Source organism: Eleginops maclovinus, chromosome 23 (assembly GCF_036324505.1).
Source record: "Eleginops maclovinus isolate JMC-PN-2008 ecotype Puerto Natales chromosome 23, JC_Emac_rtc_rv5, whole genome shotgun sequence".
Classification (NCBI taxonomy): Eukaryota; Metazoa; Chordata; class Actinopteri; order Perciformes; family Eleginopidae; genus Eleginops; species Eleginops maclovinus.
Window position 1 is genome coordinate 5,717,581 of NC_086371.1, and position 288,358 is coordinate 6,005,938.

Consider the following 288,358-nt stretch of genomic DNA (forward strand, 5'->3'; position numbering starts at 1 on the left):
ACAGTTAACGCATGTAATTATTATGACTCTCAGATGAATTTGAGGATTCACAGTTCATTAACATCGGATAATGGTATTTTAGCTCTTTTCTTAGACACCCAATGGCACAATGAGTAGATATGAACATCTATGCCCCTAACACTGAAAGTCAGCACTTAAAAGTAAACTTTGATATCATAAAAAGTTACTTTTTGGTTCAGTGTGCTTGAGGACAGTCACTGCACTTTTAGATTTAGTGAAGCGGGGATTTTGTGGCATTTCTTAAACTGAAGCTGACTATTTTTTTATGTCGGTTTGAATGCAGTTTGTGAAGCTTGTCCAACTTTGCAATATATTTCACTTAGATGAAATTCCATCTAATGACATGCTCTGAGAGCACCCTGTGGGAGAGGTGAACATGCCAAGCATGAACACAAATTTTTCAGAGTTATAACACAAAACATCACAAGATTTTAGAAATTCAATCAGTGGATACATTTTGTTTTTATGTTCCTTTCCTTGTGTCTTTCTATTGTCTACAATAACTTAATTTCAAAAGCAAAAAGCTTTTTTATTCAATCATTTTGAGCTACTGATTACATAATGTTATGGCCATAGAATAAATAAAGTTCATAACCGTTTATTAAGTGTCCCTGTAAGTCTCGCTTTCAATGTTCAATTCTGTATGCCTTCAGGTACCTTGGAAATCCTGATTAACCGCTTACAAAAAGAGCTTAAACTATCGCACAACCAAACAAGATGAGAAAAGCTCTTCTGGCAAGGCAAGCTTATTTACACAGCACATGTCAACACAAGGCAATTCAAAGTGTTTTCCAAAGTAAAGAAAAACATTGAGAGCATTAAGATATATTGCAAAAGAAACATCCTTTACATTCATCAGTCCATGAAGCATTCTTTCATAAAAAATGCAAATATAGGACACATATTGATTTCAGAGTGTGAGACAAATGTAAGTGGATCAAAAGCCACTTGAAGCAGTTCTTTTTGCAGTTGTATTCAAACAAAGCAGACAGCAGCATTACGTTTGAGGTAATGGTACTGAAAAGCAGTACAGTACATGTTTGAAATGCAGGACCAAGGCTAATGAATTAGTTATCCAAATGAGACAGCAGTGTTCATTTTGAATAAACCATACTATGAAAGCGGCTTGGACTAGCTGACTTCAATATGAAGGGAAAACCCCCAAAATCTGAAAATGCACCTGAACTGCTTACATAAGGTTCTGCACTGAGATGATGAAAGACGTCCCAAAATAGGGCTGACAGCACGAGCCGCATCAGGGAAACGGGAGTCAGCGAGGACTGTAATGTTTCGCTCCAGCTGCCACACGGCTAGGGAATGCATTGGATTATTGGAAGTTTAACACTAAGTTTCTTGTGCTTGATTCTCCTCCGCTTAAAATATATTCTACACAATAGTAAACAATTCCTGGGCCCGGTGTTCCCCAGTTTACTAAAACCTCTCTCTGACTCTCCCTTCAGGCTGCCTTTGTTTTGCCATGCCTTTGTAATTACTTTTGCCATAATGAACACACACACACACACACACACACACACACACACACACACACACACACACACACACACACACACACTATAGTTGCCGTTGGAGATCGACCTTCCAAGGACTAAGGCAGGGTGTGAAAAAAAATCACTCCTGCAGTTTATGTCGACCACAATGCATTGCAGTTATGCATTTGGTGCAAACAAAGGACTGAAAACTCTGGTTGCTTACCACTGAAAGATGAATTAATTGAAAAATAATTCTAATTAAATCCTAGTTACATTAAATTAATTCACTGTTGTTTGATAGAAGAGAGAATATACCCTTGATCGTCCCACAGAGGGGAAGTTTACATTCTGCATTTGACCCACCCTAGTGTTCGGAGCAGTGGGCTTGCATATGTACGTTGCCCTGGGAGCAGTGTAGGGAACGGTGCTTTGCTCAGGGACCTCGGTAGCACTTGGTCTTTCAGAGACTTGGACCAGCGACCTAACGCTTCCCAGGCCAAAGTCCCTATGGACTCTGCCACCACCCCCAATACAGGAGTTTCCGAAGATTTTTAAAAGGAAGAATATCGCTTAGCTTACAACCGGCAGGGAAATATAGTTAGGGTTGAAGGTGTATAAAGTGCAGTAGTGTGCATATTCAATCCCCTGCCTGCATTCCCTCCTCTCTCCAAGGTCATCACCATAGAGAACCAACCAATTAAATTGCAGATAAAAAAAAATGAAAGTAAATCTTGATCTTACAGAAAGTACAACTAAAGCGTAAACTTACTGCAGTCATGTAAGTACTGAATTATCTCCACACAGCAAAGGGTAGAGAAAATGAAAATTGAACAGATGCTTCACTCAGAAAATGGAGCTTGGAATTTATAATGAATGAAAAAGAAAACAGATCTTTGATTCCCTTTCAAAATGCAAACCCTGAGCTTTTTAATAAATGAGTAAGATATACGACAATAATGATTGTTCTTCATCTCGTTGTCGCTGCTCTCAATGAAGCTTTATTGTTCTTCATAAGTGACCACAAGACCAATTGGATTTTAAATTTGCACAGTCAGCACTTATGTTGTATACTGACAAGAGCCTGCATCACCAGAAAATGCATTGTGCCCAATGCAGATGAATCCATACAAAAAAATGGATCCCAAAACTTTTCTCCAAGTAAAAACTAAAGAAGATTGTGGGAAGCAAACTTTAATTTTCGAAGCAAAGAAGGGGGAAGGACTTTGTTTTATGCGTTTATTCAAATGACTTCTGTTCTTCTGATTTGACCAGATCAGAAAATGGAAAGTCTAATATTTATGTGCACATTTATTTTTATCGCCTGGAGGAAACAAAAAAAAAACCTTCTTACATTTCAATCTGCCAAATTAGGTCTCAGTGGAGATTTGTCATAAAGTTTGATATCAAAGCAATGTAAGGCTACTTGGAAATGTGGCCAATTTGTCATTAGATCACGTAAAAAGTTCATGGTAAGTTATTCGTCAAAGTTTCAGCCTGTTTCCCCTACAGCAAGGACATCAGGATGAGTGAAAACGTAGTTTAGAGGAACAGATGCAGTAGATGGCAGTAGAGTGAGGAGCACCATAAAGGACATTTCACTCTTGACATGTCATTCTTGGTCTCATCTTGCCAATAGATAAATAAATTAACCCCTGGAAAAATAGGTGCTCTGTTGATAGTTGTTAAGATACTTAACAATTCTCTTTTTCTTTTAGAAAACTTTATTGAATCTGTCATGACAGTTGAAGATAAACTAATGGATATACTGTAAACTGTTTTATTCTGAGAAAGATCATTTTAGTCTTTATAACATCCTGCTTTATTGTTCCGAAAGGTATTTTATTTTTATTATACTGCCTGTGGTGCAGCACTTCTTTTCACCCTCCGTCTGAAACCAGAGCCCCGTCTGCTCCTTTGGAGACTATTTGCATGCACAAAAACCGATATAACACCGTACAGGAAAGTGAAAACCCTCTTTAAAGGCAATGTGGACCCACCTCAATAGAGAACGATGTTAAAACCCTGCACACTATTTTTTACAGTAAAACAAAAAAATAAATGTAGATTGATTTTTAAGTCGGATTTTGAAAATGTTGAAAGTTGAAAAGCCAATAAAGATGTGTTTGTCTATTTGTTTTCTTGCAACAGATATCATAAATGTGTATTTTTGAAAAGGTTCCCCCTCGGCAGGACATTAGACAGCAAACCCAGCAACTATTAAGTGCACTGAAGTGGTTTGATATTCCGCCCTTTTTTCGTTGGAATTTTGAGCCTCCTCTTCTGCTCAGTAAGTGTCCTGCTGGGACGCCTTTTGATTTTTGGATTACATGGTTTTTAAAAGTTGGATTCTCCTCCTTAACGTTTCCCAGCAAGGCTTGTGTCTGTTTGAAGCTTTAAATAAATGAAATAAAGAGAAGAAGTGCTCCAAGTGGCATTTGACAGCTCTATCACCAGCAAGGGCTCAAATGTGATGAACCATGTGTCAATCAAAACGGATGAGAATCAGTCGCAGACAGCTTAACATTCGTCTTTCAGATAGGGATTTGGAATGAATGTAAATAGACAGGCCCACTGCATGACTGTGGTTTTCCATTTAAAAAAAAAAACACAGAATCAACATTTAGTTCTGTAAGAGTGGATTAAAATGAATTACTGGTCGCGTCACATCCAAACACTTAAATTATCCAGGATGTCTATACACTTAATCTGCTTGGATACAGCATCATAAATAAGATGTACATTATTATCTGATCAGCTGTCTATACTGTATATGTTTCTTATTTTCTGATTGCCTCATATTTTGTTGATTAAAGGAAGAATTTCTAAACCAAATATGCAAATCTATCTCCTTTGAGCCATAAAGGGGTTGGCAGCGTTTGGTGATTATTTCATGTTCAGAGAGGGTTACATTTATTTAAACTGAAGGGGACAGATCTTCCTCCAGCATGTTTCAAAGCCCATCCTTTCAAGATTTTCCATCTGCCTGTGCAATTAGCTATGGACAGGATCTCTATCTTTCGTCTACTTCCCCTGTTCTGCTCTGTTTTTCGTCCCCTCAAGATGAGAGAACCTTAAAGAGCCTTTCCATCCTGGGAGCTGTGCAGGGAAAGCAGAATTTGTTGAGGATCAAGTTCAAAGAGTGGCGAGAAATGTGTGAAATAAAACAGCCGCTTCAGCCACCTAAAGACGCTGAAGGAAGGAGCAACGTTAGGGTGTAGAGTGGAGGGCGATGTGGTCAAAGTATTGTTGTGAATTAAAAAGGATTTCACCTTCTTAATCTTTAGTATTTGCAGAGTATCCTGATAAAGACTGAGATTTGATGGCACTTCACTTTTAATAGAAAGTGTCTTAGGAAATACTATAGGTCTGGAGTCACAGAACATGAGAAAACTGGAGAGTAAAAGTAAGGGAGACTTCAACTTTACCTCTATGCTTTCCCAGATCACAAGTTTATCTCATTTATCTCCTCACCTTCCAGTCAAGGTTGGAAAGGGTTATTCCGCAGCTTTTCTTTCCCTCTTTTCAGCAACAACGTGCTCCACATAATTGGTTTCATTTTTTTTGTTAACTCTATGTGAATACATCATATGCCATTGTGAAGGATTTGCTCATGGTCATGTTTTTTGAAAAGGCTCAGTCCTTCACATTTAACATGCAATATGAAAGACTACTTGTTTTCTGCTATACAAACCGTCTTGAATAGAGCACATCAAATGAAGTGTGTCTTTGCTTGCATGTGTTAGTGTTGGTTTTGGAAAGCAGTTTTATATGATGGTGGGAAAAAACATCAGAAATATGTTGTGACTTTAGTTGTTGTGTGTTCACTTTTGGCCATAAGTTACCAGTAAACAGAACCAAAGCATATTAAATCATTGATATGATAATATGATATTCAAATAAAATAAGAAAATACATTTGAGCTTTTATGGTTGCTAACAGTGTTTTGGAGGAATTCAAATACTTGGATTAAATTTAGAAAAAGAAAACATGCATTTTATTAATTTAACCAACACAAGTCAATTAGTTATTTTATCTGCAACCGGTAATATCAAATTCTGTGCTCAGGAAATTGGTCTTGGGACCGAAGGGTCGCCGGTTCACGTCCCGATCGGACCAAAAAATATATGGAGTGAGCTGGTAGCTGGAGAGGTGCCAGTTCTCCTCCTAGGCCACTGCCGAGGTGCCCTTGAGCAAGGCACCTAACCTCTATCTGCTCCCTTGGCGCCGGGTACCTGGCTGCTTCTCTGCTCTGCCACCTCTCCTCTGCATGTGGTTGTGTGTGCATGTATATCCTCTGTGTTTGTGCATGTATATCCTCTGTGTATTTAATGTGTGTCAACACAACAGAGTAGAGAAAGCAATTTCCCTGTAAGGGATTAATAAAAGTATGTCTTCTGTCTTCTCTTCTACATCTTCTTGAACTGAAAAATATTTATACAACCCTTTAAATCGTTCTGTAGACAATCCCACAGTTTGACTCCAACCACTGAAATACACATCTGCTTTAAAGTAGTCCGTGCATACTGATGCTTAAAATGAAATTTCCTTCTTCAGTCCTCATCCTCTGAACTGAAAACAAACAATTTTTGTAAATGTTCTGTTAATACTTTGCTTTTAGCCCTGAATATAACTAGTAGTGTCTGGAACTCAAATAAATCCTTAGGTTTCAAAAGTCCTGACTTGATAAACAGACTATTTGTGTGTTCTCTGAAGTCCACTTTATGAATAATTCTTACTGCTCTTTTCTAATATATTATTTATATGTCAAGTATAAGAAATCACATGCTTGTGATATAGTATTTATTCATGCAACAGGTTCATTACAAGTGATCCCGTACAAGAACTTTAGCAGAGCTGAGAAAAATAAAAGATGTCAAAGTGTCAAACCTCAATAAACTCTGTCATTGAAGAGAAAATGGCCTTTTACTGTCAATAGAAATGAATCCCCTGTCAAATAAACGTTTGCCCAATGTCAAAGAAGAAGCTTCCTGTGACATTCAGTAGTGTACTGACTGACGGAAGCAACAAATAGCTGCCAACAGGTGTCAAAAAAACGTTGTTACAGTACATCCGGAAAGCTTTTCACTGAGGCTGCTGTACAGGCATTCAGACACAGCAAAACACCTTTGACGGTTTAATTGTTCATCAGAAAGAGCAATTGAAATACTTTAAAAAAGACGCTTGGCCACAGAATGTTTGCAGAGATCGGAAACGTAAATGTAGCGTACAAATCATGCAAGCGTATTATGGACATTGTGAGTCAAATTGGAAAAAAATATGGAGCCAGGGGAATGAATTATGGTTCTATAAAGCAGAACATTAACAAAAAAACACAAGATTATTCTCTGGATATTCTAACTTAAATATTCCCTGAGATTTAAAAGTGCAAATACATTTTCTGAGAGTAATATCATAATTTGCCACCTATAAATAGGAAATGCTAAATGCAAATGTCTTTAGGAGGTGCGGCAGAATTAGAATAGAACATGGTGTCATCTTTGCGTTTTTCCATTGTGTTTAATAATTAATTATGATAATAATAAAATGGTGAAATCCCAAAATGATAATATGGTGAACTAAAATCACGAGTAATTACATAATACTAAATCTGATTGCAAAGTAATCTTTTAGAACATCCACTGCATGCTTAACACATATAAAGTATTTATGTCAGCGCTGTGATTGTTATTTGTGATTCTTTTTCTTAAATGCACTTTATCATTTCAGAAAAAATAAATAAAATCTAGTAAAATTCAGACTTTTAATCTAAGAAATTATGAGTTTTATGTCATATATAAAGATACACCTCCTCAGGCTCTGTACATAAATAAATAATCATATTAAAAACCCTGCAATGACCCTCATGTGCTTTCATAGGTTCACTTATAAGTGAAAGGCAATTTCAGGGTTTGACTTTTGGATTTCAAATTAAATATACATATTTATTTGGGGATGAATGTGATGAATATTTTTAAAGGTATCGGCCTGAACGTTATGTCTGTCCAATCAGGAATTTGGACAAATGAATGACCTGTTTCATAATCACCTCATTCACTTTAGGTGTTTTGAGTTGTCTTTGCTGGGAATCCAAATTGTGCGCAAAAAGTAATGAAGTGAAAATTGAGATTGAAATAGAGAGCTCGCAGCGCCATGTTTCTCACCAACTCAATATCCAACAGAAAATGAATCAACAAATGGGTAGCTTACGGGCTGGCTTTTGAGGATTTCGAAGATACGCAGTCCTTTAAAACTGCAGGCTTTTTGCCATTTTAAGCCACCAACATTTTAAAGCGGCATTGGATGATTGAAATTCAAACAACCAAGAAAACATGGGGCACCTTGTTGATGGTTGACAGGAATCAGTTCCAAAAGACATTTCAGCAGAGGAGGCTCATTAAAAGCTCTGCTGCATAACATCATTAACGATGCATACCGTACATTGACCATCTTTCCGCTCCTGCAGGGTTTTTTTAGTTGCTGTGTTTCTCACCATCAGGTGATATGGCGTTTGGAGGCAGTGGCTCATCAAGATGAGTAACCAGTGTTCAGACTCCAGAGAGAGCCGCTAAGGTTGAGAAGGGTAGGAGTAACAAGAAAATTGAAGGTGAAATGTTGCATAGTGAGTAGAAATCTGAAAATACATTTAACATTTTTCTACATTTCCATGTGGGATGCATAATAGGCTTAGAAGCAAGTTAAATTATGTCTGTGTATAATTAAGCAGTTTTCAAACGGGGTGTTAAGGTATGATTACAGCACCTGTTGTTTTCCATATTTTTTAAATTAAAGGCCGTTTGAGATACAGAGTGTGGGGACACTGATGCACTTGCCTGGCGAAGTGTCACAACACTACTGGAAGCAAACGAGTGATTTTCCAATGAAATCAATTCTAAAGTCAGTTTCAATAACACTGCTCAGAATCTCTGTAAATACATGATGCATCGGATGCCAATTCATTGTGTACACCCTGATAAAAGAGATACATAAAGATACAACATCCCTGCAATTATATTATGCAGTGATCAACATTGTGATGTTCGCTTTTTCTGAATAATTGTCTGTGTCATTTATTAAGGACCAACACTCTGATATCCATATTCACAGCTCTAAAGAAGCAGCTGTTGCTGTTAAAAATGCATTCACTGCACATACTTTTCTCAGAGGAGTCATATCATCAGATACTGAGCCATGGAGAAGACCGACAAGTAATGAATGGATGGACAATTTCAGTAACATCAAAGTGCCTTATACAAAATAACAGTCGACATGGATCAAAAAGGCCAACATAAAACAAAAAAATCCTCACAACTCTATGGAAAGATACAAAAATTAGCAATTTGGAAAGCCTTTTCATCCTTTCTTAAAACGCTTTTGTCCAAATATCTGTCTTACAGTTTGTATGCTTCGGCTTAAGGTTTCAGATAGGGTCAGTGTGGTAATGAGGACTCTGCTGAAAAAGCATTTCATCGAGAGAAAATACGCATGGTGTAAAGATGATAAGCCGGCGGTGAAACACTAATCCTCTTTTGAGTAAATAAGTCAATTAAGCAGAGGTAAGTACAAAATGTGCTTTCTTGCTCGTTAAAGCAGAAAGTTAAGGAATGACTTATCTAGTAATGCTGTTTATTTTCTTCTAAAAGTAGAATGAGTTGTGTTGCAACTTATGATTATTTTCATTGAAAATGTTGTGCTTAATTATTTTCTCAATTAAGATTTTCATTGTTTGCCCAGTGTCTGGAAATAATGAAAAAATGCACTCTTCATTCCTTAAAGCCTCAGGTGATTTTTACGTTATGTCAACAGTTCAGCACCTCAATTTATAATAACCTAAGGCAAATAAAAGCAGCAAAACAATCTTCAAAGAGAGAAAATGTTGCTTGGAAAATGATTTAATTATGACAACATATCCGTTGAATAAAGATTTCTGTCTCTCTGTTTAACACCGTTTCTTGTAGCTACCTCAAATTTGGACGCTTATGTTTGAAAAGTTGTTTAAAGCTACAGAATTTCTTTAAACTATAGTGGTGATCCAACAGTATCCAAAAATGCAGTTCTAGTTGAAATCAAGAAGCGTTTTTTTTTTTTACAGGAATGCATGAGACCTGTGGAAAATCTCCCTCTGTTTGAATGGTGCAGCCCAAAATCAACCATTACAAATACAACTCATTGTTGCCCCGTGTGGTCATCGAGGGAAACACACCCAATCTAACTGCAGCTACAGAACACCAGTGGCTAAGTTACACTACTCCTACTCCTAAAGTGCTTCTCATCGGGGACTTGATGCTGCCCCTTGTGACTTGGAGCAATACTGCAACACCACAGAGATCATAGGATAAGAACTGGACCCTGTTCTTTGTACACAGATGAACAGGTTATCAATTCATTTATAAATAAGGTTATCAGTGCAGACAGTTTGACATGAGTCTGCATTATTTGGTTCTTCGTTTGGAGAAAATCCCATTCACAAGTTATTCGTCTTAATGGAGTTACTCAATATTACAGATGACAAACCAAAGCTTGCCACCGACCTGCCAAATGTTCTTTGTTATGTGAAAAAACGAAAACCCCACAGATGATGGTTTTGTTGTAAAGAAATAAGAACAGATAAGAGCCTGGAGCAAAAAGAGAGAGCATACTGGTCTTCAGGGTAGGTTTAAAATCTGTCAGTTTGAGCTGCCTCACAACACACCACCGCCCCACACACACACACACACACACACACACATGGATGCAGACATACACAAGGATGCACGCAGGCACATATCCACGGATGCATGCACTCACACACATACTCTACATAGACACACACAAACATACAGATGCAGAGAGAGACGTACACACACACACACACACTATCTTGTGGGAGGGACCCGTATTGCTCACATACTGTACTATGCACAGTTGCTTCCTGTACAATAACAAAACATGCACTTCATAAGTATGTGCGCAAAGTCTTCTGAGTCTACCACAGGAAGTATTACTCGGGAGGGATGAGCAACTGTTCTCATGTTTATTTCCTCTCAGCTTATAACCATGTCCTTAAAAAACAGTCATGCGGCTCAGGTCGGTAGGGCGGATAAACAAACGATGACCCGACTGCGGGGTTATGTGTACAGAGGTTACAAAAGGACACGGGCCTACTGTCAAAATACTGCCTTGTGTGACAGTGGGAGTAGATAAACCAGTGCAGATTGGTCATTGCTACTGGACTTGTCAGTTACTTTCACAACAATGTATCTTTTATTTTTGACTTGGTATACTATGAAGACATGAGAATGCAATGTTTAGTGAATAATGTAGATATTAGTGAAGTTGCAGCGGATCAGATTATGTATCTTGCATTTGTATGTAGTGTCCTCATGATTTAACTTACATTTGAATATAATGAGAGGCAGAAACTGGAACTACATTGGACTTGATTGTCAGTCAACACAACTCTAAATCATGGATGTAAATAAATCAATATGTATTACCAAGGACAACGCTGGAGTCGTGCTTTAAATATTAGATCTGAGCAAAGGCACCATCTTAGCTCTGCACAGCTCCACATGCTCTTCATCCATAACTGATTCCCTCAGTTGCTCAGGTATTTATCCCCCGTCTGACCGCAATCTGCTTGTCTTAGTTAATGCACCCAGGGCTTCACCACTCATCATACCAAAAAGACATGTGGTTAATGGCAGCAGGCAGGGTGGGAAGTTTGACATCAATCCAGGGATACAGAAAGTTAAACAACATCATTAGAGTTGAATTTAAATTACTCTAAAAAAGTTAAGACACCAATTTAACACTGTGGCTCTCTTCTGTAATGACTGTATTCACTCCTCGCCAGCACAGCCTGCATATCGGCTCTTTACAAACGCAATTGTTTGCTGAGCATCACACTCTGGATCTCTCTTCTATCCCTGTCTGTGGAGATAAGAAAGCAGCAGGATGACTTACTGTATGATAGCATATAATTCATTCCCATGTCACAGAGAAGAGTTAAAGTCTTGGGATCCTCACTTTAAATCCAGAAACCTGAAGCTTTGAGCCGAATCAAATTAAAGCTTTTCTTACTGTGAGAAGGAGGAACTCGTTATCTCTCACACTCTCAGTATCACATGGCACTCAAACGCCCGAGGCCTCTGTCTTTATTAAATCCCTGTTTTTGTTTCAAGTATGCATTATGACTGCAAATCAAATAAATGTTATGCATAAAACAATTTGCTGTCAAAAGTGTGTTCTGTAATGCAGTGACAGCTTGCTTATTAGCTTGGAGTAGTGCGACCATTTCTCAGAAACAAACAGAGTTGCTCTGCAGGCTGGAGAGCCTAAAGTACTTTTAGTGTTATCTCTACTGAAATAATTGCTCTGCTTAACACATGGAGCCTAAAAAACCAACTCAAATTAGACTTAATGCGTGAATTTGTGGTTGCCTCTATTAAGTACTCTTTTTATTTTGCCACCATTGCTGTCATGCTGTGTCTCTTATTCTGATTTATTCGCCCAAAAGCATTTGGGCTGTATTCAGTGGTAACATTTCTCCATTAACATTCAAGTTTCATTCTTTACCTTTGAAACAGCAGTTCCTAATGATCACAAGCTGCATTTATTAGCTGCTCCTGATTCCTGAGGGTTTGATCATTCTATGGTCTCCAGCTTCACCCTGTGTTGTGAGCTTTTTCCGAGCAAATCGTGTTCAGCTAATGAAATGTTTGAAATGGAGATCCCCTGATATAGTCAAAGACAAGTAGAACTCATGGTGAGATTTCTTTAAAGACCTCAGCTCTCAAGCCAAAATGTATGAGAAAGTGTTCAGGAAAAACAAAATTCAAATGATTACTTGACAACCGAGAGAACTTTGTGATATGATCAGAGGAAAGACCAAGCAATCCGGGCATTTAAAGGAGTACATGTACACTCAAAGATGTAACATGAAGCTTAACGCAAGTTCTTTCAGGAAGACTGGCTTTACATGCATTCACCCCGCAGCGGCATTAATCAGTTCATTATGGGCGTTCTATTTTAACCAATTACATTTTCACCTCAATCCCCAGTAACCAATCATTGTGCTGCAGCCAAACTTTAAAATCGATCTCCTCTCTCCTGCAGTCAGGTGTCATTTCAGGTGTTTTTGCTACCGCCCGCATTTATCCCAGCTACATCCATTCATCATATCCAGCGCCTAGGAGAGCTAATCAAAACACCTCATCACACCTCCTATTCTTCCCAGAAGGTGGGGGTGGGGGTAGGGGGTGTTTCCTATATGCTCACAGATGAATTCCCCCCCAAGATATATACGATATCAGGATCCAGGTCTAATCACCAAAGACTATTAACATTTCTTTCATATATCGCATGTGTCACTAAATGTTCTTTATACAAAAATGAACTCTTTCCTAATTGTAAGTATACAACACAACATGACCGTAGTGTTTGGTACCACTATAATGCTTCAAAAGGGGGAAAATACCAACAAAAATAATTGATAATAGGATGATAATCCTTGGTTGAGTTTAAGAAAAATCATGCTTGAGGTTAAAAGGAATATGTTATTTACTTAACTTAAGTTAACTTGCAGCAGGAAAGTTACTAACTGTACCTATGTGCAACTGAAGGGTCAATCTGGTTTTTTTTTTCATCTAAAAGTTGTCCCAAAATGTCCTCCCCACAGGGACTCTGTCGCTGTTTATACTGCATCGCCTAGATAACTAATATACTCCGGTCACATTTAATACCAGCCAAGAGGCCGCCAAACAGTTTTGTAGCTCCCTGTGGTGATTCAGTTTCACCTGAAATACATGCTCTCAAAAAATACGGGTACCTGATATGCATTCAGCTGATACAATTCGAAGCAGGTAAAAATGTCAAGACATGTAGACAATGTCTCTATTTTTTGTGTTCCCTCTGGTGTGTTATTTAAACTATAAAGGACACAGGTGTTATCATTCTCCTAACAGCTGGTGATGTTGTGTGCAGGGCTTTTGTTTAAAGTAGAGAGCAATTTTCTTAGCTGTATTAATTTTAGGCAAGCATCGTCTCTCCCTTTCTCTGTAAGCATGTATTCATGGACCCTTCCCTGGAAACAGAGATAACGTCTGTTCTTGATTGAAAATACCAAAGCCTCTTTGTGTAGTTACAAAATCATTTCCGTAAGTAGTTCTCTCCAAGCAGTGACATGTCCTCTTTCTGCAGGTCCACTGTCCCTGCTGCGTGCGTCAAACAGAGAGGCTCTGTGGAATAATTGCTTTCAAGATAGTTTTGACCTGGGGCAACCAGTCTATATTACTCACTTTGATAAACTGCTGATGCTCTACATTTCAAATATGGGAAAATAAAATGTCGTACTCTTAAGAGAAAACGTTTGTACTGTGATAAGGTCGGTCACATAGCCTTCAGTCATTTGAAATTGCAGTGCCCTGTGCACCATAATAGGATGTTATCTGGCATTGGTCATCAAACAAATATTGACCAGAACAACAATGTGTGGGAGCGATACCGCTGTTGGTAGTCTAACATTTTACAAAAGAAGTTGACGGCCTAGAATAATGACTTTTCTTCCCCAAACACAATGCACTATTGTAAGAACTTCAGCTGCAAAAACGTGTTTCTGTATTGTACAAAAGTCAAAGGAGTTGCATCTTAACGAGCAAAAGTACAGCTCATTGAGATGTGATGTAGTTTTGTTGTAAAGATTGGTTTCTTCTCTGTAAGCTGTACTGTTCTGCAGGCTAATACTTTAAGACTGAATCTATGCTCCTGTACCTGTTGTTTTTTCTTTCTACTTTTTTATACTGCAGTATCTGCCCATGTGTTTCTTTTTTGGTGTATAGCTCCGGCTTGAATATGCTTAATGTAAGGCAGAGTTTCTTGTAAAACAATCTCTATGCAGATGATACATTTTTTATCCTAAATATGTTGATTTCTTCTTTTTAAGGTAACATTTTTACATACACATATTCTCCTAAACCTGCCGCTCTATTTAAGCTCCCAGATATGACTGCCTCTGCTTCACTAATGCTGCTGCTGCTTCTTCTTCCACGTTGCTACTGCCTGCCTGCCTCACCATCCCAGCTAACACCCGTAGGCTCGGGGGGATAGTAATCAATCATCACTCAATGTTCTATGTAAATATGTGGAGTGTTAAGGCCCGAGCGTAGACGCCGAACACAAACTATTTGCTGCTTCTAATAAACATATCAAATAAACACGTTGTTTCTGTCTGACTAAACTATTTCTTAAGTAACCCCCCACCAACCCTAACAAGGGGAGACAACACAAGCAGAACTTATTTTCGGTGTGCATCATAACAACCTCTGGATACAGAAACTGGATATTATGGGAAGTAGACTGAGAATAACAGATAAATATCCAACCCCATTCCCCAAAGTTAACAAGGGCAACTAGGACTTACTGACCCAAATGATCATTAATTATGAGTCCTACAGTAAAACTACAATGGAAGACCTAATGGACTGACCATCCTGAGGGGCCTGATTTAAAATGGGTCTTCTGTTAAGCGCCTCTGTAAGAGCTCAGTAAGTTAGTGGCATTATCACAGAAATTAAGGAAGAGTAGATAAGATGAGGGGGGAGAATGTGATCTATTAACCATCTTAATGAAACTGTCGGTGCAATTTCAACTGAGACTCCCTCAGTAGAAGATCCAGCAGCAGCTCGAAGTCCTGTGGTGAACAGAAATAATAACTGAATGACAAATAAATGGAGAACACAGCTGTGCCCCATGGGTGAAATGAACTGCTTGTGATGTGTGTGTGTGTGTTTGTGTTTGTGTTTGTGTGTGTGTGTGTGTGTGTGTGTGTGTGTGTGTGTGTGTGTTTGTATGTATGTATATGTATGTATGTATAACACATAATATAGGGACTATTTTAAGCTTGTGTGTATAACTAGGGCAGGAAATGTGTTGTTTAATTAGGATTCTGAAAACATCAGCACAACTGTAATTGCATTGTTCCTTTTAAATGCACTTTTTTTCCAAGCCTGCCCACAGGTGACCTATGAAAGGACCTTTGCAGGCTCACTGTGATGAGGTATTTGCTCAGTGCGGCGCAAGACTAGCCCTGCATGCCAGATGAGCTTCACATTTAAAATAAGAAATTCAAAATGACAGCTAACGAATGAAGGCTCGATCAAGGGGGAGAAGTAAGACATGACGAAAAAATGGATAAGGCATCGGGAAATAGAAATCTTGGTAGTCTTAACATTAAAGTAAATCTGCTGCTGTAGTCAACAATGTGCTTAAAGGATGCATATGAACAATACCATCAAATGTTGTGAAAATATTTCTTAATAACTACCAATCATTTCTGACTGTGGGGTTACCAAAATTGAAAAAAAAAAAGAAGCTACAAATAGAGAGCAATGAATCACAGATTCCGTGTCCTGTTTGAATCAAGGTTACGTGAAAGATGACAAATGTGTTAGAATTTCTAAAATGTTTATCTCCTTTGACTTTAGTTTGATGCATTGTAACAGCATCAATCTATGTCTGCCAAAGCTTCTTTTTGTAATTCAAATGCTCACCAAAAGAAATGATCGAAAAAAAGACCATAAACTTCACTGGAAATCTGATTTCGTCCAAAGACAATCGGTTTGTATCACTGAATAGTTTCATGACAAAAGGACAAAAGTGATTTCACCCTCTGTTTGAAACCAGAGCCTAGTCTGCTCTGATTGGTTAACCGCTTAGAGGTGCCCGCTCCTTATTCTATCACATACAATGTGTTTCAGCGCTAGCCAATAGACGCGCAAACGTTATGTAGTGATGTCATAAGATAAGATAAGATAATGGTAGAGGTACTTTTTCGATCCCAAGGCTGGGAAATATTTGCGTAGGAGCAGAATAAAACAAAACAAGGCATTGCACTTAATTAGAAATTAAAAGAGTAGAAATAAACAATTCTAAAAACATAAAACATCTCAAAATAGAAATAGGATAAACCAGCATTAGAGAGCAAAACAATAATATATACAGTTGAGTGCAAGGAGTCTTCATGTTAGTGAAATAAACAAAGGGGTCCAATGGAGGTGTATTAGAAAGGGGGGGAGTGTGCGGGAGAGAAACTCCCTCTGGAGGTAACTTTGGGATTTTAGCCTTTGCAGACCATTTACATGCACAGAAACCCATATAACACACTACAGCCTAAACAAAAATAAAGCAGAGCATCTCCAAACTAGATTGTGTATAGCCTATAGTTTGCTGGAAAACATATATCAAATAATTTAGCTTGGAGCATTTAGAGTCCAGTTTCTCGTGCAAAGAATGAAACAAATATGATCAGATTATACCCCTGGTACAGGAAGTCTGATATTATTGCTTTATCCGGTGATTCCTCAACAGTAGTTTAACATTATGTCATTTTGTAGATTCCAGAAGACAGAGCATCAACAGCCTTTGAGCTCAGGTTTCTTCTTCAAATGCATATTAAATCTATTACTGCATCATTGAACTGGTTCTTGTACTTCTGCCATGATGGTAGACATGATAGATGCACAACGATAAGATCAGGTTAGGCCTTCCAATCGCCATATTGCACTTTGTGAATGACTAATAACCATATCAGTCACAACCGGAGCAAAGCTTTGGACCATTTGGTTGACAAATGCAACGTCAAGATAATGACCCTAAGGGAAAAATGCACACAAACTATAAACTACCCAAAAGCGAGATATAGATCCTGTTGGAGAGACAAAATGAATCACATCAAGACAGGAAGAATACTTCATGTTAATAGTTCAACACTTTTGGGAAATACTGTATGTTTCATTCACCTCTTGGTAAGATGTAGTAGGAAAAACAACCAGGCATATAATGATGAAGTGTAAGGCTGAATCATGGGCCTAATAAGAGCCTATTTCCTTTTGAAACAGATCCAAATCACACGGTGGACACACAAGTTATGTTATCCTTTGGTTAAAATTGCAACAATCATGTCAAAACAAGCTGAGAAATGAGTTCCCAAGAAGTTATATTCACTTAAACGCCCCCTCAAGTTAGAAAAACAACTTGGCAACAGGGTCCTTGTGAAATGTGTCTAGTTTCCCTGGTGGTGTCCAACAGGAAACTCTCTAGCTGAGCTCTGTTTGTCATATTGATAAAGTAACAGTGGGGGCAGTAACTTGGTATGGGGTGAAAATCCACCACTGGCAGAACAAGGCTTCTCACCATTGAACACCATCTAAATGCGAAAGAAATAACGGGAGGAGATCTTGCAGCAGGTTGCGGTCCCATATCTCCACAATCTGGGAGCTATCTCTATCCTTCGAGATGACAATGCCTGCCCCCACTGAGATGAGGTTATCACAGCCTATACCTTCACAATGTGGGAGAAGAGTGGGAGAAAAGATCTTGCGAACCGCCCAGATGTCAACCAATCGTGGGATCAGTTTTCCTGAATAAATGAGATTCTGAGCATCAGCTTCTGCAAAAAAGAACAATAGCTACTATAGCATCCAGGTAGGAGAGTGGTTCATTGTGGTGTACATACACTGAGTTTAGTTTTTGCAAGCATGGTTAATTTAATATTAGCCAAGCAGTTGGATTTAAAACATGAAAGCTAATATACTTGTTGTTTGTTCTAGGTTTACTTACTTTTACTGTGCCATGCCTGATTTAGAAACACCTGGTGTTGTTGCATCATGCTTACATAAACTGCACACTCTAATTGTGCATGTATAAATTTGGTTGTCCTAACAAGCTGACAAGACATTTCCCTGACATTGTGTGTTCGCAAGATTTACATAACTAAAGGGATAGGATTCTCTCTCTGTTAATCCTGTTTAAGAGGATAACTCCATTATGACAAATTTTCTTTTTTAACCTAAAGCTCTTTACTAAAAAGTGCCTGAACATGACAAACCGTGCTCTAGTTTCAACGGAGGTCTGTTTCAATTCTGTGCCTCGGTCTGAAAAGACGGAGTAGAATTTTTCTCTAAATCTGAACCACAGGTGATCATCATGTTTAAGATTTTCCGTCCTAAAATATATTGATGAATATCTGTTGGAGTGAAGAGAGGATAACAAGTTGGATTTAACAATTTGAAGTCCAATTTGATACTTCATGTTAGGGCCTTTCATTTCATTTGCACATTTTAATCATGCTCTAAATCAGTAAGTGAATTTTTAAATGAATTACACAGTCTGCTCACAACTTCTCCATGGGTCCATTTGGATTCTGAATTAAATTTGATGAATGCAACTGAAGCTAACAGCGCCCAAGTTATTATCTGCACCTCTGCAGAGATTAAACTCTTCATATACAGGCACTATGCATTCCCTGTCAGCCCACATCCTGGTGTTTATTAAAAACAAAGCGGATTTGAGGGGCTGTTGCATTCAGTTAGCGTTCGAATAGCCTAGCCGAGTATCTACACAGCTGTCTGCCAAGTTTAACTTAGGTGCTGTGTGGGAACAGACACGCTTCCAGCCAGACTGGATATTACTTCTAATTAACATGAGCGATTGAACCCAGTGCCTCACAGTAATGGTTTAGAAATGAAAATGATGATCCAATTTTCCACAAGCTTAACTGCTTTCAGGAAACCCCAGCGAAGATGTCAAGGTAGTGCTGCACCCTTAACTTTGATATTCAGCACTGTGTGTGAATTTAAGTAGAGCTGACGCAACCAATAAGGGACTCAAAGTTTATAGAAAATTACGAAAGAATGAGAAAGACTTCAACTTTTCGGTGGTTTCCGGTAAATGTCACTTTCTTTTGTGATTACGTGTCTTATCTGGGCAACACGTTTTATCTCACATTTTTACGATGTCTTCTCTTGTTACCTTTACCTGTCTGCTGAAGCATGAATGCCAAAAAATGTCTTTCCAAAAAGTTCACTTCCTCAAAAATGCTAGGGGGAATCTGAGGGCATGATGCAAAATAGTTCAACTCAGATTTCCAGTCTCACTTTTAAAACCCCAGAAATAATTGTTTTCACAAAATATGAAGGCTTCTAACAAAATGCCAGTGGCAAGGACCAGGGTAAATAAACCGTGGGGATGTTGATTCTTTCGTATTTGACAGGCAAACTTGATGATTTCCTATGTTTATTTGAGATGTGAGGGTCTAAAGGAAAAAGGGTGTAGTATGTACAAACTCTAAAGCCCCCTGAGACAAATGTACAATTTGTCACATTGGGTTATTTAGATACATTTGATACAATAACTCTCTTTTAGGGTTTTGCTGAACAAATACACAGAAATCAGTAAAATAATAAAGGGCTCAAGTAGCAATCTTTACTGCTTAAGATATATCTCTATATATATATATATATGTGTGTGTATGTATGTATGTATATATATATACACATACACAAACATACACACGCACTTACACACACACACACACACACACCAATAAATTCGAAAATTGTGGAAAAGTTCATTTATTTCATTCAGTCAATTAAAATGTGCTGATCGCCTTTCACTGCACGTCGCATTGATGCAGTAATTCATGCCAAATGAGGCCCAACCAAGTACTGAGTGCATACATATGAACATCCTTTTCAGAAGGCCAACATTTCTGTATTACAAATCGTTTTTTTTATTGGTTTTATGTGATATTCTAATTTTCTGAGATACTGATTTTGGGTTTTTTATTAGCTGTAAGCCGTAGTCATCAAGATTAAGACAGATAAAGCCATGAAATGTTTCACATTGTGTGATGAATCTATATAATATATGAGTTTTGTTTTTTTAATCGACTTGATGAAATAAATGAAGTTTTCCACGATATTGTGATTTATTGAGATGCACCTATACACACACACACACACACACACACATACACACACACACACACACACAGAACAAATTGAGACCATCTCTACATGTATGGCAGCCATTCGAGTGTCCGTTGAATTCCAACACAGAGAAAAAATTGTCAGCAGTTTATAGAATACAATTTAAAAAAGTACTTTAACTCAACATACCTATAAATAATAATTCTGAAGTGGTCTCTTATTTTTTTCCCGCGGCGCTATATATATATATATTCATAACAGCTACTCAAAATTGACTAATTTAATACTTGTGTGACATTGTTTAAGATCAGAAAGACCTCCTCCTTCTTGACTTAATTAACGTCATATATTGATTCAGAGAGGACGCATGCTCAACTATATTCTCCCTGGTGCACGCTCCAAATTAATCAAGAGCACACTGCTTTAATGTCACAACACTGCACTCGCACTGAGCTCCATGGGGACTAGATGGGCATGAGGCCATGAGGTTTGAAGAACCACCGGTGGAGAGCGAAATTAAAAATACTCTGCATATAAAAGTGATATTTCTAAGAGCAAACACACAGTCATGTCGTATCAAAGATGTTTTAATAGCATGATTTGTGAAGTATGTCACTGACAAAAAACATGTATGTTCAAACAACCACTATGACAGCAATAAATAGAAATGTGCAGCATGTTACAGTAGTCACTAAAAGATTACTTTGTGGACATCAGCCAACGTGGGAAACGTGTGTTAAGTAAGCAAACAAAGCACAACTGTAACAAATTGTTTTTTAACAACAAATATTTATACTAAACAACAAACAAAAGACACGAGGGCGTTTGTGTATAAGATGCTGTCGCCAAATGCAAGCTATGAGAATTCAAAAGGAAAACACAATTTCCACTTTTGTTTTTTAAGAGTCATTTAATGGCATTTCAAACGGCTTTAGAAAACCAAGCACATTCTTTGAATATGTTTACCTAATGAATATGACCATGTCTTGCTGTTTTCACATGACAGTCTTCTGCTTTATTAGATCTTTGAGATGGCGGTCAGCAAGGAGCCGGTCAGCACGACACAGGATGCCAAGGAGAAGATTAAAGAATTGACTAATCCCTGAGAAAGAAAGAAAAAGGAACTATTGAACAAAATACATTATTGAAAGTTAAAAAGCTGTTCACCAGTAAACCTTCATTTGGAGGACGTCATGTTCTCCTTGGTAAACTAGTATGCAGTATACTAAATCATTTACAACCAGATTGAACATATTGCTTACCCTAATCTCTTTGAACACCAAGGATCCCCAAAGAGCTGCAACCAGACCGCATCCCTGCAGAGTAAAACAAATGAATTAGTGTAATTGTCTTGTCGTTTCAATGTGTGAAGCAATAATGTCAATATAACAGTACGAGGAATACAAGATGCAGGATGTCCCATGCCACCAGAAAAAAAAAGACCAACAGGTTTATCCATCTTACATTAAGTCTGGCTAAACTGCACCCAAAAATGCCACAAAAAAAATACCTGTTGAATGTTAGATGACCCGCCACCTTTCGCTTAATGACACTCGTATTAAAAAGACAATTCCTCTTAAGGTTGGCAAAGTAAAAGTCAAATAAAATGTGTGGATTGCCATTGAATTTCACTGGCCGGTCATGATCTTCTGGGAAATTAATGTTTCTTTTTAAAATTCTGCACATTTTATATGCTTCCTTGCAAAAGCACCACAGGGGTAATATCCCAATCAGAGACAGACATCTCAGAAATCTGAAAAAATAAACCATGCACGGCTCGATACCAGCAATTAGTTGAACCTATTTGTCATGCATGGTCTGCAGCGGGACATCTGGACAGTTTAATGAATGTAAGACTATTGAGGGAATCTGACGTGTCAAACCTAACTGAAACATCCGCAAGACTGATGTCAATTGTCCCAGTGTTTTTCCTTCCATCATTGACAGATATAATTGAAGATTCATACTACTGTTTGTCAGGTGGTGGCAAACAGAAAGTATTTCAATTACCCAGCCAATTCAGCTGTCAGGACATGGTGTACTTACTGCGGTGACAATAGGATAGGTAATGACAGCACTCAGGTAGTTATTGGCTAGGAACCAGCAGTATGTGGCCAAAGCCCACATTATTCCACACAAAAGACCTGAAGAGCAAAAAGGAGACGAGTGTATTTGTGTCTTTGATTCAAATACAGTACATAGCGCGTACATTCAAGTGACATAACACAGGAAAAGATGTTCCACATTCTACATTGAATAACTTTTATACTGTTTGCACAGAATTAAAGCAACATTATGCAAGATTCTGCATTTCATTTTAGTTAGTACCACTTCAGTTTCAGAGGTGAATTATTTTAATACAGTTTGCTGTCCCTTTAGAAAAGGAGTCAAGGCAAAGCAGCCCGAAGCCATCACAGGGGAAAACAGAAAAAATGTTCCTCCATAAATTACCATCCAGCTTCACCAAAATTATCTCATGCGATAATGCGTTTGGGGGGCAGAGGGGCAATTACAGAGGCAGCATTCTCTCCATTAAAAGTTAGCGTAGCAGCCAAACTGTTTTGATTTGAATTAGCTGATGAATTATACTATACTGTGGCCAACACCCCTAGCTTTTAGTCTTCATGAATATGGACATGAGAATGTTCTTTTGGGAGTATTTCATGCGAATAGTTTTTAGTTGTCAGAAGAGGTGAAAGAATCCAGCGCTTGACAAGCAAACAACATCATTTGTCGAAATGTCAACCAATATTCTTTTATATTCCCTTGAGAATCACTCGCATAAATCCTTCTCTTATCAAGTCAAATCTGTCTGCAACCTCTTTATTTTCTTAGTAATCGCCTTTTTTTATTGAAACAAGAACAAGATAAGTCCAAACTGTAGAATACACAAATGATTCACAGTGAAAAGAACAACCTCTCACTGCACAGGCAGGTTTTTTAAAGATAATAACTCAAGTCAAAGATAAAATGTAATCATGGTTGGCCGGATATTATGTGTCGTTTTCTATGGGATGCTTTACGTTTGAAACTACTAGTATTACAGACAATTTGGGGTTCATTGGAGTCATCGAAGCCTTCTTTATCTTAAAAAGGGTGAACAACTTTTTTCTTTATAAAAATACAAGCGGCCCATTATTCACTTTTTTTTCTTCTCATCTCACATGTAATAATCTGGTCAATATTCAGTTTAACTGTACCATTTTTTGGTTCTGTACCATTACCCAACATTTGTTACCTCAAATAACCACACAATGTGTCACTGTCAGGAATCTTAAGTTTACTAAGTGAAAGGATAAGGGGTCTCTTTAGGGAAAAGGTTGGGAAACACTGATCCAAAACACATGACCTCAATGCCTTTAGGGTAAGAATATCAATAAGAGAAAAACATACTAGGTTAAGGTCCCATGAATGAGCGCAATAGATTTTACAGTTGCATACAATGATCAAAGCAGTTGCAACTTTGGTAATGCCACAAAACACAGAGTGATAAAGAGTGTGTTACCTGGCAGAATGACTCTGGAGTAGACTCTGGGCCGGTTTTTCATGGCAGCACAGTAGATGGCAAAGTACACTGTGCTTGTAGCAAAAATACCAGAGCTCACCGAGTGCATATAGTCGAGGTCTGTTGAGAAGATAAGAATTGACAGGTACATTATTCCTTTTTACTCCCTATAGGTTTGCAATGAAGACATCAATTTCCCCTTCCTTTTAGAGTCAGTACAGCCAATATCAAAGTTAGAGCTACTTTAAAGCAGCATAAAAAAGGGAAGGTGTCCTTTTTTTACTAATCCTTGAGTTACCGCACTGAAACTGACTTTAGGGACTCTCAGCAAGCTGGATGTTAAACCTGGTACGCTGGAGGATCAGGTGTTATTTATAGCATAATGGTGACATATGATCTTTAACCCTAGAGGAAGGAAATGTTAGTCCATTTCCCCGTTAAGTAAGACGTATCGACAGTAGCTTATAAAAGGAAAAAAAAAAAGAGAGGTAAAAGTGAAGGCTGTTATCAAACACTCAACCCATACCATAGACACTGGCTCCGTGGAACATGCTGTCCCGGCATGATGAATGGTTCTGGATGTAGAGGATGGGAGAATAGAAGGACCCGTACAGCAGGCCCGCCACAACAGCCAGCAAGAAGCCTCTAATGAAGAGTGAAACTCAGAAACTGCAGGATGGATGGATTTCAAACCTCCACTGACGTATGGTAAAATACGAAGTGGCACTTAGCATGGCCTTTTCTAGCATTTCCAAGTGGACACACAAGCTTTTTCTAGTGTCTATTGCCATTAATTTTGCTTTTTACCATTTGATTGCCTAATTGCATTGAAAGTTGTATTCCAGCTGGCTTGTTTTATTTTTGCAAACCACCTACTAAAATGTAATGTCTTATTTGGGAAATGATTTGAGTCATGACTGAATAAAAAAGGTGTACTGAATGTTATCTCGCAAAAAGTCTGACAAGGGACAAATCGGGTTACATTTAACACCAAGCCTGCCAGCAGTTGTAAACAGAGAATAAGTCCTCTGGTGAAAGCCTGGGGTTTAATTAAAAAAAAAAAAAAAGTTCTTTGTTGTTTCCTAAATTAACATTTCTAATTATAAATGTAAAGTTTGCTTTGCTTCTGCAATATTTGTGCTCACTGACTGAACTAACCGAGCTTACATGAAACGCCTGGTCTTTGTTCCGATGAGGTCTATCCAGAACGTGGAGGAATTCGGACAATAACTGCTCGAATTTATTCTCTGTAGAAAGTGACAGAATCCTTGTATGAGGTTGTGTTGTACTTCAAAACCACCAAAACACATATAGCATGTCAAAGTCATCACAACAGGGATGGATTGTCCTTCAGATTATTGAACTTGATTCCACTTCGATGTGAGAAATGGCTTTTCTAAATAAGGTGAGGCTGAAAATAAACCAACAGCAAATCGATGCCCTTACCCTGTCAAGAAGTAATGGAATGGATTCAGTGATTGGATGCAATTCCACATTTGTTTTCACACAGAAAAAGATAAGGCCACTGTAACAAAGCAACAAAAAGATAATAATCACATCAGTCATCTGACATCCAAAACATAACTCGATATTAGACAGTGATGTCTTTCGTTCTTGTTGCAGCTATATAATTATCATACTGGCTGAAAGGTGGGATACTTTCTAATTCAAATATTACCTGAGAAGACACATCCCAGCTCCACAATAATTTAATATTGGCCTGGAAACATCCTGTGGAGTAATCCCAAACAAGCCAAACCTGGGAAGAAAAGCCATTCAGATACTCACTTTGTTTTGAACAAATTGACAAATTAAAAAGTCCCCTGCGGTGAAATCTATGCAACATGACCCAACCATTGTTTTCAAACTCTTCTATCCCAGAATGACCTTATAATATAAAGTTACTTAATGTACAGTTAACTAAAGAAAGGAAATGTATTTCCCATTCTGAGTGGAGGAACATAACTCTGACTCACCGTGAAGTGCCCCAGCCCATCAACAAACTGCAAGAGCCCCAAATCAAAGTCCCAAGGCCGAGGCCAATCGTTTTCACAATTGGAACAACTGTTATATTGCCTGTGGATGACATGGAGGAGCAACCAAGTAAGCATCATGCATGACACATACAGGTAGTACGTAACGTGTGGCTGTCATCAATAAAGCGAGGAGGGGAGAATGCACTGCAAAAGGTTTTAGGCAATCCAAACTAGGAATACATTGGAAGATTTTTTTTCCCAGTTTCATGCACAGTGGAATGCTTGATCGCCAAAAGGCTTAATAAAAAAACGCCTCAAAATGAATTGCAAGGCTTTAAGCCAGATGTACAGGCCACAGCTCAGGGACTTGGCCTGGAAACCAAAGGGTCTCCAGTTCAAGTCCCAATCTGGCCAAAAAATATGAAGGGTTGAGTGGTAGCTAGATACCAGCCGATCACCACCTGGAAACGCCATGTTGTCCTTAAACACGGAACCGGACCCCCAAGTGCTCTTGGGTGGCAGAAAATTGACAGCCCCTTCGCTCTGCTCTACGACCTCTTCAATAGTGCATGTCTATCAGACCTGTTGGTGCTAGTGTGTCTGTATTTCAGTGTGTATGTCAGTAATAGTAAAAACCAGAGTGAAGAACTGAATTTCCCCTTGAGGATAAATAGAAGATACTAGCTGAATCCCGATAACCAACAAAACATTGGTCTAACTGGCCTCCCTAACAGCAACAGATTCAATGTCATCGTTTTAAAATTGACTTCTAAAATGAAATAGCGTGTGCTAGGTTCATCCACACTTGAAGGTGACTTGCTCCAGTGACACAAATGCATTCAATCTCATGAAAAACAAGACAAATTATTGAGGTTCGCTTTTACCTGTAACCCAGAGGATACCTCCAAGCATTGCAAAAGGATGGAATTTGGGCGAGTCAAGCATTATGTCTCCAACAATGGATACAGCCCAGATCGCTGAACAGTACACCCACTGAAAAAACATACCTGTAAACAAAACAGGCAGATTCAATTACAGGCATGCAACAAACAAAAGAAACTTGCATTTTGCTGGAAATGGTCTTCCTTATACTGAAATATTAAAGAAAAGAAAGAGCTGTATGCTTACCATCTCCAGTCTCTATTCTTTTCAGAGGAACATAATTGCTTCCGTACAATAGCACAGCAACCACATTTGCAGCTAATCCATAGGAAAAGTGAGTCGAGTTGGTAATTTTAAACTTCATCAAGTCGCCTGCTACTGCATTTTCACCATCTGGAAAACGTTTAAAGCAAAGCAAACACCAAAGATGTTTGTTTTCAGACAAGATGCCATCATCAGGCTCCTGAACATTAATCACAAACGATTCACTCACCTTGTTCAGCAGCATGTTCAGTACTGTTACAGCTCACCATCAGCAATGTGGTAAACAATAAAAGCAAAGGCGGGCATTTTGATTCAAGCATGTTAAAAGTAAAAGTTGTTTTCTGTGTTAAAACAGCAAGTGTCCCTGTGTGTGTGTGAGTGTGTGTGTGTGTGCAGTGAGGAGTAAAGCTCAGCCAGGTGCTGCCAATTACTCAATCATTCAATCTAACTCACAGGCTGCAGTGGACGCATGACCACAGGGAGTCAAATACTGCAGCACAGGTGGGGAAAAAGTCTTCTGAGATGTGTTAGTGGCTCTGGTAAAACATAAGATGTGCTGAATCATAGACATGTTTCTACTTTACTTAAATTATACGTTTCAAATATTTATTGAGAACGCTGCAGCCAGGATTTTAAAGCGAAACAACAAAAAGAGATTTCCCTTCCACTGGACTCACTGTACTGGTTAGCAGCATCGATTTCCTGGGGCTTGAAGTCCTTTTGTTGATCTACAAAGCCTTACAAAAATATTGCCCCTTTCATATATCAGAGAGTGACTGCCTCTCATTTTACAACCCTTCAACAACACTTAGATCCTCCACTTCCTTTCTTTTAAAAGTTCCAGAAGAAATCTGGAAAGGCTGCTTTCTGTTTAGGCTTTTTGCCGTAAACGGTGGAACAGCCTCCCCTTGCATCTGAAAACAGCAAAGTATTTAATTAAAGTCCTATCTTTTTCATTTGGGTTGAATTCAGACGTATCATAGTTCATATTTGGTCCCTACTCTTTCTATTTATTTTGTACTCATTTTAAGTAATTGTCAAGGCTTTTCTGTACCTCGTCTTACTCTGTTATATTTTGGGCTGCATTAACGGAGCCATACAAATAAAGTTATTATTATTAATAGTAAAAAAGGATCACATGTTGGTGGGAAGTAACTAAGTATATTCACTCAAACACTTGATTATTAAAATCAGCTTTTATTTTATGCAACATTTCAAAGGAAAAAATTGTAGGCTGACATTTTAGGCCATAATATTACAGTGGTTTGATAACCGTAGTTGCTATAGTTAAGGATCCAGATGAATGATACAACAATGAATCAATGACATTTCACAATATATTAATATGCAACTATACTTTTAGCTTCCCAGCACAACAATATATCAAGCAGGCTAGATCAGGTGAGGTTGACCTTTGCACTTTCAACATTATTTGTGTCCACCAAAATGTAAATGGATGGTTTTCTGTTGAAACATTGTACACTGAGGTATAGTTGACCTTGACAATGTGTTCTTCTTCAACATCTGCACATTTAAAGCATCTTTTCCTTTCTGAGGAAGACAGCTCTTATCTACATCATCTACAATACGAGTTTATATAGGCCACAGAACAATAGCTCTATATTTAGCCATTTTATTTTCGGCTTCAGGAAATCCTTTTAATGGGCCCCTGCGTCCAGCTCCTTCCACAGGAGGATATAGTTGTTTCCTGCTGCTAACTGTTTTTACTCTTCACATGTATTGCAATTGTAGTTCAATTGTATTGTGTCTGGAGGATGTGACTGTGCCCTCAGTCAATTAAAGATTAAGGACCTGGACCAGCAGAGGTCGCCTAAAACGCATGGATACAGGCCTATAATGGAATGGTTTTAGGTCTGTATTTGAATAATCCCCCTTAACTCTAACGTTTATATATACATTTTGTCATGAATTATATTTTTGCACAAATTGCTAGGATAGCTCTTCTATTCATTGAATGTGTGTGGATTAAAAATGTATGGGAGGATATCCAAAACATAGACATGTCAACTTTTTATAACCTGGATACTTCGGCAGAACACAAGAAATAACTTTGTCCGCGGTAATTCAACGAACTTCTGCAGCATATGTAGGATGATGCAGGCAACACGAGCTACATAAATAAGATCCAAGTATGATTTCAGTTCTTTGAATTTATCATTTCGGATTAAAGCTATATCTGAACGTAGAAATAGGTTAACACAAACTTTTAGTGTCCTCATGTTGGGTCAGAGGGTGGTTTCCCAGCCCTGTCCATCCCACGCAGTTGCCTGCATGCATTACGTTCCCACAAATCCTCCTTTCCAAAATGAGTTTCGGAAGTTGTGCGCTCCTCCCTGGTTTGAGTTTGGCTCAAAAAAAGACACTCAACCATAATAATATCATAAGTTCTAATGGGGAAGTCTCGCTTTCACTGGCTGCGTTTCCCTTTCCTAAGACAGAGCAGCAGCTACCGGAGGTGCCCTCTTTCCAACAGGAGTTTAATAATTGCTAGCGTGTGTGTTATTTATTTATTGTTGGTGATTTCACAAGCTGGATACTCGAAGCAGCACCGGGGCAGGAGGACTGATAAAGACAAGTACCGACACACCCGTGGATTGTATAATTTGGATATTAGTGATGCTCAATCAGACTATGTGGAGACCGGTGCGAACTCTGTGCTCCCGACACGGTCCAACGTGGTCTACATCACGCTAAAGACTAAGCGACTGAAACCTGCTAATATTCGGGGAACAATCAGACCAAAACTGAGGAAAAAAGTGAAAAGGATTACGGAGGCTAAATCAGCTTTTAAGGAGAACAAACGTGGCACTGTGGAGCGGGACGTGGGCCAAATTCAGCGAAACTTTCCACATAAGAATACCTTGGGAGAAACCAAGGATGTTCATTATAAATCTTTGGATATAATCCCTACATATCATCCAGATGCACAGGCAGACTCTCCCCTTAGTTCTATCCGAATTTACAGCCAGAGGGCACCGCCATGGCTCAGCCCTCAGGACGTGAAAGCCATGCGCTTTCTGGCGGATGCCAAAATGTTGCGCGTCAAAGAAGCTTATCATGGAGATTATACGTCACTTTTAATATTTGAGGGCGAGACAAGCGTTTCAATGGGCAACAAAAGAGACACACAAGGGAACAATGTATGTGGAGGGCAGTGTGGAGTGATCAGCAACCCCGTGGACACCACCGAGGTGTTCGCTTTCCATCTCGACAGGGTGCTGGGGCTCAATAGGACCTTACCAGCTGTCAGCAGAAAGTTCAGCTTTTTACACGGTATGTCAACAGGAGAAAGGACAACGAATCTTTTAATCTGACCCAATCTGGATAACACTTGGTGTAGAGCACTTTTAAAACCAAGCTAATTCATGTGATTACTTCATCTAACTTGTCCTATTTTTCGTCATGTCTTATATAACTATAACCTCAGTCAACGTTGTATTCCTTTCAGTGTAGGATACTCTGGGTTATTATTGCACCTTTCACATCAAAACACAAAACCTTTCTATGACAAAAAGACCAAAAACATAAATAAAAAAATACCCCTACAGATAAAATCTATGACAAATACATTTGTTTTCTGGAGGTAAAGCCATTACAAAACACACTCATCATACAAGCCTTTTAAATGTTTGTGGACAAGTACATGTCACGTACACATTTAATGAAAGGTCAGTTCACACATGTGCTATGAAGTGAAGGTCTAGTGGAGGAAAAGATGTGCTGAGGATCTGTGCCATGTGCTTTAGTCACTGAAACTCTGACACTCGGAATGTAGGACAACACGAGTCCGGACTATTTCCTTAGAGGCTAGACTGAAAGCAGGGCCGGTACAGACCAAAACGTATCCACATATTTGAACCTAATACGGGTCAGGGAAGGTATACATTCAAACTTCTCAAACATTTTGAGAATGTCAGCTCACTATAATGAGCTCTTGGGGGCATATAGCAGGCGACAGCAGTGGTCCAACTTTGTTTCTCATCCACACTTCTGTTATTCCATCTGTGAATATACTGTGTGACCGTCTGAAACATCTGCAAGGGAAAACATATTTAGTTTTTTGCACTTCTCCTTAATGGTTGGTTGTTTCGTGATTTCAAATGAATGATGTGCAACATGAAAGTATATATTTATTGAGCTGCATAATACCACTTTTGATTTGCTTTATTAAACAGGGTAGCATAACGAGGTTTCGCTGTGCAGGTGTTTATGTGTTAACCACCGACAAAGCATTTGCATTGCTCAGTAAGCTTTTCCTGGGTAAAAATAGGTCCACAAAAACTCACTGAACAGTTGCTGAAATGTGACCATATAATCCTTTTATCCTCACTCTGTAGATGGCCAGCCATGTCCAGTGTTGTTATGGGATGCATCTCTCTACCCAGAAGGCTTTGCTGCAGGCAGGTCCACCGTGAGGATGACGTGGGGGGAGTACCAGAGTTCCTTGAAACAGAAGTGTTGGCATAAAAACATCAGCCCGAAGCCTGACTCCGGCTGCTCCACGGTGCATCACTATGAGTGGAGTAAACTGGCTCTGTTTGACTTCTTATTACAGGTAACACAAGCCGTAAGACAACAATGCAAAATCCACATAACTCTTAATGTGAAAAAGAAATATCTGCATCTGTCTTTACTTCGGTTTGCTTTTGTGCAATTGTGGTCCAAGCATTATTAACAATCCCAAAAATGCTTCCTAAATGACTTTTCTAAACCTTTTTTGGACTGAAAAGAAGTGTTGTTTCCTGTGTGGAAAGCCTTGATCACTGATAAGGTTTTTGGTATTAATACAACATCTCTTGAGAGTTATTTAACATTCATTGCATGAACATTAAAGAGCAAAACTAGCAGAGTGAGGAAATGAAGAAATACAACTTTCAAATATATTACTTTATTGCTATTAAGTCTGGCATTAAGGTCATAGTTCCACTGCTTTGACAATTTATCTTTATTCTTTATTCAAGTTCCTGATGAATTAATGTTTAAACGGTCGAGATACATTTACCCTGTGCAGTTAAGAAGAACAGACTTGGCACATAATAAATCTCATGAAAGACGCAAGTCATCTGAAAAGAGTGAAAATACATTGGTTTCTTTGATATTGAACAACTCTAACAAATTTCATTTCATAGAAATAAACTTTCTTGTCGTTAACAGACCCTGACAGGCTGCTTACTGCTGAATACAGATGCCAAAACTAAACTCAACTTTGCAACTGAGAAAACCGAAAATGTATCTTTAAAGTTAGTGTACCTTCGTCTAAATGATGTTCCTTTCTTAAACCACAGAGAAGCGACTGCAATGCTTTTTTTGTGTTTGATTTTTACATTTATAAATGAAATACAAGATGATCAATTTTAAATGTCTTTTTTTTCAAGCATATTCTGTGTGTTTTCCCACGTTTTATAGTTAAACACTAAACCGCAGCCTATAGGTTAAAACATTGGTCTTAAATACACTTATAATATGCTTCTCACCTTTAATTCTTGCAATGACTTAACCTAAATATAATCTCACATACAAGCTTACTGAGAGCATAGATAAAGACTAAAGGTGTCACATGTTGAACTTTTGGGCCCCTGCATGTAAAGCCAATGCTTAGACCTCTTAGTTACCATTGCTGTGAAACTTATTTGAATGAATGTGCACTTTTAGCAACATATCAAGCACAAAGCAAATTTGATATGCTTCACTGGCTTACTTTGTCACCCAATAACCCAAAAAATAAACAAAAACCCTGTATTTTCATTAGCTGAGACAGAAATTAGTTACATTACAATTTAAAGATACTGTATATGGACCTACATTCATCTATTTTTAGGGGCTTGTTGATTGACGGGTAAAGAGTATCGTGGATAATCACACTTCATGTCTTGGCAGATGCTCATTGACTTAACAAGTCCCAAGTGAAACCAATGATTGACATCTGAGATGCTCCATCCTTGGTTTAATTTAGACATTGGTAGCATCTCCTGAGACTTCTGCCAATCAAATGCTTTAGAAATTAAGTGATTGACAGATGGTTTGAAGCCTCCATTGAGACGATGGGTCACCTGTCCTTGTCCAGGGAACAGGAGTAACGTAGGAGGAATTGCTGTCTTATAGGCTTAAGAAAAGTTCTTGAAAAAAGCACCACCATAAACAACCGGCTGGATAGGTTTAGTTTTCTCAATATACAAATATTATCTTTGTGAGATCATTTTAAATACTTGTAAGGGCATCTTGTTCCTCATGGATTTGCCAAAAGTGTGTGAGCGTGTGTAAATGTTAGTTGCTTCAAGTGGAACTTTGTATGGCAGGCTCATTATGAATGTGGGTGAATGCTGACTTGTATACATGTATGTGAAAGCACTTTGAGGTGCCTTAGAGATTGGATAAGCGCTATGTTAATGCAGTGTATTTATTATTTACCATGCAAACAAAAATGTTTAAGGCAAGAAAAGCGAGATGAAAACAAATGAATGAATCAATCCCCACCGAGAGCATCATGTTCTTTTTTGATTTTTCAGATTCACAACCGTCTTGATAAGAGCTGCTGTGGGTTCAGGCCCAGACAGGAGGATGTGTGTGTGGAACTGGGCCTCCATGCTGACTGTAGGGACCAGAAACACATACAGCTGACAAACATCATCCACAGGGGACACGACCCCAGACACCTGGTGTTCACCAACAACAAGGGCTTCTTCGACCGCAATGAGGACAACCTGGACTTCAGGCTCCTGGAAGGAATCAAAGAGTAAGTATGGATCACAAAAACTGTGATAAATGGGGCGAAGCCTGCGAGCTAGTTCAGGCAGTCAACTCGAGCACCAATGATACAATCGAACATAACGCCCTTTGTCACTCTTGCAACCAACCAAACATAGTCTCCTAAATGTGCCGCTCTATTTAAACTGTTGGATCTGCCTACCTCTGCCTCGCTAATGCTGCTTCCGCCGCTGCTGTTTCTACGCTGCTGCGTTCACGTTGGAGATGCTCGCCTGCCCCACCACCATCCCAGCTTCCCCCCCAGCTTCCACCTGTAGGCTTGGGGGATAGTTATCTAATCATCACTCAATGTTCCATGTTAATATGCGGAGTGATGAGGCCTGAGCGTAGACGCCAAACTCAAACTATACTGCTTCTAATAAACATATCAATGAAACACGGGAGTTGTCAGACTGAAATACTGATAGTGGTATGATTAAGATATATAAACAGATTCAATTTCACTCAGAATGTGTTGTTCCTTAAAATATCAGTAACAACTTTTGTCAGATGTATCAATCTTCTTCTAATTTAAAACTAATAATAATCAGATTTGATAATCTGAAAAGAATGTGTTTAATGTTTGCCAGGCCTGTTCAGAAACTTATTTTTGGTTGCAATCACAAAGCACAAAGCGAATTGTTCCAACAGCACAATGACATTTTGAACAATTAAATCCTGTTTTTAATTAAAAATTTGAAACTGTCTCGGTATAATTACTATTTCGCAGATGGCTCATCACAGTAAATGTGTATTTTTGGCCTAAATGTAAGGGCCATAATAATGTGTTCTCTCTTTTTGGATGTATAATTATCTGTTTGAAAACCTAAATGTAGTCAAAAGCCAGTCAAAAGTCTCCCAGTCATCTTCAAAGTCTACATTTTGAAAGCTTAATTCCCTCTTCATGTCATTTTAGCTATACAAACATTGATCGTGGGCCGAACTCCGATCTATCTCTGACTCAAATAACAAACAGCACGTTAGTTCATTAACACCAGTCCACCACTCGTAGTAAGTACCCTACGTAGGTCAGCTCCAAGCCGGCTGCTGCACAGCTTCACATGCTACACAATCTCATTTTCAATCTCTGCAGGTATTTCATTTAGGAGTGGAGCCTTTTACTGAGCCGATTTGCAAGATGTGCAAATAGCATACAAATTCCAGAACTAAGAATCTGTTGCTACTGGCAATACTCACAGGCAGAGGTCCAATGTCACAATGACTTTTGATCATTTCCAGCAATTAAAAAAACTAAGCAAGTTCCATAAAACATGAATAATTACTGTTTAAAGAGAAACATTTGTTTTGGCATTTAATATCTCTATCCAAAACTTTGCTACCAAATGCTGCTCATTGCCGACATGTGTGGGCGTTAGCTAGCTTACATGACTCATCGTTACCAATAGGCTAACGCCAGCACCAACTACACACAGTTAAGCCTTGCAAGTAATGAGAAATGAATTGTGTCAATCAATGGCTAGGATGAGTTCAATGCACAGAAGCCCCCTATAGTAGTAGGCTGATAAGTCGGCTGATGCTAATTATTGATTGTTTTGAAGGTGTGATCCCTCTAGGCTACGTTTGTGAATCCAGTGTTGTTATTGGTACATTATACTTCCCTCACAATAGCCTTGTTATTTGTATTGCAGCTTTTTCCACTTTCACAGAATATGTTGTCATTCATTTAACAATTCCCCAAAAATATTTCTCCCCCAAACTTCAAATGCAAACTCCCGTCCTTAGACCTTATCAGAGATGTTCTTACCTGCTGAGTTGCTTTGCACATGAAGGGAAACCGTAGAGAAGAAAGATAAAATGTCCTAGGCGTTATAACATTTGTCCTATTTGTTTTTTGCTTGTTCTTCCCCTTAAACTTTTATTGTTTTCTGCACTTTTGCCTCTTGTTAAAGTTGTCTTCTTTATGTTGCATTTTAAAAAACCCAGATAAAGTTGCATACATTTCCAATACCATGTTCATTTGTATCTTTTATGAGCATGTTGGTAATGGCACTTTTATTCATAAAAACAGGGCACCTAGCATCACCACTGAACTAATGCGATTATTTTCTGCTCCCAGCCAAGAGAAGCTGTTACTCAGAGATATCTGCCTGAAACTCTAATTTAATTGAACTCTTCCTGACTCACTTTATGTCTTTCTAGGCTCCCTGAGCAGGCGGTGTCTGTACTGAAGAGCAAGAGGCTGAGGGAGAAGCTCCTCCAATCTCTATTTCTTGATCAGACATACTGGGAGAGCCAGGGGGGCCGGCAGGGCATCGACAAGCTGATCGATGTAATTGAGAGGCGGGCCAAGGTCCTCCTCACCTACATCAACGCTCATGGGATCAATGTCATAACAATGAATGTGTGATGAGAGTCACTTCAGTCTAGTGGCCAAATTAAAGCGGCACATAATAACGACTTGAACCCTGTGACTCCACTGGGTTCACAGAATATCCTTTTACCAGACACTGAAATTATTTCCACTTATATTTTATTAAGTACCTTTGAAAAACACAAGTTCATATTTAAACATAACTCTTTAATATCCCCTTAAATATAAGAGCTTAAAAGCATAATGGTGCCCTCCTCAGCAGACCGTTTTTCTCAGGACCATATCATTTCCCCGTTAAATATTGGATTATTGACAGGTTTTATCCATATGTTTTTGTAAAAATGATTTTTCTCATACCGCTAGTGAAGGAATTGTTCTAAATCTAGACTTTGCTTTCCAAATAGCATATGTTGTGTTGTTGATAACTGTTTACCAGAAAGTCATTCAAGTAATTTGTTGTTACGAAACCTGTACTTTTCTTACTAAGAAAGGCTTTCATTTCCATAGCTGACATGCAATTTGATCCTATCGTCTTGTGTTTCACTATTAGTTCTTTCAAGTCTTTGATTCCCTCTGACCTGGAGCCAAGAACACTTATGTCATTATTTACAGGATATAGTGTAAGAGTAATTTGCATTGTGTATGAATGAAATGAACTAAATTGTATATTATTTTCTTCTCCTTGCGTCAAGTGTGTTGCAGGAATTTAAATGTTGATTAAGCCTCTTATCGCATAGCTAACAAGCTGCAAGCCTAATCCAGTAACTGATTGGGGTTTTTCACTGAAAAAAGATGGCCATTTTAATGAGTAATTCAATGTTGTGTACAGTCTTAATATATAACACAATACAGCAACCCGTCATAAAGATTGGACATTGTAAACTTAGCATTGACTGATCTCTGAAGAACTTTAAGTGAAGTCGAATGTTGTTATTTTTTTATATGCACTATTAAGTTCCTTTTAAAGCTGTAACCATTTTCACTGTATTTATTTATTAATGGTTGAAGATATTCAAACATCAGATAGTCAATGAAAGCATTTATTTGTAATACATCTGCTGAATAATAAAATCATTTTTTGAGAAAAAGAAGCACATTTTGATTTGTCATTCATTATGAGTTTTGACTTAACATTTTCTTTTCAGCTTTATTGAATTTTGACGTTGATTTTAGCAGCATTTGATTCAAATTAGTGTGGGAGTCAGAGACAGGCGTGCAAATGAATTTGAATCTCTTTTGTTGTGATGTTTTCTCATAATTGTCCTAAATTAGATAGCCACCATTCAAAAGCTAACTTTAAAAATGCATTAGGAAATATATGTTCTCACGTCTATGCAGAATGTGTCAAAGGATGGTCAGAAATAGTCTGTGCCTCTGAAATCTGAGCCAGAGCGTGGTGTCTACTTCTCATGCTGTCGTAAACAGCGTGCTTTGGGCTCTCAGGGCTGGACGTGGCTTTGTGGGTTATTTTCTGGTGTCTGTGCAGGGCATGTTTTTTTAACCCCTCGTCACCTGCATAAGTGCGTCAGTGGGGTCCATGCCTTTGTATGTTTGTGTTAGAAAGACCCTTCTAGTTCCCAGAGTGCTCTGCAGCGGATCTTATTTTCATATTCTCACACAATAACACACACACACGGACAATAGGAGACCTCTGATTTTTTAGCAATAATATGTAAAGGCCATACTCAAATAAATCAGGAACCGGATCTTCCATAACAGTTTCCCCTATATCCGTGCTTTTAGTCAGTGAAACTTGATTGTGTCATGTTCTGCAAGTCAAAATGCTTAACTCCAAACATGCCTAAAGTAGCAGCTACTTAGTCAGTCAACTCAGGCACTCAGCTTACTAAATGCATATAGATGGAGTAAAGATTGGTCCTTTTTCAGCGAGATGCATTATGGATGCATTCAAGCTGAAATCCATAAAATCTGAATATATGGAAGTCTCTCCACATTTATGGAGAGGAGGCTGATGTTCAGACTACTGCAAAGATGGCAGTCCAAAACTGAAAATCGTTCAGTTTTATATGATTGGCATTTCTGCCATTTTTGCATGAAAATGACTTCATACAATAGTCCAATAGTCAATTACTTATTGCAGCTTTAACAGATATGAAGCATGCACGCTTCAGCTCATTGTGTTACAGTATATTGAGTTGGCATCTGCAGATCTATTGGGTAAGTGAAAGTCAGACCATAAAAATCTGAACCTAAAATATGTACTGAAGAACAGCACATTGGATCCTTGCGGAGAGCTTGATGATAAGATTGACGCCCCCCTTATCTCTGTATGGTTAATATAAATCTGTAGCCAGCAGTTGGCTAGCTTAGCTTAGCATAAAGCATGAACAGGGAAACAGCTAGCTTTGCTCTGTTTCAAAGTAACAAAATCGGCCCCGGATCAACATTAAACTCATTAATTCACACGTTAAATCTCTTCGGTTTTATCCGTACAAAAACAGTTGGAGATGTCAGGAAGTTAGTAGTGTTTGTAGGATAGTCTAAATGCTATCCATTTATGCAGCGCTATGCTCATTATCATACTTACATACAGAACACTTTGGATTCACCCTGCTGATTCTGTAAAGTGATCTAGGTTAAATCGCAATTAGCAAAAGCACGAAATGACACTTGATCTTGAACAAACTGAAAAATGAATAGTGAAATATATGTTTAAAGTTTGAAAAGAGTAACACATTTGTTACCTTGAGGCTTATGTGCCTTAGGGAAAATGCAGTGTTTGTAAATCGTATGTCCTCAGGCATGTCTTTCAAATTTAAATACCCTGAGAGACACTTCTGTTAAGCAGGGTTTAGCTTCAGCTCTTTGAGACATAAACTGGTAATTTGAATCATGTTTGCCAACGTTTTACAACATCACAAGGTTTTTGCTAAAACTAAATATATATATAACTATGCTTTTAAAATATATTCCTTTATGACAGGCCTGACATGTTCAGTCTTGTTCACATTGATGATTTCTCTCTTACACTGTGTGCTTTTCTTCTGCTCTCTTTCACACCAACAATTTAACACCTTCATTGTTCTTGTTTCAAAAGAGTGTACAACTTGCGAGGAGATTTTGTTTGTCAGGCTACATGATGAGAATAGTTTGAGACAGTTCATGTTAGATATACCCAGCTGGAAGTGGCTTGGCCAAACTCCAAACATCATCCAAACAGAGGAGTGCTTTATTCTCGTGACCTCAACTGCGTGCTGATAATCACTCTGGTTTACCATGATGTCACTTTTCCCATTCCCTGCCCTCTAGAGTTTGCCACTGACCTTCATGAACCCTGTCTAAAGAAAAATGCCACGCAGCAGTACTGGTCAAAGTAATGTATATTTTGACATTTATTCATCCAAGTTCTGAACTGGTGAAGAACTTGAGACACAAGCAAAGTCTTGAACTCTCTCTTTAGTAGAGAACATGAAACAGGAAGTGCAGACAGTACACCAAGGATACTTTACTTGGTTTTACAAAAGTGACAACTTAATAAACAGCATTGATATTAATATGTATCTGTTTAAATACCCAGGGGTATGCTCCTTTATCACTTTTTATTTTTTTTATAGACAACCTTCATTAGTCTTTCACTTTCTTTAATGCACTCTTGCACTCCATTTCCATTCAAATTACCCTAACAAACTCCCATCGTGAATCAATTATTTGGACTGTGATTTAGAGACAGTCGGGGGCAACCAAGCTCCCTACAGGTTTTAACTTGAGTCTCATCATCACACACCATGTTGCTAAATCATGATGCTTCCAGGGATTCAGTGCTCTTTTGAACACACGTTGGCTTATCTCAATATATTGGACTGGAAACAGTGGGGATCAGTTAGCTTTGTTCTGCTGAAAGATAACAAAATCCACCTACAGTACAAGCACCTTTAATGCTCCCAATCCGACACACTATATATTCACGAAAGTTTAAGAGTAAAAGCAACTTTGTGAGGCCATGTGCACAGCGAGGTATTTCCCCCCATGCTAAGCTGCTAACTGGCTGCTGGCAGATAAGACAGAAGTATCAAGTTTCTCATCAAACTCTTGGCAAGACATGTTCTTCTCCAAAATGTCAAACTATTTCTTTAATATGGGTCACATTCTGATATTTGTCTCACACTGACAAAAACTAATAATGGAATTTTAAAAGAAAAACACTGATAAGATATGTGTGCATTGACATTTTGCACAGAGTAGCCTGCGGTTTTTAAAAGGCCTTTATATAAATTATATTGGACCATTTAGTCTTGAAGCACTTGACAGATTACAGTGGATTCACTGCCAAGATTCTCGTTGTTTCAACATCACAGCATCTGGGTGGCCACTGTCAGAACTAATAGTTTGCATGGGAAGATACCAAAAAACCTGTAAACGTATTCTCTCTGTGTGTTGTTAACAGACAAACCACCATTAAACTGTCCTGCCACAATGAAGTTGGAATTTCTCTTTGCACTGATGAGGATTTGAGAGGAGAAATTTAAAGAATGTCAACATGTGTCAGATGCAGTCATGTCAAAGCTTGTTTGTTCCTAAACAGCCACATCTTTCTGTGCGAGAAGATTTATGGAGTCAGGGCACACAATGAATGATGTCTTTTTCGGTGACTTTTTCCTGCCTGTAGACATTTCTTTTGCAGGCCTGGTGTGCTGCCACGACCGTTTTATCGTATCCCCTTTTTGTGAAAGAAATAAAGCATCCTGAGGGAATTCAACTCACTGGCGGAAAATATCTGCGAATATCACCTCTCGCTCTTTGTCTATGTTACACCGGATTAAATATGTATGTGAAAAGTGAAGTTTAATAGCTAGGACTCATTTTTTCATCTATGGTTGAAGGTGCAAAAACATCTTTCCTCAATGACGTGAGCTGCATGTTTCATCACATCCGAGCACATCCATCTCCATGTTTTCTGTCTGTACTTTCCCCCCCTGTTCTGTAGGTCAGGAGTTGGGTCAGTGGCTGAGCATTCTCCCTAGAGATGGTTCTAATTCAGTGAGCTGCTCAAGGACATGTGAGCAAGAAATCTGAGGTCATAGGAGATCAATCCATGTGTCAGTTGCAAGGCAGCCTCTCCAACCAACCACATCTCTACCCTGCTTTTATTAAGCTGCTGCAAAGGGAGCATTTACGGGAGTGAATTCCCTTTCACATCTATGATAACAGCAATACCTCAATAAAGATCAATGTGTTAGAAGTTGAAAGCAATTAAATAAAACCCTAGCCAGAGATGAAGAATAAAATACCATAGCATGTTTCTATGGTCAGATAAGAACCTTCTGAAGTTAACGACATCTGAGGCCGTGGCGCTAGATTAAAGGGATGAGCGCACATACTGAACAGGGTGTGAGGCATCTCCATGGAGTGGCATCCCAAACATCTGCTGCGGGAGATATGTGGGGCAATCAAACAGTTGTGGGCTGAATATGTCACATTCTATATTTAGAGATCTTGTGATGAGAGAGGTGTGTCATGTTAGAGCATGCAGCAAACTGTGAATGAAACCATTAAGGATGATGGTTGACATGATTCAAGACGTTTACTGCTAATGTGCCACATGATGGGAAAATGATTTTACGTCATTGTTGATGTTTGATTTCTATGCAGGACACAACCAAAAGCCATTGTTCCATATTTCATCTAATTGAGTAACAGGTCGATGCTAAAAGGTTTATTTTGTTTCACAATTTAAGTTCTTGAATGACTGTGAACAGAATGACTATTGCCCTTTGTAACATTTTCGTTGAGCAGAATTTCATGAGCATGTGATGTCCACTCAGATTTCTCCAAATAAGAAAATGTGGATTTACGCTGTCTGAAGTTTATAATAGTCACATTAATCACCCTGCAGACTCAGCCGGTGCATGTCCAGCGACCGCCTGCCCATAAGTCATCCGTAGTGGAAAGCATACCTGCAAACATATGAGGACCCAGAGGAGAGGAACACACAACCCTTACAGTCCAACACAAGCCACTTTGTTACCCAGAAAGTATGCTTCTCTATTAAACTGACACAAGCATGTGCAGTCACTGGCTGAAGGTGCGAACAGCCTGAAGAGAGAGGCTCCAAACATTCCTCTACTACCCCATTCCTGACTCGTCTCTCTGAGGTCAAACTGTCCCAGCAGCAGTACTTTGAACTTGACTGGGCCTCACTCCTGAGCTGTACAGAGATCCTATGTGACAGAGAAGGTATTTACTGTATATTCTACACCAGGGATAGGAAATCAAGGCATGCCTTCGAAGCACACGAGTATCTAAGCTTTCAGTCTGTCCAAAGACCATAGCAGGGAATATCAGGGGCTACAATCTCCTCTCTGGCTGGGAGATTCTTTCAGGATAAAAGCCTGTTTTCTGAGACCCTATTTTGCACGTGACTGCCACCAATGATGATACTGTACATATGTATTTGATGTGGCAAAGGATTAAGATAGTTTATTGCAGTGATGATTGCACAACACCGCTGCAGCTTGTGTGCATTCTATCTACTCTCGTTTTGAAATTAAACAAATTAAATTGTTGCTTTAGAAAACGTAACATTAGTCGCTTACCGTGCAAGTAACTTTGATGCAAGGTATCAACCTGTGATAAGTGTCCAATTCAACAAGGAAGGAGAAATATGAAGGTGGATTTGCCTCAATATTATTTGTGTGAGCAGATCCACAATCTGATTATCTAGAACATAAAAAAGTACATTTAAAGAATATATCTTGCAAAAGTAATGAATATATTTTTCAACAATTGTACTTTTGGTCAGGGTTTCGAGGAAATACTGTATTTTATTCATGTGGAAAATATATACAGTGCTCTGTGCTTTGACTGCAGTAGCTTGTTTTCGAACACTACTCTCCAACAGTTACAGCAACACATTTAGGCTAGTCTTTATGATGAAGATGCTGCACAGAGAACTTTGTCCTTGGTAGGAGCAGAGACTACTTTAGAACTGAAAACACCATAAACCTAATTTTGCCCGACTCCATTAGAGTGTATAAAGGTGCACTGCGGAAACGACTCGACTGTTTTTAAAGAAAGTGTAACTGATTGAAGAATGTGGAATGTATTATCAGTAGGTTTTGGAAATACAAACCGAGTTACAGGGAAGGAAGGTGACAGAGTTCAGCAAGTATTTTCCAAAGTTTGGGCTGTTTTCAGAGACAGAAAGGAAGACGAGTCTCAAAGGGAGAAATAAACCATTAGTACTTCTATTCTTCAGGTCACTGTCTCTAAAACCCTAAGCTGTTTCTCTCCTATGATCCTTATTTTACTGTTGATTGTTGGATATACATTCACAGGTTGGAACATTTTATTTTGAAACTTTAGCAGCTGGTTTTTCGGATCACTCTGTGAAAACCTCTATATTACATTCATTGCTATGACTCACATCATAATTTACATTTAAATAGTTTGATGTTTTGTTCTTGAACCTGGAAATAGAAGTGAAAAGAAAAGGTCCTTCTACTGTTTCTTCTTCTCTATTCGTTTTTTAGCCAATTCTTATTATTTTTTATTCAGCACTTGCAAATGAATGAGGACAAAAAGCTCATACTGCTCAACTTCATAAAACATAAAACTAATAACCAACATTTAAAAAGTGGTAATCTGGGTTCACTAAACAATTGAAGGCAATAATGTTGTAATTTAAGGACTCTTTGAAACACGAAAATTTGCATTTTTCCAATCACAGTCCTTCTATGTTCTTCACAGAGCAGAGTTATGCTTTTGAAAATATGATGGAATAATTTCCACCAACATGTTTGTCGTCTTATCTCAGAGACCTTCTTTCACTTCATAAGAGTCTTCAGATGGGGTTTTGCTTCTCAGCCTGTATGAAGAAGGAAGAGGAAAGAATTGGTCACCGCTGTGGCTGAGGCAACACTCCAAACTAAATCTTCCATGGTGAATGTTACCCAGGAACAGCCTGGCGTGGGCTGGGCAGGCCCACAGAGCGGGCCTGAGAGGAAATGACTGAGCCCAGCCTCGGGATGGGGAGGGTTCAGTCTACTGGTCATGCCCAGAAGTCTCCGGCCTCACTGGCATCACAAGCCAAGAAAATGTTGAACAGGAAGAACAGGAATATTGTGTTTCAGAAGCTCGCATAGCTACAACTCAGAATCAGTGGCTGACCGAGACTTACTGTTAGTGGAAAATGCAACAAATATCATTTTGCATTTTGTCTTGTTTCCTCATGTTAACTTTGAACATCTGACACCAGACATGTTTGGATGTATTGCTCTTTTATGAGTAATACTCAAAGGGGTGCCCTATTCTTTTGAGTGTCCTATGTTATATAATCATTTTCCTTTAAATTGTTTGCTTTGACACTTCTATTTCTTCTTGAGTTGGGTCATTTTTATTGACCTCTCCTGTCACAAATATTTGTATACAGATTTTTTGGTCCAATTCAAAGATTTAATGAAGTTGTTGACTCCACAAAATGTGGAGATGGACAGCTCTTTTAACATAACATGCCAACAATACCAAGTGGTTCAGCAGATGAAAAGAAGAGGATGGGTCGGGGTAAAATGTTGCTTCGGTTTCCAATTTTTAATGTAAAACTGTCGATTATAATCGTGTATGAATCTAATTGAAGTAATCTGATTGTTACTGAGCTGCAACACCAATGAGCAGCTGATGCTAAATGGAGCCACTGATGCAGAACAGTAGAAATCAACACATTTTATGAATTCCTTTGTGGAAGGGGAACAGCAGTGTAATGTTATTCTACACTTCAGAGATACTACGGTGCGAGCACACATAGTTTAGAACAGGAAAACAATGCCACCTAGAGGACTTCCAACAGAAGATCTAACCAAAACCACATCACTGTACTGGCCACAGAGATAGTTTTGAGTGCCTAAACTCTGAGTTAATGGTTTCATCCTCAAACCAGTTTTTGTTGGTGTTCATTTATTTACAGCTGCCGATAAAAATCCATTATTTAACACTGACTCACGGTGGAGCTAAACATATCCTCCTGTCACATCAAACAGGTGTCTCCAATGTTGCAAACCGAAGATAGATAAGACTAAATGAGCTCATTGTTGGCAGAAGGAAGTAATTCTCTCTCGCTAAACCCACTACAATAGTAACATAGGTTAATTAAAGAGGTTGTTATGGTGGCAATGCTGGATTTATTTTCAGCTATTGAGTCATTTTCAAAGAGCTCCTCTGCTGCTCTCTAGTGGCTTTACTTTAGCAGCACCATGAAGGAAAGCAGCTGTTTTGGAAGGGCACAAGGGAACAGTGAGCGCAAGGTCAAGCAGACTTCATTATACCTTGAGGCAAAAATTAAGCCAGTTCAATGAATCCAGTTTTTATGAGGGCAGATGAATGTGAGGATATATATATATAAAAAAAGAATTCCTTGATAATTAGTGTAGCGCTTGTGATATGATGTGAAACATAATGATGTTTTATTAATTTAAACAGGTCTTCAGGGGACCATTAGATAGTAAATGCTGAGTGTCTTGGTAATGATTTTGTGAATGCCTTCAACAGACGAACCTTTGGTCATTTGTTCAATTAGCTTATCTTTATCTACCTTTGTTTGACCTCTTGCTAATAATCATCTTTCAGAAGCAAAGCGAAAATCAGCATTAAAACGGAGATGTTACCATTGATGATCAACTCTTTTGACACTGGAAACTGTGGCATTTGTACTGCAAGTTTTCTTTGCCCCAAAACAAATCTTAAAAGTGACTAGAAAATATTTTTCAAAAGTTCAACATTAAGTTAGTATCTAGGATAACAGGTATACATTTAACATCACCAAATGCAATACTCTAAAATAATACTCGTTGTTTCTGCGTGTTCTTTTAGGTCGTAAATGTTGACAAAATGCAGCTCCTTAAGGCTGGGGTCATCAAACATTTATCTGAAGAATTAATTCACAGACAGACATAAATAATTAATGAGAACAAAAAAAATCTACTTTAGTGTGTCAACAAAAATAACATGTACGTTTTTACAAAAAAAAAACATTTGGACAGCACGCATCTGAGATTCAGCCTAGTAGTTTGATCTGTCTATTAGTGTCTTGATTATGTATGGATGTATAATGTAGCCTACCCGGTTTAAACATTCACTTTACACATGTACACTCCCTTATTTCAGCAAATAGATCAGTGTGTTTCCTGCTCACTCCCTCTGCTTAGCTCTCTCCCACCACGTCTAAACACAAGTAATTAAGTATAACTTAGCATGCAGAAACAGGAGTGTTATAGAGGGTATTATGCTGTAAATTAAATACCGAGAAGCTCTAGCTGTGAGTGTTTGTGGGAAGCAACACGAGCAGAAAGGATTGAGAAAAAAGTGACTGCAAATTTGGAATTCAATGTTGTACATATTAGGAACTGTGTTAATATGTTGAAAAAAACAACAACAATTCAAAACTAGATCAAGTACCTTAATATTGTATTGTGTGTTTTTCTTTTTGCAATGAAGTACTGTACATTTTAAGTGGGTCAAAAGTTTAATATCTGGCTGAATTTAATATAGGGGAATGACTTGCCATTTTTAATAATGTATAAAATGTGTAAAACATATCTAAATGAATGTGGGATGTTATCAGAGAAGTCTTTGTCAGATTGTTTGCCTGTGCTGCATGTTGCATCATATGTATTTCCCCCAGGCTCCTCTCCTCTGAGCTGATGAACTGTTGCTTCCTGAGTGTGAAATGTAAGACTGTAGAAATAACAGCTGTGTGTTTGTGTTTCATCAGAGCTCTTTATCTGCAGCAAATCACTTTAGCAATGGTGGGTTTCTTGTGGCACTTGTGGGATCGTATCCTTGGCAACCACCTAGATGTGGGAAGTTGTGTCTCAGAGCGGCATGCACATGCGCACTCACTCACACCCCACTTTCTCACACCTCATACAAAGTGTGAACAGTATCCTTGACTTCTGTCTCTTGTTCGGATGTATGACTCCGCTGTTTCAAAATAAGAAGAGCGAAGACATATCTGCATATTTCTGATAATGCTTTATTCTAGATTTTATTTCTTCTTAGTGGATCAAGATGCTTACATGGTGCAAAAAGTCCCTGAGAAAATGGGTAAAATAAAGGACTGCTGCTCGATACTTCGAACAGGATTAAGTATCGAGCAGCCTTCAATGTCACATCATGAAACACAACAGCTCAGTTTTGATGACAGGTGTCACTCGACATTTAATTATTCAACTTGTTGTTCAATATCCTACCAAACACAAGCATTAAAACACAAGCAATGAGGTCCCTGGAGCAACACATCAGACTAAAATAAAGAATAATACAGCTTAGTGTCATGTTGAATATTAACCACATTTATTTTTAGCTGCCATTCTTATAGAACCAACCCAATCACATGTTGGTCACACTATAGGTTTGTATTTGAATATCCTGAGAATGTTTATATGCTATGAAATGATAAGAAAGACACAGCAGTTTAGCTGAAATGGTTTGAAGGTGACATAAACCCCTCCATTAACTACATCCTTATATCTTCATATCTGCATGTACATTTATTTGCATCATTAGAATGCAACCTACTCATTAATACTTAAGTTCCCAGGTATCCATATACAAACAAATCGTGATATTTAAAAGGAAATGAGGCTGCAAATGATTCAATCTAACTGGTGGTGAATGCGTTTATCAAAAATCCTGGTAATGATAATTGTAGTGTGGCACACAGTCTCACACTCCTGCAGTGCTTTACTCCTACACACCGAAACAGGGCCACCAAGAAGACTGTGTGAGGAACAATGCATCATTTACACCCACACGGTGTCTTCTCTCTTGTCTCTGTGGTCATGCAGTTTTCTGACATGAAGCCTTCTCCTTTGGGAGATGAGAAACTAGAAATACCTCGACCTCCTTGTGTCAAACCTCTCCCGCCTCGCAGGGCAGGGCTCTCCGGTGGCTCGGCTGACAGTGACAAACTGACAATGGCTGAATGCTCCACTTTACTGAAAATGCGTCTTATTTTTTATTATTCTCTGTTGAGCCGCAGAGAGAGGAATGAGGTTGACTGAGAAAAATAACTTTTTGCCCTCCAAGGACTTTTTACATGAAGACTTATGGGTTAATACGACATTTCACAGGTACAGGACACTGTTGCTCAAGGACACAGTTCTCACTGGGCTCCCCAGGTATCCAACTGAACAACAACTAACATTGAAGATAAAGTTAATTTATGTGGTTGATTTTGCAGCATAAAGATGTCGGTTGCCTCATGAGATGCTGAAGTTGGTGATAACTGCAACATATTTATGTTTCCCTGACATTGGCGATGTTTGTCAGTTTCCTCAGGTAATGTGGAAATATGGCAACAATTACTAGACCTCTTACCAATGACAAAGCTGTTTTCACCTTTTCTGGCCGACTATAACTCAGGTTGAAGGACTGATGAAGCTTTGACTGGAATTTAGTAGGTTGCAAATCATCACCAATACGAACGATTAATATGTAATGTGTCCTACCCTAACAAGTGCAACAACGCTTACAGTGAACAAAGGGAGATGTCAATTAAACATGCCCAAAGAGTCCTTAGAAGAGGTTGAATCTGAGATTAAACACATGTTTGTACAGGTCGATTAACTTTTCCTCTAGTACCATCGTCACGTCAACAATCTCGATTCATTGAATATGTTGAGCAGCGGAATAATGAACAAAGCGGGTCTAGTCCAAACTGAACATTTACTTTGAATGAATGCAGCAGTTTACAAAAGGAACAGTGGTTGTAGTAGCCAGTAGCCTCGGCTGCACTTGGTTTTTAGTGCTAATTACTACATAACATGGTACAATGCAAAACGAATATGGTGAATATGGTAGACATTATAGCTGCTATATTAGCCTATAAAGTCTACCACATCTACTATGACTTTAGACTCTATCTGTAATAAAGTCAATTTTATTTGTAGAACTAGAAAGTATTACTTTTTTACAAAAATGTTCGTATTCAGAATAGTTTTAGTATTGTTTTTTCGTTAAATGTTCCCAATCTGTTGTACAGGAAGCTAGAAAGTGAACATTGTTTGCGTGTGTTCATTGCTGTTTGTGTGCCTTCATGTCTCCTTCATTACGGACTTTTTGAACCTTGTCAATTTTTTTCAAGTTGCCTATAAGATATCTGACAGTCACGTCCCTTCATGTGACTTTGGGGATGTCAGATACTTTTTCTTTTAGCAGCAGGAGTTCATGATAGGTGTGAGATAATGAGACAGGACGCCAGTTGGCAGGCGGCTGTCACCGCTTTACACAGATGGTTTGACATAAATGCCTCATTCCAGACACTGCTGGAGCATTTGAAATATGCACCCATAGATAGCTGGTTTGATCTCTTGAAATTATTGCTCTGTTTTGGGCTTGAGATATATCAAAGTCACCTGCTTGATGATTCAAACCTGTGCATGTTTTTGTGTATAGCAAGGAGAAAATTGTCATTGTGCAGCCACTTGAGGAAACAATGATAAAAGTACTTAATTATTGGGTACATTTGAAGTTTTTGCAGCTGGAAAAGCATTGTTTTGTATTCTGGACCATGTAAATAAGTACTGTCGGACCTAAAGGCATACATTGTACATTAAGCTTGTCTTTGTGTGCTCACAGTCATCAGAGTTGTCATTACAGCACATACATCGCGTGTCATTCGACAGAGAATATGGTAGCACCGAAATTGGGGCTGAGCCATTGTTGCGTTGGATGACATTAAAGGAGCCCTGTTATGTTTTGGGGGGTTTTCCCGTTCCAGTAGTTTGTTACATTGGTTTTTGTGCATGTAAATGGTCTGCAAAGGCGTGTCCCTCCAGAGGGAGTTTCTCATCAAAGCATGGAAACAAGTAGAGTGGTGCAGTAGAGGCACAAAATACTAATATGAACCTGCAAATTAGAATTATATGTCCTCTTTAGTGTTATACCAATACAATATAAAAAGGAAAGCTGACTTGTGTGTGAAATTCATGAGCTGTCTCAGAGGCACATTCGGAAAGCACTAGAGGCGATAGTACAGAAACATGCGTGTCAGCTCATGTTTTCGACATTACTGGCAATTTATATTCCATGTGTGTTTAATCCTTGAATAAATATAAGAAGTCGTTGAATTATATTAGATATGAGAAGCATTTTGGACTTGAAAAGCTTGCAGTGTAACTGCATTCAGCCTCATTTATAGTGAGAGCCTTTTTCACTTTCTTCAGGGAGTCGATGTCCGTTTAACACAGTCCTTGTTGTTAGATGTGATGTATTCTTTGGTCTGCACTGCTATATGTCAAGTGACAGCAAGAAAAACTTAATTAACACTGAAATTATGGCACAACGGATTTCACGGTATCCGAGAGAAAAAGGTCCAAGGGGAATTGGGACTGACGTTAATTTAGCTTGTCTATCAAAGCGCTTTCATCACCTCCCTCTCAACAGCATCCTGCCTCTCCGCTGAGGGTAGTAGCTGGCACTGATGAATAGATGAAATAACATTTGGACAGTACAAAGTCGGCAGCAGGGCCTCCCCTCTCCTCTTTCTTCCTCTGGGGATTCGGGGGGGAATAATAACAGAAGTGGAGATGGTGAGAAAGAAACAGAAAGGAGAAGGAACAAGAGCAATAGTACGGTAATATTTCAGTGGAGAAGCCAAAGAGAGGGAGAGGGCATAGAGGAGTACTAATAAGAGAAAAGGAAGCAAAACAAAAACAAATCAGATTTAAAAGGAATAGTTCAACATATTATTAAGTATACTTCATACCCATTCACACCTGCTTTGTAAAGTCCAGTTGAACAGAAACCTGGAGAACCATGTGGCTCAAATAGTGCATCTATAAAGTACATGATCTAGTAGGTTTTATGTTTCACTCTGCAGCCTAACCCATAACATGTGTTCAATAAAGAACCTGATTAAGCTTATTCAAGATAAATTACATAATAAATAAATGATTTTGACCAAACCTAAAGCAATTTAAGGGCAAACTGGGAATTCAACTAGGACATATTCTGCTCATTTTCAGCTTCATCTTTAATTTTTTGGCTCTATTGTGACATGTGGGTAGCTGGCCGGCTCTGTTGTGATTGGTCAACTGCTCAGAGTTGTCCCGCCCCTTAGCCTCTCACATACAATGTGTTGGAGCGCTATCCAATAGAAGCCCAAGTGTTTCATAGTGATGTCATTATGTAAAAATACTGTATTATATGCGTGAGTGATGGAGGAAACTTTGGGATTTTAGCCTTTGCAGACCATTGACATGCACAAAAATATATATAACACACTACAGGAAAGGAAAAAAGCTAGAGATTTTCACCAAACACTTTATATGTTAAACTATTAATGTTTGGAGGAGATATCTAACACACAAGGACAACAGAAAGGATTTATGTGAGTTTGTTAACCATTAGAATTACAATTGTTGAGTTATCGCCAAAACCACTTCATATGTGAAGTCCACCAGACACCAAGTTACCAGATAAATGATGCTTTTGTAAAACATTTCCATACTGAGCTTTCCTAATTCATACTATTTCATGCTGTGCTAATACGTACCGCTGATTATAATGCTTTACATTTCATTTCAGGATGTGCAAACTACTGAAAAGTCAATTTAAGGGTAAAACAAACCCCATATGTGCTGCACGTCCAACATTTCCTGGTTGGCTACCTGCAGACTCACAGAGAGGTGGAGAGGCCGCTGCACAACACATCATGCAAGCTGAGCCCCCCTCTGATGCACACACACACACAGAACACACTCTGTCCTCCTGGACTTTGACAGCTATTCCTGCTGCCATCCCATAATATATCCCCAGATACTTTCAGATCCACAACCCCCCAACTACAACAGCTCCGGGTGAAGACACAGGAGGTGTAGAGTACAGAGTTGTGGTCTCCAGGGAGAGTGAGTCGATACAATGGACTCCTCCTGCCAAACTTCTGCCACACACACACACACACACACACACACACACACACACACACACACACACACACACACACACACACACACACACACACACACACACACACACACACACACACACACACACACACACACACACACACACACACACACACACACACACACACACACACACACACACACACACACACACACACACACACACACACACACACACACACACACACACTTCACTGATTACCACATGGAGAGACAGAGATAAAAGGCAAATTGCAGAAACGGTGACAAGAAGCAAAGCTAAAGTCCTGGGAAATGAAGGGGAAGCAAGAGACACTGAGGACATACTGTATGAAGATATTCATATAGCAAGGTGGGGTCACTAGAGTGGGGAGGAGAAAAGAGAAGAAAAACACGTCATGGCTTTGGGGATTGTGCTTGACACAGGGCAGGGCTGAATCCTTGGATCACTGGGAGGAACATCCATCATGTACGAGTCAGAATGAGATTGCATCCTCCTACCTGCAGCAGCAAACATGATATCATGTTTCATTTACATGCTACACGTCCTCTGTCATTCAATGCACCAAGGAAACCCGTACACAGCTTAGCGAATGTCTCACTCACAATATATGATGTATTGTAACATAAGGAACATGACTGATTTCCAAACAGTGGTGCTTGTGTAGACATATTGTAATAGAGTATAGATATACAGACTGTAAGCTTAACTTAAAGATTTAGCTGAAAGAAATGGATGAATTGATTGAAGAAATACAATGTGTTGGTTTTACATGTCTTTCTCTTTTATTAGTTTTTACAAATGATATATAAGTAAGAGCTTTAAATGTGATTTACTTGAACCTGGATCCAGTATTCAAGCTGAGATATAGAAATCCAAACAAGGTAAATCATTGTATTTTTCTAAATATTGCACTGTTTCTCAAAAGGATTTGACATGCACTAACTTAAGGCATAATTAATTCTGTGAACATATGCATTGTTATTATCTCCTTTTGACATTAATACATTATGTTCTGGATTTCCAAGCATTATTACATTTTCATTTTCAGTTTTTAGTATGATTTCTTTAAGCACAAAATAAAGAAATGAATAAACGATTCATCTAACAAACGTTAACATAAATCCAAATGTATAGTTTGAACAATGCTCAACAGGAGAAATAAATACAGTTTAACTGAAACATCATGGCAGGCAATGTCTGATAGCTTAGACAAATACATTTATTTTTGTATTTCTTTTGATCCTCTGATCATGTCAAACACGTCAAAGCATTACCCTCCCACGTCTTATTGTTCTATCTGCTGCATTTGTATTTATTTTTTGACGCTCCATTACTGCGTCACATCATCAGTTAGCTGTTAGAGAGAGAAAAAAACCTGGATCCAGATATAATGAGTCATCTGCCAAATATGTACCACTGAGGAACAGTTTGTACTGCATGAAGCACACTGTATCAAGCTCTAGGTGTTAAGGGATTAAATAGCGCCCACTCAAGAAACCAGTGTGGAGTGTGTGAAAGGAGCATGGGACTGAAGATTGGAGGAAAGATAGACAGATATCTGAAGTATGATGTGGAGGAACAAAAGGTGGATGTGCATTTGAGAGATAGAGACAAAGATATACAGGAATGGAAAAAAGAGAACATGTCAAAGATGAAACAAGCACGACATTTGGATATACAAAAGAAAAAGGATAAGGAGGAAGAAATACCACAATATTTAGCTACCCTGGCCTCTTTGAGATGTGCACTTCCGTCCACCGGGTTGTGCTGTTGCTCTTCACTCCCAGTCAGCAAGAAAATGCCTTGACCTTATGTGAGGAGGAGGAGGAGGAGGAGGAGGAAGAGAAGGAGGAGGAGGAGGAGGAGGAGGAGGCGGTGGAGGAGGAGGAGGATGAGGAGGCGGTGGAGGAGGAGGAAGAGGAGGGAGAGTACACACAGCAATTTTCAAAAGATTTACACAGGCAGTGAATCTGAAAAAATACATGTAAGACGGGAGGTTACAGGGCAGGGTTGCAATTAAAAGGAGACAGCACCCAGCAGGAGATGGCAATAGATCTGAATCAACAGGTCACACAGACAATAAATTAGCATGGACAAATGCTGACAAAGCACTGAATGCATGAAGAAGAATATACAAAAGACTGATTGCATTGGGTTGATTTAGGATGGCACTATAATTACATTCAGCAGTCCTAAAATGATACTCAATCTGCACTGGGTGGAATAGATTTGTAACATGTTTGAAAGTGTAAAATACTCTCAGAAAATATATTAAAAAGATGCTTCACATGTCTCAGCACTTAAAACTGTGGATTTCATAAAAGTTTAATTTGCAAAACATAACAACAAGCCTGATTTGACAAGCTCCCCCGGATGAATAATTTATTACACAGAAGAAAACTACTGCCACTCGGCCAAAACGGGAACGTTGTTAGGTCAAAACTAACTGTCTATTTGTCTAATACAGTATATTTATCATCAATTATAAAAGAACTAAAAAAGGATTCATGAAGACAAGAATCTCCCTCCTACTCCAAAGCCCAGGATGAATCCCAGCTTGTTAGTACTATCTTTCCATGTTACCTTTTTTATCTGCACTTGCAAAAACACATGCATGCATTTGTCAACATTAGTAGTGCTTCTTGCTGAATTTCCACCTAACGGAATGCTAATGAAAGGAAAAAAATGCAGAGTGCACAGAATACCTTATCTTTTAGTGGTTAGTGTATAATGTGTAGAGGTAATGCTTTTTGGGATTACTCATACCTCTGGTCACAGACAACACAATAAACAAGTGGATGTAAAGCAGTGCATGTATTTCCAGCTTTCTAGTTATAAGTAATGCTGATGTTTTTGAAGTCTTTCCCTGAGAATCTAATTTAAGAAAAAACCTTCAATCAAAATCAATCATTTGAACTGACATTTAAATTGTCTATCAGAGAACAATATTTCTCCGCCGTCAGCCGCCTATCACCTTGCTCTCAAATTCAATTCTCGCTCTTATTCCTGCACTCTCCGCCTACACATGGTTTCAGCAGTGGCTGAATACAAGTCTAGTGTGTTCTCTGGGGGCGGTGGAATAGCATTGTGGGAGACGTAAGAAATTAGTAGACGAGACGGAATGAAATACGTGTCTATAAATGAGCTAACCGCAAAACCTGATCAGGAAAAGAATGACTCTGGTTAAGGAAACACAAGCAAAGCATATATGCATCTTTTGTTCACTTTATATGTTAAACTATTAATGTTTGGAGGACATATCTAACACACAAGGACAACAGAAAGGATTTATGTGAGTTTGTTAACAATTAGAATTACAATTGTTGAGTTATCGCCAAAACCACTTCATATGTGAAGTCCACCAGACACCAAGTTACCAGACAAATGATGCTTTTGTAAAACATTTCCATACTGAGCTTTCCTAATTCATACTATTTCATGCTGTGCTAATACGTACCGCTGATTATAATGCTTTACATTTCATTTCAGGATGTGCAAACTACTGAAAAGTCAATTTAAGGGTAAAACAAACCCCATATGTGCTGCACGTCCAACATTTCCTGGTTGGCTACCTGCAGACTCACAGAGAGGTGGAGAGGCCGCTGCACAACACATCATGCAAGCTGAGCCCCCCTCTGATGCACACACACACACACAGAACACACTCTGTCCTCCTGGACTTTGACAGCTATTCCTGCTGCCATCCCATAATATATCCCCAGATACTTTCAGATCCACAACCCCCCACCTACAACAGCTCCGGGTGAAGACACAGGAGGTGTAGAGTACAGAGTTGTGGTCTCCAGGGAGAGTGAGTCGATACAATGGACTCCTCCTGTCAAACTTCTGCCACACACACACACACACACACACACACACACACACACACACACACACACACACACACACACAATGAAGATATTCATATAGCAAGGTGGGGGGACTAGAGTGGGGAGAAGAAAAGAGAAGAAAAAGACGTCATGGCTTTAATGGGAATTCGAATAAGACCAGAGAGTGGGTGAGAGAGGGTGAGGAGGAAATGTGGTACAGTAAGTGACAAGAGAGACAGAGAGAAGCTTAATCATGTTAAGGAGAAGCAGTTTGAGCCGCTGAGCACACTCTCTCTTCAGCTGAAGCTCCATCAGACACGGCCAGTTATAGACGGTCAGTTAAGCCAGCCAATCAGAACAGAGTAATTTGACAGTTTAAGGGACCAGCAAAACAAAATCTGCTCCTTAAGTGGTTTAATTACAAATGCCACAAACTATTGAAGTTGATATAGTGGCAGCTGGCAGCTCTAGAGGTTTGAAAATCGTATCTACATTATTTAGCTACACCAACATCAGTCATCGGTCGCTCATGTTCACCTGGGAATCTTGAGGAATGAACAAAGATCTAACAAGGTTTAGATGATCCTTCAGTGGACAGGACGTTCTGATCACTGCTGTTTGGAAGACAGTTTTCTTGTCATTCATTAGAATGAAATCATAGTCTTTGCTTGATGTATTGAAGTGGTAATTGCAGGTGATGCCACACAGTTTTATTCTGCAGAGATACTGAGTGATGCAGGCAGACAGGTTGAGTGTGAGTTCTCGTATGAATACTTTGTAATCCCGTTATGTTACTGTACACATGACTCATGACTAACTCTGCTGGGACACTTGTATAATGCTTGAAGACTTTCATTGATTTTATGTGACAAAGGCAGACAATTTGCAACAAAACAAACAATTGGAGGACTTGACAATGTGCAATTAGAAATATTATTAGAAGGAAACAAATAGCCTATCTTACTATTACATCTAATCCAGAGTGTCACACTTGATAGCAGAGTCTTTTAGATATTGATTTCTCCCGAGCAAAATGTTTGTGTTCAATTTTAGAAAGCTTACTATGAAAATGTAGGACATTTATAGCTATATTATAAAACATAGATATGATGTTGAAATGATTCTGTCATACGTTCTCGTAATTTATAGAAAATATCTTTTTATTTTTCAAGGGTCTTTCTATGTCTTTACTCTAATATTTAGTTCAACACGAGTTGCTACTTGGAATGGACACATTCATTTATTTATCCAAAAAGATGTTTGATATATTATATTATTTAAAGAGTTTTCTCTCCTGTTATTTAGCTCTGTTATTTTTTAAGGAGATACATCTCTTATCTTTTCTTGCTTTTCCACGTGATTTCATTTTTTTATATATTCTGTATATTTGGGTACCTGTAAAGCAGCTTTTATTAAAACTCTAATATTAAAATTGGATCAGATGCCTACTTTATTAAAAGGTGTCACTTCTTCCGGTTCCAGCGCCGCTTGAGTGGCAGCCCTGTTACAGCGCTCTTATATTGAATGTGTGCTTTTCTTCTACTGTATATATTACTATGTTAGCTTTTTCTTTGTTATTGCATGCCTTTGTTTTTTACTTGCTGTGCCACTTTTGCTGTAACAAACGTACATTTCCCCGCTGTGGGACTAATATTGATGAACCTATGAGAGATTTGTGCAGATCCCTGCAGCTTTCTTATCCTAAAAGTGCCTTTCAGCTTTTTGTTTTGGTTTTTTGGCCAACAACTGTTTTAAAAGTAAAAAATATGTGATAAACTCAAAGCATTAAAAGGATCCAATCACCAGTTATGTAAGAGCAGCTTCCTCCGACTTTCATAACCTATGGTTTCTGGGGAAACAATTTGCTTAAAGAAAGCTAAATACATGATTTATTTTCTGCTATGAACATTATTCAAATGCTCTATGGAGTGGGTGCCAGCAAAATCAGTTAAAGTTCTAATTATATGCTGGGATTTCTGTCTCCCAGCCCACTCTGTTCTGACAGCAGCAGCACGGAGAAACTCTTTCGCAGCCGGGAAATGAGATCAAAATGGCGAGCAACACTGTTTTTCACCAGTATTTTCTCCAGTTTCAAAGCAAAGTATCCATCTGTGGGTTTCTGTCTTGATCGTACAATTCTCCACTGCACTGTATGAGGTTCAATCATTGGTGTTTCATTTCTACCAGAATGCATTTAAATGTACGGAGGGCTATGAACAATCCTTGATGTATTCTGCTCTTTGATAGCCAAAAGCATGTGAAACGCAGCCGACAGCAACAGATTTCAACTGTGGCTTTGTGGAGATCCTTTTCTTATCTCGGTGGTAGAGATGCTAGCGCTCTGCCAAGGCTTCCTGAGTGAATCCTCTATAATTAAAAGTGAGCCAGTACATTTAACAAGGGCCTTTTACAGGAGGTCTTTAATGCATTGCCATTAGGCTCCATCACCCACTGTGCACATTGTAAATACTGAATGTCCTTGCTCTCTTGCTCCTCTTTTGTGAGCCACTGTGTCATCATCCTTCAGAAATATGTTTTCTGTCCGGCAGCAAAGGCAGCCTTAACACTGTATCCTTACTTCTTCGGCTTTCCTTTAACTTTCTGGATCCTTGAAACCACATTTCTCAAATTTTTCCATGTAAAAAAGCAAAAGCAGGAATTTTGAAAAGCCTTTTGACTGAAGATTTCTTGTTTATACTCCACATGCTTCTACCTCCCTTTAATTTTCTACTAAGTTGCTTTCGCCCCTGGGAAGTTTAAGAAGCAGACAGTGTGTGTTGCCCATTATTTGCCTTCATTGGAGATAACAGACACCCGGTATACAAGTGAAACTCTTATAATAATCATGGCGGGAGTTTTAGGACAAGCTAAAAGTCAACATATTAAAGTCTTAACTTTATGACAGCTGGTGTGCCAAGGGTCCCGTTGCATCCCACCTGCTATGGAGTGACGCCAAGTCCGAGATCAAATTTCCACTGCGCCCCGACACTTCCAAGAGAGAACGAGATTCAATTTAAAGCCTAATACCGCCCACTGAGGACCTCCTAGCAGGTGTACAAGACAGATGAGTACTTGTTGTGTCACACACACACACACACAAACACAGGGTCATTCTCTGTGTCTCAGCTTAAATGAAACATTATGCATTTCCAAATCAAAGTTTGTTTGCGCAAAGTCAATGGCTTCTGAAATGCACCATCTGCTCTGATAGTGTGCTCGCTTAGAGATCGTCATGCGTCTTTGGGTAGCTCTTGAACCAAAGCCAGTCGTAGACAAAGTTACACACTGCTGCTGACAGTTGCTGGGACCTTTTCATTGTCACAAACGTTTTGATCTTCCTTTTTTTTTAAATGAAACAAAAGGAGACAGTGACAGACTTATGAGTGAACACATTGATGCATATTCAGCCCGGACTTTAAATGTCAGTTTGGATCAGCACCTTGATGCCCTTTTTGTTGAATGGCAACAACACAGACTGCAGGGCAATGTGTTGTGTACAAAGACAAAGATTTTGTATTTTGACCAACCAAATACAGGGTTTCCCGCAGCACTTTACAGCGTGGGCGGCTGCTTAAGCAACGAACGCCTGCCGCCTTAACTAAGGTCTTCAAAACAAAACAAAAACAAATAAAAACTATATATATATATATCTATTTTTTGTTTTTAAATAAATAAATATATATATGAGCGATATTCACCGTGTCCCGTTTCCTCTCATTCCAAACCGTGAACAACGCCCCTTCCCCCGACAGAGTCTGTACTCCATGTTCAAAATGTCTCAGCATCTGCTGGAATACAATCACAATTTACCTATGGGAATGCACGCACATGCGTGCACCAGCGTTAACGTAATTACATTTACTGCAGAACACTTTTACCCCTCCTTCCACAACTTGACAGCACCCCATCATTTACAACTAAGGGGAACTAATGATGTGTACCTGGTTTCAATATCACTGATTGAACAGATGATCCACACCTACATTACAAACAACAAAACATCATACATCACTGGTGGGACTGACCTCTTTAAACAGACCATAACACAAAGAGAAACACATCGCAGTTGAGATGAGTTCAGTTTTTGTAAAGCTAGACTGATAAATGACCACTTTTGCTGGAACAATTTTCCAAAATAATGCTTTAAAAGACACACACACACACACACACACACACACACACACAAAATATAGCCTCGAGAAAAAAGGGGGTAATAGCTTTTCAGTAACAAATTACATCGCTTGTTATTTCTCTCTAAAATAAACCAAACTTTTGTTTTTCTGAATGTTAATACAGTATGGCCATTAGAAAGATCATTCAAGTGGCAGCTTTCTGAGCGGCTAAAAGATGAAAAGATGTACTTGGTTAGGGTAAAATGGAGGTCATGGTTATTAGAAAACCACATTAACTGCCATGACAAAATACCAAATAAGTTGTACACCCAAACGTGATGTGATTACTCAACCAAATGTAATTTTTGAAAATCTTCAGAAGAAAAGATCTATGGTAAAAATGCAACAGGCAAATTAAATGCCGAAACTGGGTATCATTGATATTAAGCTTTGTTACATATGGACAACCAGATATAAATACGTGAGAAAACCTAAGAAAGGAAATGCACTCTACTGTTTTAGCAGCAGTGACAAAGTGTTATGTGAGACCATTAGCATTTGATGATAACGGCTAACCCTAACTGTCCAAACTCAATTCTTGTCAAAGTCATCACTGTATTTACTGACTTCCTGTGATGATTCATACCTGCATCTCGCTCTAGGAGAAGACTGCTGGTTTAAGCTGCGGCTATATAATCCTGTGTGGATTCAGTGCTTAGGAGATGTTATTGCCTCGGGCATCAAAGGCAGACCTTCATGTCAGGCTGTGCGCCGATTCTCCGGCTGTAGATCGACAAACTTTAACCTCAACAACAGTATTAACCTTAACCTTAACGACTATAACTATAAACCATCTGGTAGGTGGAGGCTGTCAGGGCAAGTTCAAGGGAATACCAACAACAACAAACAAAGCATGCTAGTAGGGTGTGAGAATCTGAAATCAGAAAATAGAACAAAAAGATCAGAAGATATGACACACTGAATATTGGCCTTTTCAAAGTGGGGGACTTTAAAGATAAACACATTTCAATAAAGTAACTTTGGATTGGAAGCTAATAACAACTGTTTTATTTTCCTCTTATCCTTATCTATTCAATACATACCTTACTAGAGACACCTACACAGCTTTGAATAGCTACATGATAAATCCATCAGAATAAAAAATACTCTCACGTTGAGTTTCTTTCTGCACACATCAACATCTAGACAATCATTGGTAGTAACACAAAAAGCTGAGACATAAAACAGGCATTTCCTTCAGGTACCAGGCTAGAAAAATCCTCCCTTTTTCCTAAATCTAATTTCTTTTATATTGCTTCCAACTACGAGCACACAATAAACCTGAGCTGAAACCACACAGAAAGAACAGCAAGGGCTAATTCTGCCTCTGTATTGGACAACTCCATTAACCGTAATCCTTACTGGTGCACCAGAGGTGAATCCAACACCAACACTGCTATTGAGGAGGAATTATGCCTCAAGTGTTGGGTTTACAGCCTGATGTCATGTGGGGACAGGAAGTCATTGGTGCATTTTAAAGGAGGTGTAGGGTAAGGTTGAAGATATAAGCTGGATGTATGGAGGAAAATAATTCAAGAGAGAAACAATTTGACTTAGCGCCTCCGTGAAATGAAGAAGCAGTCCGTCTTAATATCCAAATTCGGAATTTATTCAGCCGTACACGATAGGAACACTTATCCAGATTCTTGATGAGTTTAAGATGAACATGGAAAGTAATGCATGGGAGCATCATGTCAGCTTAATATTCTCAAAGGTACTTTAAATATATTAAGCCTGGTAAGGTTTAAACATTAAGAGAAACCTGCTAGATATGAAAGATGTCAAAGTGTTTTGGATCGCTATTCCTTAAGATTTTGGTCACAAAAATAATTTATGCAAATCTCTGACCAAGGCAGTAAATCTGTTCTTGAGTAAACACAGATCAAACGGGACGTCACCATGTTTCAATCATGTAATCATGTGTTCCCGTTTCCTTTGTGTTTTGAGCTTGTTGCAGTGTTTTGTATTTGGAGTGTTTTGTTCATGCAGTGCTTTGAGTAAACAAAAAATGTTTTGTCAAGTTGGTGAAGATGTTTCTTTGTTTGCATGTGTTTTGAAACGGCAGCGTGTTTCCCCTAATGGAAATGTTTTGGCTGGTTTGGTGAAAAAAAGTCGTCTTTTTTGTAAGTAGCAGGACTCAACTCAAAAATATACTGTATATAGTATTACATTTATAAGTCAAAAAAAGTATACTGAATTGCATTGACAGTTTCTAACATATTAAGAACTTCACACATGAAGAATAAATAAGCGTATGAATTAGTACAAAACACAAGCAAGGTGAAGTATAATGAAACACAGGTATATTGTTAGAGTGAAAAGTAACAGCAGCAGCAACAGTCTGTGTTGTGTGACGGGGACACATCAGTCTTAATCAGGAGGAAAATTATGATGAAATCGTGTTTTTCCAGCTTTTTATTCAAGGCACCACAGGTGGCAGCTGAATGTTGTGGTTTAGCTTGAAGCAGGCATCTGTTTCTCAGTCTAACTGAGCCAATTTAGACAGCAGAAAGACAATTTTTCTGCCAGTGATTCATCATTATGACTGCATAACAACCGTAGTATATATGTAATGCTATAATTGTCAAATGTTCAATACAAACAGGCTTTTATAATTTGGTCTTGATGCCTGACTATATTTTTGCAGTAACTGGGACATCTGCCTATATTTAACTTTTTCTACAAATGGGTTCATCTGCTGAATCTTTGCCAGACGCTTTCTCTTCATAAGGCGCCCAGTATCCCTACTGAAAAGATGAACAAAGAGACAGAATCCATGTGGGTGTGTTGATCTGAAATTGGACATATCAAAGCACATGTATACAGGTCTCCTAGGATATAGGTATGTAACTGGTCACATGCTTTTTGCATAAAATGCATTACATCGTGTCAGTACAAACTCCATTTTTCAAACAATTATGAAACAGCTGCACAATACTCTTATAAAGTGTATCTTTATAATAATTCTACATTGTTTGGTTAAGCAGCAACACCTTCTGTTTTTAACTAGCAGGACACTATTCTATTCCATTTTGTTCTCCTTAATATTGGAAAAAAGTACGTACATAAAATATGCCCTTCCTATCTTCTGTTAAACTGCAGCAGATGATCCAAAAGTGTTTTTTTCATAAATATGCTATAACATTTTAGTTGTGTTTTACTTTGTTGAATTATGGATGTCCTTTAAGGTAACAAATACACAGTTTTTAAAAGATAATTGTCACGACAGAAGCATATCAGTATCAGAACAATATCACATACAAGATTGAAGAAAGGAGACTCCAGTTGTGCAGTTCCGGCCAAAACTCCACAATGAGTTTGATGAGGCTTAACACCGTCCTGCAGAAAATCCTCATTTTCGGGTCCAACAAAAAGACTGCATCGATTTGTATTAGCAACCACGGAGTCGGCCGTGCTCGACAAAGACTTTATCTCCTAGTGAGCGCCAAAGCTGATTAAACATTTTCACCTGCGGCTCAGCCCTCTTCCCCTCAAAAAAAAGGAGTCACTCATCTCAGCCGACGGAGGGTAATTGAAGTTTCACCTTAGCTCCTTCCACAGAGGTGTTTCAGGGAGTAATATACTGGAGATTGAAGGTCACTGTCTTTGTCTGCTTGCATTTCCCCTTTTTTTCTTCCTGATGAGAGAAATGATGGAGTGATCAAGATTATGATGTGTTGCTTTGTTCGAGTCCTCGGTGGACAAGTCTGGTTAGGGTGTGAAAGCTTTCTCTTCAGAGGTTCTTCACACTTTTTAATGAGACAGACAGGGGGTTAAAGATGTGAACCTGTGTCCTTCTTGCTGAAGAACCTTCTCCTCTATGACTGAACCAACAAATACCGTCTGTGCAAAAGGATTTTTAGAAGCAGTCAGTCATTTCACTATAGGGGCTAAGCATTACCGAGCAATAAAGTTGTTGGATGCTAGAATAACTCTGAAGAGCTCACATGATCTGACTACCTTGCCATCATTATAGGGCTTCTTCTTTAAAGGGGCCATATTATGCTTTTTGGGGTTTTCCCTTTCCTGTAGTGTGTTGTTTATGTTTGTGTGCATGTAGGTCTGCAAAAGCTAAAATTTCAGGTCAGGCCATATGGATATTCTCTCCCATATCCCTCCCCCCTGCCTGAAACGCCTCGATTAGATTCCTTTCTTTACTTCCTGGTTCAGTTTCGTATCACACTGACCTCACCGTGATACGGAACTGAATTCTAGCCAATAGCAGCGCGAGCCGCTCCGTAAAGCCAACCCGAGCAGAGGTGCCATGGCCAGGAGAAGCTGCCACTTTCGCTGCTAACCAAAACTTTCTTTGGTTGCCATACCAAAGGAAGAAGACGTGAAGAACAAGTGGCTTGCATTTATTGTTATCACTATTCCCCCGGTCCAAAAACCCAAATTATGGTTGTGTTCTCGACATTTCACTGAATTGTGGGAGTTGAGTAGCAAGCACACTGCTTGCAACGGCAAAGTTGCAAGCTAACTTTATCAACCCTCCGCTGCCAAGCTTTCAGGCTATATGCCCACTAACTTTACCTGAATTGTGCAGAAATACTGCGATGGTTTTCCATGCACAACACCTTAACCTCTTAAGCCCAGACGCAGCAACTTGTATAAACAGCGTCTCAGGGCATGTTAACTGTGCTGGACTGGGTTTATTTTACAAGTAATTAATGTGCATTTCCTACTCCTGCCACTAGGTGGTGTCTTTGCTTTGGGGTTGGGTTTAACATTTGGGCAGTCATATTGAAATTCATGATAGTCATGTGACACTTACAGGAAGTCACCTGGAATGCTTTGTTTATCAGACCAGTTTTGGCATGGTAGTGTGAGCAGCAGCTACATCTTATTCCATCCTCTTTTGAATTCACTTTATAGGAGCATCGTCTGTGAGTATCTTTGCAGGATATTGTTAGTGTAATTACTTGATGTGTTTATTTCTGCATATTTTTGTAATTTCAGCGAAGTAAGAGCAATTAATGTTTGACATGCGGTTTCATATATCCAGCTAGTCACTGTAGTAACTTTCTAGGCTTGTTGTAGGCCTTATCTTTGGGGATGTGTATCTGATATCTTAGTTATTACATATTTTATGCTGATTGTGTATTTTCTTTCTTTCTTCATTTTAGTTTTACACCTTTTACATGCTGTCAGTTTGAATAAATCTACCAAATCTGACCGGTGTGTGATGGGAGTCATCTGTCTGTCTAATTGAAGAAGGGGAACTCTTTAGTGAGGGCAGAACAGTAAAAAGACGGACTCAACAGTGATTTCTACCGCAGTGAGTAAGATATCCAGCCTGTTCTGCATCTACCAGTATCAAGATGTCATTAAGAGAAGAAAAGAACTATGAAACAAGGTCAGAGTGCTCACGCACATCAAAATTATCAAAGCGCTCTGTGAGATCTTCAGCTAGCTTGCAGGCTGCATTGGAAGCACGCGCAAAGGCAGAAGGTGCACGGGCGAGAACGTTACATGCACAAAGGGAGATTGATGTTAAAGTAAAAAAGGCTCAGCTGAAAGTGGAGGAGACACGTCTTGATGCCACATTGGAAGCCATACAGCAAGAGAAGGATGCCGACGCCGCTTTTGCTGAAGCTAATGTATGGGAATCGGCAGTGGATCTGGCAGCTTTAGGGGAGCTCACTGTTCATGATGAATACCAAGGCTCATCCTATCATTCAGTTGAGAGAACAGAGAAATATGTTCAAGAACAGTATGCCTATGTGAAATCTAATGAGCGCACAGACGATCCAGAGCAGGATAAAAAGGTTGATTTTACTCCCTCAGCAGCTGTTAACCTCAACTCTAATGATGATTCTCAGAGACATCATGAGCTACCTAGGCAAAGTGAGAGGCAACGTTTATCTGTGACAGCCACAATGCCAACTGCAACAGCTGCTCATTCAAAACGGCCGCCAGTGCAATTCACACCAAAAAGAGAAAGTGAATTTATTGCACCACAACCAGCATCTGAACCAAGGAACCAATGGACACCCAGACACGATACAGCAGATTACAGCTATCCACGGGGAGGAGAATCCACTTCTAATGTATCAGTGCTAGCAAGGTTCTTAGCTCGCCGTGAGCTACTCGCAGCTGGACTCACGAAGTTCAATGACAAACCCGAAAACTACTGGGCCTGGAGGTCCGCCTTCTCTAACGCTACTGAAGATCTGGGTCTGAAGCCTAGTGAGGAACTTGACCTGCTGATTAAGTGGCTTGGACCGGAATCTGCAGAGCATGCAAGGAGAGTGAGGTCGGTTCGAATCAACTACCCTGGTGAGGCCCTCAGCATGGTCTGGAGAAGACTAGAGGAGGTTTATGGATCGCCAGAGGCCATGGAGACAGCACTCTTTAACAAGCTCGAACGGTTCCCCAAGTTCTCCAATAAAGAACCCAAGCGGCTACGTGAACTAGGTGATCTTCTCCTGGAGATACAGGCAGGCAAGGAGGATGGGTTCCTGCCTGGTTTGGCTTATCTGGACACGGCGCGAGGCATTCATCCGATCCTGGAGAAATTGCCATTCAACCTGCAGGAGAAGTGGATGGTGCAAGGTACAAGGTATAAAGAAAGACACCACACCATCTTCCCACCCTTCTCAGTGTTCGCCGACTTCATTCGTGCAGAAGCAAAGATGAGAAATGATCCAAGCTTCGCTGCTGCAGCGCCCAGCAACACGCCCAGCAACACGCCACCTAAGTGGGAGAAATTCCCAACAAAATCAGCTAAAACCCCTATAGCTGTGCATAAAACAGAGGTTGACAATCCTGCCAAGGGTGATGAGACCAAGGGTTCAGACAACCCGAAGAAAGAGTGTCCCATACACAAAAAGCCCCACCCCCTACCTAAGTGTAGAGCCTTTCGAGCCAAACTGCTGGACGAACGTAAGGCCTTGCTTAAGGAGAATGGCATATGCTTCCGTTGTTGTTCCTCAACCTCCCACCAAGCTAAGGACTGCAAGGCTATCATCCAGTGCTCTGAGTGCAACAGCGATAGGCACATTGCAGCCCTTCATGCCGGCCCTGCACCATGGACAACAAAGCCAGCTAGCGGCCCCTCTGAAGAGCATGGCGGGGAGGGAGAGGAATCTACTCCGGCTTCAGTCACTACCTCAATCTGCACTGAGGTCTGTGGCGACAGCGCGGCAACCAAATCCTGTGCCAAAATCTGTCTCGTCTATGTGTATCCTAAAAACCAACCCGAGAGGAAGACAAGAGCATACGCCATCCTAGATGACCAGAGCAATAGGTCACTAGCCAGGTCATCATTCTTTGAGCTGTTCAGCATAGCTGACAACACTTCTCCCTACACACTCAAAACCTGTGCGGGTGTGTCAGAGGCTGCAGGTCGCAGGGCAAGGGGGTTCATAGTGGAGTCAGCTGATGAAAAGACCAGTCTAGCTCTGCCTACACTCATCGAGTGTGATCAACTGCCTGATAACAGGGCAGAGATTCCTACGCCAGCTGCTGTGAAGTACCATCCACACCTGAAATCCCTAACCTCCAAGATACCTCCCCTTGACCCGAGGGCCGAGATCTTACTTCTTTTAGGGAGAGACATTATTCAGGTCCACAAGGTCCTTGAACAGCGCAATGGCCCCCCACACGCTCCTTTCGCCCAGCGGCTAGCCCTCGGCTGGGTGATCGTAGGGGATGTGTGTATTAACGGTGCACACGTACCCTCACCTGTGAACACATACAGAACCTACATTCATGAGAATGGGCGTCCCAGCGTTCTGTGTCCCTGCCTCAACAAAATTGAAATCAAAGAAAAGCTCAACCACACTTGTCAGTTCCAAAGTCCTTCAGCCTCAGAGCGGCAGTCCTTACCAAGTGACAAAACGCGACTCATGGGGGAGTCCATCTTCTGCCACACAAAGGACGACGACAAGACAGCACCTTCTATGGAGGATCTTGCCTTCCTGAGGATTATGGACAAGGAACTGAAACAGGGTGAAGACAACAGCTGGCAGGCTCCACTCCCCTTCCGAAGCCCACGCCAGCGTCTGCCAAACAACCGTGAGCAGGCTAGGACCCGTCTCGCTATGGTCACCAAGACACTCAGGAAACACCCTGAGAGGAGAGAGCATTTCACTGAGTTCATGAGCAAGCTCTTCGAGAATGGACATGCTGAAGTGGCACCACCCTTACCACCAGATGAGGAGAGCTGGTATCTACCGTTCTTTGGGGTATACCACCCTCAGAAGCCTGGACAGGTGAGGGTGGTATTCGACTCCAGTGCACAACACCAAGGGGTGTCCCTCAATGATGTCCTCCTCACAGGCCCAAACATGAACAGCAGTTTGCTCGGGGTACTGCTGCGCTTCAGAAGGGAGCCAGTGGCCGTGACGACTGACATCCAGCAGATGTTCCATTGCTTTGTCGTACGTGAGGACCATCGGAACTTTCTGCGCTTCCTCTGGCATCGCAATAATGACCTGGATGACGACGTCATTGAGTACAGGATGTGCGTACATGTCTTCGGAAAAAGCCCGTCACCGTCCGTAGCCACATACGGGCTCCGAAGAGCTGCTGCAGAGGGAGAGAGGGAGTACGGCGTAGAGGCGAGGGTGTTCGTTGAGAGAAACTTCTATGTTGACGATGGCCTTCTGTCTGTCCCTTCAGAACAGGAAGCCATCACTCTTCTTCACAACACTCAAGGTATGCTGGCCCTCTCCAACCTCCGGCTTCACAAGATCTTGTCGAACAGGGTGGCTGTGATGAGAGCCTTCCCTCCTGAAGATCTGGCTAAGGGGATGAAAGATCTGGATCTCAGCACAGACCCCATTCCCATGCAGAGAAGTTTAGGGGTGAGCTGGGATGTTTCGGAAGACGTATTCACCTTCCAAGTTGCTGATGCAGAGAAGCCTTACACAAGACGTGGGGTCCTGTCAACTGTTAACAGTCTGTTCGACCCACTAGGTTTCGCTGCCCCTGTAAGCGTTCAAGGAAGGTCCATACTGAGGGAGCTCACCACAGAGTCATGCGACTGGGACGCCCCTCTCCCTGAGGAAAAGTACAGAGAATGGAAGCTGTGGAGTATCCTGGACTCGATGCTGTTGAAGGCCGGCCCAGCAAAGCTCACGCATGAGGTCCTGACAACATTCATGGCAGAGGTCTCAGCGATCCTGAACGCCCGTCCACTGGTTCCTGTGTCCACAGACCCTGACTCCCCATTCATCCTGACACCAGCGACACTTCTCACACAGAAGGTCAGTGCCCTTCCTCCTCCCAAGGGTGAGTTTGACGAGAAGGACCTCTATGGCAAGCAGTGGAGGCAGGTCCAAAGCCTCGCCAACACCTTTTGGCATCGATGGAGGACAGAGTACCTCCCCACCCTGCAGAAACGCAGGAAGTGGGAAAAAGAGAAACGCAATCTGAAAGAAGGTGACGTCATCCTCCTGAAAAACGACCAGTTGCAGAGAAACGACTGGCCCATGGGCGTCATCGTCAAGACCTTCCCCGGCACCGACGGGAGGGTAAGAAAGGTGGAGATCAAGACTGCGAGGGATGGGTCAAGCAAGACCTTTCTGCGACCTGTCTCAGAGGTCGTCCTACTCCTCTCCCCAGAGACTGATTAGAGTTACCGTTCTTAGCTCCCCTTGTTAAAGGTGGCATCTTTTTAGATACCAGGCGGGGAGTGTGCTGGACTGGGTTTATTTTACAAGTAATTAATGTGCATTTCCTACTCCTGCCACTAGGTGGTGTCTTTGCTTTGGGGTTGGGTTTAACATTTGGGCAGTCATATTGAAATTCATGATAGTCATGTGACACTTACAGGAAGTCACCTGGAATGCTTTGTTTATCAGACCAGTTTTGGCATGGTAGTGTGAGCAGCAGCTACATCTTATTCCATCCTCTTTTGAATTCACTTTATAGGAGCATCGTCTGTGAGTATCTTTGCAGGATATTGTTAGTGTAATTACTTGATGTGTTTATTTCTGCATATTTTTGTAATTTCAGCGAAGTAAGAGCAATTAATGTTTGACATGCGGTTTCATATATCCAGCTAGTCACTGTAGTAACTTTCTAGGCTTGTTGTAGGCCTTATCTTTGGGGATGTGTATCTGATATCTTAGTTATTACATATTTTATGCTGATTGTGTATTTTCTTTCTTTCTTCATTTTAGTTTTACACCTTTTACATGCTGTCAGTTTGAATAAATCTACCAAATCTGACCGGTGTGTGATGGGAGTCATCTGTCTGTCTAATTGAAGAAGGGGAACTCTTTAGTGAGGGCAGAACATTAACATTTAACAACCTTTTAATGTGACATGCCCACTTAACGGGAAGAAACTCAGCTACCTGACCATATCAACCATATTACCCAAACGAAACACAACTCCAACACCAAGCTGCTAAATCAGCACTGAACGGAAACGAGCTAACACTACATAGCACCCTGTGAGCTACGTCGTTTTTTTTTTTACTTCATGCTATCTGCACAAACCACATATCGTATGAAACTGAGATTCCATCGATTCTATTGGTATATGTCTCATCACTGTACAACCAAAACTCACTGAACTAGCAGCCAAGAAAGAGCAAGAAACCCGCTTCACTTTACAGAGCCTATAAACACGTCTTACCTTTGCTGTTTGTGATCAGAAGTTGTCTTCAAGGTCATAAAAACGCTCCTGAAGGTTAATCCGATGTCTCTGTGTCACTTTGAAATGATTACTGATAATACACTATTACTTATAGTACTGATACGGCACAACAAGCGATGCCATTTTTTCAGTTTTTTTCAGGGGCGGGACATTTGACAAATCTCTCAGCGGTTGACCAATCATGGCAGAGTCGCTAGCTAACCAATCAGATCAGAGTGCGCTTTTGCTACGGTGGGGGCATGGGCTCTTCAGAGCGTTTTCAGACGGAGTGAAAAGTAGTCATTTATGCACAGGCAGTGTGAGGAAAATAAAGCGCTTTTTCAACATTGAAGCATGTAAACATGTCAAAGTCGAGCTACAAAATACATATAAAAAAGAAAACAATAATTAACTTGTCAAATAACCCTAACAGCAGATTTCCCCCCTTTTTATTTGCCTTATGTATGATTTAGTCTGTGTTTCACACTGAGGTGCAGGTGATGGTGAATGTGTTGTGAATGCTGATTGGACTGAACCTGCTGGTCTGTATGTTGAGGCACATTATGACCCTGCAAAGGCTGAACTAATCCTTAGCCTCCTCATTTATCCCCCAGTATTGGCTTTGAAAATGTTATTCTTATTCAGATTCACTCTGAGCAGTGGGATGCAAAAACAATTTTTTTTCCAAGATTTGTTGCTATTTCAAATGAGATATTTCTGTATCTGTCCATTCTTTTCGGGCCTTGATCACTGGTTTGATGTGTGAGGGAAATAGTTGGTATCTTACATTTCGGTGCAACCACAGATAAGCAACATTTTTTCAAAATATGAAGCAGCGTGTACGTTTTTGAGTTTTGAGTTTATATGGGTTTTTTTCTCCAAACTTTTACCTCTTTTTAGTCATAAATATTAACTTTCTTACAGGTTATACTACAAGTCTAACCCCGCTTTACCTCTCGCTACAGTAGATGTTAGTGGCATAGTGCACTACCCCAGCGCTGCATTCAAATTGCATTCACAAGCAGAAGTGATTCGCAGGAAATGAACCATGCATGTAATATTGCAGTCCTTTATTTAAATGGGATCTCATTAATCTCAGCCTCACTGTTGACTGTTTCTGTTCAACTGTTATGCCATACAAACATTTGCCCATTTAAAGCATTCAACCCAAACACCAAGGTCATCAAATCAGCATCTACATTGCGAGACTACTGTCATTATCATCATTTTAAAATGATATAGGGGTTGACGAGTCCCAGTGAGCTGTGCAACGGTCTATGGCGTGCACACATACAACGTCTCAATGAGATATCAAACTTTTTTTAATTTACCTTTCTGCTTTTTACAAAGGATACGTTCTTGGTTTGTCTGTATTGTTGCCATTTCCACTGGAAACTACGGGTGTCATATACACACAGTCTACAGTGTCAATATATACACCAGGACTGAAATCTGTAAGATTATAATTTATATTTTGTGCACACAAGCCTGCTGATGAATCAAATCCACCATACTTATGTATTTCTCTGCTCAGGGTCTGGCATACCAAGAATCAGAGCTACACTGTGAAGGACAATTCATTCTCAACATTGGAAACATTCCTGTAGTTTATCAAAGAAAATACCTAATACATTATTTATGTTCAAGGTCAACTAACTAGCTTTTTTTTTTTACGTTCAAAGGTCTTTCTAAGTGCATGGAGTTTGCACAGTTGTCATTGAGATACTGAGGGGGAGAGATCCAAACATTGATAAATATGCATCTGTTAATATCATTGGAAATGTCACAAAAATAATGCATCAAGGGGGCAGTGGCTCAAGGAGTACATGGGCATCCTCCCTTAACGTCTGTGGTTTGATGCCTGGCGTGTGCAGTCAACATGTGTGGTTCTTGGTTAAGATGCTTAACCTCAAATTGCTCCCTATGGTACTGCATGGCCAATGATGTGTGATTGTGTGTGAATGTTGAGCAGGTGCGACCTTGTATGGCAGACTTTGCCTCTGTATGAGTGTTTGTGAATATGCATTGAGGGATGGCAAAGAACAGAAAAGTGCCATATAACTTCAATTGATTAATCACTTATCATTAGAGGATAATATCTAGCACGCAACAATTTTTACAAAGTAAAACACAGAGGTTGGGTTCAGTTAGGGTTAGGGTTTCATAGCATGCACTGCAGTGCTAATACCATTCCAAATGTGTTGTTTACAACCTAAAGCCGGGGGTCAAACCATCATTTTGGATGTGTTGTTATTTTAAGGGATAAGAGAAAATGTTATACAAAGTTATACAAATGATGCTTGTCAGTGAAATGCAGTTGAAGTCCTGTGGGTACTTTACCTCTGCTCCCATTCCAGTCAATGTCAACCCCCTCCTCTGGCACATCTGCTCCAGGACCCCACCCTGTAATATCCACCGCTGATGTTAGAGCAGATGGCGTGTATACACTCACACACACACACACACCTACGCATAGACATGGGTGCTGACGGTCATCACTAATGCACACTTGTGTGTTTTCCTCTTATAAAGGGGTGGAAGTCAGCTGACAAGCAGCTGGAGGATGGTGAACTGGACAAACAGTGTTGCAGGGTGAGATTAATCAGTACACAGTGTTGGGCAGCAGGTTACGCAGGGGGATGAGGCCATTTTGAATGCCTGATTAGGTTTGATGGGTAAAGTGATGGCTTAGCTTGGCTGTCCTGTTCCATTAGAGGTGAGGCTTACCACAACAGTTCAAGAACAATGGAATATGCAACCTTTGCAATACAGGAAACTTTAGAGAAGGGTGGATTAGTCTCTGTGAGTGTTGCAGTCGGGTGATGACCAAGCAAAGGTGCATCATAGAGGCTTGTCAGCTTTGATCTTAATTGGATACAACATCAAGATCACTTCCTGTTTGTGGATGTTGGCTGCCAACTTAGTTGCATTAAAGTCAAGACCTTCACATAAATGTTAACAAATTAACAATAATTAATTCCCGATTTCTAAAAAAGTACCTGACTTAACTTGATGTTCTTGACTTGAGAAACTAATGTAAGAAAAACAAGTCAACAGCTCAAGTTTCATACTTGTCTTATCGATCGCTAAATGTGCTACTCGAGGGTTATTTGGAAAGACATGGGAAAACTTCTGCGTACAGCTCTTAATGTAGCTTGCAATTTTTGCATATTTACAGCCTCGAGGTGTTAAAAAAAGAAACCCCTGATGAAGAACTGTATCAATGCCATCTAAAGATTGCTGCCCTGACTAGGTCAACTCAAATGACATGTTTAAAACCAAACTCAAAATGGAAGTGCCTGCTGGACTTAAATCTCCTTGACCAATGACACTCGTAGGAAAAAAACATGTTTGTAGAGGAGTTAGGGTTACATATGAAATGGCTTGTTGACATTTAAAGTCACGGTTTTATGGGAGGGATTATGTTATTGGCACATGTACATTCAGCAGGAACACAATCACATACATTACATGACTTTTATTGGATCAAAAAGAAAACAATGCACTCACATAATAAGTCTATAAAAACAGTTGTGCATGTCTACTGCTCATGTGCAATAAACACCTTTGTACAGTTTATTATTGTTATTACAGGATGCTACCTCACCTACAGTTTATGTAGTTTTTATGAATATGTACTTGATTTAATTAAGGTATGCCTGCCTCTTTATTTAACATGTTTGCCTATTGTATTTGCCTTGCTGTAACAATGATTATACATAATAATACTGAGTCTTCAGAGCACCACGGCTGGTGGGTGGTCCACAACAATAGAGTCACTGCACACACACAAAAACACACACATTTAAACAGAAGTATTGTTCGAGTGGACACTTAAAGCCGAAACATATGCAACGCAATGAGGCTCCTTTGTGGCCAAGGAGTTAAGTGACTGAATGGGGCCGCTGGTGGCGGTGCATGCAGATGGAGAGTGGGTGGGGAGTGATTTATTGTGAAGCGTAGGAGTGGGTGGGATGGTGAAAAAGGGGTCTGTCGCATGAAGCACAGACGTTCAACTTCACTGCTACAGGAGCAGGTGCGCAGCATTACTAAAGCAATGCATTAATGCTGAGTGGAGAGATAAAATATACATCATCATTGCCTTGCATTTAGTGTGTGTGTGTGTGTGTGTGTGTGTGTGTGTGTGTGTGTGTGTGTGTGTGTGTGTGTGTGTGTGTGTGTGTGTGTGTGTGTGTGTGTGTGTGTGTGTGTGTGTGTGTGTTTGATATATATGTGTCATATGTGTACTACATGTAGGTGTTTATAATGTATTAATGTTCAGGTTATTAAATTACACATTTTACCAGAAAGACCAAAAAGAAAAATTTGAAAGGGAGAAGTGGGAGTAAAGATAGATAGATATGTTTTTTTTAATACAGGCATGCCCATCAATATAGTATCCTTAAAGGGATCATATTAGGTTTAGTTTCAGGTTTGTGTTTGTATTTTGAGTCTCTACTGGGACATGTCTCCATGCTTTAATGTTCAAAAAGCTCTTTTCTCATCCTGCCTGAGCTGCAGCACCTCTTTTCACCCTCTGACTGAAACCAGAGCCCAGACTGCTCTGATTGGTTAGCTGGCCGGCTCTGTTATGATTGGTCAACCGCTTAGAGATGTCCCACCACTTAGCCTATCACGTACAATGTGCTGGACCATTGGCAAGTGGAGGTGTGAGGGAACTTTGGGATTTTAGCCTTTGCAGACCATTTACATGCACAAACATCAACACAAAAAGCATAATAGGGCCCCTTTAACACTCTTCTTAGTAAAGAGTGTCTGGTCATTCAGGAACACTTTGTTATTGAACCTTCTGTAACTATGATTTGACTATTTTACATTTAGTGTGTATTTCTGTGGTTAATGGTCAAATATTTTATATAACTTGTAGTGCCCTTGGGCATTCTCTATCATGAATGCATACACTTGATAGACATTTGTTCCTCAGAATAGACAATGCCATGATGACCCACGCAAAAGTGCTGTTGTTACAATGCAACTGGCATGCTAAAGATAAACCCCTCCGTTGTTACTTTTGTCCAATTAGCCGAGTAGCTTTATGCACCGTGACATGTAGAGTACAGTAGGCGAAGGAATCCCAGACAGCTGGAAGCGTCTCTAAACATACTTTCATGTTTTGAAGCATATCAGAGCTAACAGCACAATAACTGCTAACAAACAGAGACATATGGCTTCACGTCTCACTAAGTCTCTGTTGCTTTCTGTGTTGCCTTTTTGTCTTTGTCTGCCTCTTCATCATCTCACATCTTACTCATTAATTATCAATATAAGTAAATGGGAGTAATGGTTCCACACCAAGAGCATACACTTCCATAATTGCAGACGTTCCCTTTGTGTTGACGTAAAAACATTGTGATTTGAAGACCTTGCTTCTAAAAAATGTTTTTATGTGCTTATCCCAGAGATGATTTTAGATGTTTCAAACCTTGAGCCATCTAATCAGCACACGCCTTGTTCTCTAAGTCACTTGCAATTCTCTCAACTCTCAACTCAGTCCCCTCTTTCTTCTTCTTTTTCTCTGCTTGTTACTTTATTACATTATCCTGTTTTGCCAGAGCTTCTCTCTGAAGAGTTTATGGATGCCTGGATGAACCTGAAACCCCGGGCAGGCAAAGCAGCTCGACCGTGGAGCTGCATCGGCTGAGGAAAGAAACTGCAAAGCTGCACTAATAACGTCCCCCTGAATATTTTAGACACAATTTATTTTTAATCCGCCGGCTAGAAATCAGAGTGATTCAGTTCCATATTGTGGCCCCTGTGGGTGTTTCGTTGCTCATGCTTTTTTAATGACAACACTTCTCTGTCCGTCCAGAGGGAGGGAGGGAACTGGGAATGTATACTGGCCTATAACTCTGAAGGTGAAGGACAAGCCAGATGGGAGTTTGATTCATCGTAAAGATTTGAAAAAATGAAAAAGAAAGTGCCACCTGTTCCTTTATAGTAATTGATAGCCATTTACATTTTCCAATAATAGCACTATAGTTAACATATGTGTTTAACTCGTTCCTTAGAGCGTCAGGCACTCTGATACAAAAGACTGGCTCTAGGACTGACTCGTGAAATTTTCACAATCCCAATTTCCCTTGGGATAAATAAATAAATCCGATCTTGTGACATATGGCTTTTTCATGCAAACAATAACAACTGGATGCTACATACATATATATATATATATATATATATATATATATATATATATATATATATACCTAGAGGAGAAACATATTTCATTTTGATGAAGCGTGACAGTTTCTGCTTATGGTCAGTCTTTTGTCACATATTAAGAATGCACTGAGTAGTGGAAGCTGCACATATACTGCAAAGTCTCTTGCAGATTACATCACATTACATCAGCGACAAAGCTCAGGAGTATCTTGGTGGCCTCAGGGTTTAAGATGGATCCCATGTAATGACATCATCCAGGCTTTGAGTCCAGCAAGGGACATACCGTCGCTCCTATATTAAAAGTATGAAGGAGCAAATAGAAGGAGAGGAAATGCCAACTTGTATAAATGTATATGAGTTGTGCTGAAGGAGCAAGGGTGCTGCTCTCCCTCTTTCTCTCTCTCTCTCTCTCTCTCTCTCTCTCTCTCTCTCTCTCTCTCTCTCTCTCTCTCTTCTCTCTCTCTCTCTCTCTCACCGTGATTGCTGAGCTTGACAAAGCAGTCCCATTGTATTCGTTAAAATTTAATTGAGTAAACACACTTTTTAGCATCACACGTGACTCATGCCTCATTTCAGTCTGATTTTGATTGGCACCTGGAGTCACTGTCTCCTAACGCATTTCCATTATATTTCCGCTGTAAAGGATGGAGGTAAGAGTTTCATAACGGCCATTAACAAGGATGGTATTACTAAATTAGTGGGGTCGACACTTGCTTCCCGCACCGAAGCGGCTCTGATGCTTTCCCAAGGGGAATGAAGGAATATGCAGTTGACAGACTGACAAAGGAGACCATTGAAGCATGGCTTGGGAATACAATTAAATATGCAACTCTGCCACTGAGACCATTTTAATACGTATTCATATTATTGCAATATGATACAGGAGCCTACAGTATGTACAGCACTCTCAACGATACACGGAACATTATAATTAATCCTTCATTCTGTATAAAAACACTGTGAAAACTCTCAATTATCTTTAATTGACTGTCACTGATTATGATACCAGGGTCAAAACGATACCAGGGTTACTGACGCAACTTTTCTTATTATACCATTAATGTGGGGCATAAGTCAAGAGGCATTTATCTGAGGGCACATGAACAGACAGATCAAGGACGGTTGGGAAGTTCCCCTCTGGAATAATGTTTCACATGATGCAGTATGAATGCAATTACTCAAATGGACCTGAGAGAGGCTGCTTCTTGTTGGGATTGATGTCATACAAGGAAACAAAACTGTATATAAAACAATGTAAAAGAATAATAGCAATCATTTTCTTATTTGTACTTTCTCTCTATCCATTACATTTTTGTCATGTGTTCATTTGCTCTTGCTCTAAATGGAAAATATAAATTACAAGGAATTAAAAATCAATTGTTTGAGTTTCCATGTACTGTAGTAAATCTTGTTTTGGGGACATAGATATATGCTTTGATTGCAAGCCTGACAACAATTATATCTGTTTATGATGGGTATTCACTCATTATTGTATTACAATATGATCAAACCCACCCCCCTCCACACACAAACACATATACAGTATGTTTCTTACATTGCCTTCAATATTCAAGGGGACACTGACTTAATATACAGAGGCGGGGGAGGGTGAAATTGATAAGGAAAGGGGAGAATGAATAAACAGGTGGGGAACCTTAATGGGCAGGAAGTGGTGACGCCGAAAAGAGGGAGAGGTGAATAACCAATTGAAACAGGGGATTAAAAATTACAACACAACAAGGTAAACATGCACAAGAGGACCTTACACTGCCCTATGTTTATATAGATATGAATGTAAAGACTGACTTTGCTGTTGAATAAATGAATGCTGGTCAAATATATTTCAAATTCGCACAAAACCAACAGGAACGCTTCATACTCAGCTGTTTTTCCAACATAACATAAGGTTTTAATTATTAATCCGGGGCAACATTAGGCCTTTTAATGCAAGCGTTTATGAGCTCTGAGGCAGTATTGACATTATTCAAATTAAAGTATCGTGTGCAGCTTTGCCAAATGTTTGTTTAACAGCTTACTATATGAACATAATCAAGTCAGCATTTTTGAGACACTTAAAGTACGCATATTGAAATGGACTTTATTGCCAACATTGTGAAAAGCATATTTGCCACATGGGGGATGATTCTGTTCTCTTGGGCTAAATTATTAACAAGCTAGTACAATGGCTATTTGTAGTGGCGGCCACAGTTTACAATATTAATACAACTAACCAGAACTGCCCATCATCTCCAAAACTGTGGACCATTAATGGAATAAGGAAACATTGCAGCATTAAGTGTATGGTTCTGTGCAATTTGCTGAAATGTCTACTTTAATGTCAGTTACAGAGATACTTTTCCCAGGGAGGATGTGAGTTATATTTGATTAATAAGTATTGCTGTAATGATTTCACTATTAATGCAATATTCATGTGTGTGTCATTAAATTTTTCTGAGGATTTTACTTATAATCAAACAGAAGACAAATAATGTTCCCAAAGCAATTGTGTTGATATATTGTCAAATGTTCTCTATGACTCTGAAAAGAAGAATGAAAAACCTTTCTTGCTCTTTTTAAATTGCACCGGTTAAATAATGCATTACAGTGATTCCCATCTTAAGTGTGAGAAGGGCATGTCCTGGACTTGAAATCACTGATGTGCATCTCTCTGTCGCTCTTTTTTGCTCTGAACCACACTGAGGGTTTCACTTCTCTCAAGTTCTATGCGAGGACGGCTATTTTCTAAAAAGCTGTGGGCAATCTTTGTTCATTCAACTTTATAATGACAGAAGCACTTGTAATGACTTGCGGTGATCTACGACATAGGCAAAAATAACACAGTAATTCAATGACGCAAAGATGCAGATGTCTTACCTTTCCCAAAGGCCAGAGAACTTTGCTGCCACACATACTGTAAGACATTAGATTGCTGGAGATGTATCTGTTAGTTGTGAGTTGATGAGTTTAACTTTAAATTGGTTGTGTTAGCTGTAGTTCCAGTGAGTGGTGGTTTCTACCATGGACGGGCATTTTGGTCTCCCTCCCAGGCCATGCTTGCTTGGTCTAGCTGAGCCCATATGACCTCCTGTAAATTAATACAACTTTTGAGAACTCTGGAAAAGTGTTATGCCTTCATGGTTTAACAATTCATACCTCAAGAGTAATAGTGTAAGCCATTTTACAGAAGTCTCTTTTGTGAGGGCAGCTTTTTAAAAGCCGCAATACTACGATTGACCACTGGGGTTTATTGGCTACAACGCAGGTCCCTTATATTTGGGGAGGGGGGGTGGGGTTCCTTTTCCTGTAGCGTGTTATATACAGTGGGGCAAAAAAGTATTTAGTCAGCCACCAATTGTGCAAGTTCTCCCATTTAAAAAGATGAGAGAGGCCTGTCATTTTCATCATAGGTATACCTCAACTATGAGAGACAGAATGAGAAAAAAAAATCCAGGAAATCACATTGTCTGATTTTTAATGAATTAATTGGTAAATTCCTCTGTAAAATAAGTATTGGGTCACCTACAAACAAGCAAGATTTCTGGCTCTCACAGACCTGTAACTTCTTCTTTAAGAGGCTCCTCTGTCCTCCACTCGTTACCTGTAGTAATGGCACAGTTTTGAACTCGTTATCAGTATAAAAGACACCTGTCCACAACCTCAAAGAGTCATACTCCAAACTCCACTATGGCCAAGACCAAAGAGCTGTCAAAGGAGACCAGAGACTAAATTGTAGACCTGCACCAGGCTGGGAAAACTGAATCTGCAATAGGTAAGCAGCTTGGTGTGAAGACATCAACTGTGGGAGCAATTATTAGAAAATGGAAGACATACAAGACCACTGCTAATCTCCCTCGATCTGGGGCTCCACGCAAGATCTCACCCCGTGGGGTCAAAATGATCACAAGAACGGTGAGCAAAAATCCCAGAACCACACGGGGGGACCTAGTGAATGACCTGCAGAGAGCTGGGACCAAAGTAACAGAGGCTACCATCAGTAACACACTACGCCGCCAGGGACTTAAATCCTGCAGTTCCAGACGTGTCCCCCTGCTTAAGCCAGTACATGTCCAGGCCCTTCTGAAGTTTGCTAGAGGGCATTTGGATGATCCAGAAGAGGATTGGGAGAATGTCATATGAAACCAAAATAGAACTTTTTGGTAAAAACTCAACTCGTGGTGTTTGGAGGAGAAAGAATGCAGAGTTGCATCCAAAGAACACCATACCTACTGTGAAGCATGGGGGTGGAAACATCATGCTTTGGGGCTGTTTCTCTGCAAAGGGACCAGGACGACTGATCCGTGTAAAGGAAAAAATGAATGGGGCCATGTATCGTGAGATTTTGAGTGAAAACCTCCTTCCATCAGCAAGGGCACTGAAGATGAAGCGTGGCTGGGTCTTTCAGCATGACAATGATCCCAAACACACCGCCAGGGCAACGAAGGAGTGGCTTCGTAAGAAGCATTTCAAGGTCCTGGAGTGGCCTAGCCAGTCTCCAGATCTCAACCCCATAGAAAATCTTTGGAGGGAGTTGAAAGTCCGTGTTGCCCAGCGACAGCCCCAAAACATCACTGCTTTAGAGGAGATCTGCATGGAGGAATGGGCCAAAATACCAGCAACAGTGTGTGAAAACCTTGTGAAGACTTACAGAAAACCTTTGACCTCTGTCATTGCCAACAAAGGGTCTATAACAAAGTATTGAGATGAACTTTTGTTATTGACCAAATACTTATTTTCCTCAATCATTTGAAAATAAATTCATTAAAAATCCTACAATGTGATTTTCTGGATTTTTTTTCTCATTCTGTCTCTCATAGTTGAGGTATACCTATGATGAAAATTACAGGCCTCTCTCATCTTTTTAAATGGGAGAACTTGCACAATTGGTGGCTGACTAAATACTTTTTTGCCCCACTGTATGTTTTTGTGCATGCTAATGGTCTGCAAAGGCTAAAGTCACACCGTACACCGCACACAGTAGTTTCTTTCGAACACGCTTCCCAGCAAGACCACTGTACACCATAATGTAGAAATAATAATCTACAATTGGATTGATTTATTGTTGCATGTGGATTATCTTTCAAGTTTTGGTTAAAGGTTTATATGCCTAATTTGGACAGATATGTTTGATAAATTAGCAGTGGATGTGCAGACATCTTCAGAAAGATTATTTGATTTCTTTATGTTGGTTTGGTGGCAGAGTATAGAGAGATATGGATGGAGACAGAGAGGAAAGAGAGGTGTAATGCTGGGATAAATAGATGTACTGTGCTAGATCAGGGAATAAAGGCTGTGGGTGGGGGTTGGCATGGGTTTCCATTTAGAAACAGATAACTGCTGAGGAGCACCTGTCGTCACAATCTGTCCACCTCCACAGTGTATCTCTGTGTGTCTGCACAGAAAGAGGCGGCTTCAAATCTTAGGTTGTTATAATCATTTGTAAAGTCTTATGTTGCTCTGTATCTATGTTTATCATTGTCTCAATACAATTCCTACAAAAACACAAGACCTCACTTTTTATCCTTCTCTCTGAAGCACCCATATAGTTTATTTTCGTATACAGCACAGCATGGTTTCACCTATGTCTCACTCAGTCTTCATCGTCAGTGGTGTGACAATCCAACAAAGGACATTTACTCTTGTGTGGCTTTCAAGGACGGGGTTGGTCATCCATCTCCTTTTTTTTTTTTCTAAAACGTGCGGTTTCTTGTTCCATGTGTGTCTTCCGCATTGTCTTTGACGGATGACGTTTATCTGGAGCAATGAGCGTAAACATAATATTGATGGGCGTGGCCCCTGGCTCTCCTGGTTAATAGGTTGTGACACCTTGGCATGGGCTTGATAGATCAGGAGCCAAATAGATGAAGGCTGCAGGCATGGAAAGCCTTATTACAGCCTGACAGAGGAGAGTAGCAGCTGAGATCCATCACCCTTCGGGGAACTGTGTGCATGTGTGTGTTTGTAGATTTAGAGAGGGTGGTGTTTGAGGGCGACATCACTGGCGAATGAAAATCTACTGAGTTCCAGGTTTCACACAAGGTGGGAATGTTTTTTCTGCTGCACTGCCTTTAATATGCAATGAGGGTGTTTGTATGTCTGTCAGTGATACTTTTTAAAGTTGAACACTTAGGGATGCAGCTCATCAGTATTTAAATGTTATCTGCATTGACTAAGGTACAGGATCAATATGGCGAACGAGCAGGGTAATTATATCCACACATTTAATAGCATTTTACATCTCGCTTCAATCAAAATGTTTTTCTGCCTTTATTTTTCTTAAATGGTGAAAAGAAAAGAGCTCATGAAGAAAGAATTGTTTTTTTTTTTGGAAACAATAAGCCTTTTTTGCTGACATTACAACTATAGCTCATTGACTACCAAGTTATGAAAAACAAAACACATTTAGAAGTATAATTAAAAGAGGTTTCTTCTACAGTTATGGCAATTATTTTCAATGATCAATTAGCGAAACACACCGAGCAAGACAAAAGCACAGCACGCTTTAGTAACCCCCCTTTTCACTGTCTGAACCAAATCCCTGCACCTACTTGCTGATGTGCATATGTGTTTCTATGGTTACCGGATAATCTTGCATAATTATTTAGATTACCTATAGAGCTCGCATCAGATCATTAGATCCATTTAAATATAATCTTGCTTTGGAACTTATACCAGTAAGACCACTTTACAACCTCAATTATGCGGCTAGTCTGCTTAATACTTAAAGCACACATGATAAGAACTGGTGGAGAGAAACCCACAACTTTTTTCATTAATGGTTGTTTGGGCGCTACCACAGTTAAATGTAGCAAACCGAATAGGCCCACCCTTCAGAGTTTCTTTTATTACAACCAAAACTAATCAGATGTTAAAGCACTACCAGTCTGATGACAAAATTGCATATCAAAAACTCAAAGATTCAATGGATTCAAAGATACAAAGGTTTTATATCAAATGCACAATGGCTACAGCTTCATTTTGGTAATGTCCCATGCTCTGCCAACAATGCAAATTACCTATACTTATATGCTCTATACTTCCACTCATTGTGACTTAACAGGAGACAGCAAATCTTTAAGCCCAACAGAACAAAGGGATTTGAATCAGGAAAGTGAGGCATTATTTCTACCTCTACTACGTGTCCTGTCTTTTAAGGACACAGCAATGCTATTCTGTAGTTCAAGTCACAAAAATTGCAAAAGCTAGTAGGTCACACTCTCTCCCTGTAGTCAAAGGCAAGAAAACAATATAACACCTTAGCAGGATATTCCCCCTGGCTTCCCAATCAGGGATGGTGCCAAAAACCTGGTGCTGCTGACAGACCTCGCAGCATCCTCATCTGTCGGGTGGCACCTGGTGCAATATGTGTGCAGAAAAATACCGTACCAAGATTACCCCTAGCACCATAGTACATGCTATTACTTCATGAACAAAGCGTTTTTTAAAACATGTTTGGTTGGAAAAGCTTGTCCTCCAGTGAAAGAAAAGGAAACTATCTCCATAATAACCATTCAGAGTGCCTGGTCTCATGTTGGTACCATGAAAGAGGAATTTTTAGATACTGTTAATAGGGGAGAATGGGCCAGACTTTGGCTTCATCCGTAACTCTCATGGCCAAATAAACTGGGAAAGGAGTGGGTGAAGCCAAGCCAAGAACCATGGTGGTATGACTTGTCCCTAGCGGATTGGACTCATTCTGTTGAACAGCGCCAGACCACGTCCTGTCCCAATGGTATTTTCCACCCAACCTAGAAAGCATGTCCTTTTCACTTCCTGTGGCTTTGGGGGTAGCTTAGTATCGCCCTGCAACACAATCTTCACAAATCTGTGCTGACAGGTGAGAAAATGAGGTTCCCCATGCCAACGATTGGAGTCAGAAAGGACACGCAAGATAACATATTTTTATTGGCTATGACTAATGAAGAGAAAAGAACATGAATAAAAGGAACTGAACTTATAAAGCAGTATGCATAAACAAATTGCTTACTGCTTTAAATTTAAATATGATGTTGGAAGGCCAAATGGATATTTGGGGAAGATAAAAAAGTATGTCAACTTAGCAAGATTGTAAATAAACATCTTTTTTAGCCATTAAACAATTCAAAGAATCCCCTGAGGAGTCAGAATCAAAGACATGTTTTATAGACAACATGTCAATTGAGACGTTTAACATGTACAGCATATGTTGTTCTATGTGGTTTTAATTAAAAGAATCCCTTTCCGTTCTGAAATTCATTTTTAACATGGACAATCAAAACACAATTCTCTGATGGTTCCTCATTGGTGTCCAAAATATCTTTCCATTTTTAAAACATTTAAAACATGTCTTAACTAAACAATGTTGAATGCATGTGTTCACATTTATGTGAAAGGAGTTCTAGATGGACATTAAAGGTCCCAGCCTGACATACACTATTTATTGTCATATACACTTCCGTTTTCTTTCTAATCAAGCCCACAATTCGCCCCACACAGAATGCTACCATGTTACACAGATGTCCTGCTGGGTACAGTGACCGTTAATCCAGCTGAGAAAGTCCAGGTGGTTGGTGCCATTATGTTGCTGGAGGGGTAGCCTCAGAGAGGCCGTTTCTCATCCTCTGACAAGCAATTTACAAGTTTCTATTCTTCAGGGCTTTGAGAACCCATCCCCAGTCTTTTAATTTATGCTGTTTGTCCAGTCTCCTATCTTGTAGCCAGCTGGTTGTCTTTAGGGATTGTGGTCGGTTTCAAAGCTTAGGATGGATCTGTGATTTAATGAGTGGATTTGTGCCGAACAGTTTAAAATCGTTTTTGTTTTTATATATATTAAATTCACTAACATCTGCAGGTTTATCACCTAAATGTTCAACCATGTTTTTTGTATGTCGGTTGGAGTTGGTACAGTAAAGGAGTGCAATAAGGTTTCAAAGCGCAATATGTTTTAGATCAACAAATATTCCTTTGGGACAATAATCTTTCATCTCAATCAATACTAATTACAGTTTGGTTGAATGATGAACACATGTTTAATTGTATGCCTATATTTTGAAATAACATTAAGATGCTTTTATCATTTTCGTCTTGAATTGTATCATCTGCTAATTTATTGAAAAAGTACAGCAACAGTGCTATAAAGAAGTATACCCAGGGGTTAGCAAAATGAAAAGAAGGAATTATATCACACCACCTCATCAGAGATGATCTAAACGGTGGTATTCACTGCAAATAGTTTAGTCTTGCATACAGGCTTACCCCTGGAATGAATTAGGTCCCCCTGAAGGAAAATCAATATGCCTCCTCCCGAGGAAGTGTTTATGGGGGTGAAAACAGAGATGGGATTCTGGTGAGGAGACCGTACAGTATAACTGGTCATCCATCCATGGAAACAGTGTCAATCCACCCGCACCTCCCCTGCCAAGTGTTGGCCTTCTGTTCTATCTTGGCTGTTATCGCCAAACCAGCCCATATGTCAACAGCTCTCCTGGGTCCACCGAACGCTTCCACCTAGGCTCACAGAAATATGAAAAAATGAACACACAAATACAGGAAAACGGCTGTACTTGAGTGTATGAATCCTACAGTTGTTAAATTGGTGAATTGACGTTAAAATGTGTGCTGTTGGTTTTTGAGGAGCAGTGAGCTAGAATGTGAGGAAAAGTGGTAGAAGCTAGTGTAACCTAATACATGTCTTGTACACACACCTTTTATGTAACCTTCCTCTGTTGGGGTATGAACTGCTCCACAAAAAATGATGCAGTGTCGAGAGCTTTTATTCTCCGATCAAATAACATTTTTTTATTGAAGTTATTTAGAAAACAGAGCTAGGATGTTTTGGGTTAGCTTGCCAACTACAGCAGGTTACCAACTTGCCATGTCAGAAGTCACCACACCACCACGCTTTGAAATATATTTTGAGAACATGGACAGAAACGGTTTCATTTCAGGCCAACTTTTATGATGTCAGTAGTTAATGGCAATGGCCAGTCATGCATTTGACTGAACAGAGCAGAACACTACCCGTCAATCTTATACTTTGTAATATTGAAGGGTAGGCCCCTATTTCCAATTTACACTCATCTGCCTTTCTGTTCAATCTGATCTTTTCAGCATACTGTGACTTAGTGTCCGAGCTCATCTACTAAGCTTGCTTTCTCTAGTTCTGTTTTGATTGAGTGCAGTGCTGATGTGCTTGTACAAACCGAGGCAGGTGTCAGCATGCATCGCAAAGTGTCTTAAAGGTCTTCGGCGTTATCAGATTCTCTTAATATGACATAAAGGCATTAGTGTGTAAATTATTGCCCTTCGGGGAACCGTATAAAACGGCCTCTCAAAGTCCAGGGATTAGTTTCAGAATCCCTTCATCCCTGAGAATAGATAGATTTCCCTATGCCACAGAGTCATAACTCTTACCTCAACCACCATGCCAGGACCTTATCTCGATTGTGATGTAAACATAATAACGACCTTGACCCGGAATCAGCCTCTTGAGGCAGTGACTGATGGAGAAGGTGCCTTTGCTCTCCTAAATGTTAAGGTCTGAAAATCAAAATGTTTTTCACAACAAAAACAAGTACAGATAAACCCAATCCCTAACAAACACACACACACACACACACACACACACACACACACACACACACACACACACACACACACACACACACACACACACACACACACACACACACACACACACACACACACACACACTTGCTGATCAGCAGCAGCAGTGATCCTCTGCTCATGCATAGCTGAAAGGCAGTTTGCACATGTGAATAGCGTTGCAATCTACATAGGCGTCATAAATCAGGGCAGGCCAGTGTGATGAAAGATTTAATCTTGAGGTCTTCGGTGGACATGAAAGATTCATCTTCACAGACGAGTTGTCCATTTCCCCCAACACCCCTGACAATGCCAGCTCCATCAGCAAGGAAGACATTCAGAGGCAGGTGGTATCAGTCTGAGAGTGGAATCGTCCTTGAGAAAACCAAATCAGTGTAATTTCTAAACGCGTGATCTCTTGATACCATTACATTTATTTCTGACCTAAATTAAAAACATTGTAGGTGAAATGTTGACATTCATTCACGGCCAGTGACGGACAAACAGTTGAGATTAAGTTTAATACACAAACATTTGAAATGCGGGTCATAATTAAAGAAGAAATAAATGATTTTGAATAAAAGTAGACTTGAAATTGTAAGGATCTGACTTTTACCGCTTTTTCTGCACAGATGGCACCTCACTGTGACAGGCCCCAAACAGAAGTTGCATATTCTGTCGTCAGATGAGCTATAATGTTGTTTACCAAATCTTTATCAGAATCATCATTATGTTGAAGCTTCTTTCAAATATCATGAATAGTGCATTAATTCATAATGGCATTTAACTGAATTAGCAACTGCTTTTGGCTCGTGTCTGTACCTTCTGCGTTGATTATTAGGGTGTTTCGATTACATATTTTGGAGTACTTTCACCTCACTGACCTTGAGAAACATGTACATGCATGTTTTCCTGGCTTTTGAGATTGGCAGAAAAAAACTAAACTAGAAAACTGTGTGATCTGGAAAAAACAAATGGCTATGGTGCTGTATTATTTAATTAGAAAGTCAATTTGACAAGAAATGGCTTCTTAAGAACATGAATTATTCTAGTCTACAGATAATCAAAACGTGCAAAAAATGTTCAATACTTGTTACTTAATGTAATACACAGGAAATGTGAGTTCTTTTTAAGTTTAGTTTGATATTTTGAAGGATTGTGAACATATTTCAAATATGTTTTCTTTATTTATTTAAAAAAGTATTCAGCTTATATGGATTGGGAGCTCATGCATATTGCTAACAACAATACATATTTATTGATTCTTACAAGCTTGTCTCCAGGGTTGTATAAAATGGGAAGAAATAGTACATCCTCAGCGGTGCACATTCATGACGTGCATTCCTCTTAGAATTGTATCTGTTGTTAGGATCCATTTTCTTTAGAGCTCACAGCAGCATCTAATGATGGCCTCCCTCTGTACATGGTCACATATCCCACAATATTAGCAGACAGTACATTAGTTTATTGCTCAGCCAGCATTGGAAAGCAAGTAAGCATGAACAATGCGAAACATTGAAAGGGGGAATGGGAAACATTCTCTGCCGATAAACTGCAGGAAATTCTAGAATTGTTTGTTTGTGGGGGCAGCTTTTGTTTTGTTCGTGATGCTTGCATGAACGTTAGAAATGACTCATTCTAGGAAGAACAAAAACGAAGATGGATCTCTGGAAACACGCTCAGACGATTGATTGATTGCAGCACATATAGTGCTTAACCTGTCACACCGCTGAGGGAAGTCATAAATAAAAATAAATTGTGATCAAAGTGCAAATCTTAGCATTGCTCTATTTTGAATGTCACTGCTATTAAACACAGCTGCTGCGTCTGCTGAGTTGCATCCGTGACATTTGCCGAAGAAATGCCACCTCAACACTGCTCGTACACCTTTCAACGTGCTTGAAGCGATATAAAAAAAAACAGAACAATAGCCTGCCATGGTCTGTTACCATGGAAATGTATTCAACATCGTTCAAGAGAAAAAGCTTGAAACCCCCTCCTCCCTGTCACTCCGTCCTGCACATAAACATGATTTTATATCCGCTCCACAGATACATCACAACAGCTGTTTGTTTTATTCTCATGGTTCACTTAAAATGGTGGTATGCATGGAGGAGCAATACCCATCCCCCCCCCCCCACCCTTACTTGTGCGCCAACGTGCGGCAGCAAAGGGATGACACGCTGTATTGGAACATGAGAAAACCCAGCTAACACAGTTGCCATGACTACCCAGCCAGAGGATAACTGTTTTACAGCGCACAACACCACCCACCGCCTTGGCTGCTTGAGAAATATGTTGCTCATCCTTGCTCTGTGTGGCAGGGCTGGGATGTAGGCACTCTGGGTTTCTAATCACTCTGTGGTGATTAGATTACCTCCAGTAAGAGAGTAATGTTCTCCCCCCCCACCTCCTCATTAAAGGTATGGACTAATGAGAGGAGTAAACAACTCATGAACCATTCTATTAGGGGCTATGCATAATACAAGCATTCAGAAATGTCACATCTGCATTGGAAATGTCATTGCCTTTAAGATGTGTACCCCACGATACGTCTATATCCTTCTTTACAAGACACATAAATAATAATGCTATAGCTTATTTATCAGAGACATAGTCATCTTGATTTTGAGGAAGGACATTTACATTTGACCCATCCTAGTGTTAGGAGCAGTGGGCTGCCATATGTACGGCGCCCGGGGAGCAGTGTAGGCAACGGTGCCTTGCTCGGTGACAGCTTGGTAGCACTTGGTCTCTCGGGGACTTGAACCAGTGACGTTCCGGGTTCCCAGGCTAAATCCCGAAAAACTCCGCCACCACCAGCCTTGGATTATCAAAAGGAATTGTAGACTCACCAGTACAAAAATAACCAACTATCTCGAAGATTATAAGCTACATTTGGTTTCAAAGAAGTAAAGAGCCCCCTGTTGCCTCCTCATTCTACGTTGGGGGGTCATAATGTGTCAGTAGTGTTAGTATATTTCGTTAACCTTTATAAACTCTCCCTATTTATAGTTTTTGATTAAGTCAAAATAGTATATATATTATGTATGGCATCAATGAACTTCAAATCAGGTTTTGGTTTATGTATTTAACCAGATTAAATGGTCTTCACTAAATCATTTTTCATGTCACAACACTAATGAGTGTTGACATTTCTCCCAACAACAACAACAACATGTAATGGCTACCCGAAGCCATTTTAGGTTAATTTAATCCACATGCTAATCAATTACAATTTATCTCAAGCAGTGTTACGTAATCATCTAAATAAGTGCATACAACGTTCAAATTGTCTTTGAAATAGAAAAGTGTCTTTGAGTAATGCACCAGCAGAATACAGCACAAACAATTCCTGATTCAAAGACAATAGGTTATCTAATGCCATTGAAAACAATTCTAACAAGCTCTTAATTTGAGATAAAAGGACGAATTTCACATCTCCAGGCTTTTTCTTATGAGATAAAATGAATTGTGTTTATCCCTAAGAGATTGCAATTAATTAGGTTAAACAATTATGTTTGACCTATTTTATTCAGAAGTGTTTCACCAACATTGTGCGTTACACGGTGCAATCTTGCTCTGTTGTAGTAAACATAGAGATAGAATCGATAGATAGAATCGGAGGATGAAACCTTCTTTATTAGTCACATACATGCACACAGCAGAGCACTGTCCTCTGCATTTAACCCATCCTAGTACTAGGAGCAGTGGGCAGCTATCGTGCAGCGCCCGGGGAAAAACATCTCTTGGCTGAAGGGGTTTGCGAGGCACAAACTAATCCCTGTCCACGGCCATCTGAATCACTGTGATGTAAATTCATCTGATCCTGTATTTGCATCGCTGCCTTACGAGTTCAGGTTCCAGAAGGACTGAACATTGGCGTCCTCTGCCCTTTATCTAGACTGACAGGAACCTGAGCAGCTGTTTTAGATGGCATGCTTGTTACTCTTTAAATGCAGATGTCTGGAAATACCTTTCAATATGTTCCATATCCAATATTTTGTGTCTTCCATTGGTTTCTTAAATGGGTAAGTGAGTCAATAACAATTCTGACATCAATTGTCTTCTTGACCGCAGTCTGGTGACATTTAAGTGTGGCGTCACCTCCATTAAGTTTAGCTGGCAGACTGACTAAGCTGCTATAGGCAAACCACAAATGTCACCGAAAAATATAACTGTGTAAAAGTAGAGTTAAAATGGATCAATAAGAAACTAAATGTCACCAAATTTATTACTCATATTTAATTGTCTATTGTGAACTAGATAAACTAGAAAAACAACAACATTACCTGACTGAAACAGATAGTTGAAAGCAGTGTTTCAGTGCTTCATAAAAATATGAATATGGCAATAAGTTGACGGAAGTTTGAATCACTTGGTTGCAAAAGGCTCTTGTATTTCAAGTCCGCACAACCATTGCTGTGTGAGCGTTTCTTTATCGTAGCTGCATTTTAATCAGCTAAAGGTAAGGCCTTAGTTAATAAACCTGTAGATGAAGCATTGCCCAAGCTGTGTTTTTGACGGCTCCCACATGAGGTGACAGATTCAGGCCGTTCTCAGTGTCCCTTCTGTCATCATTAGCTTCAGCCAATGGAGGATCCTCTCCGAACGTCCTATGATAACTGGCAATGTGAAATGCTGGAGACAGAGAGAGAGAGAGAGAGAGAGAGAGAGAGAGAGAGAGAGAGAGAGAGAGAGAGAGAGAGAGAGAGAGAGGGAGAAGGAGATTGCACCTCAGGTTGATTACTCACATGGGTGAAAATTCATTTTGGTTAACCATCCCTTCGTGGCGTGATAGGCTGAACTAATGGCCCATAAGCACACTTGATTACACAACGGTGGTGAGACTGATTGGTGGAAATATGGAATAGCTCCTGGGTAATGTTAGTTCAATAAGTCATTTCCACACATCAAAATCCAATGTTGCTTTCTAAAGTCAGAATCCAACATATATGTTCCTTATTTTTTCGATCTAGCTACATAATACTCTTATATCATGCAGGTATGAAAAGTTCAAAAGCAATAAATGGCAACCAACGTCAGGCTGCAGCAACTCTCATAAAGCAGTGAAAGGTTTGTCATGTAGCCATGGGATAATCCTAACCTTTAAGAAGTCATTGGTCTAAAATTAAATGGTGAAACTACAAAAAGAGGGACTCATTAAGGTTATGAACATGTCTTTATTGTGGGTTCGACGAGGAGTGCCTAAAAGTGTATGTATTATTCTGTTTCATAGGCAAAATGAGAACATCTCCCTTTCAAGTTGTACGTTTCATAACTAAATCCTTCCATGATTAAAGGAAGAAGGATCAAGAAGATATACAATAAGAAGGCTTACTTTTTGAACACCTTTAAGCTGAGGGACAGTAACTCTCACACTTCTATCTTCCAAATTCCAAGAATTTAACTGCTTTTCTCATTTCATTTTATCCTATTAGATAGTTTCATATTCAATCTAATAATTGGTGGCAATTATGCTCTTTAAATAGCTTCAACATCGATCTGTGGACATAGCTTCAATCTCAACAGATGCAATGTAATTTATCGATGTGCTGTATCTGTGTTCATGCTCACATGTTGTAAAAAAAATGATGACTGCTGGCAATGTGCACTTGGGCTGATAGCAAGCTATTATCTTAAATATGCTTGCATATCATAACCCTAGCTGTAAACTGTCCATTAATCATACACGCATGCATGCATGTGAGACACAGAATAATAGTGCCTCCCCCGTAAAGTCATCTTGTCAGGAAGGCCTTAGTATCTTTATTCTTTGGTTGGCGTCGTGCCGAAGACTGACTGATTTTTCTTGTCTTTCAAAATAAGTAGAACATATCACACATGTACGTATATCAGTAATAGCAAACACAAAAGGACTGTTGGGGAGGAGACATGAACTCTAAGAGTGGTCCACCGGGCTAAAGAGTCATTTCACGAAGAACAGATGTGTCAACTAACCACGAGCCATCTGATGCACCTTTACACCAGATGGTGAGCCACCCCTCTCCTCCATGCTACTGTTTGGAGCAGTGTGTGTGGGTGGAGTGTAGGTGGAGTGTGATTTGTGCCTGCAGCAAAGAGCATTTTTTTGTGTTCCCTGTCACTTCAAGGTACCCGCATCCATCACATGAGTCCATCACATCATGCACATTCTACAATGTAATGCATGGAGGTAAAAACACAGGTTTAAAAACCTGAGATGCGACTTAAACACAGTGTCACAGTGAACCTCTATTCATGTTCCCTAAGGGAAGTCCCTGTGGAATCATAGAGCCGCTTGGCTTCCCTTATATTCGCCTGAAAATACATGTTTACTCCCGTGTGTGACAAAACTAGCGGGTAATGCTGACTTACCTGAAAAGCAGAAATTATACGTTTGAAGATGTTGTGACCAAAAATAGATTATCTCTAAAAAGTCTGTTGATGTATTTTAATGTGTGTGTGTGTGTGTGTGTGTGTGTGTGTGTGTGTGTGTGTGTGTGTGTGTGTGTGTGTGTATATGTACTTTGCACATCTCAAGAACCGTTAATTTTATGTACTTCACTTAGTAGCTGTATTGCTGGGGTCTCAAAGATGTGTTGAACTGCACCCATTTTGACATGTGACCTGATTCATTTCAATAAACCTTCAGTAAACAAACAGATTTTCCTCTGTGCACCGCTGTGCGCGTGTGGACATTTTATTAAGCTGTTCACCAACGAGTAGACATCATTCAGTTTGTGTCCTGACCTAAGTTGTATAGAAAAGTGAATTTTACCTTGTGGTCATTGAGCTCAGGGACATCACAAAACTCCAAGCACAGCTTCACCTGGACTCAACCTGAGCAGAGGGCTAATCAGCCAGAGTAATTGAAAACACATGTGCAGTGTGCAGAGCCTTTTACAGTCTGCACTCAAGGAGCGGTCTAATCAGGGAAAATAACTTACACATTTGTGATTGGAAAATGTACGTGTACAGGGCCTGTACCTTGACCAATTAACCTTGGCATGATAATGATCAGCTTTACGATAAACTACACAGGCAGTGGGAAATTTAAACACGTGCAACCAATAATTACATTAGGATATGATGTTTAAAAAGCTCTTCATTTTCTCATACTGCCTGTGCTGCAGCACCTCTTTTCACCCTCTGTCTGAAACCAGAGCCCAGTCTGTTCTAATTGCTTACCTGGCGGGCTCTGTTGCGATCGGTCAACTGCTAAGAGATGTCCCACCCCTTAGCCTATCACGTACAATGTGTTGGAGCGCTAGCCAAAAGAAGCATGAATGTTACATTGTGATGTTTTTATGTCTGGAAGCAAGTCTAATGGAGGGGTTTGAGGCAGGCGGGGAGAGATATGCGGCGTTAACTTTTCGGACCTACTACATGAGATTCAAAAACTCCAAAAGCCTCTTTCAATTTTCTCCCCATTCAAAAAAACTTGCTCAGTGATGCTTTCTTCAGGAATAAGAGCTGCTGATGCAAAACAAACGACAAACACTTTGAGATAACAAGAGATCAGCCACTTTTATTTAGAAAGAGTCCCAAAAAATAAACAAGTTAGCACACATTCCATATACAAAATGTCAGTGAGAATAGCCTGAATATGCGATGAAATTTGATAAGCAACTACATGTTTATATTGTTCATATAAAAAAAAAAACAACAGTGATAATATTAATACAGTTTACCTTCCTCTGTGTTGCAGTTGAGGACACATCATACGTCAATTTAAAAAAACAAAACAACTAAAGTGTGTCTTATAATTAAAAGTGCTCGTCTGCATAAGTTTTCTAAATAACTTATGTTGGACTAAATAGCTAAAAAAAACAGTTTTTTTTAATAAGTAACCAAATTTAGTATTTAAAGGAAGCAGAGTAGCTTTGACGCCATGATGAAAAGGGGCTATGATTTTTCATATTCAAACTTTTTGTATAAAATATATGTATATATGTATATATTGTATATATGTCTAACATTATATTTCCAATTTCAAACAGTTAACCTCACAACTTCAACATTAAAATGAAAACGCATGTTTGGCAGTAATGAAATAAACGTATGTAATATTTTCTGCAACAACATGCAACTGGTGCTACTTTATTGTCAGATCAATGCAAAATACATGGAGACTGGAAAACAAAGCGTAAAGGCTATTGTATTAGCACTGTCATTGCCACCAACTGTACATCTAGTTACAAAAATTACAGAATGTATAATTTACATTCACTGAGAGGACAGTGATTGACTATATTAAGACTATATTCATATCTACTGGCACTAGATTTTGGCACTGTCACTTATTTGGCATTTAAAACCACCTTGTAGACGTCGATGCCTCTTTTTGATGTCACTTTAAAATGTGATGCGATAATATTGTACTGTTTTTTTTTTATTTTGCATTGATGGCATGTAAACAGTTCAATTTCCTTTTTCAAAGTAGAACAACCCTGGTTCTCGGCAGAAAAAATACAAACAACAAAAGCGCGGAAGCAGAAACGGAAAGACAAAAGTATAAGGCAAAATCGCTGTACCAACTCTAACAAGTAAAACATAGAAGGATTGAGTCCAAATGTTAAGCATTGACATATATTTCATATCAACACCAAATGTTAAAGAATAAAATATACAGGAAAAGTTTAGAATAAGAATTAATTACATGATTTCAACATCTCAGCCCCATATGCAATGTATTTGGCTTTAAAAATATGGAACTAGAAGCTGTTTAGTATTTTTTTCCTTTTGAATACTCACACATTAAGATGTTTATATCCAACCAGTATGTAAGCAAGTTTATTTAAAAGCTGTTTTGTGAAAATACATAAAAATACTTTTTTTCAATAAACATTTTTTTTTTAGATTTTCTTAGAAAAAAAAGACATTTTCACATCTTAATGCAGATGATATCAAGTGTGCTTGAAAATCCTGTTCGGCGGTGGTGGCTACAGAAACAGTGTGATTTTGACAAATCTTCCCCGGACACACACACCCTCAAGTTCTACACAGACACACAGACAGAGACAGACAGAGACAGACAGAGACAGACAGAGACAGACAGAGACAGACAGAGACAGACAGAGACAGACAGAGAGGCGCGCGCGCGCGCACGCGCACACACACACACACACACACACACACACACACACACACACACACACACACACACACACACACACACACACACACACACACACACACACACACACACACACACACACACACACACACACACACACACACACACAGTTGAGATGACTGAAACTCGGACTCCCAGAAGCAGCCGTCGCCGTCAATCAAAGCCCTCGTCTCCGTTTCAGTCCAGTCCAGACAGTCAGATAGGAAAGCGTGGTGTCTTCAGTTTAGAAAAAAAGAGCCTCCCTTTTATAGTCCGAGATGTTATTCCATCCAGAGAGCAAGAGGGGTTTTATGAGGTGAGAAATAGAGACAGAGAGCAACAATACAAGTCTTTGTGAGCCACAAAATGAAGCCTCCATCTTTTCCGTTTTCACCAGACAGACAGAAAAAGCCGCAGAACAGAAGGAGGGAGGGCAGGACGGAACATGAAAGAAAAATCGCTCTATTGAAACCATTTTAAGGCACTCAGAAGTTTCTCATTGATCAGGACAGATCTGTCAGGCTGACGTTTAGTCCCATGTCAGGTCTCGCGTACGGGACAGCGTGGACAGCTTTAGGAAACTCTGGAGTCATCACTCGACCATTCTCCCCGGTACTCCCAGTGACGGAAAGTCTTGCTTTGTTCCTCATGGCGTCCCCAAAGGTCATCTAAATACAAAAATGTCACGTGTACGCACACACACAAACCAGCCGCAAACATTAACACATTCACACCCACAAGAATCCATAAACAAACAAGGAGGCAACATGTTAGGTTAGAGTATCTCAACATCTGTAAGCTTAAAAGATTATAAAATGTTGAAAACATGACAATGTAGATGAGAACCAAATATGATCTTCATGGTTAACACAATGCAAGAGTCAAATGATCATGTAAAGGCTTATGCATGGTCATTACAAGCATTACTGTTGAAATGCGTTACTAGGACAGAGGCATTAACAAGCATGGCCATCAACAGTCATACATGAAAATGGTTTAAAATAGTAAGGAAACTTAAATGGACGAACACAGTTTTAGTCTTTAAAAAGGGTAATAGCTCTCTCTCTCATTAAATCATAAGTCACCAGTACATACGATCCTTTGGCCAACCTCTTCATTCACTAACACTGAAGGATGGAACGGATGGAGCCAAAAAAGCGTGCATTAGGGGGAATTTATGAAATCCTCGTTCCCTACCCCCTAAATTTTTACACTTTCGATCCCATATACGTTGTAACCTTCCTTATAAGTTGCAAAATTCTGTGAATTCTGCGAGGAAGGTGGGTTAATATTCTGTGCATTCTTTGCCACCTTCATTCGCTTGGCCTCGGCTCGGGACTTGTAACAGAACTCAATCAAGGCCACCAGCATGGCCAAACCGAGTCCTCCGACCAGAATGTAGAAGACCCCAGCCACGTTGCTCAGGCTGAGAGCGCTGGTCTTCTCCTGCGAAATGCACACGAGACAGAGTTCAGCGGAAGAGCAAAAGTGAAAGTTGGAAAGATTTTAAAAATGCACATGAATAAAACAATCACAACAGAAACTAAAAATGCACAAAAATGCACCACTACATCTAATAATGATTATACATCTGTTTGACAGCCAATAATATCTAAAAAGCACAGAAATTAACAAGACATAACACACGGGTGCTTTTTCATTTGGGGTAAATTTAAAGCAGTGTAGGTGGGTAAGGTTAGCCTACTGTAATCATAATGAAATGCAGCAGCAGTTTGTATGCAGTGCATATACAGTCTATGTGTTGTGGATCTACATCCGAAATTTGTACTGTACAAGGACCATTTACATGGGTTGCCCATAACAAAGGGCTAAGCTGTTACAAACGTGCTCAAAGACCTTTACTTATAGACAGAGACAAGGAGGAAGACAGCTTAGTAATAAACCAATTGGGGTCTGACACATACAGTACAGTGAGTTTTTCAGCGCGTTAAACACCCATGTATTCATTTAAGGTGGATGCCAAATGGATACATAGGGCTCTACCTTTTCAAAGTGGTGCACAATATGTGTGTGTTTCGAAAAGTGACAACAGAACAGCCATAGACAACACAGTTACAGTTACACGGTTTAAAAAGTGGGACTAGTGACAAGACAGAGGTGAGTATCAATTATCAAGGAAAAGAAACAAGTGCCAACTGAGGAAAGAGAATCACTCAGAACAAAGTCATTCATTTTTTCACACCGATCGTTTCATTAATAATTGATTTCATGAAGCTTAACATTGGGAAAAAAGGTAGGTGAAGGAGCGGTTTGCTATTAGACTTTTTTTAATGGTGGGTTTTTTCTTAATTTGTGATATATTTTAAGTGATAAGAGTGAGAGGTAACTGTGAAATCAGTGTGAACTCCATTAATAACACACTTAGATCAACACGAGGCCACGCAAACAAAAAGAAAAAAAAACAAGACTCACACACGGTACTACACAGTGAAAGACAGTGGTACAAATACAACAGAGGACAGTTAACACCATTGGACACCCTTTATAGATGGTCCAGAGATTAGCCAATCACTGTCAGATTTCAGTATTCAGTAGTGCTGTGAGCGCTTCCTTTGTGTAGCTGTGTCCAATTTTTTTTAAATTCATTAATATTGCATGAAAGCTTTTTTGTAAGAAAAAAGCTTTCCATTTCATTTGTCTTTGGAAATTGGGGAGCTGGAAAAAGAGGATTTAACGGGTCATTTTGATAAAAAGTGCACATTTCAAGAATGACATTGCATGCATTACTGTATTATAAAATAATATAAATGGTATTAATCATTAGTAAATCTGCAGGCATTAGTAAATTACATCTTACCAAGGCATCTCATGCTTTGTTTGTGCATTTGCTTGAAATGATTTATCATTACTTTAAATGGGGTCATTCCCACTAATAATTATGAGTGTGCTTGAATCACATAGAACCTGCAGTGACTAACCTTACTTCCAGAGTCCTTGGCTCCACATTCACCCTTATCGTACCACCATTTGTTTTTCAGCTTGTCTAAGACTCCTTGCTCACTGAGTTTCAATACCGCAAGGTTTACTGGCGTTCTTCACGTGGAAAATAACATAAATAACATTATCAATGTTATTTTATGTTATTATTACATTAACACTGATTAAACTTTTTTTTCTGTCTTTGATTCTCTTTCTTACATTTCTTTCTCTTCTTTCCGTTGCAGTGGCGATAGACGTTGATGCGCCATTTGGCCTAAGCAAATGCGAGTTTTGCAGAGCCAAATGTGCATTAACGTATCGCCTGAAGTAAGCAGCAAGGGCAATAGATGTACCGTATATCCAAGTACAGTGGGCCAATGGGAGGAGGCTAAGCTAATGAGTTCAAGGTACATGTCTTGTACTTTCTTTGGAGACCTGATTGTCAGTACGTGTCGATGATTCACGTTGCTGAGGGTTGCTAGCTGTGGCGCTGATTCAGCAGGTGACTGGCCTGCTGTCAGTGTGGATCGGGATCCTGTGCTGGTTTGCTGCTTACTTTTGGGAGTTGCAATGAGTTACCCATCACTTTGCTCACTGGGGCTGACCTTGGAATCACCTCCCCCGCTGCCGCACTCTCCTTTGTCGTACCACCATTTGTTTTTCAATTTGTCCAACAGGCCTTGCTCATTCAGTTTTAGTACTGCGAGGTTAACCGCATTTCTTGAAACGATAAAACATACTTGTAAGACAGGGTGAGCCACTTATCAATTGTCTGTCTATCACTCCCTCATTTTAGAGATAAAATAGTAGATTTATGTCTATTATCCCCCCCTCCCCTCTCATAGTATTTGGGTAGTTATATCACAAAATAGCTATCCTATAATCAAGATCAAGTGTAACATGAATGTTTGTCAAAGGTGGCAGAGCATAGCTGTAACACAACAGAGAGGACAGAGTGCTAAGACTAGGGGGACTAGTGGCTACAGCAACGTACTCACATCCACAACATACATATAACAGTGTCTGGCAAGTGACTCCACTAAAAGAGAGACAGCAAAACAGCAGTAATGGGGAAAACATGGTTAGACCTCATGGAAATATGTCAAAAACATGCAACATTTCCCAAATAAATTACCATCTAACCCAACTACCCATTAAATAATTAATATATAACTATGTTTGGTGAGGGAGATTTGGTGCAGCTGATCCAATTGAGGGGCACACTGAGAAAAAGGCTATAATATATATCTAAATGGCTTCAATAATCAAAATTCAACAATGCATACTTAATACATATTGAAACCCAAGCAGTGCCACAAATAAAAGGACGGTATATATTTTGAATTTCCTCCAATTTTTTTCCACAAAGGAAAAAGTCATTATGTAATTAAATAAGGTGAGTGTACTGCAAGGGTTTAGCAAAACACAGTAAGAAAAATAGACATTTATCTATACATTCCTAAAATATCCTATCATAGATTTACAAACTATGCAATACTTCAACATTATTTAAATGAGAGAAAGAGCAGAACAGTAAGGCAAATTGTTAAGCATATAGAAACATATACAAAGACAAGCTAGGACAGAACTAAACATAAAGACTATAGGAGAGCAATCTAAATTTAGATTATATGGGAGCATTATAAAAGGTTCGAATCAGGATTAATAAGAGTATAAAAGAGTATTTTAATATAATAAGTCTCAAAAATCCAGCTGCAAACCAGCCTGGATTAGAGGAATGAGTCTCAATATACTCTGTAGTTCATTAATAGTAATAATTTGGGAAAATATTGCAGCAAATTTGTCAATAATCAAATATTTAAAAAAATGACTAAACATTTTTTTGCAATTTATCGACTTACAATAAATTGCAATGGGTTTTAAAGAATTTGAAGGGGAATTGGCTTTACCTCATCTCCTTATACAAACCAGAGACAAATAAGCAAAGCTACATCAGGGTAGGTGGGATACTATAACAACATTGGACACATTGTTATACTATTCCACCCACCTTAATGAGGATCCTTTCGGCGTGGCGATCCCGTATCCTTTGGAGTCGAGGTTTCCTCCGACCTTCATGGTGTCGCAGGGTTTTCGCTGCTCGATGTACTCGTTCATGGTCGACTCCAGCAGGTAGGCGTACTTCCCCTTGGACTTGCGGACCCTTAGAACCCCCTCGGCTGTGGTTTTCACAAACACAGAGGGCTCCGCACTGCGCATGTATGTCCACATTTTGTCAAAGAGGGCAATTTTTGAGCGCTGTTTGAAGAAAAGACAAAGGGAAAAAGACCTTTTTCTTAATAAAGTCAGTCAAAACAGCTTTCAGACACATTGGGTATTGCTCCAGACATTGCATTATGGTATGCTGATGTGAATTTTAGCTGATTTAGGCATAAAATTACTACTTAAATATATTTATCTTGGTGGAAGGTAGATCATACTTTTCTCATGGAAATTCAAGACTGATTTGCCAGGTGCAAATGTATGACCTCCAAAAATCTAAATTTCCTGCACTAGTATAGTATCCTGGTAATATTTTCAGGAACGAAACATGGTTCACCAAGAAGTAAGGTATGTTGTGTTTCCGTTACTAAGTCTAAAATATAAAGCCTAGTTTTTGCAGTTAAAGAGAGTATCTCATACCCTAAAAAACTCTTTGGTAGAGCCAGAGTCCAGAGTCCCATAGGCTATCTCAGTCTGTTTCGCCAGGTCCTCTGCACTTTCAATGGGGGACACCATCCTCTCGACAGTCAGGAAAGCAGCCAGGTTGGCGGTGTAGGAGGAGATGATGATTAAAGTGAAGAACCACCAAACGCCTCCAACAATGCGGCCAGACAGAGATCTATCAGGAAAACAAATATAAATAAATGTTGATTTGTGTTTGTTATCATTCAACACTTTATTACATGGAATGAGTGGACGAGCTTTAATTAAAGTTCCATGTTTGTTAAAGGGATTTCCTAAGGGATTTTGCTATTAAAGTTATACACTTTGAACTACTAGATAGAAAGTCTCGCTTCAGTTGGAGAAATAACCTGGCATTGTATAATAATAAACAACACAGTCTCCTGATTGGGAGGCATGTTGACACCCCTCACATCATCGGGATGAGATGTAGAAGACATGTTGAATCATCTCCGGGGAAAACAAGACTCTGACATTACTTACAAGTGCCTGCTCTCACAAGATATTAAATGTTTATATGCAGAAGTGTATCTGACACTAAATTAATTAGGGAGAACCATTTACTTCACTCCCTTACTGCAGGACCTTCATGAATTGGATCTAGGAAATACAAAATAAAAGCATGAGCAATCACAGAGTCTATCACTTTTTAGGCCCTTCTAAATACATTATAACACAGCAGAACTGGCCCTGGCTGCCATACATTGAGATATTAACAGTCCTTATAGTGGCCCTAGAGGTTGTTAACCTCTCTATCGACCAAAAAACTAAAGGTTTTGCTCTAGTTTGAAAATATCCTGCCAGGAATATTGAAAAAGTGAGTCACATTTGTTACTTGCTACGCACATACTGTAGAAAGGTTTGGCTTATTTGATGCCAATCCAGTAGCACTAGAAGTGGTTTGTCTTGTTGAAAGCTAATGTACGTGCATGATTCTTGCAGTTTTGAGTTTGTATATTTATGGTTCATTGTACTGTTGTATTGTAAGTTGCTTGTTCCTTGTTGTGCATTGATTCTAGTCCATCAATTGATCCCAATACTGGATTATGGTGTTGGACAAACAGACTGCCAGCATAGCTAAACATACACCTTGGTTTAAATCACGTTTGCAAAATCACAGCTGTCAATAACCTCAGTAAGAAATGCAATAGAGCACACTCTCATTCCTAGATATGCATGAAGTCACAAGTTATTTTTGGTTGATTAAACTGAGATAACACTGCAGCTGTTGATTTTTCTGACCTACCTAGGTGAGATGTCACAGCCTTGGCGCATGAAGGCTCCAAGGGAGAACCACAGGCTGTTGAATATGCCAAACTCATTCGTCGACTCATTGGTCTGGATCTGTCCGTCCTCATACTCCTCAGTGTGCCACTCGTACGGGCTGAAGCGGCTGACGAGGAACAGCACCACGCTGACTCCGATGTAGGCAAACACGATACACATCCAGATCTCGTAGGCCAGCGGATCCAGGAAAGAGAAGACTCCTGGTTTGGATTTCTGAGGCTTCTTTATCATGATGGAGATTCCCAGAGACATGAAGGGTTTGGAGAAGTCAATCACTTCCTCTCGTACCAAAGTGATTGTCAGAGGAGCCACTGCGATGTCAGCTTTCTATCAAACCAAAACAGAATATTTAGAATAAGTGTCATGTTGTGTGGATGAATGACTTATGTTACCCTTTGTTAAAGACAACTCACCCCGTACACCAACTCTCCAACCATCCCGTTCCAGATTTTGGTCTCTGCATCTCTGGCTCCGTATTTTCCATCCGACACTATTTTCAGTTGATATTTGAAGCCGCAGTGCTTCGCTATCTCCGCAGCCAGATCTACACAGTAACCCTCGTAGCGCTCATTGTCCGTAAAAAGGTCAGCGTTCTTTTTCAGCATTACATATGGAGCTTCCTGAAGGACAAAGAGGAAAACAGAAAACACTGCTCAGCACAAACTACAATAGTAAAAGCTGCGTTAAAACCAAATTATTCACTTCAGGCTGACAGGTCATTGTGACTACAAGAAAGCAAGGGGCTTAAACAAAGCATTCTTGTAGCAAGAAAAAAAGTGGCCTGGTGGTAATATGGCTGTCTATCTGAATCCATGATTTATACAGTAGTGGTGTGTTTCAACATAACAGATCTACCCTCTCCATAGTGGAAAATGTGGGATGGAAAATACCTCAGTCATGTTGGCTAGGCAAATATGTTTTGTCCTAGGCATTGAAAAATTTGCAACAGTAAGAGCTGTATCCCAAGCTATCCAACGCCAACCACTGAAAATCAAATGAAAGCAGTTTATACTTGAAATCATATCTTATAATATTTACCAAGATTGTGGTGACAATCACTGTTTTGTTTTCCATTCCTGTCGAATCATTTGCAAAGACATCAGATTTGGTGACGGCCATTTTGTCGACTTCATTCCAGTATCCAATCTGTTGGGAAGAAAACCAAACATATCATGAAACATGTGTACGATTATACTTAAGGCCTGTAGGAACACTGTGAAAATGCTGCTTTACATAATCTGATCCTAATATTTAATCACCAATAGGATAAAAAAAAGGATCCAACGACATTTACACCTTTCTACAGAAGGGGACGGATGCTTACCTTTACAGGGCCGTTAGTCTTTAATTCCATTATGTTCACTGAGTAGTTGACTCGCTTGCCATGTTGATCAAACTGGATGTTTCCTGTCAGGCCTTCAACACGCACCTTAGAGACAGAAAATCAAACTGTTACAACAATGCATCTGGAGACTGGCTGTCACAGCATGTACACCATGACTGCTCTGTCACATGCAAACAGCTTTTCAATGTCTTTTGTATAATTCATCATACTGCATTCAAAGAGTTGGATCCGGGCTAATGTCGAGGAAGACATTACAACTTGGAAGACTAAGTGCCACGATCCTAAATTAATTCAGATGAGGTTTCATGCTGCGCTTCAAAGCACCAGAAAGATATGAGGAAACCATCACTTTCCAGATTTGAGAGGAGACGGCAGCATGTGATGAGAAACTTGGAAGTTAATTTCCATCTCTTCTTCTTTTTGCCAGCCAACTTAAATAACAAAAATGCCAAGGCAAAAAGGACTAGAAGGAGGCTTAATGGTATCCTGTGGAGATTTCCTGTAAACATAATTATGTGGTGCTTCGAAACAAAACACAGTGTATGTATTTTCTGGTGAAAAACACTTTTATTTTTCATAAAGCGTGTGCATAAATCACAGGCTCATCATCTGACGTGTTTGATCACGACCCAGTAGCTCCCAGTCTTGTCCCAATGGACTGGTTTAAAGTGACTATTCCCCATCTTGAATATGCATATCCAGACTTCCTGTGTACAAGACGAGGGCATCAAAGCCAAGTGATAATCAATTCTGGAGAAGCTCTCTGCGACATTCCTTACCAATGCTCAAATGATCACAAAAGTCTCAGTATGGGTGATAAACCCAACCTCTCAGTGTAACATCACAAGCATTTCTCTTCACAAAATTGGTTTCACATACTTGACGGATACTTTTTCTTTCTTTTTATCTCTGCAGATGTACGTGTTAGCCATGATGTTATTTCAGAATAAGTATAGGTTGTCTAAATATGATTACCGTAAGTCAAGATTTTCTGTTCATTTTGATTGTTATTGTCTCATAAGGCAGATTCACGTAACCATTTGATTTGTATTTTAACTACAGAACCTGTATAGCTATACAAAAAAAAGGAAAAATCACTGGCTTTCCGTTTGCTGTAAGGCTCCATTTCTCAGCAGGAGTGATGCTAATCTGTCTTGATTCAAAGCTCAGCTCTTTTTCTCTTCTGAAGAATAGCTGTCCGTATAGCTGACCGTTTCCACATTGTAAAAAATGTTCCTTGGGTGGATGTTTTGTGCATTTCTCAACAGAGATCTTCCCCAATAAAAGGATGTGTATAAGTGTGAAGTGTTACCTGTTTTAGTGCTCGCTCTATCTCCACTCCCTGAGCCCAGGGAACAGCGGGGTTGGCCAGGCAGTCACCAGTGTTGGCCCTCCTGGTGAAGTCGATGCGTTGCTTGTGCAGGTAGCGGAAGGCCTCTGTCATCACCTGCACGGCGTCATAGGTCAACGCTGATGTGTACTACAGCAGGACAAAGAGAACAGATATTGAGATTGGGGTTGACAGAGAGGTAACAATCCATCAGCTTAACCATTTGTTTCAACCACAATGTTTACTCTCTCTCAATCCTGATATTGATTATTCGCCTGCGATTGATTTTAAGAACTGTTAAAACCCATTAATCAGCATCACCATTAATACACATGTATACTTTAGTCAGTTTGAGCTCCTTCTACCATAAATACTCACAAATAAAAGAAGTCCATAACAAAAACACAACATGTTACTCCTGATTGACTAACTTGGCTAAAATGTGTTGATGGCACTGGTTTTATTTTTGAACATAACATAAATCCTGCCTGATTTCACTCGTATCCTTTAGGTTTTTGTTTTGTCTTTCTTGGAATAGAGGTGACGAAGTTAAATAAGACCAAGCAATCTCTGAATGTGGTGTCATCAAACTGCAGACACAGAGGCAGAGCTCGCCCTTGGTTTACAAGCACAGCTGGTCAAATATTGCTCTATAACAAAGAACATCAATGCTGAGAGAATACATGACAACGTTATTTTTATGTCACTTTTTACGGGAGACACATCTCCAAAACACACACAATTTGCTTCAATGCAGATAGATTTATGACTTTAGGCAAACTACAAAGATAATGCCTATTCTTTCCCTCGAGTCACATTATGTATCTTGAACACAACTTCGCCCCAACAATGTTTTATGAATAGAATAACTAGCTGAAAAAAAGAGGCTTTAACGCTAAGGTCTAACCTCACGTTCGTGTTTAGCACAAATGGAAATGTCGAAAATAAGCATCCCTCTGAAGTTTTAAACACTCACAAAACACACGTCCTGCTCATTATCCTCCCTGGAATTAGGGAAAATAGTGCTAATTAGAGTGCATATTTTACGTCTGGTAGTCTTTTTATTTTTTCTGATGTATTTATGGTCTTTGCTGCGCTAGTTTGTTCAGTGTTGTAAATGTCAGAGTGATTTTTCACCTGGACTTGAACCACTTTCAGCAGCCTGGCTGTGAGGTAATAAAAAAGATCCTGAACTTTGACTATTTTGCAGTCAGAAGGTGGTGGAAATGTTTTGGCGGAGGATGTCAAATGGGAGTAGTTTACAATGTCTCTTGAAGACAAAGAGTGGGAGGCGAGTTCAGTTCTGAGCCAATACTATAGTAGTTACATCAAATGGCTGGTATCAGCAGCAAATTGGAAAAAAAATATATAATATCATAAAATTCTGATCTAATTAACATTGCATGAATATTAAATAATATCATTTGTATAGGACATGCTAGCACAAACAACTGAGTTGGGTTACAGAGCACAAGACTCTTTACTCCGAGAGGTGTTTAATGTGGTCGTAAAATCGGTGACAGCATTGTTTACTTCCATAACAGCAACGGAGGCACATTAAAGTGCTTACAAAGACATTTTCATCCAGCAAACCTGTCTCACAAATCAAGAAAAAGCAACGTGTGTGAATGTTTGAACTCACCCTTATTTTACTGTCGGCACCAGGATACTCCTTTTCTTCTAGGGCTTCCCATCTCTGGTCAAACTTGGACACCAAAGGATCCTCGAAATCAACAATCTGAAAGCCCGACATGTTGGCACCGCCGTACTGGATTTTGGTAAGGTCCCCATCGATGAAACCCTGATAACATAAAGATAAGACTCAGATGTTATCTTTAAATCAGAGGCGTTTTAGAAACAAATTGACCAAAATCTTGAACAAATGTAGAAAAATCAGTTAACTTACCAGATTGGCTATGATGTAGTGGTAACCTTTAACATGTCTGCCAATTGTGATGATCTGCAGAGTAATAAGATAAATAAAACATAAGCTCACACAGGAATAAGAGCGTCAAGTCTCGAGTAAACAAGATGGCAACATGAATACCTATCCAAACTGCACAAATATGAAATGATATTCCAACCCAAACATGCCTAATCCTTATCAGTGAAGGAAAAAACTGTGCCGTTTACAGTCAAATACTCCTAGACAGAGAGATCCAATTCCAAATAAATTACCCTTATCTGGAGAGCAGAAAAGCAGAAAATAACATGAATATCTCTGTTATGTACCTTTTCTGTACCACACATAAATGAGACACCTGAAACTAATCCTGTTGCTTGAGTGGCACCTCCGTTTCTCAGGGCCGCCGCAGCTTGAAGAATTTGAATAATATTGTCTTGTATCTCGCACGTAAATGTCTTTGACATGAAGCAAGAAACTTCCACCTGAGCAGATTCTGTTTTTCCAAGATAAACAGGCAGTGTGGCTCAAGGCATTGATTTCATTCAGGATTCATTTAAACAGAAGTTGGCATGCTTTAAATGCTAATCGATAAGCCTCTCTCCTGGGTAAAGGGTGGAGTAAATAAAACCTGTTTATGTGCATCTGTTTTTCCTTTAATTGCAGTTTTGTTTACCGCCTAAATGAACAATTAGTATAATTGTTATGGTGCCTTTCTACATCTGCTGGGCTTCTGGGTCCTTGTGACAATGTTGTTTTTCTAAGTGCCGTATCAAATGGAGACATTTTGGTCTGAATATCACTTTTGTCCTCTAGTAGTAATTCAAGGACAATGAGGTTGTAAGCGTCGTCTGCAATCCCTGCCGGTAATTGTTATTTACACTTCCCCGTTGAATTCCCACACAGTAATATATTCATATTTGCCCTTCTTCTTGGCTGTTTTCAAATCAAGTATCATGATTAGAAACAAAAAGGAAGGTAAGAATTATGTCCTTGAGTTGTAAAAAGTCAAAGTTAGTTTTCAGTTCAGTTGAATGGACTGTAGTCAGGAAAAGAGTCTTGTTTTTGGTTGTATTTAGGTTTGAGTGATTTGTGATGTATTAATTGTTCCTTGTCTGGTATGGCTAGCAGCTTATGATGGCTACTGTTGGCTTATGTTAGCAAACTTTAGGTACATTGCTGTGTAAATTATGAGTCATTTTGGTGGTTTTATGCCTCTTCCCTGCAGTTTTCTAAGCATTGTAAGTACAAAAAATGTATGAATCAAAAATATATATTGAAAAATGTGTGTTGTCTTAACCAATCAATTGTCAAGCTTTTGATGATATGCTAATTATTCTCTTATTGCTAAATTTGTAATAACTCTCATTGATGTTTAATAGTAAAGAGAGAATGATAATACAAGACAAGACACTAGCCTCCTTAGATATACTAACTTTCTTGAGTTGCCATCCTATTACAGGCCTTTCTCACTCAATCAATATCAACCCTAAATCTAGAATCCACAAAAAACAAAAGCATTGATATGGAAGAGTTAAAACAAGAAAAACTGGACCTGAACCAAAGAAAGCAGTCTGAATGCTGACAGCAGTACACCCCCATAAGGGCACTATTTGTTCCAACAACTGAAAACATGGCAGTATCATCGTTTATTCCTCTACCTGAATCCCAGTACACCTAACCCGCTTGAAAGTCACAAATGACTCATCAAACAACGACAACACACCAACACCAGAAACTCTGCGCTAACAGTGGAGCAAAGCTGTCCAAATCCTGTCGGGATAACGGTATACTGTAAGTCCTCAATGTTTTTCTGCAGATATTAAAGATGTATTCTTTGTTGCAGTACTGCCTACGTACAGCATATTGCCTTGTATGTACAGGATGCCCAGCTCTAGCAAGAACAATAACAAACTCTACACACTACCTGTTCCATGATGTCTTTGACTTTGTCTTGTTCACAGTCCAGGATCATCCTCCTCTCCTTTTTGTTCTCCAAATCTTGAAACAGAGAGCGGTAGGCCTCGTCCTTCCTCTCGTCTTTCAGGTTCCCCACGTTGATCGCTGTCACCTGCCACTTCCTCTCTGCCGCTGTGTCCAGAACAACCTGCAGCGTGGTGAGTCCTGAGGGTAGAAATGAAGTAGGATTCAAACATTATTCATACTCTCTGTCTGACTGATACTCAAGCACTATTCTTTGGTACTGGATAATTTCGGAGAACATTCACGTTTTTAGACTTGTTCAGAATAAGACCAAAATGACAGGAAAAATCACCTCGAGAAGGAGAAGAAGATATGCTTTGTGTTTCTGCACAGTGTCTTTGTCACTTTTCTGCTCAAGTTATGCATTGAATTCCTGATTCCACTGAAACCAGCTCTGCTATAACGTTTATTCTTTCGTTCGTATTTCATTTTCAGTGGCCATACTTTATAATCACAGTAGCATACTCACTTCAAAAGCAGTCACAAAGCATGGAATTCATGAGCAAAAACACCAACAGTGGAAGCAGAATAATATGAAAATAAACTTTCATTGCAGACTATTCACTATGTGGTCATTCAAACCCTGTGGAGGTTATACAGAGACTGATTTTATCTGCAGCGCTCACCTAGATGAGTCACAGTTATTGTGGAATGAACCGGACCAACGTGTGGGAGGAAAGTGGCTATAACAATACACTTGACTGCATGAATAGCGAAAGTTTTAAATTATGTGGGACACAAGTTTTTGTTATTTTTTATTCTCAACTTTGAAACAATTTAGATGGTGAGAAAACAAACTTATCTCAAGGTCACCGTTCACCGTCATGCAGCCTTCAAGTTCTTACATTTTTCTTGTTGCTATGGGTTTATACAAAGTATTTTCACCATTTATTGTTATTCTGAGAATGATTTCTGTGTGCAAAGTCAAGAATGAGATAATAATAAAGGAATACTAAAAGAAATACTAAAATGATGGAAAGTTTGAACATCTGGACTGGATTGGAAACAATAAAGTGAATGGTACTGTAAACTATGAATGAAAGCTTTAGAACAAACAAGTAAAAATCATTTTTTCCAAAGTTAAGAAAGAACCATCAAGTTCAGTTTAGTGGTGGGCTACTAACCCCTGTTCTCTCTAGAAGTTAACAATATTTATGACACAATCATCATATGGGCTCACGAGTTATTGTTTACATTACCTTTCATTTAGCTGAGGCTTTATTTGCTTCAAATGTGCGGTAAACCTCTGGAAGTCTTGGTGCAATAGTTTCAAGTAAGGTAAAACAGCTCCTTTCCACCATTTTGGAGCCAGAATAGCCAACAGGAATGTATTTGTTTGAATAAAACCAATAAACCCCAAAAACAATTCAACAAAATGATATAGTACAGTAAAGAACAGACACATGCTGCCGTGTGTCAGTAATTCAATTACATGTCACGTCTCTCCATCAATCTGAAGCTCAGTCTTTGAAGGCCATTTAAAGAATACAGTCTCCATTTGAACTTATATCCCTATCACCTCCTCTATCGAGTTTCACAGCTGAATCTCTGCTGATATTGATCCCTGTTCTGCAGTGGGCAGAGGGTTCGGAAAAAAAGGTTGAGTGTTTCATGCTGCCTTGCTACAGCGAGGTGAATTACAGATGTAATCAATTTCATGCGACGCGGCCGGGTTTTATGATGGTGGGGAGGAAAAGTGTAGGCTTGCAGTTTTATCTGAATGAACTATACATCATTATTACAATAAGGTCATTATGCTGCGGCTACATGTGTCTGTTTCATCAATGTTTGTTAAATGAGTTAATTAGAACTTGTAATGATTTACAGGGAAGATAAAGCAAGGACAAAGCAAAATGTTAGCATACAGGTTAATTCTGCATTAAAGTTGAATGAAAACCCTTCATTATAAATGTCTTTGAAAGTGGGACTGCCTTTGAAGCTACATGCTACTATATAATGTGGCTCTGAATGATCAGTGTGTAGAAACATGATTTTAAATGTCTTTTTTTTGGGGGGTGATTGTTATATTTTGTCACATCTTGTATGGTACACTCTACAACAATTTCCCCCTGGCTGGCAGACAACTCACTGCTCCATAGCCTCTCTGTAAACTGGACTTAACATGCACATTTTACACTTACACTTATATTATATTTTCCTTTAATATTCCATTTCATGGCACTATTCACTATCTGTATATTTCTTATTTCTATTTCAAATGTTTTGCTATGTTTCAACAAAAACAATTTAACTTAAACACATGTTGTATGTAGATTTCTTACCAATCTTCATGACTTAATCTACTAAATAAAACATGTTTCACACAACATTTAAAATGCACTACGCAGAGGCAACGATTGCCACAGACACATTTTCTGCCCATATACGATTGTCACAGAAAGGTTAATTTCCGCTAGCCTGGCAGGTTTTCATTAAAACTGGATGACTTGACATTTTAAAATGTTGTTAAATGTTTAACCGGGATTCTGAATTAGAGCACAAGGTAACCGTAGCAACAAAACACTTTTTTTCGTCAGTAAAACCCCACTGGTGAAATGGACCTAACCACGAGTAAAGACAGCCCCAAGCTAAATGTAAAAAATAGATGAAGATTTGAACAGAGTGAGACGTTTTACTGCGGTAAGAGACCTTCTGTCAAGTCCAAAAATTCATATTATATTTTACAACTAAATGAATTACTCATTGGCAATCATGGATTAAATGGGCTACAGTGTTTGTAACATGTATTGTATGACTAAGTTCGGCTCCATCAAAGGGACATATTATGAGTTGTTTTTGTTCGACTTGCAGCCAATACAAAATGAGGAGTCTGTTGTTGGTTTAGTATCCAGACATTTTTTTTGTAGGTTTCTTCACAACTGTGTTAAAACACTGAACCATCAAAAGGACCATTTTTCTTCAATCTACCCTAGATATTATCTCTACATCTTTACACTGCTATAATCAAACACATTTGTTGTTTCTCTAACACCAGCAGAGACTTGGCTTCGCTTATTTCCTCTGCAGTTCAACGCCTGCTGTGTGATGCACATTATCCTTATCACTCCTCTTCAGAACGAGACATACGGTATGTCTTGGCTTGGAGTCAACATCATGCCATCAATTATAATGGGCACAACACCTTCAATGCACTGGAGAGTAAAGATATTATGTGACCTAGCATGCATCTAAGTTGCCCTAGTTTTAAAAGGTCAGGAACGAATAAGTGAGCCAGCGTGCAAAGTAAGATTTTGTTATTCAGCAATTTGGCCATACCATAATATCTCTTTTCCCAGTGAGGAGATTATTTCTGCTAGTGAACGCACAGTGGACGTCTTAAAGCTTAACTCTATGCTTATTCATCAGCAACATCTTAGTGAGTTGATGTATGTGATGATGTATGATCATATGCATAATATGATGAAAAACAATTTAAATGAGGCAAGAAAATGGCTCATAAATAATGCAAAAGGGAAAGCAGTTTAATACCAACAATTGCAGCTTCACATTAGATATAATCTCTTTGCTTCGAGCTATTGTTTCCTCATTCAGGCAGAATGCTTTCCCAGGTATGGATCGCCACTCTGCAATAGGCCGATTAAAGCAGCACTTAAATCAGTTGGCAGGTGGTTATATCCTTAGGACGAAGCAGAAGAATATCCATCCTCTCATGGACGGTCATGACTCTTGCAATCTTGGAAACGTTTTTTGTGCAGGCCTTAATAGGATATTCTTATTATTATTGCAGCAGCAAGATGTCTCACTGAATATTGGCATCCAGCACATTGGTAAGACAACAGATATAGTGAAGGCTAAAAGGCTTAAATATGTTAGTGTCTATTAATGTTTGACTTGTTTAGTTTCCAAACAATTCAAACACTAATCAACATTAACATATTTTAGCCTTTAAAGTATATATTACAATTTAGCAAGCAGTAGCTTATCAAATCAATAGAGCTGTATTTCTTACCATCCGATTAGTGTACCACCATTTTCAATATTTCAGTTTACTGTCCGCTAACTCTTTAGAGAACATTTGTGATAAAATTGCCATTTAGCTACTAAATGCTTTAATGTATTCACAAGTTAGGCGCCTAGTTACAGCTAAATCTAACAACTGCAAGCGCAGGACCAGATGCTGGGTGTTTAGTCACAGGTTATACATTGAAACTAAACTAAGCTGGGACAGCAATATCTACAGCCATAGCCACAGCAATAACGGCAATAGCCACAGAAAAAGCATTACCGCTCTACAATGAGCTTTGGTTGTCAAAACTAGGATTCTCTACCACAAAGTCCAGCAGTGGCTCAGTCAGTAGGGGCTTGGACTGGGAATCGTAGGATTGCCGGTTCAAGTCCCCGAACAGACTTGAAAATAATGGAAATATGGAAAGTGGACTGCTACTTGGAGAGGTCCCGGTTCACCTCCTAGGCCCTGCTGTGGTGTCCTTGAGCAAGGCACCAGACACCTCCTACCCCCCTCCCCATTGCGCTGCACAATAGCTGCCCGCTGCTCCTAGTACTAGGATGGGTTAAATGCATAGGAAAAATGTCACTGTGTGTGCTCTGTGTGCATGTATGTGACTAACAAAGAGGGTTTCATCCTACTTAGTTTAACGGAAAAGACTGATAAGGATGGATGCCTACAAACTGAGTAAAGGTTAAGTTGTAAGGTCGACGCTTTAGTTACATAAAATATGTTTTAATTGTAGGAAAGGGAAGAGTCCAGCGCACTAACGAAATGGTAAACCCTGCATTGCCATTAAACATTGACATTGACATAAATTCTGAGATGCAGAATCGAACACAGCTCCTCGGAATAATGGGCTTCTTTTATAGGAATGAGGATGAAAGGTGGTTGCAAAAACCTTTAATGATCATTTTCTTTTTCTGTTATTTCCTATTAGTCCAGTACTAAAATGTGGTCAGACTACGGGTTTCAAATAGTCTGCATTAAGCCAACAGAATACAAAACACTCATAGTGCCTTTCCGCCCACACAAACATGCATTCATTATCTAAACTGACTTGCTGGCAATAGCAGACAATGGTGTTGGTACATCTATTAGTCTCAATGTATTAATATAATTCATCATAACCAGTGGCAACTCTACTGCCTCTTGTCTTCCGGCTCTCTCTTTGACCCACTCAGTCACTTTCTCTCTCTCTCTCTCTCTCTCTCTCTCTCTCTCTCTCTCTCTCTCTCTCTCTCTCTTTCTGTCTTCCTCCACATTGCAGTTGCCATGGGAATGAGTGGATCACACTGACCTAATTAGACAGCCATGCAATGATGAAATATGCACAACAGGCCCTTTAGTGCCATGGCGGACGTACAGTAGGGACAGCAGGTCAGAGCTAGCATTAGCATGAGGACAATCTAAAACAGCGGGTTGGAACCGGTCCTCTGATTTGGGAAAGGTAAGATGTTTGGTTCAGTCGTCAGTCAGAGACGCTCACTGGGAAGATTAGCAATGGATTCTGGGAGGAAAGCATGTGGAAAGAGATGAGAGGGAGGGTACAGCATGACAGAGATAGCTACTGTACAAAGATCAATTGGATATGGAGGGGAAATGTGCAGTGGGAGAGTTTATGCTATGGGATATGATACGTTTAAGGTAAATCAGAGCAGAAATGCACTTAATCCCTGTTGAGCCACACTACACTGCATTCAACAGGAAGTAGTGATTCCCCTTCCTTTTACATTGAGCCATTAAGTGTATTACGTAAATGTCCGGCTATGCCACTTTTTGGAATTCAGCACCTTCAAAGTCATTTTTTTGGACCTAAAACTCCCAATCATGATGCAGAAACATCCCAACAAGACATAAAATAAAGACTTGATAATAGTATTCCTGATACTGGATACTATTGAGGTCTTCTTCTTCCAATGCAGCTACAGTATTTAAATAGAATGTAACTTTGGAGGAGATTTCCTTTTCGGTTTCTGGACGGTGCCTCTGTGCTGCACGAGTTGTTCTCCAAGGGTACAAGTCACAGAATCACAATTAGCACATGCAAAGAGAGAGAACACACAAGCAACACAAGTTTGTTCTCTAAACTTTTGGCCGTCACTGTCTTTACACGACTTTCCATGATGTGTAGAAATTCAGACAATACATGACAGTGGAAATAAATGCTTAAATATTAAGGCAGATAAAGCCCTGTGGAGAACCATTCAGAGATCAAAGATCTCCTAATTTAAAATCTCCAGACTTGTATCAGTGTTGAATTGAAAAACATAGCCTGATGAAAGGGATCAAAGAATACAGACGGAAAAGATTTGAATATGAAGTAAGTCTGGATATTACAGTTTAGGCATGAATAATTTTTCATCTTGCATAAAATCCGTCCACGATTTCATTCTTCATAGCTATACCAGGTGCAGAGGCTAAGCACACACTTTTTAACTCCCAAATGAAGGATTTTTCTTTAATTAAGTGTGAAGATTGTTGAATAATTAGTGTAATAATGGTACTAACAAATGGACAGACGATGATTCTCGAGACTGAGGCAAGCAGCTGTCGGTATGTCTGTCTGTGTGAGGGATCTGTCTCCTCACTAAAATGCGCCATTAACCCTGAGGCCAAAAGTACTAGAGATGGGTAGCTCCCAGTTGTGACTCGGTGTTAACTGAGTAAATGTGAAGCCGTGCAGAGCTGAAAAATGAGCAAGTAACTCAAGGATCAAGATACCAAACCTGTGCAGAAAAACAAATCTGTACAGCTGTGATTAAAAAACATTTAATATTCAATCCACTTGAAGAACAATGAATGTGGGAACACATTAACACAACCACACGTCTCAATCTCATTTTTAATTTAACCCTATTCAAATTGTGTACTGCTCCCACATCTAAAGTGTTTTTTGTTGATTGTAAACAAATCAGTGAATGCCTGTTCATATACAGTACCTATTGAAATATACAACTCCGGAAAAAAATAAGAAACCACTCCAAATTGTTCTTAAATCTTTATCTCTACATGTAAGGCAACCATTCCAGTGCCTGTTGAATTCCAACACAGAGAAATGCATACCTATACATTACAAAACAAGAGACAATAATAATGCTAATGTGGTCTCTTCATTTATCCCGTGGCTGTATACATATATATATCTTTACATACATACAGTGTATATAAAATTGAAAACCAACGATTTGCAAACACTGGTTGCTGAAGCTTTGACAGTCAGAAGCCATCCAGCTGATTTCAAGTGAATGACCTCAGATGTCATCATTTCAATGGTTCTGACTCTCATTTGGTATAGTAAAAAGAAAGGTCAATTTTCTCATCAAACAACTACTGTAACACAGGCAGATAGTCCCTTTTTTGGTGCTCATAATGAGAACAAACAACACCTTTATGTAGTACGAGGGTGGAAGTTCCCATCTGCAGGGCACATCACCTCTACTGTACGTCAAAGATGACTCTGAATCTCTCACCTCCCCTTGATATTACGTAAAACACACTCTTTAAACACATGGGGTGTTAAAGTTGATTCTATGTGGCAAGCTCTTTTTTGGGAACCAAATTGCCCTTAACCTGGATTTACCTGTGTTGTGTTGCATAGAACTAGTGTTGCACAGAACTAGTCTTTATTCTGAATGGAAGCAGTGTGGAACGCAATTTCTGTCAAATGATTGCCTCCTTTTAAAAGGACATAATTGTATTGTTCAGGGAAAGGTCATGTTCATATGAGAAACTTGCTATTTTCAATCAACGTAGAAATAATCAGTAGCTTTAGTCCGTGTTTTCCATTAGACGCTGTCATTCACTCCCACATTAACTTCCAAAGGAAACACATAGAAACAGCTCTGTTTTTAAGTATGGTGGTTCCACGATGCATAGCGCTCAATTTGTGGCAACCCATGGGGATTCAAATGGAAAGACGTTTTCAGAAGATAAACAATGGTGTACTTGACTTACCTCGATCGCTGTCGTACAGGTAGGCAAACTTGTCCCACTTGTAGTACTCAATAAGGCTGAGGAGGGGCCCTTTGATATCGGGTCTCATCTGGATGATGAACTGCTGATTCCCATCCAGAGGGAAGCTGGGCGTAATGAAGGATACATGGAGCGTCCCACAAAATGACGAGATGGTATTGACAGACTTCTTGTCGTAGAATCCGAAGATGGCGTACACACCTCTTGAGAACTGTGAACAGACTGAAGCAAAGGAAAGAGGATTGTTAGCTGGGTTGCTTAAGACTTTGACATTTTTCCTTTCAGAAACAAACTCTCTCATTTATTCGTGAAGATTTTACAGCTTTGTTCCATAACTCACAATAATGTACACATCCCAGACATTCATGACAAACCTTTGAAGCACATTAGCGCCGCATACAACTGTTAAGGGCCGCCACTTTCTCTTCTTCCGGCTGATTAATAGATAGCTTTCCATAAGCTCTGCCAAGGGAGTGCTTGCATTCAACTGCAAAAGGTCCTCTTTACACTTGTTACTGTGTGAAACTTTTATGACTTGCCCTATGACTTTTTGATAAAGTAGGAATAGGCGATGTAGAGTATGTCAAGCGATCACCGAGACCGCACATCAATTCTTTATATTGGATTTCCATCTATGCTGTACCATGATACGCTGTTATGGATGCTGAAATGGCGCTGTTTAATTCTTTTCAGGCAGAAAACCATTTCAGGCTTCTCCTATGGGAATAAATGACAGGGCAGATACAGTGCGCAGCTTCACCATCACCTATAGACAGTGTATGTGTCAAGGGTAGCTCATATACCCTATTTAATACACATTCTTTGGAGGCCATTAGACCTAAGTGATCAGCATTCCAGCAGGATCCTTTTATGTTACGCAACCAGCATGTATGATGGTGCTGTGTGTTGGCATCAGACTGTTTGCATTACATCCACATCTTGTTGACTCTGCACAATCACCTTTGTTCAATAATGTATGCCCCCTTCTCAGGTACATACAGTACAATACCTTTTGCTGGCGTCCAACATTCATTATGCACAGAGCAGAAAAGGGTACTGTGCACTCAAGATAAACATGAATACTGAACGTCTCAGTAATCCCGAGGTTGCAGGTTATTTTTTAAACATTGTACCAGGGTCAGCAGATTGGCATGTTGCTTGTAAATGGGTATTGATTGAATGTAAGCTAATCAGGGTTATTGAGTTGGACATATGTGTCCTCCAATGTAATTAATCTAATGAGTCCTTTCCTTTTGGACAATATAAACAGGATGACTTGCTGACAAAGGGAACTGGAGTCCATATATCATATAATAGCTAGCTTGGTGTAAGTACTGTAGTACTGTAGGCACTCTGCCACTTCTGTTATGACCATGGCAGATATCATTGATGACTCGAACATGCTGGGAAGCATAAAGAGGGGCTGCTGTGGTCTTAGCAACATGGAAATGGGAGAATGTGAACAACAGATTCACATGGAAGCTTTGCTCTACTGATTTTTATGTTAAAAGCGTTCAATTGTGTACCCAGTGAGTACTCTTAACAGCTTCGTTCTTGTCCTGTGAAGCACCGATCAGCTTCATCAGTGAAGTTTTGGCCAAAATGAATGGCAGCTTATTAAAATGCGTCTCTAACAAATGTACCCAGCACTCCGGAGTATTTTGTCTTACTCTTTTCACCAACTGTGTCTGTGCTGAACAGGAAATACTCACTTGGACCATGAAGAAGTCAAAGGATTTATTTCGGACAACAGTGATTCCTTAAGTAAAGTCAAATTGATTTGCTGCTTAGTTAAGGTGACTGAAAGGGCATGTCAATAGCTTGGATACAACAATAAAGCAACTGATTACAAAATATCTGGTTATTTAATAAAAAAGTATAATACTCAAAAAATAAAACAAGTCATAAATCAATCGACTTTCAGATTAAATACCAAAATGGGTATATTTCAGATATTTACTTCCCAGCACAGTGACGAGGTGTTTTCGCCACAGCTCTTATTCACATCTCCATTGCAGTGGGTGCTAAAGCTTATGGGTATTCTAGTATTTGATGCCAATGGGCCCATCCGAGGTGATGAAATTGGAGATGTTGAACCTTAAGATGTCAGCCTAAACATGATTTTCACCAATCAATAATGAAATATAATAATAATGAAACCTTTATTAATTATTGTTTGTTAATGTGTACTTGGCAGCCATTCTATATGTAGTACTTCTTGGCAAGTGAGCCAAAATACAAATGACTACCATTGTCAAAAAAATCAGCTTCTCTATCCTTGAGGCTACTTCAACTCTCGCTGTCTTTCAACCCCCAGAGTCCAAAAAAATGCAAAGCTCATCTATAATTGGCCAAAATAAATGGGGGCAAGGCCAGCTTTTATCCAGCGCCAGTATGTGTGTGCTGCCAAAATCTTTACCGTTCCATCAACTCAAGCAATTAAATGTTCATCACAGTAGTCCGGGACAAACCGTTAACGGCAGTCCGATAACCTCCATCAGTCTGTGGCACCGTTCCTAATCTTTTTAGCAGCAGGCAGTGTCCGGGGATGAGGCCACGGAGAGATCAGAGCTCACTAATCTAATTTCACTTTTGTCTAACCGCGAGCTAATAGAACACAACGCGTATCGTCCGTTTAACTGTTCCAATCTAGCTGGAAAATGATTTTGTATAGATCAGTGAGGAGGACGAAACATTCCTCAGAAGGAACATGTCAAACAAGTCAGGGCAGTCGGTTCATACCAATGAGAAAAATGAACATGTTTGACTTTCATTTAGTTTCATCAATCCATTTTTTTTTGCCTCGGAATAGAGTCAATGTAATAGGAATGACCTATTATGCCAAACCCAGCTCCCTGTGGGTAAATCCTCCCTTCCTCGTTAGCTATAATAATTGAACAGCAACATCTTTAATAATGATATATAGTTGTAGTTTAAACCTAACAGTGTATAAACTAGTTAGAATTAGCCTTTAGTTAGAACGAAACCAAGTACAACAAGAAAATGCTTACATAAAAGAAAGGTGCCCTTACTAAGTACTGTAGTTTGTATAGATGCTACATATGCTGATTATACTGGACTTTACATCCACGTCACTGTAACAACTTTATTGGATATGTAAAGAAATGTGGACTGTGTAAGAAATCCTTTTCTAAAAGTGATTGTCCTCTGTTCAAATCAGTTTGCTTTCATTGATTTTGAGACGATGATAAGTGTCTCTGTCTACACAAAGCTGATGGATATGTATAAAGTTTGTCACTCCAATAGAACATCTTATACACAATAGAGTTTTTATCCTCCTGTGTTCTCCAGCATTTCATACAGATGAAACAGAGGTTCACATAAGTTCATGTCATATTCTATGTTGCACAGCATGACAGTGATGGGACTTGTATGCCGTGCAAAGCTCACATTGTTACAAAAGGAAAACATTGTTCCTTGTCTTGACATCACAGAACAGAATTATATATTCCAGCACACTTCACTGCAGCCCCCTGAAGCCAACAGAGCTGTAAGGTTTCCTCCTGTCCATGTGTCACATCCGTCCATTGTCATGTTTCTAAAGCTTCTTTAGCTGGCTCTCTCTCGCTGGTGCGCTTGCTAAATTTGCCCGGGATTAAAACTCTCTGAGCTCATGCTTAGAGACTGGATTTCCCCATGACTGTGCAGCAGCTTAGGCCAAAGTGAACAGTTTGACAACATGTTACTTTATTACCAAATATGGTAATTCACATCCAGTAGCCATGCACCACTCGTCTGTCCAGGCAGTGGCCGTTAAGAGGGGATTTTGCTGGATCTGCAATGTGTCAGAATAAGGAAGAGCAAGTGTTCTTTTGAATTGGCAAGACATCTGTGTGCCCAATAGAGAATTGATAAATGTTTAATTAAGGAAGAAATGCCAGCCATAAACAGCAACGTTTAGAAACACAGACCATAGTGGAAAAAGCCATTAAGCCTCCGTCACATTTGACCGCTTTTCAATGAAACCAGGGAACATATACTCTCAACCCCCCCATCTAAACTTAGAAAAAAATAAGAATGACTGAGTAAACCTTTATTTTCTTTTTGTTGTTGATAAGGTCACCTTAAATTGTCACCATGACCAAAATGATGAAACGAATCATATTATGGCTCACTGCTGTATCTGTACCAAACCCAGTTTTCCCTCTGATAATATAAAAAAAAAAGAAATTCAGTTCTCACTTAATCTGGGAACGTAAGATAAACACACTGTCTACTTGGGGAATTGCAATCCTGACATTGTAGTTACAGACAATAGTGCATTGCCCACAATATACACATGTACACTTGCATGTTTGTCTGCGTGTGGTTGTTGGTCTGTAAGCTCGTTGGTCTAGAATTTCCGCTTGAAAATGAACCAGTCATTTCAAAGGAATGTGAAAGCTGTATACATGGGAGCAGTGTAGGGCAGAGAGTCACGTTGGTATGAGAATAAGCTCTCATCATGGAACAAAAGAGGGCCATGCATCACTACTTTCCTGTAGTGTGTTATTTATTGTTTTTTTGTCGACAAAGGCTAAAATCCAGAGTTTCTCTCCCAAACACTCTCCACCTGCCTGAAACGCCTCCATTGGATGTATGTGTTTAACTCCATAGCATACTGACGTCACTATGTAACAATCACGTTTCTATTGGCTAGCGCTACAACACATTGCAAGTAATAGGCTAAGGGGCGGAGCATTTTGAGCTGTCCAATCATAACAGAGCCGGCCAGGTAACCAATCAGAGCAGACTGGGCTCTGGTTTCAGACAGAGGGTGAAAAGACGTGCAGCAGCACAGGCAGTATCAGAAAAATAAAGAGCTTTTTGAACATTAAAGCATGGAGACATGTCACAGTAGAGGCACAAAATACATACAGTGGGGCAAAAAAGTATTTAGTCAGCCACCAATTGTGCAAGTTCTCCCATTTAAAAAGATGAGAGAGGCCTGTAATTTTCATCATAGGTATACCTCAACTATGAGAGACAAAATGAGAAAAAAAAATCCAGGAAATCACATTGTAGGATTTTTAAAGAATTAATTGGTAAATTCCTCGGTAAAATAAGTATTTGGTCACCTACAAACAAGCAAGATTTCTGGCTCTCACAGACCTGTAACTTATTCTTTAAGAAGCTCCTCTGTCCTCCACTCGTTACCTGTATTAATGGCACCTTTTTGAACTCGTTATCAGTATAAAAGACACCTGTCCACAACCTCAAACAGTCATACTCCAAACTCCACTATGGCCAAGACCAAAGAGCTGTCAAAGGAGACCAGAGACTAAATTGTAGACCTGCACCAGGCTGGGAAAACTGAATCTGCAATAGGTAAGCAGCTTGGTGTGAAGAAATCAACTGTGGGAGCAATTATTAGAAAATGGAAGACATACAAGACCACTGCTAATCTCCCTCGATCTGGGGCTCCACGCAAGATCTAACCCCGTGGGGTCAAAATGATCACAAGAACGGTGAGCAAAAATCCCAGAACCACACAGGGGGACCTAGTGAATGACCTGCAGAGAGCTGGGACCAAAGTAACAGAGGCTACCATCAGTAACACACTACGCCGCCAGGGACTTAAATCCTGCAGTTCCAGACGTGTCCCCCTGCTTAAGCCAGTACATGTCCAGGCCCGTCTGAAGTTTGCTAGAGGGCATTTGGATGATCCAGAAGAGGATTGGGAGAATGTCATATGGTCAGATGAAACCAAAATAGAACGTTTTGGTAAAAACTCAACTCGTCGTGTTTGGAGGAGAAAGAATGCAGAGTTGCATCCAAAGAACACCATACCTACTGTGAAGCATGGGGGTGGAAACATCATGCTTTGGGGCTGTTTTTCTGCAAAGGGACCAGGACGACTGATCCGTGTAAAGGAAAGAATGAATGGGGCCATGTGTCGTGAGATTTTGAGTGAAAACCTCCTTCCATCAGCAAGGGCACTGAAGATGAAGCGTGGCTGGGTCTTTCAGCATGACAATGATCCCAAACACACCGCCAGGGCAACGAAGGAGTGGCTTCGTAAGAAGCATTTCAAGGTCCTGGAGTGGCCTAGCCAGTCTCAAGATCTCAACCCCATAGAAAATCTTTGGAGGGAGTTGAAAGTCCGTGTTGCCCAGCGACAGCCCCAAAACATCACTGCTTTAGAGGAGATCTGCATGGAGGAATGGGCCAAAATACCAGCAACAGTGTGTGAAAACCTTGTGAAGACTTACAGAAAACGTTTGACCTCTGTCATTGCCAACAAAGGGTATATAACAAAGTATTGAGATGAACTTTTGTTATTGACCAAATACTTATTTTCCACAATCATTTGAAAATAAATGCATTAAAAATCCTACAATGTGATTTTCTGGATTTTTTTTTCTCATTTTGTCTCTCATAGTTGAGGTATACCTATGATAAAAATTACAGGCCTCTCTCATCTTTTTAAATGGGAGAACTTGCACAATTGGTGGCTGACTAAATACTTTTTTGCCCCACTGTATATAAACCTGAAAAGGAACTCAATATGTCCTGTTTAAAGAAAAAGACCTTTCTCTAGTTGGTCATGTGATCAGGGTTAGCTTTAAAATCCAACTGTGTCAAAATATTTGCAAAGAAAGGACTTCTTTTTACACGGAGAAAGTAAACATTTCATTTCTCTTGATTGTGCAATTTACTTATTTATTAATTGGTTCATTATTTTTTTCAGATTATTTGTGTGTGTGTGTGGTTTATTTATTTGTTGAGTTAAATCAATGTTTAATCAAGTCATCATGTTGGGAAGAGTAATCAAGCAAAGATAGAAAAAAAAGGCTGACTGAAGTAACATTGCAATAATTGTTTTTGCATTTTACTGAAATAAATAAAGGTGTATACATTATTATTGTAGAGTGCATGACAGTTAACATATCATTTATCCACAAATGTATAATTTATACAGAATTATAAGCATTTTTGAATGTCCTGTCTTGAGTTGCATAGGGTAATATAGTCCCCGTAGCAATGTATTATTTTATTTATTGTTCCACAGATCTATACGCACTTGTCAGGCACCATGTGGTCATTATAAGGTCTTGATCACCTCGTTATCACCACAGTGTGTTAAATGTGTCGCAGCAGTAACTCTGGCTCAGTGTTTCACCTTCCGAGGAGAAAGGGCACCCTGTGATATATATATTTAGACGTCCCAATTAACTGACCTCATTTTCACCACCGTGGCACTGAAGGCATCTCCACCACTGTTTACATTGCTGCTCTGTCACTGATCAAAGATAAAATGTGAATAAATTATCTGCTAATAAGACATCTAGATTTAGCTGACATCAAATAAGCCTGAACATCTAAAACGGTCATACATTAGCTATTTAATTAAGAACTTGTTTGAAAAATAACCATTAAAAAGTAAAGAAAAAGTAGGATTTTTTTTACTCATTAGAGAGATTGTTGTATCAGCAGTGGACGACACTACTTGATACTTAATGGGAGACCACCAGAGAACCAGTGCATTGACAAAGAAATGAATCAGTTAAACCCTAATACACACACACACACACACACACACACACACACACACACACACACACACACACACACACACACACACACACACACACACACACACACACACACACACACACACACACACACACACACCGCATCACTGTGTTGGTGATGATCATCAGCAGTCCAGTCACAGCTAACAGAGGTGACTGTTAGATATCTCACCCTCTCCAACACTCCTGTTCTCACCACAGAGAAAAACGCCTCTGGGCTTTTTATGTAAAACTGATTTGTCACCAGTTGGCGAGGCGGCTTAAAGCCACCACCTCTTCTGTCAGAGCAACTTGAGCACATATGTCACTGATATAGTTGCACGGCTTGATTTTTACCTGTTATAACTCTAAATGAACTGGACAAAGTGTGGGGTTTTTGAGTGCCTTCTGAAATGAGCCATATGACTGATCTATGCAGGATTTCTGAATGACCACTGGTTGTTTACGCTATAATTAATGCAAATAAAACTGCTTGGTTAGGGTTATAGGAACAAATCACTTCTAGCATTCAAAAAAACAATTTGACGAGTGTTCGATATGAGGGGAATCAACGTCTCAAGTGTCAAAATCTCATGCTCTCATTACGCAACACACATCTCCAGCCTGCTTCATATTGTAATGTTTTTGCAGTATAACATTGCCACGCTTCATATGTCTAAATGAGGATATATAATGGTAAGGACAGTTATTTTTGGGCATGATCGAAATTGAAACAACTCTCATCTCTGTACACCAAGTGTTTTGGCTGCTGCCATCAGCTGGATAGCTTAGCTTAGCATAAACCTGGCTCGGTCCAAATGAAAGTAAATTAGCCTACCTCTTCGGCACCTCTTAAACTGACTCAAACAAAATATGCACACCAAATCTTTATTCGACTAGACATTCAAACAAAACCAATGCAGTTGTTTGTTGCTAATCCTAGGCAGAAGACATTTTTGAAGCATTAAACAAAAATGTGTTGACTTTGAAGTCATTTCAAAATCCTCCAATCTTTCCCACACTGAAGCAAGGGCTACACAAGCTATGCTGTTAAATCAAATCATTTATTTTCTCACTTATAATATCTTACCCTTTCATTTTTACATATCTGCTTGAATCCAAGATGGCTCTAACTTGAGGCTCTGACTGAAAAACAATTGTGTCTTCTTTTCTGGTCTTAATTAATACACTGTTTAGCCCTCAGCTAAATTCCTATTCACACCAATCCCACTGGATATCTTCAGGTTAAAGGTATTATAAAATACACAGATGTGCTTCACGAGGCTGGACCCTGCAACAATTAAGGAAAGCAAAATACATAAGTATCAACAAACTGTACATTTATGGAGCGTAGGCAGTGTTTCATAACTTCGGAGAGCTTTGTCTGCAGCCCATAACAACATGATGTGGTTTCATTCCCTCTGACTGTTGCCAAGGTAACATATTCCAGCTCTTTCCACACTGCAGAAAATATTCAGCTCGGCATGTCATTTCATGTAGAGCATTCACAGCACCAGCCTTTCGCCTGTAAACACATTTTCTACCATGTAAGTATAAGATCTCATTATGTGTATTGATGTATTTTAACAGCTGTTGTGCAATATATTATAAGTGTTTGTACATGTATGCGTTTTGTGTGAAACCTAGGAAGTGTATGGGGATCCTAATAAAATCCTAAATCCTAAATGTAGTGATGAGGCTTTAAATGTCATTTCTTTTTCTGGAAGGAATTTAAGAAATGAGCCTCATGGATTAGATTCCTCCTCCACAGCTCCACTTGTTTGAAGACAAAATTACCATAAATAAAATATGTGGAAGAGATTTAAAAACTTTCTACATGACAAAACTTCTTTGAAAAAAGATCTCATCATTACGAAATTATTTTCTCTGTAAACTATGAGACATGCATTGCAGCTCCGCGGGCTGTTGCCTGGGTGACAGCTCTCAGTCAGTCTCCTGAGTGGCCGACAGGAAGCCTTCTGGGAGGTGTCAGTGTGGAGCAGCGCGGCTCACTGGGAGGTGTTTGTGTCTGCCATTGAGCAGCAGCTGGTACCTAGAAGAACAGTACAGCTTATCAACTTCTGACTCCCCCTCCTCCCATCTTCCCTCAATCTCCTTCCTTCATTCTCTCTCTCTGGCTTTGTTAGCTGACCTGTTTCCTGCAGGCTTTCTGACGGCTGTGGATGCAGGATGTAGGTTTCCAAAGAACCCAGTCTAATGGCCCACTGGCTATCATTGTAAAGCAACCCACCCCCCAATGTCCCAATCGCCCCTTTCAGCTCAGCTTTTTGTTTCCAAGGCAATGCTCCACCAGTAGCTCAAGGGGTGGGGTCAGTGGTGAGTGGAGAAATGGATGCTTCCGGAACAGCTCATGTGCCAATTATTGACTTGACTTCGACTGCTGACGAGAGTATTTGCATCATTAAGCACTAACTAAGAGTGTATTGTACCTGCCAGCATTACTCCCGTGCATTTTGAATCAATACTATGAACAACATCCAAACAGCCCTCCTGATGTTGTAGAGGAAGTCAGTTTATAAGCCATGATAAGGAGCCATCGAGCCAATAATAACAGGGTGTAAAATGCTATGTCTTCTTGAAGGGAAAACAACCCAAGTAATGTCACCAGGGTTGTTGTTTTACAATTTCCTCTACAGCAAACTTGAACAAAAAGATGCCATGAGGTTGAATTGGTGTAGGATTTTCAGGCTTAACAAAGTGAAGAAAGCATCTTCAGAGCAAACAGCTGTTGTTAAATCTGTCTCTTTGTCTCTAAATCTGCCCCTAGTAACATAGGACTCTTTAAACTTAACTGCGGTATAATATGAGTTCAAAAGTACAACTATTTTTGTGATATATTTAAATGCAGCCAGGAAAATGTTATGATTGAGTGGAGCAGGGTGGACCCAAATGCAGGACGTACAAGGTTTAAACATAAACCTTTCATTGAAGTTAGTCAGGCTGAGCAGGTAAGGCAAAACACTAGTAACAAAACTCTCCAACGAACAAAAACCTGACCACCACTAACAGAAAACTTACAACCATGATAGACTAATCACAAGGACAAGAAACAGCTGGGCAGGGAAGCTAAAAAACCCAAGGGCTCCAGCTGAACAGAATCAGGTAATCAAACAAGCAGCAAAACACAGACAGGAAGTAAAAACAGACGGGGTGAACACTTTAAAAAATAAAACAGGAAACTTTTAAATGAACTTTAACTACCTTAAGGTATGTGAGTTTGTTGCACACAAGACCTGATACATATTAAAATGATCGTTCCAAAACAAGATACTCAACAGTCTGATTGAGCAACAGGAATATCCCTAGTAGCGGCCGAGGCTATTTTGTAGCTTATCCAAAATAACGATGCATTGCTTTGAATAGATTTGTTTCAGATTACCTTAAAAACACACACAAATGTTCAGTCCCACATCTTGGATCTTAATAAGGATCCCTATTATGTGTTGCTGTGTACACCAATCCATCCCACTAAGCACAATAGAGAACTCTGCAGCCATATTGATTCTGCGAACCCGGCCCATACATCACACACAGCTACTTTGTTCGCATTCCCTTTTTCATCCTGTAATAAAACGTATCGTACGTCCGCTGACCTTTAGCGCAAATACCAAAGCCAATTTCAGATATGCTGTTCTAATGATCTTGAAACTTGCCTGAGCAGAATTAGTTACATGTATGAAAAAATAAAAGACGCAGCTTCGTCCAAGATCTGAGCGAGCGCTGCTGCCATGGCAACCAGACACCAAGTGTTGGATGAAGATGAATAAGGACCGAGTCAGAGAGGCGAAGCAAAGCAAATAGACAGGATCCTGTCTTTAATGGCTCCTGTTTATACCGACAGTAAGCTGTATTTTAATACTTTATAGGAACCCATTTTTCCTTCTACCCTCTAATGTCTTGTTAGAGAATCTATAATGGGGGGGATGGGAAGAAATGAGACTTCCTATAAGCATCCCTGGGTCATTTAAAATGACCCCAGGCTCACTCATCAGCACAACATTTCCATTTGACCCCGGCCTCACCCCCCCCCCTCCTCTACTCTTTGTTCCTCACTCTCTCCCTGACCTTCTCACAACCATCTATCCATCATCCACTCATTTCAATACTAAAATTAAGAGGAGCGACGTTGTAGTGTAGTTACTCCATGTCAGAACTAAAACATTGATGATCAAATATTGATTCAGATCCTATTAGGCTCTGCTACCATTCTCATATTAAAGCTGGTTAGTTATAGATTAATACCAATCAGGAACGTGGCAGGCACAATCAAATCAAGGTTGGGTTAGAAATAGTGAAGCAGCTTGTACTCCTAATATCTCAATTGATAAATTCAGTAAAATGAACATTTAGACATCATTCAATTGATAAGTAAAACTACAGTCAAACAAATGGGTTGCTCTGAGTTTCTTGTTTAACAGAATTAATGCTTTAATTAACACCAATCATTTGTACTTCTCCAATTTAAAAAAGGTCTGCATTAACAGCATCAACTGCAAACTCATATGGAAACAGATCAGGAAACATTTACGCTTATTTCAATATGTTAAGTCTTAAAAAACAAGATACATAGGGATAAAGAGGTGCCTCCTATATAGACAGGTTTCAGAGACAAAGTGTAAAGTATGGTATAATGCTGTACTACACTACCTGGCATAGAGAGTATACAACATAACTTAGCATTTCTGAATGTGAAAGAGGATGAAACATTCTCGACAATGACAGCCACTTTAGAAATGACTTTATTTTTTAGCATGCGCTGCTGCCCTGTATTTCTTAGAACACTTTTGACATTGTGTATTGTGTCAAAGCTTTGAATAAGTGCCTAAAAAGTCCCGTGGAAAAAAGATGGAGATAACATTTAACTTGAACTTCAAAACGGGAATGTGACCTTTCAGAGGCCTCAGTGTTCACAATAAAGTGAGCATTAAAAAGTCAGATTAGTTGCAGCTTCAACCCTTTCATGGGATTTGATTTCTCAGTCTGGCGGATATTCATACAAATCAAATAAAAGACAATTGACAAACCACGCTGTTTTACAGAACGCTGCTTTTTGTTCAACTAGAAACAACCTGTTTTTGTGTAGAGATGGCCATGACGACAACGACATTCTGATATTTTCAGCGATCATTTCCCGTGGGTGAGTAAATGGCATGTAAAATAAAGCAGTATATAAAGGTAATGATGTAAAATATTTACCAATATCAATTAAGGTTGTAATTTTATGGCTGAGTTGATGATCATCTTAGCCAAAGAAACCCATTTGCATGGTGACAGCTACGTTGGCTTGGTTGTCCAACAAAAAAACACTTCCTTGAAATATATTGGACTGCAGCTTAGATAAGGATAACATGTATTTAAAGGACTGTATTATGTTTTGTTTTATCTACTTGGTAATCAGAGCAGGGAAAATATTATTGTTCAGATGGTTCCCCACTTTGTTCTGGACTGAAGTATCTCTACAACCATTGGATAGATGTTCATACAACTGTTAAGTCAGTCATGGTCCGCAGAGGATGAAGCCCACTGACTCTGGTGAGACTCTGGTTTTTCCTCTATCACCACCAGCAGGTTGAAGGCTTCACTTACGCAACATGTTGCCATAAGTTGTGATCAGACCAATCCCAATGACTTTATTTTGAGGGTTATTTATTAGTTTAACAGGGAAAGTGCACATTCATCAACATTGCTGTAAAAGCGCCAGAATTAACCAAAGGCTAATCTTCGTTGATCTCCTGAATTTTACGCTTGCACTACATTGAGGTTGACAAACATGAAGCATTTTCACTTGCCTTCAGTTATCAGGAACTGCATTTGTAGAAGCACAATACATTTAACCAGCATAAGTAACATGATCTTCCTAAAGGCATTGCTCAGACAGAATAAAAAGGTCAGATTCTAAAAAGTTTGGATTTATTTTATTGAATGTGAAGCTATTACTGTGTTTACTTCTTGGCCAGCAAATGCTGAAATCAGAAAGTGTCAGATAATGTATGCAGTTTCCCTCTTTTCAGAGCCTTTCTCCCGCTGTTTTATCACAGTAGGGTGTGAATGTGGTGCTGCTCAGAAATGTGAGGGGTTATTTTATCTCTGGACCATCAGTCTCTTGACTAACTTTAGTGTCACTCTGATAAAATGGGAGATGACAGTTTGGACGAGTCCAGATTTGCCTCTTGCCAGCTGCAAAGCAACAGTGTCCGCCAGTCTTCTGCGTGAGTGTGCACGCAGCTGGATGTATCGTTCTTTAAAGTGCGTCCGTTTGTTTGCCCACTCTTGTTTCACACGATGATCTCAGTGGACACGGGGGCTGACCTAGCTTCTGTGGACCCGCCACTGGCCAAAGTCGCTACATTTCTCTCATATTGGTTTTGACTGTCCCTGTCATTGTCAATGTAATGGTTTTGTCCTCACACCTATTAACATACTTGCTTGTCCTTGTGGTTGATTTCTATGATTGGGAATTTTACCTTATTTTTTCATGCGAGGGCGACACTGAAGAGGACACTACTTTAACTTTGACATATTGGTTTTACATCATGCACATTTTTTACATTAAGCTGTTGGGTCGTTTCCCCAAAAGCCACTATATCTTACTGTGTTGTGATCAATTCATTTGCATTTACAAAAAGAAAGTCTGGGACTCTTCCCATGTTTAATTTAGACTGGCGTCACTGTCGCCATCAATCAATAATTGGAAAGTGTCGCTGCGGCTTGTGTAGAAAAGACCTCTGTTTATTTAAGGAGAATCAATGTTATTCCGATTCAGTTATTCTGGCTAATGCACCAAGAGGTTTTACCAATATCAAATCAATAATATGAATACAAATATGTATACAGACTACAAACCAAAACAGAACTATCTTTGCAGCTGTTTAAATCCCATCCTTTCAAAACTTCTTGAACTCCTTCCTATTACTGCTCACTTTGTCTGTCTTTGAAAGGATTTAGCAATAACCTTGCAAATTGAGGACTGATTGTCCTCTTTTATTTTTATCTCTGAGAGCAGCAGGGTAATAGACCAAAACCTCACAGAAAAAAAAAATCATAAGAACATAAAAACACCCACGCACAAACCTTTCTGACACAAAGGCACAATAAAAACAGCAGCACCCCAAAACACGGCTTTCACATCCTGCTTACAATCCATGAATTCCCGGCACATCCCACTGAATCCATCCCTGGCTGACCTATGAGACGTGGGAGGGGGATGAAGAAACTGCCCACAGACTGCGGCCTCAGGGGTGTTCACATGGTGAAACACCCAAGGTCCCTTTAATGGGGACAAACATAATCTCAGAGCCAGGCAGTAGTAGAGCAGGACGGATCCACGGCTGCAAACCAACTCAACTCTCCCTGTGAGTGTGTAATCTTAAACACAGTCAAAGCACTTTAGCTAGAGTAAAGTCGATAAACAAGATGCAAATTTGGAGGAAGGCCCTGAACATCCAAAAGTACGATTTATTGGAAGCAGCATTTACTTATAAATATAAACAAATACTCCAACTGCAAAAGGCACGCAACAGACCAGAATACAAAGCAAACATGAGACATATTCATTCTTCTTTCTCCTGTCAACATTTTAGTTTATTTTTAGGAATTGCAATCATTTCTTAAATAAGCATTTCAGGTCTAGACAATGCAGGAATAATATTATGTGAAATCAAACAATACTTCTATACGATTGTAGAAAAAAGCCACTGACAAGCCAACAGCTGCTGAGATGTGTTGGCTGAAGTCCAGGCGAGACCTTAAGCCGGCAGACTATCAGGGGACAAGTCCTTACAACAGCACAATAATAGCAACGTCTGCAAAACAGACTTTCCTTAGCAGCACTGCTGACAATGTAAAGAAATGTTTTAAGTGGATAAAAGCTATAAATTAAGTCGACAAAGTTAAGAGACACGGTGGAAGAAAGAGAGCAGAGCTTCAAGGAAATGTATTCATCAGCCCTGCATGCTGATTGCATGCTGATGTATGGGCTGCTGTGAGGAATGACACTGAAGGTTTAACGTATTCTTTACCAGAATAAGAAAGGTAAGAAGGCAAGAAAACAGTTCCTGCAAGTCAACATAATACGAAATGAGATAGGGAAAATGTAGAATCACAACATATAATGCTTCAAAAAGCACTTTAAGTTATCCCTGTGTCCCTATAGATATATCCCTGTGTCCCTATAGATATCCATACATACTCTGAATAAGTATTAATAGATTAATATCATTATTACACATCATGTAAACAGCAGCTCCTTTGTTAAAGAACAGGCAGTCGAGGATGGTTCCGTCGACCATTAGCTTGAGCCATCGTGCCCTTTTTAAAGGACACAGCCAGCCTAGAGACAGTTGTTTTTACGCGTGTACGATACATTTACATTTGCTCAGTGAGACATAACATTAGAACAACAGAGAGCACGGGGACCGCTCTGCTTATCACACTGTTAAGGTGCTCTGGCTCTTTTCCCTTTACTCATTCTCATCAATTTCCATACATCTCTCTCTCATTTCTCTTTCCTTCTTTCTCACACAATACACACACACACACACACACACACACACACACACACACACACACACACACACACACACACACACACACACACACACACACACACACACACACACACACACACACACACACGTCCTAAAGAGTTGACAAGAACACCCTGTAACACAACACAAGAGACCGGGATCAAATCTTAATCACCACAATGTTGGGAAGGACATGTTCTATTCTGTGCACGCTAATGAGCCTCCGCCTTCAGCAGAAAAGGTTATGTTATTAATTCAAGGTAATTTGAAGTGAACTTCAAGTAAATGACAACATATTTGTCTCTGATCTATCTTGCATTAATGTGTAATGTAGCTTTCCTATGGCTGCAGCCTTAGCTTGACGCTCGTAACAATTTCCCTCGTCGTAATCCAGATCAAAAAATCCACAGGACAACTCGGTAAATTCAACCGTTTACTTCGATTCAAGAAACATAAGCACAGAAAAGAATGTCACTTTACAAAGTTACACAATTATTCCAAAGATCGAGAGAGAGTGAGAGAGTTCAAAAAACTGTGTGGCTCCACTCTTGCATTTCCTGACTGACCCGAGATTAACCCCGGAAACTCCTCCCATGAGTGAACCAAAAATAAATTAAAAGGCACACAGTGACTAAGATGCCACAATCATAGTACATATTTCCAAATATTACAGATGTAATATAAATGAGACATTATGTCAATTATCCACACACGTTTGTAATGTGAATAAGTAACTAACTTAACACATTACTGTAAATATGAACTGTAACAACTTAAACCTGTACATATTCCTTCTCATTCCTTCTAACTCAATGATACATTTATTGATGACTGTCATTTTGAATATGAACTGAATTATTGAAGTCAAAACATCAACAAACTGCATTTAGGCTCCTAGATGTACTTAAATTGCACTTGCAAAAGCCATCCCAAATTGTAATGCCTAATACTGATTAACATTCATTATGTTTACTTACATTTTGAAAGTCTTTAAAACATTATTGAAAATGTAACGGTTGACGATGGCCATGAGATAACTAAAACCGTTTGGAAATGTACAATAAATGGTCTTAGTGTACGTTTTTTTTTGTGCCAAATTTGCTTCAAATTGTCAGCAAAATGACAGTAATATAAGAATTATTAGCATTTTTATTACCATTTCAGCAATTTTATCAAAACTGTTTTATTTTGTCCCTGTATAAAAAATACAAAGATAGTTTTAAATTGTATTCAAATTAAAAAATATAAAGAAATGTGTTATTTTTTTGTCAAATAACCTTGGTTTGTTGATATTTAAACAATTATATTCTAAACTTAAGCTAAAATAAGTTCAATATTGTCAACATGACCATCTGCTTATGTGTATTTGTGTGTTTCAAGCTGCTACAGAATCTCCATTCAAGCTTTATGGATGCTGTTGTGAAACGGTGCCCTCCATCATATCCGTCATAAGTTCTAGATGACAGTGGATCCATAATCATTCTCGCAGCCCTGCCTCCATGACACAGTCCCTGACAGCAAATAATCTGTATCCTGACTTATTCACAATATGGAACAGTAACAGTAAATGGTTGTTGTCCCTGATGTTCCTGTCACTGAACAAGCTTTTAGAGCTTGATAAAAGACTGCAGGAATGTGAGCAAGTTCCTTTTTTATTTTTTTAACTGAAAGCTTTGGGAGGAGACATCTAGATAGAGGCCCAACTACAAAGCCTCAGTTACATCTTTTTTAGGATAAGGATCTGTGTTCAGAGGACACTATCTCTGGATCTCTGTTTGCCGACCTAAGACGTGCAAAGATATTAATATTGTTGCGCTGGTGCAGAGACACAGTCTGTGTGCTTACATAAGTACTGTAAAACCTTTAATGCATGAATGACACCTGATTCTGGTGACTGAAGTCTGTGACACACAATTGCTCAGCTAAAGGAAAGGACCCTCCATCTGGCAATGAAAGCCTATTAGGTGACAGCATATTGCATCATGTCTGCATCATGTACTGAAATGTAATCAGCTGCTGTTAAATCATGTTTATGATCAATTGGCTGTGTTCCATTGTCTGCAGCAAGGGGATGCATACTAACTGGATAATCATGTGCATGTATGCTAAATGCAAACAACAGGGGAGAAAAAAACATTGTGAAATTAATCATGAAATCGATTTCTTTAAATGATCCTAAGTCAAGGACCACTGACTGCTTTTTCTAAGAGCTTTCAAAAGCAGTTCATTGTCTTAATTAGCATATTGACTCATCACTAGTTCAATTTGTTTGACGACAAAGATGACTCAGCAAGTAAGTGGACCATGATTGAAGATTATTAAGTCAAAAGAAGAACATGCTATTCATTTTCATGTATCTTTATGTTCAATCAAATTGAGACAGCTTTTAGATTGGGTTTTTGAAAGTTCCGGTGAGTTTGGTGCATTTCTGCAGTGATCATTTAAAGTTACCTATCGAACCGAAATCAAGGTACCGAGAAGATTAGCTTTGTTTCTGATCATCTATTTACTAAATCACAATGTAAGGTTCTCGTCTGGCTTTAACATGTAACATTTATGTCTAGTGTACTTTGAGATGCACTCAAAGTCGCTGTCGCTGGAGGACAAACGAGTTTCTTCCTGCCTGGATCAGAGAGAAAAATGCTTTTGAGCCACCTTCCTCGGAGGCACTGAGCAAAGTAAGTCATTGGATATGAGACAGGAGGTGACTTCCCGCCTTTTAATCTGTTGTAACTGATGCTATCTCAGTCTTCTGTTTTTTGAGGACAGAGTGATAAGGGCTCGGTTGAGGGCTGTATTCAGGGCAGGCAAAGATCCGCAGAGGGTTCTTTAGCCTCATTTTCTGACCGCCCAGCTCCCAGGCCTATTTAATATTTCAAAGCTCCCTCTGAAATGGAGGAGAATGCACCTAATTAAGTGTGAACAATAAATTGGCTATAACCAATGCTCTTCTGTGCATATATGGTCGTTTTGAGCTTTTGATCATTCAGCAAGGTCCCTGGATGCATCTGTGAGATGCTCTATGCATGTAAATGCATGAAATTGCAGTATGACGTGATTCAACCATCACAAACTGGAACTTTGAAGTGTTAAATCGCTGGCCAGCTATCAGAGACCTCATACTGGTCTTCTGCTCTCAGAGGAGGAAAAGGGGTTTGCTCTGACAAGAGGCGTGATTCAAACAGAAAGCATGGGAGTATGCTACAGCACAATTAAGTCTCATTGGGTACTCAAACGCAGATCACACAGGCACATAACCAGATGCACATTATAATATGAACGATTGTACTGCCTTAAAAGAAAAGCCTTCTGTAGATAAACTCCTACTTATTTACCTGTGATGCCCATTTTGAGTAAATTATTTTCTGATGTTACCCAGAATGCCTTTCAATGTTTGTCCAATTAGAAAAAAAATGTGATGTTGTAATGCATCAATAATTCATTCAAGTAACACAAAGCTTGTCAGTAAAGGTGTCATTTTGCACAGCTGGTAGTCAAAGTGCAAGCTGTAGCTGTGCTGCGTTCTGGAGATTGATTATTGGACCTTCATGCAAAATGTAAAATGTATAGAGAGCCCAACCATTGATGCTTTTGAGAACTTAATACAAAGCAATGACAACTTGTGACCCAGCATATATGAGTTTAGATTTAAATTGAAAAATGACTTTTCCCTTTCTTTCATTTCAATCATTAAAAGAAAGTGACGAACAAGCATCACTTTCCTCTAATGTTGAATACCCAGATGGTATCATGCAGAAAGATGTCGAAGACAAAGTAGACTAATCTCAATTTAATCAATGTATTCAAGCCATTACAGACATAATGGTATTGTGCTTTGCCAAAACGCTGCAGGGCAGAAACATGTAGATGGTAGTTTGTTAGAAATAGAAATTGGTGCATTTATCAATGAGAACATAACTCTATAGAGAACATAATGTCTTCATAAATATCAGATCAAAACCCAGCAACCAAAAGGAAGTCCAAATCGATAGGTTGCTTCTGATTTTAATAGCAATAGAATAATCCTATGTAAAGCATACTCCATTTCAAAGTTGGAAAATGCAACACCAAACAGGTTACATGACCCAAGAAATTCAACATCCACCACCAAAATATACACGATTGTCCTTTCACAGCATGGTATTGTTTTAGGGTGCATTAGTCATTTATCCACATTGAGTCTCAGAGGTGATTCTATTCTAGGAAGTTCGAACAAGATCTCTTTACTTTTTTATTTCATTGCTCTGGGTGGAAAGCGCACTGCAATAAAACTGCACACACACACACACACACACACACACACACACACACACACACACACACACACACACACACACACACACACACACACACACACACACACACACACACACACACACACACACACACACACACACACACACACACACACACACACACACACACACACACACACACACACACACACACACACACACAATGACTCCCCTGATCTTGGCAGCAGATGCAGGCCTGTCCAGATGAACTGTTATTGATGGAGGGATGCATCATCCTCCCTCCCACTGTCTCTGACACTGCACTGATGAAGTGTGCTGCTGCTGCACAGGCCAAGAACAACCAGACTGTGATGTCTGTAGGCTGCAGGTCCAAATGTTCCGACACTAATTTAATAATCTTAAATGATGTATTTACCATATTCAATTGCACTCGCAAAAAGATAACAGACAACAATACTTTATCAGACCACTATAGTTTGGTCCGGAAAATATGAAGGGTCAGTTTTTTGCTATTGCAGAAGGCAATGAATGCAAATTGACTTCTCAGTTGTTTCCACTACAGTACAATATAATTTGCTCTCAAATGTCCTTCCTTACTCACCAAAGACACTTGTGCTTTTGTTGAATCCATAATGAAATCTCCCACCTGCTATAGTAAGCAGCAGCTCCTTTGTGAGGGAGTGTGTGAGTCCTGGAGTCGAACAGAAAGCTTTTTATGAAGCTGGAGTTATGATCTTTTAGCTTTATTATGCCGTGTCAGCCTCAATATTTCTCCTTTTATCCTCCACTGTGGGCTGCCTCACGGAGTACTTTTTGACAAAAGGAAAAGTGGTGGTTGTTAATGCTCTGTAATTACACATGGAGGTGGATGGTGAGGCAGACTGCCATCTACCGGCTTATAAATCACAGCCCCCCCCCCCCCCCCCCTCCTCACATCCCCTCATACCAGCTACCCTTACTTCTTCTCAAGAAGTAGATCTGAGGCAGTAGGAGTTCATGCACTCACGACCAAAACTTAAAGTATCCACACATTCACAGCCTCTCAGTACAACAGCCATTCACTCAGTTCGACAACACAAATGCCAGCTATTGGTTTGTCTGTTTTCCATAACCTCTCACTCCTCCTCAGAGTCACTGTATGAAGCTTGCTAGAGCTCCAGTTGTTCAGTTTGAGGACTCAATACTCTCAATACCATAATAATAGCTCAACAAATTCACAGGGATGGTAAAACATTGTCTTCCTCCAAAACACGATATGATTTGATAAGTAATTTCACCATCATTTGTGCCATTATTTAAGAATTTAAAAAATGAGTTTATTATTGATGCTGTATTGTTTGACTCAACAAATTGTGTATCACGTCCAATCCAATGTTCAGAATATTCCTACTATGGGAATTAATGACATGCCACGGTCATTTTATAAACTGACTTAAAACCCCAAGTGGTCAAAATTAATTATTCAACATTCAAAGGCTTTAGAAGAAGTACAAATGACAATGACAATCTTAATTTCCATGCCCAATTATGTTAATTAAGTTAGGATTACACTAACTTGGAACACAATTGAATAGGATCACCACGTTAGATGTTCATATGGAACTGTTGCTGATTCAGAACCGTGTTCATGTAACACACTTTCAGAAGGAAACACATTCGGAAAACTACAACTCTATTTATGGGATGTATAAACCTTTGAATATGTGAGTCACATCTTATACAAAGTCTTACAACTGTAGAAAAGGCTATTAGACACAGGTTGGAAACACATTGCTGCCTGTAGCCTGCTGTGAACAGTATACATGTTCAAGAAAACAATATTCCCCACATCCCCTAGCAAGTTAAAAAGTCTTGTAAAAAAAATGTTTCACGTCTTCAAACTGGGGGAAATGATTTGTATGTTGAACATCGACGTATCTCTCGATGCAACGAGGCTCTCCAAGCAGGAAGCTTTTATATGGTAATGAAATCGATTGGACCAATGCGCGCACCAATCAGAAGCGTTTGATTTATGTTTAAGGGACTTTTGAGAGGACTAGTCGCTTGGCAACCGCCTGCCTAATGAAATGTACGAGCTGTGGCTATTAGAAATAGCGAACATAGAACCCATTTACTGCCTTTTGTTACCGCTAGTTCAAAGAAGACTGCCAGCATCGTGATCCTTTGATGAAAGAAAGGCATGATTCAAACTGATTTTGACTGAAAACTATCCGCAGTTTGATAGGAAAACGGCGTACGGAGTAGAGTTACATGTGAGAACAAAAATGTAAGAGTCGTGATTATGCTTGGTTTGTTATCTCTAGCTTTTTCCCAAGGATCTGCCGATCATTCTTTAGCCTCGGATGGGTTAATTAATCGCATCCTAATGCACATCGGTGTGTGGGGGTTTACTTATAGGTGGCTGCAATAAATGCTCCATCGGTGCACACTGCAAAAAATGTCCACATCAGCAAGTCGGAATAGATTAAATGTATTTATTTCAGTTGCTGATTTTCTCTTTTCATAAAGGGGAGACAAAGTCAGATCTCTATCCTTAGATACACACAGTTTGATGTTGATTGAAATCAAGAACACTCGCAGTCTACTCGTTTCTCCACTCATTCAAAGGCATTTGGTCTAAAAGGCTTTTGGATGAAAGAAATGAGGAGATCGATATTTTTGCAGCGCTGCCTTTTTTGATCTCAGCATCTGAAGGAATGAAAACTGGGATGGATGTGATTGACCGCTACTGTGGAAACCAACTTTCCCCCTGCCTACAAGATGCGTGTCCATCCCCAGAAACTAAGTCTCGACATGGGCTCGTACAGAATATCTAAAGAACAACTCCTTTTCCACATTTATCCAAGCTCATCTCATAATTACGTACCATAGGAAAACGTATATACGACATTGGCACTTTTTCTTTTTAAAGATGAGAAAAAAATGTTTTGTCACTTACAGCAGTTGGTCACAGCAAAACTGTTCGCCACTTCCAGATTGTCAATGTGGGGCGTCAATCTGAATTCCGACGTGCCAAACTGAACCATTCCTATCCGAAATGCGCTGTACTCTTGATCCGCGCCCCTTGGAAAGAGTCCCCCTGAAACCGAAATGCAAATATCAGCCACATTTGCACAATGATCTCTGGTGAGAGACATTCCCAAGGCACATTTTCCCTGCATTGTATATACAAAATCCAAGTGGTTTTGTATGTTTAAACTAATGGATACCTACCAATTTGAACACTGGGCGAGCCTCCAAGCGCGCATCCCCATAAAACCAGCAGAACAGAAAGGGATAAATTCACTATCTTTTCCATGTCCACAGTTTAGGTGTCCACATCCACCGTGGGAGTCTGATATTCCTCGATTTCTCCGGAGATGTTAGATCCGACACATATTGGAAAGCTTCAGCCCTGGGGAGAAACACTTCAAATGTGCAGCAAATGACCGTTTTCTTTTCTTTCTGCAGGTGGCTTGCTGAGAAAGGACACCAACAGTGAAGGAATGGTCGCCTGTAATGTTGGTCTGCTGTCTCTTCTTCCTTCAGCTGATACCTCCTCTAAACGCACAGGGACACTGCGCGTCTCCGCTCCGCGCGCCGGAGATCCTTTCAGTATCACACCCACAAGTGAGGAATTTTAATGAGGAGGCGGACAGAAACGGAAAAAGCCGAGTGGCAACCACTTGTGATAAGAAAGCATCCAGCTGGACTCATCTAGTCTAAATCCTTTCTTGAGCAGCAGTCAGCCATGAAAACATGGAACATGAGTGTTGATTCACAACAGTCTTTAAGGTCAATATATCTGCTGTTATAAAGTTACATTTATTTACAGATTCACAGTTTCACTTCCAGGTGTCATTTCGATTTCATTTCAAAGCTTAATTGTCTTGTGATTTCCCCCAGCAAGCATGTTGTTACCTTCCTAAATTGTATTTAATGTTGAAATCAACAATTAAATCTACAGACTTAAAAGTATTTGTTGTAGAATGTCTTAATATTAAAACTTAAGCAACACAGTAGGAAATGTTTTCTGCCTTTTATCGATGTACATTTACTGTAACTCAAATGATGTGGTGTTTAAATTTCATGCAACTGACTTACACTATAAAGAGGTTATTAGGGCTGCAGCTAACCATTATCTAAACTTTAAATGAACCTGTTTATATTGTTTTAGATTTTAAGTTAAGGTGATGCAGATGATAAAATCAACAAATGAACAAAACTAAGACAAGAGAATTTTAGTGCATTATTTTCTTTAGAATTAAAAAGGGGTTTAGGGCTTGACCAAGATTGTGAAAAATTACATATTTTAAATTATTATTTTTGCCCTTCAACCAATCAATTCATAGTTTCTCATACTGACTGAACTGGCTGGAAAGGGTTGCTTAAGTTTTTTTCAATCTTGAATGGAATGATTAAATCAGCAAATGGACACACTGAGACCACAATGTCCTATCAGTTTTGCTTTATAATGGAATAATATTATCAAAATGACTTCTCTGACAATTAATGGATCTATTCAGAGTTGCTGCTCTTACATTATAATGAATGAGCTGACTTAAGACCACTTTATTTCTACAGGAACCAAAATGATGACCTTGAACATACAGCTCCAGAAAAAATTGAGAGACCACTCGAAATGTTTCTTAAATCTTTATCTCTACATGTACGGCAGCCATTCCAGTGTCTGTTGAATTCCAACACAGAGAAACACATTTTCAGTAGTTTATAGAATACAATAATAATTAAAACACATCATTTGATTCAAAGACATACCTATAAATAATAAAACAAGAGAAAATGATGATGCTGAAGTGGTCTCTTATTTTTTTCCGGGGCTGTATCATTTCCACATGATAGTTCATATGTTTTCATACATGACTCAGTGGGCCGAATGCCTTTGCCCTTTGCATATTAACTATCTAGATCATGCAATCTTTTACCCTTACAGTTGTTGAATGCACAATGGAAAATAACTGAAGCCACCTTAAGAAAAAGTGTTGTGCAACAGACAACAATTAAGAAAAAGCAGCATCAAAAAAGGCTGAACATGTCATTTAAATTAAGACCTTCAAATGTGTTTTCGGTCACTTTAAAACTCTCCTACGTGAAAGGCCAACATTTCATGCTGGGGAAACTAATCAAGAGGACCAGCTGGAGGCCATCAGTCATTCCCGCCAGGAGAACCCATCAGATGAATCTCCTCCTTAACTTTGATCTAGTGCTTATTTCCACCCTCTGCATACAAATCTAATGCAAATCTATAGGGCTGAGTGCAACTGGGTTAAATGGAGGAGAGCTGCCTCACAGCTATCAGGAAATAAATGGCACCCCTGTCCCCTTGTTTTATGATATGCATGTCTCTCGCCGCACAGACAGATGTATATTAATCATTGGACAGATTGAGATAGTAGTATGGGAGCAAACTAATGAGGCGGGGAGTGAGTCGGAGCTCATGGTGGAGGCAGTTAGGAGCAACAGCGTGTGTCAGATTTCAGCACCACGGACAGCACATCACATGTACCACACTCTCCTGTTAGGAATCATTAAGCTCATTACATGTAGGGCTAATCATTTGAAAGGATATTTTATTATAAACTGGTCTTATGTTATGGTTTGTGTGGTTATTTTGGAATTGGTAACAAGAACGGTCAGACTAATGTATTGGTCGCAAACATGCCACAGTTTTGTTAGATTATCTTTAAACAACTTTATTTGGAGAAAAAAGGAATACAAAGAATGCGAGAGAATCAGAAATAAAGCATGTAATTCATCATTTTAAAGGACATATATTGTGCTGAACTATGATACAGCAATTGTGGAAGGCTAAAACTGAACAACACAATTATAATCGTTAGTTAAATAATAATTAAAATGTCGGTTATTCAAAATATTTCGAATACAACATGTTTATGGCATACATTCAGTAGTAGTTATAATGATATCTTCAAAACAGATCAATTTAAAGAACCGGAAACATTCTCTCCCCCAGGGCACCTACAGTAAAACCAGTGACAACAATAAAAGGCAAAAAACACCACAGTACAAATGAACACCAGTGTAGGGACAGCTAAAAACTCACCTCACTCACCCCCCCTGACACCCCAAAAGCTTGTCAGAAAAGGTGAGTCTTCATTTCCACTGAGACAGCGGCTCAGCTGGACTTCTACAGTCATATTTAAAGAGCACTTTCAACCAAAACAGATATTAACTGATCAGACATTGGTATAATTGAATTGTATGTTGAATCGTATGCTTGTGTGTAGACAAACATCAATCGTTTGCATGTTTAAGTGAAATTATTTGTCCATCTTATAAAACTATCAATGTTTCATTAGCAATAAATTGTGAAGAATTACCTGAAAGTGTGGTCTCGGTGCAGTAAGGTGAGGCGCGGGGTACTATAGCTTGGTTAAGCGGGGAGGTTTTCATGAAAAATAGGCAGTTTTATTTTCTCCCTTCAAAACAAAACATAATTCAAAAGAAAAAACCCTTCTTCTGACATCTCACAGCACTACTGTTGCTGCTCTGCCAAGCAAACAAACATTTCCCTGTGCCCACCTTCCCAGTTCAAACTGGCCAATCAGGTCACTTCTTCTAGAAATAAGTCAAATATCCCTGGTTATTATCAACTTTACATGAACAAAAATGACTCAAGTCATTCTTAATCAAATAAACATGAATGCTGCATGTTCAAAACAAACAAAATAATTGTACATCTTTTAGAATGTATCTTAATTAACTGCCATTACATCACATATCATTTATCCAATCACATCTTAGAACACGCCCACTCAAAAACCACATGTAAGGAGTCCTGTGGAGGCGCCCCTGCTTTAAACACCGGCACAAAATGGCTTCTGCAAAGGACTCCAACTCAGGTAATGGCTTTCATAACAGCATGTGGTTTTAATATGTTTCTAAGAACTTTATTCATTTAAATGCTTAGTAGATATGTCTGCCTTTTGTTAATTGATGTTTCTAACCATAAATGAACAGTTGACACCTGGAAGAAATACCTTTGTAAACCAAAAAGGCTTAGTGAATTGTTTGTGAGGGAGTGTGCTTCCTCACAATCTGTGTTATGGCAAAGTACTTTCCAGGAAATGTTTTGGAAATCAATTGATCTTATTTAGAAAAGATTGAAATGTGATCCATCCATTCCTGCCAATATTTTAATTTGCTAAATTGTTTCTTTTGTAGATATTTTACATTTGTCATACGGGCTTCATTTCTTACTCTGTCATGCTTTGTTTGAGAAATGTCCTCATGTTTTCTGATTCCTGTAAGAGGTCCAATATTACTTTAAGTGAAAGCAACAATGGACAAAAAGTACCAAAATGAGAATCAAGTTGCGTGAATAAAGTCATTGTTCTCACCACTGACTGCCTGAGTTAGAGTGCCATCCTCTACCTGTTGCATGTCACATTAACTGCTCACACAAACATTTGTTTGCTCTTCCCTTCCTCATTGTACATCCTTCATCATAGCATGCTCAGCTGCTTGTGTTTTTCCCACACTCAAATATGCTCATCTGTGTGACCTTGTGTGGAGCTTGTGTCATGCATGGATTCACTCTGCTGCTGTTAGATTGAAATGTAATTTCACTTTGATTATCTTACAGCACATTCTGCAATTTAATGAATTTGCTGCCTGTGAGATAATTTAACTGTAGACACGCCGAAGAGCATTTTAATTAGTTTTTTTTAGGAGTGAAATGAGAGTAACTCATAATCAAATCATGAACCCTCTGGCTGTGTGGGAATGTTTACCTTTGAGTCAATCTCTGCTAATAAACCTGAAGAGTAAGATGGAAATTGTTTGAATGGAAATGGAGAGTCCAACATGTTGTGGCTGCTCAAACTAAGTCAGTGACCTTTTGAGAAATGTTTAACCACTCGCAGAAATCCTCTGAAACTACCTCCCAGAAAGCATTTACATCTCTGGCATTTAGTTGGTGCTCTTATTAAAAATGTTGCCAATAGGAAACATTTTCATTTGTACTTGAAGGTTTCTGCAACAAGACACAAATTATGGATAAATATTTCTGAAAGTATTCTTAAGAAGTCCATTAGGAGTCTAAAATGAAGTCAGCTTCTCAAAGGACTTTCTTTTACCCTACATTGTTGTATTGAATTATGTTTTCACTGGCCTTCAAATATGGTTTATTCATCGTTTTAAAAAGAAATGCTTTGTTGAATGAATTAAAATGAAGACAACGCCAAGAGACTGTTCAGGTTAAAGTATGCATTTGCAGGTTTTGTCTCGTAACTTTATCAGACATTATAAAGAAAATGTAGCTGCGTCTTCAATTTTCTTTACGCCTTCATTATCGTCAGGAGTCTGACAAGGCTGGAGCCTGTCCCGGTCTGACCTGAGCAAAAAAAAAAAAATGGAATGGCTGTATTTCAGACATGACTGCACTTAAACACTTCTGTGCACACACCGCTATAAGGGCACTCATAAATATGAACGTTTCCCATTCTGCTGAACTGCATGTGTAAGGACAAACCGTGGGAATGAAATCATGAGGCGACAGATTTTTGTTCCACCCAGACACTGAGCTGCCCTTCAAGACTCGCACAAGCCAAAGGAATCACTGTTTATGATCCACATTGAGTAGTGGGTAAAAAAAGTCCCACACTTCAAGTCTCCTCCAAGTGAAAGACATTGCTAAATATAAATTGGAAAGTAACTGAATGATCTTGCAGGAGCTAATGCGTAATGCTCATGAAAAACATAGTTTCCCCGTCTCCGTTGTGTTTGGAGCTTCTTTCAGCCTTTTGTTATTGCAGTGTTTTGAATTAACCTGGGGCATTTTTTCCAAGTTTGACAAAAGTTTTCTAAATGCTGCTCGTGTGTTGTCAAGTTGGTGACGATGTTTGTTCCTTTGCATGTGTTTTTGCACATTTAGTTTTTTAAATATGCATTGTTTTGAAATTGCACTTGGTCACTGTACAGGCAATCCACTGATTAAACAGCACACAGTGCATTAAGGAAGGTTTGCATAGTATGTGTAAATTAGTATATTCAACTTATGTATTATGTACATCATTATTTTCTGTGTAAGAACTGAGACTGGATTCCATGACTTCAATTTCAGAGAAAGAAATGTAGACATAAACCAGAACAACATTTAATCTGCTGTTTGTTTTTTCCAAGGCTTTGGTTTTTCTCTATGCTGTGTCAATTGATCAGGAAATTGAAAAGTGTCTCTCTGACTAAGAGTACAGTCCCTGCTGACGTGACAGTGCCTGGGAGCAAAGCAAGGAGGGGATGTGAATACATAACAAGGTCTTTGGACACACAGAATTTGCTAAGCCAAGCATTTACTGCCAATTGAACAGTTCTGGGGAGTAAGACCTGCAGGGTTCGCTCCCAAGGTCAGAAAGAGTGCTGAGATTGGACACTGTGATTACATCAGTTTATGTCAATAGCATTCAATTTCAACCAATATTGCCTCCTCTTTTTAATAATTTGACCTTTAAAACACTGATTCAGCCTCAGATCAGATGAGAGGTTGTAAACTAATAACAGGAAAAACATTCAATCCTTGAATAAATATCAACGTAAAAACTTAGAAGGGAGTTATTAAGGGAACATATTCATGTGCATAGAGATTTAGGAACACTGCAGAACTTTATTAGAAGATGTAGATGCGATTTTGAGACTGTCTTGCAATAGAAGTTAGAACAAACCGGACTCCTTGATATGAAAACATGTTACCGCGCAAATGTGTGTTGTGCTGATATTTATCTGTCATTCATTTGGGATAGTTTCCAGTTGTCTTTGCATAATTCGTCTTGAATTTCTTGTTTTGATGCATTCTCCTGATCCCGTGGTTCCCAGCTCTTGTTGTCTTGTGTAAAAACATGTTGAAAGAAGCAATTTTTGAGCCATACTATCTCCTCTCTTTCCTCCACTATCATTCAGACCTGATGTACACTTGCCTTCATCACCCTGCAATCAGCCTTTTCTGTAGTTTCGGCAGAACTAACTGTACTTTTGGGACCCAGAGTCATAGCTTTCTTACAGATTGGTTGGCTAGAAATGAGCTCCACTTTGACATCTCAAGGAAATTGCATCCTCGTCACTGTCTTGACTTCCATATTTCCGGCTCTACCAAAAGTCTGCCACCTAAAATGACCACTGTGCCTGTGAGGGAAATTATGACTAAAATGAAATGTACCGTGGCATTCAGGAAACAGCCTATTATGTTTCAGGTTCCAGATGAAACCGTTGAAAATTCACTCATGACTCTGTATAATATGTTAATGTAACTCACTCAATATGACCTTTACTGCAGGATGTATGTTAATAGAATATTTGATGATGTTTATAAAAAGGCTTTTTCTTTTGAAAGGAAGTCCACCCTTGTATTTGTGTTGTTAGGATAAGGTTGTAAGAGCCCCACCATGATGTGTGAAAGCCTTGTTCACAGTAAATGAGCTTCCAATAGGCCCCGTGGCCTCTCCTCCCCCATCGGTCCTCCTCTAATCATTGCCTGACTGTCACGGTGCTTTTCTTGGTGGCCCGGGTGGCGGCGTGGTGAGAGGTCATGTTGGATTAGAAGGCACCCTGTGTGATATAGGTTACTGCACTGTGCTGCTAGCAGGGTGCTGGGGTGCGGGGGTAGAGCGTTCACACACACACACACACACACACACACACACACACACACGCAAAGACATTGATGAGTCACACGAGTTGACACCACTGAAAGGAGTTTATTACATCTGCTGGATTTAATCGTTAAACCTTTTAATACTTTGCACCAACGGAAGTCTATTGGATCATATTGTAATGTTTGATGCAGGTAAGAGCCTCAGAAAATGAGCAGGATGTTAAACATTGAATAGTTTTTAAGAAACAGTGACTACTATCATGCTAAACAACACTTCACAACAAGTGACATAAATAATGCAAAGCTGTTTCACCACTGAACATATCATTTAATTGTGGTTTATGAAGCAAACTGAGAGCATTTCAGTGCACATTCCTGTATCTTAGCCTGCATCGGAAATTAGCCTCTAAGCTTTTGTATTTTTCTGGTGAAGCCTTTTTCAGATTTTACACAAAACCTGTCACTACATCTGTTTTTCTCCGAGGAGTGCATTGTCTCCTTATTTCATTAAACAGATATAGATGTGGCCATCGGGGGGCACTGCAATGCAGAATCGTTCTCATTTGAGATTCAGTTGGATATAAATGAGTCTTCAGATGAGAATACAATAACACTAATCTGTGAAAAGCTGTATGTCTCTTGATGATTCATGTTGCGTCTGTGATTGTAGATACTTGAGCGGAGTTTCAGTCTGACTCTGTGTTTCAATAATGACAGACAAAAATCATTTCCTATGTCTGTAACCATGGCAGCCAGAGGGAGGAAAAAAAAATGTGTGTTCAGATTCAGTACTAACAGTAAAATAAGATCCCATAATAATTTATCTTTCCAACTCGATTAATATGACCCTGTTGTCATGACATAAGGTCAGCATCGATCTTGCTTCATTAAACCGCAGACAGATTTCATATGAGAAGTCTTGCAATGATAGTCAGGGGTCATCTTCTGAGCAGGTTTGCATGAATAATAGATGGCTGGTGATGGTTAATTAGGAGAGGTCACGCCTCGGTAGAAGTAACATCTGTGTTGTTGAGCGATGTGCGGTAAACAAGTCGGCAAAACAAAGGAAAAGATGCTGGAGATACATATCTTTTGAATATGATTGGAGTTAAAAGACATCCATCTCTCCAAAACACATGAGCAGTTCTTTATTAGACAGGCACAACAAAATTAAGATTGAGGGTTCCCAAGAGCAGTCTGAACCACTGCATGTTCTGTATGTCCATTGAGCTTCTCAACACTCAAATGTAATACACATTTAAATGTTGGCCATGAGGGTGGTGCAATAGGTCGTCCATTGTCAGTAGGTGTGTCTCTTTTAGTAATAAGTCACAAAGAAAATCATGTTAACGAGGATTCAATTGTGTTATGTTTTTAATCACAGGAAATGGTGAAAATGCATTTGATCATTTATTTTTCTCTGCGTGTAAATTTCACAAAACACATGGTCACAGCTCACTGGTGACCCATTTACACACGCTACAGGTGAGGGAAGTCAAACATTACATTTGTTGGAAAGGTGGCAGTGTCACATAACCATCTGAACAGGAACAGTGTTTTACATATCCATTTATCTTAAGAGCAAATCATAACGGGGATAATAAAATTCAATAAATACTTTCTCTCTATATATTTAGATTTTCTCTTCATATACATGCGTTTCTTTTAAACATGCAATGTAATTACAGTGTAATCATTTGAATTGAAGCTTGAATAAAATCTAGTAACTTATTAAACGTGCGGGCCGACTCCCGCTTGGCAAAGGTGAAAAAATTAAATAGCTATTTACAAATGCTCTTTTATAGATCTGTGCATATTCTGCCTAGTTCTTAAGCAATCAATCTTTTTGGATTTCACATCAGTTATATCTACAATCCTGTATTAGCCTTTCAATTACCATCATCAATAAATAAAGTTTCCAATACAAGATGCCTCATTTTAGGTAGAGAAAGATTGTTTTATACACAAACACTGATAGTCATCTATTTTATGTAAATATAAATGTACTAATAATACAGAAAAGTTTTTTTGTTGTAGATATATATTTTTTATGGTTAATATTCACATTTGTCTGAGTGCGTTTACATCATGCGCATCCTGGTTGTGACGTGGAGTTTCCCTGTTATCTGTTGAGCATGTAAACGTCATATCCCGGTTTCAGAAACCTGGATATGCTAGCTGGATTACTCAGATAGAAACCGAATATACCTAAGCTTTTTAACACTGTATCCACATTGTAAAAGATTGTTTCATAGTACAGACCATAGTGGGTGAGGTGAGAACACCTGCTGGCAGAGGATCAGAAACCTGGATACTCTAAAGATGTATACAGGGATACGAATAGGCAGGTTTTTTATGTTCTTTGTAAATCCCATATCCTGAATACAATAGAAAAAAACTGAAAAGCTGGGTAATGTGTAAACGCACTCAATGTTCACTTTGGAATAAAACTCTTTGAATGTAATCAGATCGTGAAAGGGGGGTGGATAATACAAGATACACCATATAGACAAACGCATTGGGACACTCCTCTAAATCAGTGAATTCCGGTATTTCATTCAGTCTCATGGCTACAGGTGTATGAAATCAAGCACCTAGCCATGTAGTCTGCCTTTACAAACATTTGTGAAGGAATGGGTCGTTCTAAGGAGCTCATTGAATTCGAACGTGGTCCTGTAATAGGATGCCACCGTTACAACAAGTCAGTTTGTGACATTTCTACTCTCCTAGATATTCCACAATCAACTATAAGTGGTATTAACAGCAACTCAGCCACAAAGTTACAGACAACGTAAAGTTACAGAGTGGGGTCACTGAGTGCTGAGGTGCATAGTGCGTACACATGGCCAAAGCTCTGCTGACTCAATAACTGCAGAGTTCCAATTCCAAACCAGCTCTGGCATTATCAGCACCAAAACTGTGCGCCAGGAACTTCATGGTATGAGTTTTCATGGGCGAGCAGCTGCTTACATCACCAAGCACAATGCCAAGTGTTGGATGGAGTGATGTAAAGCACGCCGCCAATGGACTCTGGAGCAGCGGAAATGTTATCTGTGGAGTGACGAATTACGCTTCTCTATGTGGCAGTCTGGGTTTGGTGAATGCCAGGAGAACGTTACATGCCTGACTGCATTGTGCCAACTGTAAAGTTTGGTGGAGGAGGGATAATGCTATGGGGTTGTTTTTCGTGGGGTTGGCCTGGGCCCCTTAGATCCAGTGAAGAGGATTCTTAATGCTTCATCTTATCAAGTCATTTTGGACAATTCTATGCATCCAACTTTATGGAAACAGTTTAGGGAAGGCCCTTTTCTGTTCCAGTATGACTGTGCCCCAGTGCACAAAGCAAGGTCCATAAGGGCATGGTTGGATGAGGTTGGTGAGGAAGAACTTGACTGGCCCGCTCAGAGCCCTGACCTCAACCCCATTGAACACCTTTTGGATGAACTAGAACGGAGATTGAGAGCCAGACCTTCTTATCCTACATCAGTGTCTGACCTCACAAATGCTCTTCTGGATAAATGGGCAAAAATTCCCACAGGCGCACTCCAGAATCTTGTAGAAAGCCTTCCCAGAAGAGAGGAAGCTGTTATAGCTGAAAAGGGGGGACCAACTTCGTATTAATGCCTAAGAATTTGGAAAGGGACACCATAAAAGCTCCTGTAGGTATAACGTGTAGGTGCCCCAACACTTTTGTCTATATAGCGTAGGTTGGAAATATTCACAAGTATACCGACCAGTAGACTACATTAAAGAAGAGGAAGGAGAAAGGGAAGAGGGCTCGGGCGTACAGGTCAACCCTCTTGGCAGCAGAGGGGATGACTGGTTTTGGGGGAGGAGGTTTCTTGTTGGACTTGGCCTGGCTTTTGGCGAGAGCAGTGGCGATATCGATGGGCTTCCCGTAGCAGTCAAAGTTTGACAGCTCAAAGTCCCGCGGGAGCGAGCCCACGATGCTGAAGTCGTTGGTCCGCAGATCTGATTTGGAAGTGCACACCTTCTTACAGCGAGTCTCTGCCACCTGGGTGCAGAGGAACAACACAAGGAAAAACAGAATTGATTATTACATTCTGCAGCGTTTCATATAAAATATATAAACCAAGATGAGATTAAAGTAATAATCTCAGGGCGCTGCCGGCGACCACTGAGGCAGTGGAACCAAACCAAAGTAGTTTACTACTGACCGAGTGAGCAGTAGACTGAGATTACTGCACTGAGAGCCATGCACTCGGACTTTCCCACAAAAAGTATCCATTCTGTTTATAGATATTGTATTTGTATTACAACCTGATCTGTGTCTGACTTCTGCTTTTGAGTTTGATTCCATAAACATTTAAGCAAACGTAGTATAAACCAAATGATTTTGCGCATCCATTTCAATCCATGCAAGGTTTTTTAAAATGTCCTCCTCATCGACTTCATTGGTTCCTCTCTTTTTTTCCTGTCTCGCTCCACCAGAGATATGTGTATCATTATACTGTGCACTGGGTGGAGAGATATATAGATGTATGTATATGTAAATGTGTTGAATACCACCACAACAGATGGCATGGACAGTTACTGCTGACTGGTATCTTTTGGAACCAGAGCCAAATGTCTATTTGCTTATTTTGTAGTCAAACTTCAGTCTTTCTGTGGAAAGAAGAAAAGTGTTTGGGAGTTGGCAACATCGGCAGACCACCCACAAACGACCTTGTGAACAACAGTTTTAATTTGTTTGTCTGACAAGATAGACAGATAGACTATAGACTTCCCATGCAATATCATATCTGGTGCATTTTGTCTTTACTAACTTCACAAATGATCGTGCAGAAAAAGAAATGGCACCTCTACAAACTAACAATTAAATGGTTAACTTTTTTGACCCATGATTGACTTAAAGGGCCCTTTTATGCTCATTTACAGGTTTCATATTTGTATTTTAGATAGATGTTTAGCCTTTGCAGAACATTTACATGCACAAAAGCTTATATAACACGCTACAGGAAAGAGGAACATAACAAAAAGCATAATAGGGCCTCTTTAAAACCAAAAGAAAGGTTGTGTGAATGTGTGAGTTATCTTGGACATAGCATCCAATCAGCAGATATGATTCATCTAAACTGTGAGGAAAATTGAAATGCTGCTGTTTATGATTATTTGACTCAATTGAAAACAGACTACACTTTGAAGACCCAGTAAAGTAGCTGTTTGATCCTAAGCTTGGACTCAAATCTGATAAATTAACTGTGATTTTAAGAGGGAAGAAATACTTTTGGAGCCACTATTGGATGTACTTTGTGTTTAACAATGCTGCCTAATATGGTTGCTTTCTCATCTTGAGCCTTGTAACTCCTCTACTCCCTCTGTGCTATCAGAGCGGACAACAAGGAAAAAAAGAACTGCAAGAGGATGCAGTTTAATGTCGTCCAACAAAAATCCTTTCATCAACTTCCCTGAAGGCCTGCGGGGTGAACAGGATCTAATCAGAATATGGATGCTAACTCACTGAAGTCATTAAGCTCATTAAAGCTTCATTATTTTGATTTGGTTTTGACAAGAAAATCTATTAAACCTCAATGGAATAATGTAATCCTCTCAAACCGAATGCGGTCCGTAGACTCGGAGGTAAATTAATTTCAATTAGGCGTACAATTGAAAGACCAATGCAACATACTGCACGCCTGATGTGCATGTGAGTGTCAGACGTTAGTCGTGATAGAGACGATGCCAACTTTTAATGACTGGGATTTCGTGTTTTGCATTTAGATAACATCTCTTTGCTTCACTGTTGCAAACCTGCCTGAGGATGTTTGATCGGGAATATGTTATTTCTCATTGTACTATTGCTGTAGGTTAAAGGTTGAACACAGATGAAAAAATGACACACTGCATACATGAAATGTGGGGTGATTGAACTACAGCATTAATACCAAGGAATCTTGTACGCTTATGGATTTGAACGTTATGCATAAAGGGCAGCCAAAGTTAAGTCAGAATTGCAAGAAGGAAACTACAATTTCACACTACCTTTTGGCTTTAGTCATACATCATTTTGAATTGTTTGTTTGGTTGTTTTCTTGGTGTGTTAGCTTCAACATAAAGCAAAGAAGTGAATATAAATGCATAAAAGATAATGTCAATATTATAATTACCATGTGGGTAGAATATTTGTCTTGATAGTGTCAAAAAATATTAATGAGCAGTGAAACTATTTGATTTGGGATATTTAGCAACTAGTTATAATAAAAAAGACACAGCATCATCTTACTGTGACGCTGTACATATGATATGTCACTGAGTCAGGAGACAAGCTGTTTACAGCTGAGTAAGTTGACTTTTGATAAAGACAAAATATACTTAATTACTATCTCTTTCTAAGATTTATTTTGTGACCTTTCCCATCATTTGAAGAGTGACAGTGAAGATCTATTCAGGAAACAAGAGGAAGTGAAAAGGGGACAACTACAAAGGACCCCAACCAGAATCTAACCAGTTATTGTTGCAGTTGCATATTAAGCCTGCCAATCAATACACCAACATTAACCCATTGGAAAAGTCCAACTTGTTGACCATAAAGTTTAAATATCAACTGACCTTTTGCCCTAAATAGATATTGTAAATGTTGTTTTGAATGGAGAAAGCTGAATTTGCTAGTTTCATGTGCACAGTATTTTGTAAGAGTGAAAAATATACACACGTACAAACATCTACACACACACTTCAGTTATCGAGGCGGTTTTACTGACTTGCAAGGTGCTGACATGCAGCGGCGTCCCTCCGGTCCCGTTGACCGTGTTGTTCTTGGCAGTGGGGCTCTTTCCCAGTGCCTTATCCTTCGCCGCCATCTTGGCCTTCTCAGCTTCGATGCGCTTCGGGCTGTTAAGCATCACTTGAACCACGGCATACTCCACCAGCGAGGCGAAACCAAACAGCAGGCAAGCGATGAGCCAGATGTCGATGGCCTTGACGTAGGACACTTTGGGCAGCTCAGAAGCCAGGGAGGTGCACTCGGAGGACAGAGAGAGCACCGAGAGGATGCCTTAATGAAGAAGAAGACAATTAACCTTGTCACTCAGTAAAGTCAAAGGAAGTTGGATGTGAAGTTGAAATTGTAATTTTTCTAATACTAATACATCTTGTATACTTTCTATAATCTCACTAGGCAGAAAGTTTCATATTCTCCTTCAGTTTTTGATATATTTTGCCAAAGAAATACTTATTTGGGGTCGATACCAATAGCTCTGGTTAAAAATATGACAGGGTATAACCATGATTGTCAACATACACCACAGACAAGAGACAGTCTGATGCATTTCCTTTCAAACCACTAAGTAATGGACAATTTAATCTCTGAATATGCAAAAAAAGCTGTCATAAAATATTCACATCCAGGCATTGTTTCTGTGAACATGAGTGCAATTAGAAATTCATGACCGTTCTTTTACCTCCTTTATTAGGACATCTGCAAGAGCTCCGACAGCCCCTAATAGCAGTAATTTGAAATTGTTTTTATCTCTGATAGCTAACAGGATTACAGGTTAGACATCCCCGCTGCACAGCAGCAACAGCAGAAATAATTACATCCACTCTCCTCGGATGGTATTATAACCACCAATGACGGCAATCATTGTTCCTGTAGTGATGCTTTAGAGAAATGATAAATACAATAGAAGGGCCGATTGGTTTTGCCTGCAGGTTTCATTATGGTCACTCATCAAGAGCGAGTTCATACAGGGTTCAAGATTTCTAATAAAGCTGTTCTAACCGCACTGGAACAAACCGTTAAAGAAAGTTTTGTCAGCCTGGAAGCCCACCTATTATCTATGATGAGAGAACATGAAAGCTAGCGATATACTACAATGGCTTTGTTTGTATTGTTCCCCAATGATACACAGCCTGTACACAATTAACCTGCACTTTATATCAGACAGAAAAACACATTTTAGATGCAATGGACAACCTTCTGCAGAAACAAAACCATGCTCTAACCATGAAAGCATAAAAACACACACTCAGTTAAATGAACACATATACACATACAAACGGAAACACACACACAGAAAAGAGCAATACATGAGTGCAGTCCCAAACCTTAATGTTGACTGACCTGGTCTGATCCCATTTAGAGAGAAGTCAGAGGAGGCTTCCAGGAGGAGTTGGGGGTGATGATGGGATGAGAGTGGTGATAAACAACTGGAGGGAGGGTGGAGAAATGGAGGAGTGGAGTGGGATAACAATGAATTATTTTTTCCATGCAGTGCTGCACACAGCGGTGTGAGGCTGTTTGTGGGTGACACTGACATATTAGACCATGTGAAATGAAAAGGAGTAGCTTGAAGTGGAATGGACATATTTCCAATAAACTGAAGCTTTGTCTATTTGATGATATTATTTTAAATGCTTCCCATTTTACCCTTTACCCAATACCCTGTTATGCTTTTTGTCAGGTTAATATTTGTATTTGTGCTTCTACTGTGACATGTTTCCATGCTTTAATGTTCAAAAAGCTATTTATTTTTCTCATACTGCCTGTGCTGCAGCTCCTCTTTTCCCCCTCTATCTGAAACCAGAGCCCAGTCTGCTCTGATTGGTTAGCTGGCCAGCTCTGTTGTGATTGGTCAACCGCTTAGAGATGTCTCACCCCTTATCGAGTACAATGTGTTGAAGCACTAGAGTCTTACTTCATGATGTTCAGGATTTTAACCATTGTATTTACATGAACATAATAGAGGGAATGCCCTAACAAGCATAATAGGTTCTCTTTTTTATCCGTCTACCCTTCTGAACAAACAAAGTGTTTAAACCTGGTTTGTGAGTTTTCCATCATGCAGGTGGCAGCTAAGACTTGCCCTCAGGCTGTGCCAACAACCAACACATTTAGCAAGAGGGACACCAGAGACATCTGATCTGCTTCTAGCTCTTGATTTATTCAGTGCATAAACAAGCACTAGCGGTGCCAAACCATTCCCATATCCTCTCGGGGTTCAGTTTAACGGTCTGGCTGGACCTTCCTCAGGTTGGACAGATTTGGTGCTTGTCCTCCTGAGCTTCAACACACCCCTTCATTAATTTTGGGTTAATGGGGATCAGGTGTGGCTCATTGGCCATCTGAGCGTTTCCGGCATGGTTCTCTGTCTCCTGAAGAACTCTTGTTACTGATTAATATAATGATTTACCAGCAACACACATGTCCTTGTAGATGTTCTCTTCTCCAAGTCATGTGCCTGCATATTTTAAGCTCGAGTTAAATAACGTGGACACAATTTACTAAATGTTGTTGCAATGTTGGCAGTTTAGATCTGTGTCAGAGTGTAACTGGGAAAGTGGCTGGCTCGAAAACTAAATCCAGTATGTTGATATTCCAGATTTTATGCATCTGCGTTATATGATGTGACCACTTACACACTGTAATCAAACCTATTAGCTTTGGGTTCTTTCCCACGACTAAAAATGAAGAGAATTTCTTTGCAAACCTGTAAAAATGAGCAGTTAGTACACCAAAGAGGGCTCAAATTACCATGTATTTATACCTACTCTGCTAAAAACCACTAACCTTGGGGTGGATCTGTCAATTAAACCTACATTCAGTGATTTATGACATAAAGAACAACACTGGGCCAATGTCACCATGCTTGATAGATAAAGTCCATCATGATGACAAAGTGATTGATGATGTCACAATGGAGAAGATTGAGGCTGTATTATCAAAAACATCTATATCCTACAGAGAGTTTCATTTGATTGTTCATTTTTATCTATGAATGTTTGTGTTTTCATGCCTAATTTACAATAATACCAGCCCCTCTTTGGATCTAATATCCAACTTTGCACTCTACTCTGATAAAGCAGCGCTGGGAATATTTACTCGTCGTGTGTATTGGTAAATGTCAGCGGAAGGTGGTGGAATTGATCAAATAATCCATACCCAAAGGCACCCTGGCAGCGCTCGCATCAGGGTTGATCCAGAAGGACAGCCAGGAGAGGACTACGATGAGCAGCGTGGGGGCGTAAACACCCATCATGTAGAAGCCAACCTGTCGCCGAAGGGTGAAGATAACCTCCACACAAGTGTAGTACCCTGCATGAGGAAGGAGATTATGGTCAAAAATGATATCAGGGAACTTCAGGGAAAAACACAGTTTGCAGAGGATAGTGGCAACACACAATAGGTAATAAAAACAACACAGACATTCAGCTTAAAGAGCCTTCATAAAATAAAAGCTGGAATGATTGTATTAGTTTTATTGTATGGTTTGTGCAGTGCGCTGAAATTCTCAATATCTCTTCGGATGGCTTTAATGGCTCATTTTGAGCAGGAAATGGGAACCCTTTAACCCCGAAATGAAGCAGGGAAGCAGGTGAGTGAAATGGCTCTATTCTGACTTGGTCTATTAAGCCTGTATTAGGCATTTAGAGGAAAGGTAGCAGCCAGGTTAAGTCCTTTATCTGATTTTACTTCTTTTTCCCCAGCAGAAAAGCGAAGCACAACTGTGTGCACCATTAGTAATAGAGGAAAATAAAGAGAAGTGAAAGGAACAGGTCAATGGGCAGGAGGACTTTAACATCATTTCAGCTAACTTTGTTAAAGCTAAGACCTGTTTGAGCACTCGGGGCATCACCCATGAAAAAAAAACACTGTTCCAATTCATAAAATGTCTGTTATGTAGGAGATTTGTCCTCTGTCATTTCACATTTTAGTGGATAGGAACATGGTCCCTTAATTTTAGAGTGTTGTGGTTAAAACACTGCATTCATTACCATTTGTAAAAGATCAATTCTAACAGATCCATCTCTTCTGGAAATGTGGTCTTCATTTGTCAGGTTTATTGCAGTATGGAATAAGCATCAATGCACTTCAGCCCTCCTATGGCAGCATTGTGTTCCTGCTTTTTGAGTCTGCTCGGCGGGTTCAATGGGACGATAGAGTGGATGGGCGGGAGTAATATTTAACTAGCCCGGGGATCTCTGTGTGAGCCTTATAAAGCATATAAGGGCTGCCTGTGTCGCAGAACAGGCTCGAACAACTCGTATACAGAGGAGATCTTTGTGTCTAGCCACGTTGCCATGGAAATCCGTTAAAAGGCTGAATCATTGCCAGCAGCGTGCCTCCCGAGTGCAAGAGCACTGAGGTCATACCCGCTCTGTTGGCTGATAGAGATTTTCCATTTCACCGCAAATGTTGTTATTTTTTTTTACTGACATTGGTCTGAATGTGGCACAGTACCAGGACCCTTTTATGTAGTTTTTCTTCCATTTTATTTTCTGAATACTTGCCCTGCCAGCATCCTGGGAAAAAAGGAGTGACATGTTGTAGTAGTCTGGGTATGTTCATTGTAGCTACCTACACCAAACATCCTGGAAACATCTTTGTAGACACATAACATTTAATGTAGTTTGACACTGCTTGTGCATACTGACAATCCAAGACAGTAAAGAGGAAACCAAAGGGTTGAGGTTGAAGGGTAAGTCCATTTGACTTCAGCTGTTCTCCTGAGTGAAATTTGTGGTGGTTATCAAAGAAAATGCATGTTACATGAGAAGAGAAATGCAGTTGACACCTTTTGTAAGACCTCAGGGATACACACGATGCATTTCAGGTAGTACCGCTTAATGTAAAACTACCTTTTGTGTGTTTACAGGAAAACTTATGGCTCTAAAATCTATATCAGTTTCAAAAGGTTTAAAGCTTCATATTGGGAGAAATGATTGGTAATGTCCAAAGTAAACTGAACTAAATTGATAACCTTGTTTGGTTTATAGACTTTGTGAATGATGGAAATGCTGTACTGGTTCAAAATATTTCACTTTGCTGTTAATTTAATCTGTAATATCAAAAGAGACCTAGCTACTTTTGCTCACTGCTGGTGGTATGTTGGAATGATTGAATCTACTTCTCTCACTAATAATCATTTTGTATACCATCCTGTTAAAAAATGTGTATATTTCCCACAAGGACAGTACCTGTTCCTGCGTAGAATTTAGTGCAGTTCCCATAGTCAATATCTTCTTGTCTGATGTCAAACTGTGGCAGAGCGATGGCGTCCATCTGCACCGGGTCTCCTGTCTGCCACATAAACTGCAGATCATCTGTGGTGTAGCCAACTGGATAGCAGAGATAGAAAGGCACACATAAATATGTACACAGTGGTTACACACATGCATCTGTACATATACAGCGCTCTATATGACCACAATATCTGATAAGATGTGAAGAAAAGTCTGAAACAGTTGTATACAATAGAGTACACAAACTTAATATAGATGCACAGACTGTCTCAGCAGGCGGGTCAGCCATTCGGGGGGAACGGCTTTGTAAACAAGATGCTATAACCACAGTCAAGCTCAATTAACTGTGAGACTTTCACATAAGCTTAAAATATGATGATTTATTCAAATTCTCACAGTGTTCGCCATGGAAATTGGCTTCTAAACACAAGCAAAAAGCTTTCATTTACTCCAAAACGACTTCTATTCCCAACTCATTAATGCTGCATTTTCCCAAAATTCGGTAAAACTCACAGCTTTCAAGTTGCATCTTACACCTCTGTGTGTCCATAGGGAACAAAGTCAGATCCAGCGGACAGGAAAGGGTGACAGACAACCTGAAAAGAGATAAAGATGATAATATTTTCAAGTTTTTGCTGCGCTTTGATGCTCAGTTTAATCCTCCTTCCTTGTTTGTATAACACTAGTATTGTCTTAAAGTTTCCTAGGATTTCAAACTTCACCCTTATTGTGCTTTTGCATAAACAACATTTGTTACCCTTAAAATGATCGGCAACTTCACAAGGATTATACAATGTTTAGTTCAAATTATATTCAACACTCATCATCTTTTTATAAATTCACTCTTCGAGCCCAAAGCCTTAATGATTCTTTATCCAGAAGGAACACAAAAACAAAACACAGAGTCTATGCAAATATGCTAAACAAACCTTCCCTAACTGATTCAGATGCAACACTAAAATAATCAATGATAATTCGCCGGGCATTAAGCAAACACATGATCAATTCTTAATCACCACATTAAAGTCTCAAGGTAAGAGTCATCTCAAGCAAGTCTAGCATACACGTACAGCATTTGGCAAGCTTTTCACTTAGTCTGATTACAGTATATTGCTATTTAGTTATACCGTGCATTGATTTAGCTTGACATCGTGTTTATGGCCAATAGTTTTTGCTTTGAGTGGGGTGCTATTTAGGTTATTCCTAACCAATAAGTCCTGAGTGGCACATCCATTCTTTTTATTTCTCTAAGTGGACTTTCACTACAGTTGTGAATGTGTGTATGTCATCCACATTTACCCAGTCATTTTCATAACCCTAAGCCATGTAGGAAGAGGACATTCTTGATCCCCAAATTTAAGCTGATTTAGTCAGTTATTTCTTAGTAAATAGCTCATCAATGGCCACATAACCAGGCCATAGAAAATGCCAGACATATTGCAAACGTCTGAGATGTGGGTGTCAATTGACATTTCTGGAAACGTTCTGACTGCAAATGGAATGAAAAGCTGAAGTTCAATTCAAAGAGATTTTAAGATGAAGCCAGTAAGCATCAAACACATAAAATCACATTTTACTTACATTTTTTCTGAGGGTGGAGACCTCTCTGTTTCAAACTGATTCGTTCTGAGATATCAGTGAAAGGAAGACCTAATTTGTACAGTTACTGCTAAGTTTTCTTATTCGATGCCACATACAGGTGCATGATTTTTAACCACCTAGAGGTCATTTGACATTTTTCTGAAACTCAAATTGGAGTATATTTAGTATTAAGCATTGCAAATATTACATAACGAGCTGAGATATAGGTCTCCTGTTATCTTTGGATGGTATGTCCCTTAAGTGTTGCCTTCAATCTGCATCACATTTATCAGGAAAGACGAGGACAAAGCCTATTGAATATCCATTACCTCATACTGATGAGGACGTCTCCGTTACGGAAAATGAAAAGGAGAAGGTTCTCCTGGGTAACGTCGTGGAAGTTGGCGCTCTTCTCGTTAGCGAAGAACAGGTCAGGTTTCCACAGACATTTGAACATTGTGGGATCAACGGTGAGGGAATCAGCCTTGAAGTCCTGAGGTAGCTTCAGTCTGGGGTCGTTCCAGCGCTGCCGCAGGAAGATGTTGACTCTGTAATCCTGTTGGGTGTGACAACAAAACAAAGTATGGTGTTAATAGGACACTATAGGACACAATTTGGGTGCGTTTAAAGGAATTATTGACCTGTTTTTTTTTATATAACAAAATCCATGCTAGTTTGTTTTTTGTAAGGAGAATTCCCAGATGGACAACAAAACAGCCACTTATTTTTATGACCATTGAGTCCCCTTTCCATAATACTGCAAGGCATGTCTTGAAAAGTCTAAAAACATTTATTTTGATAAATAATGGTTTGTCTTTTTCTACACTGCCTTTTGAGAACATTTATTTTTTACAGGAAACTGCAGTTCCACGTTTTTAATAGGTTATATTTCTCTACTTTCATTAAGTCTTAGCAGTATTTTCTCAAAGCAAACTCCTCAGCAGACCACTGGAAACATGCACAGTGAGATTTTACAGCTGCAGTGAAAACTTTCAACTCACAGAAAACACAGTCCAAGGGTCAAATGTTATCAATACAACAACATGTGTTGCAGAAAGGGCCTCATTAGAAAGCTTATTAGGCAAACGTCCACATTGGTGGGAAAGTATCACTGAGAGAAGCTTTGGGAGGTTTCAGTTTTTTTGGTTCCTGCTTTGATGGCGTGCTTCAAGCTGTTCTGGGACCAGGTGTTAGGGAGGACCATAATACTGAGTGTGAAGATGGATGACATGTCAAATAAACCTGCCAAAATACCAGCTGTATGAGTGTGTGGGTGTGTGTGTGTCCATGGGTCAAACATGTGCTTCTACCTTCCATTCTTTTCCAATTTTTGTTTTTAATATCAGTTTCGTCTTTTCATGCAGCTGCTCATGTGGAGTCCACTAAAAGCCAAACTTTAGCATTGTTCCATAGTTTGTACCCAGGTGTTTTTACATTAAAAATCATATATTTTCTCACACAATGAGAGCACAGAACATTGTAGGCGTTCATGAAATCCTCAGCAGAGCTCACAGTGTCCCAAGATAACATTCACATGAGAATGTTTAACCAACTAAATAAATTTCAATTGGATTTAAAGACAAAATCAAGCAATGTACTCTGCCCGTCCAAAAGAAAGGTCACAAGCCTGTGGAGGGGGGCGGGGGGCGGGGGGTGGGGGCAGTGCTATGATCTGGGGTCGCTGCAGTTGATCTGCTCTAGGTTCAGCAACGTGCCCAAAGAATGAGGTCAGCTGACTCCCTGAATACACTGAATGACCATGTTATTCCATCAATGGATTTTTTCTCCCCTGATGGCACGGGCATGTTCCAAGATGACAATGCCAGGATCCATCGGGCTCAGATTGTGAAAGAGTGGTTCAGGGAGCATGAGACATCATTTTCACACATGGATTGGCCACCACAGAGTCCAGACCTGAAGCCGATTGAGAATCTTTGGGATGTGCTGGAGAAGACTTTGCGCAGTGGTCCGATTCTCCCGTCATCAATACAAGATCTTGGCAAAAAGTGAATGCAAGATAGAAGTAAATGTTGTGACATTGCAGAAGCTTGTGGAAACGATGCCAAAGCGAATGTGTGCCATAATGAAAGCTAAAGGCGGTTCAACGAATATTAGTGACCTTTTTTTGGGCCAGGCAGTGTATGTTTAAATATTGCTAAAAAAAATCCTACTTACATAACATGGTGTTTACTTATTTTGGGAAAATCATTATAAAGTCAAACTTAAGTCAATCAGAGCCAGCATTCTTTAAACAAGCAAACAAAAGATTGTATTGTTGAAATTGTTAGTTGTTTGTAAGAACTTTTAGAAATCTGATCCTGTTGTTTCCTGACAGGTGTGTTTGGATAACATGTCCTGCAATTCCAACTTTGGCCACCATGACGGAAAGCATCCAAACCCTCTCTGACGGTTGCTTTAAACTCAGTGATCCTTTTACTTACTTCATGTTTTTGGCGCTGTGTGGGAAATGAAGCCCCAATAAGGCCCCTCTGTTTGATCTTAACTCTGTCAACATGTTGTGCCTCACCAACTAAGTTAAGTTTATCTTGGCTGCAGTTTTGCAACACATAATTTTTTGCTCTTTCAGGTGTTCGTCCATGTTTTCTTTTGCCTCTCTGCAAAACCTCTGGGAGACACCTGTCTCGATTTCAACACATGTTTCCTAGTAGCTGGGAGTGATTCTCCTTTTTCTGCTTCTATTTTGGAATTGCACAGGCTAGTATTTCTGATTAAATATGTGTAAAGTCCTTGCTGCCAAATATTTTTGTCAAGCCAGATCAAGTGAGCAGAGAACCTTTGGATGTGTTTTTGAAGGTTTCTCTGAAGGTTTTTTGTAAACATTATGTTCACCCTTTTCCTGGCGAAACATATTCCAAATGAAAGCTGTTTAAGATTACAGCCAGGTTTGACGGTGTGAGAAACTGTCAAACCAAAAATGTGCTTTTATAGGTCATCTGTTCTTGAAGAAAGGACATTCTTATGATATTTATTAGCATTATGGTACCTTTATCTCTGGTTTATTATCCTCATAAATACTGGACTGAACTAACTCACAACTTGCTTATTTTTTCTCACTTTTAGAGAACATTGCACAATAAAACCTGGACCAAACCAGCACAGACACCAATTTATGTTTCTACAGATGTTTGTGTGGTTGGAAAAAAACAATATCTCTTCCAATAAATTAGTCCCAGCATCTTGAAAGTGTTGAGCAAGTTATTAACCTTAAATTAAATGTCATTGTGTTTACATCGAGGATACGCAGTGTCTACACAATTTGTTTTCCTGGCAAAAATGCAACAAATTAAGATCGATCGCTGTCATTTGTTGTGGTACATGCTGATGCACGAAGCTTGAGTCATACATCAAATGAAAGGGTTTCTTTCTCTGTGGTATACACAATATAAGAAGTCAGGAACTATTTCAAAAAACTCAGCAAACACCATTTTATACACAAAAGGCTTCGGATGGTTTACAAATTCAGCTATTACCCAGAATTTGCTTTATATTCTTGCCAGTAAACATTTGTAAGAGAAGGAGCAGTGGTCACATTGTTGATATCTCATTTTTTATAGCCAACTGTGATTCTATACAACCCAATTTTACAATCTAATGTTCAACTAGTCCTCGAGAGACTGCACAAATAGCCACTGCCAGCTTCGATAGAGACCCAGGCCAATTCCCACACCTTAGCCTTTCTGAAAACCAGACAAGGAAATATATCTTCCCTCTGGCTCACTATCAAGGCGCCTGTACAGCATTCAGTTTTAGAGAGATTTAACATAACCGCTCGATGTAATCAACAAGGATAAATCAAATTGAGAAGCAGTTAAAAAACACAGAGCTACAATTTATTTCAAAGCTCCACATTGGTCATCCTCTCCTGGTGATTACCATCAAGAAGAGAATAGATGTGTTAACAGTGTACAGTGGATGTGAGGTGGTGTTTGGCATCGGGAGGTGTAAATGAGAGAGGGTTTCTTGAGATCAGGTACCCCACAGAGTGATAGATTGAGGGGGAGAGGTGACCAGCTGTAACTTCCCTCTCCTCCAGGATTCATTTTGAACTTTGCTCACTTTCATTTTCCTTCTGTCTTTTGATGGGCGTGTAGTGGAAAAGAGGGAAGACAGATTTTACATCTGGGAGTCCCTAACCTCTGTTTTCTGTCTCAGTTTCAGGTCTTACTTGTTCATCTAATTCCCATCTCTTTACTTTTCTCATGGGTTCTTTTCCCCTCAATTCCTCCCCCTCCAGCAACCTTCACTTTTCTTTGTCTTGCTTTTTTCTTTTCAATTTCCTCAATCCTTTCTGTTATTTTTCTTCCCTTTATCATATTTGGTCTCCTACTGTCTGGTCTAGTTAATTCTCTGTTCTTCTTAGCTTTCTTATTTCTGTTTGCCCTTCTTCTGATATCTGTCACTGTCTTTCACTTTCTGTCCACTATTTTGTTTGCCTTCTCAGCTCTTTTCCACCTTTTTATTCTTCCTGTTTCTTCCTATTCATTTGTGCTCTTTATTCCTTATTGCCCATCACTGTCCTCCATTTCCCTCTTTATTGTTTCCACCTATATTGACTCTTCTTTAAATAACTTTGGACCCTCATGTTTTACTTGTAATTTTACTATTTTTCAGCATAGTTATGTTATTAGTCCCTGTGTTAAACCATCCACTAGAATATTTTACAAGCGGACACACTCTACTGATCTGCAGCCAAAGGAAATCAGTCCAGAGTAAATGTCCATGCAGCTCAATTTCAGTATATAAGATCTAAGGCTTTTCTCAGTGTCACTCTTCATTAAATGCAGTTGGAGAACACTGATCATTGCTTTGGATTGAGACAAAGTCCAGACCTGCTGCAGGACTCTTAGAGCAAAGATCTAAAATGTACTCTATCTGCTCCTGGGAAGCCTGAGGTTGGCATTTGAGCTGATGTGTTAAAAAGGTTGGGGGGCAGCATGTCTTGACAGTCTTTAGGACTTGTTCGCTGAGCTATTTTGTTTGAGGAGAATGTTACTTGTGTTTGCTCTATATCACAACGTGTAGTCCCCTCTATCTGTGCCATTGATTAAACAGTGCCAGTAAAATAACATTGTTAATTAAATGGAACTAGCTAGCAGCAACGCATCTGACAGCAGTGTGATAGCTTCTGCAAACACATCTAGTTATCGCTTCATTTCAAATGTAAGTTCAGTTGTTCAGTTCAGTGTCCATTTAAAGAAAAACATTTTGCTCTCATTAAAAATCAATATTTCAGGCTCAGATTTTTAATTCATCATAACCACTCTTTGTATTTATAGGTTTCAGAAGTATCTGAATTAGTTGTGCAAGAAAGCAGGCTTGTTTTATTGCTTAATTACTGCTCAATTACTCGTCTGTAATGCCTGTCTTCGTTTGGAACAAAACTCTCCACATTACATCCTGTAAATCTACCCTGTATAAAGGGTTTCATGAGACAGAATTAAGTCCAACATTGGATTTTGTCACACAGCACTGCATTAATTTCAATTATCATGACCCATTATTCAACATATTTACTGAGCTAGAGACACTCTATGGTTATTGACTCCTCCCAACCACTTCAAATTAAAACACATCCTTAAGCTGGGCTCATTAGAAAACCTTCAGGAATTTTCCCTTTATTGTTTCCTATTTTATCAAGATTCGACCCAGTGCCATCCTCGAGTTTAATCTGCTCACTGGCATTTATACTGCACTTCTTTATCAGCAGTTAAGCCATCAGATAAATTGGGCATGAAAACCCCAGTCTGGATAATGACTAAGTGCTAAATGGTCGGATACTGTCTAGAAAACATGCTCATGCATCCGTTTTAAAACTTGTGGGAAGAGGCGGTTTGGAAGCTCTGATTCACTGCATCTAATCTGCAGAAGTATTGATTATCAATACTGTTAAGCTGAAGTGGAATAGAGTGCAGCAGTAATGAGTACAGAGAAGACTTAGCATTTTACCACGTCCGGTTCCCTCGTCTCGAAGACCATGTTTTTTAATCGTGTTTGTGGTTAAAAGCCCTAAAGAACATCTGCTGTTAAGACAAGTTTACCAGATGTTCACGTTTCGTTCTACATCATATAACATGTCAGGAATACTCCATTGAATCTTCTAGTGTCATAAAATGGCCATTGCGAACAAGCAAACTTAACGTCATCCCATGACACGGGTCTACCTTTAGCTCAGCGGTGTTGACACCCAGCCATGCGATCCTGATGTAGGATTAGGGTTGTATGTGGAGATAAAAAGTGTGTGTTGGCCACAAAGCATTGGGATTCTTCCATTGGATTTCAGCAGACTGAAATCCAATGGAAGAATCCCAATGCTTTTTGTTGAGGGACCACCTTTGATGTTAACTTCCGGGTCTACCTACAGAAGTACGTCATCACTGCACCGCTCTATTGAAGTGGTCTCTTACCATGGTCGTTTCTTGGATGGAGCCAAAACTGTTGATGAAGATGTTCACTCTGTCCTCCACTGGAATTCCTGGATTTAGTAAAAGGAAAAAAGAAGTTATTGTAGAAAGAGGGTTGTTAGGTTTTATAGCTGCTTTGCAACAAGAGCAAGATACCTCTGTGGCTTGTAGCTCACAATAAATGTCAGCATGCTTTGTAAAACCCTTTAAGTCTTTATTTCTATATATATAACATGGGTGATTCAACTGATTGTGTTATGGATCAAGATTTGTGCAAGACTTCATCACCTTTATAAATGAATAAACTTTTAATCCTCTCTGCTACACTAATGCTGTTACTCACCTCTTTCTCCACCTTTAGCAAAAACTCATAAAACCCTAAGTGAAATCAGTGCTGCTCACCCTGCTTTGAATACATGATTTCCTTTGAGGTGTTTACTGGAGGCTTAGCAGTTTTATATGATAAGTTAAATCAAGCAATTCACAACTTTAATGTGCATAATACAGAGGAGTCATACAGCTCTTCCATGCATTAATGCAACCAACAAATATTCAACTAACATTTCTGGTGTTTGGTTAAAATTCTATAGGGACTATGAAATCAGCTCAGCGTTGTAAAGGCCTGCGGAAAGTTATTCACAAGGCGCAGTGTAGGATGTAATTTCAGAGATTATGACATGGATGTTAATGGACGGAGAGCTTTTTAGCCCACCCTGAAATCAAGAGCAGATGTTTGGCTGCTGGACCGGTCCCAGGCATTCAGAGAGGGAGTGGATTCTGTTCACAACACATCAGACAGTTAGTCCCAGATATCGCTTTTGCTGCCAAGTGCCAGAGGATGGAAACTACCTGAAGACTGGTTAGACCATCAGTCAGACCCAGAGGTCGTCAATCTCCTCTTTGTTATTTTTATGGCTCTCTCTGTGAGGCTGAAGCCTGGTACCATGTGACATTTACAATGTACTGTACACACACTGTAAAGATGGACACTTGGTGGACAGTAAAGAACGAAATAACCGGGGCAGATCCAGAGACTTGAGAACTAGAGAATAGAGAATAAACAAACTTCATGTTGTTGTTTTGTCAATTGAGGAACATCTTAAAGGGGTTGTATTATGCTAGTGCACAAAGACCTGTATAACACACTATAGAAAAGGAAAACCCCAAAAAGCATAATAGGGCACCATTGCAAGTGTATGCAAGTGTACATCTGACAGGATATTAAATGTAATTAATGTCTAATGCACGGTTCATGCAGATACCTGTCCCTGCTCCAAGTTCATGAAAGAAATCTGTAGATACAGATTTCTAGTAAAGTGGTCTCTTTAATTAGCATGACGGCACTGCAGCAAAAAGGTAAATTAGGAATAGACAGAGACAGATTGAGAGGAAAGGAGACTTGCCTTTGAAGTTGGGCCGTATTCTGGGATCATAGGTGATCAGTAACCTGTTCAAGATGTTACTGGTTGTATTTTCAGGAACTCGTGCCAGATCCTCAGGTGACAGCTCTCTGCAAGCAAAAAAGAAGAGAGGGAACTGCAAGCACGATTACATTAGCAGGTCAAATTTTTGGCAGATGAACAATGCAGATGCAAAGCACACCCACTTCTGCTCTGCATACTGTTCACATGAGAGTGGTATACCAGTTAGGGAAGAAATGTGCCTTCAACATTTGGACCATGAAGACAATGTTGACTGGGAATGTAGTGCACTGTAGTGACACTGAACCTTGAAGGACTTTATCGTAACAGTTGTTCAAGTGTCAAGATATCCAGGCGGTGGCTGGAGCTACGTTGGCCTTAAGTTAACATAAAAACTGAAAAAGAAGTACTGTCAAGAGCCAGTGTTGTTTGTCCGATCTCAGCTATTGAATAAACCTCAGGGTGCAACCATGCAAACACCCGCCATCCCTATGTAGACGGAAACAAAAAGATTCCGAAATATGATTTTCCATTTACGCTCATAGATCCCCTAACAGTCTACAAACCAGTCTTTTTTTCGATGATCATGCCATGTGGGTGGCAGGAAGTATACATAACATGTCAAGACAAACAAGATATTGTTTCTGTATTTTCACTTTATATTGAAACCAAAAATGAAAGTTTCCCTTTGAACCATTTAGCGAAATACCCAAAACAGCCATCTGCTTACAATTGTCACCATAACATAAAGGGGTAACTTTCAAAGACGTTCGGTCAAACATCATTTGTTGACTGATGAAAAAACAATAGGAGAGAGGAGGGGAAAGGGGAGAACAGGATCTGGCATGAGAGAAAGGAGAAAAAGAAAGCCTCCTTGTGGGTGGCAATGATTCTCCTGCCAAAGAATTTCCCCTTCTCAAAGCACTTTACATATTATTATGTAAACCTTATCATGCACAGAGGATGAGTTAAAGTGCTCCACAGGAATGCGGTGCAGCATGTGTATGTTATGCGGTTCTTCTGATCAAAGTGAAACACATAATTCCCATCCACTAAACCTCTTTTTCTCCTTTTTAACAGACCCTTCTGACAACCTCGAGCACAACAGCTAAACTGGAACCAAGTGGTTCCCTTGATCCACAAAGGCATCCGCAGCACTAAACTCGAAAATATGTCATACAGCTTACACTTGCCAATACTGGGACTACATCAAACAGTTTCTCCCTCATCTCAAAACTTTCACTGTCGAGCCATTTGTTACCATTTAAGGAAGTAAGGGGTGCAGCTCTCCCCAGCATAGAAGTGATGGACAATCCAAAAGGCATGTTAGGACATGTCTAAGTTCATTCTGTTGTTGGACATAGACAATTTAGCCTTTAAGTGAATCCATGACCTGAAAATGTTCCTTTTCATTCATCACTTTCTTCAAGAGGTGCTATGTATGCTACCGGTCAGCTGTAGACGGTCAGGAGGGAATAAACAAGTGCTTAGCAAGTATCCGAGGTAGCATCCTTTACACCCTTAACACGTTACAATTAAATATGTTTTGGGTAATGGTACATTTGTAAATGCACCGAAAACACATTGAAGACATGTTTTGATGTGATCAGAAAGAAACAAAACACCTCCATAGGCGTTGTGAACACATTAAACACAAGTAAACACAATAGCTTTATCGATTCACAGACAACGACTACATGGCATGGCAATCTCATTCGTACTGCTGTCCGATCTCAATCAGACCCAATGTGGCCACTGGAATCACAAATGAATACCAGGTGTAAATGTTATCAGGTGAAATCTTAATACAATCAGGACACATTTAATGTAATGTATAAAGAGGGTCAGTGTTGTACTGTAGTATTCTAACACAGCATGCCTTTGGAGGATTTGGTGTAGCTTTCCCGGATGCCCATCAGTAATTGTTGACTCTTGCATTTTCATTTAACACTTGAATAGTTCTGCAGTGAAGCAGCTGACAAGCTCTTGTCAATCATGACTGAGGGGAAAAGACTAGAGAGGAAATTCTATCAAGGGTCAAAAAGTGGAAGTATGCTTTAACTCAAGGCAAAATAGGCACCTAAAAAGGTCACTCAAGGGGAACTCCTCCAGTTGGTCAATTCAGTGTCTTTGTCACTGGGCGTATACACGTCATGATGGCTACATGATGAACATTATGTTGTCATTTGACACCTCCTGGTACTTACGATGGACAAAAAACTTGCTTCCCCTTTTTCTTTCCCTTCTTCGCTCCTTTTTCTTTGGCATATCCTCCCTCTAGACATAGAGAGAGCACCAGGAGGAAGATGGCGAGCGTCTTAATGCCCATACTGGTGAACGATGAGCCTGTGGAGGAAAAAGCAAACAGTTGAGAGGAAGGCCCAGCATTTAAATTACTCGGGCTTAATGCTGTGCAATTTAATAACCCACACTGAATTGCCTACTGTCACACTCAACACATCTTGTTTGCAGACAGGAGACTACTGTAGGTGGTTGCTTAAGCTTTGCCATCTGCAGAAGTACAAATGCTTTGTCTATCTTCTGTGATTATCTCCCTGCATTCCTGACATGATGTGTTCCCATTTCCTCAGGATTCATTGCACACACAGTATATGTCTGAAATGTAAATGTATCAACCCCACATCAAGTTGTGCAAGTTTAAACATAAATCCAATCATTGGAGGATTGTACTTTTCATTCAGGTCTCGTAAGGTGAATGCGACCCTGGAATCTCCTGTACTTTACTCTACAATCTGCAGATAAATCTCCCGAATGCCGTCAGTGCCAGAGTTGTTTATCACACTCTTTATGGACATTATAATTTGGTCTGATCTATAGTAGTGGAGTTGTTATAGCTCAATCCTTTCTCCCACAACATAAGCACAAATGTAGGAGATAGCACAGTCCTGTGTGTTTGCCATAAATACTATATTTAGTAGGATACCCAAATCCAGGTCTAACAGTACTATGCATGTCTAAATGCTCACTTAAACGCAGAGGCAGCACACGTTTGTAATTCTTGATAGGGGCCATTAATCACCGGGCAGCTATAGTACCTGTGCATTTCATTCCCCATTAGGGAACCAGTGCCCTTTCACTGCATTGGGACACTAAGAGCAACAGCTACTGCCTCATCCCCACACTGTCAGCAAGACTGTATATTAACCGGGAGCAGTTTATTGTCTAGACAGATAAACTCTCCGTCACTGCCTTGGCCCAGTAACACCGAGACTGTTCCTCGACTGCAGATCGATCATCATCTTCTCCAGTGAATATGGGTTCCACTGCTCTGAGTCTGTTCAGCAAGTATAATCCTGAAAAACAGTGGCTAACATATATCAAATCTGCCCCAGACATATCCACATATACATGGAAACCAACTCATTTCTGAGAAACCATTTCTTGTGTGACCTCGATTTCTATGTCCCATCTTCCGTGTAACATTTCTCTACATGACAAGTCCCATCCCAGAGCATTTACTCCAGCCTCCCTGACACAAACAAAATATGACCACTTGCATGAAGATACAGCATATAATGTTTCCCTACTCTTTGGCTTGTAACCCTTTATAAGCCAAGCCTACATCACAATTTACTTGTGTCTGGAAGATCAGATTAACCGAGGGATGGCATTCCTTTTTGTACATTCTTTTGAATTGTAATTCTTTTCTTAAAATGATGTGTATTCAACAACTAAAACACCTTTTTTTTGAGAATGAAGTCACAAGAAATGACTTTACCGACCTTAACCGGTCTCCTGTAACCCTTCATAAGGATGTTGTGTCCCTCGATTGAACTTTGTTATAGTTTGAAAACAAGATCATTTTGTTGCTTCTTCTCCTGTCTTATATTACATCTCATATAGTTGTGAGGAGTTGTAGTAGCACTGTATTTGTCTTTGCCCTGATTCATTCAGTTATGATAATGTGTTTTAATACGTAAAATATTAAAAGACACATTCATTGCAATTGTATAGAAAAAGTACAACAACTCCTCTCCCAAACATTACTCATATACGAAGGTAGGCAGTTTTCTGGAGTTGTGTCCAATACACACTCATGCTGAACTGTTCCCTGTGCAGGGAAATGTGAGTTCAGCAGGCACAGGGTCAATATATTGACCTTGGCAATACCTGACTCAACTGTGCCACCACTGAGAAATATCACCCTTGCTGTGATTTTCTACTGGCAATGTTGAAACTGCTGAGGCTTTGTCATAAAGCGGCTGACAGTGACTCAAGCAGCCTTACATGGTCTGCCCCTCGGGTCCAAGGTCAAGAAGCGAAACTGCTCTGCAAATAATCATTTCCACAGACTATGTATCATAACCAGGTCATACTATAAAAATAAATAATGTCGAAGAATTAGTATATTTAGGTCAATGAGTGACTGATTATGAATACTATTATACCCTATACAATAAAACCATGTGGTGTAAGTAGTATTTTACATTTTGATTTTTGATAATGCACTTCAAGGGGAAATCTGTTATTATCTGTCTCCAAGCTGATGGACAGGAAAGGCCTGTGCTATGCATATCTAAACTGTAAGATGCAACCAATATTAAACAGCCATTATCAATCTACCCGGGCTCTCACAACCTGTGGCTGCTGGTCGCTTTGGACCTCCTCGGAACAAGAAGAAAGAAAGTAACACCGAATGACACGAGCGCACAGCCTGAGCGTCAGGAGAGCAGAGGCACGCGAGAAAAACACAGCGAGCCGCGACCACCATGACTGTGGGGAGGGGGGGGATGCAGGAAGAAGACGCCAGCATATATGAACGCGAGCATACGATAACACGTCAAATTAGCGCACTTTACGGACAAAAAACAACAACACGAAAGTCACAAATCATGCCATGCACGTCCACTCACCGTGTGGATTTGTCATCTGTCAATTCCTTAGTAAACTGGAGCAAGTAAAGCTGACAGCAAACAGTCGTTAACAGAGCCTTCCAGACCAGTCGCTCTCTTTCCCATTCTGTTATCCTGCTCAGGGAAATTTCTAGAATTGATTTGTTGGGAAAGTTACATCTCGGCAAATTGCCAATTTTTTTTTTTTATTTACTTATCCCTCACCGCGCCCGGTTTGTTGTTATTTTGGAATCAGTGTGTATATGGCGACTGCCCTTTCGCCTCAGCACGGGAAGCCCAAGATGGAGGCTTGCGTGGTACCTGTCATGCAACATGCGCAGTAGCGGCTGCACAGAGCCGGAGAGCATCATCAGTCCTCCCATCATCAGCACCACGGACAGCCGCTCTCCGCCTCCACAGACGCTGATAAACGCTCAGACGTGACGTGGAGGCAGGGAAAAGAGGAATGCTCTCATTCACGTGATGGACGCAAACGCCTCACTATTTATGGCAGTGTGGTATTTAGAGGCAGATGGACGTGAACAGTGGAGGCTAAATAGACCATAAAGTAGAGAGAGAAAGAGAGACAGACTGCAATCTGAGGATGCAATTTACTCCAAGCGATGTAATAAGCATTGGTATTTATCATTATGAATTGCCTGGTATTCCAAGAATAGGCTCGCTCTATAAAGATGTAATGGGAAATAGCTTATTGACATGTGACAGAGAATGAAAAAATGACTGAGGAAAGATATTAAAGGCCCAATATATATTTTTGTCCAACGTCCTTTAATTGTATTGTCAGGGAATTTGATTTAGTGTATAATGGTGCATGCATATACAGTAGGGACAATTAACTTGTAAAACAAAGACGAAAACAATAAATAAATGTAATTTAATTAAATATATACATATTCAAAAATAAAGAGACATGTTTGAGATGACACACAGAAAAAATATTTTAAAAAATGCTTAGTAAAAAATACAAATGTATGATCATGACTGAATAAAGTTGTATATGTGACAATCTACGTACATCTGCGTTTACTTATAATGTGATATGATTGAACTCCATATCAGCTGCTAAAGTGAACTATGATAGATTGCTACTCCAAATGTCAGTAACTCACTTCAAGCTTTTAGCTAATGTGAGCCTGTCTGTTAAAATACACATCCCTCAGTTTGGGACTCAATTTAGGTCGATGTGTTTTCTACCTCGATGGTGGATGACCCTTTTGTTTGCACCTGGCTTGTGAATGAATTGAAAAACAGATGACTGTCAATGATAAATGAATGGATGTCCTAAACTAAAGCTGAAGTATTTTTGGCAGACGACCAAACAGTTACAAGCTCACCAAATATTATCACTTAATATGATTTTATCATTGATTTTTATATAGTCTTATGAGTTAAAGGGATTTTATGAAGCATGTATGGGACTTTTATGCGTTTTAAGATTGATGTTCCACTTCAGTACAAAATAGGGAGCTGAGTCCTGCTGGGGGTAAGTAAAATCTCAACTGCTCCAAGAATTTCAGGCTTAGAGGCTCCACTAACAAAAAAAGAAGAATACTGCTCATTCTTGTCAGGAGTGTGCGTGTGTAAGGCTAAAATAAGCTTAATGTTATGTCAACAACTGCTAATAAACTGGAGTTTCTTTCCTGTGAACAGCCACATAGTGCAGATTACATCTTTACAAACTCATTTAGGTGGATTATCCTGCCTGCTAACTCACCTAGAGGAATTTAATTTTCCAAAAAGAGCTTGAAATGATAAAATGTGAGGGAATAAAATCAAGTTGTGTTACGTACTACAGTTTGTAAGTTGGGGGCGGACAGATTTAACATTAAATTGTGTCTGGATTTGGTTGTGGTTATAATTTTTTTATATGAATAACGTCTATGTCAGAACTGTTTGTGTCACCTTTCATTCATGTTAAGAGTTTATGAAACACATTGACAGAACCGAACAAGAAGCTTGATCTTTTGTTCCCTCCGTGAAAATAAAATCCATCGAAAAAAACACATCAGAGCAGATTTTTCCCACAATTCTTGATCCATATATCGTTCACAACTTGATGTCAAACATCTTGGGAGGCCTAGATCCCCGTCGTTTAATGTTGAATGACAAGGCAAATCATTTGCATACACAAATTTATCAGCACCATATGCATGGGGAATAATGATTTGTTTCACAGAGCTTGGTTCTCGCAGTGGAGTACAAAGATCCTTTTGTGTTGTCTAAAAAATGTTCAGTGGCTGGCTGCGAGCCATGTGTCTGATGGACAACTTTGTGCAGTTCCAGAAATCTGTCAGGCTGGATTGAACCAATCTATTGTGGTATTATACCTGGCATGCAGAGCACATTTCTCCCACTACTGTAACTCAGAAGAGTAATATGTGTTGTCACATTCTTATTCAAATGAAAATAAAGGTTTTGACACAGAGAGAGACTCACACAACTGCTGCTGCTAAACATCTTTTTTCACTGCTCAGTAACCTGTTTTCAATCCAGAAGTGATGTGCAGTTCTTTAGATGAAGTCAGGGAAGATTAATGGACATTACTTCAGATCAGTGACAATATAAATCTCTTGGAAGAAGAAGAAGTAGATCTGCTGTCAGAGTGTATAGGACTTTAATGTAAATCATGAAGATAAAACAAAAAGCCGTCGTATGGGATTTCTGAATTGTGTGTTAGCAAAGTGAATTCCATGTTGAATCAGCAATCATTTTGATGATGGTAACAGATGGTTAAGATGGTAAAGAAATACAAATAAAAACACTAAATAGCAAGCTTGGATTACAGTATGATTGTTTTTGGTAAACCCTGCTGTAGAGATACTCGAGATACGCGAGATGAGATAAAAAGATAAGATATTGATCCCTAATTGGGAATTGTATTCATTCCAGCAGCATGTAAACAAAAAGTATTGCACATATTAGAAATAAAGAAGAGTAGAAAATAAGCAATTGTGCAATATACACATCTAAAGGATCTAAATCTAAAAAAGTGAAAATATAAAAGTTGACCATGAAGATAAAAATCTGTAAACTATCTGACAAATAAAACATACTTGAAGGACCAAATAACAGCTAACACAAGATAAAAGTAGGCATAGGAAATTAAATCTAAATGTACAGTGTAAGTTATACAATAAGCTGCTTTTCAGTTCAGTCATGATCCTGGTCTCGTCTTAAAGGGAACTTTTTTTTAGCATAAACTACAAAAACATTAACAGGTAATCCTGAAATACAGTCACCTCATTTTTCATATATTTTTTTAATATCCTGTCACAATAACCAGCCATTATTTGAATGTAAATACGGTCTTAACGTGCGGTACAATGATGGAACTGTTCGTCTTTGTACTTTCATATTCCTCATATTTTGTTAAAGCTTAGAGAGGATTCAACTGGACGCCATCCCAAATATAACAGCCCAGACTATTGTTGGCTTACTTATGATAATTATGATTCTGCTCTGATAGTTTTCTTTTCTTTTGTAAAATCATAAGTTGTGCTCGCTTGAGATGAATCTTTTATTCTCTGGATCAATACGCTCATTACAGCGGCACAGCAAAAAGTTGGTTTCACAGAGCAGTGACACATTCTTGGCATCTTCCTGCAGTAGATGAGTTCTCCCTTCAGTTGTTGATCAGGGCCTTTGAATGGGGGCTTTCCTCCTATAAATAAACCATCTAAGCAGCCATTATACTGTACATGCTACAGGACCTTTATGTAAGACATATTTGCAACAACACTACCATTGCATACTATTGAAACGACACCTTTTCATGTAAATAAGAGTAAACATGCATCCCACAGTGCAGGGCTCCAGTACAATGCTGTATTGATAAAGTGTGGCTGTATAGATTTGACCCAGGAACATTATATATGCAGGTTGCCATAATGGAAACTGAATGTTCCTCGTCAGCAAATATTCAGTAATTGCAAAACTACCCGAGATTATGATAAAGGCAGTAAGCCAGAGAGCTGTTCAACAGAAGTGCTTCTTCCCAGTATTTTTGGACTGCACTCAAAGGTAAAGAGGAAAATCCTCAAGGAGCATCCCTCCCAACATGAGATGCCAAACATTGTATTAATGTTGCATTGAATGAAAATAGGATATTTCCAAAAGCAAAGAGTGGTTTGCTTACAAAGTAATACCATGGGAGCAGTTAATTTCCTCAAAAATTGTGATACAACACGTATAGGTTAAGTTTTCCTTTCTTTAATATTTCCACAATTTAAACCCATTAATTAAAATGAGGTTTCTTGTTTTTAGCCCAGCTTATCACACTGCAGAATAACTCCTGTCTCATTCTCAGAGCATCCAGGAGAAATAGCAAATAGAGCCAAACAGCATCCAAAACTAACAAGTGAATCTCCATTGAATTCACTTCAGGTGTGTGCTGTGAAAAACTCGATGCAGACAAGAATAACTATGTTTCAGTGTAATTAATGGGTGGAGCACAACACTGACATATTGGGTTTAGGTACTGGACCACTGGGGCCTATATAACTACTGTGGGGTAAATACTTTGCTTTGTTAACATACGTGTACATGGAAATGGGTGATTTGGAATTGAATATCTTGCCATGAATTATAAAAGACTCTTTGAGGCGATTTTAATTCAAGTTCCTTTTTGACATGCTAATCTCTACCTATTATCTAGCTGGTCACCTTTTCTGCTTATATTTTATAGCTTTGATGCTTTGATGCTTTACACAAAATATGTGGACTGATTAAATGCATTGCAGTACCCTTAAACACCCACACATTAGGTTCCAAATCAACAGGCTCAAACCCCGGCTCATAACATGATGAAACATTATTACTAATGACAATATTTGTTGTTCAAAAATGCTTGGTATTGCTCCTCTTACATAACAATGGTAATGTGTTAAAACAAGTGATATTCAAAAGCTGATGTGTACTGATAACAAACCACCCAAAAATAATATATGGCTTTTAATAAAACCATTTACAATTGAGTGCAAAAGAGGCTACAGCAGTCTGTTCACATCATGATGATTATCTGGGGGTTCTGAGTGGTCGTCAGCAGATGTTCTATACACTGGAAACACAAGTATACTCTTCTTTACTGTTCTGATGATGGCTGTTTTTCTTAGAGGTGGACATCAATTATGCTTGAAGGTGAAGGGTTGACAGGATAAGCAGATTAGAAAATGGATGGATGGATGATTCCGTCCCAAAAATACTTGAGTCACTTGATTAAATGTTTTTTATTCAGGAATAACCACAGTTATTTACCACAGCAAACCGTTTGGCTTTAACAAGCGTTCAAGGGGCCAATATCTGACTGTAGCGCTGAGGGGCACCACCAGGGGGCTCTGGTTTCCAAGCCAAGAGCAGCCAGGGGTAATAAATAACCCTGATGCTATACTTGTTACATGAGAAACTAAAGCGTAAGACATTAATATTCATACAACTTAAGTACCCATTGATTTAAAACTGTGTCCACAGTATGAAGGACGTCACACCCTCAGAGCATTAGCACAACCTTGTAACTGTGATTCAATGATAAGAACTCTGCAGGCATAACAATGGATTTTAAAGACTTCAATTTGTTATAAAGTTCAAGAGAATGTGAGTCATTACTTTCTAAATTTGTCTGCTGGCACATTTCCCACGCCTCCTTGCAGGACCACACAGCAAAAAGCTCCCGCTGTTGCTTCCGGAGGTTTCACCATATAAATGAAGTCATCTCAAAGGTCTTTTTTTCAAAATGTAATGAGCTGAGATCTGGATATAGCAAACACGTCCACTCCCTTGTGTATTACTTCATTTCACCTGGAACAAAGATTGTGTTTCGCAGACAGTGACAGATGCATTGTGTAACAGGGACTGATTGGGAGCGGGCGTTTGTTTGTTTGACAGTATGTGTCCCAAAAAGGCAAGCAAGTCTAATGGGACTTAGCTGGGAGACGCCGACTGTGAGTTCTTTGTTGTATACATTTCCATCTCCAGTATACTCAGTGGACACACAGCCCTCCTGGCTGGCATGTCTCTGAATGTTAGTCATGACCCGAAAGGTCTGCCTTGTTTCTAATTTTCTCTGTTTATTATATTTCTTTGTATCAAAGACTCCACATTTCCCAAGACCACCAAGGATGTGGCAATCAAATGTGGACAAACGAGACAAAATACCCAGCTTTTACAGACAAAACCTCAAGGGGTGAATGAGTGTCTATGGGTGTGTGTGCGAAAGAGAGAGGGATTCCACAATGTGAAGTGCTGACATCTGCTGCAGGCCCTTGCAGGGCTGGAATGTGATACCCTCCTTTACACAAAAGGCCTTGGCCCTTGCAGCAGGCACAAGAAGACCTCTATCTGCCCCTCTCCACGGGGCAACACACGTATGAAATGACTGTATCCATGCCCCATGCTTTCCTTTCCCAGCCATTAACTCTGATTAAAACCACAAAACCTTCCTTCATACCTTGATGCGGGGGAGATGGCTGCTCCACACTCTCTTTGAGGTGGTAGTTTCTGAGCTATGTGAGACTGGGGGTAAATTGCTGCAGCATTGCATCATGTGTCTGGCTCAATGGGTTCAATATGTGTTCAGCTTTCCTTTGATTGTTGTGTCTGTGCTGCAGCAGACTTACTGTGGGGGATACTCTGGTGGGTCCTTGCCAACAATAGATGGGAGGAACCACATGAAATGCAGTTGATTAGGTACAACAGTGCGCCGGGGAGAAAGGAAATTGGGAACAGGAGGGAGTATTGTTCCAAGCGGTGTTTGTGCTTTGATATGACAAATTGAGAAGCTCTTAAACATTTCCTTCCACATAAACAGTTAAGCAGAATGCACAACGGCATGTTGTACAGTGTTGGGAGGGAAAACATGCGTCTTTCATCTCTCTGTTGGGAAAATGAATCAAGGATTAAACAGTCACTCCACGGTTACAACAAGCATACTCAGGCCTATTTTCTCATGGAAAGTTTCCTGTTGAATGACGAAGAAGCTCCATATGTGAATATGATCTGTGGACTTTATTGTTTAACCATGTAGTTGTTATGAGTTTGATGAACCGTGATGAACTGGAAAAAGTAAGTGGGCCACAATGACGTAGCCATCAGAGAAGGATACAAGATACTGTATGTATGAGTTTTAACACAGAGGGAGAAAATTAGATAAAGCAAGTTTATTTTTGTCTTTACCAACTACTGCAAAATGTTACAACTTAGTTTCCTCTTGGTGCTCAGACACAAATCTCTAAAAAATTATTTCATTTTAGAGTATATTGTAAGATAAGAGTGTATTTTGAGAGATAGTGTATAACATTTTTTGCCCTAAAACAATGTTTTCTTACAAATCCAGAAATGTATCAACATAAATATAGATACTGATTATTGTATTTCAGTTTGTACTAATTCGATGTTATTCTGAAGAAAGAAAAAAAAACGAATACAAAAAAAAGACTCTTTAAATGTTTTTTATTCTGCTGCAAAAATGTCCACTTGTAGTCATTTTATCTGGTATTATGCATGGGAAATATGTCTATTGTGGAGGAAGACTTCTGCATAGTTTACCTTGTATCAAGAGTCTCTTCTCTACAGAATGTGCTGAGCTGCTGTATTCTGAGTTTTCTGGAGACACATTTCCTGGGAACTACTGGAAACATGTGAAACTATTTGGAACAAGTGTTACTGAATTTGGCAATATGTATCTGAAAGTTGCTAAAACACCTCATTGGACCAGGCAGCAGCGGAATGGTTAACTTGCCGGGGAGTTTCCTCGGCTGGGAAGTTGTACTTTATGTATAGCACCTGTTGTGCCGTCAGTTGGCAGTCTGCAAAAACCCAACCCCGGCCGAGCAGCGATATTTTATCTCGGTCTCCACCAAGTTATGACTCTAGACCTCGCCAGACAACGGAACTCGTCTCGGTGTTGCGAGTGGTTTCTGAGTACACACTGTATCAGGTTGCTGCACTCTCTCGCTGTCTCTGTGTCGGAGCTCTTGTAGTAATGCGTGAAGATCTGCGGGGATTTATTCAGACGGAGTCAAGAACGCAACGTGGACGCGCGCTTTAGCCAAAATGCCTGTGTGCTTTTCTAATGACAATAGATGAAATGCATGCACACGTTCGCTTTTACAGCTAATTCCGGGATTATAATAACGCAAATACGAGCTTTATCCAACTCAGTCTCCAACTTTTGTGTGAACCAACAGGTGCGCACTTGCATTACGCAGAAGCTGCAAGGTTTGCGAGATTTGGAGGAGGATTTTTCTTGATTTAGATTTGCTTCGATTTCACTTTTTCACCTGAGGGACTGATGATTAAGATTATGTGGATTCTACCTTGCCTTTATCCTCTCCAAATGTGTCCAAAACAGCACTGGTGTCCTGTTAACGACGCATGTGTGTGGTGATACAAACCATCACTTCAACAGAGCTTTGTGATCGCCAACCACCACTCATCCAAATGATCCTTCCATTATTATTCCTTCTTGCATCGCTTCTCCAACAATATGGCTCGGAAGCTGAATCAAGTCATGTCAGCAAATTTCACACTCCAAGTGTAAAGGAGCAAAACGGTGAGTTCCCATTGTTGTTTCAAACATTCAGAACAGTTTTTACATTGAACTGAGATGGTTTTTTTTGCATACATATAGCAAACAATCCTTATTCTAACTGGGCATGAAGCCATTCTTTAAACATGCACATCTTGCTTGAGTTTGGGCTGCAATGAATGGGAGTGTTTCATTCAGTTCAAACAGCATTATCCAGGGTAGGAAGTGCAAAATTACCTTTTACCTTTAAAGTGTACCCGTGTATGTTTAAGGGGGAAAACCCTCTGAAATGCCATGTCCCCCGGGGGAAGTTTTCCCTGTGATCATGAAAAAGGCTCCATTCATTCAGCAGTAGCTCCAGGCGATGTAATTTGCTTACCCTCAGAGCTGCACCATCAAATTCAGAAATCCAGTTCTGTAAATGTCTAATGTTACCTCCCTGTTCCGCTAGAGTTGATGGTGTATCTACCTTGAGTTGCATTAAGTCAATAATTACCCCCTCCTACAATTTCTTGCAATCAATTGACATTTGGCAACCACATTTTTTTCGTTTTTTTTTAGAGTGTGTGGGTGTGTGTGTGGGCACAAGCAGGCTTAGTGGGGTGCATAGGGCCATCTTCTAAACTTGAATGAAGCAATTGATTTAGATTTTTTGATGCACAGCCTTAAGCAGATTGTTTTTGGCCACAATATACCCGCTTTAATATGTTATTATACTCTATCAGTGGTTACCAATAAAGTACCTCTTACTTATATAATACACCTTTTAGGTATGTTTATTGTCTCCTATTCTGAGACACTTGCTTTGTCTTTAAGCCACTTGAATTCATAAGGAAGACGCGTTGACTGTTTGATCACAAGTTCATTCTATTAAGGTGTTGAGTGGATTTTGGCTCAGTAATGATACAACTCTCTACTAGGAGTACAATCTATCAGAGGGGTTGTGTTGTTTGCTAAAAAGACAAAGCAGGTGATGTGCAAAATGATATTTTTTAAACTTGAAAACCTACAGGCTGTTCTTGTAAAGGTCTTAAAGGTAATCTCGAAATAATCAGTAAAGCATGCATGAAGTAATACGTGCAATAAAGAGTCCCATATTTGTATTGGGATGAATTATTGGCAGATATTAATATGACAACAGAACCGCATGGGGTACAACAAGCCTGCAGATGTTGCACTAGTCAAACTCCATTCATTACTCAGCCTTCTGTAGCAACTGGGTTTGACTGGCCTTTAGTGAGGACATGCAGCGCTGACTTCACTACAGTAACAGTCAAGGCTGGGAAATCAGAGCCTCCCATCGGGAACTCCAGGTTTAATCAGCACGGCTGAGAAAGGAAAACAACCGTGAGCAGAGAGGGGAGGGAGTGGGATGGAGGAGTTGGTGGGGGAAGTGTGGGGTGGAGAAATGTTAAACTGTCAAAGAACTCTTTGAATCAGCGGTCACACATTGGCTGAGGGAGAAACTGGCTGGGCCGTCTGTAACCTTTGACTGAAGTGTCTGAGCGCTCACCATGCTGCTGAACTTGATTGCTGATGTTCTGTGAGACAATTTGATATCGATCTGAGGGAGGGGAGGGAGCCAGACCTGTCTGGCATGTTTAGTAGTAGTTGCTGGGAGAGTTATGGTCCCCAGTCGTATTAAACTTGACAACCGGCGGCTGATGACTCCATAAGATATCAGAGGGGGCCAGTGCTGAGTGAAGTAACCATCTGTCTCAATAAATGATTTGGACAAAAGTCTCAAAAAGTCCAACAGTATGGGCACGAACTCTGGAATGTAAATGTTGTGTGTTGTGGTCATAATTTATGTGAACACTTCCTTCCTCCACCACCAAAGGTTTATATTACAATAACATGCAATGCACGTTTAATTTTCATCTGTTTGCCACATGGGTATAAGGTTTCATGGTTATTAAGGAAAAGCTTTGTAAAAAATGACATCTGCAGTTTAACTACAGGAATGCTTTGTTTGGTTTCAGAAGTATAGTGGAGTTGAAAGCAAATGCATCTACCTATCCAACCCAAACATCTCTACGAGTTAACTGTTTTGCAGAGGATGTTATTTCCAATTTAGGATCAAAGCTATGTATTTAATAAATAAATACAACTTGTAAAAGGCTAATGCATTCAATGTCAATGTCAACGAGACAATGGTGACCTACATGCATTGTATTTTTCACCAAAACTACAATCGTTGTCTTACCTTAAGAAACACCTTTTCTTGCCTAGCAACAGCTGATGCACAACATTAAGACATTAGATGACTACCAAGAGGCATTTGTTGAAGAAAAACAGCACTACATGAATGTATTTTGTAGAAGTAAGTTGGATTTGTTATATGATTAATTGTCTGTGTATTTAAAATAGTGGCATTTCCGAGATTGTTCCACCGTTGCTGTCCTCCAGTCATTGCAAATAAACTCAGGCACATAACAATAAAGGCTGTAGCAGCACCTCGTCTTCAGGCTTATTAACTAACGCCATATATACACTTGTTTCATTTCACTGAAATGACCTTTGCTCATGCTACAGTGTTTACAATGCTTTATTCCATTAGGCTGTGATTTACTGGCGGAGGCGATGGTTTTATAACACGGCACATCCAGCTGAAGATGCATCTCTCTTACAGGTCATCTCAGGATGCGCCGTTTCATATCCCTGCTCTTAGTTACGTAATCTGGCTTCACTTTCTCGCAGAAGTCAATGTGTTTACCTCCGCTGAGCCCCCCCATAAGCACAGGCCAGGGCTTTATTAGAAAAATCCGGTTGCAAATATTAGTAGGAGATGTGGATTACCTGCAGATATTCTCACATACCCCCCCCCCACACCCCTTAAGCGCCACTGGAGGGAGGTATGTAACGTGCTGGACTAGCCAATGATCACAGAGGCTGCTGTTCCGCTGAAGATTACGAGATTAGGGGGAGAACTGGGGTCATGGGGGTCGCAGGCCCACGGGGACAACGTGCAGTTTTCCACTTCTACATACATGTAAGGTAGAAGATACAGGGGTGCATTGTGCCCTCATTAGACTATTACGCACACAAACAAGCTGTTTATGGGGACTTAAAAACAGGAAAGAGAGTGGGTGGCCCTTTAGGTGAACTGGGAAGTCTAGATCAGCCATTCATTCATAAAAGGCTGAGAACAGTTGTTAATAGCACACTAAAAAGAAGTGAATTGGGATCACCTATTTAGGTCATTTAGGGTCTTCTCTGTTGAGAAGTTGAGGCATGTATAAGTCTTGTATAGGCATTTCAGTTTCTGTCTTAAAGGTTAACAACCGCATTATAAAATATCAGATTCTTACATCAAATGTCAAATGTACAGTGCAATCCATTTCTATCATTTCCCTTTGAAATGATAGCTAAAGCTTATAAGTGTTATTATATTTAGAGCCATCTTCACCAAAAAGTGTCCGAAAAAAATTAAGCAGAATGTACTTTACATTGCAATGGCCAAAACATAAACCTATTATATCATTTGATTACTCAGGAGACTACCATATCATTTGTTGCAGGAAATAAAGGTGGATATGATTAAAGAGAACTATAATATGAGACATTTTAAGTGTATACAATAAAGCAGGTCCTCCCATTACTTTAGATTGAAACGCTAAACTCTAAAGTTACTTTTTTTTTCACACAAAGTCAGGTATGATTATGTAGCCTCAAATCATATATGGTTACCACATCTGTCCTGACTAGAGCAAACACGGGTATTTATATACTGTAGGTGCAAGTCTCTCCTACAAGTGTCGCCAGCTGGCATTCAAGTTTCCACTATGTTGTTTTAAGTGGTTTCCATAGCGCTTAACTTTATGTCTTAATGTGAAATTACGATACGCCTCTTAAACCAGTGAAACAAAACTAGCCGGGCTTGGATTCTCCTAGCGCTCTTTAATACAGGTCAGATGTTTCCTGAGCCTGATTCCCTGGGAAAGCTTGTTTCCAGTTAGAAGAGGTTGTACTTTGATGGATATGCCTGAATGAATGAATGCCACACACTGCAGTTTATCATTGCAGCGAGCAGCGGTATGCTTGGCTGAATTAAAACCATAAGATGAAATGGACGGGTCCACTTCAATGAATTAAGCGAGAAGCAAAGAGGGAAACCATTGAACTGAGTATATTACCAATGTCAGATGAAAAATACATACAAAGTTGGTTGTCAGGATTGTTTTGTTATTTTCTGAATGGACCAAATGTATTCCTTGTATATAAACAAGGTATTTTTAGTAGATTTATTGACAATCCTTTGTTTAAGTCCCTAAAACGAACCAGCTCCTATGTAAAAATTCAGTAAAAGCAAGTAAAACAAAAATTGCATTATCTGAATTAATACTATTTTCCCCCAATTGCTGCATTAGAAGCACACACACACACACAGGTCTATGTCTACTGTAGGGAGGATATTTTCCCCTCAACATCTCACTCCCAAGTAGTGAACCTTGGATAACAGTGTCTATGTTTCCCCTGTCAGCACTATTTGAACGTAGAATGCTTTATTTGGCAGGCAAAGCATGCCACCGCCTGCCTGCTGTTTGTCATTTCAGCAGCCAAGGGTGTTTTCTAGGGATCCGGGTCACAGGTCTAAGCTCTCCTGGAGAATTAAAGCTCTCCACCGACCACAGGTCTGGACCCTGAATCAGTGTCAGTGAAGTTTTGTTGCTTGGGAGTCAATTTCAGTAGTGATCTGATGAATAGATATGTAGTTATATATTGGTCTCTAAGAAGTGGATGAGCATGATGGTCAGAATCTGCATTGATAGATGTAAGTGCCACTTTGGGGCAGAGCAACAACCTAAAAGTGATATATGATTCCCTTCTTGAGATGATACAGGGACAATGTAAGCAAACATAGCACCCTTGTTTACATTTATTTAACATTTCTGACCATGAAATTTGCCCAACGTTCCTTTTTTCCTTGTGTTATGTTTGTATGTAGATGGAAATGTATGCAGTAGGCTGAAATAAACTTGCCCTTTAAGAAAGATTGAAGTCAGTATTTGGTCTTCACAAGATAACTAACCATATTAATTAAACCTTAAGTGTTTAAAACATGAATTAGAAAAAAAAAAAAAAACTGTATTGAGAAAAGCATTGACTAGCTTATCAAATGTTAATTGATCCTCATGCCAGAAGAAATGTTCACTTTTAGCTTTGATTTGGGCTCCACCATCCACCAGTGAAATATCACCACAAAGTCCCCACAGGAAGTACAACACAGTAATACTAATACATCTAGCAGACATACAAGATGTAAAAATATATCATCAATTACACAACATTGACAGTAGCAAAATGTTAGCCTCAAACAGCTAGCATAATGGCATCTTTGGTTGGCAGTAAACTGATCAGATAAGAATCAGAACACAATTGTCCAAAAGGATATTTAAACAGTAGATCAAATATGCTGTCAATATTTGCTTGGTCCCAGATCCAACAAAAACCGTGAATGTAACAATGTCAATAAAGTTGCTGCTGTTGAAGCTAGTCAATGAGGGTTGCTACTGGCAACAAAATGTCCACTTGAAAAACTGCTGCGGAAAGAGTAAAATGATAATTTGCTTTAGTGGCCGATATCAGAATTTCATTGGGTTTACTTGTAGCTCCCAGGTGTGTCTGAATCTGTCTGAATAGAAATCTGGGTGTTGGTGAGGAAACGCACTCATGTTCAGCAAACATTGCCTGGATAAATACTGGGTTAACATAAAGTCTTTGATGTGGCTCAGAGTTTCTCCTCTTTCAATTTGTTATCGATTCGGTTCTGTATTGGTCTCATTGTCCGGCCTCCATTGACTGCCTTCCAATAGGAAACAGAATATGTGAAATATTACTAGGCTGCAGATAAGGATGGTCAACTGGTTACACTATGAGCTTGGCAATATGACTTCAAATGTTTGGCTTTGTCAATGTTTCATTGCAAATGCTTCTCAGAAAAAGTGGTTGGTAGTTGTAAAGATTTTATATTATTTTTTCCTTTAGCAAAATGAATACAGACTGGACTTCTATCACATGTTTCCCTTATCTACGTGATGAAATAACTTGAATGGAAAAGCAATTTAGCTTCCTTAGCGGAAGGGCTTGGTGAATGTTATCAGCTGTGACTCAAGTAGCTTACAGTCTGACCAGCTGGCACTGAGCAAAGCAGTTCCACATGAAACAGACTGAATTAAACAAAGCCAAAAAGAAAATGAGCAATTCTTAGTCAAGTGCATGCCTCTGAGAGCTCCCAGAGCAGATAAATATAGAGTTTATAAATGTGGACTTCTAAACGTAGTACTCTAAATAGTCCCAATGCAAACATTGATTCTGTCGGGCAGAGGGAAGTGTCTGCCTGCTGCAGTCTCAACATGCGGAGTGGAGTATGTCTGCCTAAAGTCAGGATTACTTGTCAGCGCAAAGATCTGTCATTCAATGCACGATAGTATTGTTTTCTCCGTTAGTTGTTTTTTAACCAGGCCGACTGTCAAACTGGCCTACTGTTAGCTGTTTCGGGGTAATAACACATATACGGTACACTACAAAAGAAGGTGTGGTAACTAATTAAAGGACTTTAGCATCATAAAACAACAGAACGGTACTACTGACTTTAAGGAATGCATTACATTTTAAATATCACAATGCTAATTCATTTGCATTTAGCTTTGCAAAACGGCGTGTCAAGACAGGCAAATGTATGTGTCTTTAAGCTATGTATTATAAAGAAAATTATAACAGAGGAAAGATTGATTGATCTACTCTTGGCAATTATTTCCATTCTTGTTGTTAAACCTCTAAAACAGAGGCTTCCATTGATCATGCATTTTATCAACTAGAGGCTGTCTGGGTTTAAACTTTACCCCACAGTTTTTACAGACATCAATATTCCTGTGAGGATTGGTTGTCCTATTACAACTGGAATTCTACTGGGCTAAAAAATCTTGGCAGCGAGATGAGTTGACCTTGGTGACTGTCTCTGGAGGGCGTGTCTGCATAGCTTGGCAGATGTCAACACCTCCTATCAGAGAGGTATTTCAAAGTATCCTGTAATGACTCCACTCTTCAATTCTCTTGGCTTCATGGCCATCACCCTGCAGCCGATTGACAGGGAGCTTGACACAGATCAAGTGCTAAAGAATACAACAGCTGTGTCTTTTTTCTGATACGATAAGAACATTGTACAATGAAGTGGAGTTCCTAAATCAATCACTAACTAAGTTAATTAGGAACAGACTGCTAGATACTTTGTTAATGAACCAGTGGATAATGATTCACACACTGGCTAGTATCCTAATGAATCATTCCCAATAAGTTTTTGATCAGGTGTTAAATGAAGTGTAACAAACAAACAACCATTAAGTCCTTGTTGTGCCCGCATTAGTCACTGTTTGTGTTATTTGTGGAAAATAGCTCTGTTGTAACTTGTAATACATCAATTATGTATGATGACACCTCTAGAAATTGAACATATAATTTGTATATAAATAGAATCTCTTACATGGCCTCGGACATTCATTCAGAAACGGCATTATGACAAAATATCATGCAAAGAAAACACTATGTTACCATATTTATTACTGAGACCATAAAAAGTTATTTCAGTCATTTAATTTTAACAAAATAATGTGTTAATTTATCCGGGAACATTGTAGACAGTGTAGCTACATTGCTTGATAAAAATAAACTACACTGTCCCAGACGTAATATATGCAGCCCATTGAAACAAACCTCACTATGTCTCCCTTCTTATCACAGGAAGGGAGTCTCATGTGTCTAACTGAGCCACCAGAATTATTCGATGCAGCAGAGACATTTCACGGTTATCAAGCACCTAGCTAATTTTAGAAAGTGGCAATGAGATTTACTGATGCTTGAGAAGCCTCACACAGATTCAAATACACTCTAGACACTTCATTGCAGATATGATGTGCAGTTTGAGCAGCTTAAAGGCGAATAAAATGAAGATGTTATTGTGGTTACAGCTTTTTATCGATTTCAAAACATTACAGTACTGTGTTCATACTCACAGGATGCATTAGGGTACATGTATCGCTCGTTGGAATGGGTTCAGTTGAGTGTAAATACCCTAATAAATAACACAACAAATCCCGAAATATATTTGTATCACCGTCTTGTTTACTGGCTTGACTAAGAGGGCACTGCAGCTCAGGTTTTGTGCTTATTAACATTTTAACATAGTCATAATTTACAATATGTAATACTGATATTGACTTGTCAGGCGAAATGTTATATATTGTCACAAGTTGTTTTGAACTATGTAATTGCATACTGTTTTGCACTTGCACACCTTATGTGTGATTTGATACTTGTTACATGACAGGTTGTTATAGAAAACCTTCTAGTAAATATCAATAATAGTAACTTGTAAGCTCACCATAACGCTCATCTTTCCAGTTCAGTCATTTTTGGCCTTCAACCGATGCGTTCCTGATTCTCCAGCTGGTTTACCGTATTTGTATATTTACGTCAGTTCTTTTTTTCTTCGCTAATATACTCATACTCTGAGACAAAAAAACAACAACACACATTTAGAGAGGGCTGGTGTCAACAAATAACAACTTCTTAATCAGCCAACAGTTCGATTTTCTTGCTTGTTCGACTCACATTTACACATGTTTTCTCCATGTATTACTCATTTAGTTTCCATGCCAGTGCATCATCACTCCAACAATCATACCTCCAATGTTTATATTGAGAAATGATTCTTGTCTTTACTTTCTATTAGCGATTTTACTTCCAATAATAACTCATACGTCATGCATGCCCATGGAAATCAAGCCACCACTGTGTCTTCTCAATACGCCATCCGAGGAGACTGAGAAAAGAACCAGAAAGTAATAAATAGAGATGTGAAATATCCCAGCTCCAATGCATTTAGATGGGAAATAAAACACACACCTGTCCCAACATCATCGGCATAGCGCTGGATTATGTCACCTAGCACATGGTGAGATGTGATATACGACGCTACGGCAGTGGCGTACAGAGACGGTAACCCAATCACACATACTATTTTGAGAATGTATGGCTTTTCCCAAAGCGCAAATAGGTTTTCGGTGCAGAATGGATACGCTCTGCCAAGCCATGCTTACACTCGGATCCCCATGGGGTGGTATCAATTTCTCTGGCCCAAACTGAATGAAAATGCACATAAGCTATTAGGTCTTTTTGACTGGCAGGAATGATTTTTCCAACTGTGCACTGTGTGTAGGTTTCTGCGACAGGAACCGCAGCAATCTCCATCTGTGTACAATAAGAGGGAAATTACCTCTTGCTCAAGACAGCTCCTCGGTTATGTTGGCAGGATTGTTGGTGGTACTGAAACATGTTTTGTCTTGGTTCTACAGCTTTAGCTTCTACTGCTAGTGATCTGGAATTATACTCTACCATAACACTTACTTAAATCGGTCAGTTGATACCAAGGAGAACAGAGAACATATTTCAATAGCATTTAATGATTTTTCCAAATGATTTTTAAAGACATAATGTCCTGACAATTTGCGAGGCCTTTTCCCTTCAACTCCTGAGTGTTCATTGAGAAAACTGTTGTGGTGAATATGATATAACGTGCCATCTGTAATTTTGTTGCAGCATGAGGAGATGCTGTTCTTGTACCGTACAACCTAAAAAAGAACTTGGCAACACTGACGGATTTACTGGAAGAACCAACTTTATCCATTGAACAGCCCAGTGCTGAATCACATAGAAGCTTCCAGTAAGTCGGTCAGACATGCCAAGTTACATCTTGTGTGTGGTTTGTATTGTCACTTGGACATCTAGTTGACTCTTGAAATAAAATCGCAATACCATTTCTACAAGTCCTTGATATGTGTCAGTGCGTACAATCAGTAACAGATTTGTGTCTGGACACGATGTCTTGATAAATGCTTGTGAATGATCATTAGGTGGAATCTGATTCAGGTTGGTGCGTAAAGAAGAAACAGCCTCATGCCCAGATGTGGTGTGGCTCAGTACGAGTTGAGGATTACAACATATGACAAATGTAGTCAAGTGTTAAAAACAAAGGCAAGTTTAAATAGGATTTGAAATCAAACACCAGAACTAGATCAGTGGATGCCAAATAAGCCTCTTGAACTTATATGCCACTATGCCCATTACAAAGCATTACATCAGCCAATATGCAGGAAGTACTGGGCATACTGGAAGGAAGGATGCATATCTGACTAAATAGTTATGAAAGCCAATTAATTAATGAAGAATCTAAATCCTAGAGGGATTTGGCTAGCTATTTGGAATTTCTCACAGCGGAAATGTTGACTTGTCGTAGCAGGAAAAGTCACATGGGGAAATATTACTGAATACTGCAGCCTTTATTAAAAATAGAAATTAGACTTGCAACTAACTAGTGACATAATGACTGCTGGACACTACCAAGTGTCTGGGATTCTTACGTAAAAAAGTCTTAAATTGTCAAAAATAATGGCTCTAGTTCACGACCCCTTAATCTTGAATGTACTTGAATATTGTTCTTGGTTTGGAGGGTAAGTTTGTGTTTCCATCCAGGTGATTATTAACGTGACACAAACTGGGCAGGTTGCCAATGAAGTCTGTAATGGGCAACATTTATTTTGATGTTGTCATTGCCTTTGCACATTTGTTGAATGGGTTACACACACAGTAGCTGACGTCTGTAAATATCCACAGTTGTTTTCTGATTTATCGGCCTCAGTCGAGCCTAAAGCACACAATAAACATTTGGGGCTGTAGCCTACCAATGCATCAGTGTACACAGTAAACAACTGCCAGTTTTTTATCCAGTTGTGCACACAAACCATTTTGAGCGCCTAAGTGCAAATAAACATCAAACATTCTAACATAAAACAACAAAACATATAGGAAAAGCAATGTTGGTTCATTCATGTTTGCTTAACAATTGGTCCGTGGGAAGTGCAGTACAAATATGCGATGGATTGCTATGACTGCTTAGATTAAACAAATATGTATAATTTGAAGATATAAGTTGACTGACCAGAATGTTAAATATTTCACTTTCTCTCTACGTACATTTCCAAGAAACATTTCACTCCATTCACTTCCTCTACATTATGTCATTACAGCTTGAAAGGACATGTTCTGAATGAGAAGACAGGTTACCAAACAGTTAGTAGAAAAGGTGTTAAGCCCCCCTGCTTCCCCCCCACCCCCCCCGTATCTTACATCTGTTCAGCTGCCTCTAATTAGGGCTTTTACAGACGGCAGCATGAAAATGGCCCCGGAACCACGCCAACTAATGAGACTCATTGACAAGGCAGATCTTTCATGCCAACTCCGTTTGTCAAAATCTATCTTTCAGTTTGTGCCTTGACAGCCAAGTTTGTTCAACACTTTGTCTGCCTTCACACCTGTTGACAGGACTTAGCTGAGAATTAAATCGGGTCACTGGGTTGGCTTGTTATTGACATACTTTGCAGCACTGGATGCTCTTGCTGATGGATTTTCTCAGGCAGATCATTGACATGTTGGCATGGATGCTGTGGACATAAAGCATTTTTCACCAACCCTATTGCTGCCAGCATTTCTGTTATGCTTAAAAGCCTTTTCAACTCATACAGACGTCAACAGAACCCCACAGTTGTCCTTGTCATGGATACAAAACCATAATAATGAGACCATACTTTACCCTGAATTCACAATAATGTGGTCTTACATCATCGAAACATTGTCATTATATATGTAGACAACTACCATTTACAACCATACAATGTCCCTAAACCCTCAGGTCAGTATTGCATCGGTACTAATTAGCTATAAATAAATTGTATTGTATAACAAAGAGGCACAGCAGACATTATGGCTTGTGGTTGCAGGAAGAGCCCGGGCGTAATTGATTGAAACCAACTTCAGAGTCATCATTAATGAAATGAGTTTCACCTGTGCTTTCCCTGCTGTGACAAAACTCAAAGCCATGGTGATTCCATAATGCTATCGTTACCAGTAGTTAGCAAGCAGCTGAAACGGCACGACATCCTTAGCGTTAGACAACTTTGGAGTAACCTACGAGCCGTCTATCAACACCTCAAGTTATTGTGCCAAGCTACCACGTTGCAGACCTCGTAACAACACCTGGTAGGAAAGCAAAACATTCTCCGAAACACGTAACTGCAACGGAGCACTATTATTGTGTTGCTGCTTCCTGAAAACACTTGCTAGAACTCTTAATGGAATGAAGTCATTGTTAAAGTTGAGGCTTACACGCCTATACTGTTGTAACCTGTAAAAAAAACAAGCTTTGGTTTCCGCAAAATCCTGACCAAAACATCTACATCTTAATCTTCTAAAACTTGGAGATTCACCATCTAATTGTTAACTGTGCATGGTTTATTTTAATACAAGTGACACCTTTACAATATGCATAGAATTTGATCCAATTTTAAATCAAAATATTGATTATTTCGGCTAAAATACTCATTTATTTGAATGGTGGTAATTATTGAGTGAATATTGATATCTGTTAATCAGTATTACATTTGTGATTTAGAAGCTATCTCTGCAGTTTTTCTTATAAATGCAAATTCCGTTTTGCTTAACCACAGCTCAGAAATGCTTATGAAATTTGAATCTTGAATCTTGAAGTAGTGAAAGTATTTACCCAGATGTTTATATTTGCATTGTGCAAGCACTGGAGAGGATGGCATGTGTTTACTAACCACTTATCTCCGGAGGTAATTATATGGCTTTATGTCCTGAAGTGCAGCTGCATGAATATTCATTGTTTCCGACGATAAAATAAGCTTTTAATTGGCTGTTTGTGTTCCTCAATTTTTTAGTTTTTCTGATAACAATTGCACCAAACAGCGGGGTGATGTCTGGAGGCAAATGGACACAGATGATGGAAAGCCTTTTTTTTTTTATAAGCAGTCAGAGAGGAGTGCTGGAGGCCTTTTGTCAAGCGGTCGACAACGGCCTAATGACCTGTGCAGACTATCAAAAGGCCAACTGGGAGCTAAGTGCTTAGCGTATCAATTTAATTGCCATTTTTCAAAACAATTTCCAAAACAGACACGTAAAAATGAGCCCCACTAAGTATGATGACATCTCATCAGTCTTCAGACTCATGGTGATGTGTGGGTGTGGTCGAAGGTAGGAAAAGGGGTTACTTGCAGTTCAGATGCTCAAGAGACTAAATTGAACGCCCCTGTTTGAACAGGAGACTAATGGTTTGATGAGTTTCAATTACATTTAGAGAGCAATTGATTAGAAAACATAACACACTGGGTTTCGATGTGAGTCAATCATAATCATTAATTCTAATTATAGCTTAAGGTTTTTAATGTTGAAAGCTAAGGTGAAGCACAGAAGGTCAGTGAACCCACATTTCATCTGCTATGATACTGTAACTCCCACCTACTCTCTGATTGGTGATTGCAGATTTACAAACAAATCTAAAATGTGGAACTTCTATGCTTGTTTGGGTGTGCCCTTTCCTACTGTTTGTTCTAAAGGTGTTTTTTGGTGTAAATGGTCTGCAAAGTATTCTGCAATATAATGACATCACTATGTAACACTCACACTTCTATTGGCTAGCGCTGCAATCACAACAGAGCAAACCAGCTGAATAATCAAAGCAGACTGTAAGAATAAAGAGACAGAGGGAGAAGTTTAGATTTTAGAGGCAATTCATCAAACACATTGCTTGTTACTTGGCTTTTAAAACCTGCTTACCCTCCTGTGTGTTTTTTTTAAACAGTGCTGCTATAGCGTTTTAATACCAACCCTTCAGAAACCCTTGGATGAATAGATCCATAGAGAGCTGCTCTATAAGCAACATTGCAATTATACGATAATTGTATTCCCCTCTTATGGGAATTAACCTGCAGACACTAAGTCACTGCCCTCGCCTACAGACGTTTCCCCCTTCAGAAACATACATTTTCCCATTTTCTAATCCTCAAATTGCTACTCATGTCAACTCCAGGAGGATCCAGGTACAAACTTGCTGGGTTTAGCAAAGTCAGCCCTTTGGCAAGTTGTTATTCTGGCATGTATGCACAGACATTGTTCCCAGGAGTTTAGAGGGCATGCTTTTGGTTTTGGCATTGATGATGGAAAGGAGCAGACAGAGTGGTGACTGGATTATGAGAAAAGGACATTTCTTTTTTGAGCATGGGTAGTCAGTTTGAATCCTGTGCACTGAATTAAAACACTCCTCACTACTTCTTTCAATAACAGCCATCACAGTGCTTAGCAAAGCAGGAAAGCGTGGCTGTAGTGGGTAGCAACATGCCTGTATCTGTGTGTGTAAGTACAGCATGTTAAAGGAAAAGAGCAGTTAGGCACAGCAAACTCTCCCTTGGTAAATACAGGTTGAAAGGAATATACTTGCATTACCCTGAGCTCTGCACTGCTGCTCCTCTTCTCCAGACAGCTGGGCCAAAAGGTTAGGAAGGCTTGTTGGGCCGGCCGTAATTAGAGATCCCGCTTAAAGAAATCGATTTGTATCTTGAAGCAGAGCCAGAGTTTTATTTTTAAACCGCCACAATTAAGATGTTCTTTTGCTTGTCTCTTTGTCTACAGCTTTGGATTAATCATTCAATTTGTCACAGCTGAAAATCTCATCAGACCTTTAAAGGCGTTACCCAAATTTGCTTGCATTGCTAGAAGCCTCTTAAAAGGTTGTTCACAGGTTATGTTTTCTATATAAATTGTTAGATTTTTCCTTTTTGGGGGGGGGGAATTCTAGACGCCTGCTGGGATTGGACGGATATTACTTTGTGGCCTCGATACTCTGAGATGTTTAAGTTCCAGCAAATTAAGTATGAGCATTGGGAGGTCCATGCTATTCATGATTTAAGGCAAGATTAAAGTAATTGGATAAGGGGAGGAAGATGTGTGAAGACAGATTTAATCAGTGTGTGAACTTGGCCATAATCCAAGATGCAACCTTTACTGAGATTCAAGTGCAGTTATGTGTGGTCTAAGATCACTTATGTATTCATTAGTGGAAACCCTATTGACCTCCTTCAAACGGCTCATTCCATAGTTAAGTGTTTCTGTGTTGGAGCCAGGGAGCAACAAAGTAGGTTGTGATCTGCCCATCAATCCATTCAGCTGCGTTCTTTGCAAAAGCCACATTTTTGATTAGTCTTAATCGCAGTGTCTGGATCTGGAATGGCAAAGCTGTCTTCCAATCTGGCTCTCCGCAGATCAAACTGTAATTTTCTCCAAACATCCAGCTGTCCAGCTCACAGATGTCACTACAAAGCAGCCTGGAGCTCCCGTCCACAGCTGTGGAGAGAAGTTTAAAAAAGATGTGGTTCATCTGTCAGCACTTGGTTCCCTGCCAGAAGGGGAGGTTATAGGCCCGTATCGTAGTGTTTGAGGGAAACATTTGCCTTTTTTTTTTGCCAAAATATCATTCCATTCACTTAACAATAATTAACTTTGAAAATGATTCTGAGTTTGACATCTGATGGGGAAATTAAGGTTGATATGGAGCACCCTGCAGTTATGTAGGCACATTGATTGTAATATAAAGAGAGGCTTACACGCCTATACTGTTGTAACCTGTATGGACCCATACATGGCAAACTAAATATTTGTGCATACAAGAATCTTACTTGCTCATTGAAAGCTATAGCAACTGCTTTGGCTCTTTGTTTTATGCTTTTAATGTTCTCCTGGGTTATTGCTGTAGTGTTTTTGAACAATATCTCTCATCATTCTTAGTGGTATTGGGATAACGACTACATTTTAAGGTACTTTATTTTACAAAAATAGAAGAGGATACTAAGGTTGACTGAGTTTATTATTCATTTCATGTCTGCATTTGGTGCTGATGTTATGTCTAAATCCAGACTCTGGGGTCTGGATGCAGAATACTACGGGGTCAACACAAATAGACTGCTGTAGTGAAAAGACTGACACTCAATCTTTTTACTGGATGCCAAACACAAGTGTGGGCACTAATTAGAGGCTCCAAGAAATCATTGAGGGGCGGGGGACCATTGTAACCTGAGCAGAAGCTGTTGTGCGGAGACGAGTTTCAGTCCCTGCTGAACTGCCCAAAGCCTGAGGGGCTAAAAGACTTCACTTCAGCTTCGGTGTGTCTGCTTTTCACACAACACCACACTACTGTGCATTCACTATCATTAACAGCCTGCAGCTGAGGATTTAAAAACCTTACCACAATTTGTAATCATTTCTCAGATAACACTTTGCACATTGCATCGAGGATACATTTCATAGCAGTTATGGACGTTTAATCCTTCGAAGGCTCGAGGGCTTCTCATGTTGCTCAACTCCGGCTATTTTTAATGGATGAATTAACCGGATGTTGGTTTGTGTTTAATTGTTTTTCTAGCAAATATGAGCGAAGTTTAGGACTGTTATATGAATCACGCAATACAAATCAGACATTTTGAGTTGGGATTAGTTCAATTTATTAACAGATTATTTCAAAACATTGAAAATGATTTTTCCTAAACACCAAAAACTCGGAAGATGACTCGGATACACTTTACAATCATCCTGTCCTTCATCTTATAGCAGTTTTATAAAAGTAATGTATGTGTGTTTTGATTAGTAAAAAAAGAATTTTCCTTGAGTTGCTTTTTATACTATGGGATAACATACCTCCGAGATCCGTTTTCATTACAAATAATGTCAAATGGAAACGTATACCCATGGATTTTCTGTGGGACAGCTGTAAAGAGAATATGACAGTGTATACCTACACTTATATATACACACACACACACACACACACACACACACACACACACACTCGTGGTAGTATCAGGTTAGGTTATCCGATATGATGTGCAGATGTTTTGCTTTGCCTCTGCAGCAGGTGTCAACAGATTTCCCTCCTGCCCACTCGGTCAGGTTGACCTCAGCCTTAAAGTAAGACCACCCTTCAGTCAGTTCTCAGCGCAGCACCCCTGCTGGAAGTCATCCGCGCTGCTGAAGTGTTTCTGAGCATGCAGGTCATTACCACCCTGCCCCCCTGCAGGGTCACTGGGCTGGCCTCCCTGTAGATAGAGACGGCACGCAAATGGAGCATTTCACTGCTGGGATCAATAAAGTATCACATTATTATATGAACACACAGCCAAAGCAAGAAGCTCAGTGCCCTTAGTGCTGGGACTGATTACATGTCTTGTGATCTTTGACCCTCACACTTAAAGGGCTTTCACAGGTCATATTTGTCCACCTGTTGAGGACAGGACTTACAGAGGTTAAAAAAGTGAAGCTGACAGGAGAGTGAGCTGTACTGCGGTCAACAATTGTAAGATTTAAATAGTTCTTTTGTTTTTTCTCAGTGTGAAAACCTTCAGAAGGAACAGCTTGTCAAAGAGCAGCTACTGTTATCTTAAAAGATCTTCACAAGTCATTCTGTGATGATGTTATCTCTTAACATGCTTGTCATTGCTCTCGTCACACACAGAGAAACAGTCATCTCCTCCGGCATGCAAACCCATCTCTCTCTCTCTAGTGGTGAAGCATGAAAAGGGTGGTTTTTTTATTTCCCTAAACCTTGAAGGCTGAAAATGCAGTCTATATACTATAACGTAGTCATTGGATCAGTCATGTGTGAGTTGGATTGGTGAGCCCCCTAGAGGTTTTGGGCTCAACTACACTCACATACTCAAACACTGTCCTTGCATCTCTACTAGCTTTTCTGAAGCCTTTAAGACACATTTGGCATACTTTCAAACACCAGAATAAAATTTTAATAAAGATACTGATTAAAAATTACCGAAAGAGAAAATGATACTGAGCATAGACCGTGGATATCTACTCGCCAACAACTGATGAACTAATAAGACACTTGGCTGATGACAGTAAGGGTTCCCTCCAAGCATTTCATTAGGGGAAAACGTATATATATTTTCCAGTGTACTGACAGTATTTGCAGTTGCAGGTGGACACAATGATGGGCATAATCTGACATAATATGTTGTTGACTGAGTAGTTTTGATCTTGCTGTCAATCAAACTTTATTCATTTAAAGACAGCTCAGGTTTGGATGGAAAGGCAAGAGGAAATTTTTGTGAATTGTAATATCCTTCTGGTACCTCAACATACACGTGATCAACAAAAATAGGATTGTTGAGACAAGAATCTTGCTGCTCTCTTTGCTCTTATTTCAGCGACCTGTGTGGGGATTTTGGGTGTCGGATTTTCCCGCCTTCTTCCTCTTCCGCACAACTCCCAGAGCATGTGCCTGGCAGATTAAATCTCGACAGAAGGGTCCCACGCGGCCAAATTAATTCTTAATGGTATGAAAGATTCCCATGGCGTGTTGCAGACCCTTTTTTGCCCGGCCGACTGTAAACCCAAAAGCAATAAATATCCTAAGCAGGGAAGGGAATTTACTGCACCTGTAGTAACCACTGCACCGTCCTAATAAGCAACAGATGGAGGAGTGATTGCATCGAGCATGCATTAAAACAAAAAAAAGGAATTCTTTGTTAGGTGCAGTTTCATCACATCACCAAATCTGCTTCAACTCTGTCGCTCAGGGCCTCACATTCATTTTGATGTGAAGGTAACAGTCCTGTAATTAAAAACAACCTGGATTTAGTGTCACAGTTCCTCGGCTGTCGATTGCCGGACAGGAAATAGCTGTCGTGATTGGTTATGTATGATGCATGAGGCTGCTGGGAAAACACAGTGTAGAACTGGACCAATCTTTAGCCCATAATGTGTGAAAATAACATCTCTGCCATATTACCGAGCATATACAACCCCCATGGGAGTTCAATCCATTACAATTGGATTTGGCCCTGAAGAAGTTTAACACATTTTTGGAGTCTTTAATTTTGATCAGAACCAATTGAAGCTGAAAATAAAGGCCGTACCCATTTAAACTTATCTTGTCTGACCTCATATTTGAAGCAGGCAGAGATATTTATTACTTTCTCAAGGCTGAATAGTGGTAAGCCAGAAGTTTTCCAGAAGAAAGGCATAGTTATGCCTACTATATCATGGAGTATGACCACCACATAAACTCCAAAGCTGAGGGGGCCGATGTAGTGAGACACTGTAATGATATCCTGTGAGGAAAGATGAATTTAGTGAGCCTAACAGAAGCCAGAATGAATGTTTCTCATTCCTACCTCTCCGTTTTTATGGGAAACATGCAGCAGTCTGGACAAAGGGGGCAGCTCTCATTAGTTAATCGTTGCTTGAAGGCATCTAATATTTATTAATGCATCTGGGTCTACTATATGTATGTGTTTGTACCTTTCTCAGTGTGTGTGAGGGGGAAGGGGTTTGGTTTCATGGATTTACTGTAGCCACTGTACTGAAATATAGATATAAATGTTGATAAATGTACTTTATTGATGCTAAAGTTTGAAATTATTGTGGTACAACAGCAGAAAGTTATCAAGGCATTGCACAGGAGTACAAATACACAGTACTGTCCAACCAATGTGCAGTCTTTCACAGATATTAATTTGTTTGTCACTATGTTGACCTGTTGTATTTTGTATTATAATCTCTAGTAGTATTAATAATGTCTCAGTGTGCTCTAATGCAGTAGTGTTCACGTCTCCACGGTTCTCTGCTTATGCGCTCCAGTTCTATTCTGGCAGGGGAAAGGTTAATGTTTAACAGCATGAACGGTTCACCCACTAACGTGTGAACAAAGCACAATGGCTGCACTGTATAGGCTCCTATTTATTCAGTCACTTCCTCCCTTAATAGTCGGCTCTACTTTCCTCACAGAGGAAAAAAGTAGGTCAAGGAAAAGTCATGTTTGAGGTAATTCACTCTGGGGGGCCGCTGCTCTGATCATTAGGTGACATTGGTTAACCCCGAAAGTGAGGTCATGTTCAAGTCAATGTTACACCCAAGTCCAAGTTTTACTGTTCAGCAAAGGTATGTCAGAGAAGAAGGATATCAATAGGAAGGTAGAACAGAGGAGGATAAAGGAGACTATTGTTTACAACAAAGATAAAGCTTCAGGAAAGAGTTGGTTTTTGGCCTTGTAGGTCAGGATGAGTTATTGGTTTGCAGCCGATGTACTCTGGAAGAGCGCTCTCTTCAGGAGTTTCTGCTTTGATGCAAGCAAACAAAAGATCCAAAGCGAGGAATCACTTGGATAGTTAATTCTTTAGCTCCCTGCACAAAGAACTGAACGAAGAGGAATGCAGAAACGTTGTACCCCACCTACTGCAATTACCTGTGATGACTGTGTACGGATTAGGCAGGATATTTGCAGAGTTTTTTGTTTAAGCATGATTTCATCCAAGCAGATCTCTAGAATACTTTTCATCAGGACCTAATGCTTTAATGTCCTGGTCATTTTTCCTGTTTTTTTCCCCTTTCTCTGCAACAACATGCTCAGGTTTTCATTTCCCATTCTCCTCTTAATTATAGTCTTAATACAGTTTGAAAAGTAGTCGTCATTTACCACAGAAAGCCTTATTAATCCTTTCAAAGGAGTCATCTATTTATGATTGTGCAGATATATTTGTGTTGGGTTTTTTCAGTTGTATTAATACCATGTGTACACCTACAGTACATCTGGACTCAAGCATTAAAGAATCACCTTTTCTTTCAAATTATCATCATGCACTTTATGAGCCCGTATGTTTTTTTTAAAATAATTAAAAACATGTCATTGTGATGGAGGACCAAGCTTTAATAACATGAAAGCTACCGGCTTGTTTCCTCCTGAGCCAGCAAATGGATATAAAAACAGTCAATCACACCTAGTGTATTGCAGCTACTTGCACCAAAGACTCGGGCAGTAATCCTCAGTTTTTTCTGTAGTTTAGGCAAATAAATCAGATATTAATGACTGCAGGGGCAAAAATGAGATTATAATAGAGTATGATCATGTTGACATTAACCCCGAGAAGAAATATAGCTTTAGGTGGCATTTTATTTAATAGATATGCTATACAGGGTGTTTGTATTTTCCAAAAATGTTGGCCCATATTCTGCGAGGCAGTTTGTACTTGAGGGCAAACTCTTCTCAGAGTTATGAAAGAGCCCGTTCATTGAGAAGCCGTGCCTGGGCTTTGTTTTTCTTTGCATCTGGCACTCTGTCATTCAATCTGTTCCCACCTGGCACACCACCAAAGCCAAATGAAAACTTCAAAGGGATATCTGCAATCTGATGTAATTGTTTTTCAGAAGGAAAAAAAAGTGTCATTGTTGTTTCATCTGCTTACTCGTTAGCCAGGAGAGAAAGCCAGTATGTCATCAAGTTACATCTTGATAAAAATGTTGTTTTTTATTAGATCAGAAAGGGGTTGGACTCCTTGGTCATTAAAAATAACCAGAACATCTAAGAAGAACCCAAAAAGAAAGTTACTGATGCCCTATACATTTTGGTTTCAGGATATTCAAAGTATTGCTGCATTCTGAAAAGCACATTTCTCCAATATTATGTATATATTAATTGACTTGACCATTGCTAAACCCATCCCTATAACCGCTTAGCCAACCTCAAGGCACACAGCAGGCCTTTCCAGCTTTTCAAATGTAATGTTGAAGAAGTGGGGCTGCAGTTAAATTCAGCATTTAATGAAATTGGAGGGCTGTGTCTTCTTCTTTAATTGCCTTTCCAAATCCTGCAGCAATGTTCTGTTCTTAACCAGCCATGTAAAGAACAGTCTTGATTGCCCTGAAATCCTCTTTTCCTGTAACATTCAACAAGTCAAACCATAGTGTCTGAAAAGAAAAACAACAAAGCACAAATCTACAACTAATACTCTTTTCTTACTGTAGTGAAGTGTTCAATGGGCCTTTACTTATATGTGTTAATAGAACATTAGGATCAAATATTATGGAGATTTAAGAGATAACAGCTGAACGAAGGCCATTGTTTTGAGAATTACCTCTAAATCACACTTGATGTCCAGTGTTCATGGAAAACATGGGTGTAGCAGCAGGGGGATAGCTTACAAGAACCTTAGAAATGCAACTGACTTGGTGAATACAGACAGTACTCTACCACAGTTGTTTTCCTAACTTGCTCCCAGTGACCACTCTTTCAGACAGACTTGTTGTCCTTGGAGCGTGACAGAGAATTTCAGTGTAATTTGACTTTACACAGAGTGAGAACATGGCACAGACTTAACCTGTCTGTGTTTTTGTTTCTATTGCAAGCAAATAACCTCAGAATTAATCAGCCTCTAGGTATGAATCATGTCCTTAAATCAAATGTATGGCAGAATAAAGAGTAATCAAGCTCAAAATGTGTTCCAAATATAAATGTGTCTAACAGGTTGCACTGGGGAAAGGGTTACTCATCCGTTTAATGCATAACAAACTCCCAGCGACACACTCCCTCTACCGGAGTGCATTAAACTCCTGCTGGTTCCTCTGACGGCGAGACATATTGGATCACTTTATGAATACTGAGTGATCATCAGTGGTAGAAAAATAAATACTGTTTGAATTGTACACATTTAAAGTAGAATGGTTCAGTTTATTAAAGTAATCTCTGAGACTGAAACAGAACACAGCATGTTGGGTATAATGCTGTGGCAATTACTGCATGCTGGTATACCAGAGCAATATGTGGAATTTAAAATACCTTAATCCAACAATCAATGCAGAGTTTTGTCGCCGTAACTATTGGCCTCTTTCGTGCATTTTCTTTTGTATTTCTTTACAAATTTTGTGGCAAATTATGATAATGCCGTTTGAAATTTAGCTACAGCAATGCTATATTTTCAGTTGAACCTGTACATGTAAAAATGACTGCATTAACAAAACATGCATTCCACCAAAACGCAATATAAAACTCTACATGTGCATGTTATATGTTGAAATAAAAGACATTGTAGTCCAAATAAGCTGTTACCTAAAATATTTAAATGAATGAAGTGATGAATATCTCGCAGACAGGCATTAATCTTTACTGATTTTATGACGAAGATTAGCAGTTTTCTCTTTTTTCAAGTGCGTTTGTTAAGCTTGGGACTGTATTGGAGAGTGTTACTGTATATTTTAGAAGTTTTGTAGTATTTAAGACTGTATTGCAATGCAAATAAATGAGACATGAGAGCATAAATGATATATTGATGCTGTTTTGTATTGATTTTGATTGCGTAAAACACAACAAACTAAATCTCACAGTCCTGCAATCAGCACGGCTTCAGGGTCTTGACATTGCAGCGGTTGTGAGGCTCAGGTGAAAGTATGTTTCTGCTGATGGGGTCCCGGGGGACTGAGTGACAAGCTTCATCACTGTGATTAAATCCTGCATCCTCTGGTCCCTACGGGCCTTAATGGCCTAATGAGAGGAGCTTGGTGAAATCCATCAGGCAGCGTTCCCTTTGAAGAACCCTGCTTCACTAATGTTTTCCATTTGCACAGGAAATATACATAAATTACAGGTAGAATAAAGCACTTTATGATAGTAGAGGTGTTCAGTTAAGCTTGGTTTTTTCTGGAAGACACACTTTAGCGTACACCTTTTAGGAATTCTAGCTGTCACATTGTTCATTGTTCATACCCCATATCTAACCCTTAACCTCTTGATTTTAGTCCCGATTGTGACTCAGCTGCAGATTCGGCTCATTTTCATGGGGTTTTGCAATCAATACCAGTTGAAATGATCAATCATGAAGGATTACCTTCAATTATTTATTTGTGTTGAAGCTTTAAATACCAGATGTAGAGTCGTTGAAGGTTTTTTTTTGTGATGTGTGTTTGCTTTATGCATGTGTATGTTTAGATTAAAGACACACCCCAGTGGAACCTCCCCTTTGTATACTTATAATGTGTTAATTGTAAAAAGGTTTTAGTAGGAGACATATGTCGAAGTTGGGCAAGACTGTCAGAGCTTGAACAAAACATCAATACTGTCAATATGATGTTCATTCTCAAGTCTCATCTTTTATGTTGGACACTTGCTTGAGATTTCCTACTGCACCATATCTCTTTGCAAGATGCTTAACGTGTTGATGTTCCAGATAATAAGCTTAGTTTCTTCTCCAAACCAAGACCTCGTGAAATTATGCATACGGGTTGTAACTGTTTACATCTGAACCAATAAAACTGCTGTAATATATGCAAATCTTAACACACATAATCTGATTTCTGTTAAAGGAGTGCAAAATTCCCATCAGGAGAAGATCATCACAGTGTCTGGAGAGGGAATGGTCAACAGCCCAGACTTCCCACATCGTTACCCCAGGAACACCGTACTGGTCTGGAGACTAGTGGCGCCCGAAACCATGAGGATCCAGCTCACCTTCGATGAGAAGTTTGGTCTAGAGGACCCCGAGGATGGCATATGCAAGTAAGATCATGCAGCAGTATAGTTGTAAATGAAGTACAAGAAGTAGAAAGTGTATATCGTGTTCCTTTATAAAGAACTAACAGATTTAATGTTGGGGGACTACGGCCTGCTAAGCATCTGCAAGTGTTTCTCTATCAATAGGAATAAGACAAAGCAAACGTTATGATTGCATTTAATATGTTAATGCATTGTATCATTTTATTAGGTACCACTTTCCTGTCTTTGTTAATGTCTTCTATCTTTCTAAGCCAATGTAATGGGTACAGACTCTTTCTCACTAATTTGACAAATGTGCAAACCTCCAAAAACCAATATGTGTTTCTTTAAAAGTATTTTTTAAAAGTACGTTTTAAAGCTCCAGGGAAAAAAAATCCACTTTTATATAGTCTAAATTAAACTGTTCTTTGTTACACATGATTTAAATGATCATCTGCTCCTGCAGTTAGCTGTCACAGTGAACAGATTTTCATTAAAAGTTTCCTCTGCTAAGCCGACTCTCATCTAATGGGGTCGCTCCCAGGTTGGCATGCCAGATACATGTAGGGCCAGGTTAAATACGTGTCCCGCCTTTCTGGTCGTCCTCTCTCAAAGATTTAGAGTCCAGAGTGTGGCCATTTGTGAAATTGCCTTTGGTCTGCAGTGGCAGCTCGTGAATATTGAAAACCCATCCACAGAGTGATTTGTTTCACAGAGGACACCGTGACGGTGAGGTTCAGATCTGCTGTATTGTACGTGATATTTTTAGCTGCTCCCGTGATAATTTAAAAGACACGCGCCATACCCTCTGAGTGACATCACATAAAACCCAAACTCACACATACTGTATACATCCTCTGCTTTATTGAGGAGCCCACTTTAAATTACTGGGTTTGCCTCTGTTGCCTTTCAATTTGAACAGGGATCCCGAGCCCCAGCAATCGATTTACCCTCAGTGCATTATGCTCAGTGCCTTTTGTCAATATATCACATCTGACTGGTTAGCATGGAGGAGCCCAATCACTGCAAGGTGGGGAAAAGCTCGGGGACGGTGACCTCGCTAGTCATTCCTGGAGAGCCCCCTAATGGATGACAAGGGGAATGACAGTTCACAGGTTATTGTTGGATTGGTGATAAGGTAGAAGAAGATGTGGAACAGTATACTTCTTTCACCAGAGACAGTTATTGTGCATTCAATGAGGTTTGATTGAACTGTTTGTTGATGTGAATTGCAGTACCATCCAGGATACATGTTTGTGGAAGTACTGACAACAGTCTTTGTGTTCAGGTAATTTGAGCCCCCCACACCTCAGTGTATATGGACGGACGAGGTTAGTATTCATGTTGAGACCCCATGAGAGAAAGCTCCGCAGTTGGTGCAGATTGACACCTTTTGTGCCGTCCTGACTCCACAAGACTGCACTAGTCGGCGTCCTGAGGGAGAGGGGCGATAAACAATATCAACATCCTTTTCCAGGGTCATGCAAGTCATGGCAACGTCTACTGTTCCTGCTTTGACATTTTTCTCTCCCTCTCCACACTGAGGCCCAACAGGTTTTGATCGGATCCCAAGATACACACTCTTGGCAGGGTTGGCAGACAGATGAATGCAGCATGCAATCGCAAGCAGACACACATTCACACGACTCCTTACTTGTCTTTTCTCTCACCCTCTCTCCAATACACATTCTCAGTCACACACACACATACTCAACTCGAAAAGCCTCTGGCCAAGTCTGCATATCTTTCATGTGTGAAAACATTTTTAAATGTTCACAAATGCTCCCCAGTGTTACGGAGAAAAACGTTCATACACAAAGTTATTGATACACTGCTCTTATCCTGCTGCCAGTGCACAATATAATGCATGAAAATAAGACCCTGATCTTTTGTCCAGTGATATAAAGCGACGGCAGGGGATAAAACAAACGGTACGAGATGTGTTTCGGCTTTACTAGCAAGCCTGGAGCAAGGAGCCTTTGCTAAGATGAGAGCGAGGCTGTGTAGTGGAGATGCTCATCTGCTATTCTGTTTGTCTGTGGCACGATGAAAAGCATTCTTTCCAAATCCACTGGAGGAGAGGCATATTGGAGAGGGATCGGTCTTGCTGGTTGGCATGGCAGCAGAGTCGTGCTTGATGGCTCTCAGACAGGACTGTTCTCAGAAAGGCATTTATGTTCTCCGTCTTGACTCTAAAAGGAGAGGACTAAAATACTGTGTTTGTGTTGCTAATCTGCATCATGTCAGAGCTAGATATTGAATCCATTAATAAAATGCAAAACTGTAGGGGAAAGCTTTGTGAATATTAAACACAGTTTGCTTGCAGTGTGCAGGAAGGTAATCCTATCTGCCAGCAGTGTATAGATTCCTTTTGTTGTTCTGATCCTGTTCACTGTGACTGTACTTACAGTTTGGTATGTGTGTCAGTGCATTTGTAAGTCTGAGAAACCACTGTTCGACATGGTGGTTCTGAACACATGGCGATGTGTAATGATCAGGGCGTCCTGCATTATTGATGAGCCATCTGTCAGAGCTCTGGATCTGTCTCAGCGCTGATGTTTGGGGGGGAAAGCTTCCCTCGTCATTGACCTGCATTTAGAAGCTGGACTGATATGTTATCCCTTTCCAAAGCTATTTCATACCATTCTAGTCTAACATTTGTACGTTTAAACTGAATATATGGTATATGTTTATTTGTGCAGATTACAAACTTCCAGTATAACTTTCCAAATCAAACGCAGCAGAGTCAGTAAATGTATCGACCCTCCTGCCTTTCAGTTTATTTAACATCACAGAAAATCCATTTTTAGTCCCACTCATGTCCCTCATGTTGTTTTATCGAAACCAGCCTGAATTGAATCTGTCAAGCCTGTGCAAAATGTAAACAATGTCCTAGAAATCCAAATATCCGAATTGGCAGCACTCAATGAGAGGCTAGCGTGCCTGTTGACGCAAATGGCAAAGTGATTAACCCCAGACTGTGAAGAGTCAGTGAAACAAGGCTGTATTGAATGCAGGACAGCTACTGGTAACACACATATAAATAATAAAGGCTGAACTCGTGAACTGCGTGTCTTAAGTGCTGAGGTCGGGCGATGTTAGCCTTGGCACACCACAGGAGAGCATGGCCATATGCTTCTGCACTTCATAATGTTAACTGGGATTATGGGTTTGAAGGCTGGCCAGTGAAGAGAGAGACTGTCATGTTGGTGCAGGGTCGAAAAGTCAGATCTGCGCCTCAAGCTAAATGTTGCGTTTGATGATATTTCACTCCATTTATTTTATATCAGTATTTAGTTTATATAAAATTCCCAATAATACATATTTAAACCTGCAAGTTGAACTTTAGTATTTAAAAAAAAAAAAACTGCAGGATGTTTCCAAGATAAAATGTTTGATTTTTATCAACCAGTAGCTTTTGTAGTTTTCCAAGAGTATTTATCTTTTTTACAAACAGGAAAATACTGTTTGAATGAACTCTGTTGCCGGCAAATTAAATAGCTTATTTATGTAGATACTGATAAATATGTAAGCTTATTACATTTGTGATTGGGTATGGTAATGCCAGGTTATTAACATTGAGTCACTAACAGTGAAAAATGTATAATAATATGACTGAATACTCAATATGATAATGGTGAAGTACATTATTGCAGAATTATCTTCATTTTTACCTTTTATATAGCTATTATATAGCTTACTGTGGTTTTTGTTTGTGATGGTATTGACACTCAGTAGTATGAAAAAGAAAACATCAATCATTTACAAAGGGAGTTTTCAAACAATTCAAAATGTGAATACAAGTTTAAGTGAAGAGATTGGCAAACATACTGTACAGTCAACACGCTGCAGTAAAATGAACTCAACGTTTAATTACAATCTATATTTCAATGGCAACATGTTTGTCCTCACTTCGCTGCTAATATCCAGCTTTCCTTCTATTCATTTGATTCCGGCAGTAAATAAGAAACAACTCTCTAGCAAATTGTAATTGTTACTTTCTTCTCTTTAATGAGGTTAAACTTTATTTCCCCCGGCAGCTTTGTTGATATTAACAATTTCACCTTCAGAGGGGGAAGGCAGTGCTGATGAAAACAATATTGTGGCAAACATGCTGAAACACAGTTTGAGAGTGTGGTAATAATCTGTTCTTACCTTTCACAATAAAAGTCCTAGAAATGTACAATGCACCATTACTAGAAGGACCTTAAATTTACCCTGAGCACTTAGATGCAAGTTGAAGAAATGTGCTAACCCTTGCCCAGATAGATGTATAATTAAGTTTGTCAAACACATCATTTATATGTTTTCCTTCATTATGCATTGTTGCCACGCGTCAATATCCCAGTTGTGATGTAATAAAAGCAATGCTCATATGATCAGATCACAAATGATGCATGTCAGGTTTATACAGGGTCTGGTGAGACTCAAATAATCCGTTTCTGCTCCTTGTGTGTCTCACTCTCACCAGGTACGACTTTGTGGAGTTAGAGGACCTGACCGAGAAGACCATCCTGGGTCGCTGGTGTGGGTCAGAGTCGGCACCAGCTAGTCACACTTCCAAAGGCAGTCAGATCAGGATCCGCTTCATCTCTGATGAGTACTTCCCCTCTGAGCCGGGATTCTCCATCCACTACTCTCCTCTGCCTGTGGTACGTACAGCGTCAATAGTCAGGAGTTTAAGAATTAGAATTTTAAGATGTTGATTGCTTAGCTATTTCTTTGCCAACTCCAGGGAGCTCCCATGCCAGTAAGCAAGGCTCCGCCGTGCAAGCACAATTAAAATGATTAGCTTGTTGTTATATAACTTGGTGACTTAACATGCAATCATCCGTTTCTGCTTATGTGTACCAGAGGTTTAAAGCATTGTTGAGGGAGAAATTATGTTTAAGCACCGTCAGACCATCTGGCACCTGCACTTCACATCTTACCCTCAAGCCAACGCATACAATCAAAGAGCTCCTATTATGTTTTTTCCCTGTAGCGTATTATGTTTGTGTGCATGTAAATGGTCTTCAAAGGCTAAAATCACAAAGTTCCCTGCAGAGTGAGCTTCTCCCCTGCACACTCCACCCCTGCCTGAATCGCCGGGTGAAAGAGGGTGAAAAGAGCTGCAGCAGAGGCAGTATGAGGAAAAATAAAGCAATTTGTTTTGCACATTAAAGCATGTAAACATGTCACAGTAGAGGCTAAAAATGAGCATCATACGGTCCCTTTAAACACAGCCAAAGGAAAATGTCCACAATCTCAACAAATGCACATTTACAGTAAGACACGAATACCATATCTGAGATGTCCATAAAGATTCAAATGTTCTAAAATGGACCCTGGAATAGTCCCACAACGCTACGCACTGAAAAACAATCTCTATGGTTCAAATGTTCTCAAACTCTTTCATTTTCTCATTTTCTGGGGTTAGTATTGTTTCCAGAGTTAAAAATGACCTTATATGCTCTATATTACTCTTGTATATAAAACCATATACCCTTTGAACCTGCTATGTACCTTTAGATTCACTGTGGGACACACGGGGTGTCTCACTGTCGCTGATGGTGTTGCCTGAGATGGAGAAAATAAAACGGCTTCACGTTCACAAAGCCGTCCTCTGACCCTCAGGGGGATTCATTCAATCCTTTGAAATGAAAGTAGGAATTAAGAGATAGAAGTGCTTTCTTTGTCGAAAATTGTCAGGCTGCGGTCTGTCTGTCCTTCTCATTTTCTCCATGTTTTATCCTCACATACGGTACTTCAGAAGTAATATCCCCTTTCATGTGTTTTAACAATACCATACTTCACAAAAATATCCTCAATACGTAGGACTTTAATATATTTCAGGTAAAAAAAACAACCTGTCCTCCTTCCTGCTCTTTCCTGTAATTCTTCTTGTCTCAGCCTGTAACATAATCGCTCTCTTGTGAATCTCTGTTTCCATTCATCCTTTCAATGTTTGGCTGGTATATACTGTATATGGTTCATAGCATAAGCTGAAACTTTTCAGTATATCAAAAGCTTTGGTAAAAGTCACATTTGCAGCTATGGTATATATGGTTTAGTAAAAAAACTGAATGGCACTAAAGGAAAGTGTTCTTATCAGCATCTTCTTTTAATCTTACTTGACCTCAGTACGACATTAGCTTCATAATCAGACTGAAAATAAAGGATGTTTCACTTCATTTTTTCACTCTGCCTGTTCATGTTCTCAGGGTTTATCGGACATCAATCCCATACATAGTTGATGCCATTTTAAGCTAAAAGCAAGACGTCCCCATGCAGAATTTCTTGGGTACAACCAAGGTGCAGCTATGAGGATGGATTACGAAACACACTGACTATTTGTGTAAAGAGGTCAAGATTACCTTATCAGAAAGAAAGATATTTGGCTCCTTTCTTTGAATTTTAATCAGTGGGACAGATCAGTGTTGCCTCCAACTAATGCTTGCATAACTACTGTGAAAAATGCATGAAAAATGTTCTGAAAGACTTCTTCGCCTGTGTACTTCTTGCCATCTTTGTCTGGATCCAGCCTCTCCCTATTCCACATTTTCTTTCACTGTCAGGCTGTTTCTGTCCTGCTCTTCAGACCACACACACAGACACAATCCCTCCGTTCCTGATGCTTTCACAGACAAAAGCCTTGAGATAAACTGAAGAGACGACTGCCGTGTTTTAACCTGTCATGTTTTAGTTCTGTTCACTTGCTTTGAGTAAACATCTCTACTCCTCATTAATCCCTAATGGCCTGCAGCACTGTGAAATCTGACAAGTACAAATAGGCAGCTGAGGTCACTGATGGCACTCTGTATTCTGTCTGTATCTTTTTCTTTATGCTTCAAAAGCTTTTTAGTTCTCTTATTCTTTGTACAAATTATTGTTGCATGCTTTCTTCACCCTTAAAACATAAAACAACTGGCATGCTGAGTGTCAAGCTGCGTATCAAAGCTGTGTTTCTCAAAAGACAGTTGTGTTGAAAGTTAAGTCAGTCCTTATGTGCCAGCTTCTTGCGGTAGAGCCACAGTTATTACAGACTGCTCGGTTACTGATTTTTCAATCCCCACTAAGGATAATCTTCATGTAAGGAATGAATTTCATGGAATTGTACTGTATATTTTCCCCCAATAGGCTTCAATAGACTGTGATGTTAGAGACATGAGTATGGCTTTGCTTTATCTAATGCAGATGGATTAATCCAATAAGACACTATAACAAGAGTTGTTCGATATAAAATATTGTAGCAGTATTTGCCAGTTATCAATGATTTATTCAAGACACAGTAAGTGGGTCCTAATAAAAGTATTGATTCTCAACCCTGCCATGATTTTTTTTTAAAACATCCCACACAGCAATGGAAGTCAAATTAGATTATTCTGCCATATAAATAAAGCTCTACTGTGGTGTTCACTGTGTGCCTATAAGTACATGATGGAATAAGAGACCAAGTTTGTCTCTCTAATCCAACTCTAAAAGGTGCAGAAACCATGAGGGGGGGGGGGGGGGGGGAAGCTTTGGCCTCTGCACATTCAGTCTGTCTTCCCTTTGAAATTTCCTCTGACAGAGACGCAGCACGCTACAACAGCAGCACTCTGTTTCCTCTGTGGTCGACCGGCAGATACTGGAACCCCGTGCCACGCAGGGGCCGGCACTTTAGTTTATATTTAAACAAGCAATAATTCCTCCCCACCACTTCCATGGAATGGAAGGGGGGGGGGGGGAATAAGACCCGGTCTGTAATTCACAGGAAGAGATTTTGGGGGAAAAGCATAAAAGGCAGAGGCGAAGAGGTTGTTAAAACATAGAAGAGAAGGAGTCTGTTGAAGTGAGCACGAGGGGTGTTGAGTGCTGGTTTAAAGGAGCAAACAGAACATACATCATTGTCTCTGTGAGGTCCCAATTCAGAATGAAATCCCTCTGCTACCTACGCAGGGAGATCAGTCTACCAGATTTGTTTATTTGAATGGAATGAAGTGAGTTTTACAGACTCCGACTTGAATTGAGGTAAAAAAGGACAGTAGAAATAAACCAAATGACTGGCAAAAGTCATGCAAAAAGACTTGTTGTTGGCTTGATGAAATTGAGGTCTGTTTTTACACCAACCTAAATTGTAGTGTGTGGCGCAAGCGAGAGTAAAAAACACTTTCTTCACGCACAACAGACCTTGTTGCTTACTTAAAGCTCTCTTGTCCAAGGAAGCGGTTTGCAACTTCATATGAAGGAGAATATATTGTTTTCCAGAGCTCTCCCAAGATGCTATTTCAGAAGTCTCATCTCAACATAGTTAGCTGAACCTGTCATTTTAGTTACCAGGAATAGGAGCGTGTGGTTGTGCTGTGTCAGAACAAAGAGGAATGAAGTAATCACAGTTGGAAAATAAGGTTATTTCTTCAGGGGCAGGGGGTTCAGAGAGTTTGGCAGCGATAACAGGTCCATTAAATGCTTTCACACTTTCTGTCCAAGGTCATCAAGAAGAATAAAAATGCGTTTGTTTTATTGGAAGCTGTGTTTTCTCTTTTCAAAACAATTGTACTCCCTGCACATAATACAGCCTTTTTATCTGCTTAAATTGCAGTGTGTTGTTATTAATTATACACAGTATGTCTATCATTTACAAACAAGAATGGACATAGACTGCTGCTAACAGAAAAGTAATTTGCTAAATGTGAGTTACATTTCTATGCAGGATTAGAAAATGAAAGGTTTTAATTTGATTTCTAATGTATTCATCCTGATCACGTGAAATAAGGATTATTATCACTAAATGTACATAACATCAACTGCTTACATACAAAAGGCCCTAAAGGAACCTATGCAGTGTTGGACCACTGCTACAGCTTCTCTTCAGTTCATTTATGGAGAAGACCGATGGATTCAGGAAATTGTTTTAACTTTGTGCATTTCTTGTCAGTGTCAGCTTTCAGGAAACAAGAGCTCATGACTTTTTAAATTCATGTCGTCAGTCACCTAGTCTAGTACCTGGACCGACCCGGTTCCAAAATCATCTCACCATCATGTCATCTCTGCCTAATTAACGCAAAACGGCATCAAATTTAGAGCTTTTGAGTTATTTTGACTAAAAACAGGTTTTCACTAATTAGCTAACTCAACTTTCATCATAAAACACATTAATCATCTGCAAATCAACTATCAAAATGTATAAACTACACTGGAAAAATGCTGCTCCAAAACCAAGTAAAAGAATAATAGAAACAAGGAGTTTTTGCTTGTAATTAGTAAAGAACACTGCCAATAGAACAAGTGACAATTTGCCTGGTGAGATTTCTTGAAATAAAATGGGATATTTAGATAAATGACATCCTGTTATTAGCTGAAAAGACTTATTTTGAACCAGGATCAGGAAACGTTGTCACAAAATAAGCCAGAAATGCTCAAAAGTGTTCTGTTTTCTTATGTATGTTGGTGATTTTCCAATAAAAATGTAAAAGAATACTTGTTTCATCTGAGGTGCATCTAAAAACAAAGCACTATATCTCACTGCTTTGTTACTTCTTAGGTTATTATGTCGTATATCAAGTATAGAGACATATTTTGAATAGATATTAGACAAATGTACTTGGCAAGATTTCCTGTTTTTACAATGTAACTTCTGTTTATTGCACTAGAGTATGTGCTCATGCAACATTACCTAATGATTGCTCCTCTGAATGCATGCATGCCAGCCAGAAGTTGGTGGTCCATTTAAGTACTTTGTTTGTGAATTTCTTAAACAGGAGCTCTCATCTGCTACTTATAGCTTTATTCACACCATGCTGATGTGTCTCTGAAGAATTCCTTGACTTCTTTATCTGAAGCTGAGCTTGCACTGTGCCGCTAATTGGGTGTGTGTTGCACCATCGACATTCACAAGCTGTTAATGGCTTCCAGTCCGCGCTGTAAGCCACCGCCAACGCTCAACTAATAAGAATCACAACTTTTCCCAGTCGTTTGGAAATACAGCTCTGCTCAGAGAAATCACTTTTTTATTTCACTAGTTTTATGTGTGACCAGTCATTTCTCTGAGTATTATTTTCACATTTGGGTCTGTTAACCTGAACGGATGCCAAATAAACCAAAATATGTTCAGTGGTTATGAAGCCAGCCTCATAAGAATGAGTCAAATCTGTGGCATGAACACAGCTGCACATCAGCTGTATTTCTGTAGCCTGTGGTGCAGCTATGTCAAACCACTGGCATCTCTTTTTAAAATCTAAGCCAAAGGGACTTAAGGTTGTTTGTATTGCATGGCCTCTGCTGTCAATAAACCTTGGTTGTTTCCTGTCTTAATACTTTTATTAAATCGTAAAATCCCCCAAAACCTGCAATATCTTTTGCTAATTGTGTCTTGTCCTGCCGAAAAAGGGATATGTATCGATCGTTATTATTTCTGATGGCTCTTCTTGTCGTTGATATAGAACAAACACTTTGGAATAAAATAGTGGAAGCCACTTGATGGATAACTTTTGTCAATGTGGTTTTGCAGTGACATGAAATAGCATTATTTAAGATTCAGTTTCCTGCTATCATTTTTCTTGCTGCCCCAAAAGCTCAACGATCAGCTGCCAGCGGCGGATGTTTTCAATGTTCTGAATGGTTTTGTTTGTAAGTGTCACATTGTTGCCTTCTACCTGTCAGTCACATGAGATTAGAGAGACCGGACGAGCTGACACGTTGGACAAACGCAGCATTGCCTGATGAAAGGTTTAACAGATTAGTCTCTTTTTTCGTGGGAAGAGCAACACCCCAGGTATCAATCTTCTCTGTGAATGCACGCTGTAGCCTAGAGGACTGGGATTTCAAGACAAATAATACTGCTGCTTACGGGAGCCAAAGGGACAAATGATGTAAGGCAAAGTAAGCAGAGAAGGTGACAGGGTTGAGATAGCATTTGACAATTTAAAAATTGTTGCCACTGAATCACATTTGCTCTCTCAATGCATTGAACTCCTTTGGATATCATACTGAATATTCCTTGCTGGAGTTCAGATGCATGGTGACCTTTTTGTCTCGAGTCAACACGCATTGTTTTGCTGAGGCAGGTACACACCCATATTTCCCACAGTCTCGCAGCATTTGACAGTTGCTTACATAAGAATTAAACAATAAATAATTCAAAGTTTTTCTATTTCTCAAATGTCAAATTCAGTTGGTAAATCGTTTTTCCAATGCATCGGCCAATGTATGAATGCTTTTGTTTAGCATCAGTGTGTCTGTAATCTTTATTTAAAACCCTTCCACACATTAGCAGGTCTAACACACAGAGCTTAAATTGGGTCCCAGACGGCCTGGACGGTCATGGTTTCTGTTAACTCAACTGAAGTCCAAACCACTGTAGCATTTAATGTGCCTAAACTCAATTTAAACACATTTTAACCATGACCTAAAATGTACCATTGCGGAGTCACACTCACTTTCTTTTTATACCTTATGAGTTTTTCACATTGTAGAAATAATGACAGACAATTTTTACAGAGACATAGTTGCACACAGAAGATACGTTCAGAAATAGAACAATATTTACATTGAATCTGGATATACTAAAAACCTATACAGTATCTGCTACAGAGTACTAGTATTAGTTAAAGTGGAGAAGCAGCTTAGTGTACAGATGTGGGGACTGCTGATACTGAGCTGACATAATTAACAACATGTTATGTATTCTGTTCTGTACTGCTGGTTTCTTTATGGTACTGGTTATGAGGGGTGGGGGAAATCATCTATTCAGAAATGCGCCATATCGTAATTTGTCATATCACAATACTTAGCATATCGTAGAATCGCAATGCTGTTGTATCATGGCTTAAGTACCGCAATATTATTGTATCGTGGGGACCCTGTTAATTCCCACCCATACACTACATTTCTATAAAAAGTGAAAGCAATAGATGTTTCTGTTGTAATTTTAAACATTTTAAGCCCACTGTATTGGCTGAATGAATGACCTTTCTTTTCCGTCTCTATCCATCTCATCTGCTTTCCTGCAGAGTGTATCAGAGCCCGAAGTCCCTGCAGTCATCCCCCCATCCCAGCAGGGGGTTGAGGAGCTGTCAGAGGCTGTGGCAGGGCTGGACAGCGTGGAGGAGGTCATGAAGTTCCTGGAGCCGGAGCGATGGCAGCTGGATATCGAGGAGTTGTACAAACCAACGTGGCATGTGCTTGGGAAATCCTTCATCCATAATAAGAAAGCCAGAGGTACGACACTTTTAAACTCATACATCATAATGGACTTTACATGAAACAAAACATTTAAGAAGTTATAAAGATTATTTCAAAGGTAAATGATTTTGATCGTCTACTTTCTGTGTCTTTGAGGAGGAGCTGATCTCAATCTGTTGAGGGAGGAAGTGCGATTGTACAGCTGCACCCCACGCAACTTCTCCGTCTCCTTGCGCGAGGAGCTGAAGAGGACAGATGCCATTTTCTGGCCAAGCTGCCTCCTGGTGAAGCGCTGTGGTGGAAACTGTGCCTGTTGCTCTCACCGCTGCTTCGACTGCCAGTGTGTTCCTGCCAGGGTCACAAAGAAATACCATGAGGTGAATATCATCCTGGCCGTGAAATACGAGGAACATTAAACGTGTTTATACATTTTCAACTTCAGATTTGAAAGGAAAGCCAGTTCAGAGCCAAACATTTTAAAGGTCAAATTATATAATTACAAGAAGAAAGCAAAGACCGGGGCTGTGTATGTCGGCTTACCATATATGGTTTTATATTTACAATTATGCTTTAATAAAAAACATTGTGAGGTCTCACTAACTTCAGGGTTAGGGTAACGGTTAATTGAGATGACATTTGTTGAGCACATTCATGCTAAAATGTGGGGAATCCATGAAATGGATCGAAGCCTGCAAGCTAGTTCAGAAACGCACCAATGATTCATAAACACGTGACATGCCTCACCCTGTCATATAACCAACCAAACACATTTACTGTAATTTCTATTCAAGCTGTTACATTTTCCATCTCTCCCTCCTATTTCAGGCTTCTAATTAAATGAAACTGCAATACCATGTATAGTTTGGGAATTGAGATGAGGTCACTGGCCTCATCACAACTCTTTAGACAAATATTGTTTTGTCCAAGTGTTTGATGTTCAGTTGTTTACTTATGCATCCTCCTCTCTGACAGGTCCTACTGCTGAAACATCGAAGCGGAGTCAAAGGCCTGCAGAAGTCTATGACTGATGTCCTCTTGGAGCACCATGAGGAGTGTGCCTGTGTGTGTAAAGATGACTTGGACTGACCTCACACATATAATAGCTGCCACCAGAATCGCACAGTTCATTAGAAATGAACCTGTGCAGCTGTTGCAACGTTCTGTATCTCATCCACTTCCACTGGGAGCTAACAAGATTGTCCCTTCATCCTGTTGTCCTTTCGCTAATTGGATAAAACGGAATAGACTGGAATCTAATAAGTCTGCTGAATGGATTTGAATGCTGTGGAATACCAATAGTGCGATTTGAGTGCATTTTAGAGAGACACTGGAGCAGATCTGGATCTTTGCGCTCTGAAGACTATTTCCTTTTCAGAGATATGAACATTGAGGTGCCTTTTCCTCTTCTTGAGGTCTCTTTTAAGGTTCAGCCAGTGTGGGCTGATAGTGTCATGGAAAATGGGAGCTTCTTTGTTCAAGTACTTTTTTTTTATGTCTATAAGCGAGCTGGCTCCAGCTGCCTTACTCCCTCTGCTCCTCTATTATTATCATTGAGGCAAAGAGAGGTCCTTCTTCATGAGCAGTTTTCCTTTGCTCTCCTTTTGTTCCACCACAGATTTAATCTGCAGCCACGGTATTGTTAAAGCGTCTTGCTCATAAGACTGTCTTATGTGTAAATATTTCACTTACATTTCCTTTCGACCATTGTGCCTTTTCTGCCAAAGATTCTCAAAGAGAAAAATTGTAGTTGCACACGTTGAATCAACTGGTCGTTACATTTCAACTCTCCATTCAACCCTTCTCATTTATCTCAGATCTGCTTGCTTCAGGACTTCTTGCTACATTTGAGATTGTTCATATTCAATATTTATTTGTTTGATTAAAGGGAAATGTAGGTCCAAAATGTTTGTTTTTTTGCTACGTATGTCACTGTAAAGTAGTATAGGCCGTTTTCATTCTTACTCATCTTACATTGCCATTGTGTTATGGATGGTTTTCAATTTCTGTATGCCAAAGTTATTTATCTCTGCCTTTGCAATAACTGTTTGTGTATTTCATTGTATTGAAGTCAAAATAAATTCTTCCATTTTTAATTTTGAGAGAGATGTGTCCAAGTTGTGTTTTCAAATAGAGCAAAAAACGAATACATACAAAATAGCATTCTTGAACCAATTAACTCTGGTTTATAAAAATAAATAAACTAACCTTCAGATTGATCTTTAGGTGTTGGCTAAGAATGTTAAAGTTACATTTGCCGTTTGATAGATAGATCAATTGCCATTATTGTGACCCTGCACATGTGAGATACATGTTTTTTTCTCATATTACTGTACTTAAATATTTCGATCAGTACCCCCAAACCTATAGAAAAAAGCTTCACCCTATAGCTTATTTATGTGTCATTGTTTCTCTTTATCAGACACTGAACAGCATTGTTGAATCTCCCCCTCGGCCATCAGGTCACCCAGGAGGAGGTTCTCATTTGTCCATCTCCAGCTGCTGTCCTGGCCAATTATTCTGATCTAATGTGTGCCCTGGCAGGCATCTAAGGTGACGCCAGATGCTACTGCATAAACCCTCCGGCCCCTAGTTCCCAGTGTGGTTTTTATATTAAACAGACTGGCTTCGTAAGTCAGTGGAGTGTTTCTTTTCAGAGGTAACCACACTGCACTGGCACAAGATGTGACACACAGCATGGGCCATTGGTCTGGTTCTTCAAGTGTGTTTGTGTATGCGTGCGTCGGGATGTGTGGAACTACAATCCACCACATGACGCTTCCACCCTTCACCCACATGCCCTCCTGCGCCATGCCTCCTTCGCTGTGAAACCAAAGTAGCCTCAGTAATGCTAGGCCGCAGCAGCAAGGTGCAATTAAAGTTTCTCTACTTAACGTAAGAAAATACATTTTTATTCATTTTGTCTTTTAGGAAAACCAAACTCTTAACCTGAACCCAACTTAGAAGTGTTGCTCAACTTGTGGATTAAACAGACAAAGAAAAGGGCAAAGCATGTAGAAACTCAAACATGAAACCCAACCAGCATTGTCACTTTTTCAGAACATTTCACAAGTTATTGCATACGAACAGAGCACAGAATCAGACTGAAATAGTTCATGTCTTTGGAAGTTTTTACTTGAGGCCAATTGGTGGTTCTTTCTGCCCCCGCTACACATGACTCATCTCCACAATCAACACACTACACTAAGCTCCAACATCTCCTCAAAAATCACAGAACTAACCTCTGATAAATTCCCGGTTTGACCTTTCCTCTGAACATTTGAATAGCTGCAAAGCAAGGGCCTCCTACACCTTTTCAAATCATTTGAAAAAATAAGAAATGCAAATTAGATCACAGACGTCAGAGTTGTCCCTGGCATTTTTCTGTGAATGGAAATCGTGGAAGTTGAATAATTTTTGTTTTATTCTATCTCATTCCTTTCCTGCTCATAGAAAATACAAATACACACCGGTAAATAGGTGCACAGATAAGATGCATTTGCAGTCTGTCTGGCACCATGGAGCAGTTGGGGGTTTGGTGCCTTGCTCAAGGGGCACCTAAGCAGTGCCTAGGAAGTGAACCAGCTACCAGTCCGATTGTGACGTGAACCAGCAACCCTTCGGTTCCAAGGCTAAGTCCCTGCAGACTGAGCTACTGCTTCCCCCCAAAAGTTAAATGCAACATAAAAATAATTTCATAGTCTGGGATTTAATTGCCTCCTAAATGTCATCCTAATTGAATTCTTATTTCTGATAGGACACTGGGCAAATGTATATAATAATACCACAGCCCTTTAGTGTCAAGTTTGCTCACTTTGCTTCCTTGCTGCTTGTTTTGCACAGTATTGGTAATAAACTCCATCTGTCACAGTTTTCTGTCCCCAAGAGCTTAAAAACCTTCTGGCCCTGTCTCAAATCTCAACCAGCAGCACTTTGCCAGCCTCAACTGTGGTCTCTTAAAGTTTCCACTTATCCTTGTCATTATTCATTAACACAAAGTAATCCTAGACTACACTTTTTTATAAAGGCATATCCACTGCCTTCAAATATTTGAATACAAATGTACCTTTTATGGAAACAGACTTTGGATTTCAATCTGACAATTAGGGATTATTGCATTTCTATGATCCCTGTCTCAAAATTACCTTCCCATTAAACCAAACAGGTTTCCCTATTACATTCTGAGGTAAACACTTTTTCTCCCAAATAAAGTTTTTAAATACATTTTTAAGATTTCAAATTAGCACACTTAAGTTAAAAATAATTCTGCTTTAAAATGTGGTTTCATACAAGATGAAAACAAAAGACTACTGGGGGAATTCCTAAATCCCAAATCTACATCATTCCTGTCATGATCCTTGTTTTGTGTTTGTTGTTTCCTGCTAAATGTTTAAATGTTTTCCCCTATGGATCATATTAAGTTTCACTTCCTGTCTGAGTTTCTCTCCTGTGCCTGATTGTGTCATTGTGTTCACCTGTTGCCCCTGTGTTTCTCCTCCCCTCTCCTGCTGTGTCTTGTCTTGTGATTACCCGTGTGTATTTAGTCTTGGTTCCCCTTTTGCCTCTTGTCCGGTTGTCGTCGTTGTTCCCTGCCCGGTCTAGTTGATATTTCCTGCTGTTCCTGTCCCTGTTTGTGTTTTGCTCCGTACCTCGTGTCCCCTGGTTAGTAGTATGTTGTTGTTTTTTTCCTTTTTGTTATCAGCTTTTATTGAAATAAAACTCACTTTTAGTTTAAACACCATACCTGCCTCCTCTATTCGTTCTGCCCTTGGGTCCTTGTCCCCCACATCGTGACAATTCAGCTCCGTCAGTGGACTTCCACACAGTTTGATAATTAACAAATCAGTCACACTTTAAAAACTGGTATTAAATATAGGTTTTCCCTAAAATGTACATTTACAAAGCAGTGTTTTTTGTACAGGCACATTTTTCTTTAAGGAGAACTAGGTACTTTTTATCTCTTCTTCAAGTGTTTCCGTTGAAGTGGCATCCAAGTGCTGTTAGCAGGCGCCAAAATCATTGGTCACACCTTGCTTGGTCAGCTGTGCCTGTATATGTATGTGCCAAGTGGTTTTAGTAACAATAAAGCACAGAAAAGCTGTTGTTTCCAAAAATAGCAGAAAGAAGGAAAAAACAAGCAACTGCACACAAGCCAAACAAGGCTTGATGTGTGAAACTTCATCACCTATGTTGCAGAAAAAAGTAATAGTGATCCAAAAATATATGTGCAACAGCACTGCCCAATTTCCCTCCAAGTCTCAGTACAGTACAAGAGGAAGTCTTGGGAGATTCAGCCTTTGCAGAGCTCTCACATTTGCAACAATCCATCTCCTGCTACCGGCAACTGCCTATAAATCTGAACATGCAGTCTGGGAATCGATCGTTTATAACAGTGCTGGGTCTTTGAGCACTGACTGATGGGAAAAATATGGCGGTCTGTACCAGATGACATCTCCAGCAGCCCTAATTGGTTCACTGTATACGGAGGGAAAGGCCAAACTGAATGGTGCATGGTATGTTTTGATAATTATAGGGTGCTGCATTAGCGGTTTTCAGGGAACTGGCTGTTGTTGCTGGGAATGTAAGGTCCTCAACTTTAGTGTACTTAATCATGGGTCAGGAAATCATTTACAAAGCAGCCCAGCAGAGGAAAGCTCCACGTTAAATATACTGTGCGTTGAATCATTTGACAGATGTCTTCCATTTCAGCCTTCTCCTTCTCGTCATTACGACAAGCATTTAACCGCCCCACGTTACCACACCAAGATGAAAGGTTTTTACTCAGAACTGTATGATACACTATGCATTAAACGTCCTGCCATAAATCAAACGTGTAAGCATATATACAACAACTCCACAGAACTAAACCATAGGCAAAAAAGGGTAATATTCTCATTGAAAAATACTAGAAATGCCAACCCTTAGATTCTATAGGACTAATCAACAATTTTCAAAAGTCATCAGGGATAAATTGCATAGAGTCGGGTAAATTGTCACCTCACCCGGTGCAAGTGAAGTGTACAACGTCCCTCTCAGATCACTTAGCAAATGTCACCACACTGTGACTTTATCCCCCAGCACATCTGGGCTAGTGACAGGGTGAGCTTCGTCTTGTGATAGCAAGAACGAAGCTCACACACAGAACATGGTGGCTGTACTGTAAATATACCGCGGGTCTGGGAGTGATGAGCTCTGACAAGCTGCTCACAGCTGATGCTATTACTCACAAACGTCCAATCCTGCCGACGGCCATGAGGGAAATGCATCCTTAATTGGCAGTTTGTTTTGCTAACCCTGGAGGAAAACTATGTGGGTCCCTAATGATAAATTCAAACCAAAGAGAAGGCAGCTCGCCTCTTTTTGGCGTTATACTGTAATATTTTGAACGGCAAATAAAATTCATGGGCATAAAAGAATGCTTGACTTTCAAGCCAAAACAGTCAACCAGGATTTATAAAAATGAACAAACATTCTCCAGTTCAACACTTGGAGAATTCAAGAATTTTGTCAGGGTAATTCAGGAGAAATCACTCAATTTAAATGTGGCAATATAACTGTCAGAATAACATTTTACACAAGACAGCAACTATTCCTTTTAAATGTTGCAGCAGAAACATCGTGCTAAGAACATCATTTTTTGTTTAGGGTGTGTCTGGCCCAACTTATTTCCAAAATGGCATGAAGGATTTTTTTAATTAAATAAGTTATTTTCTTAATGAGTCTAACTGTCTTCTCTAGAAAACCCTGTACATTCTTTAACACTTTGAGCACTAACGTTGTATTAATGAAGTAAAATGTTCAAATAAACACTTTTACGAGCCTGATATTGAGGCCATGCAAAATATACTCTTCATTGCCAATTACTTTTGTGATATTGGACAGCGTCTTGATAGGTGATTAATATGTTGTTGTCACATAGGTGACACGTGTGCTCAATAAAGCCTGCGGGGGTAAAGGTCACATGTTGTCCCAGGGGGTCTTCAGATAATGTATTTGCTTGGAGTCTCTCCTGTGGTTGCCATGAGACCTGGATTCAAACAGTCCTCTGACACTGACAGATCTCCAAGCAAATTCTCCCTGACTCATCAGTATGTACATGAGTATCCTAATATCCTCTGAAAAACGAATGTACAGTTTTATATTTGTTTAAATTAAGTGTTTCGTTACACATTTTGCTAATACATTTTTGTATGAAGCACATAATTGCCTTGTTTAAATGTCGATAATTGTCAGATGGTGTGCTAGCTGCTGACAGGAGAACATGACTGACTGATATTAGTCCAACCTGATAGTGGATGGCCTCTCTATTTTACATACTGTAAATTAATTTGAAACATTGCACAATTAAAATTGCTGCTAGCCTTTAATGCAACGTGTTCATCTTTAGTCTGATTCAACTTCTTATTTTCATGTTTGGACCGAGAACCTGTAAAAGTTTTGAGTATGTGCGTGCCCATTCATTTTAGAAGCAATTCTAAACAGTTTGCATGTTATAAATATAAAAAATAAAAAGCACTTTTATGTCAAGATGATGATGTTACTGTTTGATGAACCCTGTCAGGTCTTCTTGAGGTAGCCACTCTGACTCCTTCCTTTACTCAGCTAGTCTGGACATGCTGCTCGGAGGGAAAGTGCCCGCACCAAGTTAGCTTTACATCTGAGTATTAACCAAACACAAGGGCCCTCTGTCAGATGCTAGACAGAGATGGATGGCTTCTAATGCAACTTTGTGTTTCCGAGGGTGAAAAGGTGACAAGGTACCATATGTCAACAAGACTCTTTCAGGTTGTTTTACTTCAGAGATGTGTAAGAGTATTTTAATCTGCATGGAAGACCTTAAAAAAACACGAGAGAAAATAACTTAATGAGGAAAATATGCACAAAATCATATAAATTATAACTTTTACAGAAGCTACTTTCTGAAATGGATGTAGAACTAATTATCGTTGTTATCTACAAAGCTCTCAGAAGTGAGAAATGCCCTAAAGTAACAACCTCGGCATATAATTCACAAAGTTGAATAAAGAGGAACTGTTTCTAATCACTGTATCTCTTTGTGAAATTGTGATTTTGAAACGAAAGTAAAATCTTTAGTTGAATCTGTGATATTCACTGAGGGCCTGTTTGTCTGTATAATGTTAGTTTCACAGTAGGAGGAAAATACACATAGCCTACAGGAAAGTGTGTAAGATTTGGGTTTCAAGTTTGCTTTGCACTTCAAGAGCCGAGCATCAGATCATGGATCAAGCGCAGAGGGCACAGGAGACTCTGACCATGAATGAAATATTTTCTTTCCTCCACGCCTGGACTTGCCCCATTGCCTCACTTTGAGTCACACGCACAAATGGGCCGAGTCAAATGGTTTACAGATCCTGTTTTCCTTTTTCGACACTGTGAGGGTCACTGACCACATGTGAGGCCCAACACAGGTCCCAGTCAGCAGTCCTCTAAATGTCCCATTCATGTCAGGGCACCGCTGAGCCAGTTCTTAAGAACGACTGATGTGGTCACTGGAAGAAAAAAAAAAGCACAACGGAAGGGGTCAGTAAACGCTCCGGTAGCGAAGGTGTACACATTTAGGAACCAGCGTTGGCTGATGACATGGGGCGTCTTCTTTCCTGCAAACTTTCCAGTGATTCAGCTTCTGGAAAATCTCAACACAGCATCGTTCATATTTATACGAGGCACCGGTGAGCACCCAACATCAGAGCTGATAGCATCAGCACTTAAGCAAATGTTATTCTTTACTTGAATCAGTCGAGCACATTGCACAAACCAGAAATTACAGGAAGCCCTTCTATCCTTTCTGATTTAATGGGACATACACCAAAGGAGAGCTCTGAATAACTCAGCTTCTCTGTCTTTTCCTTCCATGTTAACAATGTGGACAAGCATTTCAAATTAGGCACTGAGTGAAGCTAAAATAAACGCTCCCATCACATAACCATGTAAACAGACTGGCTGTTCTCCATCTAAGGAAGAAAGAGCAAGTTTTGAACATACCATGTTTTCTAAAACATAGTAGGCATCGTGTACTTTGAGCAGAGACCAAAGATAACATTATGCCAAGTGTTTGTCCCTCCTGCCAATCTCTTAAACGACCCTTGTGTCTTTTCAACATTTTTAAACTCAGAACTGCTACCAATTTTTGTCTTGCCTGCTTACATTTTTTGCCAATTCAGTTTATGTTCTGTTGTGGCATTTTGATCCACAAATGCTTAGTCTGGTCCTGAGGGGCTACTCTTGACTTTGATCACCAGCTGTGCTCCTCTAAGTAGCTGTCAGGGGAGATGGGTTTGGTACATATCTTCAGCTGTGATTATGTGAAGGCTGTGAGGAGCGTGTGTGGTAAACATATGACTCACACTCTTATTTCATGTTCCTCTAATTGGCAAAGTGATTAATCTTTGAGTCTTTCACCATCTAAATCGCTGTTGAAAGTTTTTCTTCTTTTTCTGCTGGTTTATCTTTTGCTTCTGTTACATTACAGAAGTAGTGTGGAAGATTATATATGGTAACAAAGATGACTTTATTGTCCAAATTGAAGCGAAACAATCCTTTAAATAAGACAGGCCTTATCGAGCTGTTATGATATCTTCAGTGTAGAAATGCGAACTTCCCTGAAAGTCCCAGCTATTGTTTAAGTGAACACTTTTTTCCATCAAATGCATCTGAGAATTCTGACGGATTGCTTTTGTTCTAATTAGTGTCTGAAACACTCCCTGACACTGGGTGTTAAAAATCCCCCATGTCTCAGGGCCAATTTGCTCCCTAGATCTCTAAACATGCTGTTAACATTAAGGCAGCATACCAAAAAAAACAGATTCAAATAGATTGATATCTATATTGATTACAGAGATATGCAGAGCAAAACATGCTATAAATTACTTTCAGGAAATATACTGTAGGAGAGTCCAATAGTATTTGTCAAGCTGAGTAGATATTTTGACCTAAGAATTTCTTTTGTATCCCATTTTCCCAAAGAAAAAAATTGGTCTGTATTTCAGTGAAATTCATTATGCTATTACTGATATAAGTGCGTTGTGTTTTGGTCGGCAATGTTGTGCAGCTGTTATCCAGCAAAGAGAATCAGTTCAGTAAAGTGATGTTATGCAGTATTGCATTTTTCAATAAAACACTACCTGTGTCACTACCTGTTTAGGGATTTGCAATAAGAATTTAAATACATTTTGTAGAAGAACAACCTTTGATGTCTGAATGATCAAATCCAGCCCTCAATATAAAGCTTTGCCTTGGACTTCCAGTTCTCTTTTCTGGCATTTTGTGCATTGCATAGTTTTCATGCTGTATCAACTGCAGCAGTTTTCCTAATAAAAATGTCTTTGAAGTCAGACTCAGATAAGATCAAACATTCTAATATAAAACTGTTACAGAATTATTAAATACAGAACATATAAAAAACTGATCCACCTTCTCTTTGTCTGAAAAGGCATCAAAGCCTTCAGAATCCCTCAGGTATTGGCTTGAATACGATGGTAGCATGATAGAACCTGCGCTACCGGTGATGTCTGACAAAAGTCATGCAACTCAAGTAAACTTTTTAGAAACAGAGCAGAGTTGTTCACTAATGAAATTGTAATTTTGAAATAACTTAACAAGTTTGAAGACTTTGAGGTCAATAATTGCCTCAAAAACAAAACTGCAATAAAACTTTGGTGCTTTTTTTTCTGTTGAAACACAACATTTCCTGTGAGCTCAGCCAACCTGCATCCATAAAAACATTCATCTGCAATATGTTCAGCAGTTTATGAATAAAAGCATAACACATTTATTTTTTAGCAACTTGAGTGTATCCATTTTGCAGTGGGGGCATGGCTGTTAAATCAATTGTTAACTGTGGTAATAGTAATACTTGGCTGCATTGGTAAATCCTTTTAAGAGAGTCTTGGCCTTCTGTAATTTATATTGACTGTTCAAAGAACAAGTACTGACTTCACTTTACATCTAACTATGATTTTTGACCAACTTGCACACTGCAAAGCAATACACAGAGTTGACGGGGCGTAGAGGTTGTTTTCATCCGAAAAATACAGTGTGCCAAGTTACTGCAGCCTAAATGAGAGTGTTTTTATTGGCTCCTTAGTGCTTGGCTCGTGGAGAGTTTAGCTTGAGCAGGCATAGCCCGCAGTGTCTTAAATAGCTTGTGGGGTCCTGACTCTGCTTTCAACTTCACTAGTGAGTGAGTTGCTTTGTAATTATTTCAAACCGCGGAACAATTATTTACCTTCCATCTAATTGACAAAAGCCTCACCTCCACATGTGTTTGGGTTTTTTACGACCCTTCATGATGCACGAGGTGCTACTAGCTCATACCACTAAACTCTCGTAATAGTTTATACTGAATATTACTGTGGCAAATGTGATGGGATTTTCATTTTAGAAGACCCAAGCTCAGCTACCTCATTTACAACTTAATGCATCTGTGGTAGGCCTGTATTTAATGAGAAAATAACTTAAGGGTATTGCAAGTCAAATGCAGTTGATAATGTGTAAAAGATGTGAGCATTTCCATTCAGCACATTCATCCCACAGCAGTTAGGAAACATTAAGCCCTATCGGAAAATTCCCTTTAGAAGCATAATAAGGTTATGTTGCCCGGAGGCAAAGAATCAGATCAAGTATTTGTTTCCTTGTCAATGTATGATGCATGGATCTATATGAGGATTATCTAGGATGAAGGCTGATGAGGTCTCTGTACACTTTGTGGATGTCTCAGATGGACTAAAAGTCATACCTGTGCTCACAGCATTTTACAGCTTTTACAGCAAACAAAATGGTCAGCCTATGTCTTGTTTACTGATCCTACTATGGTTACCATACCATTATAAAGGTGCTGAGAAAGGAGAGATTGTGTAACATGTAACCATAAGGCACATTTTTGTCTAAGAAATTAGGAACGGAGGGAGTAAAGTTATAGCATCTTCCAAAAAAAATTGAGATTTTTGTTCAGAAGTCTATATGCATTTCAGTGGTTAATCCATAGGGGTCAAGTCATATGGGTTGGGGAAGGAAAGAAAACACTTCAAATGTCATAACGTAGTCATACAATTTGAAGTACAATAACTTCCCAACACTCAGGAGGGTGCTGTAGAGAAAGACTCCATATGGAGCAATTAAAATAATAGAGACTACCACATCCTTATGCAATAAAATACTTCAGCATTTTGCTCCCCTCATTGCAATGTGTCCAACAACTACTGTCGCTAACACCATATAGTAGAAAACGTTTTTTCAATGGGTTCAAGTGTAGGCTACACTTATCCTTTATGCACAAGGTCAAATTGTGAATGACTTCAAGTCCCTGAGATGATGATGAATTGTCCCACAAGGATCATAACCAAATCTCCTGCAATTTACTCTGCAAAGAAATATGTACTTGGTTTTGTGGTGTGTAACATTAAAATGATGTTTCTGCATTGGAGCAGAGAGGTTTCTGCCATACAGCACAACACAAAACTACCAACAACATGACACAATACGGACTACAGTACAATACTTACAAAAGATACACCAACCAATATAGTGCAGGGATGCAAAAGGACCTGATTTGAGTTGTGAGAGAGAAGGTTAAATACATTCTGAGATTAAAATGCTTCAAGGTTTTGATTGTGGGACCATTTTTCAGCCTTCAGGGGGAAATGGGTGTGTTTCAGGTAATATTTTCCTAATAAAAGACAGTAGTCTGTGTGACAGCACTGTGTGTGAATCAAATAAACCAGAGGGCAAACCAGACAGTCACAGTCTCCTGCTGAGAGACCAGTCATTTGAAAGCATTACTTAGGTCTGCTATCCAAGTCTGAGTGGACCCAAAATAACACTTTACTTTAGGTCCCCCTATTGAGTATGTACTAGCAACATTTGATACAGTTTTCATGATGTATTATTAATGTTTTGAAAAACAAAACAAAATGCTAAAAAAAATGTCCTTAAAGGAGAAGCTTTAATGGTTGAGAAATATACATTATTAAAAACACAAAGCTGTGTTAAATATACTGTTTGTATACTAAACAGAGGAAGGTCAAGTGTATTTTTAGCACAAAATGCCCACTCACTCTGTTTTGTATTTTGGCAACTAACATTGTTAGCAATAACTTAATCCTAGATCAATTTCAAGAGGGGCTTTGAGTCATTTGTGGTAATGTAGTTTTGGTTATAGATATGTTTTTATTATAGCCAACATCAGTGGATTTATAACATCCTGTAGTAAATCTACTGTTGTTTAGTAGTTTATAGTTTAACAGATTTGCATGGAAAAGGAAATCCTGTGTGTGGTAAAACAATCGACTGAGAGAGAGTTGATATAAAAATGTAGTCTGTGGGAGGAAGCACGCAGGAACTGGTGGTCTGCCACTGCTGGCACCCTCTCAGTGTTTCCACTGGAGATGCCAAACGCTGGCTGTGCCAAGAGAGAGATGGATCAAGGCAACGGGCCGTGGTATTCCCATGTCTCTGATCACAGAAGGTAGACTCTGCAGGGGAACTTGGGAAAATCCGGAGGTGGGAACAGTTTCTGATTTGCTCCCTGAGTAGAGCTTCAACTCGCCTGTGCTGCAAGCGTCTGCGGTGCGTTTTCATTTAGATCAAAGGGCCCAACCCCAATTCCATGCATGCAAACACAGTGAAACATCTGCAGCAGAATCCATGACGTTTCCCCCGAGGATTTTCCAAGTGGACATATTAAAACAAACTCTTCCATGCTGCTGGCCCCACCCCTGACCGCTGGAGCTCTGACCACACTGTGTCCACATCTGTGTCGGTTTGAGAGGAGAAAAAACACGAGAGGCTTGTTAATCGTGAGAAAAATGAGCACAAAGATTCTGTGTCTGTTTAAATTAATTATTTAAAATTCAGTAGACAAAATACTGCAGCTTGTTGACATATTTACAGCAGTGGCAGGGTGGGAAAATAATTTCTTCCAGTGAGCATTACAAACACTTGTTTCTCATGCATAGCAACTGTCATAATTGTACAAACTTGTGGGATGAATACAGCATTATGTCATATTTCAAAATAAAAGCAGGAATTCTTAACCACTGAATCTGCAGACAACATGTCTGCTACTATCTTATCCCTTTCCAAAAATCCAGAAAGATATGCTTAAATTACTATTAGACTTAAATATTTGTGAGGTCTTTGATCAGGTATCTATAGTGACACACAGAGATGGTGCTTGTCGGTGAAATGCCCCTATCCAGCTTTCTTTGAGATAGCGTTGCTATGGAAATAAGCATCCTGGCCGGCACACAGGAGAAACTGCCTCTATAAGTAGAGTTTCTCTATGCAAATATCTCCTTTAAGCAAACACAGAAATGAGACTGTAGAGGCCTGAGGGAATTGTGGTTGAAAAAGGGGTCATAATGCCATTAAACATTGCAAGGTTTCTCTTGTAAATTGTTCACATAGCCGACAGCAGTGAAAAGGAAATGATTCCATATCTCTCTCTCCTACACAAACACTCATAATAAATTACAGATTGTGTGAAAAAAGTGGACATTTGCAAATTGGGGACAATATAACTTTAAATCTCTGATTCAGAGCAACAAGCAGGAGACAATATGTTGCAGGGTGATTGCGAAACTAAAATGCATTGTTTAAAAGGATCTTGGTAGTACAGCACTTAAAATGCCTGTGGGGGGCAGTGCTATGATCTAGGGTTGCTGCAGTTGGTCTGGTCTAGCTTCAGCAATGTTATGTGCCCAAAGAACAAGATCAGCTTACTCCCTGAATATACTGAATGACCAGGTTATTCCATCAATGGATTTTTTCTTCCCTGATGGCCCGGGCATGTTCCAAGATGACAATGCCAGGATCCATCGGGCTCAGATTGTGAAAGAGTGGTTCAGGGAGCATGAGTCATCAGTTTCACACATGGATTGGCGATTGAGAACCCGATTGAGAATCTTTGGGATGTGCTGGAGAAGACTTTGCGCAGTGGTCTGATTCTCCCGTCATCAATACACGATCTTGGCGAAAAATTAATGCAAGACAGAAATAAATGTTGTGACATTGCAGAAGCTTGTGGAAACGATGCCACAGCGAATGCGTGCCGTAATCAAAGCTAAAGGCGGTCAAACGAAATATTACAGTGTGTGACCTTTTTTTCGGCCAGGCAGTGTACAATAAAAGGCTTAACATGTGGATGCATTAACAGCTGACTGAAGCTAGAGCTCATATCAGCTCTTATTTTCTTTTCTTTTCTCAGTGAGAAGCAGGTGCTTGTGATGTAAATGTTGAAATATAATATAGGTGGACAGGATCGAAACATAGAACAAATTGCACGTCTGTAACAAATAATCTTCTCCTTTCAGTCATTTGAGCATTACATATTATACTGTCTCAAACTTTTCTTCAGCAAATGCACCTGACTCAGGTGTTAAAGGCAAACAAGAATTGATGTCCCATAGTAGCAAGTGGTAATCTCAGCCTATGGTGAAGAAAGGCCTTCAAAGTGAGTAGCCTTCGTGAACTTTGCATGCATGCATAAAGGTCAAGAATAAACTTGAGACAAGACTACAAGGTAATTGTGTGCCCACTAAGCTGGTTTAAGAGTTATAGAGCAAGATGTCCACTCTGATAGTAATATTGGGATATATGTGTATGTCGGAGAGTCTTTGCACATTGGAGCGAATAGCATTGTTGACTATTTTATTTCCCCAGATGCCAATAGCACTGTTCACTATAGTTACCCGGGTGCCGATAGCACCTTCCTAAATATGTCTGATCACCAATCAAAGGAACATTATGCAATAGCACTAGACACATTACATTGTAAGAATGCATGATGTGAACATATGGGAAAGGAATTGAAGAGAAACAGCACAAGTCACAGGAAGGAAAATAAAAGAAAGCAACAGGAGGATTTAAATACCAGATTGGCAGAGAGGAAACTCGCCTGGTAATTTTAACAGTGTGGGTTTTTATTTTTTAGACTGCAGCTCTGCTCTCAGACTATACAACCTGTTGCCAGGCAACCACACTGCCAGCCCCTGCAAGTCTCCAGAGCTGAAGCATCAGGAAGCTTTCCAAACACAAGTCAGACACTCAGACCAACAGTCAGTCTGTCAGTCTGGACTTTAAAAAGGCAATTAAGGAAGAGACCCACACTGATACACACATTTAACCCTGTTATGTGAGACCATTCCTCTAGGTTCAACAGTACGAACAACACATACATGCAGGCGCTGCAAAGAAGGTAATTCAAGTGGACATACATTTGCCCATGTGATGTCCTTTCCTGGTCAGATTTGACATCACAAACCCATGTAATCCCACAATGCCTTGCAAAGCAATTATGTTGCCTAATAAATATTCATAGAGGTCAACTTCCTGTTCACTGGGTTATCAACCTCATGCAAAGTATAACATGTACTTGGTAACACTAAGACTAAATGCCTCACATTAACTAACCTTCACAGTGCAAATTTGAGTTTCTAAATGTCAGAACTTGAATTGTTTATTCATCCGATGTGAAACATGTTTTGAATGGCCGATTGAAAGAGGTGCATATACTTCAGGTTTAAAGACTCTTTCTCAGTGATCAGTCCCACAAAACTTTAATTAGAAGTTTTAACAGTGAGAGAGGAACCCACATTAATTTGCTCCCTGTGTCTGACTTGCAAATTTCTCTGATTTTGAATTCATCAAAGTACTGTTTTGTTTGATATGGGCCCGTTGCTCAGAGTTAATTAGAGGTTTAAGTTCAGTTTACAATATGTTTGTTTTTTTCTGAACTTGTCTGTGATATTTTATTCTGTGCCTGTGGTGAGTGTTGAGATCTGGAAGATCTGCCTATTAAAATGCTTAGAGAGATTTCAGACCTTGTTAAAGATCTGCTGTCTGGTCTTCTCTGTGTTTTGCTCTTTCTTTCGACATAGTCAAGCTCTGTCAGAGGTTTCAAATGAGGGTGGATTGATGACTCTGCTTTGGTTAAGTGACTGTGTTTCTTTAAGAGGTTGCAGGCCTGTCCCTGCATCCATCTTTCTTTCTTTATTCCATTTATCTCCCAGACTTTCGGCTTTCCTTTTCTCTAAAAACAGTCACATTAAAGTATAAACTCTGCATCACATATTCTGCAGTGAAGTGCTGACAGCAAACATGTCAAAGCTTAAGAAACATGCGTGTTTGTCACACTGTATTTGTAAATAAGTAAACCAGATGATTAAATGTTGAGCTCTTTATAAAAGAACACCCTTTTTGTAAGCTACATCAGCAATGTTGAGTGTGTTTTAACATCCAAATGAGTGGGATTTTTGTATTGGTTTTGGTGGTGTAATATGTTGCTACGGTATATGTTATAATATGTGTCACAATTTTCAGAATGTTCAGCAACAAAACTCGCAAATACAATATTTTAGTCAAACGAAATACGTGTAAAATATTTCAACAAGCCAAATTAGCTAACATGTTGTCTGATCATGATTGATCTGTCGAAATAGTCACAAATGTGTTGCTAGCTAGTGATAAAGAGCTAGCATGCAAGTAGGCCGAATGGAATCAGACATGGCTCAGTTCATTTATTTTTTTACAAATGCTGGCATTTCCATGTAGACCATTAGAAATAATAGGTTAAACAAACCCTTACCCTTAGACATAAAGGTCTAAAATAATTTAGCCAGTGAATACAAAAAGTAATATATGTGAAAAATAAAAGAAGGTATTTAAATATATTAAAGCTCCGGAAAAAATGAAGAGACCACTCCAAATTGTTCTTAAATCTTTATCTCTAGTGCATGGCAACCATTCCACTGTCTGTTGAATTCCAACACAGATAAAAATGGTCAGTAGTTCATAGAATACAATAAAAAGTGAACTGAAGTGGTCTCTTAATTTTTTCTGCAGTTGTATATAGAAGAGAGGAGAGGGAAGAAAAGTATTACCATGAGAAAGGACTGGCAACATAGTTAATAGTTGGAATTGTAATATTCTTTTGAAAAGACAAATGACTGTGGGAGAGAGACTAAGATGAAGTTCCTCCATCTGTGCTGGTGGCTGGAGTGGTGCTGGGAAAGCACCTGTGTGAGAAAGAACCCATTATAGAGCCGTTGCAAGGCCATCTCCACAGAGGGAACACCACAGTTGGCCAATTAGACAATTAGAGCATCCTTTTTTCTAAACGTCTTCCCCCTGCTTCTCCCTCTCCAGCTCAGAACAGCATTTTTTTAAGCTGGAACATGAAATCTGTTCCGTCCCTGCTTCAGACCCAGCTGGATGCACAGAGGGAAAAAGTATGGTAAAGAGTCGGAGAAGGAGTGTATCATTTATGTTTGTCAGCACACCACAGGACTTGTTTACTCTCTTAACCCAAGTCATTATTACTGCAGACTTTTGAGAATAATTATGATTGAAAGCATGTGGGTTGTCGCATGCACTGACAATTGGCCATTTGTGGAAGTAAATTGCACTTGTTTGTTCATTTCAAGCCTCTTCTTATTTAGTTTGTTGTTTTTGTTTTGAGGTACTACAACTACATTGAAATTATACTACAGTATTTTTATAGTTAGTTTATATTCAGTACCAAAGAAGAAAAAAAGGCTTGGGTGTGGTGGTCAGGGTGGTGGTGGGAGGACACTAACATCCAAACTATACATAACTTAAAGTCAATGATGTTTCTTTTAATGGTAAATCCAAGATATACATGTATAACCATCTAACATGCAGAATTATGAGGAACTGAATCAACAATTCATGATTGAGTACAAAGTACTGATTCAAGGCAAATTGTTGGGGATGCAGTGGCCTTTTCTCTTAAATAATACTGTCAATAAAACACAAAGGCCCCCCCAAAAATGATCCTTCAAAAGAAGAAATGTATTTAAACAACCGTATCCGACCAAACGATTGCAGCAACATATTGATTCAAGATTCATGGGTTGTATTATCATATGCACAGCAGCTACAGTGTAGTTATGGCACTGAAAATCTTAGGTCCTGAGCTCCTCCAACAATGCAACATATTAGGACATAACCCTAACCCTAACCCTAACCCTAAAACTTAAATACAAATGGTGCAAAATGTAGTAGGATAAATTAGAATAAAATAGTGCAGGTAATGTTTCAAGAATAGTCTACAAGTAGTGCAGATGAAGTTAACTATACATGTCAGAAAAATAAATAAATACAATAAGCTAAATTATGCAGGGAATGTTGAAAGTGACCAAGTGAATGATTTAGTAATATTGATTGAAAACATTTTCTTATTTAATCATTCAGTAGGTGACATAAGCGTTTCCCTTTTTACTCAATTCTAAAGGAAAACATGTAGCTCTAAATGCTCCAATGTTCACCATCTAATAATGGCTATACTTGTTGGTGATTTTCAGGTAAAGTAGAGTGAGTTTTTAGAGGTATTGGTCTGGAAACAGATAAATAAATACATTAGAGTCTGGTCCATACAGCTTAACAATGAGCACATAATCACCATAAACCTTCGTAAAGTGAGGGTAGTTATCTGTGATCATCTGTATTCATCCCTAACATCGATTGTCATATTCATTTTAAATTGACCAATTCATACTCTTCTTTGACCAAGAATGGTTATATATATAACACAAGTTGGAGCTGAAAAGCAAACTTCATAACTCAAACTTAATATTTATTGTTAAAACAAACAACAGAGATGGATGTTATACCTCCAAAGCTAAGATGTTCACTGAAGCAGACCAATTAAAACTCACACTGTCACTGAGAACACCAGCTTCCTATTGTGTTATGTGAGGAGGTGTTTCAAACAATAATAGAAGAGGAGACGTGTTTTCCCTCTTCCTCCCCTCCCTCCTGGGCCTGGTGACAGTCAGCGATAAATAATAGAACTCAAATGCAGCCTGAGTTAGCAGAGAACATGGCAGCTCCACCAAAAACAAAGGCATCAGATGAAAGGAAAAGCGGTAGAAATCGAGACACCGGGCAAAGTAATGACCGTGTGCTTCAGTTGTGCGTATGTGTTGGTGTATATCAGAGAGACAACGAGACAAGGAATTTAAATGGCCAATAGTAGGTTTATTTTTTTAACTGTTTGAGGCAATTCGTGTTGCCAGCCAGTAATAATATGTCACTTAAACAATATGATGGATGAAAATAATATGCGGGACTATCATTCATGTGCTAGGAGGATAAAGTTTATGTGTGCATGAGCCTGGTGGTGAGGATCGTTGAAGGAAAACCGTTACTTCTTGAAGCTTTTCATGGTTTTTTAAGATCTTTTATTCATGTGTATCATAGTTTTGGGTCGATACCCTTTAACATATATGAGAAGGATTGAATTTCTTACCATATAACACATTTAATTTGATATCTTAAAGTGCTTAATGCAGAAAATAGTCAGAAAAAGTACAGACAATGACAAAAATCAGCAAAAAAAGTTAACCAGGAAGATCTCAAACTGACCAACAGAAGTCAGTATAAATGATTGTCTGTAGGACAATGGTAAGAGTATTGAGTTAAGACTGCATCAGAGAGCAAATATGTTCTTTAGAGTATAAAACTTTATACCATTGTTGATTAATACTGGCTTTCATCTTATCTTAACTCAGAAGCAAAGAGAACGTTTTTAGCTCATATGTCAAGAAAATACCATCGGAAGGAGACAGAAAGCATACGACTGACCACTATTCATCAGTTTCACTTTGTCAGAATAATGCAGATGTAAGATTTTTCTCTCCAGTCATGTGGGAGCCTTTTGACCTCACAGGTTTCAAGCCTTCAGCCTTTAGTCTTCAGTCTTGCCAAGGTACCTGCTGCACTGATTCGTCCTGCATCCTGCCGATAAACCGACTCAAGGGATGACATGGAAATGTAAAAGGATATCTCTGTGTGGGATGTTGCTCAGCTGGTGACTCATGTGGTTTTGATTGACAGCTGAAGTTTGCTGTGTGAATTCAAATCTCAGATGGACATGAAGCTGATCCTCACCTTGAGCCTGGAATCAACCTAGAAAATAAACAACAACATCTGTACGGGCATGTTTGTATTGTGCCTGGATAGTATTACTTTGTTGTAATGAATTATGAATTATCAAGGGCTGAGGATTGAAACATCTGCTAATTCAAAATGTCAGCCAAAGTGAAGTGGGGCTGGAGTTGAGAGAAAGTGCCTGGAAATATCTGCTCAATTCCCTGGAACATTCCTTTTGTAGTGTCTGCTTCAAAAAGAAATATCTCAAAGAGTACGTGGGTAACAAACCTCAGTGAAATGATGACTCAGAGGGCCGTGCAACACTGATAACTGTGCAGAATTATGCACATATGATCAAATCGATATCAAGTGCAAAGTCTCTTTAAGGGCTGGCTCGATCAAAAGGGAAGAAGGATGGTTCATGTCTTGAAAGGAAGTGTAGGGTGGCCTCATGCAAGTCTATAAAAAAGTTTTGCTTTTAATGTAATAGTCGAGAAATCTCAGGAAGCTTCGGTTGGATTTGTTAGCAGGATTTGTCTAAGAGCGATCCAAGTACAAAGCATTTTAGCTTGTTTATTATACATTTGAAATATCTTTTGTATTGTAGGTATTGGTTTTTATTACAGTCTAACCCTGCCTGTGTGCTACAAGATATAAAAGACATATTGTGCACATGTTCAGCTCATATATGTATTTAGTGTCTCTACTGTGACATGATTCCATGCTTTAATGTTCAAAAAGCTCTTTATTTTTCTCATACTGCCTGTGCTGCAGCACCTCTTTTTACCCTCTGTCTGAAACCAGAGCCCAGTCTGCTCTGATTGGTTAGCTGGTCGGGTCTGGTGTGATTGGTCAACGGCTTAGCGATGCCCCGCCCCCTAGCCTATCACTTACAATGTGTTGGTGCGCTTGCCAATAAAAAGCAATAGTGTTACATAGTGAGGTCACTATGATACGGAAGATGGAGATGGTCTGATGGAGGCGTTTCATGCAGGGGGGGTGAGAAACTTTGGGATTTTAGCCTTTGTAGTGCATTTAAATGCACAAAAACCTATACAACACACTACAGGAAAAGGAAAACCCAAAAAGCATTATAGGGTCCCTTTAAAGATAGTTATTAGACTGACTTCTGACTTACTGAGAATGTGTTGCACTGCAGTTAAGATATAAAGAAAATCACATTTGATTATAGGCTGCTGTTCAGAATGCCTTTTTTAAATATACAATATGTATTTACAATGATTGATTTTGACATATGTGTGAGCGCTGGATAAAGGGTTTGGTTGTTTTAATGACATGCTAGCCATTTTTAACATTTTATACTTCCAGAGATTACTCATAAATGTCATGCTTGTAATATTGAACCCCTGATTATCTGCACAGCCTCATAGGAAATGTTCAGTTAATCATTTGGTGTCATTTGGCAGGGGGCTGGTTTGTTTGGAATTAATAAACAGAGTGTGCTGCAAAATTATCTGCGAGACCAGATGTAATTACAAATGGCATTTTCCCTCAAATCAAGAGGGAGGCATGTTCCGAGTTTGTGCATCTCTTCGTTTCCCTTTTGACAATTTTCAATAGGTTTCTTTTTCCAACGTTTCTGCTGATTGAAAAAAGTAAAGTTTATCAAGGGCAATCAAATCCTTTGCTACATTTACCATTTGGAGTCTTTATCATTAAAAAGATTTTAATCGCCAAATGTGACAAATACACAAGGATTTAACTTGGCATTACATAGTGCCAACAGGACAGAATAAAGACATCACCTTTCTTTCTCTTATTGTCATAAAAGGTCAGCAGAAAAATTGAGAAATGGAAATGGGACCACTTTTCTTGTCTGACAGTATTTGAACATGGTAGTTCATTTTTGACCTTTGGGACTGTAGGGAAAAAGTGTTACAATAGGGAACGTTACAGAAGGTAAATGACAAAGACCCTGGGCAAAATATTGAATGAACACTGGAAGCAGAAAAATAATAGCACTTCACTTCAATTCAAAATCCAATTCAAGGCTTCTGTGATCACTTCCACAGCTTGCATGGCACCTATATAAGATCTACTGATCAGGGATTGTCCATATATTCTCTGCAGAATAAGAAGAAGCTGATATTGTCTTATACTCAGGTGGCTTAAAGTTTTGGTTCTACCCTGCCCTGGTGCTCCCATACACATCCACTTGTTATCAAATTACAAATTCCATTCACAGGTAGGCCTCACAATGTCCCCTAAGCAACTCCACCTGTTGAATGTAGATTGTAAGATGAGGTTAAAAGCTGTAAAAACTGCTTCACTGACCCCTTATCTTATATAATTCTCTAACAATTCTCTCAATAGCAATACAGGCAAAGTAAAGAGTCAGTTTTATGCAAAAAAACTGGAATGCATGCATCTGTTTGTGCCGGTCTCGATGGATACCACTATGTAGTTGCCGAAAATATTTTATTTTGCTGACTTCCAGTGCTTGACTACAAAACACTGCGTCTCATCTTGGTGTTGAATGGCTTTTTCTTGAGGGCACTTCATCAGGGTAACTCTGGGTTTCTGGGTTACTGAGATTTCCTCACTGAGTTATTGCTTCATGTCCATACCCTCAAGTGCCATTATTTACATTAAATTAAATGCACCATTATCAAATTAGTCCAACAGTATGCTACACGCTGTATGGGGTTAATAGAGATTACAATAATGATGTAAACTGACGATTCATTTTTTCTCAAGACAGCATGCGTTTGCATGAGCTGGATGTCTGGATTTATTCTGGTGCAGTTATTTTGATGCCGGATGTAGCATCAGTTCTCCCAGTGACAAGTGCAGCCCAGTGTGAGCTGCGGGGGAAGAAATTAAAGGTTTTGTTTAATTCCTTCCAGAACAGAGCAGCACTGATGAAGAGGGGAACACTGCCACCTAAAGGGGAACAATGTTGTGGCTTTTTCCTGCAGCCATTTTGTTCTGGAAGATAAATCACTATTGTATCAAGAAGCCACTAATTTCACTTTTATGTCATTTTATTTCGACGGCTTCAAGGGTTCTGCTGTTTTAGCTTTTTCAACAACACGCTGCCCCTTTGCCGGCCCTAAGCATGTGTGAATGAGTGTTTCTGTGTTGCGTGTGTTGTTTGGTTGCAGTGACTGGCTTCCCATTAAAAGAAACAGGTTCAGTTTTTCCTGTTTTCCAGGTCATTTCATGGTGGACTGAGTACACAACTTCACAGACTGCACCCGCCCTGCTCCGCTGACCTCTCCATCTCCCGGTGGGCCTTCAAGTCTGAAAGGTGCCGTGTGTGTGAGTTGAGTGCTTGGATGTGGTTTGATGTGGTAACCCGGGCTTTGGGAGTCTAAGGAAGCAGCTCACTGGGAAAAAAAATGTCCTTCTTAACAAGACATTTTCAAGTTTTTCAGAACTTGTCATTTACATAGACGAAAAAGCACTCTTCAGGAGGTTTCCAGCCGAGAGAGCCAAACAAGGGGGGCTTTCTTATGGAGTTATTGGGGGACTGTGCGTGTGTTCAGGATACAGTGATGGAGTTAAAATCACTAACTGATTTTTCCTTTCTCAATGTGTGCTGCTATTCACAACCGTTGACCATTGAAAATACAGATGGAACAATAATAAAAATCCTCCAGGCAAAACGACACAATGAGCACATTATACATGATGTGCATTTAATACACCCTGTAGATTAGGGAGTATGAGCTGGGGTGTGGGGGACTATGGAAAAAATGGGCTGTTCTTTGTAGTAGATGGGGTTGTTAAGGACGGAAATATTTTCAAAGATAACAGGGTAAGTCAATAATATGCCGTTCGGAAACAGAAAGGTGTTAGACAGTTTCTTAGCTTTTCTATGTGACACATTCTTTCGTATATGTGTTTATTTTAACATCCTGTGCTACTGACAGGATCAACATTTGATTAACCTTAACTTTTAAACATTACTGGTAGCATTATGGCAACATGAATGAGCCTCTACATCTTGTTCATTGAATAATAAAGCATGATTGAGGAGAGCTAGATATGGACAATGGAGGAAAGAAGTTACCATACTTTTCCTGAATAATGCACTAACTATCCACATTATATATGCTATAGAATATTCACATTTAGAGGGTTTTTAAATGAGATGCTTTAAAAATAGCATTGTTAGCAGTCATCAGTTCCTGCCAAGCTGCCGGAGACAGACGTTGAAATGTGACCCTGGTGCTGCAAGTACTTTTGAAATCCCAGTTGCATAGCAACGCATCTCCATCTGCAGTTAAGCTTCTCTCCAGCAAAGAAACAACTGTCATGTGTGCTTCACAGGCAGTCTTATACACAACTTTTCCACAGAAAAACCTAAACACCATTCTGTCTGAAGAGTTTGGGCCTATTATTCTAAAGTATTAAAAAATATTGTGCAATTTCCACATACAACATACGTACTTTACATACTCGAGTCATTCTCCCATTCACACCTCATTCATGCAGAGCAGTACCGTCTCGTCATACACCACTGGCCATGCCATCGGGTGTAACAGGGTTAAGTATCTTCCCAAGGATACATCTACATGTTAGGCTGGAATCAAACCCACAACCTTCTGGTTGCAACACACGCAATCCCTCGCAGCCGAAGACATAAGTTTAACTTATTATATGCCCAAATGAAAATCATTTCTACAGAATAAAGGAAAAAAACTATTTTCAAAATCACGTAGTTCACTTTACATTCCTTATAATGTTAAATATGCTCTGCAAATCAATAGCGAGCTCATTTATGTTATGGTCCTGCAGTTAAATAGATGATTGTTTAATAAATGAAACTGTTTTTCACTTTAAACCCGTTGATGTATTCATCAAGCACCCACCTACAAAGACAGAATGTGTATTTTAAAATCTGTACCATAAACATGTACAAACAGCCCATGAATAAATATACATACATGAATTATGTAGTCCTACAGGTTCGTGAGAAAGTGCACGTGCCTTTGTACAGTCTGTGTCCATATGCACAAAGAGACATGTGAAATCTGCGCAACTGCAATCACCACAAAAAAAACCTGTCTGAATAAAGAAAATAATAAGGAAAATGAGATGACATAAAAGTTGATTAAATTTGTGTGTCTGTGCAAGCTTTGCAAATGATTGATTGACAGAACCACTTAATACATTTTGCTTCATCACTTTTTTTTTTTTTTAACAAAACAACAATATTTATAAAGTCTTAGATGTTACCAGAAAATCACAATTGTGTCTGAGCCTTTCAGAAAAAAGTTAATGAACTTCCATCAGGTAACCTTTATTCATCCCACAGAGGGGAAATGTTGATATCAATCAAGAAGCATGCATAAAAATATTAAAGATACAACTAAAATTACACAATTTACAAACTACACATCCAGGTATATTACATATATATTTTCTGGACACAAACATGTTTTTCGTTCAGCAGATTATATTCAAACTTCTCTAAATGTTGCCCTGGGCACACTGACCGATTGTCAGATGTGTAAGTACTTCCATCTCTAGTATTAGTACACAGTCAGATGGGAAGCTGATTAAAAGTAAATTGGAAACTACATTTAAGCATAATATGGCCAAAAACAATATATCTAATCCAACTGTTACCAAAACAATGTAACTCATATTGACCCATACACTTTTGTAATGAAAACAAACATTAGTGTTGCAATAGCATCCAACATCATGCCGAAAATATGTCGTCATTGGACATTCAAGGTCTACATATAGACGTGACACAGTTATTACCATAAGCTTTTATTTGTGTCCCTGAAATGTTTGAATATATATAGCTATTTCCCACAGGTAAGATGAATTCCAACACATGTTCAACATTAGGAATATATAACATAATTGTTTAGGGTAAAATATTCCAATTCCAATCACACAAAACAACAGGATGTCAGAATTTGTAAATGGTTATTGTATTCATAGCATCATGGTGATTCATAACCAAATTTGAAGACAAATAACTTAAATGAGTGGTTGCAGAAGAGCATGATTCCAGGTGTTCGTACAATGCTGCACTCAGCAGTCAGCACTCATGCACAGAAACAGAAAAAAATGCACCCACACCCACACACACACCCCTGTTTGTACATGCAGCAGTTAAAGTGGTCCATATCAACAGTCTGAGGATCCACTTTGGCTTCCTCCTGACACACCTGAGAGCACGGTGCATTTATCTTGGCACACCTTGACACTTTTCACCCCAGTGCTCATCAGTTTGCTGGCCACGCCTGGATGATCATCTAGATCCTGGAATACTTCTGTATCTGCACTTTTTGATAGTTCAGCTGACAAACTGCAAGGCCCTGTGTTGCTCGCTCCATTGAGTCTGTGTGGTTGTTGAGTTTAGTCTCACTGAGAGAAAATCCCTTTAAAGACGTTTAAGAGCCTGCAGTATGCCCTTTCTTGTACTTAGTCAAACAGATGTCACTGTCTTGGTCTGGCAGGAAAAAAACAAAATGAAAAAGGAGTTTTCTTTACGGAGGTTGCAGCCGTGGCACATCAGCAACTTACGTTTCAACACAAACTGGTGCACAAAGCAAAGCAGGGAAAACAGCAACACACTGTAAATGCCAGGGGAGAGTGATAGACGCAATAAACGCTACGGTGAAAACATCAAAGTGCAAATTAGCTATCAAGGACCGTTAACGCTCAGGACGCATGTTGAAAAGGTGTTTTTTGAGGTGTAAATCAGGTAGACCCAATATTACAAAAAGATGGATTTAAGAAATGATGGGCAATGCATGATTATCGTCTGCTGCCGCAACTTTAAAAGAAACTGGCATCCTAGCCAATATCCCAAAATTAAAAGATAGCGGTGGGGAAATGTTTTACATTGACTCAAGTATTGTATTTAAGTAAGATTTTGGGGTACTTTATTGTATGCTACTTATACTCCACTACAATTATTTGACAAATTAGTTAAAATTGCTTTACAGATTAGGGTTAATAGTTTATGCAAAATATAAAGTTCTGGTTCTGGATTAATTATAATCCAGTAATTTAATATAAGATTCTAAAATTGGACATTATGCGTAATAAGTACTTTTGCTTTTGGTATTTTAAATATATTTTGATGTGAATACTTTTGTACTACTTAAGTAAGATTTGAAATGAAGGACTTTTATTTAACAGAGTATTTTTACACTGCTGTATTTCTATTTTTACTTAAATATCTGAGTGCTTCTTCCACCACTGCTAGATTGTAACTTAATAATGAGTGCCTTGTTTGTTTTTTTCAGCATTCTAATGTAATCTTCAAATTAACCTAAGTTGGTCAAAGGGTAAAATTAACTCAAATTAATTTTAACCTTTTGATCTGACCTTCAATGCGACGATGGAGAACTTCACTGAGTGCTAATGAAAGGTGACATGACCATGGATAATAAGCATTCATAGATTTGACTATTATCATTTCAGTCATTTGGATCGGATAACTTGGCATAGTTCTGACTTTTTAATTGAATATCTCTCATTCTGTGGAGGGAACAGAACTTTTCAGAAATTCAGGCAGACATTTTTGATTTTATCCTGGGATACTGTTTGTCCTGGGGCAGGAGGGAGGAATGCAACAGGGCCCAATCCATTTTTGCAACTTGGATTGCATTACATTATAATTCCTTGGGTGAGACCCAGCTTCAAGTATGCCTCTTGGAACCAATGTGAGAAAGCAGCTTCAGATGTTAATACACAATATTGCTGAGTGCTGCCTTTTTTGAAGGAGGGCATGGCTGTTCACTTGGCTGGAGAACATGGAGTCTATCTATTTTTATCTGGGCCAACAGAAGGCCTTCTCGATGGTGAAACTGCAGAGCAAACAAGTTGTTGCAATTATGAAAGCAAGCCATGCAGAACATCTTTTGACACAAATACAAATTATTATTTGCTTGCATTTTTTGTAAGCCAGATGGGACACCTCAAATTAACATGGTAGAGGTATAGACAAGGCCATAAAGCCGTCATCTGACAGGTAGATTTGGATAATGGATAGAGTTAGGGCCACACATTAAGTCAATTTCCAGGAACTTGAACACAGCATAGTGTTAATTAAAGGTCAAACTTTTTTCCAGTATTTACTTAGTTTTCATTATATATTCACAACAATAGCTATATGACAACATGGGTGTCTGTCTGTCTGTCTGTCTGTCTGTCTGTCTGTCTGTCTGTCTGTCTGTCTGTCTGTCTGTCTGTCTGTCTGTCTGTCTGTCTGTCTGTCTGTCTGTCTGTCTGTCTGTCTGTCTGTCTGTCTATTATTCATTTCAGGTTACATCACATGGCTTTGTTAAACTGCAGGAACAATAATGGTACACCACCGCCCTCAAGTGGACTCTCAATGAAAGTACTCCCTATCCTAGATGCAATACATATTCTTTCCACATGTATTAAATAAAGTAAATCATTGTATTTTAATATTTAACTGTACTGAATATGTTAAGGGTTTGTATCAAATAATGTTAAGAAGCTCAAGCTTTACAACATTTCACAACAACTGATATCTAATGATTGATTTAACATGTTATATTAAACTGTAATTTCCCAATAAATGAAAGGAAGTAAAACATTAGTGACGTGTAAAGGCCTTAATACATCCATGGCTGGGTTGAATGGTGCACAAATAATTATTCTCTTAATTTTCCTTAAAAATACTTGGAAAGAAAAGGGGACACTTTTGAAATAAAGGCAGATCTATCTGTGCTATATGTTTATGCTACCAGTGATATGATTATGTAAAAAGTAGAGTAAAAGCAATCACACCTATAATGAATACCGCTCTCGTGTACATCATGGATGTATAATGAGAGGTGAACATGCACGCTTGTACCATGCCGCGCCCATTTCCGGATACAAACCAGACCACGCATGCGCAAGATTGAATCCCGTGGCGGGGAATCACACGACAACAAACTTTCAGAATCCTTTCAGGCGCGAGCTGCAGGACACTTTTACTGTTAAATGGTTTTTAATATCTGATCACAAACATGGTTGAAGGTCCGGGTGTGACATTAAACGGAGAGAAAATCCGAGCAAAAGTCCAAAAAGGACAACAAATGAACGAGATCAAAGGCAGTTTGACAACTTCCACTGTAAGTAACGTTATGTCACTATAAGAGCTGGGGCTTGCGTGTTGTCCTGTGTTAATCATGGGTGTATAAAGAGAGGTTGTTATACTATCGTTAACAGGCAGTGCACGCTAACTGGTGTTGCTTACCGTCATATGTCTCTTAACAGAAAGAAAACTCCGGAGGAAATGCCTTCCAAAGGTTTCATGGTTGTCCGTACACCGGGGTTGAAACGCTTGGCAAGGAGCTCTTTATGTATTTCGGGGCAAAAGCTTTGAGGTAATGTAAACTGTAAGATGTTCACTAAAAACGTTTCCTCCTAGCTTCTTCTTGTTTGATTATGTGACCTGAATTCCAGATGTAGTTCTTATTTCTACTAATCATACTTTGTCACACACATACTGTACATACTGTACTGTACACACATACATATTCCTATATTATTTTTTATAAAATACAGAAGATTGTCTGTTTTGTGCAGATCCAGTTAATCAAATGCTTAAAAAAACACATACTTAATATAAGGAAGTGGCATTGCAATTTGTTTGTGCTAAAGTATCTTATCTTACTTCCATTGTTCACAATTGTCTTATACAGTGCAGGTATTCATTTAAAAGGGATAGATAAGACATCTGTTTTTGTTTATGTCTGTTTATTTTGTACTCCTTCTTATTCTGACGCTGTGTGTTTACATGCTGTTGTGACGAAAAACATTTTCAAATTGGGTTCAATAAAGTATATCTTATGTTAAATGTATAAGCTATATTTTATATATTTTTTGACACAGTTGACGTGTCTTAAAGTAATCAACAAATAAATCAGTTAGTCCTGAGTATGGGGCATACAGCTGTATTGGTTTGTAAAAACACTCAGTAGCCTTGTGGAGAGCCCACTTGATAGACACACAAGGTACTGCTCTCCTGGAGCCTGTGACAATTCCATTACACACTAGTGTCTGCAAACACAAGGCCACCTTTCTGTCCTTTTGTTGCCTAGTCTGAGATAAATTGAGACATGCTATCTTTAAGTGGAATTTGTCTTTTCTTCCCTTCTTCCTTTCATGCTCACATCCTTTAGAGTCCACTTTGGTATGAATGGATCAATGCGTATAAACCCTGCCACGAAGAAGGAGAGGAATGGCTCCGTACCCGTGCTGGAAGTACACCTGACTAACGACACTGTGTGCTTCTTTGACAGCACTGTGGAAATAAGGTAACGGGGACACCAGCACACCGCCTAGATAGATTGAGGTGACAGGAGTTCACCTTGGGGTATGAGTCTCATTCAGTGAGTTTGTCCTACATTAGGCTGTGTCTGAAGACAGCGGCTATTGTTGCATGAAAAACACAGCCTGGACATTTGTCCTGTTCATTGACTCTAAGGTCCTGTTGTACTTTTCTGCAGCCAGACAGACATTTATTCCTGCTGTCTGAAACTGTAACCTGTGCTCTCCTATCTCATAATAAACAAAGTGAAACAGAATAAATGAAAGAAACAATTTTAAAATGTGTGCTCCAGTTGACCTCGCAGCACACTTTCCGTAACAGCAGCCGTATATTTTCTAAACTCTTTCTGTTCTGTAAAACTGTGTGTCTGCAGGTTGACCGAGGACTGCGAGCAGAAGGTGAGGGCTATGGAGAGTCTGGATGTGTGCTCCCCCAAGTTCAGCTTCTCCCGCTCTGAGGAGGCAGTGAGGAGCCAAAGTGGCAGAATACTCTGTGACGTTCTCCTAGACCAAGCCGTCATGCCGGGAGTCGGCAACATCATTAAAAACGAAGCCCTGTTTGACTCGGGCCTCCATCCAGCCGTGAAGGTATGGGAGAGATGATGGATTGTGTTCAGCAGAGGAACTAAAAAAGAGAATAAAAATGCAAGACAACTCTCGCAGGGAAAAAAAAAAAGTTTGTATTATTGAGTGATGCATTGAAATGAAGTAAGGTGAAAGAGCGAAAGACAAACCGGCGCATTGCGACACGTACGTTCAGTTTGAAACATGGAAATGACTTCATTTATTGTCATGATGCTTATAGTCTTTATTGAGACTTTATCTCTGACTTATAATAAAAAACATCACTCAAATATTTATTATTCATGATCTGATCATCATATGTGAAATGTGAAAAATTCAAATGCTTCACATTACTCTTAGGCAGAGGTGGAAATTAACTAAGTACATTTAGTTAAGTACAGTTGTAAGATACTTAACTTTCCATTGCATGACTTTACTTGTAACAGAGTATTCCTACACTCTAGTTCTTCCACTTTCATTTAAGTACAACCTATTCATTTCCGGGAGAAGTCACTTTGCAGAGTAAATACCGCTCAATTAATCGTATTTCTTTCTAAATCACAATATGGACTAACGCAATATCCAAATCGCAGTAAGCACAATAATTGGTAAAGGCAATTCATGTGAAAAGTGCTGTGGTGCAAAATATATATCACACTGTGATCATTTTAATACATTTTCTGTATTAGTAGTGTGAAAAATGCTTTCAAAAATGGTAATTCCTTCTTAGCTCACAATTAAAAAAATGATTGCAATTAGTTGTTTTTTCCCAAATCGTGCAGCCCTGCTTTTCCCCTACTGTGGCTCAGCTCTCCTTTAGGAATACATTTATAATATATAAAATAGGGTTTAAAAATCATGCTGGAACAGAATATTAAGTCTTTTGGCCCCTGCTTCTCCTGAGACCAGTGAATATTATGTGAGCCTAGCCTCTATTATGGAGCCTCTAGGTGTCCGGAAAGAGCCACAAGAGCTGTACGTCTGTGTGCCTTAGATATTTTTTTACACTGAGTGAGCCAGAGACAGGTTCTCGCTGCCTGGGGTTTTAAGTCCTGGAAATGCATTGTATGTCATTTTTCTCTGTTGCATCATTTGAATTCCTCTTTTTTCTTTCATGTCATGCGTTTTTTTATTGTTTATATGCTTCTATTATTGATTTGCTGACTGTGAAGCAGCTTTCATCTGTGTTTTTTGATATGAAGAGTTATATTTGTATTCACTCACCTGCTGGGAACTGTGCTGCTTTATTCTCAGGTTAAACAGCTGACAGATGAGCAGATCCACCACGTGGTGAAGATGACGCGGGATTTCACTCTTCTGTTTTACAAGGTTTGAAGTTTTTGAAGCAAGAAAAATAATATTTGAAATGGTTTTGCCGGTAATCATAGCTTTATATGTGCATACACATTGGCTTATGGGTACGTAGCTGACACCTCATTTAGACTGACGTGAAATAATGGATTAAATTAAATCTGCCTTTATTGGAGAGGAAGGATAGAAAAATGCTAAGCCCCAGTGCCTAGAGAAAACAAACATTCCTGTCCGTGCATAATAGACGATTATAGAAGTGAGGAGAGGTGGATGTGCTTTTCTTTTTCTCTTTATAATCTCCCTTTTATTCACTCCTTGTTTGCCCTCTTCATCTCTATCAGTGTCGCAAATCTGGCTCTCCTCTCTACAAACATTACAAAGTCTACAAGCGTCCCCAGTGCGGCCAGTGCTCTCACGCCATCACGGTCTGTCGTCTTGGAGACAACGGCAGGATGACTTACCTCTGCGAGAGCTGTCAGACGGGAGATCCCAGCCAGGTTGAGCTCAGGTAAAAATCCTCAAAGACCTGTGGCACTTTGACTTCGATTCTTCAAAGAACTGTTGGGGCTTGGTCCAGTGTTGTGCAAAAGTGTTTGATGCCAACACTGCTTCCATTGTCGGAAGTAACAACAAATGACATGCCCTTTTTTCAATTACTGTATATGTAACTGCACTTTATATCCCAATTTTACTGTATAAATCATATAGCAATTATTAGATTTTCTACAGTACAGTATTTACTTCTGAAGAATGAGCTACATGATGTGTAATTCATACCAGTACGGGTTAAGCTCATGTAGAAATCCTTAAATACCTTTGGCCTTTTGACAAAAAATATATATATTTTGTTGAGTGTTGAAACATTCCACAAAAAAATTGATATGCATAATATCCAGTAGTTAAAGATTAAAAAGGATGCCCTTTATATCACAATGATACTGTATATAGCTTTGATTTTCTATACATTTTCAGCATTTACTTCTAAAAGGAACTAGATGATGCATCATTCATTTCTTCCAGCTTTGAGTTGTGGTAGAAATCCTCAAATACCTTTGGCACCTCCGTTTATCTAAGGACTGTTGGAGTTTACACTTGGATGCTGCACAAAAATATAATATAACCTTTTTATTGTAAAAGGATTGTACTGTACACTTCATTTCATTTGGCTGAAACTTTTACCCAAAGGTACTTACAAATAAGTGAAACCATTGCAAGTGAAACTGCATTTGTTTCCAAAAAGACAATCCTTTCTAAGTACTGCTTACATCACAATGATCCAATAATATAAAAGTAATTCAGGTATTTGTTCCTTACACATCTGTATTTGTCAATTTGAATGCACCACTTCCACTTTTAATGAAATACTTTACAACTTAATATTGAATCTACAGGATATGGATAATTGTTATGTTTACACTTCTAAAGAATAAACAAGGTGATGTGTAATTCATTCTCTACAGTACCATTTTCTAATATAGCATACAGCCCCTTTTGCAGGCTTTTAAGTTTTAATACATTTCAATTTAATGCCACAGAGCAACATGGTAAAACCAGTTGTCATTTTTCCAAGTCTTTGCAGAAAGTTCTAAAGCCTTTTAGATAATGCTTTCATATTTATAGAGGCCATCTTTGCAGGCAGATGGGCTTGGCAGGGAGTGGGAAGTGTTATGGGGGAAATTAATGCGCATATAAGGCTGTGTTTGCCAGACAGGGCACAGGCTCAACACCTCCTGGGTTGTATTTGAGCAAAGCTTTGCGAGGGGTTAGCGCCTAAAGCCCTTACAACGCATTACACAGCTGATAAAGCAATCTGTGAGGAAAGTTTTCTGAAAGCTGCTGCTACTTTCCTCCTTCATGACTGTTGGCATTGCAGCTTTGCCTTCTTGTCAAACCCTGTTGAGCTTCATGTCAGCCCACTAACATGTATGCTCGCAGCTATTATGTGAAACACGTTGTCGCGTTTCTTCATCCTCTGCCTGAACCGCAAATGTTTGTCTAGTTAAAGTCGCCTCTTCTCTTTGCTTGTGTTTCCCATAATGAGGTTACAATAATAGCTGTTGAATGTTGAATGTGTATTGCTCATTTTCTGTTTGCAATTTCTAAGGATTAATGGTCTGCTGTATAGGTAATCAGGGAAATATGTGTGTAATAGGGGTGGGAATCAATCACTACGATACAATGCTAGCGTGATACGATTCTACGATCTGCTAAGTATTGCGATACGATATATTGCGATACGGCTCATGTCTGTATCGATTATTTCCCCCACCTCTAATAACCAGTATCATAAAGACAAAGAAACCAGCAGTAAAACAGAATACATAACATGTTGTTGTTATTTATGTCAGCTCAGTATCAGCAGTCCCCACATCTGTACACAAAGCTGCCTCTCATCCACTATAGCTAGACTGATTACTCTACAGCAGATACTGTACGTAGGTTATCCAGATTTAATGTAATTAATGTTCTATTTCTGAGCGTATCTTCTCTGCAAAAAGTCAAAAATTCTCAGAATTTCTGAAAAAGAAAATGTAACTGTACAAAATTGAAATACACTCAGTTGACAGTTGATAACGTACACTTAGGTGAAACTAATGCAAGGAATACAAAAGCCTTCCTAAAACCTAATACTCATAAAGGTTATAATGTTCTCATTTAGTGAAGTGTTTTAGAAAGTTGTATTTTCAATTTAGTTGTGTTATTGTAATGTGTCTGAAGTATTTCTAGTATTTAGACAGCTGTACTTTTCTCTAAATCAGGAGGATGATGTAAAAATGTTTGAAATATTCCAAAACAGTTGTTACTGGTGCAAGTGTGCATCAAGTCTTTCAATTAATCCAGTGTGCTTTTGTATAAACACTAAAGGAGCCTGTTTTCACACATTAACCATCATCTTAGGTAGGTCTTAGGTATCTACTAGATTACTCACTAGTAAAAAAAAAATGGGCCCTATTAAGCTGATTTCCAGGTTCATATTTAGTGTTGTGTGCCTCTACTGGGACATGTCTCCATGCTTTAATGTTCAAAAAGCTCTATTTTTCTCATACTGCCTGTGCTGCAGCTCCTATTTTCACCTTCTGTCTGAAACCCGAACCCAGTCTGTTGTGATTGGTCAACCACTTAGTGATGTCCCGCCCCTTAATCTATCACTTACAATGTTTTGCAACGCTAGCCAATACATAGTCATATAAGCATTTTACAGAAGTAAACAAAGGAGTGTGGGAGAACTTTGGGATTTTAGCCTTTGCAAACCAAACACAACCCCAAAAACAATAATAAAGCCCCTTTCACCTGAAATTGCTCCCTGAGTATGTCTATGGTATTAGAGTGGATGCAAGTTATTGTAATGCAATAACCATGGTCCCTCTCATCTTTCCTTTATCCAGCAAACTCCCAGTCAGAAATAGTTTGATTGGCTGGGTCTACAATGACAGAAACAATGATTGCGTGGCTCAAAAGGAGGAAGAGGACTGGGCATGTCAACTGTGCACGCTCATCAACCAGCCAACGACAAAATCCTGTGAGGCCTGCCTCACTCCAAAACCTGAGGGTGAGTGAAATGCTGTTTTTCTTACAGTCGCTGAGCGGGATGGGGGTGACAGACGGTCCTTGTTAGCAAGCGATAAAATAATAGTAGCTGTAGTTTGGCTGAATGATCCCTGAATGATGCTGTTTGCCAATGACACTCAAGTTCTTCTGAGCAAGGCACCAGACATCAAGTTGTCGAAGAGAAACTGCAGTCAAGCTTAGTAGTAGTAGTGTCTGTTTTTCTGAACAAGTAATGAGCATGTCTGTCAGCTGGCCATTTCTCTCGGACTATCTGGAGATACATGACGGCAGCAGTCAACTAGTGTTTGAAAGAAATGTCCTCTCAGCAACAGACCACAGTTGAATGGTTCTCTTTGTTGAGTTAAACCAGCTGTTTTAATAATAGCTGGTCGTGTTTGTTTGAGAAATATCAGGACTAAGGACTGCTTATGTGTCTTCTTTTTTCATTCAGAATTTTCCAAGCATGGCTTAATGCAAGCTCTCATATATCAGCTTTATATTTTGGCCTCCACGCCTGCGGCTGTTTCTGATATTCTTCTCAAATCATTCTTGGTACCTTCATTTTCAAGGCATGTGGTTGAATTTACAGTACCAATAAAAACATTTTAGCATATTATTTTGAAAATGTATCGAGATCTTTTTTTTAAAACTTAAAATAAGCTTTTTCTTTTTCCTTCAGTGTCAAAAAAGTCACAACAAATACTGAGTCCTTTTTTACAGAAAACTACTTTTTTAAACCAGCAGAGTTTAAATGTTGTTTTTTCTTAACTCTTAAATAAAACTCTTGACAAAATGGGGCTCATCTAACTCTGAAAGTGCAAACGTGTGTGCAAAGTAAACCGGTTGTTTTAATGGACTTCAGTTTGAGTAAGTTATGATAATAGTTTTGTTTTTGGATGAGCTATTCCTTCTGAAATCCATGGAAATGTATAGTACACACTCCAGAAAACTTGACTGAGCACATTTCCTATTCCAGTAATATCCTGATTTGCATTTCTACAGTTATATTTCCATTTTCCATCGTAGACCACTGAGCTGCTTCACTAAAACAGCTGGGGGTTAAGTGCCTTGCTCAAGGGCACATTAATGGCAGTTGAGGGAGGGGAGAGTGACGCTTACTCACAGCTCTGGTAATGACTCTGTAAGGCATCGTTGTTAACATTACTGAAAACATACTTCTCTCAGAGTTTTATCACACGGGGGCTCGTTTCAAAGACACGTTCATAAGGTCATCTTAAGCGCAGCAGATTGTGTGACATTTTATTTGACGACAGAACCGCAGTCTGCTGCTTACTTGTAAACTTTTACAGCGAAATATTAAACTTAAAGCCAACAACAACCTGGATTTTACGAGAGCAGACAGTGAACCAATATAAGCTGCAGCTGCTGAGCATGAAATGATTTCTCTCTCCATCTCCACAGTCCACAAAGATGGCACTAACACTGAGGCATCACCCTTCACCACTGATTTGATTAAATACCCCTGCACTGCCTTCACAAAGCCACAAGAGGAGCTCAAAGTCAACTGGAGGTCTGCATTCGGGACTTCCACCCTTGTTTTCTCTGACTTGAGCAAGAAGACAAAGCCTGCAAACTCTCCTCTCTCTTCAGCCGGCAGTCATTTGAATTCCTTGGCGGCAGAGCGGGGTTTATATAAATACAGCGTCTGCCAAGGGACAACAAGCCCCAATTATGCCTCTGGTGGCTGGCAGAGGAAAAGTGCCGAGCTCTCCAACGGGGAATCACTGGCCTCCTACAGTCAACCATCCAAGAAAATGAGAATTGATCACAGCCCCTTTCCCAGTAACAATGCTCAAAATGGGGCCCCCAACCTAGGGTGAGTGAATCTCTCGCTTGGCTATTCATGAATAAGTTTATAATAAGAGAAGTTTTTTGCAAACTCAGTGAGATAAGTGGGATGAAGTATCTCACTGTGGACATTGTAATGTAACATTGTTAAAAAAAAGATTGATGAATAGCTTTAACAGGATTTCACTAACACATTCCCACACACAGCTGAAGAGAGGTGGTTTGTTCACTAATGAGGGTTTATTTTCCATCCATTTCAAAACTAATAAGACTGTTTCTTTACTTCTGTCAGGAAGCGTAAAATACAAGCGACAGGCCGCAGCCCCTCCACTTCTTCCAGTCCCAGCGCCCCTTGTTGTAAATCTCATCGACGTCCAGCCGTCCTCAGAGCTGTCCACAAGGACGGGGAGAATAAGGGACGACAGTTTTACTCCTGCTCGCTGCCCAGGGAGACCAAGTGCAACTTCTTCGAGGTGAAAAAATGGAAAAGCAACTCATCAATGTGTCGCCTGGAAAGCAAATCGCTTCAAAGTATTTATTCAAATCAAATTTGACAACTGAGAGAATTTTTCTCTGTTGCAGTGGGCTGACACGCACTTCCCTTCCTGTCAGCACGGGAAGCGCTGTTTAATGAGGACGGTTCTGAAGCTGGGACCGAACAACGGACGCAACTTCTACACCTGCAGCTTGCAGAAAGGGAAACAGTGTGAATTTTTCCAGTGGGCGCAGAATGGACCGGGGATATCCATCCTCCCTGGTTGTTAATGTGTTTTAGCAGTGCAGTACTTTTGCATGCAACTCTAATGCCTACAGATAGAAGATATCCCATCATTAGCTTGGTAACGTTATCAGATTTGCATTTTTCTAATTATATCTTAACAGAGAATATCTATCAATTGTAGTTCAGATCATACCCAACCAATTATTGTATTATGACTCATTATTGTGTGTATGTTTCACAAGAAAACATAATAAAGAATCTAAACGATCAAAGCAGAAATTCAAATTTTCTGGAAGAAACTTTAGTTTTTTTAATTACATTTGTATTTATGAAAGGAAACTAAAATCATCAGCATAAAAATACAGCATGGAGAGTTTTAATCAAAGAGATTCATACAACGTTTAAAAGCAGTCCACAGATTTGAGGAGGGGTTTGTCTGACTCTGAGTTTGACACCATGAAGTGGAACTGGGAGAAGCCAGGGACTTTGTTACAGGCTGCACCTGAGGAGATCAGAGAGAGACGGATTAAATGCTACAGGTGAAATTAAATGTTGACTCCTTTATCCCAATGTATAACTGTTCTTAATCGGATCCTTAAATAGATCAGCCAGTGCACAATCCCTTTATTACAGATAATACAGAAAACCTCTTTAAATCATCTCCAGATCATCATTGTATTGTATACTAAATTCAATTCTGTATATTTACATTTGATATAGATGCTCTTTAGATGCATACCTTTCACTATACTTATGTGTATATTTAATCTTTGTTTATTTTCTATTTTGTTTTTTAATAAATCTATTCTAAAATCAAATGAATATCACAAACCATAGATTTGATCCTTTTTAAAAGGCAAACAGGTTGTCAAATGGCCAGTCACGTCCATGTTAAAAGGCCTAATGTTAAATATTGTAAATGAGATTAGAGTAGCTTTTAATTAAAAGTTAATGGTGTATACTTAAATTACTGGGTACTGAAAGTTTAGATTACTTTGGTTTAGGTAAGGCTCTGGTGCAAGCCTCAACCAATATGTCAATATTCTAAAATGGTTGTAAACTTATACTTTAATGATCACTGTAAGAGACATATAGGCTGAAGATGAGCAGCACGGTGTGTTAGAGTGTGTGTGTGTTGCAGAGGGGGTGGTTCACCTGGGAGTGGGCGTGTGTGCGTGCGGAAGTGTGTGTGCGTAAAGGTGGGCACTCACCGGTGACGCAGATGAGAGAGAGAGAGAGAGAGAGAGAGAGTCAGGGTTGGGAGTAGCCGTAATTTTTGTTGACCGCTACCGCTACTCATTCATTCATTTATCCATCCTTGCTGCGCTGTGATAGCTCTGTGCTTTCAATAAATGCACCTAAGCATATTTGGATCTCAGCGTGTCTTTGTCATGGTCTACTGTGGCGCGTCATAAATCTACGTACCTGAGGACCCAAACCTCATAGACTCTCAGCGGCTAAAAGGTTTGTGTTTGGAAGCCGCAACAATCACCATAAGAAATATTTTGAGATTACAACAACCTGTTTTAGTATCTATTACAAATACTGTATCTGTTTCGTCCTAAATACAACAGCCTTATTATTTAAAACAACTTTTTTTCCCTAAACTTTTTTCCCAAAATAATAATTGAATTATGTATACAAATTGAAATCAAATGCAAATGAAGACACACCGCCTTACTAAGTGTCTATGCATGTACATATGCTGGACTACATCTCTCAGTGTGTGAGTGTGTGTGTGTGTGTGAGTGAGTGAGTGAGTGAGTGCCCGAGTGCCCTTTGGCAGCAGCTGAACGGAACGCATTTGTGCACATTAGCACTCACCATAATGGCCTGTTGTGTTAGCACAGATGATGGCTCCAAAGAAGTCTGAGTAATGCCTCTTGATTCTGGAAATGGCCGTCTTGCAGGCTGCTGAGGGATCTGCCCCGGCCCTCATCAGCTCCACGGCCAAGTAGCTGTTGGCAGGATTACACGTGGTACACATGAGGAGGACTAACAAGTGGTGTCAGGGCCACCGACCAAGACGAGGATCGGGATGTGTGTGAGATTATAGCGAGGGATACATCTGATGGAAGCAAATATGATGTGAAGACACACTGAGGTGTCAAATATAAGGATCTCACTAAATCACTAAATCTATCTGACAGCTTAAACTACTACAAGTCACTTTGCAGAGTATGATGAACAACACAACGTTTATATAATATAAAGCTAAAATAAGATCAAATTAAGGTTCTACTTCTTTTCAGCGGGAAATGTATCTATCCAGTAATATATAGGATTTCAAACTGGACATTTCTGTTTAATTCTTTTTGGATGCTGACAGCTTATCCTGTTTCCTGTCTTGCCTGTCTCAACTCAACTGCAATAAAAACTCATTTGTTTATCAAAATCAGATGTTTTCTGATATCAAAAGAAGGCCTGCTTTGCATATTATATTACTAAAATGTGTGTGTGTTATAACTCAAGAGTTTGGCATCAGTTCAACCTCCCTCAATAGACTCCAACTGGTACAAAATGCACCCGCCCAACTCCTCAGACACACCAAATCATGGCACCACATCACCCTAGTCCTCAAAGAGCTTACAGTGGCTTCCCGTCTCCCACCGCATCAACTGACCCTCACATACAAAGCCCTCCACCATCTGAATTTGAAAAAAAGCCTGATCCTTTACGAGAAATGTGATAATTTCGAAGAAATAGTTGGAAATTCAAAATCGTCGCAGAAAAGTAGAAATGAAAAAAGAAGATGATTAGGGCCACATGAAGGAGTTAGAATAATGACAAAATAGTGGAACATTTTTAAAAGCCGAAATTTAGAAGAAAAAAAAAAGGCAGAAATTTGAAAAAAAAGAAATTGTTAAAAGATATAGAACATATAGAAAACAATCTGGAATTTTTAAAGAAAGTGATCTTTTAGGAAAAAAGTGATCATTTTAAAGAAAGTAGAAAGGGAAAAAAATTGTGAGACAAAAAGTGTGAATTTTTCAAAGAAGATGATGAGGGCCACATGAAGAAGGAGTTAGAATAATGACCAAAGAGTAAGCCATTTTTAAAAGTCACTTCTGATGTAGTCTGTGTGGTCTACAGTGTCCTGACAGCCACAGTTGATAAGAATCAAAAGTTAAGATTCCAGAGAAAATTTATGTCGGTCATTTTTGACCTACTTGTGGACGCTTGGGGTAGTAATACAAAAACTACAATTTCATAAAATGTAACTTAAAAATGGAATGGCATGATCTCATAAACATGTTTTTTGAGGAATAGCTGGAATAAGAAATGATGAAAAAATGTAATTACGAAGATACTTCAAGAAAACCACCTCACCGGGTCCTTTCCAAAACCACTTAAGCGTCTAAGGGTTAAGAAGCTCATTAGGTTGATTTGAAACTAAAAATGAAAAAGAAAGTTGCCTAACATTTAATTATATCACAACACACTCGTTAAAAGGGGGGATTCAGGATTTTTAGGGTCAGCCTACACGATGGATGTATTTTTAAATCAGCCGGTTGCTGGTGATGATAATGATACATTTTGACAGTGACATCATTAGGAAGTTTTGTAACCATACCTTTAAAGATTTGTGTGACAGAAGAATGAATGATAGACACACTTCAGTCTACAAGTAGCACGGTTTCTTGTAAACCACAGCGCCGAATCTTTCCAGGACGAGACTCAGAAAACTATGATTGAAATAGATGGCCCTTGGGTGTGGTTGTGTGTGTCTCTGAATGTAAAGCAGAGTGCAATAAAAACAAAAATGTGTACTCCCAAACTATCCTGGATAAATAAATCTCAGAAAAACTACCCTTCTGAGACTGCCGTATTTTCACAGCCTGGAAACAAACAGCAGCTTCGGTGTCTAAAAAAAAAATCTCACCTCTTTTATGCAATCCACAAATGACAGTTTTGGGGCAATGTAGTCACCGCCTCCACTCTTTCTAATACTGGAGTTGTACTCACAGCAAGACGTTCACACCAGAAATTGACTGTTCAAAAACTGCACGTCACAGATGTCAATACTCGCTGAAACTAATTCTTCTGTCAAGGAAGAAGTCATGTAACGGTCTTATATTTAACCAAAAAAAAAAAACACAACAAACCCTGGTTAGGGAGCACAAAGGAGTTGAGATCCAGTCAAGATGTCTTATGGAATTTAATATGAAACACTGTTGGGTGACAATTTATGACAGGAAGCTATTTTCACACGCATTTTGAAGTGAGGAGGAAATGTCAGAAAAACAATAGGTACCTCGGCAAAAAGCGCATCATGAGGTCTCCGTCTCCAGTAGCAGCAGCACCCCCAGCCGAGCTGTCAGCGTAGGCCCCCGCACCCACAATAGGAGAGTCCCCAACGCGCCTGCAGGACAGGAATATGACCAAAGTATAAACACAGAATACGGCCACATGTATAGACAGAAATAGACTGTACCTCTTATTTGTTTAACTATAATCTATAATGATGCATCCATTTGTTTTGAAATGTAACAACTGGCCACCATGTTTATGCATTTGTCCAGTATTGTAATTCATTTTGAAACCTTTTCAACCAAACTAAACTGGCCAAACAGACGGAGAAATCACTCAAACTTAATATATAGCATGTATGAACACATTTTCTACTCAGTAGCTATATCCAAAGCAGCTTTATATTGTATTTACTCACATAATAAACATAATATACCGGAAAAAGCATGCTAAACTATAAATGATAAGCATTTTCTATGACACTAATATACATACCCAGGAACCTTGTGAGTTAGTCCATTGGTTGATGTACCAGCAGCCAGGTGACCACGTTGATCAAGAACAACCATCCCTGAAGCAGAGGAGGAAAAAAGTGTATTGAATTGCGTTCATCAGTAGCTAAAGAAAGCTTGGCAATCAATTAAAGCCCTCATGTGAGGTGGGGCTATTACAGCTGAAGGTTTTCTGAGCGTGACATTAAAGAGGACATATTATGCTAATTTTAAGGTTTGTATCTGTATGTTGTGTCTCTACTGGGACATGTCTCCATGCTTTAATGTTCAAAAAGCTCTTTATTTTTAGCCTGTGCTGCAGCTCCTCTTTTCACCCTCTGTCTGAAAGCAGAGCCCAGTCTGCTCTGACTGGTTAGCTGGCTGGCTCTTTTGTGATTGGACAACCGCTTACAGATGTCCCGTCACTTAGCCTATCAAGTTCAATGTATTAGAAGCACAAGTGTTACATAGTGATGTTATTATTTTACATAAGTAAACAAAAGAGTGTGGGAGAGAAACTCCCTCTGGAAGGAACACAGGGATTTTAGCCTTTGCAGACCATTTACATGCACAGAAACCCATATAACACACTGAGTGAAGGGGAAAACCCCACAAAGCCTACTAGGGCCCCTTTAAAACCCTCACTCCTCTCAGTGCCTCTCAAGCAAAACCTGAATTGTTCCCTGTAACTTCTACCTCTGTTAGTCTTTCTATCGTTTCTCTTTTTTGGTACACTTTACTGCTATCTCATTCATGTCTACTTTCAATGAAGTGCTTAAATACTGCACTGCCTGAGGATAGCTGACTTCACATTGTGTGTTAAAGAGATAAAACCTACCTATGGTGTCATGGGAGCGCGTATTAACAAGCTGTGCCCTCGTGTTCTGTCTCACTGTCGCACTGGGCTTGTAGGGTCCACACGACTTGGAAGGATCTGGAAAGACATTCTTCAGACAGGGAAAAAAATAGTATCACTGTTTGCATAATTTCATCATCCTTCAACTTCATTTTAATGGCACACAAGACATAGCAAATTGCAGCCATTTGCTTTGATGTGCTATCAATAAAACGATCAGCAGTATTGTCACCAAGCGGATAATAAAAACAGTAGGGAGTCTGGTTCTAAAATCTTGATTTGATCAACGTGAACCATGGCACGAGCAAAACACCTCAGTTTGAATTCCAGCTGCAGCTCAAATGTGTCAATGAAGCGGTCAAGTCCCCATGTTTTATTGAGACCGGCAACCTAATGTACCTGAGGAAAGAGCAGTTTGAGAAAGGTTTAACTGTCTCTCTGCTTTTTATGAGTGACTGAGTGTAGCAGGCAGCTTGACCTGCAGGGTGTGAAAAGCTCATTTGCTCCTTTGATGTAACATTCTGCTAGAAAACGTCATATTTTGAGTTTAGGTGAACAGTCCCAAAACACAGGCCATAAAAAAGGGTATTTCCATAGAGTGTGTATCTGTATCAGCATGAATTAGTTTCAGGCCGGCCATTAATAAATCTACATAAGGATCACCTAGTCTGCCTCATGAGGTGCCTGTGAACAATCTGAAATTGTTACACACAAGGAAATACTTCCAGATGCATCCTACAACTGGAAGAAGTGTTGCATACATGACTGGATGTGGGGTAATAACGTAGGGGAGGCGAGTAAAGGGTGTTTAGGATTATGGAGTTTTTGTATTTGAAAATATATATCAGCTTTGCAAAGGGGAGTAACTAAGAAGATTTACTCCAGTACTGCACTTAAGTAAAGTTTGAAATACTTGTACTTTACTTGAATATTTCCATGTTATGCTACTTTGTACTTCTACTCCACTACATTTATTTAATCCCTTTAGTTATTTTACAGATTTGGATTGATTACCTGAAATATAATCAACCCCTTAAATCAGACTTTAGTTCCACCTGGAGTAAATTCACAAGCTACCCTGCAGTATACAAGTCATTCAAACTAGCTGCACCTTTACCAGCTTTGATAACACTTTAATGCATCAGTAATTATAATCAAAACACATCGTATTCTGAAATGGACCAATCTGCATAATGAGTTCTTTAAGTATATTTTGATGCCAATACTTTTGTACTTGTACTTGAGTCACATTTTGAATGCAGGACTTTTACTGTATTCCTACACTCTGGTAATTCCACTTTTATGGATCAAGTACAAGATCTGAGTACTTCTACCACCTCTGGCTAATTGTGATTGTCTAAACACACAAAGGCAAACCTGACAGAAAAGATAACATTTATTTACTGCAAAACTTGCACAATTAAATACATTTTTACTAAAAAAAAACATTTACATTTTCTCAAATATCAAGGACTACAAGTTATACATGAAAAAGCTGCATTTTACATTAATACAATTAGTAGGCGTAGGCTATATTCCATTTTATTTCTCCAAAATATGCCCATGTCAGAACTTAATCTACAGGAAAAAAAAGAAAAATGTATTTTTTGGATTTGTGAATTGATTCAGAATCTTAGGAAATTAATATCTAGTTTTTTTAATTATCAAATGTTCCCCAATACTATTATTTGCTACTGAATACTTTCTAAACCTTTAGCCCAATATTTCACAGGCTCTGATAACGTTACATTACTTATATTACTATAAAATGTTATGTTGGCATGAACAGTTTGGGCTTAAACTGAGTTCAAGAAGTAAAAAGCTTTTCTCTTCCTCCCTGTTGAGGGGAACATGAACTAGGCACTTAACTCCTCAGTTTGCAGTGCAGCAGCTCACAGGTCATCACTGGAGTTCCTTGAACTGTACACCCCTAAGTGTAAAATGCTGTACATTTGACAAATAGCACACTCCACACTCTCACTAGCACAAAGGCTGCTGACAAAGGACTTTTTCTAGAGATTTTTGAGTAAGTGAATAGATTTGTTCTTAAAGAATACCAACAACCCCGACACTGTAGGGCATCACCTCTACCACAAAAGCAGACTTTTTTTATAAACTCTTTTAGTATGCCGGTCAGTTTTCCGGCTTATTATCCATCTTTTAAAAGGAGCACGCCTGTAGCCAATACAAGTGAGAAAAACACACTCTCTGATATGTGCACACACACCTTTCGATAATTAGGTTGGCAGTTGCCCTTCAGCCACTGTGAGAAAATATTCACAGAGTTGTTGGTAGTCAGGTCTTCTGCGATGAAGCCCATGTTTTCAGCAAACGCAGAGGCTATAGAGAGAGAAGTAATACTTTCAGGTCAAGTTACACATTCTGCTCCACACTGACCTTGGGCTTGAAGGAAAGAAAGGGTCACAAACAAAAGAGGCGCTGCAGGCAAACTCATCTCATTTAAGCTTTGGCTTGTGAGGGAGGTCAGGTCTTACATCGCTACTGATTTCAAAAGTAGTAACCTTACCGTTCACATGAGAAGGATGTTTCAATTAAAATGAGTTATTTCATGAATTTAAGGATTTCTTGACATACGCGACATTTAATTTGATTTACAAGACACTAGTGGAACTACAGAAGTTTCAATCCTGGCTTTCAGTGTCCTTACATTTCCTCTATTCCTTTTCTGCACTCTGTATATAATAAGAATGTTCGTTTTTTCCTTTTCTGTTATACAACCCTTCCATTTATGTTGAGAGGGTTATATGTAGCTCTGATCCGTGCATTCATCGCCCGCTGCTGATGTTCGTCGTCTAGGGATCAAAGCTTTTTCAAGTGCAAAAAACACATTACACGAGTGCCTAAAAGGCTTCGTCCTAATGTGACAACTGCAAGATGTGATTATTACATTTACCAAAGAAAGGTGTCTCCTTCAAAAATATGATTTACATCTCTGTTTTACATTTATATACAAACATTTAAGCGACCAGATTTAAGAATATGTTAAGATTGTCACTTCTTTATGGACATTTATCCACACATACCTGACTCTCCTACTAGCAGTGTGTGTTCAGTGTGCTCCATCACAGCTCTCGCCACCCCTATGGCATTTTTGATTCTTCTCAGGTCTGCAACTGCACCCACCTCCATTGTATCCCTACAGGGAAAGAAAGCATTAGTAGTGGTTTCCTGGATGTACTGAAGTGTCTGTTAAAAGGCAACCTGTGGAGTTTATGACCCGAGGAAACTTACATATTATAGTTGAAATGAGTTAATAAGCACAGTGTGTCAACCCATTAAATGCTACTCAGACTATCATCAAAGCCCTTTGTCCTATATTTACGAGTAAGATACAGACACACACAGGAAAAGTAGAAATCCCCTTTACAGTGTGATGCAATTTCATAGAAATGCCCTGTAATATATCTGTCAAACCTATGGCATTAAGTTCAATTTTAATTTGAGACTGTCAGAGGGAACTTTTTTAAGTCTGTAGTTTGTTGTGGTGATGTAATAAATTGCATCATAAAGAGGTGTTTCTAATATTTATCCACCAAAACAGCTAAAGTATTTATAGGTATCTGTTGCAGGGGTGCTGTTTTGGATTGCATTAAAGTGCAGAGGGGTTTCCATTATTGGGCTCAGTCAAAGTATACAATATGCTTCTGCTGTATTTCCTATGCAGCTATATTGGATATAGTGTGTGGGAGTCTATCCTTTCCCCACAATGTATTCATGACTTTTTTTATAACCGAAAAAGTAGTTTTTCCAGCAGAAGGAAGAAGGAACTTTCGATACAGTTATAAGAAACTGCTGAGCCTTTTGTCTGTCACCGTGAGCAGGCACTGGCTTTAACTGAGCGTGTAAATGTTTGTAGTGAGGGACTCGATAACTGTTTTCAGATCCTAATAAATCTTAATTAGTGCTTTATTCAAGAAAGGCTTGCAGGAAAGGTCAACAGTTCATAGCTGTAAATTGTAAGACAGTTACTCAACATGTTGACAGCTTGAGGTTCTTAATTAGAGTGATGGTTTTTAATGAAATAAAGGTCATTTCTGTTCACTTGCAGCTATTTCTTGCTCATATTTTTAAGTTATAAGCAAATCCAGAGCAACAGCAATGCTGGAGATTAAAGCTTTATCAAAAGTGCTAAAATATAAGATATGGAAGCATTTAAACTGGGCTTTTACACTTTTACAGCTGCTTTTAGGTTGCACTCCTGACAGCTGGTCAAAAACTAAACAGCTGTTAAATCCCCGACAGCCGATGCAAATTGTCCATGTTACCGGCCTTCTGCTTAATCCACTGCTTCTTCATGCTGCATTACCATGTCATTCGCTAGTTTTACATTCAATTAAATAGCGGTTTATGTCCAGGGTTTACCCGTTCATGATCATGGCATCCAGCGTGGTCTCTTCTGTCTCATCTGGGCTCCCACCATAGCCGACACTGCCATCGCACTGCTCCATTTCACAGCGGGCACAGCCCTTCTCTACCGCATCCAACACCGAGCCGCCCGACTGCAGGGCGCTCCATGCTACAGGAGAGAAACAGAGACACATTCATTATGTGATGAACAAGACAGAGGTAAACAACCTCCACCAGTGACGATATTACTGTGAATTGTGACTGCTTAACCGATTAACAGATTATTTATTTTGGCCTATAAGAGGACAGAACATAGTGAAAAGACACCTTTCACAGTTTAAGCCAAAGGAGAGGTGAGTTAAGGTCACACCCTGAGATAGAAACTGGGTCCTGTTTTGAGACAGCTTTCCTGTTACTGTTTACAGTACCTTTACATTTTAGTTATAGCAATTTTGACAGTAATGTGATCTGATATCAGAAACACATTTGCCGCTTCTGTTGAATGTAATAGTGGTTATGAAGCTTGTCGGGGGTTGCAATACACCACACACACACAAGAGCACACACTCTCTATCCATTTTTTAAATCGAGGATTGCTCATTGCGTTCACTATTGCAGTTTTAAATAACCATTGAAATTACACAATTAACACATTTAACTTAATCTGCACATCATTTGCTTTATTAACTGATCAAATATTTGTCCCATTTATACTTTTCCCTTCAAGGTCACATGCTGAGAAAAAATAACGTTGGATCCTGTTTTGCAATACATCTTTAAAAAATAACCTCCCTCTTGTCCGATAAATGTCTCCTGTATTTGAGCTTTTTTGGAGAATGAGAATCTAGGGTAAATAATCAAAGTATTTGCCCAGTTTACATAACCAAGCAGTCATGTAAAAGGTTCAGATGCATGAGCTGACCAGTGCAATGGATTCCTGACAAACAGCGACTGTGAGATGACAAGCATTTGGTCACTGATCCCCCAAGTGCCCGTGGGGGATCAAAATACCAACTGGTAGCACTGTCACCAGCTTGCCTCTAAACTCTCCGACCAGCACACTGTGTTCAGCAGGCTACATCACAAATTCCCTCTTATCATTTATGAGTCATCCATCTATTGATTCTGTCCATCTACCATCGCCGCAAAGTGCTCTTGTCTCAGGATATAATTAACTTTCAATATATATATGAAAATCAGCATTACAATCCTTTTCACATTGAAAACGCAGCAGAATGGAAGAGGAGATTAGCCCGCTATTGTCAGCTGCTTCTGTAAGCCCCCTAAGGAAAGAAGATCTGCATGGGCCGATCAATAGTGGAGGCTCGCACTTTTTAAATTGCTGCCCACAGAACAGATAGCCGGGCACATTTTCCATTTTCATACCCACCTCAGTTTTAAGAGGTGATGCACATCTGATAAATTAAAGGGTATCCATCAATCAAACGGTGAGATTGTTTTTGTTAACTTTACTCACCTGCAGCTTTTGATGTGTTGAAGTTTTTCAACACCATTTCTATCTTTTTCTTCCCTGTGCACCTGCTGGAAATGCACTTGACTTGATAAGTTACAAGCAATGCTGATATATTTTCAGTTTCAACTTGAACATGTCCAAGGTATCATCCTGAAGGGAATCAAATAGATTTCGGGCAGACCTGGAAATGGCAGTTATGAAGCCTAGTGGGTTCTTCCAATTTCCTATCCCCATCTTCCACTCTGATGGTCTTAGATACTTGTGCAGTTAAGCTGTAGTGGAGTCACTATACTGCAAAATTCACTTTATAATAGTGTGAGGGGGAACCTGAAAATACTGGTTATTGAGCCTGTCAAGGATTGCACTCCATTGCACATACAACACACACACAAGCACACACACTCTGTCTCCTGTCATGATGGAAAGAATAGTGTTATTAATAACCATTTTAATTAGTTTCATTATAATTTCATTTGCGGATGATTTTCTTTAATAACTGAGTTATCATTTAGCCAATAAGATGACAGAAAATAGTGAATAATGCCCTTTACAATTTATAGAACCAAAGGAAATATCTTGTTGTTTATTTACCACTGACAGTCCAAAACCTGAAAAGATTCAATATAACATCACATGTGACAGAACGAGGCACATTTGAAAAGCTGAAAGCAGAGAATGGCTGAATTGATAAATGACTGGAACAATTAGGACTAATTTGTGGATCAAATAGTTGCTGATTGATTTTCTGTCTGAATTGTTTCAGCTGTCATAGCTCAGCTCCAAACATTTCATCATTCATGCGTTGCCGTTACAAATACTCATATTTTCAGACATGTGTTTTAATTTGGTCCTGGGCATAGTTTTGCCTCATTTTGTTGACATTATTTTGGAGTACATAGCGCTGCTGTGATAATTGCCTCTCATCTACATTGAATTACTGCACATTATCCTTAGGAAGATATTAATATCTTTATGTATGTTCACTTCAGACTAGTTTGTACAATTACTGAGCTACAGTAGATTTCAAACAAGAAGGGCTTTGTTGTACGATCGTCTGGATAAAGACTCTTGTGGCTTGATGTGTCGGACTAATCTGATGTAACAAAGTACATCAAAAATTAGTGGAAGATGGAAGTCCAAATTCTAAATGTGTCCAACTTCAGAGGCTATAAGCTTCACAAGATGTGCGCCACAAAGTGTTTTGTTTTCTACGACCAAATGTCCAAAATCTAAAGAAATGCTATTTACCATTACATATGACGGAGAGACGCACCTTTGAAAAGCTGGCAGCAGAAAAATGGCTGAATTGATTAATGTCTGAAACAATTAGGCTTGATTGGTGGTTTATATAGTTGTTGATTAATTTTCTGTGTAATTGTTTCAGCTCTAAACATGTAATCAGAATTATAATCAAGAATGAAATGGAAAAAATGTAATCAAAAGAATATAAATATTAGAGAAAAAACATAGTCGTTATTTAAGCCTTGTGAATTACAACGACTCCTTCATCATGAAGAGTTTTGACAGTGTGCACAGCTATGACTATATGCCACTAAATGAACTGACAAAACTATGTCTGCAACCAAAAACTGATAGACATGTAATTGTTTTTCAAGTCATTAGAGTAGATGCATTTCACGAAACATAGGTCAGAGAATATACTAGAATAACAAATCATATCAAACACACGTGGGCAGATTTTATTCAGCCTCTGCTTTTCTTTCTAAAAAAAAAAAAACATAGCCTTCTCTGTAAAAAATAAATAATTGCACTTGGTGTTTACATCCATAAACAAACGATACTGTTGTAGTGATCATTTTACCTGTTTAATTCATACAACAGAAAACATATATATATATATTTTTGCACACTGGCAAACTAACAAAGGTAGGTTACTTGGCAATTAGTATGATGGGCAGACTAAGCTGCTGTTTGTATCTGTACATTTTAATGCAACCACACAGCAGTATGAAAGGTTACGGTATACTACGCAGTGCAATAAAGAGCAACACTTCTTTATCTGTCTATACATTAATTTTAGACACATCGGCATCACATATATCAAATAAAAACGTATTTTTTCGGGTGGCATTATATGTGTTTCTCTGCAGGATTTGGCCGCAATGTCACATGACTGAACTCCAGACTGAATTGAACTTTTTAATCAGCACAGAACAGTTTGACCTACCTGCAGCCGTTGCATTCTTGAATGGCCATGTATTTATAACGAGTGGTAGCGATGTTTGTCCAACAGGAAACAGAACAGTCAAAGTAGAAAACAGCAGCAACATGTCAAAACTCTGCACGAACAAACAACGACACAGAGGACTGCTGACGTTATGTCCTATTCATTGCTGTGTCTCACTCCAACCTGGGTATTTAATAGCACAGCTAGTAGACTGCTGATAGACAAAGCTTGGCAAAAATGTTTACAACTAATGTGTTATTAAAGAGAATTTGGCTTTGGTTTTGGTTTAACGCTAATGTAACGTTACATTCAAACTTCCTTGTTGTGTCACGTGCTTAGGGGCGGGTTCTTCCTTAAAGGGCCAGTACATCCACTTTGACTTGGGGAAATCTGTCTTGCACCAGTGGTAGGTTAAATGGCTTTATGATACAAAAAACTTTGGATACAAAATAAATCGGCTAATTATTAGTTGCATTGTGGTTATTTTTCCAACATCACTCCCTAAACATGTTTAGCTATGTAGGCAAGCACACATCTGTTATCATGCTAAATGTTGCATGCTAATTGTTTGTTCGGCATGTTAACACAATATTTGTTATGCTAATTGCATGCTGCATTATGGTTTCCAGCCACCAATGGCAGCACGGAGTAGATGAGCAGGAAATAAATACCATCTTTTTACAGCAGCCATTTTGACATGTCACAGCAGGACTAGCACATGTGTAATTAGTATCATCAAGGATTGCATGCAGGGCCTTGTGTTTGCACTTGCTGGCTCATTGTTATGGCTTAAGGGAACTTAGCAATCATTAAGCAAATGTAGTTCACCTGAAAGTCACTGTTTTTAGAGTGCGAAGAAGTTCACTTTCTCTCTGGTGAGTTTGTATTTTCAGCATTCTATCCACCATGGAACATGGAGACTTGTATCTGAAATGAGTGGGTTGGCAGGATATTGAACTAGATATATTCAATAATTAATATAGCTCTACAGCACGGCCTTGGTAACCTGGCAGTGTTCACTGGTTGTCCTCATTCACACCAGAGTGCTCAGGCTTGACCACTTCAGCTGAAACCCAGGTATGCTGTCGGCTGCTTAGGATCATGGTGACATTTCTAGATGGGTTCATTCACTGTGGAGATGCCGGGAAACCAAGGTAAGTGTTTGCTGCTTGTGCTTTAAGTAGAGGTCTTGGCTCAGGACAATCTGTTTGTGCTTGGCAAATGTCAGCAAACTCACTAAGCTGCCCTTGTTGCTGACTATTTCTCTGTCCAGTTTGAGCTTTTCTGATGTGTGCTTTTCACTGATTCAGTTTGTTTGACACATGCTTTTGTTGCAGGGTCTCTATGGGGGTTCTGCAAAAGTAGTGGATGTCATACTGCTTTCTGTCTGCTTCTCTACGTAGCTCTTTGCTTCATGTCTAGTTGTTTTCAATGGTATTGAGTTAAAACATCCTTGGGCACCCAAGCTTTTATTTGATTTATAGCAAATGTGTTATACCTTCATGGTATTGATGTCACAGATGAATACAGAATATCCATCTTTTTTTGATGTTTGTTTTGTGTAGGGCAATATTATGCCTAATTTTTTATGACATTGTGTTAGGTTTTATTTAGAGATGTGAACGACTGTCTTGCATACTTCTCTGTAATTTGGCTTCATTCCAAAATGTTCGCACATGATTTCAGTGATCACACTCAGTTGCATTAACTGAAGTGTACATATATCCCTTGAATGAAGATTAGTATCTTGCTGTAGGTTCTTTTTAGAGAAGTTGGCATGGTTACTGAGTTAGATTTGAAAAAGCGATGGCTTTGCTGCTTGGATTGTGAAAAGTTTCCATAAAGACTTCATAAAGCAAAGCTGTACAACTTCACAAATCAGGCAGTTTCTTCATGTGTCTGACTGATCTTATGTTAACAAAGTATGGGAAAAACTAATGAAGGCTGGAAGTTGATGTACTAGATGTGATCCAAGTCAGAGACTGGATTCTCCAAAGGATGTGCTCCTCAAAGGTTTGTCCCTCAGAAGATGTGAAGTCCAATCTGAGGCTGCACCTCTTCGAAAAATGAGATGGTCTTACCATAGACCAAAACTAATTGGACGTTCAAGCAGCAGGCCCTCATCAACTTGTGAAGTAAAAACTCCAAGTTGATCACCGTGGCAAATGCTTTCAGACAAGCTGAGAATGTATCAGTAGTTAATTAGGATAGTTACAATATTAAAGTTTTAAAAATTGATTAAGTAAATGAGATAGAAAAACTTCCAGAAGTGCATACAATAGCATTTCTAGAATAACTACAATTCCCTCTGGCAAAGTTCAAAAAGTAACTTTACTGTGACTCGGTCAAAGTCTTAAATAAGTCAAAGACGGATAAACTGTAAATCATCAAAACATAGAACTGTCCATTTTAGAGGAGACGGAAATAGTTTAGTCCCCTATAAAGGAAACCAGGAAGAAGAACATGACCCCTTTTATTAATGGAATACACTGTAGCCCGAATATATCATGATTGATTACTTTATTTGTCTGCCTGCTATAAATAAGGAGCACACAATCAATACAGAAGCCCAGAAAAATCTAACAGGCTCACACAATGTCTTTTCTTTGTGTATGCGTGCTTCACATGCATAGTGTGCCTCACGCCTTGTTTTCCCTGCTGAGTGCTGTTCATAAAAATAAACTGCTGCTCAACGTAGAGATTATAAGCCTATCAAAGAATTAACAAATTACTTTCAAATTTAACGGTTTGGGTTTTGATCACAAGTCACACATCAAACTAAACTTTCCTAGGAGAGCAGTTTTGGTATGAAATCATTAGTTAAGTGTAATCTTATAATTTGAGTGTATAAATCAATTTTCCGTCAGTCCTTTCCTCATCTCCTTCAATTTACCTCCTGGGAAGAAGCAGTCGATTGTGACACAGTGACGGAAACAGGCTGTAGTGATAAGTTTTGGCATACCCTCCAAGTCACACCATATGGCACTGTCTTGACACTTCATACCTCATGCTGGGCCTGGAATTTTTCTTTCAAGTTATTGGAATAACATATCCCAGCAGATGAGGCAAAGTGTCCATCAGAGGAGTAAACTTGATAGCATTGGATCCTCTCATTTCCTACCAAGCAAGAACAAAGTGTGGGCCATGCAGCGGAAGCTAACAATGCAGTGTAACCTTGAGACGTGGACGCCAACACCCTCTTTTACATTATTCATATAAAAAATACAATTTTCACTTATATTTTATTCATTGGTTTTTCCTTAAACAATGGGAAGTCCTTGTGTGATTTTGACAGGGGTATCTGACGGAGAGAAAATGGATGAGAGGGAAGGAGAGTATTATTACTCTCACCTGTGTTATTGATCGAAATTAAAGAACAGCCGCTAAAGGAATAGCTTTTTTATAATAACTTCATCAGTCAGCGGTGGCCTTTCAAGTTGTTTTGTAATGTCCTTCGTAAGTCTCAGGGGGCACACGCAATGTCAGAATGTGTGCAATGGCATCTTAAGAAATTCAGGTGGATATCTAAATCAGCACACAGCTGTACATTGAACAGTCTATGTTTGCAGTGCTTGCTGGTGGACAGCTGCTGACAGCATCTTGCAAAATACAGTAGGTGATTAAATGTATTGCCCAGGTGATACTGGATATTTGAGTCTGTTGTCAGACATTCGTATATCAGCGGAAAGCCTTGCATGTTTTTACATAAAAGCATCAAATAAACGACAGTTTTTTAAAGAGCTATTGCAGTGTGTTTAAAACATGCCTGTTTGGAACCTGCCTATTGCTTGGCCTGTTACTTCATTATCATAGTGATCTGTTTAGTGGGAACCATGTCTTAAAATGAATCTACCTTCACTGTAAGGTTACTCAATAATTGTCTTTATGAACTGCAGATATAAAGTGCTAAGAAGGATTTCCAAAACCTCCCAAGTAATTCCAGATTCATATTTAGTATGGTTTATTCTATCAGCAAATTGTTCCATACTAATCAGATGAAAAAACACCAGGTTTCGATTTAGAGGCATTTTTGCTTGCGAATCTAGGAAGCTATTTCCCTGTCTTTTATGTACCTTAGCTGTGCTACCCTATGCCCTAGGAAGCAAAGAAAACAGGAGGAGAGAGATTTATATTCATTAATTCTGAAATCGTATAAAACTCTTCTGTGCAAAAGGACTTGAGTGAAAGACAATGCCACAACGTAAGAATCAGGGTTCCCAATTGTCAACAACCATACCAGCAGAGGTCAGAGGTGCAAGGATCTTTTTTTATGTGTTATTCTGTAGAGAGTGATACATGCTCTCTGAAGGATTTTTCAATTGTATAATTCTGAATCCGAGCGACTTGAAAATTACTGCAGGGCCTCTCAAAATCCTTTCCCACTCTGCAGAGGTGATTGAAACCCTTAAGTCTCGTTACCTTTGGGACTGAGGCTGAATGTTGGGATTAGAGAGGGAATTAATCAATCAATCTTTTATGGACCTGTGACAGTACCTCTGTTTGATGCTAGAGATAAACTGTTTATCTTGTCTCATAATTATAGTCAGCAAATTCTTTGGGGGGTTTTGAGAAAATGGATTCACATTGTGGCATTGTAAGGATGTGTTCCTGTTCAAATGGTACTCCTTCTAAGCTCCTCCAAGGATAAAATCGCACTATTCTTAGTGATCTCTATCCTATTGACTTGCTACCATACAATGTTTGGCAGTGGTTTCCCTGCAGATGTAATTATTTTGTTTTGCCATAAAGGACTGGGTGCTAAAGCAGAGTTGAATTTTCCTGAACTTTTACTCATCATATTACTGGAGATCTTAATATTACTAGTATCTACTTTTTTTTGATGTAACAGGACACAACCACAACTATGCACACTTGACCTTGCACTTCCTTAAGTCATCGGCAAAACATCCCCAAAGTGTTTAGCAAGTCCCAGGTAGTGCGCTAGATTTTGAAGCAAATGCTAGTAGTGGCCAAACGGTGGTACTACAACGTCCAGGTCAGTTTTGAAATGTTTTGGTGTCTAAGAAATGTAAAGAGAGCATTATCTTGGTTTTTATAACACTGAAAAAGTCGGGCATTGTTTAAGGAGTCGTAGAAAGAGTGTATTTATCATTTTTCATTGGCTTGTTGAAGTTGCTTAAACAGTTCTTGAATGTGTGTCATCGAGGGAATACCATTTCAGTGAAACCATTTTTGTTAGATTTGAACACTAATTAGCAAATCAGCATTTTTCTAATCAGTCTTTGAACAAATGAAAAACTGAACAGAAAAAAAGTCCTCTTCATTCCCAATAGTTTTTCAGATTTATCCTGAATGCCAGCAAAGTCAATTATCTCTTGGTGTGAGATTTTCCATGGGGTCCAAAACAGATGGTCCGAAGGTTTGTCCAGAGACCTGCCTTTGAAACACAGTTGCAAACGCAGAAGTTCAGATGGCAGAATTGAAAGGTTTGTTGAAAGAAAAGTCAATGTTCAAAGGCAATGAATGGGGGAAAATGCCAGCAAGGTAAGCTGCGATACCAGCTGTTAGCCATGAGAACAAGAACAAACTCTGGGGTGATGGCTGGCACTGGAAGACTTATTCTGCAGAACAGATCTGTCCTCAGAGAAAAGATAACCCAAATCCACAAACATCAGTTAAAAAGTTTTTTTGTCTTCTTGTCGAAGTCACAAAAAAACTATGCCTCATTTTAAAGCATAGCCAAGGTATCCCAATTACCTTTGCTAATTTATTTTACACGTATGTTAAGTTGGTAATGAACTACTCATGCATTCAATAATTGCTGCGATGACTGTCACTATAACTTTTGTAAATGCGCATGCAATGGCGTATTGCGACGTCTATTCACCATTGCAAACAAACCTTAATGAACTGCATATGGTGTTTCAATTCAACACGACAATGAGTTATACAGCCATTAAATCTAAACGTCAAATAAAAATAGAAGTGATTAGCATGTGTGACTTTCTTATTCTAAAGAAATTTTGAAATGCAAAAATCATTGGCGTAGAAATGTTGTGGGGAAGAAAAATAGCGCCCCCTCCTATTTTCAGTTCAGCAGTCGCTAGCTTTTTTATTATAGCAATGTTTGAAACGGGTCACATAATCGCCGAGGTTGCATTTCACTGTATGCAAAATCATACTTCAAACCCAGACATAGATTAACATAGCCGATGTGCTCTTATGTTAAAAATGTCAAAACCATTCAGTAACAATTCTGCGTTTTGGCCAATTTAGTGTACAAACCATTACGTCTCTTGAAACATCAAGTAATGTCAGATTTGATATCATGTTAGTAAATCTGCATAGCCAGTCAGCCATCCAGGAGGCTTCAGGAGCTTAGATACAGCTGTATTATTTGTGATTGAATGTTTGAGTCTCCTGTAAACTAAGATTTGAGGCCATGCAGTGTTTGCTTTTTCATTTAGTTGAAGCTTTCTGAACAGACTGCCAGACATGCCGGATTAAACATAATTCCATCATGCATGCATTTCTAACCAGCAGCCAGACTTCTAACTAACAGGAAGACAGTGCCCAGCTAGATGTCATGTACACTGTTCAGCTCTAGGGGGGAAAGGCACGTTTAGCATAGTGTGGAACATATAATGGTTTGTTGTCATGATCCAATCCTGTCTCTGGAAAGATGAATTTAAATGCAAATCACCGTACGTTCTGTTTTCTTTTGCAAAACTCAAAGTTGAAGAATAAAGAAGCCTGTTTATGTTTGCTTTAAGGTTTGATTCAAGATCATCAACACCAATTACAAACATTACATATTCTTCATTCAAATCTCCCATCTTTATACAGTATCCCTTTTGCCAGATATGTTTTGTTTGCATCGTGTCCTTGATCATTTGCGGCGTTTGAATGATAATTCATTACCAACATGAAATCTAGACATATCTGTCTCTGAATACCAAAAAATTGCCAACTGAAGATTTATTTTCCATAATGTAAGCAACATTTGTCTCAATACTAAAAAATGCATAATCTCAGTTTACTCAGTGCTCACCATAATAAACTGCACTCTTTATGTACTAAGGTATAATGAAGTCTGTTTTGTATGCTCCAGTTTTTGATAAATAATGCACTAAGTTGTAGCTTGTTTGCTGAATATATGAAAAATGGCAACAGCAAATAAGGAATACTGTTATTTATTTTCCATTTCACTTAAGGAAGATTCATCTCACAGGAATCAATTTGAATAAAGTTGAACAAAGAAGGGCCTCACACATCAATGGAAAAGAAAATGGATTTGGGGATTAATTAAACTAAAGTACATTAAGTGCCTTGCAGAGTAGCATCTGGGACAAAGCTCCTTAATTATATTACGTACGTTTCTCTGCTGCTCTTTCTATTTATCGAAATCACTCCTCAAAGCTCTTTTTGTTGTCACAACTGATACATTTAAACACCTCGGTAAAGGATTCAGATGCACTACACATACTGCAGGTCTATTAAAGTCACTCTGGTGGGAATGGAAACGCTGTTTAGACAAAGAGAAGTGGCAGAACCGTGCTCATCAGTAGCTTTAGTGATCCAGCTAAGTCAATCACAATGTAATTGTGCCTCTGATCCAGAGGATGGGGCTGAAGCATTAACCACACTGTGCTGTTCTACTATTCTGTTTATGCCACAGTGTGTCTAATGATAAAGCTGCAATCTCGTACTCGCACACCACATGCGTGATTGTAAATTGAATTGTCGCTCACATCGAGACAACACGAGAAAATAAGAATTCCAAGTATCTAGGGTCCAGTTGTCAGCCTACTGATGTGTTTGAATTGTTTGAATAATGGTAAAGCCACCATAACCACATAATATAAAAAGAAAATGAGGTAGATGCTGTATTATTATCCTGAAAATACAGTGTTGCTCACATGGAAAAACCAAGGAGCGTTCCAGTACACTGCATTCAACTACTGCAATAACCTGATCCATAAACATCTTGGAGATATTTTAGGGGGCTTGAGTTACTTTGGAGGAGAGAACGTCTTGGTAATTGTATCACAAAACCACAGGTATTATTACTCTGGGGATTAAAATTCATCTTCACGCATAAGAGCGCAAGAAGAGGAACTTTTTCTAACGTTGGCAGGGGCACGTCTGGCTTTTCTTTTTTGCTCTTTATTCCTTACTGCCTGAGAAGTCCTGATAAGACGCACAAGTGTCTGGGGGGGAGTAACCTCAGCATGATGAGGTGGGATTCAAATTGTTTGATGGAGTGACTGATTACGTTTTTTTACTATTTTATTTTTCAACTCCCTGATGTTGCTTTCGAACACTAGCCTTTGAAGTTGTGATAGTGTTGCCATTCCAGTTTTTCTGCCAAGCCACTGTGAATGATGGAAAGGATTAAGTGGTGTTACAGACAGGCACGTCATTTGCTCTCGAGCACAACTTCTCAAGGATGTAGTGGAAGAGCTATATTCAGAAACTGTTTCTCCTACTGAACATATACAAAAATATGTTCATTTAAAACTGTAAAATAATTGCGATCTATACTACTGTATTGCTGCAAAATATGTAATCCACTGCTTTTCATCCTCCAGACAGCCCATTATGAATTCAGAGCCCAGTTTTAGCCTAACCAATGCGTTATTAGTTGGAGAAGATATCTTAGACATTTTATAATAAGATCATTTAACAGTTTTTGTACTGTGTTTTTTAATGCATGCGAAACTCATAACATGAATGCATATGACCAAAATCCAATATGTGACATTCTGCTTTTAAATAATATAAATAAACTGACGATCAAGTGATCATAATGAGATTGGTTTGCCTTTTCACAAGTAAAGGTTAAATTAAGTGAGATAATACCTTCAAAATACAAGTTTCAGAAATGAAAATGAATGGAAAAGGTTGTTGGATTTTCCTTATTGTTAACAAAGCCAATAACAGTGTGAGTCCATTCTCTTTCTGACAGAAATCCAGAGCCGCTTGGTTCCTATTGAAGTCCTAATACAGGTCACACATTTATACTGTCCGTGCACAGTAGTTTTTTAAGAAAGTGTGTGAGTACATACAATATTGCATGTGTTGGGGACATTTGCTGCACTAATAGGCAGTAGACAGTGTTTGTTGGATTGTTGGATCTAAAAATAAACTGAAGTGGTAATGGATGTTATATTGAAGCAAAAATGCACCCAATTTGTCACTGGTCAGACCATGGTGGCTTATTGATGTATTTCCTTGGAGGTTAATGGCACAGTGAAGTAAGCTTTAGCTTTAGGCTGCAAAGTCAAAACTAAGTCTGATCAATCAATTGCAGATTTTGGTCTTTTTGGGGTGCATAAATATAAACACAGTAAGTCGTACAGTGACATACACTTGAGATGCAATGTTTCATGCTACTGATTTATTTTTGCTACTGAACCTTTTGCACTATTCAAGAGTTCTTCATAAGTTAAAAGACAATGTAGTATCTGCTCATGTAACAACCTTATGTCAATAGCATTAATACCCAACATGTTATTCAGACATCAACCTTCCCCGTTCCATAGTCCTCTGTGTAATCCTCTTGTGTTCAGGAAACTTAATCAGAACCCTGAATCCACTATTTTACACTATAAGACATTGCATCTTGACTTTGAAGTCAAGGGCCTCTGTCAATGACTTTGTATCTGAAGCTTTTTGTGCTAAGGATGTAACTCTTGGAAGTCCTCAGTCACTGGCTCGGAGAGGGAATACAGTCCCCCTATAGGGATTGAGCCAACCACCTTATTAATTAGCCTTTGCAGCTTTAGGCCAACCTGCTAACCCATTTAATGAGTAAATAATTGCTTCCTAGGTCTTATGTCATCATGTCTTTTATTAATATGGAAACTTATCTCAAAATTACTCTTCAACCCTCGGAGTGCCAAAACGAATTTGGAGCAGAGGAGAATGTGGCCTGAAGATCTTGCTTTGGGCTATACATCTTGGAGGATTGGTTCCAAAATAAGATAATTTGGGATTTGATTCCTTAAGGATTTTTAGGAATTGTCAAAGACTTTTTGACAAGGGATTGTTATCAAATAATTGGAAAAGTACATCGAATTTTGAATATCTTTCTAGAACTTCTACAAACAGATACATGAAACATTTCCCATTCAGTTGTTCACACATACTGTATCTTGTTTTCACTATCAAACTGCGCCATTGAGCCTAATTGTTCATCACTAAAAACTGTTACCAATAAAAATGAACGTACAGATGTTGCATGCACAGTGATACAGGGAGGCTTTATCAGTCCCCAGGGTCAAATATCAGGGACAGCAGAGAAAATTAGGTAGTTCTTGTCAGTTATATCATTTTACATGTTCATGTACATTTGACCAATTCTCTAAGGTCTAATGGTCCTTTGCTAAGCGACTAATAACCATCCCTCTTTTCACTGCAAATCAATAACTTGTCCCTCTTGGTCTACAGCCGCCTCGAGATTGATGTACAAATCAATGGAGGTTTTTCATGAAGTTGATGTCTTTGCTGCACTGCACTGGTGATGTCATTTGGTCATTGTGTCAGCGTTGAACTGTGTTCCTCTTCAGTTAATCATGCCATGGTAGACTGCGCTTCTGCTCTACACTCATCTACAATGGTAGGTTAGGTTGTTTTGGATGACTGTAAACAGAAAATGTGTAGTGTGGGAAGTTGTTCAACTGAGTGCTGTAATATGTATATTCTTATGGCCTTGCTTTTTCTTTTTTTTCAGTTCATTGGTATAAAAGGAGACTTGAAGGGAATAAAAGAGTGGCCTATATTTTCAGTTCAGTGCGATTTGTGGCAACTGTGTTGAAAGTTATTATGCATACAGCAGTTTAAGTTGTTATAAAATACTGGTTACTTAACAAATAAATGTAAGATTTATGGGCTAAATACTGAGTTTCTACTCTACGTCGGCAATAGTGTGACCTCCTTTCTCTTTATGGGAAATGTGTGAAAGTCCTAAATGTTGTTGGTGGTGAATCTGTTTGAATCATCGTCTGGCCTCATAAAATCTACATTTCATTCAACGGGGTTGTAAATAACCTACTTGGATGACATTGTGCTGGAAAATGTGCTAATTAGCAAGAACAATGCTTGCATTGGTGGTGTAAAAGCATCTTATCCTTTTCCTCTAAAGCGTAACGTTTGTCTTTAATGTGTCCGGATTCAGTCTCTAACATTGTAAAGGTTAGGGAATTATTTATTAAGTGTTTGTGACTACTAATGCCAGAAAGTCCATTTAATTCAGTTTGGTAAATGATGTGAGAAGGAAAAACATGATCTCACGAGATGAGGAATCCTTTGAATTGTATGATAAAGAATATGTTTTTTTGCGGGGGTTGTAAAGGAAAAAAGATGTGAAAAACAAAGGTAACCAATTCTATAACACAACTATAAACTCTATTTAGACTTTATAGTTATGTGATTCACTTTTAAATGTGTAACTTTCACCTGTGGAGTCATAGACCTGGGACAATCCATCCAAAATTGAACAACTTTTTGACCTCACGCCTAGAAAAAACTATTATTAACATGATAACCTAATTGTGAGTGTTAAAACGTGGTTTGGTTGACCAGAATGATGATCATTAAGGATACCCAGCCCTCAAAGTTACCAAAATTCAACAAAGATACTCGAGATACTTAAAGACACCGCTCCGTCATGGCAGCATCACATCCAGTTGTGGCTGATTCGAATGAATGGAGAGAGAAAATAACTCTTAGAGCGTGATGATTTAAAAATGGTCTGTTGAAATGTTTATAGTGGGAAGGTGATTGAGAAAAATATATATGTTGATTTACAAACGCATCTTTCCTAAAATAAAACTCGATAGGAGGAAGTATTTTCCCCGGGCGCCGTACATAATGGCAGCCCACTGCTCCTAACACTAGGATGGGTCAAATGCAGAGACCGCATTTCGTTGTCCTAGTACTTGTACTCTGTGCAATGACAATAAAGTTGAATCTTCTATCTTCTATTTTTGAGCCAAATGACATCACGTAACTCGAAAGGAGTTGAACTACTACCATTTGGCAGCTCAGCAAATATGCTTCAATGCCGAACATGGTTTCTGGGGACTTGGCTTGGGCACATTTCAAATGTGGGTCCAACTTTGAGGCCTGTGGATCTTGAAATGTTGCACATTTCAGTTGATCAAACCACTCTTATTGGTAAAAATGTAGGAAAAAATGCTCACAAACAAAAGTGTTGTGGCCAGAAAGTGATTGATTTGTGACGGAAAGCCCCAGCTATTATTTTCTACAAGCCCTAGTATCAAATCTAACTATGAGTGACAAAGCATTACACACACACAAATACACTTGAGGCTTTGTATTCTGAGCCCTGAGCACATATGACAGTGTACAGGTAGTGATAATAATTTAACAGGAAAGCTGTTGACAAGCTACAGTGTGTCTGTGGACAGTTCTGAAAAGTAGAAAATGCACTTTCGCTGCTATTCATGCTGATGTCTAACAGCTGCTTTCTGACTGGCTGGTTATGAGACTATTTGTCAAGACTCCTGACAACTTAGACTAGAAATTCTGCGATACAGGAATGTAAGTGTCAGTCTTTTTAAAGTAGACAGACAGCAATAGGTCAAGATGTCGTTCTAAAGACTGAATGAATACCTGTGGGTGTCAAATAGTTTTGTTCTGAGTGATGGACAGCAATATTTCTCTTTTGGGAGAAAAACCACTTGTATGACAGGCACAGTTGAAGGATTTCTCAAATGTGAGGATGTGCTGCTTTTTTCTGTTTTAAATCATTATTGTTATAGTTGTCAAAGAATTCAATCATCAAATAATTTAGTTTTTCCTCAGTCAAACTAAATTAAACATTTTGTGAAATGTGCCAATTTGCTTTCTTGCAGAGAGTAAGATGATTAGATCTTTACGTCTCTTCTGTCGGCGAGGTATATGGATAATGTGAATCGAACAGATAACTTGTGTTGTAATGAGACTGGAAACTGAGAGCAAACCACTTTAGTTCGGCTCTGTCCAAAAGTAATAGTCTAAGTAATACAAAGAATACTTTTCAATATCTCATTTGTTGAACGCAAACACAAGTCAAAATGTAAAACTGACAAATTGCCAAATGACAATATATGGCTAATTATGTCTTCCCTGGAGACCAGCATAGAAATAGTCCTCCTATAGGGCGGTGGTGGCTAAGTAGGGACTTTGCTTGGGAACTGGAAGGTCACCAGTTCAAGTCCCGGAATGACCTTTGCTACCGAGGTGTCCATGAAGAAGGCAACGTTCCCTACTCTGCTCCCCGGGCTCCGCACATATGGCAGCCCACTGCTCCTAATACTAGGATGCAGAATGTAAATGTCCCCTCTGTGGGACAATTAAAGTTTCCTTCCTTCTGCGTTCCAGTGTTTGTGCCAAAAATAAGTAAGTCTGCTGAATTTTCCTATAAACATTTTAACTTAGGCACTTGGAAGTCTCTTGGTCCAATTTTTCTGGAGACGTTGTAGTCTGAAGCAGACTTACTTAATTAGGAGAAATAAGATTTAAAAATGTATCATTATTCCCAGCCTGTGTGTTTATTATGCCTATATACAGCTCCGGAAAAATCTTAAATCTTTATCTCTGCATGTATGACAGCCATTCCAGTGTGTGTTGAATTCCAACACAGAGAAAAATGGTCAATAGTTTATAGAATACAATAAGAAAAAAATCATTTTACAAAGACATACTTATAAATAATAAAACAAGAGAAAATGATAATGCTGAAGTGGTCTCTTAATTGTTTCCCCGGCTTTATATAAAGGTCTTTGGGTAGAAGGGCAAGTGATGCATGTCATTGTCTTCTTTTCAGAAATTGTAGCTTTAAATTAATTATTGATTTGATTTTCATTGTCGGAATTTTCTTTACAGAGCTCTCACCATCAGAGTCTTGATTGTGTTGAACAATAAATGTTTTTTTCTTTTGACGGCATCAATGTAACCCCCTTTTGACCGTGAGACATTTTTCACAGATAAAAGCCAAGGAAAAACACATGTTATTTGTTGTATTGTGCACTAGCCTGAAGAACGAACTAATGCATCCTTTAATGGAATATCATTCTTATCTACACTGAAAATATAATGGCTCAAATATCATATTTCATAGTATTTTCTCAGTTCACAGACTGTTTAGAAACACTTGGGTTGGAACATTTAACACATTTAAAGTAATCAAATCAAACTCAGTATCTTCTGAGCACTGGCCACTGTTACCACTGCTTCCTAGAACACAACCAGTTCAATTGAAGTTAATTAAAATGAATGTAGCCGGATTTATTTGGACGATTGAGACAAATAACCAATCTGTGCTCCGCAATTGAATTGTTTTGTTGGCAATGGAGCTTCCAATCAGGGTTGGACACCTTTCCTCTCCCTGCTGACTCTAGATACCAAAAGACAATGTACACTCATTTACTTAGTAAAGATTTTTTTAGCCATGTTGATTTCCAAATTCAATTTAAGGCCAATTTCTTGCAAAGCTTAAGAAAAGGTCCTCTGGAGTGCTGACAGTCCCTGTTTTGATCATTGTTTTCTTTCAGGTTGGAGAGAGAATTATTGATTTGGATTCAGTTAAAGCTGTTGTGAAGGCGAGAGGTCCATTTGTTGAAACTCGCTGGCGTGCGTCACTCCAGATAATGAGGAAGCATAATGAATCATGTTAACTCTGCATTCCCTCCTCATCAAAGTCTTCAGCGACAGCACTTTGATTGGCACCTGTCTCCCAATCAATGGCAGTGACTACTATTTATGCCTCGCCATCTGTTTTATTGTCCAGCAGTATGCGTGTTTGAATTAGTGGGAATAAGCTATGATAATTCCCTTCCTCTGTTATTTTTTTTTCTGACAGTTTAAGGAGCTAAATAAGCATATTTTGCAGAGTTGGGATATGTCATTTCTATTTCTCCACACTGAAGAAATAGTGTCACGTCAGAGGGAGCACAGAGATAGATGTTTGTTTCTGCCTGTGAGCTTTATTACCTACATTCATCTTCCACAAATACAATATCTCAGTGGTCAAATCACAATGAACTTGTTTGCACAAATAAGCTCAAATGCATTTCTAAAGAGGTGTTTTATTGTTGCATGAACCAGGATGATGTGGCAGATGAAACGGATGAGTTAGTCCTCCCATGAGGGGATATCCCTTAGATCTTTAATTAGGGCAAGAGAAGACAGGAAAATGTAATCAATCCTCTTACTCTGGGGTTTTTGTACTGAGAATATATGCAATAATGTATATCCCCACGGGACAGTATTTTCATCAATATTCTATTAAACAAAGCCTTTTCTGTAATCACAGATATCCGTAGGAAATTTAACATGTTTTAAGAACTGAACCAGTATTAATATTTGGGCAACGTCTTCAATTAATTTGATCACACTTGATGATTACGATCAAAATGATGATGAATATTTGTATTATAATAGCTTTAATAACTGGCTTACAAACCTAGAATAGCTGTATTTCCTCACATTGTTATACAGCGCAACTAAGGTACATTTTTAGTTTGGGAAAGGATACCAAGGTTACAAAAGCACTTGCTGTTTATCGGGATACAGCGAGGATGTGTTTTAGTCCTAATTACTGTGCGCGCAGGATTGAAGCTGCCATTTATGCCACAAGACATTTGGGATAAGTTTAATTTATGGAGTACAGAGAGAACTGATGCTCTGACACAAGCAGCAGGGGGTCTTTGAAAGCAGGCGGCATTTTGCCGTGGAAGGGCTTTGAACATCTCTTCCCAAAGCGGCACAGGAATCAAAAGCAAAGG

The 288,358-nt window shown here is 39.3% G+C and overlaps 8 protein-coding genes across 16 annotated transcripts; 4 read left to right on the top strand and 4 right to left on the bottom strand.

Moving 5' to 3' along the window:
• Positions 1 to 21,144: 21,144 nt before the first annotated feature.
• On the bottom strand, positions 21,145 to 27,350 carry tmem144b (transmembrane protein 144b). Its single transcript, XM_063877115.1, has 12 exons — positions 27,111 to 27,350; positions 26,864 to 27,010; positions 26,620 to 26,742; positions 25,736 to 25,835; positions 25,438 to 25,518; positions 25,206 to 25,284; positions 24,927 to 25,006; positions 24,286 to 24,404; positions 23,760 to 23,879; positions 22,301 to 22,398; positions 21,517 to 21,570; positions 21,145 to 21,356 (listed from the first exon to the last, which is right to left on the bottom strand). The coding sequence occupies exons 1-12, from the start codon at positions 27,199 to 27,201 to the stop codon at positions 21,273 to 21,275; spliced, it is 1,176 nt and encodes a 391-aa protein (XP_063733185.1). The 5' UTR covers positions 27,202 to 27,350; the 3' UTR covers positions 21,145 to 21,272.
• A 1,873-nt stretch (positions 27,351 to 29,223) lies between these two features.
• Positions 29,224 to 37,036, top strand: gask1b (golgi associated kinase 1B). Its single transcript, XM_063877114.1, has 4 exons — positions 29,224 to 30,175; positions 31,240 to 31,457; positions 33,409 to 33,635; positions 35,807 to 37,036. Exons 1-4 carry the CDS (start codon positions 29,293 to 29,295, stop codon positions 36,012 to 36,014), a joined length of 1,536 nt encoding a protein of 511 aa, XP_063733184.1. The 5' UTR covers positions 29,224 to 29,292; the 3' UTR covers positions 36,015 to 37,036.
• Positions 37,037 to 64,517: 27,481 nt separating this feature from the next.
• LOC134860075 (uncharacterized) lies at positions 64,518 to 68,982 on the top strand. Its single transcript, XM_063876924.1, has 3 exons — positions 64,518 to 64,769; positions 65,010 to 68,899; positions 68,949 to 68,982. Exons 2-3 carry the CDS (start codon positions 65,205 to 65,207, stop codon positions 68,980 to 68,982), a joined length of 3,729 nt encoding a protein of 1,242 aa, XP_063732994.1. The 5' UTR covers positions 64,518 to 64,769; positions 65,010 to 65,204.
• Positions 68,983 to 94,727: 25,745 nt separating this feature from the next.
• On the bottom strand, positions 94,728 to 141,632 carry gria2b (glutamate receptor, ionotropic, AMPA 2b). 7 transcript variants are annotated; one of them, XR_010165135.1, is made up of 17 exons: positions 141,279 to 141,632; positions 141,004 to 141,144; positions 117,732 to 117,971; positions 109,752 to 109,948; positions 107,828 to 107,881; positions 107,564 to 107,722; positions 105,904 to 106,071; positions 104,571 to 104,675; positions 104,285 to 104,392; positions 103,660 to 103,866; positions 103,206 to 103,573; positions 101,918 to 102,116; positions 101,286 to 101,533; positions 99,880 to 99,994; positions 99,274 to 99,388; positions 97,646 to 97,780; positions 96,899 to 97,002 (listed from the first exon to the last, which is right to left on the bottom strand). XR_010165135.1 is itself a non-coding variant. In XM_063876311.1 (16 exons), the coding sequence occupies exons 1-16, from the start codon at positions 141,361 to 141,363 to the stop codon at positions 96,838 to 96,840; spliced, it is 2,694 nt and encodes an 897-aa protein (XP_063732381.1). In that variant the 5' UTR covers positions 141,364 to 141,632; the 3' UTR covers positions 94,728 to 96,837. The 7 variants fall into 7 exon arrangements, 5 of the variants coding, with proteins under 5 accessions (XP_063732381.1, XP_063732383.1, XP_063732380.1 ...); XM_063876311.1 differs by lacking the exon at positions 99,880 to 99,994 and having other exon boundaries at positions 94,728 to 97,002; XM_063876313.1 differs by lacking the exon at positions 99,880 to 99,994 and having other exon boundaries at positions 94,728 to 97,002; positions 97,532 to 97,780.
• A 3,193-nt stretch (positions 141,633 to 144,825) lies between these two features.
• Positions 144,826 to 221,923, top strand: pdgfc (platelet derived growth factor c). 3 transcript variants are annotated; one of them, XM_063876903.1, is made up of 6 exons: positions 144,826 to 144,928; positions 207,518 to 207,710; positions 212,158 to 212,338; positions 219,659 to 219,866; positions 219,987 to 220,207; positions 220,803 to 221,923. In XM_063876903.1, the coding sequence occupies exons 1-6, from the start codon at positions 144,901 to 144,903 to the stop codon at positions 220,914 to 220,916; spliced, it is 945 nt and encodes a 314-aa protein (XP_063732973.1). In that variant the 5' UTR covers positions 144,826 to 144,900; the 3' UTR covers positions 220,917 to 221,923. The 3 variants fall into 3 exon arrangements, with proteins under 3 accessions (XP_063732973.1, XP_063732970.1, XP_063732972.1); XM_063876900.1 differs by lacking the exon at positions 144,826 to 144,928 and adding an exon at positions 182,749 to 183,496; XM_063876902.1 differs by lacking the exon at positions 144,826 to 144,928 and adding an exon at positions 182,749 to 183,496 and having other exon boundaries at positions 219,990 to 220,207.
• glrbb (glycine receptor, beta b) lies at positions 149,867 to 175,245 on the bottom strand. Its single transcript, XM_063876899.1, has 11 exons — positions 175,156 to 175,245; positions 174,952 to 175,065; positions 172,285 to 172,423; positions 170,060 to 170,166; positions 168,660 to 168,727; positions 162,564 to 162,790; positions 161,167 to 161,249; positions 160,609 to 160,749; positions 158,573 to 158,725; positions 155,394 to 155,686; positions 149,867 to 152,686 (listed from the first exon to the last, which is right to left on the bottom strand). Exons 2-11 carry the CDS (start codon positions 174,965 to 174,967, stop codon positions 152,390 to 152,392), a joined length of 1,524 nt encoding a protein of 507 aa, XP_063732969.1. The 5' UTR covers positions 174,968 to 175,065; positions 175,156 to 175,245; the 3' UTR covers positions 149,867 to 152,389.
• A 27,652-nt stretch (positions 221,924 to 249,575) lies between the features above and the next one.
• neil3 (nei-like DNA glycosylase 3) lies at positions 249,576 to 259,645 on the top strand. The gene is made up of 10 exons (XM_063877112.1): positions 249,576 to 249,820; positions 249,966 to 250,075; positions 250,874 to 251,008; positions 251,396 to 251,609; positions 252,840 to 252,914; positions 253,238 to 253,404; positions 256,283 to 256,446; positions 257,868 to 258,282; positions 258,547 to 258,727; positions 258,837 to 259,645. The coding sequence occupies exons 1-10, from the start codon at positions 249,716 to 249,718 to the stop codon at positions 259,017 to 259,019; spliced, it is 1,749 nt and encodes a 582-aa protein (XP_063733182.1). The 5' UTR covers positions 249,576 to 249,715; the 3' UTR covers positions 259,020 to 259,645.
• aga (aspartylglucosaminidase) lies at positions 258,756 to 272,937 on the bottom strand. The gene is made up of 9 exons (XM_063877113.1): positions 272,604 to 272,937; positions 268,957 to 269,110; positions 267,618 to 267,730; positions 266,801 to 266,913; positions 264,556 to 264,664; positions 263,722 to 263,797; positions 263,231 to 263,338; positions 260,800 to 260,933; positions 258,756 to 259,477 (listed from the first exon to the last, which is right to left on the bottom strand). The coding sequence occupies exons 1-9, from the start codon at positions 272,704 to 272,706 to the stop codon at positions 259,377 to 259,379; spliced, it is 1,011 nt and encodes a 336-aa protein (XP_063733183.1). The 5' UTR covers positions 272,707 to 272,937; the 3' UTR covers positions 258,756 to 259,376.
• Positions 272,938 to 288,358: the final 15,421 nt, after the last annotated feature.

What these genes read in the sequence shown, in the direction of transcription:
- tmem144b (XM_063877115.1), bottom strand. Translation starts at nt 27,201, where the DNA reads ATGCTTGAATCAAAATGCCCGCCTTTGCTTTTATTGTTTACCACATTG. An exon ending in TGAACATGCTGCTGAACAAG is followed by an intron (nt 27,011 to 27,110) that starts GTGAGTGAATCG and finishes AACGTTTTCCAG; the next exon opens with ATGGTGAAAATGCAGTAGCA. An exon ending in TGGTGTTCAAAGAGATTAGG is followed by an intron (nt 21,357 to 21,516) that starts GTAAGCAATATG and finishes TTTCTTTCTCAG; the next exon opens with GGATTAGTCAATTCTTTAAT.
- gask1b (XM_063877114.1), top strand. Translation starts at nt 29,293, where the DNA reads ATGGGGAAGTCTCGCTTTCACTGGCTGCGTTTCCCTTTCCTAAGACAG. An exon ending in AAAGTTCAGCTTTTTACACG is followed by an intron (nt 30,176 to 31,239) that starts GTATGTCAACAG and finishes CTCACTCTGTAG; the next exon opens with ATGGCCAGCCATGTCCAGTG. An exon ending in CTCCTGGAAGGAATCAAAGA is followed by an intron (nt 33,636 to 35,806) that starts GTAAGTATGGAT and finishes ATGTCTTTCTAG; the next exon opens with GCTCCCTGAGCAGGCGGTGT.
- LOC134860075 (XM_063876924.1), top strand. Translation starts at nt 65,205, where the DNA reads ATGTCATTAAGAGAAGAAAAGAACTATGAAACAAGGTCAGAGTGCTCA. An exon ending in GCCCCTCTCCCTGAGGAAAA is followed by an intron (nt 68,900 to 68,948) that starts GTACAGAGAATG and finishes ATGCTGTTGAAG; the next exon opens with GCCGGCCCAGCAAAGCTCAC.
- gria2b (XM_063876311.1), bottom strand. Translation starts at nt 141,363, where the DNA reads ATGGAAAAGATAGTGAATTTATCCCTTTCTGTTCTGCTGGTTTTATGG. An exon ending in TGATTGTCACCACAATCTTG is followed by an intron (nt 103,867 to 104,284) that starts GTAAATATTATA and finishes TTTGTCCTTCAG; the next exon opens with GAAGCTCCATATGTAATGCT. An exon ending in CCAAGGACTCTGGAAGTAAG is followed by an intron (nt 97,781 to 99,273) that starts GTTAGTCACTGC and finishes TGCATTTCGCAG; the next exon opens with GAGAAGACCAGCGCTCTCAG.
- glrbb (XM_063876899.1), bottom strand. An exon ending in GACGTCCTCATCAGTATGAG is followed by an intron (nt 161,250 to 162,563) that starts GTAATGGATATT and finishes ATCTCTTTTCAG; the next exon opens with GTTGTCTGTCACCCTTTCCT. An exon ending in CGCTGCCAGGGTGCCTTTGG is followed by an intron (nt 155,687 to 158,572) that starts GTATGGATTATT and finishes TTCTTCATTAAG; the next exon opens with GCATCCTCTCGGTGCTCTCT.
- pdgfc (XM_063876900.1), top strand. Translation starts at nt 183,319, where the DNA reads ATGTGTGTGGTGATACAAACCATCACTTCAACAGAGCTTTGTGATCGC. An exon ending in AAGTGTAAAGGAGCAAAACG is followed by an intron (nt 183,497 to 207,517) that starts GTGAGTTCCCAT and finishes TTTCTGTTAAAG; the next exon opens with GAGTGCAAAATTCCCATCAG. An exon ending in ACTACTCTCCTCTGCCTGTG is followed by an intron (nt 212,339 to 219,658) that starts GTACGTACAGCG and finishes GCTTTCCTGCAG; the next exon opens with AGTGTATCAGAGCCCGAAGT.
- neil3 (XM_063877112.1), top strand. Translation starts at nt 249,716, where the DNA reads ATGGTTGAAGGTCCGGGTGTGACATTAAACGGAGAGAAAATCCGAGCA. An exon ending in TTCGGGGCAAAAGCTTTGAG is followed by an intron (nt 250,076 to 250,873) that starts GTAATGTAAACT and finishes CACATCCTTTAG; the next exon opens with AGTCCACTTTGGTATGAATG. An exon ending in TCACTCTTCTGTTTTACAAG is followed by an intron (nt 252,915 to 253,237) that starts GTTTGAAGTTTT and finishes CATCTCTATCAG; the next exon opens with TGTCGCAAATCTGGCTCTCC.
- aga (XM_063877113.1), bottom strand. Translation starts at nt 272,706, where the DNA reads ATGTTGCTGCTGTTTTCTACTTTGACTGTTCTGTTTCCTGTTGGACAA. An exon ending in ACTGCTAGTAGGAGAGTCAG is followed by an intron (nt 266,914 to 267,617) that starts GTATGTGTGGAT and finishes CTCTCTCTATAG; the next exon opens with CCTCTGCGTTTGCTGAAAAC. An exon ending in GCGCTCCCATGACACCATAG is followed by an intron (nt 263,798 to 264,555) that starts GTAGGTTTTATC and finishes CCTCTGCTTCAG; the next exon opens with GGATGGTTGTTCTTGATCAA.